This window comes from Thalassophryne amazonica, chromosome 10 (assembly GCF_902500255.1).
Source record: "Thalassophryne amazonica chromosome 10, fThaAma1.1, whole genome shotgun sequence".
Taxonomy (NCBI): domain Eukaryota; kingdom Metazoa; phylum Chordata; class Actinopteri; order Batrachoidiformes; family Batrachoididae; genus Thalassophryne; species Thalassophryne amazonica.
In genome coordinates, this window is record NC_047112.1 from 112,735,051 (window position 1) to 113,023,408 (window position 288,358).

At 43.1% G+C, this 288,358-nt stretch overlaps 3 protein-coding genes and 1 pseudogene across 3 annotated transcripts in view; 3 read left to right on the top strand and 1 right to left on the bottom strand.

Annotated features, from left to right (window-relative positions):
* Window positions 1-8,174: 8,174 nt before the first annotated feature.
* Window positions 8,175-183,107, top strand: btbd8 (BTB domain containing 8). The gene is made up of 18 exons (XM_034180720.1): window positions 8,175-8,309; window positions 12,263-12,439; window positions 21,018-21,142; window positions 21,404-21,521; window positions 31,453-31,542; window positions 49,664-49,744; window positions 49,818-49,914; window positions 58,090-58,178; window positions 63,221-63,323; window positions 92,615-92,797; window positions 92,898-93,065; window positions 113,249-113,378; window positions 116,732-116,793; window positions 148,152-148,641; window positions 164,162-164,249; window positions 176,825-176,946; window positions 177,029-178,894; window positions 182,381-183,107. Exons 1-18 carry the CDS (start codon window positions 8,203-8,205, stop codon window positions 182,872-182,874), a joined length of 4,590 nt encoding a protein of 1,529 aa, XP_034036611.1. The 5' UTR covers window positions 8,175-8,202; the 3' UTR covers window positions 182,875-183,107.
* An 8,825-nt stretch (window positions 183,108-191,932) lies between these two features.
* LOC117519370 (uncharacterized protein C1orf146 homolog) lies at window positions 191,933-234,869 on the top strand. Its single transcript, XM_034180721.1, has 5 exons — window positions 191,933-192,045; window positions 194,282-194,375; window positions 194,579-194,750; window positions 198,683-198,761; window positions 234,596-234,869. Exons 1-5 carry the CDS (start codon window positions 191,980-191,982, stop codon window positions 234,725-234,727), a joined length of 543 nt encoding a protein of 180 aa, XP_034036612.1. The 5' UTR covers window positions 191,933-191,979; the 3' UTR covers window positions 234,728-234,869.
* Window positions 234,870-266,760: 31,891 nt separating this feature from the next.
* Window positions 266,761-271,042, top strand: LOC117518183 (annotated as a pseudogene).
* A 16,131-nt stretch (window positions 271,043-287,173) lies between these two features.
* LOC117518184 (serine/threonine-protein kinase ULK3-like) overlaps window positions 287,174-288,358 on the bottom strand; it is a 56,317-nt gene continuing 55,132 nt past the window's right edge. Inside the window, exons 13-14 of the mRNA XM_034179241.1 lie at window positions 287,350-287,458; window positions 287,174-287,257 (exon numbers count right to left, since the gene is read on the bottom strand). Of these exons, the coding sequence (XP_034035132.1) occupies window positions 287,174-287,257; window positions 287,350-287,458 (193 nt within the window). The remainder of the gene's footprint in view (window positions 287,258-287,349; window positions 287,459-288,358) is intronic.

Genomic DNA, 288,358 nt, shown 5'->3' on the forward strand with positions numbered 1-288,358 from the left:
AAATGGGGAATCTTCTTCACAGACTAAAGTTAATTATGGAGTTCCACAAGGTTCTGTGCTAGGACCAATTTTATTCACTTTATATATGCTTCCCTTAGGCAGTATTATTAGACGGTATTGCTTAAATTTTCATTGTTACGCAGATGATACCCAGCTTTATCTATCCATGAAGCCAGAGGACACACACCAATTAGCTAAACTGCAGGATTGTCTTACAGACATAAAGACATGGATGACCTCTAATTTCCTGCTTTTAAACTCAGATAAAACTGAAGTTATTGTACTTGGCCCCACAAATCTTAGAAACATGGTGTCTAACCAGATCCTTACTCTGGATGGCATTACCCTGACCTCTAGTAATACTGTGAGAAATCTTGGAGTCATTTTTGATCAGGATATGTCATTCAAAGCGCATATTAAACAAATATGTAGGACTGCTTTTTTGCATTTACGCAATATCTCTAAAATCAGAAAGGTCTTGTCTCAGAGTGATGCTGAAAAACTAATTCATGCATTTATTTCCTCTAGGCTGGACTATTGTAATTCATTATTATCAGGTTGTCCTAAAAGTTCCCTAAAAAGCCTTCAGTTAATTCAAAATGCTGCAGCTAGAGTGCTGACGGGGACCAGAAGGAGAGAGCATATCTCACCCATATTGGCCTCTCTTCATTGGCTTCCTGTTAATTCTACAATAGAATTTAAAATTCTTCTTCTTACTTATAAGGTTTTGAATAATCAGGTCCCATCTTATCTTAGGGACCTCGTAGTACCATATCACCCCAATAGAGCGCTTCGCTCTCAGACTGCAGGCTTACTTGTAGTTCCTAGGGTTTGTAAGAGTAGAATGGGAGGCAGAGCCTTCAGCTTTCAGGCTCCTCTCCTGTGGAACCAGCTCCCAATTCAGATCAGGGAGACAGACACCCTCTCTACTTTTAAGATTAGGCTTAAAACTTTCCTTTTTGCTAAAGCTTATAGTTAGGGCTGGATCAGGTGACCCTGAACCATCCCTTAGTTATGCTGCTATAGACGTAGACTGCTGGGGGGTTCCCATGATGCACTGTTTCTTTCTCTTTTTGCTCTGTATGCACCACTCTGCATTTAATCATTAGTGATCGATCTCTGCTCCCCTCCACAGCATGTCTTTTTCCTGGTTCTCTCCCTCAGCCCCAACCAGTCCCAGTAGAAGACTGCCCCTCCCTGAGCCTGGTTCTGCTGGAGGTTTCTTCCTGTTAAAAGGGAGTTTTTCCTTCCCACTGTAGCCAAGTGCTTGCTCACAGGGGGTCGTTTTGACCGTTGGGGTTTTACATCATTATTGTATGGCCTTGCCTTACAATATAAAGCGCCTTGGGGCAACTGTTTGTTGTGATTTGGCGCTATATAAAAAAAAAAATTGATTGATTGATTGATTGATAGTTTGCTTTGCCTTTGAAGCTCGACTGCTGGCTGGTTGCACTGGCAATGTGATATGCCTCTATCATTCTTTCCTTCCACTTCTGAGCATATCCTTGTGGGGTCTCTGTATCTTCTTTTGACATGAGGCCAAAAAGAAGGTCCACTGGGAGGCGGGGATGTTTGCCATATAAGTAGTATATAGAGAAACCAGTGGCCTCATGCTTAGTACAGTTGTAAGCATGGATGATATGGGGTAGGTGTTCCTTCCAGTTTTGTTTCTCTTTCTCTCCCAGTGTACGAAGCATCTGTAACAAAGTACGGTTCAGTCTTTCAGCAGGGTTACACTGGGGGTGATAGGTGAAAGTCCTCAAGTGACCAACACCAGTGAGCTCTCTGAGGGACCTGAATAGTTAATTCTCGAACTCACGACCCTGGTCGTGGTGGAGCTTAGAAGGGTATCCAAATCTTGGTATGACATCATTGAAGAGACAATCTGCTGCCATCTTTGCGGTCTTATTCCTGGTGGCATTTGCTTGCGCAAACTTGGTGAAATGGTCAACCACCAGCAGGATGTATTCAAAGCCACCTTTGCAGGACTCTCGGTACAGGAAGCCGATGCAAACAAGTTTGAGTGGGGAGCTGGAGGTTATGCTACCCATCGGTGCTCTCTCATGTGTTGCTGGCTTTTTCTGTTTTAGGCATGGGCACTTCCTTGTGACATACTCCTCAGTCTCTCTTTTCATGAAAGGCTCGCTCTCGAGCTAGGCTCAGTACTTTCTCAACACTGATGTGACCCATGTTATTATGGAGATATATGAGAGCGATCTGTTTGAAAACAGCAGGCAACACCAGTTGTTTGCATTCTGTGGTCTTCCTTTAGAGAAGGCCATTCTCTATGTGCAGCCTCTCTCAACAGTCTTTATGTGTTGGTGTCACATTTGATTTTGTTGCCTCCTGTTAACATGAGGCCTTTCTCTTTCATTTCCAGGACTTTTCCAATGGCTGAATCTGCTTTTTGTTCTTGGACTAGTCTGTCATGGCTGATTGACTGCAGAGGCTCCTTGATGGGCAGGCTTGGTGAGGCGAGGTTGAGAGCTGCAATCTATACATCACCTTGTCTGGCTCTCCTGCTCCCTTCACTCTCATCTTGTTGTCCTGATTTTGGTAAAGGCCGGCACCTAGGCCTTTCTGGTATGCATCTGTGTGAAGTATGAAGGGCTGGGTAAAGTCAGGGTACGCTAACACTGGGAGCTGGGTCAGCATGTCAATCAAGCATTCAAGGATTTCTTGGTGTTCCTTGTTCCATTGTACTGGAGCCCGAGAAGATTGTTGATGGTACTTGCCTCTGCCCTTGGTTGGTTTTGGTGATGGGGTGTCAGGCTGTCCTTGGAGCAAATCGTACAGAGGTTTGGCAATGCATGAGAAATCCTGTACATATGCCCTGTAATAGCTCAGGGATCCCATCAGTTGTCTGACCTCCCCAACTGTTTGAGGTCTTTTCTGTTTGAGTGCCTGCACGGCTTCAATGTCCTTGGGATCCACTTTCACCCCATCTTCCGACACGAGACGGCCGACATATCGGACTTCTCTACAGAACAACTCACACTTCTCAGGCTTCAGCTTCACTCCATGACGTTGTAAGGCTTGGAGGACTTTCCGCAACACTTGGACATGTTCATCAAAGGACTTGGAGAAGCACAACACATCATCAAGGTATGGGATGCAACACTCATCGCGGAGTGAGTCGAGCATTTCCTCCATGCTCCGCTGGAAGGCAGTGGGTGCATTGGACAGTCCGAAAGGGATTCTCACCCATTCGTAGAGACCCCACGGCTTGGTGAAAGCAGTCAAGTACCTTGAGCCTTCTGCAATGAAACCTTGATGGTATGCTTTGCCCTGGTTCAGGATTGAGAACCAGCTGTAACCTCCAGGGGAATCTGTGAGATCCTGGATTCGGGGAAGCGGGTGTCTGTCTGGGACTGTCTTGCTCTTTAGAAGGCGATAATCAGTACACAAGCATAATGATCCATACTTCTTCCTTACAGAGATGAAAGGAGCTGCATAGGGTGACTGGGATTTGATAATCCATCCTTTGACTATCAGTTCTTGAATATACTCTTTCACTTCCCCTTAGAGAGGTTTTGGGATGGAGGCATAGGCTCTTTGAACTGGTGTGTCATCTTTGAGATGGATTTCCATTTGTAGTGAAGGAATACATCATATATCAGTACTCTCACGGGAGAACACTCCACTCTCTTCCATCAACACCTTTTCCACTGCCTTTTTCTGATCGGGGCTCAGGTGACTAAGGTCATTTGGGGGCAACCAAGGCTCACCAGGGTGGCTGGATCCAGTGGACAGAGCAACTTTACCTTCCTCCACTGTGGACACTGTTGCTTGAATGGGTTGGGTTGTGGATGGCTCTGGTGTGTCAGTTACAATGACTTTGGCGACATGTTGGATAGTACCATGGGTCGTCCTTTTTGGCAGGGTTATCTCCTATTTTGAAGGGTTAGAGATGAGGACTCTTACAAAAGGTCTCTGGGGGTTGTTAATGTCTAGGAGTCTAGCTCCTACACTCAAAAGTCTTAAAACCATGCTCTCTTCTTCTGGTTCATAAAGTACAAGGGGGTCGAATGTGTCAAAGTTTTGGGACACTCTGCACCATATTTGAACTGCTTTGCCAGCTGGAATCATTGCATTGTCTTTGCCAATTCTTAGCATGGCTGGACCACAGTCTGTCCTTTGTGATGCTTGAATAAAGTTAACTATAGCCACCACTTGGTCTACATCCATTCCAAGTGCTCTGCGCAGGAGACTGTGAAGCAAAGCATGAGCTTCCTTGTCTCTAGCATGCCTCTGAATAATGACTCCTAGCATGTTAGCTCCTACTAGTGGTTGGGGGAGTGACAGTTTGCTCACTAGGAATGGGGCTTGTACAGTGAGGTTGGGGTCTTCGTGACCAGCTAGGGTGACTGTGAGCTGCAAAGACCTCAAGTTCGTCATTTAGCAGTTCTTGGAGTGGTCTTACTTGGTAGTCTAACAAATTTCTTTTGACCCACTGTCTGCTAACTCACTTGTGAACCAGAATCCAACAACACAGTAATGGGGTAACCACCAATCATACATTTCAAGAGACTTCTTTCACTGACTAAGGCATAGGTGTCAAACTGATTCCAGAAAGGGCCAAGGGGGTGCAGGTTTTCTTTGTAACCACCAACTCCACCAGGTGATTTCACTGATGAACTCTTCCCATCTGCTCAAAGTGATGTTCATCAGTGAAATCACCTGCTGGAGTTGGTGGTTACAAAGAAAACCTACACACTCTTGGCCCTTTCTGGAATCACTTTGACAGCTATGGACTAAGGGTACTTTGCATTCTGTGGGAGTGGGGCAGGGGGATGCAGTGTTTTCTTTGGCTGTGTTTGGACTGCTTCCTTGTCTGCTTACTGCTGTGGCTAGTCAGAGCTTTTGCGGACACAGGCTTGATCAGGTGAGACTTTGATTTTATACCGGTCTCTGGCTGTTCCTTGACAGAGGCCGATTCCTGTTTCTCTGAATTTTGAACCACTGTAGGAACCCAATTGCTCTGTGTCCTGACTCACCACATACAAAACAGTGGCTACAATCTTGTAAGTTCTGTTCTGTGCACTTTAGACAAAGAAAGCTTTTCTTTTGGGTTACAGGGTGTTGGTTAGTGGAGGGCTGGGAACATTCAGGAGGAGGGTCATAGGGGTTTGCAGCATACCAGTCAGGGTCCCTGACTGGTATGCATAAGAGTGGTGACCATGTTGGTTAAAGTCTCCACTTGTGCTGCAAGTTGTTTGATTGTTTGTGCGGTATGCTCTTCTTTGGTCGTCTTTCTTTTGTTTCAATCACAGCACTCTGAGCTTGCGTTAGCTTTTGGCGAGTGGCTTGGCCTTGTTGTTGCTGGTGTTCATTCTCATTATCTTTGTGACCTCATTAAGAATCTCTTCATCAGTGACATTACTATTTGAAGCAAGGGGTCTTAATCTTTGTCGCAGATCTGCATGTTTAACTCCCAGCCCTTGATAGTCTGTGTGGAGGAAGACTTGCTGAATTGTTCTTGGATCATAGGAAATGTCTGTGTTGGGCTGTTTTGACTGAAAAATACGTTTTTTGTTTGAGTCCAGTCATGTGATACAAAAACTGTTGAGGCGACTCTTGCTCGGTTTGTCTCGCACACATCAGCTCCTGGAACATCTCAGTTGTTGCTTTTTCTCCAAGGTGGGATCTGAGGAAACCCTGAAGTTCAGGGAGAAGCAATCCATCTTTGAGCATGAGCAAGTCCCTGAAGGAGCTAGGCTTAACAATTATTGCACACCTAGTATGATTTCTGGTTCTGTGAATGCTTCTTTTTTTCCTTCATCGATCTGCTTCATGAGACAGTTGTAACTTATTTCGGAATTATTGTCTCGAATTTGTCCTCCAAACACTTTAAACTTTAAAGGAAATAGAGAAGGTGCAGAGAAGAGCAACTAAGAGGGTGCCAGGACTCAGAGATCTCTCTTGCGAGCAGAGGTTAAGAAAGCTCAAGCTTCCTACCGTTGTATACCGGAGACCAAGGGGAGACCTGATTAACACATACAAGTACCTCACAGGTGAATATGATGTGGAGTCATGTTTACCACCACTGGAGGAAGACAGAAGAACTAGAAGCCATGATAAGAAGCTGAGAAAGATGTACAGCTAACCAATTGGAGGATTATTTCAAGGATCACCCTATGATCTACAACTACAGGGCGCTCGACTGTCCAGTCAACCTACATATGTCAGTGGACCAGGTCTAAGAAGAGCGGCTTTCCAATAGGAATCCTGTGGATTCCTTCCAAGCCGAAGAGGATATGTTGCAACATATGTATGTTTGAGGGTGACTGGTCTCTCTGGACTGGCTTGTGCCCTTGGATGTGGTTGTGAGTGACTGTGATGGCTGGGGCTGACTGGTGATTGTGGTGCCACGGTGTCATAGAGTCTTATTCTCCCACCCAGTACCTCATATGCTCTCCTCAACTCCTCTACCAACTCCATTTCTGTGTTTACATTTGTTCCAGCTTGACTGTTTGGTGGATTTTCAGCAAGCGAGGGTGGACCTGGCAACACATTAGATGGTCTGCGTGTGTTTGACGTTGCAACTTCGTTTGCTAATCTCACAGAAACACTCGTTTGGATTACTTGGCTAATTAGGTCATCTAGCATTAGCAGTTGACTCATGCCTTCATCCTCAAGCTCCAACAGACTTTGGGATTGCAGGTAAGTGGTGACATAATCCATACAACTGTGCTGTGTATTTGTTTTCTGTTGCGAGGCTCTTTGCTAGCTTGGCGAGGTCTTTGGTGGTGAGTGTAAAAAAGCGTCTTCTAATGTTCTATATCAGTTCCTTCCATGTTATTGACATGTTGCTTGTGTGACTTGTCTGTTGTTTTTTTCCGTTATGTGATAGTTTTGTGGTCTGTGGCTTTACAGCAGTGCAGTTGCACATGGAGATTAAAGCTCTGTTTCACCTTGACCTCTCTTTCTGTCTTTCTGGACACCCACTGGCTGGTCTGGCTCATGCAGCAGTCTGATCACTGTCGTGGTTCAGGTATCACTGGATCTTCCCTCAACGGCTTGAAGAGGAGAGATCCCGGACAAGCCCTCACAGATTGTTATGGGTCCCAGGCGCGGTGGCCACAATAACAAAAAGAACGTGACCTGTAAAATGAATGGAGAGTTTCAGAGCAGGGAATACAGGTGCACTCATACTTTCTTCAAATCCCGTCTGAGGCGATAACGGATGGTCCGTCCCTTATATGTGACTGGGAAGTGCAACTACTACGCCAAAGGTTCCGCTTACTATTTCTTTTCTATTTCATTCATATTCACCAAGACTACATCTCATGAATGTAAATTAATACTGGTCTCAATTATCAGAACATATTTGCACAAGCTAAATGCTTATGAGACAGTTTTTAGTTGAGAATTCAATACAACAACATCAAATGTGGTTGCACATATTTGGGTGCACCACATTTACACTGAAACTCCCATCCTCTGAATGGTTTGTGCTGACACTCCCACTCTCCGCCTGTGGATTAGTCTCTCCGCCTGTGGATTAGTCTCTCCCTGTTTTTCAGAGTTGAAATGACGTAGCTGTTTCTAAGAAAAAAAATCCACAATCCCTCACCACTTTTTTCTAATGTCAAGGATGATAAATTAATGTTTGTTTGTTTTTTTTGTGGGGCCTTATCTCTCCGTTTCCTTATGAACATAGCATACGTCAGAGGCCATTAATGCTCCATCCCCAAGCAGTTGGTGGCGGTAATGCACAGAAGGAGACGCAGACGCAGCAGCAGAAGAAGAAGAAGAAGAAGAAGAAGAAGAAGAAGCAGAAGAAGAAGAAAAAGAAAAAGAAGAAGAAGAACTAGTGCGCACGCGCACGTCACGATCATGTTGTTAGGAGGTGATGTCAACACCAGCGGTTGGTAAATTAAATAGTGTGTGTGTCTGTTTCCTCAGAAGCCTTCTGTAGCTGAAGATGTTAGCCACTGGTAGGTAGTTGGTATTAGCTAGTTAGCCTCCTGATTGCTTAGAGACTAAAACAGTTTTGTTTGCAGCTGCGCACGTGTGTGTGTGTGTGTGTGTGTGTGTGTGTGTGTGTGTGTGTGTGTGTGTGTGTGTGTGTGTGTGTGTGTGTGTGTGTGTGTGTGTGTGTGTGTGTGTGTGTGTGTGTGTGTGTGTGGGTGGGGAGATGTGCTGGAGAATTTGATTGTCTAGGTTTTTGTGTGTGGGCTTTTAAAAAGGACGTCAACAATGATGACCACCCGCGACACTTCAAGACGATTCCAGATCAAAGAGCAGAAACACAAAGAGCAGCTGAAGAGGTGTTTGTCAGCTGCTTTATCTGCAGACCTTCACAGGTAATTCACATGTGCATTATTTTAATGTCGGCATGTCCACTTTCCTTTACGGCCCTGTCCCACTGGTGTTTAGGAGGATTTGCGTATGGATTGCGTACAAAATTGGCTCATATTCGCTTAACATCTGCAATATGCGTGAAACATGCTTGTATGAGTCGGTCAACACCTGCACACGTCCGCAATTGTCTGCAGAGGCACATTCTTCCGTTGCCAGGATTTTTGAGCTGCACAAAATTTGGCTGCGGATGACATCCGCCTTACATACTCCATACATACTCAATTCATACACAATACATACTCACTCTATGTGCTGTATATCTGCTATTAACCGCTGGTATCCACAACTGACGGGGATTGGCCACAAATAAAGTGTTTTCTTTGCAGCTGATTTGTGGACAATCTGTGAATGCATAACAAACACATCACGTAAACCCATAGTACTATATGTGGCAGAAAGTGACATACCTGCCAGTCAGTGCCGGTCCGGCTGTGTAAATCCACAAAGACGTAATTGCTGCAGTCACGTCTCCTCCAGAACTTTTATTTAACACCAACAAAAGGAAGAGTTGCTGTTTAGCCACAACTCACGCTGAAGTCTGTTTTCTGTGACACTCTCGAAAACAAACAAACAGAAAAAAAAACCACTGTCTCACATCCCAAGCGGCTTCCCCTCTCCAGCTCCCCAGACTCATGAATAGTTAACCCTCGCATGACAACAAGAACATTAACTCTGTGATCAACTTGTCAAGTCCAGCAAATGCTCCAGAGGCTGTATTGTTGGTGTGAATAGTGATGCCGACAGCCCGAGTGAGCTTATTTTATGGCCGCAATTCAGATGCCGTGCACGCGTAACATGTGCGTGATGCATTCATAATACACCCGTAATACTGCCATGATAATCTCCAATGTGTCTGATCCGTTTCCTCACTACATGCGTTATATAACCGTGTTTGTTCATCATATATTCACTATATATTATTAATATATCCCTAATTCATACTGGGACATTTGTCATTTTTGGCCATTTTTGTTGCGGACGACAATGAACGCCCGTACTTTGTATACTCAAGTCATGCGCAATTAATCCTCTCCCCAGTGGGACAGGGCCCTTAACACTAAAAGGAAGTTCTTTTGGCGTCTCCCTTTTTCACTCGAAGACCGTCGCCACAGCACATCCGAGATCGATCTGCATGTTGGTTTTGCACGTTTTATACCGGCTGCCCTTCCTGACAAGAGAATGGGCACAAGCGGTCTTGAACTGGGAACCATCTGCATTAGAAACAAGTGCAGCACAATCTTGTCAGCATACTGTACTTTTTTCCATTGTGTAACATTAAGAAATTTTCAATCAATTGTGAGATGGCATCAGTTACAAAATAGTGATTTTTTTTCCCAGGTTTTTACAAATCCGTCATTATATAAATGGTTTTACAACAAAGAGCACGAATATTTTTGAGATACCCATTTTGAAAATTCTTACCAAACATATGAAGCCAACTCTGGTTCAAAATTGATTTCAAGATTATATCAAGATTTACAAGAGATAAAAAAGAAAACACAAATTATATTAAGCAGAAATGGGACAGGGAATCCAAAAAGGTAATAGTAGATAATATTTGGCTAAAACATTGTGCTTTCCAATGGAAAATCACTAGTTCAAACGCATGGAGAAGTTTTGGTTGGAAGAGTCTTATTAGATATTTCATCACACCAGCACAGAGTTCTCACTATTCAGGTTCTTCCTTTTGCTAGATAAATTGTGGTGCACAAGGAGTAAAACAGTATCATCTGTTTTGGTCATGCCCTGCCTTGGAATCATTCTGGAATTTTGTGCAAACTGAAGTAAAAGTCATTTTAGGCAGAAATTCGTGGCAGCACAAAAATATAGAACCGAGAAATGGCTGAATTTATTATCTCCAAACCTTGATGACTGGCATGCTACTTACTGTCTATTTGATATTCATTATGGAACGTATCACTTTCCATAAAAGACTTCAAATGGACAAGTTTGACAGAATTTGGGGGAAAACATATATTCTACCTAGATGGCCAGAGTTTGTATGAGCCATATGATTTGATGTCACACTGAATGTAAAACAGTTAAAACACACCTCTTCTTCTGTTTTTCTCATTCATGTTATCTGTTCTGTTTTTATGTATATTGTAAAATCTTGAAAAAATAAAATAAAATTGGAAAAAAAAAAGACACAAGTGCAGCAACTGCTTGGCCACCACACAGACCTCCCTCTCTGTGCCAAGTTCTATCCATTGTTATATGACTGCGACACTATGCGCGCTCTGATTGGTTGATTTCTGGTCTGGTATTTTCCCATATCAGACTGGTTACCATGACAATCGGTCCGGAATGCGTATCACATTCGTCATAAGCCAGAAAGCTAAATACACAATTAGAAAAACCAAGTCAGACGTGAACATACTCCATAAATATCGTAACCACATCGGAAAAAACACATAGATTGAAAGTTTACCAGTTAACAACCGGACCATCTGCTAGCAAGTTTTGCATGGAGGTGAAGTGAACAGGTCTGATTACGAGCCCAAAGCCATCAGCAGCTTCCATATTGAGGTGATACCATAAGTTTGCATGTTTATATATTATAGCTATATAATAAACAAATTATTAACCTCGCTAACCCTCTGTCCATACTGTCAACACCTTGGTCTGATATTTTCCCATTCAGACCTCAAGCTCAGTTAATAATCCTTTAGTATCACTCACGCAAGTGCATGCAGAGAGGGAGAGACAAGCCACACATCAAGCCTCTGCCCAAAGCTTTGCAATGAAATAAGATTTTACTCTGTGTTACTTGTTTTTGTTTTGTTTTTTTAGAGGAAGGCCGGTCTGTGGTGGTTGACGTTGATATCGTGATGTGCCACCACAAATAACTCTAAATCATGCGGATTTAGAGTTTTACCCACTTTTTTTTTTTTTTTTTACATACAGCTGTAAGGGTATACTGGTTCTAGTTAAACGTCTAACACATTCTGAGTCATCTGAGGACAACTCATCCTCTTATGTGGTAAACCAGAAAATAAAACCTTAAAGTAATTAATTCTGAATGGCCACATACAGAGATCCGTCCAGTCACTGTAACTTGATGCAGATGAAAATGGGTGCAGTTACCCTCCTTCATAATATACAGCTCAAAGGACAATTTTGGATAAAAATCACACAAACCTTTTTTTAAACTATTATTCATTTTGACGGATTGCAGTCGCCCAAACATAATATATACCATATCGTGCAAGACTTCCTTAAATATTATAAATCTGAAGCAAGCCTAATGAATGAGTCCAAAATGGACCAGGGTAGAAGTGCACAGCTTAGTCCAGTTTTGACCTGTTGTGTGATGATGCTCATCTTAATCTCATGTTCGTATGTCTCCTCCCACCTCTGCGCTGTGGGCCAAAACAACAAAACAAAGAAAAAAACCTCAGTGGCACAAATTTACAGAGAATTTGACAGATTTGTGGAGTAGTTGGGGTAACGTGTGTTGTTTTAGTGAGTGTGTCGGTTGAGGTAGAATGGTGCATACAGTACTAGAGTGTTCACTTACTATGGAGAGGCTCCTTTATGTTGCCAGTGTAAAACACTGTTAAGCTTTTTTCCCCACTTTAAATCAAAGGAGATTTTGATTGTAGGTTGGGAATGTGGAGAAACAGGCAAATCCTCTAAATGTATTTACATGTTGTCTGCACTCATTATCTGTTACAGTAACTGTATTTTTATCATACCAATGAGGTGCATGTAATCACTCACTCACTCACTCACATTCAACCGCTTACTCCAATTAAGGGTCACGGGGGGCTGGAGCCAATCCTAGCAGTCATAGGGCATGAGGCGGGGTTCACCCTGGATAGGACACCAGTCTGTTGCCGGACATGTAATCAGTGAGGTCCAAATAAATCCATTTGTATAATGTATTTCCCAGGTTGCTGCAAGAGGAGCTGGAGGCAGATGTGTGTGTGTGTGCTGGTTCAGGGACACTTCGAGCCCACAGAGCTGTACTGTTGGCCAGAGCTCCTCATATCCTTCAGGGAACACGCAAAGACTCGATTAGCATCCAGCTGCCTGGGAAGGACCTCAACACACTGAAAGATTTCATCAGGTAAGTTCAAGGACTTCTCATGTCATTCCAACTTCTCTCCGGCAGAGGGCACACCTCTCACATAAATGTTAACATGTTTGTGTGGAGGTTTAAATGACTTACAGGTGTTCATTTCAGGGTTTGCATTTTAATTTTTGACCACCGAGTCCTGGGATACACTAGGTATTGAAAGTTTCATGTGTGGTGGCAAAGCGCCCTCACATGAGCGCTGAATTCAGTGCATAGAGTTTTTAATTTAAGAGCTACACAAGTGTGCAGTGTGCTAAGGAAGGTGGTGTGGCAAATGATACCATGAAAGTGGTGTGTCTAACAATATGTAGTTTTAAATTTGAAAAGGTGGGACTTCTGGCCTGACTCCTACATGGCAGCAGCATAAAAACAGAGCTCCCCAACACTAAGATTAAAAAGGCCCTATAAAACTACATTTGAGAAAGTGAGTAGATATGTAACAGTGTGGTAACGAGCGACGATTAAGACCGAAAGGAAAAAATCAGAAGTCGATGAAAAAGGCGGATTCGGACCTCGAGCACTGTAACGAGCCAGTGAGGCTAACAGGCGAATTTGCCGAACTTACGGAAGAGCTAACAGAGCTAACAGGGAGAGAGGGAAAACCAAGCTGGTAATGCAACCAAGCAAAGAGGGAGGAAAAACACAACAACCGGCTAAAAATATGGCAGACCTGGAAACAGTCCTACAAGTGATACGAGACTTCTGCCAGGAGAACTTTGAAAACTTAAAAGAAATCAAAGACTACATAAAAAAGACAAACACCAGAATAGATAATTCTGAAAAGTGGATCGTGGAGGTAGAGTAGCGTACTCAGAATCTGGACGAAGCCACTTTGTAGCTTGTGGAGCTACAGAAGCAGATTGAGACCAGAATGATGGAGTTGAAGAGCTGTTCTAGGAGAGAGAATGTGTGGATCCACGGGGTGAAGGAAGGAATGGAGGGAAACGCTCAATCAGTGATCAGTTTTGTTGAAAACCTTCTTAGGGAGAAGATGGACTTACCCCCATCATTTAAGCTGAAGATCGAAAGAGTGCAAGCTCCCAAGGACTCCCCTTCTAGATCCGTTGTGATAAAGTTACAAAGTTTCCAGAGTAAAGAAGAACTTGGCATGGCAGTAAACAGGCTTCACGTATGAAGTTGTTTCTGGACCACAACTATGTGCAGGAGATTTTGAGAAAACATAAAGAATACACGGAGGTAAAAAGGGTACTAAGAGATAAGAAGATAGGTTTCCAGACACAGTTTTTACCGAAACTCTGGGTCTTCTACAAGGTGGGACGTGCATCTACAACACATCGGAGGAGGCGACGAAGGACATGATGATCCGTGGGCTCCAGGTGAAGGTTGTGAAACCGGCAAAGGGCTGGACAGAGCGCATCAAGCGGCTAATGTGGACGACGTGTGAAAAGTGGACACAGGACAACGGAGACACGGCACGGGTACAAACAGAAGGTGAAAATTAGAGTGTAAGTCTATTAAGATAACTAAAGTGAGAAACACGTGCCTTTTGTCAAGACTGTAACATTTTATACAAATGTTTGGTTGAAATATTAATATCTTCACAAGTTAAGAGTGTTGGGACAGCACTTAAAGGTGTTGTGGACTTATGAACAATACTGATTCCAGTGGTGGGCACAGTTCCAGTAATCCGATAACCGATAATTATCGAAGATAAAGTTTTCATTATCGGATTATCCTTTTAGATATCTTTGAAAACCATTATCAGACAGTTATCTTCTGATAAATTTTTGTCCAATAATTTTTAGACCGTTAACGTAAACAAAGGTGAACAGATGTGTAGTTCTGCCCTCTGCAAACAAAGGAGATCTGTTTCTAGAAGAAACCGCTCTATCCTCTGCAGGCAAAGGAGAACTGGTCACCAAAAGAAAACCCCTAATTTCCTTTAACCCCATACTGACATGCGGCCAATATCACCCAAGTCATACAGAGGCATACATTTGTAACTTATGGTTCAAATTTTAACCAAACTTATTTCGGACAAGTTATTTAAATTAATGTCACATCTGAAGTTTTATAAAGTGAAAAAAAAATAAATAAATAAATAAATAAATAAATAAATAAATAAATAAATATATATATATATATATATATATATATATATATATATATATATATATATATATATATATATATATATATATATATATATATATATATATATATATATATATATATATATATATATAATATACGAGGTCTGTCCATAAAGTATCGTACCGTTTTTTTTTTTGTTTTTTTTTAACTATATGGATTTGATTCATATGTTTTCACGTCAGACAAGCTTGAACCCTCGTGCGCATGCGTGAGTTTTTCCACACCTGTCGGTGACGTCATTCGCCTGTGAGCACGCCTTGTGGAAGGAGTGGTCCCGCCCCGTTGTCGGATTTTCATTGTCTGGAAATGGGGGAATGATTTGGGGTTTTTTCCATCAGAATTTTTTCAGAAGGTGTTAGAGACTGGCACCTGGAAACTATTCGAAAAATTTATCTGGCTTTCGGTGAAAATTTTACGGGCTTCACAGAGAATAAGGTCAGTTAGAACAGCTTTAAAGACCCCTTTAAGGATGCTCAGCGCGCCGCGCTCCGAGCTGCAACGACACGGCACAAGCCACCGGACCATTTCTGAGCTGATGGCTCTGTGGATACGAGACCGTCGTGTGCTCTTTCTCTGGTTATCACAAGAGCTGGACATCAGCCATTTTCCGGCAGATTTCACTTTTAACAAGAGATTTTGTCATGGAAAGCCGCGCGGAGGCTTCGCGCGTCACGACCGATTCGCTTTGGAAGCGAGACAAAGGAACACCTCCGTTTCGGCGTGTCAGAGGACAAGTTGCAGCGGCTTGACGCTGCAATCCGCCCGCACGTCTTTCATTAAAAAAAATCTCCTTTAACAGTGGAATATCCGGATAAAATGCTGAAACCGACTTCTTCTGAAACTTCTCTGTTCTCTCATGACGTCCTGGATCAATAGAGCCTGAAATGTGGAGGTTTTCAGCTTAAAACAGGCTGACGACGTGCAGCGGTCCCAGGCGCCGTCGTCAGCCCGTTTCAAGCTGAAAACCTCCACATTTCAGGCTCTATTGATCCAGGACGTCGTGAGAGAACAGAGAAGTTTCAGAAGAAGTCGGTTTCAGCATTTTATCCGGATATTCCACTGTTAAAGATTTTTTTAATGAAAGACGTGCAGGCGGATTGCAGCGTCGGCTCGCAGCCGCTGCGACACTCCGCCACAGGAAAAACACCTCCGTTGGAAGCTTTAAGGACAAGTTGGAACATGTCCAGCTGTTAAACAATTTCTCATATACTCACTCCACTGAAAGCCATCAAAAGCCGCCTGGATTTTACAAATGGTTATCAACACGGAGGTGTTTTTCCTGTGCCGCCACACCGCGCCGGCTGCGTCCCGACGCGCGGACCCGTCCGCACGTCTTTCATTAAAAAAATCTCCTTTAACAGTGGAATATCCAGATAAAATGCTGAAATCGACTTCTTCTGAAACTTCTCTGTTCTCTCACGACGTCCTGGATCAATAGACTGCGCGACGTCTCGCACCGTGGAAAGTCCTTAAAGCGACAGTATCACCTCAAGATCTCTCATCAGCCGTTAAAATTTTCACCGAAAACCAGCTTAATTTTTCGAACCGTGTCCACTTCGATGTGTCTCACAGGTTTAGAAAAAATTTTGATCAAACAAAGCGCCAGTCTCTCAGCAACTTCTCAGGCAAAGGAATTCCGACGAGGGGCTGGACGACTCCTCCCACAAGGAGTGCTCACAGGCGAATGACGTCTCCGACAGGCGTGGAAAAACCCACGCATGCGCATGAGGGTTCAAGCATGTCTGACGTAAAAACATATGAATGAAATCCATATAGTTTTTACGTAAGGACCTATACTTTATGGACAGACCTCGTACAGAAAAAAAAATATATATATATATACAGATATGTTTTAGTTTTAAAGTAATGCACTATTTTTTAAGGTTTTAGTGTGGACATACTGTGTCCAGCAGTGCATTATGGGTGATAGGGTAATCTCAGTAAGTTCACGACAGGAGAAATGATTTGAGACACTCCGATCAGGGGGTCCACGGACAACAGCATTAAACTCTAGTGCCTAAACCTCTCGGAAATATATTCTCTGGGTTTATAGGCATTGTTATTGTGCTTGCGTTTATTAAATTCCATACATCTTAAACATAGCAAGTAGCAATACAGATTATCTGAAATTTTGTTTTGACAAGTTTTCAAGGTCTCTACTGCCATCTACTGGCCAGTAGTGTTCATGGCAGTATTCAAACTGAAGCTGGGCTGATATTTTCAATCAATCAATCAATCAATCAACTTTTTTCTTGTATAGCGCCAAATCACAACAAACAGCTGCCCCAAGGCGCTCCACACTGCAAGGCAAGGCCATACAACAATTATGAAACACAGTCTACGTCTAAAGCAACATAACCAAGGGATGGTCCAGGGTCACCCGATCCAGCCCTAACTATAAGCCTTAGCGAAAAGGAAAGTTTTAAGCCTAATCTTAAAAGTAGAGAGGGTATCTGTCTCCCTGATCTGAATTGGGAGCTGGTTCCACAGGAGAGGAGCCTGAAAGCTGAAGGCTCTGCCTCCCATTCTACTCTTACAAACCCTAGGAACTACAAGTAAGCCCGCAGTCTGAGAGCGAAGCGCTCTAATGGGGTAATATGGTACTACGAGGTCCCTAAGATAAGATGGGACCTGATTATTCAAAACCTTATAAGTAAGAAGAAGAATTTTAAATTCTATTCTAGCATTAACAGGAAGCCAATGAAGGGAGGCCAACACGGGTGAGATATGCTCTCTCCTGCTAGTCCCCGTCAGTACTCTAGCTGCAGCATTCTGAACCAACTGAAGGCTTTTTAGGGAACTTTTAGGACAACCTGATAATAATGAATTACAATAGTCCAGCCTAGAGGAAACAAATGCATGAATTAGTTTTTCAGCATCACTCTGAGACAAGACCTTTCTGATTTTAGAGATATTGCGTAAATGCAAAAAGGCAGTCCTACATATTTGTTTAATATGCGCTTTGAATGACATATCCTGATCAAAAATAACTCCAAGATTTCTCACAGTATTACCAGAGATCAGGGAAATGCCATCCAGAGTAACGATCTGGTTAGACACCATGCTTCTAAGATTTGTGGGGCCAAGTACAATAACTTCAGTTTTATCTGAGTTTAAAAGCAGGAAATTAGAGGTCATCCATGTCTTTATGTCTGTAAGACAATCCTGCAGTTTAGCTAATTGGTGCGTATCCTCTGGCTTCATGGATAGATAAAGCTGGGTATCATCTGCGTAACAATGAAAATTTAAGCAATACCGTCTAATAATACTGCCCAAGGGAAGCATGTATAAAGTGAATAAAATTGGTCCTAGCACAGAACCTTGTGGAACTCCATAATTAACTTTAGTCTGTGAAGAAGATTCCCCATTTACATGAACAAACTGTAATCTAGTAGACAAATATGATTCAAACCACCGCACCGCAATGCCTTTAATACCTATGACATGCTCTAATCTCTGTAATAAAATTTTATGGTCAACAGTATCAAAAGCAGCACTGAGGTCCAACAGAACAAGCACAGAGATAAGTCCACTGTCCGAAGCCATAAGAAGATCATTTGTAACCTTCACTAATGCTGTTTCTGTACTATGATGAATTCATACGATTGCTGATCAGGAGGTGGTCATTAGATGTTAATTGCAGCTCATTACTCCATGTATACTAAACGATGCAGGACGCGCAATTAACCTGAAACTCGGTGCAATCCAAAAAATTCTCACACGAATGAAAAATCAGCTGAAAAAGGGCCAAAACTCGCAGTGGCACCAGTAGATCATGGCAGTGTTCTATTTATTTTTACACAGGTTATATCAGACGGTTATCTAATTATAACTTTTTTTTTTTGAAAATGCCTTTTTTTACAAATAAAAAAATGGCATATTTTACAAAAGCACATTTATCTGTAAACACCAATGCACGACACACCTCACATTAACGTGTTGGTTTACATAGAATGAATCAACCAATCAGTGTTAGCCGAGGCGCATTTTACCCAGAATGCCATCTGTCTATGTTTGTTACAAAACTTCAGAATTAGTGCATTATTCAACATTAAAAGATTATGTTATATCTTAACTTTGCACAAATGACAGAATTGACATTAATGGAATTATTCTATCAGTATTCATTTTATTTACACCAAACCATAACTCAGCACTGCTTTATTTTCCAAGACCTCGGCCTGATGGCAACATTGTTATGGAGTAGAAAGTTGAGCTGTGTCGCCTCTCTCGGCTTGCATCTGTGCTGGAAGCCATGTAATAAACAGGAGCTTCCAGCAGGGGGCAGGACGCTCAAGTGCTGACTCATTGTTTGGGTCTGTTTGGGTCAGCTTGTTAGTAGTTGCACGTGTACCGGAGATAAGACTGGAATTTATCGGTATCAGTTATCTGTAACTTCAGATACATTTTTGGGTGGTTTAGCTTTATCAAAAATAACTTTTCAGTTATCTGATTATAGTTATCTGATTATCTGTTATTGAAGTTAATTTTTGGTTATCTGTGCCCACCACTGACTGATTCTATCAGCGAGGGCCCCCTGCCCTTCGGGAACAGAGGACATCCCTCAGAGCGGACTGAACATCAGAGTTCAGAGAAGATCAATTCTCAGTCCTCACTTAAGGAAGTTTCTTTAGTATCTTGTTATATTTATGTTGAGCCTTTGTTATACTTTGTTTAAAGCTAATTATTGATACTGTAGCAAAAGGGAGAAGAGGAGCGAGATAAGAGGACTAGAGAAAAATGACCACCCAAAAACTGCATTAAGGTAACCTCATATAATGTAAATGGTGTACTCAACCCAACCAAAAGGAGCAAGATAATAAGAAAGATGAAAAAAGGAGTCGGGGTGATAATGTTACAGGAGACCCAACTAACAGAAAAGCAACATCTAAAGCTTAAGAGGAATGGTTACAATCAGATATTCTCTGCGTCCTACAAATCAAGACACCGGAGAGGGGTAGCCATTTTAATTTCGGGGAGGATTCCATTTGAAAAAATTCAGTATGGCAGTAAGGGACCTATCGGTCCATGGCCCCCTTTATTTCACATTATATCTGGTGAAGGAGAGAAAAAAACATCAATCTGGAGATTAAATTCAGATATATTAGAAGGACACATGAAGGAAGAAATGGTGAGGGAACTTCAAACATATACAGTGGTATGTAAATGTTTGGGCACCTCTGATGATTTCCATGATTTTCCTTTATAAATCATTGCTAGTTTGGATCAGAAATTTCAGTTAAATGTGTCATAGCAGACAAACACAGTGATATTTGAGAAGTGAAATTAACACAATTATTAACTCGTTTGGCTGCTGTGCTCTGATCGCTTCCTCTGGCTTCTATGATGAAATAATACTGAATTTATGTGGAAAGGGAAGAGCTTGGTACATCTCAATTCCACGTTCAGTGAGAAATACAATCAGAATGCGCTTGGATCCATGTGTTGATATTTTTGTGCTGATACCAGTTTCTGGGTTGTATTGTACGCCATGTTTCAGTAGGAAGTCTTTGTACATGAGGGTCCTGGTGAATCTTAATTGTTCATAAGTGTGAGTGAGAGTGTGAATATGTTTGTCTGTCTATATGTTATCCTGTGATAGATTGGTGGCTTGATGGTGAAACTAGAGCTGCAGATTCTTAACAAGTCCCAGATTGTCTCCCCATGTTCAGTATTTGTCAGTAAACGTGGGTGTAAAGTTTCAGTGTCACACACTCAGTTTTTTTTAACTGCTCTGAGCTCACAGTGTTTATGGCCTCACACATACATACTCCCGCTAACATTTTTCCCATTTCATCTTTATTCCGCGTGACATGGTAACAAATAATCTATCCCTGCATGTCTCCACATCATCATTTTTTTACTTCATCTAGTGAGTTATTTTTTGAGTGCAGTGCATATTTATATGTATTTGTGCACATTTTTTTTCTATTGTTGTTATGAGTATATATGTTTATATGTGGGGAGTTCAGATGAAAAATCCAATGTTGGTGTAGGGACTCAGTCTCAGACAAGCTGCTGTGGTCCTGAATGACGCATGTGCAGTGCAGGGCAGACTGATTTTTAGGGGGGGCCGTTTGGTCTGTGACACCGGTCGAATCCCTTCTGTCCCTGCTGTTCATCATGCCTTCCATCTGTCACCTCCCCTCGATCAGCTGTTTTTGTAAAGTTTGTCTCGCTGTCACCTTTTTTGACAGTCGCTTTTCATTGTAGTTTTATCACCCTGTCTGTCTTTTTGGATTTTAGTCACTTTGGATTTTTCATGTCACTTTTACTGTGGACTCTTGTTGTATTTGTATTTTTCACTGCCACTTTTGGGAGTATTAAACACTTGATCTTCTGCACCTAATCTCCTGTGCCTGCTACCTGCATCCTGGGGTTCACTCTAGTCTCTTGGTCCCAACTGCAACAAAATACACTTTTTTTTGTTTAACCATCAGTGTTTATTTTGCAGGAATGTGTACACAGCAGAGCAAAGCATGCGCTGTGATGTCATAATCCCAGCTGATGACTGGTCACGACCAGATTATGACAGAAAATCGGTTACAGATGCAGTAGACCTTCACCCAGCTAACACAGGTAAACTCATACACTGTGTCCCTTTTTGAATGTGCATTCTGGTGATCTAACTGTACAGCTGCCCTTCTCCCACATGCCCTTACTTCATCATGTTATCTCACTCATTATTCATTTATTAGTAATCCCATTTTTTGTGTGTCCTTACTGCTCATTGCAGAATAACTACACTATGGGTACTTTATTTTTCACACGTATGTCCATCTGCACTTTTTTCCATGAGCGCACTTTCTTTCCTTCATATCTGTCTCAACATCTGTCTAGATGCTGCTGCTCTTGACCCGGCCTCAGGCCTCGGAGCTGACTTACTGTATCTGTACAAGAAAGGAGAGCAGTGTGATATCACCATTCAAGTGGCTGAGGAGTTCTTTTCTTGCCACAGGTACAGCTATTTCTGATGGCTTCTCAGTATTCTTAGTATTTTACATCTTAAAAACTCAAAAGCACAGTGTGGATTTTCAACGTATCATCATAGGTTGCATTCATTGTGTCTCAGGTTAATTACTTCTTAGCCACATTTACGCCAATCAAAAGGTTGTGTTACAGTGAAGCAAGAAAAATGAACCCAGACGCAGCAACGCACACAAATTAATATTAAGAGGTTCTCAACACAGGAGGGAAAAGTTTCTGGTTAAGGTGAAACTAAGCAACAAGAGCACAGACCAATGGCATTACAAACTTTGAAATTGACTATAAACAAGAACCACAATGATTATAAAAAATGTTGGAATTGGTCTAGACAAATGCAGATCAGTTTTTAAATGAGAGATGGCCACTATGTTATATTTAAGTAGTGTTCAGAATAATAGTAGTGCTATGTAACTAAAAAGATTAATCCGTGTTTTGAGTATGTTTCCTATTGTTACATGGGAAACAAGGTACCAGTAGATTCAGTAGAGTCTCACAAATCCAACAAGACCAAGCATTCATGATATGCACACTCTTAAGGCTATGAAATTGGGCTATTAGTAAAAATAAAAGTAGAAAAGGGGGTGTTCACAATAATAGTAGTGTGGCATTCAGTTAGTGAGTTTGTCAATTTTGTGGAACAAACAGGTGTGAATCAGGTGTCTCCTATTCAAGGATGAAGCCAGCACCTGTTGAACATGCTTTTCTCTTTGAAAGCCTGAGGACAATAGGACGTTCAAGACATTGTTCAGAAGAACAGCGTAGTTTGATTAAAAAGTTGATTGGAGAGGGGGAAAACTTATACGCAGGTGCAAAAAATTATAGGTTGTTCATCGACAATGATCTCCAATGCTTTAAAATGGACAAAAAAAACAGAGATGCATGGAAGAAAATGGAAGACAACCATCAAAATGGATAGAAGAATAACCAGAATGGCAAAGGCTCACCCATTGATCAGCTCCAGGATGATCAAAGACATTCTGGAGTTACCTGTAAGTGCTGTGACAGTTAGAAGACACCTGTGTGAAGCTAATTTATTTGCAAGAATCTCCCGCAAAGTCCCCCTGTTAAATAAAAGACGTGTAGAAGAGGTTACAATTTGCCAAAGAACACATCAACTGGCCTAAAGAGAAATGGAGGACTATTTTGTGGACTGATGAGAGTAAAATTGTTGTTTTTGGGTCCAAGGGCTGCAGACAGTTTGTGAGATGACCCCCAAACTCTGAATTCAAGCCACAGTTCACAGTGAAGACAGTGAAGCATGGTGGTGCAAGCATCATGATATGGGCATGTTTCTCCTACTATGGTGTTGGGCCTATATATCGCATGCCAGGTATCATGGATCACTTAGGATATGTCAAAATACTTGAAGAGGTCATGCCCTTGAAATGGGTGTTTCAACAAGACAGTGACCCCAAGCACACTAGTAAATGAGCAAAATCTTGGTTCCAAACCAATAAAATGAATGCCTTGAAGATGTGAAGAAATCATGAAAAACTGTGGTTATACAACTAAATACTAGTTTAGTGATTCACAGGACTGCGAAAAAAGCAGTTTGAACATAATAGTTTTGAGATTGTAGCATCAACAGCAGATGCTACTATTATTGTGAACACCCCCTTTTCTACTTTTTTTTACTAATAGCCCAATTTCATAGCCTTAAGAGTGTGCATATCATGAATGCTTGGTCTTGTTGGATTTGTGAGAATCTACTGTTTCCCATGTAACAATAGGAAATATATTCAAAACCTGGATTAATCTTTTTAGTCACGTAGCACTACTATTATTCTGAACACTACTGTATTTGATAGTGAACATAGTTTTGCCTACTGCTTTACTTCTTACAGAAGTATTTTTTCCTTTTCTTTTTGTTGTTGTTTATGCACCAGTGACACCAGATCAAATTCCTTGTATGTGAACACTTACTTGCCAATAAATTTGATGCTGATTATGATATGGATCTGTACTCTGTGGCTTTTATGCTCCTAGTTAGGAAGAAAATGGTAAGTAAACAAATGTCATTTCCAAATGCTTCAGATGGAGTGATGCAGGCTGCCGCTCCAGCTCTCCTTCAGTCTATGTGCACGCACACAGAGCTCACTGACTCCGCCTCCTGTAGACAGTAGGAACAGGGACAGAAGTGAGGTGTGAGCAAGGGCAGCAGTGAGATGAAGCAAACAAAACAGAGATGACGTTATTGTAATAAATCAAGTTTTCCACATTTTTAATCGATTTTTTTTTTTTGTTGTTGTTGTTAAGGATAAGAATTTTTTTTTAACACTCCTAGCAGAGTAAGTGCATGGCACTTGGGGCTTATTCTGCATTTTGGTAAGAGGGCGCATGCCGAGTAAGGGGCCTGCACAATCTCATTCAACTTGGGACTCCGACGAGGGTGGTCGCATCTCCTCCACTCTCCCTTATCTCTGTTCTGCTTTAACCTTCAAGTCCCTACTTCACCAGACTGTGAATTTCTCAAATTATATTGGATTCTGGATCTATTGGACTACTATTAGATTAACCATGGAATTGATCAGCTGGTCTCTGAACGCTATTGACACCATTTTTTTCTACAAGAAGGTCAGGACCGGGCGATCCTACCTGCCCAGATGGAACGTATCCTGCGGGCTATGTTCTCGACTCCTGGAGTTCCTGGCGTGTTGTATGCTTGGCACCTTTCTCTGTTGAGGACGTCGAGGATTTTTTCATTTTTGATTAAAATGAAAATGATTAACGAGGTTGGCAAGGCAGTGTATTCTCAGACTGCGAAGACTCTTGAACTCAGACGCAAATTGGATGACATCTTGGAGCAGATGCGTGCCTTGCAGTTGAAGTTGAAGATTTCAGAGGCCGGTGAATATTCTTAATTCGTAATTGGGAATATTCTTAATTCATAATTGGGATTTGGTTGTTCAAGTGGAACTGTTAAAAAGTGTTTTTCACTGCTCAAAACATTACAGGCTTATCAAGCCTGGCCAAATTGCCTGACTGTTTTCCTCCAGAGGAATTTCTTCAGCCTGGGGATCATTTGGCTGTTTCTTATCTCAACTCACAAAGACAATAAACTGCTTTTCACAGGACTGAAGCATGCTCCATCCCCCATCAACACTCCCCACTCCGGCGTCTGCTCAAGTCACTCCTTTCCCCTTCTGCGGGGGCGGTGCAGTTTTTGCTGCAGCCCCGTTACTCCCACCAAGCCGATGGTGGCGCATCTCAGGGTTGCTGCGTGGCCTACACCCACTTGCCTCAATTGGGATAACGGACTTCTTCAAACTTAATGCACATAAACAATGTCAAATGTGTATGTGCTGTCTTTAATTTTGATGTGTGCCATTATTATGGTAAACAAGTAATAATTGTGGACTAATTGCTGCCTGAGGTAACTGGAGTGTAAACATAATTTCTCCACTGTGAGATCAATAAAGTATATCTCATCTCATCTCATAAAATGTGACAGTGAAAAACACCTGAGAGTGACAGCAGAGGGTAAGTGTAAGTTTTATGAACATACATTCCTTTTCTCTCAAAAATTCTTGAAAGGGTAGTTGTAAAACAGCTAACTGATCATCTGCAGAGGAATGGTCTATTTGAAGAGTTTCAGTCAGGTTTTAGAATTCATCATAGTACAGAAACAGCATTAGTGAAGGTTACAAATGATCTTCTTATGGCCTCGGACAGTGGACTCATCTCTGTGCTTGTTCTGTTAGACCTCAGTGCTGCTTTTGATACTGTTGACCATAAAATTTTATTACAGAGATTAGAGCATGCCATAGGTATTAAAGGCACTGCGCTGCGGTGGTTTGAATCATATTTGTCTAATAGATTACAATTTGTTCATGTAAATGGGGAATCTTCTTCACAGACTAAAGTTAATTATGGAGTTCCACAAGGTTCTGTGCTAGGACCAATTTTATTCACTTTATATATGCTTCCCTTAGGCAGTATTATTAGACCGTATTGCTTAAATTTTCATTGTTACGCAGATGATACCCAGCTTTATCTATCCATGAAGCCAGAGGACACACACCAATTAGCTAAACTGCAGGATTGTCTTACAGACATAAAGACATGGATGACCTCTAATTTCCTGCTTTTAAACTCAGATAAAACTGAAGTTATTGTACTTGGCCCCACAAATCTTAGAAACATGGTGTCTAACCAGATCCTTACTCTGGATGGCATTACCCTGACCTCTAGTAATACTGTGAGAAATCTTGGAGTCATTTTTGATCAGGATATGTCATTCAAAGCGCATATTAAACAAATATGTAGGACTGCTTTTTTGCATTTACGCAATATCTCTAAAATCAGAAAGGTCTTGTCTCAGAGTGATGCTGAAAAACTAATTCATGCATTTATTTCCTCTAGGCTGGACTATTGTAATTCATTATTATCAGGTTGTCCTAAAAGTTCCCTAAAAAGCCTTCAGTTAATTCAAAATGCTGCAGCTAGAGTACTGACGGGGACTAGAAGGAGAGAGCATATCTCACCCATATTGGCCTCTCTTCATTGGCTTCCTGTTAATTCTAGAATAGAATTTAAAATTCTTCTTCTTACTTATAAGGTTTTGAATAATCAGGTCCCATCTTATCTTAGGGACCTCGTAGTACCATATCACCCCAATAGAGCGCTTCGCTCTCAGACTGCAGGCTTACTTGTAGTTCCTAGGGTTTGTAAGAGTAGAATGGGAGGCAGAGCCTTCAGCTTTCAGGCTCCTCTCCTGTGGAACCAGCTCCCAATTCAGATCAGGGAGACAGACACCCTCTCTACGTTTAAGATTAGGCTTAAAACTTTCCTTTTTGCTAAAGTTTATAGTTAGGGCTGGATCAGGTGACCCTGAACCATCCCTTAGTTATGCTGCTATAGACGTAGACTGCTGGGGGGTTCCCATGATGCACTGTTTCTTTCTCTTTTTGCTCTGTATGCACCACTCTGCATTTAATCATTAGTGATCGATCTCTGCTCCCCTCCACAGCATGTCTTTTTCCTGGTTCTCTCCCTCAGCCCCAACCAGTCCCAGCAGAAGACTGCCCCTCCCTGAGCCTGGTTCTGCTGGAGGTTTCTTCCTGTTAAAAGGGAGTTTTTCCTTCCCACTGTAGCCAAGTGCTTGCTCACAGGGGGTCGTTTTGACCGTTGGGGTTTTACATAATTATTGTATGGCCTTGCCTTACAATATAAAGCGCCTTGGGGCAACTGTTTGTTGTGATTTGGCGCTATATAAAAAAATTGATTGATTGATTGATTGATACTGCAGTTGCTAGCAAGAAGGCCATTAACATCCTAAGATTAGCAAAGAGAAATTTCAACAGCAATCGTGAAACAGCAATGCTGCTCCTGTATAGGAAACTGTTTGGACTTCACTTAGAATGCTGGACCCTCATCTGCGGAGCCATTGAAAGGATATAGAGGTGAGGAACAAAGCTCACTTAGAGATGCTCCACATGAGGAATAGCTATACAATGTCTATGTCTACTGAGCTTATACCACTGAAGAACAAGAGAGGATATGATTCAACTCTCCAAAATTGTGAACAATGTGAATCAATTTTGTGAAAATCAAAATTGTGAATCAATAGTCTGGGCAAAGATTAACTGTTCCAGCAGACTGCAATTGTGACACATGGGCACGGAGTCAACCTCTTCAAGCCACAGGCAGTAAAGCATATTTGATGTCGGATATCTCAGTAAGGTGGTAAATGACCAAGCAGATGGGAAAAAAATATGGAATCACTCAGTTCTGAGGAAACAATTATGGAATCATGAAAAACAAAAGAACACTCCAACACATCACTTGTATTTTGTTGCACCACCTCTGGCTTTTATAACAGCTTGCAGTCTCTGAGGCATGGACTTAATGAGTGACAAACAGTACTCTTCATCAATCTGGCTCCAGCTTTCTCTGATTGCTGTTGCCAGATCAGCTTTGCAGGTTGGAGCCTTGTCATGGACCATTTCTTCAACTTCCACCAAAGATTTTCAATTGGATTAAGATCTGGACTATTTGCAGGCCATGACATTGACCCTATGTGTCTTTTTGCAAAGAATGTTTTCACAGTTTTTGCTCTATGGCAAGATGCATTATCATTTTGAAAAATGATTTCATCATCCCCAAACATACTTTCAATTGATGGGATAAGAAAAGTGTCCAAAATATCAATGTAAACTTGTGCATTTATTGATGATGTAATGACAGCCATCTCCCCAGTGCCTTTACCTGACATGCAGCCCCATATCATCAATGACTGTGGAAATTTACATGTTCTCTTCAGGCAGTCATCTTTATAAATCTCATTGGAACGGCACCAAACAAAAGTTCCAGCATCATCACCTTGCCCAATGCAGATTTGAGATTCATCGCTGAATATGACTTTTATCCAGTCATCCACAGTCCACGATTGCTTTTCCTTAGCCCATTGTAACCTTGTTTTTTTCTGTTGAGCTGTTAATGATGGCTTTCGTTTAGCTTTTCTGTATGTAAATCCCATTTCCTTTAGGCAGTTTCTTACAGTTCGGTCACAGACGTTGACTCCAGTTTCCTCCCATTCGTTCCTCATTTGTTTTGTTGTGCATTTTCGATTTTTGAGACATATTGCTTTAAGTTTTTTGTCTTGACGCTTTGATGTCTTCCTTGGTCTACCAGTATGTTTGCCTTTAACAACCTTCCCATGTTGTTTGTATTTGGTCCAGAGTTTAGACACAGCTGACTGTGAACAACCAACATCTTTTGCAACATTGCGTGATGATTTACCCTCTTTTAAGAGTTTGATAATCCTCTCCTTTGTTTCAATTGACATCTCTCGTGTTGGAGCCATGATTCATGTCAGTCCACTTGGTGCAACAGCTCTCCAAGGTGTGATCACTCCTTTTATATGCAGACTAACGAGCAGATCTGATTTGATGCAGGTGTTAGTTTTGGGGATGAAAATTTACAGGGTGATTCCATAATTTATTCCTCAAAATTGAGTGATTCCATATTTTTTTCCCTCTGCTTGGTCTAAAAAAGTAACCGTTACTGACTGCCACAATTTTTTTTTTTCCTGATTTCTTATAGTGTTTCTTAAAGCCAGATAGTTGCCATTTGAAATGACTTTAGTTTTGTGTCATGTCTGTGATCTGCTTTTTTTTCTACAAAATTAAACAACTGAATGAACATCCTCCGAGGCCGGTGATTCCATCATTTTTGCCAGGGGTTGTATCTGCTATACCATAATGGTGCGTAGCCTTGTGTACGGAGTAAGTCTTAATCAGCACCACACTTGCCAACCAACACCTTGATGATACAGTGAGGCAAATAAGTATTTGATCCACTGTTGATTTTGGAAGTTTTCCTACCTAGAAAGAATGGAGAGGTCTGCAATTTTTATTGTAGGTGCACTTCAGCTGTCAGAGACAGAATCTAAAAAAAAAAAACCCTGAAAATCACACTGTATGATTTTTTTTTTATTTTTATTAATTAATTTGCATTTTATTGCATGAAATAAGTATTTGATACAATAGAAAAACAGGCCTTAATATTTGGTACAGAAACCCTTGTTTGCATTTACAGAGGTCAGGCTTTTCCTGCAGTTCTTGACCATTTGCACACACTGCAGCAGCTGTCTCCATCATAACATGATCAAATCAAATCAAATCAATTTTATTTATATAGCACCAAATCACAACAAACAGTTGCCCCAAGGCACTTTATATTGTAAGGCAAGGCCATACAATAATTACGGAAAAACCCCAACGGTCAAAACGACCCCCTGTGAGCAAGCACTTGGCGACAGTGGGAAGGAAAAACTCCCTTTTAACAGGAAGAAACCTCCAGCAGAACCAGGCTCAGGGAGGGGCAGTCTTCTGCTGGAACTGGTTGGGGCTGAGGGAGAGAACCAGGAAAAAGACATGCTGTGGAGGGGAGCAGAGATCAATCACTAATGATTAAATGCAGAGTGGTGCATACAGAGCAAAAAGAGAAAGAAACACTCAGTGCATCATGGGAACCCCCCAGCAGTCTAAGTCTATAGCAGCATAACTAAGGGATGGTTCAGGGTCACCTGATCCAGCCATAACTATAAGCTTTAGCAAAAAGGAAAGTTTTAAGCCTAATCTTAAAAGTAGAGAGGGTGTCTGTCTCCCTGATCTGAATTGGGAGCTTGTTCCACAGGAGAGGAGCCTGAAGGCTCTACCTCCCATTCTACTCTTACAAACCCTAGGAACTATAAGTAAGCCTGCAGTCTGAGAGCGAAGCACTCTATTGGGGTGATATGGTACTATGAGGTCCCTAAGATGAGATGGGACCTGATTATTCAAAACCTTATAAGTAAGAAGAAGAATTTTAAATTCTATTCTAGAATTAACAGGAAGCCAATGAAGAGAGGCCAATATGGGTGAGATATGCTCTCTCCTTCTAGTCCCTGTCAGTACTCTAGCTGCAGCATTTTGAATTAACTGAAGGCTTTTCAGGGCACTTTTAGGACAACCTGATAATAATGAATTACAATAGTCTAGCCTAGAGGAAATAAATGCATGAATTAGTTTTTCAGCGTCACTCTGAGACAAGACCTTTCTAATTTTAGAGATATTGCGCAAATGCAAAAAAGCAGTCCTACATATTTGTTTAATATGCGCATTGAATCACTTTTGATCAGTCCTGACTCCAAGATTTCTCACAGTATTACTAGAGGTCAGGGTAATGCCATCCAGAGTAAGGATCTGGTTAGACACCATGTTTGTAAGATTTGTGGGCCCAAGTACAATAACTTCAGTTTTATCTGAGTTTAAAAGCAGGAAATTAGAGGTCATCCATGTCTTTGTCTGTAAGACAATCCTGCAGTTTAGCTAATTGGTGTGTGTCCTCTGGCTTCATGGATAGATAAAGCTGGGTATCATCTGCGTAACAATGAAAATTTAAGCAATGCTGCCTAAGGGAAACATGTATAAAGTGAATAAAATTGGTCCTAGCACAGAACCTTGTGGAACTCCATAATTAACCTTAGTCTGTGAAGAAGATTCTCCATTTACATGAACAAATTGTGATCTGTTAGATAAATATGATTCAAACCACCGCAGCGCAGTGCCTTTAATACCTATGGCATGCCCTAATCTCTGTAATAAAATTTTATGGTCAACAGTATCAAAAGCAGCACTGAGGTCTAACAGAACAAGCACAGAGATGAGTCCACTGTCTGAGGCCATAAGAAGATCATTTGTAATTATCTTATCTGAGCTAAGCACTAAGTCAGACAAAAGGTCTGAAAATTCACAGAGAAACTCACAGTAACGACCAGGTGGACGATAGATAATAACAAATAAAACTGGTTTTTGGGACTTCCAGTTTGGATGGACAAGACTAAGAGTCAAGTTTTCAAATGAATTAAAGCTCTGTCTGGGTTTTTGATTAATTAATAAACTGGAGTGGAAGATTGCTGCTAATCCTCCGCCTCGGCCCGTGCTACGAGCGTTCTGGCAGTTAGTGTGACTCGGGGGTGTTGACTCATTTAAACTAACATATTCATCCTGCTGTAACCAGGTTTCTGTAAGCATCCTCACCACATCATGTTATTGATGTGGCGAGGATGCTGTAGGTGGAGATGTGCTGCGACAAGGAGTTTTGAGGTGGTGAGAAGGCGTGACAGCATGGTGCAAGGTGCATGGAGAAACCATAATAATGCTTACACAGGGGAAAACTAGAAATTAAATGGGCTAAAATACAACACTAATATACACCGGTTTGAAAAAAATCCAAAATAATACAATAAGAAACAAAAACCACACCAGACAATGACATTGTACTACTTGAAGCTAATGCGTTACAGCCGACTCTGAGGAACTGTAAGAAAATGGTGTGCAAAACGTAAGCTGTTGTGCTAGCTAGGTCTCTCATGTTGCGACATTTAAAAGTGACATTTCTGCTTTATGGATTTGTAGGGCCATCCTGTGTGCACGATGCGAGTACTTTCGAGCTATGTTGAGTGGGAGTTGGATGGAGAGCTCAAGACAGTGCATCCCCCTGCAAGGGTAAGACTGACTAAGATATCAATCAGTCTGTTCCAACCATGGTCCATTCCATTTTCAGTTTTCCCCCTGATGATAATAAACAGTAACATCCAAGATGTCCGCTATCTTGTTCCCATAGACTGTATACATCCCGGACGAAGCCTGTGTGACATCACCTATAGATGTTCTATAGAGAACTGGAACAGCCGATATGAAACCCATGTCTGGGCTTCATCCATAGCATTGCCATGTTGACAGCAGTGGCATAATGAACTTATTAATGCATAAAGTGGTGGAGCATGGGCACCTCAGTGTGTGGCAAAACAAGCCTGAATCACCTAAGCTAATGTGCTATCCTCAGTTTGGGTGTTTACTAAATCATATTTTTGGGGTCTATGTGGTGGTTCTCCTAACGATTTTCTTTAGTGTGGTTATTAAATGCTATAAGATGCTTATTTTCTCATTACATGTGCATTAATGGAATCTCATGGATCAAGTTACAGACAGCTGCTAAAAGCGCTAATGCTGTTGGCGTACAATGTTAAAAAAGAGAGGTGCAGCAGGCATGTCTTAAATGATCTGTTAAGACCTTTCACCACACAGCAAGCCATATTATACCAGGTGTTTGTAATAAATACTCCAAATGAACCACACAGCCCTCCACAACAGCCGAGTCCCAACGGACACCGAGTTATGATCGGATGCTACAAAAGGTGGAGACTTTGAGAGAGGGGTCAAGGAGGCATTCTTTATGAAACGTTTGAAACCCAGCCTTAACCGGGGAGGGGGTCTGAGACACGCCAATGGGGTACTCAGGTCAAAGCAGTTTCAGTCTTTTGTTCATGGTAATGAGTCATTCACGTCATCAGCAGAGTCGTCAAGGGAGCCACAGCTGCAATCACAGCGGTCTAAGGTTCTAAAAACATTCTGGATTCACACGCCATTCCAACTCATTATAGAAACTTTGCATAATAGAGAGAATACTGACCCACCTTTCGTCAAAAAAGTGACAGCTGCCAATCATAATCGACTACGTCACTAAGCCCCGCCCCCTCTATGATGTCACAGCCAATCAGAATCGATGACGTCTCTATGTCCCGCCCCTAAACCCCTCCCCTAGTCCCGCCTCCAAGCCCCGCCCCTTATGACATCACAGCCAATCATAATCGATGACGTCACTATGTCCCACCCCTAAGCCCCACCCCTAGTCCCGCCTCCGAGCCCCCGCGCCCTTATGACGTCACATCCAATCAGAGTCGATGACGTCAGTATGCCTTGCCCCCGGCTCCTCCCCTAGCCCCACCCCCCAAGCTCCTCCCCTAACCCCGCCCAAGCACCGCCTCCAAGCCATACCTCCCCTCCCACCCAGGGTCTAATATTTTAATGTCATTTTATTTCATGAATTAAAGAATGATTAAAAATACCTAGATCTTTTTAATGTATTAAAGAATTAACTAATTCTGAAATAATTAAACATAAATCAGTGTCTATTATTTAATGCCCCTTTAATATTTTTAATTCTTAAATTATTACGTTTCCTTTTCTGTTTTTTAATTCGTAAATTAAAGAAGGGAAACAAATAGCCGTCTCTCGGCTGTAAGTCTTTGCAGCAAGACGGTCAAATACCCACGCATAGAGCCGCTCGCGGAAACATGATGCCCAAGTAAGTTTCTTCACTCTGGCCGAGGGTGAGACTGCCACTCGAGGAACCCCACGGGTGGCGCTTACTTCCGCCGATTGGGGTGTCTTCTCCGCGGCGGCGGGCTCGATGATTCGCGACACGGTCAACCCTGAACCTCCAGGAGATCGGACGCCGGAAAAGAAGAAAACACGCTTCCAACTCACCTGGCTCAGCACCCAGGGGCCGCGCTATAGGGTGATATTTCAGCGTGGACCTCCTGACACTGTCTCTGAGGGTGAAATTAAGTTGGAGCGGGTTAGTGCCAGCGGCCACGTCAGAAGCGTCACAGCTGCGGCTGAGAGCTGGCATGAGATGTTCAACACCTGCAACGACAGGATTACGGGCCTCTTTACAAGGTGCCTGGCCTGGAGGGACGTTATCGAAGTCCGAAAAAACTTGGCCCCTCTTTTTACTTAAAAAAATAAATAAAAAAAAAAAAAAAAAAAAAAAAAAAAAAAAAAAAACTCTGACGTAGCTCCTCCCCGCATGCATGGGGGTTTCTATAAAAACCAGGGGACCACATCTCATTCAAGCATCGGACGACGAACCAGCATGAGCTCCTCAACCTCTCCCATTGCAGCGGCCGACGACATCGCTTGTGACTGCGCGCTCGACTGTGGAAGAGACCTGCCGTCCCTGAGCCAGGCTTCACGGACCCGCGGCGGGTACGAGAGCCCGTGGGGAGTTCAGCTCGAGCCGGTCTGGGGCGAGATCCATCCTTCTCACGCGCTTTCCAGCCCGGGAGGCGTGGGGTCTCTTCCCGCTGTCACGGAGGCTGCGAGTCCGCGGGAGGTACAAGACCTCGAGCCGGCTGAGAAATACGCCACATCTTTCGCATCTGACCGGCCTGACGGGTTCCTGTCAGAGGAATTCCTGAAAACGGTGAAAGTCGGCGTGGCACACTTACTTTTGGCTGTGATCAAAAGTTACAGACAAAAACTCTGTTACGGGTGTGAGATCGATCACCCCAGCCAGCGCCAGCACGAATGCCTGGACCCGTTAAATGAATATTTCTTTACCGGACATTTTGAGAGATTAATGGTGAGACTCTGGAGACCGACCTTCATCCCGGCTGTGGTAAAGCTCCTAGCAATTGCTTTTTTCTCTGTGTGTGTGACTTTAATGAATGTAATAAAGCACATATTCTAAACCTTATACGGCCTGTGTTCTTTCCTATAATATTGTTGAAAAAGGGTGAAATGTTTTACAAATCAAATTTATGTAGCGCCAAAACCACAACAAAACAGTTGCCCCAAGGCGCTTCATATTGCAAGACAGAGTCATACAAACGAGGTTTTGGTGGAAAAAAAGGTGCTCGTATGAATTAATGAGGGGTTTTAACACGGTCTTATTAAAAGCTCGAGGCTGCTCTGTGAGCGCTCTCCGCGGTGCTGAATCAGAGTTCAATTTAACGTTTCCAAGAGCGCCTATTTAAAACGTATACTTTTTTCCTTCACGCATGTTGTGTTTAATAAACATGAACAATTGCTTTTTTCTCTGTGTGTGTGACTTTAATGAATGTAATAAAGCACATATTCTAAACCTTATACGGCCTGTGTTCTTTCCTATAATATTGTTGAAAAAGGGTGAAATGTTTTACAAATCAAATTTATATAGCGCCAAAACCACAACAAAACAGTTGCCCCAAGGTGCTTCATATTGCAAGACAGAGTCATACAAACGAGGTTTTGGTGGAAAAAAAGGTGCTCGTATGAATTAATGAGGGGTTTTAACACGGTCTTATTAAAAGCTCGAGGCTGCTCTGTGAGCGCTCTCCGCGGTGCTGAATCAGAGTTCAATTTAATGTTTCCAAGAGCTCCTATTTAAAACAAAAGACTAATATTTATGGTCGCTAAAACATATAAAAATGCAAAAGGACTATCCGGTTCATCATTCTGAAGAGATCCGTCTTAAAAGATGGGTGATGAGGGTTTAATGAAGGATGTATATTATAGTCCGGTAAATCCGGGGAGTTTTGGAGGGCCGGAGCGTTTACGCAGGGCTATGACCGATCAACACGGCTCTAAAATTCGTATGAAGCATATCAGAGATTTCCTGTCGGGGGAAGATGCATACACATTACACAAACCTGCCAGGACGCATTTTCCAAGAAAGAGTATTTGTCACAAACCCGCTTAACCAATTTCAGGCGGATTTATGCGACATGCAGGGGTTATCAGATTTTAACGACGGGTACAAGTACCTGCTGACCGTTATCGATATCTTCTCAAAAAAAGCGTATGCCAGACCTCTGAAGTCAAAGCAAGGGCGCGAAGTCTCACAGGCCTTTGCCTCACTCTTAAAGCAGAGCGGGGTGCCTTTGAAGATGCAGACTGATGCCAGGAAAGAGTTTTTTAACAAACCGTTCAAGGATTTAATGAAAAAACACCGGATTCTACATTTTGCCACCGCAAGTGATCTGAAAGCCTCGGTTGTCGAGAGGTTTAATCGCACGCTAAAGACGAGAATGTGGAGATATTTTACTGCTAAAAACACGAGAAGATACATCGACGTCCTACCCTCTTTACTCACGGCTTATAACGAGAGTTATCATAAAAGCATTAAGATGAGGCCGAATGAGGTTAATGATCGAAATGTCGATCAAGTGTTTCAAAATTTGTACGGGGCATCCACCCTACGCAGGAGGCCTGTGAAGTGTAAATATAAGGTCGGAGATATAGTCAGGGTCTCCAAGCTCAGGGGAGTTTTTGATAAAAAATATGAACAAAGTTTTACGGATGAAATGTTCACGGTGTCAGAATGTATACAACGTACGCCGCCCGTTTATAAATTGAAAGATTATGACGGCGAGATCATTGAAGGTTCATTCTATGAACCGGAATTGCAGAAGGTTAAAATAGCAAAAGACAGACCGTATCAGGTTCAAGAAATTATTCGTGAACGTTTTACCAAGGGAAAGAAATTTGTATTTGTCAGATGGAAAAATTGGCCCGAGAAATTTAACTCCTGGGTTCCCGCGGACCAGCTGATGGCCGTATAAATATGAGAACTTCCATCTTCAACCGACATATGAGAAATGGATCGGGATCTGAAACACGGATTTTATATGACTCTGCCTTCAAACGCCAGCCTAAAAGTATTCCCGGACAATACAATTTCATGCTACCAGGTGGACTTGGCTCGACACCTGGATCTAGAGGGTGACTGGGATGTGGCGCTGACAGAAATTTCTTATCCGCACACCTGGTTAAATATCCCGGAAAAGCCTTCCTGTACGTTCCAGGTGATGAAAATTACAGGCAAGAACAAACTCGCCGTTCACTCGCGATATTTTGACACGGGATATTATGATAACTTTGAGGTTATTGCAGGGCTGATAAACCCTCGTTTGAAGACTATAGATCCGAATCTGACTTTAAAATATGATGATATCCAGAAAAAGTTTCTGTGGGAAGGAGACGGTACCAGCCAGGTATATTTTGAAGCCCCGACGGCGTACATGCTGGGGATGCACCCTAATCAATGGCTGAGATGCGGACCCGGGGTCACGAGCTGTCCCCGCTACCCCGATATAAAAGCAGGGATGTATCACCTGTTATACAGACGTTGTACAGCCTCAGGCGGTGGGTGACGCTTTTGCTCCTCTCCTCCGAGCGTTCGAAATTGGAGGTCGTTTCGGGGAAATAATTACAAAGAAATTCAACCCCGCTTATTACATCCCGGTCTCCAAAAGACGTATTGAGACAATACGCATTGAAATCAAAAGCGATCAAGATCGAACGGTGGATTTCAGATACGGTAAAGTGGTTGTGACATTACATTTTAAACCGGCGGGATAAAAAAAAATGGCTGGGGCAGCGCACAAAGCCGACATTTATAGATTTGTGCCTTACTATGAAAATCAAGTCGGGAACGGCCTTCACGGGTTCCACGGCGCTCCTGTTATGTACGGGCGCGGGCTCGGGAACATATTTTCGAAACTGTTCAAATTTGTGTCGCCGCTGATTAAACAAGGATACACGATCGCCAAACCTCACCTGAAAAACGCAGCCCGAAGCATCGCTTCCGACGTAGTGAGCCGCGTTGTTGAGAGGGCCGGACGGAGTCAGGAGCCCGAGCAGCAGCAGGGGTCCGGGATCATGGTGCTCTCAAGAAGGCCCCGGAAACGCCCCCCGGGGAAACGGGTCAAAACGGTTAAAAAGCGAAAGACCCCCGGAAAAAGCAGAACAGTTCGAAGGAAGCATAAGAAGAGGAGGTTGTCCGGGGATATTTTCTCTTAAACAATGTCTCTTTTGCGAAATAATTCCCCCGAATGCACCATGAGCGAATTGGATTATTCGCCGTCCCCGGGACCCAGCTGTCCATGGAGCAAAGCCAATACGTTGAAGTCAGCCCGTTATCAGCCCTGACGGACATGGGCCCTATCGAGTTTTTTATCCCCGGAGACGGTGAGAGGTATTTAGACCTCAATAATACGCTGCTTTATCTGCGAATGAAAATTACAAACGCCGACGGGACTGACCTGGCATGGGCGTCATAAATTATCCTCTCAATACGATTTTCTCACAAGTCGACGTGACTCTGGGTGACCGGCTGATTTCCCAGTCCAGCGCGACGCACCCGTACAGGGCAATGATTGAGACGCTGCTGAACTTTTCCCCCGCTTCATTGAAATCGCAGTTCACGGGCGGTTTGTTTTACAAGGACACCCTGGGTCAGCACAATTCGACCGCTGTGGAGGACGCGGGCCCGAATAAAGGCCTCATGAGCAGAGCGCGCTTTAGCGCCGAATCGCGTGAATTTCAAGTTCAGGGTCCGCTGCACGCGGACATATTTTTCTGCGAGAGGCTTCTTCTGAATAACATTGATCTAAGAGTTAAATTAATTCGAGCCAGCGATGCTTTCTGCCTGATGGGGCTGGCGGCCTCCACTTTCAAGCTGAAAATTCTGGGCGCGTCCCTATTCTTTAAGAAAGTCACCATATCCCCTGCAGTGAGATTGGGCCACTCCGCGGCTCTCATGAAAGGGAACGCCGTGTACCCGTTATCACGAATCAACGTTAAGACTTACGTGATCCCCAGCCATTCCAGGATATGCAACCAGGAGAACCTGTTTTTAGGAACCATGCCCAAATATGTGGTTCTGGGTATGGTATGGTCTGTCCCCGTTTGAATTTGCACACTATGACCTGGAGTACCTCGCACTCAGTCAAAACGGGAGACAGCTGCCGGCTAAAGCTTTCCAGCCTGAATTTAACAACAAACTCTCTGTCAGGGAGTTTTACAATCTCTACACCGCGACCGGACGACACCTCAAAGACCAGCCTCTCTGTATAGACCGGGAGGATTTTGCGCACGGCTACGCGCTGTACGTCTTCAATTTAAACCCGGAGGAGGACAGCGGCGCTCTGAGCCCCGTCTCCACAGGCACCCTGCGACTTGAAATGAGATTCAGAGTCGCGACTCCGCATACCACCACGCTGATAGTGTACGCGTGTTATGATTCTCTCCTGGAGATTAATTCCAAGCGACAGGTCCTTGTGGATTTTTACTGATGAACACCCTGGAATTGGACGCTGTTATGAGGGGCTTAATAGGAGACCTGTTTGCCGGTGTTTTTGCGTCTGACGAGTTATTCCGGATCAAGCCGGGCCCTCCCGTATATTTCATTGTAAACACCCACCCTAGACATTTACCGGGGGAACACTGGTTAGCGCTCACCGTTGAAAAAAATGGTCGAGCCACATTTTTTGACTCGTTCGGCCTCAGCCCTGACTTTGATTACTACCCTAAAAGCATCCTGCGATATCTGGAGAATCTCCCAGATGTTAAAAACATTCTGTATCACAACAAGCAGCTTCAGCACGAGTTATCCGACGTATGCGGACAACACTGCGTGTATTATCTGTATAACAGAGCCAGTGGGAAGTCGTACCGGGACGTGGTGTCTTTATACTCCGAAAATACTATCGCGAACGATGATTTGGTTTCTGATTTTGTGAAAAGATATCGTTATTGCCTTAAGAAAAGCTGCAATACCTCCTGTAACCAGCTAGCAGGGCCTCTGCATGAGTTTAAATATTGTCACGGCTTGTGTTAACCGGCGTTCCTATTTTTTTTATGTTTTTCCGTGTGAAAATGTAACCCCCGTCTTAGAACGCTCTCCCGATCATACCTTTAAAGTTTTATCGCGTTTGGATAATTTAAACCCCCGTTTTTAAACGTAGAAAGAAGCTTTGACCTTTGATTTTTTTATGTGTTTTTTTCGCCTGAAAACGGGATGGATGTGTGAGAGCGGCCTTCCGATCATACCTTTAAAGTTTTATCGCGTTTGCATAATGTAAACCCCCGTTTTTAAACGTAGAAAGAAGCTTTGACCTTTGATTTTTTTTTTATGTGTTTTTTTCGCCTGAAAACGGAGTGGATGTGTGAGAGCGGCCTTCCGATCACACCTTTAGTTTTATCGCGTTGTAAACCCCCGTTTTTAAACGTAGAAAGAAGCTTTGACCTTTGATTTTTTTTTTATGTGTTTTTTTCGCCTGAAAACGGAGTGGATGTGTGAGAGCGGCCTTCCGAACATACCTTTAAAGTTTTATCGCGTTTGCACGCTTTAAAACATTGTTATTAAGTACAGAAAGAAGTGTTAATCTTTGATCCTAAATTTTTTTTTATGTGTTTTTTTTCGCCTGAAAACGGGGTGGATGTGTGAGAGTGGCCTTCCGATCATACCTTTAAAGTTTTATCGCGTTTGCATGATGTAAACCCCCATTTTTAAACGTAGAAAGAAGTTTTGACCTTTGACCTTTGATTTTTTTTTATGTGTTTTTTTGTGAAAAATGTTCCGGATGTGTAGAAAATGCACCCCCGATCATACCTTTAATGTTTTTCATTTTTTTTGCATCGTTGTTATTAAGTAGAGAAGTGTTGAAAGTTGTTTTTTAAACCGTATACCGAATAAAAGTGATGAAGGCCGGAGATGAGTTTCAGTCGGTGTTTTATTAGTAACAATATACAAAAACGTGACTGACTGCGATGTATTTTAAAGAATCTTGATCATAATATCCAGTCAGTTTTTAATTCGATACCCTCCTTTTATGGTGAGAAACCTTCCCAGCGTTGGAAGTCTTTTTTTTTCTTAAGTTTCTTCCTGGCTGGCGAATCGGTTAAAAGAAGGGATTCATCCGGCGAGCTGCTCCGGCCTTTTTTAAGCTTCTGAAACTGCTCGCGGGCTTGCAGGTTTGATACGCACGCCACCGGAATGTTCCGCTCCTGTAAAATATTGAGGAACTTCACCCAGCCTGTAGGGGGGCTCGATTTCTTGAACGAGGATCCGAGATGTTTCATAAGATCTATGGTGTGAGACCCCCTCACGACTTTCCCCTTGTAAATAAATTCCCCCGACGGACTCCAGCGCGTATCACCCTTCGATAATTTCCTCATAATATATTCAGCGTTTCTACGCTCTCTGGAGGGGATATTCTTCAGGACCTCTGTGACAGTCTCATCCTCCTCCTCCTCCACCCCCTCCTCCTCAGGTTGCTTAGCGACGCGAGTCTCTTGCGGGGGTGAAACGCGTGATTCGAGTTCCCCCTGCTTGATCAGGGTTAAATAGCGCTGCAGCAGAGCCTCATACTTTTTAATTTTTTCATAAGGAGAGTGAGTACGTTCTTCCAGTATACCTCGCATTCGCGAGTCTAAATCATTTTCCGCCGTTTGTCTGATGTTATTTCCGCTCGGCGGAACGGAATGACCGAGTTGAAGCATCTGCTGTGGAGTGAGTAAAAACATCTTTTGCGCCGCTTTGAACGCCATTATCCTCTGGGTACTATTAGACTCGTTATAACGGGCAGGGCCGCGGCGAGCAGAGGCAGGAGAAAGCCGCCTGTCTGAATCAACGCTCCCCGCTTCTTTTTATAACTGGTTTTTCTGTCGGCCAGAAGACGTAAAACTCTTTTTCGTTTTTTCAAGGCCCGGAATTGAGAGTCGCTCAAGGCGATATTCCCCTTTAATATATTCAAAGCGATCTCGGATAAAGTTTACAGAAGCTCCGGCCTGCAGGTCTTCAGGCTGTAGTGACGCTCCCTCGCCCCTGCTCTGATTAGCACTTTAAGAGCGGGGGCGTTCCTTTTTAAAAGAGAGCTCATGTCCGTTTATCTTTCTGCAAATAAACTGTGGGCCACTCGTGCGGGAGTAATCCCGATCTCAGTCTGAACTGATCTGGACACTCCTGCGTGCAGTCCAGTAATAAATACCCGTAAGGTACGCTCGTAGCATCATCAAGTGCCTCCAAAAAAAATTTTCTGCCGGGAAACATTTGCTGAGCCAGAATGTTCATCTGTAACTTGTATCTGGGGTTTTTAAACAGCACCATATAATTACAATTCAAACTGATGGTTCGACTGTATTTCCCTTTATGAAACACGTTCTGTGTGATCATGATGACGCTCATATTCCGGTGATGTCTGTACTGGGTGAAAATTCTTACAACTTCAGGATGATCCGTTGCTTGAAAGATGAGATCGTCCAAAATAACCAGATGGCTCTGACCTTCAGGGAAAAGGCTGTCGTCCAGAAATGAGTCAGGGAGTCCTCTTACAAATTTAATATTTTTATTCTTCAGTTCAGAATACAGAGGTTGTTCAGACGTATACAGCCATACAATGTTGTCAGGCACATATCTCATAGCGTGGCTACAATTTTCCAGCAATGTTTTCACAAACACAGTCTTTCCCGAACCACTCGGTCCAACGATGAGACAGGAGAATGGGAGCTGAAGTCTGGGGTCAATCTCCACCATATTTCCAGAGTGAGACATGTTTCAAAATCCGAACGGTTCGGTTTCCCCGTCCTTTAAAAGACGCCGCTTGTCATACACCACCCTGAAGGATTTTTGAAATGACACGTATGTCAAACTGAAACTGCTTTTATGACGTTTAATTCCCTGCTGCGGCGTTATGATAGATGCAGCGAGGGCGGGATCTTTTATATAACCCTCGACCAGATCTTTGACGCTGTCAAAGTTTATTTTCTGACAGCTTTCGTGGGTTTGAGTGATCCCCTTCACACGCATGACCGTTTTACCTCGTGCGGTTTTATATGCGTAACTTTTAGGTCCCGCTGCTGCAAACTCTGTGATGACGTCGCCGTTCAACTTGTCGGTGAGCTGCCCCAGATAATTACCGGTAGGCAGCGGGGTTTCACCCCGCCTACAAACGTAAATCAGGCTATCGGTATCATAATACAGAATCCTGTCAGGATTTGCCACAGCCTCCATAAAACCGTACAAGGTCAAACGCGCGTACGCCGTTGTAAACGCCGCGATGAAAATATTGACGGTTTTACCCGGTCGGCTGACGTACCGCGGACCGTACCTCCATTGAACCATAGCCGCCTGACTGCTGAGGAATGTTAGATATGTGACCTCGTACTCTTCAGAAAACAGATACCTGAACAGATCGTCAGCGTTTTTAATGAGCGCGGTCTGCGTCAGATTTGCCCTCTGGGCGAATTTCCCCCAGAAGGAGTTGAGGCAGATCTTAGCCATCTGTTGTTTTGCCGGATTGTGACTGATTTTTTCTGGGTCTAAACAAATCTTCTGATTCAGCCAGTAGTCCGTGATATATTTTTCTCTGCTCTCGGGGTCTTTATCAAATTCGGGAGGGAAACCAGAGGCTTCCTGCTTGTGTTTTAAGAAGGTGTTTATGTACCCCTCAAAGATTTTATCACTTTTTTCCTCAAAATGCCAGACTTCAAAAATCTTAGCTACAGCATAGCCTGTATCCAGAGCTTTGTGGAATTCCGGGGTCGTCCAAGTCCCAGACAGAGCTCTCTGCTGCTGACTGTGTGAACGCTCCAGCTTGATTATTTTCATCAGCGCAGGTGCGACACAGAGTAAACACCAGTTTACCGTGAGGAGTTCTGTGTGGGAGGACGGGGAATTTTAGCCCCCGGGGCGGGTACACGATGGCTTAAATTCACTGGCTTCCTGTCCCGGTGAGATCAGATATTAAAGTTCTGCTACTTGTCTGTAAAATTGTTCACGGACTGGCACCTCCGTACCTAGCTGATCTAATTAAACCTTACGTACCGGCCCGGGCTTTGCGTTCTCAGGGTTGCAGGACTACTTTGTGTCCCTTGGGTGAATAAGAAGTCTGCAGGTCATAGAGCTTTCTCTTATCGTGCCCCTGCTCTGTGGAATGATCTCCCTGTGTCAGTTAAACAGTCAGATTCTATGGAGACTTTCAAGTCCAGACTTAAGACACACTTATTTTCCCTTTCGTATGGCTAGCATACTGGTATAGTTTTGTTTTACGCTTTTTACTATTTTAATTCATTTTATTAGGAAATGTGCCGCGGCCTCAACTTTACCTAAATTCTGGGTCTTTTACTGAAGCTTAGAGCTAGTGGCCGGCGATCACCTTAGTATTTCCTGTTTTTCTTGTTGTTTAATGCTGGCAAATTATACTGTATTTCTTGTCTTTCTGATGCCTGATTCTGTTTTTTTTCTCTCTGTTTAAGGTGCAGCTCCATCCAGAGATGGGAGTTGTATTTGTGCTGGTGATCCTCCTGTCCTGTGCACCAACAGCTTTTCCTGTATATTTATTTTGTGAACTGTTCTGTAATTTATGTCTGTAGCATGGCCCAAGCAGAGGGTCGCCCCTTTGAGTCTGGTCTGCTTGAAGTTTCTTCCTCAGAGGGAGTTTTTCCTTATCACTGTTACTCTGGGGGTTGGTAAGATTAGACCTTACTTGTGTGAAGCGCCTTGAGGCAACTCTGTTGTGATTTGGCGCTATATAAATGAAATTAAATTGAAATTGAATTGAAATTGAAATTGATGGGTTCATAACTATATTAAAGTCTCCTGCACAGATAAGAATTCCATATGTTTCTAAAGCAATCAGATCTAACACCTTCTTAAAAAAATGTTTTACTGCTCCCAGGGGGAGCATTGAAGTTGAATGAGGTTACCGCTTCTCCCTCTATTTCCCCTTTCACTAGGATGAATATGCCCTCCTTATCACTTATTTCGGTTATAAATTCAAACCAAGTTGCATTTGATATTAATATTGCCACTCCCTTCTTTTTCCCATTTCTATATGAAGATGAAAAAGTGTTTTTAAATCCCATCTTTTTAAGTTTTTCATGTTCATACCCCTTGAGATGGGTTTCCTGCCAGAATGCAATGTCTGTCTTCTCTCTTTTTATTTTGGCTATCATTTTGCTTCTTTTTATAGGGTTATTTAGCCTATTAACATTCAAGGAGAGTATGTTATAGTATTTATTTTGCATTTAGTTTTATAGGAGCTGTACTTGTGATAGACCTGACATTTAACCAAACTAAAAAAAAACCCAACATGAAACAAATAGATAACACAATATAATGAACTACAGTACAAGAACAGTACTTCCACAGCAAAGCTGACATGTTGCTTTGGATAATGAAGGGGTCAGCCACAAGGTGCGGAGCCCCTCAGGTGACAGAAGAAAAAGAAAAATTTGTGGCTCTCAGTCAACAGTCTGTAGGCACCAGCCTGGCCTTTTATTAGATAAAAATTAAAAGGCTAGTCAAAAGGGGAGAATTAATCTCTGTAATGTTACCTTATTCCAATGTGCTCCGAGTCCGTTACGACGGAGAAACCGAGTCTCCATGTTGGTGTAACTTAAAGAGTAGTAGTGAATGGGGCCATACTTTTCACGCTTTTCCTACCTCCGCTCCTGGCTTTGCTCTCTGGTACTTCTTCAGTTTGTCTCGAATCTGCTTCTGGAACTGTCGGCGTCTTCCATTGTGTCGAGACCCGGTTGTCTCCCACTCCTTCAATCTGGCCCGTTGCGTTTTCTATTTTGCGGTTCATGTCTGCTGTTAGCTTGTCAAATTTTTTATTCATGTCCTCCAGGAAAGAAGTATGGAATTCAGAGGGGTCTGTCTTTAATTCGGCCTGGAGTTTTGATATTCCCACTGCAAACACTTTATTCACTGGTTTTCGAATTAAGTCCAGAGTTTCCTTTTCTTTGCGGTCACCATTTTCCTGCTCTGGGTCCCCACCTGTCATGACTTCATTCTTGGTTTATCGTTCATTAATGTTTTGTCGTCCGTGTCCTCCTTTCTTGCCTTTGTCCCCACTCATAATTGGATTGATTTTTATTTTTTACAAAGCCTCTTGTAAGCTGAATAAGGGGAGAATTTAAGGCTTGTGCCCAGAGCCTCGTGTTCTGCCATTCACGTCACTGCGCCACCGGAAGTCCATGGTCAGTGAAATTTCAATTAAATCCCTTTCATCATTATGTAAAACTCTGAACATTTTATCTAGTATCGTACATACAATGTCTTACCCTGTTAAGTCCTCTGATGGTGAGTTGGAGGAATCTGAAGAGGTCTCAGGTGCCTGTCAGTATTCAGTGGAACTTGAAAAGACCAATACAAATGCTTGTGTTATGTGTCGGACGCAGCTCGGAGAACCGACCAGCGTTTGAAGGACCCAGTATGAAATAAGCAGAGCACGGTACAAAGGCTAACTGAATTTAATACATAACAGTGATAATATAACAAAAGGGTGCGGCCTGGCGTGGTGCGCTCCCAGCAGCGCTAACGGTCCGGAGCCAGAAGCTGTTTCGGACCCAAGGACCCCGCCGACACCCCCCAGGTGGCCGCAACAACCGAGTCTGTGAAAGAAGGAGCCATTATGTGAGTCCACACTCTACACACAGAACACTTAAAGGTGTACAAACAGCAAACACTTCCTGGCTTGATTACTGATCAGCTTCCCAACCTGCAGGCATGGAACATCCAGTTCACAAAACTCCACTGCAGTGGAAGCTGATACATGACTAACAAACAGCTCAATACAATAAGGTGTGAGGGACACCACATTTACTGACTGTATAACTGTTAGTCACAAAATCTAACGTACCTCAGGAAGTGTGCTGACGAGCGTGAGACCTCACCCCCTCCTCTTTCACAGACTGTGCATCAAACCTGGACGTTCTCAGCATCCGCTGTTGATGAGATGGCTCCCGAGACGACGATCTCACCCGTCTGGTCACAAGGTCGAGTCTCTGGCAAATACACACTGTGCACTCCAGTCTTAAATGCCAACATGTTCCAATCCATCCAGATGCACCACAGCTGTGAGTCCTGACGAGTCGCAGGTGATCAGGGTGAGGTCCTGACAGCCTCAGCAACACAGCCACTCAGTCCCAAACGCAAGCCACCTGGGAGGAAAACCAAAAAACAGAAACAAACCGGCAGCCAGGCCCCCCCAGCCATATAACAGCTTGGCCAGTCAAAATTTCATATAAAGCCTTTTCCTCACTGTGTAAACTGCTTGCCACATACAGGACTCTTGCTGGGAACTGCTTTTTCCTTTTGGATGGGTCAGGGATAGCCTTCTTTTGCACACACTGCCGAATTTGGAACCTATCTCAAAATGGAGGCCACCAAGCTTGGCCATCAGTTTACCACTCCTGGGCCAGTCGAGAGGTCATCAAAGGCCACTTTGAGGTACACGCTGCAAAGTATTCTGCAAAGTTACATATGTGACTGAAATACACAGAAGGTTTCACATAACTACAGTCATTAAATAGGTATCAGTCAGGGAACAATTTAAGTCATCTATATAACAGATATTGTTATGGTTTAGAACTCTGGAACTCTAGGAACTGGACCCCAGAATGCAGATGCCAAAACAAGGAGGAATACGATGCAAAACAAGGTGTTTACTTATAGATGTCAGGGAAACAACAAGGTGACATTAAACAATCCAACAAATCCAAAAACGCTTCTCAGACTAAAAGGGAGGTGATGTGAAAAACCAAGCAGATCAAAAACTCAGAGAAGTCTGCAAAAGACAGACTGAAAAATGTGATTACAAAAAAAATACTGTCAGAACGTGCCAGTGAGGGAAAATAATTATGATGATCAGACCTTCAGTGAAGCAGGAATCAGCGGAGTGACAAATTTAATTAAATTTATCAGCTTATAAAGCGCCAAATCACAACAAAAGCCATCTCAAGGTGCCTCACACAGAACAGTTCAACATAAAAATTTAAATAAATAAAATTTTAAAAAATTCAAATACATAATGAAAAACAGAAGTAAAGGAATAAAACAGATAAAAAAGTAAAAACTATTCATAAGAAAGAGAATAAAAATAGGTTTTAAGTCTTGACTTAAAAATGTCATGGACTTAGACTGCCTCACAGTTGCAGGAAGACTGTTCCACAGAGCGGGTGCATGATAAGAAAAGGCTCTTTGACCCACTGACTTCTTCACCCTGGGAACACAGAGAAGTCCCACATCCTGCGACAGCAAAGCCCGGGCCGGCACATAGGGTTCCACCAGATCGGCCAGATAAGACAGCACCAGGCCATTAACAACTTTATAAGTCAATAATCAAACCTTAAAATCTGCTCTCACAGAGACAGGGAGCCAGTGCCACAATGCCAAAATGGGTGTAACATGTTCAAACCTTCTGCTTTGTGCCAAAAGTGTGGCAGCAGCGTTCTGAACCAGACCCCTAATGCTGGACTGTGGTCACCCTGAAAACAGGACATTACAATAATCCAGTCTACAAGAAACAAAAGCATGAATCAAGGTCTCAGCATCAGCCATAAGCAGGATGGGGCGGATCCTCACTATATTTTTCAGATGGAAAACTGCAGTCAAAGTCAGTTTTTTTGTCAATTCTTCATATGTACTAAACATAAAAGGAATCGAAATTTCGTTTTTCACCTTTCCTCTGTGATGACAGGACAAGACATTTCGACAATAAGGACAAGTATTTAGTATTTACAGTGTAGTGTCTGAGGTAATAGTAAAAGTGGAAAGTGCAGTAGTGCAAACCATTCAGTATTTGTAACAGCAGCAGATTTTTGTTAAGACACTGTGCAAGTGGTGTGATGGTGATAAAGTGAATCAGTGCTTCTTGAAAGCCTGGGTGGAGCTGGGGGGAGGGAGTTCAATAATCTGACATCCTGGTGGATGAAGCTCTTTGTGAGTCTGGTGGTGCGGGACCGGAGGCTCCTGTACCTCTTCCCGGAGGGCAGAGTGCTAAACAGGTTGTGTGCAGGATGGCTTGCATCGCCCACAATTGTGGTTGCTTTGCGGGTGAGGTGGGTGGTGTATATGTCTTGCAGAGAGACACCAATGATCCTTCCAGCTTCATTCACTATGCGCTGCAGGGCCTTCCTGTTGTAGTTAGTGCAGCTTCCGCCCCACACAGTGATGCAGCTGGAAAGGATGGTCTCAATGGTGCCACGGTAGAAAGTGCTCATGATGGTTGGTGGAGCACTTGCCTGCTTGAGTTTGCGCAGGAAGTAGAGACGCCGCTGGGCCTTCTTTGCCAATGATGCAGTGTTGGTGGTCCAAGACAGGTCCTCACTGATGTGCACACCCAGGAATTTGGTGCTGCTCACTCTCTCCACAGCAGCACCCTCGATGGTCAGTGGCAGGTGTTGGGTGTGACCTTTCTGGAAGTCAACAACAATCTCCTTGGTCTTGCTGACATTCAGCAGCAGGTTGTTGTTTCTGCACCATGTGGTCAGAAGGTTGACCTCTTCCCTGTAGTGAGTCTCATCGCCCTTGGTGATGAGCCCCAGCAGAGTTGTCATCTGCAAACTTCACTATGTGGTTTGTGCTGTGGGTTGTTCTGCAGTCATGTGTCAGTAATGTGAAGAGCAGGTAGGTTGTGAGATGAATGGGAAAGAAGATTTCTGGAATGAGTTAGATGAGGTGGTGGAGACTGTGCCCAAGTATGAAAGAATGGCGATTGGAGTGGATTTCAATGGGCATGCTGGTGACAGGAGCAGAGGTGGGAAGAAAATAAAGGGTAGATATGGTATTAAGGAGGCTTGGTGTCTTGCCTCACGAGTCTCCTTGCGCATTCGCTCACGTTTTTGAGAACTGTCTACTTTAGGTAGATTCATCATACAATGGCTGTTTGTATTTAAGTCCAGGACATGTCCCATCCAGCTGGCTTTAAAAGTGATGATTTAGTTGTTACACTTGAATGTATGCACACTAAGCCATTCTTTTGACTTTTATTTTTTATTTCATTTATGTCATGTTGTAGAGATCAGTTTTCACTGTGAGTTTAAATGGTATTGTTGTAGAAATTTTTATATAAAGCCTGAATTATTTATTTATTTACTTATGTCTTTTCAGAATTTAAACCTGTAAAAGCTCAGGTGTGCAGAAACCTTTTGGCAGAACTGAAGAGTTGAACTGCATTTGATCTTGGAACAGACAAAAATTAATAAGGGGCACACCTGTTTTTGAAAGCAGTGTGCAGGGGGGTTTAAGATGTGCTTCAGATCTCTGTATCTTGATTGAATGATGAATTTATTTCTTGTATCAGTTGCATGTCTAAACAAGGCTTTAAAAGTCATTTGATGAATTGGGAGCCTAAAGATGGCTCTACCTGTCAGTGCATCCTGTGGGAATTTTTACGTTGTGGATCTGTCACATCTATTTACTATGTAATAATTTTAAAACTTCTGTTATCAGTTTGGGGCCAGAGGAGATGGAAATTGTGCTTCAGTTCATTTATGGGGCCATAGCGGATCTGCCTTCCGGAACCAATTTCAGGTATGGTTTATGAACAGGTTGTCCAGACAGAAGCCCAAAATAAAAGCTAACCTGTATTTGTCCTATATTACAGTCAGGTGGTGTTGGCAGCAGATATGTTGGGTTTGGAGGGTCTCAAAGATGTGGTGGAGATGGTTCTTACCCGAGACCACTGCTGTTTCTTCCCCAAGGTCAGATGTCTGTAGTGAATGTTGATCAATCCCTTAAGTGGCCACATTGTGCAGAAGTTGTTTTTATCTGTTACAGTAACATGGTTGGGTGTTCATGTTGAACTTCCTCAAAGTCCCACAGCTCTACAGTGGGTAATATCTTTAATAAAAACTTCAGTAGCTCTTTTTAGGAAAACTGATGAACTATATTAGCTTGCTGAAAAAGTGTGTAATCTTCAGCAGTCCATTAATATTTATGCAGACTGAACTTTAGATTGACTGTATCTTTGGTAGTTACAGTTTTGGATCATAATATCTGCTTTAGTTGGCTGCGTTGCTCGGATCTGTGTACAGACTGGTCTGATAAGGAGTGTCTGCATTTCTGGCTTTTATTCATTCTTTCTGTTATTTGGATCGACTTCTTCAGAAAGTCGCACCATTTATTGTGGTCCAGAGTATTTCTCTATCACATATTGATATTCGTGGCAGTGGCCTTCATATGGTGCTTGACCACAACTTTGTGTGGTAGTTCAGGGCTCGAAATAGTACGTGCATGTGATAGTTTGTGCACGTATTATTTGAGCGGTGCACGTAATTTTATACTGCACTAGCACTGGTGCAAGTAACTTTATCCAAGTTTTATCAACTATAAGCACCAGTAGAATCAAATCAAATTAATTTTATTTATATAGCACCAAATCACAACAAACAGTCACCACAAGGCGCTTTATATTGTAAGGCAAAAGCCATACAATAATTACAGAAAAACCCCAACGGTCAAAACGACCCCCTATGAGCAAGCACTTGGCGACAGTGGGAAGGAAAACGCCCTTTTAACAGGAAGAAACCTCCAGCAGAACCAGGCTCAGGGAGGGGCAGTCTTCTGCTGGGACTGGTTGGGGCTGAGGGGAGAGAACCAGGAAAAAGACATGCTGTGGAGGGGAGCAGAGATCAATCAATAAATAAGGAAAAACACAATTTCCAGTGTGTTGTCTTCGTCTTCCCTGCGTTTTGACACACAGAGCGAGTTGCTGTGACGATTCGTTTGCGCGCGCACGTGAAAAACAACTGTCTGGGTGCAGGCTGTGAGTTCCTTACTCTCCGCTCAAACTCTGTCATCACTGTGTTAAAAAAGGACATAAGTCCTGCTCACAGACTGATTGCCAGAGACAGGACATGTCCACATGAAGTATAAATCCAGACATCTCCACTTTTACTGACAGACAGTTCCTTCACGCGCGCATCTCGCGGTCACAGGAGGAAAGATAAACTATAACAGAACTCAGAGCACAGACCTGCAGCTCAGCACAAGAATGAATATAAACTAGAAGAGAAATCAGAGTGCACAGTCTGTCTGCAGCCAAACTGTGCACTCTGACTTCTCTGTGCAGAGAACCTGCAGGCTGCGTTCTCACCTCCTCTCTGCCCCCTGCTGTGCGCACCTGACGCAGAAATTCCTGCATCGTCATGATGCCACATGAAGAAGCAAATCTTTTTTTTATATTTATTTATTTATTTTTAATGAATTACATGTACAAAACATCATGGCATCATGGCATCAAGGTACTGGTAACTTAAAAGAAGAAAAAAGAGAGAGAGAGGAAAAAAGGGGGATACATCCTTCACACACACACACACACACACAAAGCTATGCATCCATATACAAACATTAGAGGTCAGCAAAAAGTTGTACATCTTCTATGGCTTCCATCAGAGATAGTGCATTTTTCATCATCATGTCATCTGTTTCAGGGATTTAACATAGTTATCTTGCATTTGTTTTTCAGAAACTGTGAAAATGGGCTTTACTTTCTTACATTTACATGTATGTATAAAATATTTCGCTATCAGGTATTGTTCAGCACAATTCTTGTTTCAATGTCTATTGAAGAGATACCAAAAACTGTATCATTTCAGAAGCAACTTGAAGTGGGCCCAGTGTGAAAGTGACTAAAGTGACATTTGGTTGTGCAAGTAACTTTTTTTTTTTTTTGGTGCAAGTAATTTTTTTGTTACTAGCAACAGTGCAAATAGGTCAAAAAAATGTATTTCAACCCCTGTAGATTGTGCCCACCTTCTTTTCTATTCACCTCTTATTATAGATTATGGTATTTCTCAACCAGTCATTGGACATTTTTCTGATGTGGCTAATCCATCGCAGTCTGTGTGTGTGGCTGTGACAAGTGATTCTGCACTCACTGCACCAATATACCTGGACACGTATGGAGTTAAATTTGTTTCATTAATACTTGCCAATGCACAGAGGGTGATTTCCAAATATCCCTTGACTTGTATACGTGCTTTGTGATCCACAAATGCAAATTTCTGATTTGTAACTTGTGTTTTGGTTGTTACAAATAAATGTGTATTTGTAAATATATTGTTTGTTTCATTTGTTTAAAAAAAGGCATTTGCAAAACTGAAGATTCTGTTTGTGAAGTTTGATTCAGCGTTTGTGGATCACCAATTACACACATTCATCACTTTGCTCATGCTTTGCTCACAAATATGTACGTCACTATTCATACTGTCATCCAGTAGATGGCAGTGTTGATGGCTATAGTGTGCGCTTTACTGCACTTAAGCTCTTGCAGTGAAACCATGGCTGAAGGAGAGCACCAGCAGCAGCTACCATCATCTGAAAGTCCAAATAATTTTCTTTGCCATACATTAAAATAAACATAGTATATCTAGCATGAAAATAGCTCATATATTTGTGAAACTCTCAGCAGTTTTGCGCTGAGAATGTATCAGTATTGCGTAACTGAGCAAAGTGGTGGATGCGTATGATCGGTGATCCACAAATGCTGAATCACACTTCACAAACAGAATTTTCAGTTTTGCAAATGCTTTTTTTTTCAAACAAATGAAAAAAAAACCAATATATTTACAAATACACATTTATTTGTAAAAACCAACACACAAGTTACAAATATTTGGAAATCACCCTCTGTGCATTTGCAGGTATGACAGTGTTGTGTGAATCACGAGCTGGATTTGTGCAGTTTTGCGGTGAGAATGTCTCAGTATTGAGTAACTGAGCAAAGTGATGAATGTGTGTACAGTGGTCCCTCGTTTATCGTGGAAGTTATGTTCTAAAAATAACCCGTGATAGGCGAACTCCGCAAAGTAGTCAGTGTTATTTTTTACAATTATTCTAGATGTTTTAAGGCTGTAAAACCCCTCACTACACACTTTATACACTTTTCTCAAACAGGCATTAACATTTTCTCTTTTCTCTCCTGTGTAAACACTCTCAAAGTTCAAACCTTAGTAGAAAAATAAATCCAGTATTATAGAATGAAACAAAAGATCAAAACCTGTTTTTAGGCCCAAACATTTGTTTGAGAAATAATAATAGAACGTTTTCCTATAAATAATTATGATGGCTTTTAGAACTAATGAATTTAATTTTAATGATCAACCTACAAGGTTGGACACATAATAAATTATTAATAGTGACTGACCAGTATTTCACAGTTCCTCTGATTGCGCCTCTTCGTCCTGGCGCCGCTCCGCTGTTGCGTCTTTTTCCACTGAGTGACACCTTGGTGCAGGTGTCTTGCTCAGAGGGGACCTGTTGTGTGGGCCGCTGAAGAGGAGGTACTGCTGGCCCACCACCACCAGAGGGCGCCCTGTCTGGAGTGCGGGCTCCAGGCACCAGAGGGCGCTGCCGCCTTACGAGAGCAGTCAGGGTGACAGCTGTCACCCATTACTGGACACAGCTGACTCCACTCAGCACGGAGGTATATCATCAGGACGGCGTCTCCACCTCAGTGCCGAGATATCGCCTTAAGATTGAGGTAACGTTCTCTGCACGCATATTCTGCATAACCAGATAAGACTTGTTAAACCTTTTCAGGACAGCTGACTACTGAAAGCTAATTACTTGGATAAGTACTCACCTTCCTGCTGTATAGTGACAAGAGGTGGAGGCGGCTTCTCCCCTCTCCGTTTACTGGGTGCTGTCGCATCCACACCTGTGTGTTTGTTGCTCTCTCCCGCCAGCAGTACCGGATCCGACGAGCGGAGGCAGTGGCCACCTGGGAATTCGGGACTTGGCGGTTCCAGTACTCCCAGGGTTCGGTGGCAGAGGAGATCTGGGTGGTTCCGGTTCGACTGGGACGGACGTCTCCTACCTTCGAGCCTGCCCACACGACACCAGCGGATTTCGACCTAAACCCCAAATTATTGATTGTTGTATTAGTTGTGCTCGTTTCACAACAGTAAAACTTGTTATTCACCTTTCTCCATTGTCCGTTCATTACGCCCCCTGTTGTGGGTCTGTGTACCTACACTTTCACAACAGGACCGAGCTTTTTCTGTTGTGGCTCCAAAGATGTAGAACGAGGTTCCGCTCCACATCAGGCAGGCCTCTTCATTTTCTGTTTTTAAAACTAATCTTAAAACCCACTTTTATGTACTGGCTTTTAACCCAGAATGAGATTCTCGATCTGTTTTGGCTGTTTTAACTGTTTTTACTTGGTTTAGTTTTTTTTTTTTTTGCGGGGGGGGGGGGGCTTGTTTTATTTGTACTTTGTGGTTTGTTACCTTTTATATGTCCCCTTGTGTACAGCACTTTGTTTCAGCTGCAGCTGTTTTTTAAAGTGCTTTATAAATAAAGTTGATTTGATTTTGATTTGATTTTTCCCAGTGAAGAACACAGTTATGGGTACACGCAGAACACAACGAGCGTGCTGTTTCTTCGCTCACTGCCTCCGGTGTTACCGTTGTGGGACGGATGCGGGACCCGTAAAGAATCCAAGTCATTAAAAAGATACAAACCTCACTCAGTGGCCACGGAGCTCTGCAGCTGCGGTTACCGAGACCATGCAGCGCTGCGGATTTTTCCGCAAGAATTCTATCGTTGCGGGCTGCTGGAGCGCTCTGCATCAAAACAGTGAGCATAGTCTCTGGACCTGTTGCCAGATTTTGGCCGCAACTCCACACAGCAGACAGTGGGGCGGTGTGAGTGGCCCGCTGCGGCGCTTACCGAGCCCGCAGACTCGGTAAGCACATCGGAGGCAGTGAGAGCAATCGCGAGGCCGGCATGAGGACTTTATGCGGACATTCCACTGTTTAAGGACATTTTTTAATGAAAGACGTGCGCGCAAATTCGCCGAGTCGTCACGGAAACGACTCGGCGAATCTGTGTGCGCCACGACAGGAAAAACACCTCCGTGTTGAAAACCATTTGTAAAATTCAGGCGGCTTTTGATGGCTTTCAACAAGTGAGTAACTGAGAAATTGTTTAACAGCTTGGGCATGTTCCAACTTGCCCGTTAAGGTTTCCAACGGAGGTGTTTTTCCTGTCGCGACCCCCCGCGGTCGGGTCCAGCCCGACATGCGACTCTGCCCGCACGTTCTTTCATTACAAAATGTCCGTTAACAATGGAATGTCCGAATAAACTCCTCATGCTGACTTCTTCTGAAAGTTTTCTGTTCTCTGATGACTTACTGGGTCAACAGAGCCTGAAATGTGGAAGTTTTCAACTTGAAATGGTGAGACGCTGCCGCCTCGAAGCGCAGATCGCCGTCAGGCGCCGTGGGCCGTCCTTAAAGCGACACTTACACACCAAAATCTCTCATCAGCCGTTAAAATTTTTACCGAAAACCAGCTGAATTTATCGAATGGTGTCCACTCAGTTGTGCCTTACAGTTTTGAAAAAATTTTGATCAAACAAAGCAGCAGTCTGAGCCATTCCTAAACAATGAAAAAAATCGACGAGAGGGTGGGCGACTCCTCACTCAAAGACTGCCCACAGGCGAATGACGTAACCGACAGGCGTGAAGAAACTCTCGCATGCCCACGAGGTTCAAGCATGTCTGATGTAATCACACGTGATTCAAAACCATATGGTTTTTGAAAAAAATAATAAGGTCGGATACTTTTCTAATAGACCTCGTATTTACAAATACACATTTATTTGTAAAAACCAACACACAAGTTACAAATTGAAAATTTGTGTTTGTGGATCACAAAATGTTTACAAATCGAGGAATATTTGGAAATCACCCTCTGCATTTGCAGGTATGACAGTGTTGCTTTGTGTGAATTGCAAGCTGTTTGTGGATTTGTGCAGTTTTGTGAGAGTAAAACTAGGGCACTCAGTAATATTGATTGAACAGTGTTTTAGTTGTTTAAAATATATTAATTATTTCATTATTATTGTGCAAAAAAAGTCTTCAAAAGGGGTTGAGGGAAAAACATGCCATAATGAGAGGAATCTTCAACACAGCATTTTTAAGCATCCTAGTTTTATTTTGGAGGCCAACGTTATTGTACGTCGCACACAGAAACAAAATTATTTCACAAAAACCAAAAACTACCATGTTGTATGAAGGTGTTATACTTGAACCTTTTCTACTGAAATATGTAGATGGTAACCAGCTTGTATTAGGAGCTGTTGGGAAATATTTCTTTTAATTGTAATTATTAGACAGTTATTATTTTCCATTAATTTGCAATATTTCCTTCTGTCAAATCATTAATAATACAATAACATGCTTTTGGAGGGCGGTATGCATTTTCAGAGGCCCGACGTCCATGCCCAGTCGCCCAAATTGACAGATATATATGTCATATTGGGTGACGGCATGGTGATTGCATTATTATCACTTGCTGAGATTGTCAGACAAATAATTGCGATTGACGAATATACTGTCTATTTTTTTTTTCTTTTTTCTCTTCTTTATATTCTACTATCGTAGTATAATTACACAACTCTGGAAGAACTTTTGGCTTCTGTGAGTGGAGAAACTGGGAATAGTGCAACATTTTTAATTTTATCTTCATTTTACATACAGTCCCAACTTTTTCTGATTTGTGGTTGTTTTTGTTGCATTTCTGAAATTGTTTCTCCTTATCAGTCAGGTTTTGTGCTTAAACACTACATTAAGCTCAAGATTGAACAAATAAATACCTTTGGAAAATAACAGCTGTTAAAGTTCAGAGTTCTCACCTGCTTTTTGTGATCTGTGCATCTGAACATCACCACACTGTATGTGTAATTTTTGCTCAGTTCATTCATATATTCTCATTTTTTAAATATGTTTTTAAAGATATTTGACCATTTATTTCATCTCATGATCTCATGAATTCAGTATACGATACGCACATGGTGTGAACAGGACGGTAACGGCAGAATCACACCGGGAGAGAAAGTTCAGAGAGAAGTAAAGGCAGCTCCACGTTTTGGTTTTGTTTTTTTTAACATCTTCACTCGGGTTAAAATCCTCTCTCTGCTCCGCGCTCGCTGCGTGCACTGATGGTTCTCAGCAGACTGTAACATGTCGTGCCTCCATTCAGGAATCTGCCTCCCCCACCCCTCCCTCGCAGCCTGTTGACTCCACGCGCGCACACACACATGCACTCACACACACACAGAGAGCTCCTCCGGTAAACTCCGCATTTTAGGCGGCTTTGAAGAAGACGGCCACTGTTTTAATCGTCCGTCTTATCCAAACGGCCGGACGGATCGCTCCTCACCCTCCATGTTATTGTCCTGCCTTAAGACGAGAGCGAAACGGAGTGAGCGAGGCTGCAGCACAATGACGTCAGATTCTGAGTCATTTTATGCTTTGTGGATAAAATAAATAATTCACAGTAATCGCAAATATGAAAAATAATCGCGATTGGCGAATATTGTAATAATTGTGACTGCCCTAGCTGAGATACACAACACGTGGAATCACATTAACAATATTTAATGTCATTTCAAAACGCACGACACCCAGCAAACACGTACATAAAAAGTTGGCTCACTTTAACTTTTGTCGTGTTGGCTGGCGCGCGCTGCTCTCCAAATTCACCAGTGCATCCTTTATCAAGCTGGCTGCTTTGGCTGCTATTCATTGTCATATTATCCATGATAAAATCATCCGGAATATCTATATTGAGACCAACACACACTTCTTGCCTTTTGATCTTTTCCTCTGCGGCTAGTTCTTGGGCTGCGCGCGCACTATGATGTCATTTGTTTACGCACAGCGGGTGGGTATGCCGATACTCGTTCGCTACTGTGGACGGGTATAGCCAGGTAGCCTCGACGTAAATCTACGCTACCTGCCTAGCAACGCCTCGGTAAAGTTATAATAATTTGCAATATTGTTTTACCAATATTTGAGTAATTGTCTTGCAGTTGAATATTTTAAAATGACAGGCATCACACGTGTTTTTTTTCTTTGTGTTTGCAGCCAAGTTATGGGGTTCAGCAAGCTATTCTGGAATGCTTGTCCTTCAGCCATGCTGTAGGTCTTCACCACCTCCACATGTTGTGTAAGAGGTGAGTGTCAGCGTGTAACATTGAACATTATGTACTAATGTAGACATTAGTACATAACTTTACTGTTTACATTTAACTAACTTTAAATGTAAATAGTAAAATCACTATTTACATTTAAATGCTTCAGGCATTTTTTCTTCAACTATTTTAAAGATGATAACATGCCACACAAATTATTTATGCCACTCCAAAACCAACACAAGACAGAAAGGCACATCACAGGCCAGGTCAGGTGGACAAAAGGAGTGTCACTCCTTCTGTTTGAAAGACAGTGGGACAGTCCTAATACCATCCCCTATAATCACCAGCTACAACTCATTAGCGCCTCCTCTCCCCCCCCCCCCCCCCCCCCCCCCCCCCCCCACACACACACACACAGACACAAAACTGCTCACAGCAATGATCCCCAGCTCCTCCCCCACCACGCCTCTCTCCATTCATGAGAGAGCTGTCAACATGCTCTTCAAGAGACAGGACCCACGCAAAGGAGCCGGACCTGACTCTGTATCCCCATCCGTACTGAAGAACTGTGCAGACCAACTGTTTCCAGTTAATGATATTCACAGACATCTTCAACACCTCACTGGAGACTTGCCAGGCGCCAGCATGCTTCAAGACCTCCACCATCATCTTCATCCCCCCCCCCCCCCAAAAAAAAACAACAAAAAAAAGAAGTACAGGACTTAATGACTGCAGACCCATCGCCCTGACCTCTGTGGTGATGAAAACCTTTGATGGCCTTGTCTTCACACACCTTAAGGCCATCTCTGACCCAGTCCTGGCTCCCCTGAAGTTCCCCTCTACTTTTCTCCATGTACACCAACAGCTGCACCTCCAGTCCCCAGTCTGTAAATCTCCTGAAGATTGTGGATGATACGACCATCATTGGATTCATCTCTGATGGAGACAAGTATCCCTACAGATGGGAGATTGATTACCTGGTGTCCTTGTGCAGACAGAACAACCTGGACCTTAACGTCCTCAAGAAAGTGGAAAAGGTTGTTGACTTCAGAAAGAACCCAGTCCTTGCCACCCCATCACCCTGTGTGATTCCCCAGCCACCATTGTGGAGTCTTTCTGCTACCTGGGGATCAGCATCAACCAGGACCTCAAGTGGGAAGCTGAATGTCAGCTCTCTCATTAAGAGAGCACAACAGAGGATGTACTTTCTACTGCTGCTGAGGAAGTTCAACCTGCCAAAAAAATGATGGTGGACTTCTACACTACCGTCACTGAGTCCATCCTCTCTTCTTCCATCACTGTCTGGTATGCTCCTGCCACTACTAAGGACAGGCTCTCAACATGGCAATGCCCTGGAAATGGTGTAATTTCGGCTTAGCCAGGTAGGGAGGCTCTAGTCCATGAATAATTTTGTAAGTAAGTAACAAAACCTTAAAGTCAGACATTGCTGGGACAGGAAGCCAGTGAAGACAGGCCAAAATCGGGGTGATATGGTGAAACATTTTGCTTCTACTCCAGCAGTAGCATTTTGATCCAGTTGGAGACCTCTAATGCTGGACTGCGGTAATCAAGAAAATAGGACATTGCAATATTTCAGGCTGGAAGAGACAGAGGCGTGGGTCAGAGTCCTTGGCATCGGCCATAGACAGGATGGGAGGAATCCTCGCTATATTATGAAGATGGAAGAAAGCAGTCACCAAAATTGGCACAAATACACCTTAGACATTACTCTTTTTGAAAGAAAAAAAAAACAATTGGCCATTTTAATTTTTACTAGGCAGACAGGTCAATTGAAGAATTGCACAGGGGTCAAAATTAAAAGATGCTCCACTCATATTGAAAACCATACTATATTATTTGTCTATCATAAAGATTCCAAAAAGTATAGTTTGGGCAATCTGTGACTGAATGTTATGGAGTTATGGGGTGAAAACAGCAACAATGATGACAAACGTCAATTTCAGTTTGTACAGGGGTCAAAAGTTAAATTGCTCTAATTTTGGTTAAAAGAAAAAGTGATGCAAATTATTGGTTGAGTAAATAGGGTTTTTAAAAAGGAACAGTTTACACCATGTGTCAGGCTTAGTTATCATGATATGGGTTAAGATATGTCACATGTCATAGAATACAATGGTCATTGACATTGCTTGACCTTTTCTTTGCAGACCAAACATTCAACACAGTCGAAACTATTCCATTTATTAATTCTGTTAGCTCAACCAATAATTTGCACCACATTTTACCAAAAATGGAGCAGCTTTAACTTTCAACCCCTGTACAAACTGAAATTGACCTTTGTCACAATTTGCTGCCCTGAAACAGCGTGACTGTTTCAGGGCAGCATTTTAGAAAGATTGTGAGCAAACCTATGGATACATTGGGTGAATCAGTCCCATACATCAGTCAGGCCTGTGAGTCTTTGAAAACAGACACATTTTTATTTTTGTAATTTTCTTCTGCACAATGAACTATGATAAACCTACAAGGTGAACATGGTAAACCTACATGGTGTGCTTGTTGGTTAGAGTTATAGCTTTAACTCAAGAGGTTAAAAAAAAAAAATCACATTAACCATTTAGTAATTACAGCCAATTTTATACACAGACTGTCCATTGTCAGAGCCCATAAGTTATTGGACAAACTAAATATAAGCATTATTTTTAATACAGCCAACACCTTTGTTAGCCCATTTTCTTTAAATATGTCAGGGGATGTATACATGAATATTTCCAAGTCACTGAGTATGTCATGGACTTAATTTATAATGCTTTGTGCAGAATCTGTGCAAGAAGGAAACTAGTGAGGGAAGCCATCAAGCCTCCAAGACAACTCTAAAGCTACTGCTGATGTGATTTATGTATCTTTTGTCTGTTGCATCACCAATTACAGCTTCATGGAGTAGCACAAATTTCCACTTCAGTTTGCCAGAAGGCACATGGGAGACTCTAACCTAGATTTGTGCATGTATTTGTACATCCTTCTCTGTTTCACTCCACCATATTTTCAGACATGCTATAACTGCAACAGATTATATTTTGGAATTACGTTGGTGTCAGTGGTTAGCCCGCTAACTTCCCTCCCCAGAAGGCCCCCTGTTCAAGGATTTCAATCTCTTTCTCCTTGTCCATCTGGAGCTGCATCAGGAAGGGCATCTGATGTATGTGGATCCATACCAGATCTGCTATAGTGACCCTGAGCAAAACAGGAGAAACCAAAAGAAATTTGTTAAATGTTTTACAACTGTAAAAGTCAAGTTAATTAGTCTTAAGATGAATTTACATCGACTTCACTGAAAGCAAACTCTGCTGCTCTCAGCAAAATGAGCCATGTTAAACAAGCCTGTGCGCTCCTCCTGATTTTAAGTGGGCTGTGTGTGTGTGTTGTGTGTGTGTGTTGGTGTGTGTGTGTGTGTGTGTGTGTGTGTGTGTGTGTGTGTGTGTGTGTGTGTGTGTGTGTGTGTGTGTGTGTGTGTGTGTGTGTGTGCTCGCTTTGGTGTCTGCGATGAGTCACATGAGCCTGATGATGAAATGTCAGGATGCTGCGTTTATAGCAGTTTATTACTGACCTACTCATCTGCACTGGTTGTGTTATTCCTTGAAACTTTACTGACTGTCTTATTGTTACATGGGAAACAAGGTACCAGTAGATTCAGTAGATTCTTACAAATCCAACAAGACCAAGCATTCATGATATGCAACACTCTTAAGACTATGAAATTGGGCTATTAGTAAAAAAAAAAGTAGAAAAGGGGGTGTTCACAATAATAGTAGTGTGGCATTCAGTCAATGAGTTTGTCAATTCTGTGGAACAAACAGGTGTGAATCAGGTGTCCCCTATGTAAGGATGCGGCCAGCACCTGTTGAACATGCTTTTCTCTTTGAAAGCCTGAGGAAAATGGGACATTCAAGACATTGTTCAGAAGAACAGCGTAGTTTGATTAAAAAGTTGATTGGAGAGGGGAAAACCTATATGCAGGTGCAAGAAATTATAGGCTGTTCATCTACAATGATCTCCAATGCTTTAAAATGGACAAAAAAAAAACAGACGTGTGGAAGAAAATGGAAAACAACCATCAAAATGGATAGTAGAGTAACCAAGACAGTCTGGAGTTACCTGTAAGTGGTGTGACAGTTAGAAAACACGTGTGTGAAGCTAATTTATTTGCAAGAATCCCCCGCAAAGTCCCTCTGTTAAATAAAAGACGTGCAGAAGAGGTTACAATTTGCCAAAGAACACATCAACTGGCCTAAAGAGAAATGGAGGAATATTTTGTGGACTGATGAGAGTAAAATTGTTCTTTTTGGGTTCAAGGACTGCAGACAGTTTGTGAGATGACCCCCAAACTCTGAATTCAAGCCACAGTTCACAGTGAAGACAGTGAAGCATGGTGGTGCAAGCATCATGATATGGGCATGTTTCTCCTACTATGGTGTTGGGCCTATATATCGCATACCAGGTATCATGGATCAGTTTGGATATGTCAAAATACTTGAAGAGGTCATATTGCCTTATGCTGAAGAGGACATGCCCTTGAAATGGGTGTTTCAACAAGGCAATGATCTTGCTTCCAAACCAACAAAATTAATGCCTCAAGATGTGAAGAAATCATGAAAAAACTGTGGTTATACAACTAAATACTAGTTTAGTGATTCACAGGATTGCTAAAAAAGCAGTTTGAACATAATGGTTTTGAGTTTGTAGCATCAACAGCAGATGCTACTATTATTGTGAACACCCCCTTTTCTACTTTTTTTTTTTTTTTTTTTTTTTTTTTACTAATAGCCCAATTTCATAGCCTTAAGAGTGTGCATATCATGGTAATGCTTGGTCTTGTTGGATTTGTGATAATCTACTGAATCTACTGGTACCTTGTTTCCCATGTAACAATAAGAAATATACTCAAAACCTGGATTAATCTTTTTAGTCACATAGCACTACTATTATTCTGAACACTACTGTATCTGAAAAGTGACATATATGGATGAATGTGAAAACGGTAATTATGAAAATGTATCCATTTGTAGATGTGTCCTTAGTCTAACAGAATAGTGGTAATAAACAAGCACTATGCATGTTTTCAGGTGGGTAGCTGAACATTTTGTGAAGACTTGGTCACAGAGAAGCTTTTCCCTCCTTTCCAGTGATCTCCACAGAGTGTGTCTGACTGCTGTGACCGAATCTATGGTGAGTTCCTCCCTGAGTCAGCGGCCAAGATGCTGCACAAATCTCATGAACCCATTCTCCAGTGTGCTTCCACAGGATGGCAAGCTGTGTGTAATCTACTTATGAATATGATGTGGATGTAGACTGATATGGAATTGTTCTGGACTTGTAAATGATAATTGACCCTAAAATCTCCCTTTCATTGCTGTGAAAGAGGAAGTGTGGATTCTATGCACACAGTTGTTTATTTATACAGTGGTAAATCACAACAGAGATGTGAGGTGTCACACACAAGCAAGGTTTAACACCCCCCCCCCTGCAACATTACATAAGGCCTGAAGGTGGATTATGTTGCTCTGATTTCTGTCTGTCTGTCCGTCTGTATGTCCATCTGTCCGAGAAAGGGTATAAGTGCTCTGAAACCAACTCCTCTCACACTTTTAGGAGGAATTTAAAAAAAAATTTGTCCTTGTCCTTGTTACAGGTTGGTAATATGCATTTTTTTATATCGTTCAAGTTGGGCTTATTTTACCAGAGTTATGAACCTTGACCTTGATTAACAAAACTACATATCAGTTTCCTGCTTGAGTGCTTGCATTCTGAAATTAACTTGTTGGGGCAGAATATTCCATGATACTTGTCCTCCGACCAACTTGATGATACATACCTGATAAAACTGAAGGTCTATAAGTCTCCGTCTGGGGCAGACACGCATCATGAAATATTCTGTTCTGTGCTAATGACGGCACAAATATCCATCACAGTGCTCAAAGAACAACTAATTGTTCACCGGTGGAGTGTTCCAAACAGTTGTTCTTTGAGCATTCATCAACTTTCCCAGTCTTTTGTTTCCCCGCCCCAACGTTTTTGAAATCTGTTGCAGGCACCCATTTCAAAATGAACAAATATTTGCACAAAAACAACAAAGTCTATCAGTTTGAACATTAAATATCTTGTCTTTGTGGTGTATTCAGTTGAATATAGGTTGAAGAGGATTTGCAGATCATTGTATTCTGTTTTAATTTACATTTCACATAACATCCCAACTTCATTTCTATTGGGGTTGTATGTTTACTTGATTAAAACTGCATCACTGTCTGTTCTTAAATAAGTGTCTTTCCTCCTTGTTAAAGATAAAGGTCTAGTTCATCCTTCTTGCTGGGGTATAGGGCAGAAGTTACAAATTCTTAAGTTTTGACAGCAAGTGCAGTCGCAGTGTGCTTTTGCCGTGAAGGGGGGAAAAAACATACAAGTCATCGATCTATAAGTGACTTATATTTTTGAAACATGGTGCCACTGGTTCATGCAAAAAAAGAGCAAAAATAAGTTACATTATTTATAATAATAACACTATTAGTAAGCAGAAGTTATTGGACTCATTAATGTTATCGTTGAAAGCACAAAGATTTCGGAAGTGAACTGCTTCTTCAGCCACCACTGAACAAACAAAAACCGAACAATGGTTGTTTAACTTACTAAATATAAATAAAGTTTTGAATTGATTATACATTTTTAAAACAAAGTAGTTGGCCTTACCTGAGACGAGCCAGCCACCTCAATGTAGTTCTGGCTGCCCCACAAACAAGTCAAGCGACGAGTAGTATGAAGGTTGTTCTTTATTCAAGAACATATGAACATTATTTCCTCTATACTCAAGAGTGTATGAATGTTATTCCCTCTATTCAAAAGTGTTTTAATGTTCCTTCTCTTTAGTCATAAATAAATCATGCTGTCAAACTGAAAGACCACATTCTTTCATTTTGAAAGCATGATTTATTCATTTTGATCATTCTCTAAGACCGAGCACATCCTCATTCAGATCGTCATCTTCTTGCTCTTGTTGTACGGTGGTTAACATTCAGCATTACCACCAGGAGTTGATGCTGCAGTTCCTCCGTGTACCCCTATACAATGAGGAAAATAAGTATTTGAACACCTTGCGATTTTGCAAGTTCACCCACTTAGAAATCATGGAGAGGTCTGAAATTTTCATCTTAGGTGCATGTCCACTGTGAGAGAGATAATAAAAAAAAACAAAATCTGGAAATCACAATGTATGATTTTTTTTAAATAATTTATTTGTATGTTACTGCTGCAAATAAGTATTTCAACATCTGTGAAAATCAGTTTTAATATTTGGTACAGTAGCCTTTGTTTGCAATTACAGAGGTCAGATGTTTACTGTAGTTTTTCACCAGGTTTTCACACACTGCAGCAGGGATTTTGGTACACTCCTCAATCAATCAATCAATTTTTTTTTATATAGCGCCAAATCACAACAAACAGTTGCCCCAAGGCGCTTTATATTGTAAGGCAAGGCCATACAATAATTATGTAAGACCCCAACGGTCAAAACGACCCCCTGTGAGCAAGCACTTGGCTACAGTGGGAAGGAAAAACTCCCTTTTAACAGGAAGAAACCTCCAGCAGAACCAGGCTCAGGGAGGGGCAGTCTTCTGCTGGGACTGGTTGGGGCTCCTCCATACAGATCTTCTCCAGATCTTTCAGGTTTGGAGTTTCAGCTCCCTCCAAAGATTTTCTATTGAGTTCAGGTCTGGAGACTGGCCAGGCCACTCCAGGACCTTGAAATGCTTCTTACGGAGCCCCTCCTTAGTTGCCCTGGCTGTGTGTTTGGGGTCATTGTCATGCTGGAAGACCCAGCCATGACCCAGCTTCAATGCTCTTACTGAGGGAAGGAGGTTGTTTGCCAAAATCTCGCAATACATGACCCCATCCATCCTCCCTTCAATACGGTGCAGAAGAGCACCCCCAGAGTATGATGTTTCCTCCCCCATGCTTCACGGTTGGGATGGTTTTCTTGGGGTTGTTCTCATCCTCTAAACATGGTTAGTGGAGTTGATTCCAAAAGCTCTATTCTGGTCTCATCTGACCACATGACCTTCTCCCATGCCTCCTCTGGATCGTCCAGATGGTCTCTGATAAACTTCAAATGGGCCTGGACATGTGCTGCCTTGAGCAGGGGGACCTTGCTGCCCTGCAGGATTTTAAACCATGACAGCATCATGTGTTACTAATGTAATCTTTGTAACTGTGGTCCCAGCTCTCTTCAGGTCATTGACCAGATCCTCCTGTGTAGTTCTGAGATTTCTCAGAATCATCCTTAACCCACAAAGTGAGATCTTGCATGGAATCCCAGACCGAGGGAGACTGACAGTCATCTTTTGTTTCTTCTACTTTCCAATAAATAATCATAACAGTTGTTGCCTTCTACCAAGCTGCTTGCCTGTTGTCCTGTAGTCCATCCCAGCCTTGTGCAGGTCTACAGTTTTGTCCCTGGTGTCCTTAAACAGCTCTTTGGTCTTGGCTATGGTGGACAGGTTGGAGTGTGATTGATTGAGTGTGTGAACAGGTGTTTTCTATACAGGTAACATGTTCAAACAGGTGCAATTAATACAGGTGAAGAGTGCAGAATAAGAGGGGTCCTTAAAGAAAAATTAACAGGTCTGTGTGAGCCAGAATTCTTGCTGGTTGGTAGGTGTTGAAATACTTATTTGCAGCAGTAACATACAAATAAATGATTAAAAAAATCATATATTGTGATTTCCAGATTTTTTTTTTTTTAGATTATGTCTCTCACAGTGGACATGCACCTAAGATGAAAATTTCAGACCCCTCCATGATTTCTAAGTGGGAAAACTTGCAAAATCACACGGTGTTCAAATACTTATTTTCCTCATTGTAGGAGCTGCAGTACGCTATTAACTTTGATTGGCAGCAGCCATATTGAATTTCATGCAAACAGGCCCTCTAGAGGGCAGTCTGAAATCGCTTGCGATGGTTTTTGAAAACCTTGTGTCCATACCTATCACCATGCAACACAGCAAGCCAAGCATGTTTTTTTGTTTTTCTTTTTTTGCTATGAAAAAAATGTATTCAACTATCGTGGGAGAATAGTGGCTCTGAAAGGCTCTTAGAGGCAGTATCTTCGGTTAACAAGGCTCATCTCTGAGCATGGCGCCAATTTCAAAATGTTCCAAATTTAGAAACAACAGTGTTGGGCAGTTTGTGTATGAGTTACTACGAGGATATAGAGGCATGTTTGTGGTGGGGACGAGGCTGTAAAAGCCCATTATCCGAGCACCTACCAGCTATGAGGACTAGGAGAGGCTATTTTTGGCTCATCCCTCTTGCGCACACAATTCCACCTGCTTTTTTCCTCATTCTCTCCTGCTCCAATTTGAGGCAGCTAATAAAAGGTAATTATTCATAATGTTTTAATTTTAATAGCTTGGTAAAACAGTTGGATGTTCATTCATTCTACATAATCAACTGTAAAAGTATGTTTATGATAGATTTAATATCTTGTTAATGGATCAGGAGCTCCGATGTGGATGCGCACTGACACAATGACTCGTGCACAAAAGGAGCATTTAGGCAGAACGGCAGTGCGTGCAAAAGAGCGATTTTTGCAGATATGAATGGACGAACACAAAGTTAAAAGTTGGATCACGGTGTCAAAAGAAATAAAGCCAGTGAGAGGAAGCCCAGAGGCGGCTGTCCAGGAACCTGTGGTTTGGTTCTAGCTGGTCTGGTGCTTTTAATGACTGTGGAACACGTGTGGACAGCAGCCTGTACTGGAGAATCTGTTTTTGGACTGTGTTTAAAAAATGTGACATCTTAAATGCTGCTGTGAATTGAAAACCCACTATTTAAAGGATCCAGGTGTGGCAGGGCTGGAGGTTTGGGCCAAATCCATGCCTAAATGTGCACCAACGTGTTATCATGGTGCTGCATCGATCATATGTGGCTTGACATGGATCATATGCGTCGACACGAGCCACTCGAAGCTGGACGGCGCTCAAATGACAGGTCGGTCGTGACTCACTTGAGGCACATGCGAGGTACAGAGAGGCACATAGAGGCACCTTAGTAGCAGATACGTGACTGCTTAAACCGTGGATAATTCTTCAATTATTGCTGTCACACCCATGCGTGGCTCATTATTCATGGCTTATTATTCGGTGGGACCGAGGCTTAAGTGTACGAGGTCTATTAGAAAAGTATCAGACCTTATTATTTTTTTCAAAAACCATATGGATTTGAATCACGTGTGATTGCCTCAGACAAGCTTGAATCCTCGTGCGCATGCGTGAGTTTTTCCACGCCTGTCGGTTGCGTCATTTGCCTGTGAGCAGGCTTTGAGTGAAGAGTGGTCCACCTCCTCGGCGGATTTTCATTGTCAGGAAATGGCGGAATGATTTGGGCTTTTTTTCCGTCAGAATTTTTTCAGAAACTGTTAGAGACTGGCACCTGGAAACCATTCGAAAAATTTATCTGGCTTTCGGTGAAAATTTTACGGGCTTCACAGAGAATAAGGACTGTTACTACAGCTTTAAGGACGGCTTTAAGGGCGTGCCGCGCTCCGTGCCGCCATCGAGAGCCACAAACCACCGGATCATTTCTAAACGGACGGCTCTGTGGAGCTGGACCGTCATGTGCACTTTTTCTGGTTATCACAAGAGCTGGACATCAACCATTTTCCGGCAGATTTCACTTTTAACAAGAGATTTTGTCATGGAAAGCCGAGCGGAGGCTTTGCGCGTCACGACCGATTTGCTGATGGAGGAAGACAAAGGAACACCTCCGTTTTGGTCTCACAGGACGGCTTTGAGATGGCGTTCAGACACGCTGTCGGTGGTTTTTCCATCGAGTGATTATCCGAGAAATTGTGGATGTGCCTGAACATGCCAGAACATGTCCCGTGAGGCTTCATCACGGCGTCGCTTTGCGTCATGCGGCACCGCCGCGACGCGCGGAATTCCTCCGCACGTCTGTCTCAATGTGCCGAATAAGTGCTGATGTCCACGTCTTTTCACAATTCCTGTGCTAGTCAGACGATGTCCCGGATAAAACACAGCGTCCAGTTTGGAAATGAACAGCACATTCCACTGTTACAGGAGTTTTTGTCATGGAAAGAGGAGTGGAGGCTTCATGCGTCCCGGCGGTGCCGCATGGCGCACAGCAACGCCTGTGATGAAGCCTCACGGGACATGTTCTGGCATGTCCAGGCACATCCACAATTTCTCGGATAATCACTTGATGGAAAAACCACCGACAGCTGGTTTCCAGGTGCCAGTCTCTAACAGTTTCTGAAAAAATTCTGATGGAAAAAAAGCCCAAATCATTCTGCCATTTCCTGACAATGAAAATCCGCCGAGGGGGTGGACCACTCCTCACTCAAAGCCTGCTCACAGGCGAATGATGCAACCGACAGGCGTGGAAAAACTCACGCATGCGCACGAGGGTTCAAGCTTGTCTGACGCAATCACACGTGATTCAAATCCATATGGTTTTTGAAAAAATAATAAGGTCGGATACTTTTCTAATAGACCTCGTATAGCACAAACATATCATGGTGCAGCTGTCATGAGTGGGTCCACTGGAGGTGTACAAGCACATTTTAGAAAGCTCCATCCTGAAGCTAAGTGCATTGTTATGGTCATGATCTTAACCTTTTGAATTGAAGGAAATTTGAAACTGCTGGCTAAGGCTAAGCGTAAATTTGGTAAGATTATAATTCGCGTCGGCAGTAATGACACCCGGTTACGCCAATCGGAGGTCACTAAAATTAACATTAAATCGGTGTGTAACTTTGCAAAAACAATGTCGGACTCTGTAGTTTTCTCTGGGCCCCTCCCCAATCAGACCGGGAGTGACATGTTTAGCCGCATGTTCTCCTTGAATTGCTGGCTGTCTGAGTGGTGTCCAAAAAATGAGGTGGGCTTCATAGATAATTGGCAAAGCTTCTGGGGAAAACCTGGTCTTGTTAGGAGAGACGGCATCCATCCCACTTTGGATGGAGCAGCTCTCATTTCTAGAAATCTGGCCAATTTTCTTAAATCCTCCAAACCGTGACTATCCAGGGTTGGGACCAGGAAGCAGAGTTGTAGTCTTACACACCTCTCTGCAGCTTCTCTCCCCCTGCCATCCCCTCATTACCCCATCCCCGTAGAGATGGTGCCTGCTCCCAGACCACCAATAACCAGTAAAAATCTATTTAAGCATAAAAATTCAAAAAGAAAAAATAATATAACACCTTCAACTGCACCACAGACTAAAACAGTTAAATGTAGCCTATTAAACATTAGGTCTCTCTCTTCTAAGTCCCTGTTGGTAAATGATATAATAATTGATCAACATATTGATTTATTCTGCCTTACAGAAACCTGGTTACAGCAGGATGAATATGTTAGTTTAAATGAGTCAACACCCCCGAGTCACACTAACTGTCAGAATGCTCGTAGCACGGGCCGGGGCGGAGGATTAGCAGCAATCTTCCATTCCAGCTTATTAATTAATCAAAAACCCAGACAGAGCTTTAATTCATTTGAAAGCTTGACTCTTAGTCTTGTCCATCCAAATTGGAAGTCCCAAAAACCAGTTTTATTTGTTATTATCTATCATCCACCTGGTCGTTACTGTGAGTTTCTCTGTGAATTTTCAGACCTTTTGTCTGACTTAGTGCTTAGCTCAGATAAGATAATTATAGTGGGCGATTTTAACATCCACACAGATGCTGAGAATGACAGCCTCAACACTGCATTTAATCTATTATTAGACTCTATTGGCTTTGCTCAAAAAGTAAATGAGTCCACCCACCACTTTAATCATATCTTAGATCTTGTTCTGACTTATGGTATGGAAATAGAAGACTTAACAGTATTCCCTGAAAACTCCCTTCTGTCTGATCATTTCTTAATAACATTTACATTTACTCTGATGGACTACCCAGCAGTGGGGAATAAGTTTCATTACACTAGAAGTCTTTCAGAAAGCGCTGTAACTAGGTTTAAGGATATGATTCCTTCTTTATGTTCTCTCTTTGGATGCTGTAGCTCCTCTAAAAAAGAGAGCTTTAAATCAGAAGTGCCTGACTCCGTGGTATAACTCACAAACTCGTAGCTTAAAGCAGATAACCCGTAAGTTGGAGAGGAAATGGCGTCTCACTAATTTAGAAGATCTTCACTTAGCCTGGAAAAAGAGTCTGTTGCTCTATAAAAAAGCCCTCCGTAAAGCTAGGACATCTTTCTACTCATCACTAATTGAAGAAAATAAGAACAACCCCAGGTTTCTTTTCAGCACTGTAGCCAGGCTGACAAAGAGTCAGAGCTCTATTGAGCTGAGTATTCCATTAACTTTAACTAGTAATGACTTCATGACTTTCTTTGCTAACAAAATTTAAACTATTAGAGAAAAAATTACTCATAACCATCCCAAAGACGTATCGTTATCTTTGGCTGCTTTCAGTGATGCCGGTATTTGGTACTCTTTCTCTCCGATTGTTCTGTCTGAGTTATTTTCATTAGTTACTTCATCCAAACCATCAACATGTTTATTAGACCCCATTCCTACCAGGCTGCTCAAGGAAGCCCTACCATTATTTAATGCTTCGATCTTAAATATGTTCAATCTATCTTTGTTAGTTGGCTATGTACCACAGGTTTTTAAGGTGGCAGTAATTAAACCATTACTTAAAAAGCCATCACTTGACCCAGCTATCTTAGCTAATTATAGGCCAATCTCCAACCTTCCTTTTCTCTCAAAAATTCTTGAAAGGGTAGTTGTAAAACAGCTAACTGATCATCTGCAGAGGAATGGTCTATTTGAAGAGTTTCAGTCAGGTTTTAGAATTCATCATAGTACAGAAACAGCATTAGTGAAGGTTACAAATGATCTTCTTATGGCCTCGGACAGTGGATTCATCTCTGTGCTTGTTCTGTTAGACCTCAGTGCCGCTTTTGATACTGTTGACCATAAAATTTTGTTACAGAGATTAGAGCATGCCATAGGTATTAAAGGCACTGCGCTGCGGTGGTTTGAATCATATTTGTCTAATAGATTACAATTTGTTCATGTAAATGGGGAATCTTCTTCACAGACTAAAGTTAATTATGGAGTTCCACAAGGTTCTGTGCTAGGACCAATTTTATTCACTTTATACATGCTTCCCTTAGGCAGTATTATTAGACGGTATTGCTTAAATTTTCATTGTTACGCAGATGATACCCAGCTTTATCTATCCATGAAGCCAGAGGACACACACCAATTAGCTAAACTGCAGGATTGTCTTACAGACATAAAGACATGGATGACCTCTAATTTCCTGCTTTTAAACTCAGATAAAACTGAAGTTATTGTACTTGGCCCCACAAATCTTAGAAACATGGTGTCTAACCAGATCCTTACTGTGGATGGCATTACCCTGACCTCTAGTAATACTGTGAGAAATCTTGGAGTCATTTTTGATCAGGATATGTCATTCAAAGCGCATATTAAACAAATATGTAGGACTGCTTTTTTGCATTTACGCAATATCTCTAAAATCAGAAAGGTCTTGTCTCAGAGTGATGCTGAAAAACTAATTCATGCATTTATTTCCTCTAGGCTGGACTATTGTAATTCATTATTATCAGGTTGTCCTAAAAGTTCCCTAAAAAGCCTTCAGTTAATTCAAAATGCTGCAGCTAGAGTACTGACGGGGACTAGAAGGAGAGAGCATATCTCACCCATATTGGCCTCTCTTCATTGGCTTCCTGTTAATTCTAGAATAGAATTTAAAATTCTTCTTCTTACTTATAAGGTTTTGAATAATCAGGTCCCATCTTATCTTAGGGACCTCGTAGTACCATATCACCCCAATAGAGCGCTTCGCTCTCAGACTGCAGGCTTACTTGTAGTTCCTAGGGTTTGTAAGAGTAGAATGGGAGGCAGAGCCTTCAGCTTTCAGGCTCCTCTCCTGTGGAACCAGCTCCCAATTCAGATCAGGGAGACAGACACCCTCTCTACTTTTAAGATTAGGCTTAAAACTTTCCTTTTTGCTAAAGCTTATAGTTAGGGCTGGATCAGGTGACCCTGAACCATCCCTTAGTTATGCTGCTATAGACGTAGACTGCTGGGGGGTTCCCATGATGTACTGTTTCTTTCTCTTTTTGCTCTGTATGCACCACTCTGCATTTAATCATTAGTGATCGATCTCTGCTCCCCTCCACAGCATGTCTTTTTCCTGGTTCTCTCCCTCAGCCCCAACCAGTCCCAGCAGAAGACTTCCCCTCCCTGAGCCTGGTTCTGCTGGAGGTTTCTTCCTGTTAAAGGGAGTTTTTCCTTCCCACTGTAGCCAAGTGCTTGCTCACAGGGGGTCGTTTTCACCGTTGGGGTTTTACATAATTATTGTATGGCCTTGCCTTACAATATAAAGCGCCTTGGGGCAACTGTTTGTTGTGATTTGGCGCTATATAAAAAAAATTGATTGATTGATTGATTGAACCTTTTGTTGTGCCACACTTCCAAGTCATCTCAGAGACTGTGGAGCTTTTCAGCTTGTTGGAGGGTGTGCACTTTTTCTTCAGCACTTCCCTAGTGAGTCAGTTCATGGAGGCTCAGACAAGGGTTGGATTCACAGCAGTTGAGCTTGTGCAAACTTCAAATAATCGCTGGGCATGTCAGTTGTGATCAAACAGTGCAGTTCTTGAGACATTTTCTGCCATTTTGGAATGCCTTTCTGCCGTTAGATCCCCGTAGCTGTTGTTCTCAGCAGTCTACTGATGTTTCAGTCACTTCTGTCTGGAACTGAAGGACTCCACAAGCTCTTTCAGAAAGAGCTTTCAGATCTGGCAGAAGCTTTGATCTGCAAATGTAACTTGCATTAATGTAACTTTGCATTTTTGCCTGTGTGTGTGTGTGTGTGTGTGTGTGTGTGTGTGTGTGTGTGTGTGTGTGTGTGTGTGTGTGTGTGTGTGTGTGTGTGTGTGTGTGTGTGTGTGTGTGTGTGTGTGTGTGTGTGTGTGTGTGGGCAACTTTGTCACAGGCGGCCTGCTGGCTTGAACGATGCTCCTCTAATTAATACAAAGTTGTAATAGTTTTTCTTATTTTCTGTTACCTAACGCGTCTTAGTTTTTAAGTGCAAGCGCTGTGAACTTTAGCTCACTATTTTACTCCTGTGTGAGTCTTGAGAGTGGTTAGCGGTTTCGTTCGTGGTTAGCTTGCGCTGGCTTGGCTACACACTTGGATTTTCTGGTGCACAAGTTACATTACATTACTCTCTACATTAATATAGCACAGCACTGACAGAAAGGGTGGCTCCTTTAGAGAGCCGTGTCCATAAGCTCGAGCAGCCTCTGTAGACAGCAAGCTTGCCTTCTTATTGGGCTCACTATGGCTTGCCGATGCCAGATGGCTTTCACCCTATTGGGGAAGGAACCGCCATCTATAAAATACTCCATTTTCCCAAAATGGAGGATTTTGTGCTGGGTGCAACTGCATGGTCACTCACTGAATTGAACAGCATTAAAAAGAGAGTTGCTTTTCCCTTGTGTGGATAGGATGGTTGGTGGGCTTGAGGAAAAATTTCGCTGTGTAGATGCAGTGCTACAAAAAGGCATCCAGGCATGCAGCCCTAAATCTGGGAACTTCTTGAGTCAATCACACCTGAATCAGAATAGCTTTTTTTCCGCCAAGTACCCCTAGAATACAAGGAATTTGACTTTGGTTTGAGCTACACTCTCTCTGTACGATATGTATAAATATACACTAAACACTGAATAACTCACAGAAATAAAAAGTGAAATGTGCAATAAGAGAAAAAAAATGTTTTTTGGCAGGTTAAATTGTTCATCATTGTGATGGCCTGTGGAAAGAAACTGTTCCTGTGTCTCGTTGTTCTGACATACAGAGCTCTGTAATGTCGACCAGAGAGGAGGAGTTTAAACAGTGTGTGTCCAGGGTGTGAGGGGTCTACGGAGATATTACCAGCTTGCTTCGTGGCCCAGGACCAGCATAAGTCCTGGATTGAGGGCAGGCTGGCTCTGATGAATTTTTATTTATTTATTTATTTTTCTGCAGACCTGACAGTTCGATGACGTCTGTGTCTGTTATGTTTGGAGGCAGAAGGAAACCAAACAGAGATGGAGATGCACAAGACAGACTGAATACCTTGGGGCAACTGTTTGTTGTGATTTGGCGCTATATAAAAAAAAATTGATTGATTGATTGAATGATGGATGTGTAAAAGATGATGAGTGGTTCCTGGGGCAGGTTGAACTTCCTGAGCTGTCTGAGAAAGTACATCCTCTGCTGTGCCTTTTTCCTGATGGAGTCTATATGGGAGGTCCACTTCAGATCTTGGGAGGTAGTGGATCCCAGGAATTGGAAATGTGTCCACAGTATGCACAGTGTTGTTGAGGATAGAAGGTTGGGGAGTGATGGTGGGTTCCTCCTGAAGTCTACTATATCTCTACAACTCCAGGTTGTTCTGACCACACCAGAAAACCAGCTGTTCCACCTCCTGTCTGTATGCGGCCTCATCACCACCCTGGATGAGTCCAATGATGGTTGTGTTGTCCGCAGACTTCAGGAGTTTAATAGAGGGGTTCTCTGAGGTGCAGTCGTTTGTATAGAGGGAGAAGAGCAGTGGGGAGAGCACACATCACGCCACACATGCCAGTACTGATTGTCTGTTTGCTGGATATGATGCTCCCCAGGCTCACCTGCTGTGTCCGGTCTGTCAGGAAGTTGGAGCTCCACTGACAGGTGGGAACTTGCACAGAGAGGTTGGAGAATTTTTTGTGGAGAATGTTGGGGATAATGGTTTTGAACGGGGAGCTGAAATCCATGAACAGGATCCTTGCGTACGCCTCTGCAGACTCCAGGTGCTGCAGGATGTAATGCAGACCCATGTTGACTGCATCCTCAAGTGACCTGTTTGCCCGGTAGGCAAACTGCAGGGGGGTCCAGCAGGGGTCCTGTGATGTCCTTCAGGTGGCTCATCACCAGCCGTTCAAAAGACTTCATGACTACAGATGTCAGGGCAACGGGCTTGTAGTCATTTAATCGTGTTATGGAGGGTTTCTTTTGGACTGGGATAATAATGGAGCGTTTGAAGCAGGATGGGACCATGCACAGCTCCAGAGATGAATTGTAGATCTTCACCTGAATGAACTGGCAAAACGCTACAGCATTGACCTGAAACCAGAGGAGGTTCTTGTGGCCAGAAATGTTCTTGCCCGGAAAACAGAGGCTGGATGTTCACCCGGAGATACATTGTCTGTCCACAACCTCCTTGATTCAGACATGTTTCTCTCTCTGAAGGCAACCATCCAAGTTGCCCTAACAGTGCTGGTAAGCAGCTGCTCATGTGACATGTCCTTTAGTGCACTGCGTCAGCTGCACTCCTGGCTGCATCAAATAATGATTCAGAAATGACTTCACAGTCTTGCAGTCATGTCAATTGAAAAAGATGTGCTTCAGCATCTGAGTCACAACAGAGTGACAGGCAGATTTGCCACCTTTAAAAACAGACGGCATTCTTTGATGCTTCCACCCACCAAATAACTGTCAATTGTGTAGCTATGTTATCTAAAAATGGTGCACTTTCTGACAACACAGTGCTTTTTGTTCACATACAGTTTTGCATAATACATGTGGGCTCTTAATGAACAAGAAGTAGTTGTAAAATACGGCACTGTAACTATATGAGGATTTTTTTTCTTTTTATGTTGTTATTGTTAATGCTGTAAATATACTTCCTGTATTAAAAATCTAATGGTGGCCTAAAACATTTACACAGTAAAGTATCTCTGTTAAATCTGTCCAAAAAAAGTTTTTCTTAGGTGTTTGTGACATGTTGTGCTTCCAGCTTACGTTCGCTCACATCCATCTCCTGGAGGTTAAGCCTCCCCTGTCCTTAAAAACCAAGTGACGCACGCCCCTGGTTTCCAGCATACGAACTGCAATGACATTGTAATTTAATTTAAATGCCCGAGCAAGATAATGATAGCTAGTCAGCAGTAGCTGGGTCTGCTGAATGACAACTTCCCGCCCGTTGTCTGGGATGGTGTAGCCTTGGGATAGAAATTTATTTTGGGTGTCACAAGATGAATCAGTCCATTTATTTATTTGATGCACTTGAACACATAGTCTCCCGTGCACAGACGTGGCGCGTCACTCTAAAACCCATATACTCTGTCGCAGATACCACCATCTTTCCTGAGCGTGCATTCTGGCAAACAGTGGCGTGAAAGATTTCTTAAAGTAGTCCAAAATAGTTTTTCAAGATGTTTATCTCCTTTGTCCAAGGCTTTGCTTCTCTTTCTTTCGTTCAGGTTGCATGTAGGGGATCACTGTGCCAGAAATAACTCAAGTTTGTGCATGTGTCTTTAGGGCCTCTTCACACATAGTGCGAATTAGGGTAGATTTGCACATAAATTGCGCATGAAGCAGGAGTCGTGTGCAGAACGTGTAAAATAGTACCTGCCTCCAACCCCTCACACACCTGTTGCTACCACTGTATTTGCACACACCAGCGGCTGAAAGACAGAGTGTGCGCTGTGTGAGCCTATCGATCCCTCTTGCGGCAGGTGTCAGCCAAATTCCAGGTGACACGCACGAATATCTAACACCACTCGCATGGCACTAAGAAAATGTGTGGCCATTCGCACTATTAACACAACAACAGTCAGCAGATAATCATTGTCGTGCTGGCAATGAAATTTGTCAAAGTGCCCCACAAGTGTGGCTTTGGTGTGTGCGCTGAACTGACAGGAGGTGTGGCTGCCGACAAAAGCGGCTGTGGAGATCTGTCATTCTGGACATTCCATCTGGACAACACGTACTGTGTTTGGACAGACATGGACTAACAATTGCCCACTATGACACGCATGTCTGCTTGCTGTCATCACATGGACATAAAAAAAAACATATATTGCTGTGGGGACGAGCTACAGTGAGCAAGCGCGCGCACGGTGTGTACATTGACAGGCAGCCCCCAGGTTGACACGGACCTTCAGATCATAACACGCAGCGGGCGATCTGACTGTCACATCAACCACATGAGCTCTGTTCCACATGATGTGGTGTTTGTGCTGCGGTATGCTATCCACAAGACACACGTGTTTGGCAAAACATGCGCGGGGCCAGCTGGACGCATCGGACCAGCAGATCTGGACATGAGAGCAAACTGCTTCTCATTCGTGTTATTTCATGACTGTATGTCTGTGACCATGGGTCATCCACAGAGGAACAGACGGCTCATATTTGTGTTGCCCGCTTGATAAATGCGGTGTTTTTATATGGTGTGTGGGTTTATTTCATTTTAAATATGTTCATCTTCTTCTTCATATCAGGCAGGTTCCCACAGCTTTCACAGGACAGTGATCATAACTCGGTGATAAAGTTTTTGACTGGCAATCAGAGCTTTTGGAAGGCGCGGATTTTAGGCCCATAGGTGGCATGTAATTTTTATTTTTTTTCTATTCAGCAGCTGCTGTGTTCCCGTGTGCACAAAACCATCGCAACATGTATATTTTTATTTCTTATTTATTTTTTCTTCGCAGCAGCTGCACAATATGTAATCACGTTGTGCAGCTACTGGCACTGTGTTCCCGCGTGCATAATCCATCACACCAGCATCATGTATGCCTGCCCGTCGGCGCAATGTTTTGTGGTTTGATCATATTAGCTGTTTCGCCGTGAGTTGCCCTGAGTTGTACTTTATTTGCACTATGTGTGAAGGGGTCCTTAAAAACATTACCACTGATCACCTGGATTAACTAATTTACATTGTCTTCCTGTGCTAGCTCCGTCTTAAAGTCTACATTTGTCAGCAGAGACTGCTTTCACAACTGAACATTACATCATTTTATTTAAGACTAATCTTTCATGGTGATATGAAGACAGAAACACTGCATTCAAAATTGCATCACATCTCTGTGATCAGTGGTTTTAAAACAGATGTACAGTGCAGCCAGAAAGTATTCAGTGATTCACTTTTTTCACATTTTGTTGTTACAGCCCTAATCCAAAATGGATGTTCTTCTTTTTTTTTTTTTTAATCTACACACAATACTCCATAATGACAATGTGAAAAAAGCTTTTTTTATTTTTGCAAATTTATTGAAAAATATAAAAACCACAAAATCACATATACATAAGTATTCACAGCCTTTGCCGTGATGCTCAAATTGTGCTCAGTTGCATCCTGTTTCCACTGATCATCCTTGAGATGTTTCTCCATCTTAATTGGCATCCACTTGGGATAAATTCAGTGATTGGATGTGATTTGAAAAGGCACACATCTGTCTACATATAAGGTCCCACAGTTGACAGTCAGAGTACAAACCAAGCATGAAGTCAGGAATCGTCTGTAGACCTCAGAGACAGGATTGTCTCGAGGCACAAATCTGGAGAAAGGTACAGAAATATTTCTGCTGTTGTGAAGGTCCCAGTGTGCACAGTGGCCTCTATCATCTGTAAATGCAAGATGTTGGGATCCACCAGGACTCTTCCTAGAGCTGGCAGCCCGTCTAAACTGAGTGATTGAGGGAGAAGGGCTATACGAGGTCTGTCCAAAAAGTATCGGACCCTTTTATTTTTTGCAAAAACCATATGGATTTGAATCACGTGTGATTGCATCAGCCAAGCTTGAACCTTCATGCGCATGCGTGAGTTTTTTCACGCCTGTCGGTTGCGTCATTCGCCTGTGAGCAGGCTTTGTGTGAGCAGTGGTCCACCCCTCTCGTCGGATTTTTATTGCGAATAAATGTCTGAATGATTTGGAGCTTTGCTGCATCAATTTTTTCCAGAAACTGTGAGAGACCTCCAGGTGGACACCATTCGGAAAATTCAGATGGCTTTCAGGGACCATTTTATGGAGATTACATAGATTAAGGAGTGCTCCAGACCGTTTAAACACCGCCCACAGCATCTGAGAGCGCGGCGCACTCCGACAGGCTGACACCCCGCTGAAACAACCAGATCATTTCCAACGTGAAGGCTTTGTTGATCCGGGACGTCATCTGACTTCCACAAAAAAGGCGTAAGGCGTGGACATCAACACTTTTTCGGCACATTCCACTGTTAGAGAATTTTTTTTCATGAAAAAAGAAGCGGACGGATGCGCCACCATGCCGCTCATTGCGCGGGACAAAACCACCTCCGTGTTGGTCTCACAGGACGGCTTTGAGATGGATTTCAGACGGCTGTCGTTGGCTTTTTAGTCGTGTGACTATCTGAGAAATTATGCATGAGCTGGACATGCCCCAACATGTCTTGTGAGGCTTCATCACGGCGTTGCTTTGTGCCATGCGGCTCCGCCGCAACGCGCGGAATTCCTCTGCTTCTTTTTCCATGAAAAAACTCCTGTAACAGTGGAATGTGCCGTTCATTTCTAAACTGGATGCTGTGTTTTATCCGGGACGTCCTCTGACTAGCACAGGAATTGCGGAAGACGTGGACATCAGCACTTTTTCGGCACATTGAGACAGACATGCGGAGGAATTCCGCGCATTGCGGCGGAGCCGCATGGCGCAAAGCAATGCCGTGATGAAGCCTCACAGGACATGTTGGAGCATGTCCAGCTCATGCACAATTTCTCAGATAGTCACACGACTAAAAAGCCACCGACAGCTCTCTGAAATCCATCTCAAAGCCGTCCTGTGAGACCAACATGGAGGTGGTTTTGTCCCGTGCAATGAGCGGCACGGTGGCGCATCCGTCCGCTTCTTTTTCCATGAAAAAAACTCCTGTAACAGTGGAATGTGCCGAAAAAGTGCTGATGTCCACGCCTTATGCCTTTTTTGTGGAAGTCAGACGACGTCCCAGATCAACAAAGCTTTCACATTGGAAATGATCTGGTTGTTTCAGCGGGGTGTCAGCCTGTCGGAGTGCGCCGCGCTCTCAGACGCTGTGGGCGGTCTTTGAACTGGCTGGAGCACTCCTTAATCTGTGTAATCCCCATAAAATGGTCCCTGAAAGCCATCTGAATTTTCTGAATGGTGTCCACCTGGAGGTCTCTCACAGTTTCTGGAAAAAATTGACGCAGCAAAGCTCCAAATTGTTCAAACATTTATTCGCAATAAAAATCCGACGAGAGGGGTGGACCACTGCTCACTCAAAGCCTGCTCACAGGCGAATGACGCAACCGACAGGCATGAAAAAACTCACGCATGGACACGAAGGTTCAAGCTTGGCTGATGCAATCACACGTGATTCAAATCCATATGGTTTTTGCAAAAAATAAAAAGGTCAGATACTTTATGGACAGACCTCGTAGTCATGGGGGTGACAAAGAACCCGATGGTCACGTTGTCAATGCTCCAGCATTCCTCTGTGGAGAGAGGAGAACCTTCCAGAAGGACAACCATCTCTGCAGCAATCCACCAATCAGGCCTGGATGATAGAGTGGCCAGATGGAAGCCACTCCTTAGTAAAAGGCACATGGCAGCCCACCTGGAGTTTGCCAAAAGACATCTGAAGGACTCTCAGACCATGAGAAACAAAATTCTCTGGGGTTATGAGACAAAGATTGGACTCTTTGATGTGGATGCCAGGCGTCATGTTTGGAGGAAACCAAGCACCATCCCTACAGTGAAGCACGGTGGTGGCAGCATCATGCTGTGGGGATGTTCTTCAGTGGCAGGAACTGGGCAGGATTGAGGGAAAGATGAATGCAGTAATGTTAAAGAGACCTCCTGGATGAAAACCTGCTCGAGAACGCTCTTCACCTCAGACTGGTGTGACTGTTCATCTTTCAGCAGAATAATGACCCTAAGCACACCACCAAAATATCAAAGGAGTGGCTACAGGACAACTCTGAATGTCCTTGAGTGGCCCAGCCAGAGCCCAGACCTCAATCCAGTTAAACATCTCTGGAGAGATCTGAAAATGTCTGTACACCGACGCTCCCCATCCAACCTGATAGAGCTTGAGAGGTGCTGTAAAGAAGAATGGGCAAAACTGCCCAAAGATAGGTGCACCAAGCTTGTGGCATCATATTCAAGAAGACTTGAGGCTATAATTGCTGTCAAAGTTACATCAACAGGGTGTTGAGCAAAGGGTGTGAATACTTATGTACACGTGATTTCTTAGTTTTTTCCATTTTCAATAAATTTGCAAAAATTTCAAAAAACTTTTTTCATGTTGTCATTATGTGTTGTGAGTAGAATTTTAGTTTAACTCACTCCATTTTGGAATAAGGCTCTAACATAAAATGTGGAAAAAGATTAGCACTGTGAATACTTTCCGGATGCACCGTATGTTGGGTCATCCCTGAATTCCCTTGTTCAAATGTTGGTTCCCCTTTTGTTTGTTGAAAATATCATGTCCTGTGGGTCTGTATACTGGTAAATGGACAGAATGAAATATCGTAATGAGATGTGGAAAAGAAACTGTGATGTGGTTGGATGAATTGAAATAATATGCCTTCATTTCAGGTGGCAAAGCTGTCTCTGTCAGGGCATAGCTTGGTTATAAAAACTGTTTTGAGGGTGTGTGGCAAGGCATTTACGCCACAGCCTGCCACTCACCTAAACTGGTGTGGAATAGATGACCAAACATGCTTAAGGGAATGCCTTGTCCACTATATTCTGTGTAAGTCCCATGAGGCATTTTCAAGATTTTAATATTCAGCACTAAAGTCAAATGCTTGCTCATCCAGAATTAACCAGATGAATGTTTGTACCTTAATTAGAAGCGATCCAGCCAAATATTGCATTTTGATGGAGTGTCACTGTCTTTATGTCTTCTCTTTAGTCTCTGTACTGAAAACGCTGCCCTGGAGAATGCCCCTGAGGCAGATGTTGAGGCAGCAGTCCAGAATGAGTTCCACCTGAGCCTGGACAGAATTAATTAATTAATTTTTATTCGGCATGCACACACACATACTTAACAAAAGAATCTCTCATAATACAATACAAAAGAAAAGAAAAAAATCATAAACGGTTTCCCGTTTTTGTGCGGCCGAAAGGGTGAAGGCTGAAGCAAAAGCTTATGAACGCCCCCCCCCCCCTTCACCAGTTGCTATATACGAGGTCTGTCAATAAAGTAACGGTCCTTTTTATTTTTTCAAAAACTATATGGATTTCATTCATATGTTTTTACATCAGACATGCTTGAACCCTTGTGCGCATGCGTGAGTTTTTCCACGCCTGTCGGTGACGTCATTCGCCTGTGAGCACTCCTTGTGGGAGCAGTCGTCCAGCCCCTCGTCGGAATTCCTTTGTCTGAGAAGTTGCTGAGAGACTGGCGCTTTGTTTGATCAAAATTTTTTCTAAACCTGTGAGACACATCGAAGTGGACACGATTCGAAAAATTAAGCTGGTTTTCGGTGAAAATTTTAACGGCTGATGAGAGATTTTGAGGTGATACTGTCGCTTTAAGGACTTCCCACGGAGCGAGACGGCGCTGTCGTCAGCCTGTTTCAAGCTGAAAACCTCCACAGTTCAGGCTCTATTGATCCAGGACGTCGTGAGAGAACAGAGAAGTTTCATAAGAAGTCGGTTTCAGCATTTTATCTGGATATTCCACTGTTAAAGGAGATTTTTTTTAATGAAAGTCGTGCGGGCGGATTGCAGCGTCGGCTCGCAGCCGCCGCGACGCTCCGCCACAGGAAAAACACGTCTGTTGGAAGCCTTAAGGACAAGTTGGAACATGTCCAGCTGTTAAACAATTTCTCATATACTCACTCCACTGAAAGCCATCAAAAGCTGCCTGGATTTTACAAATGGTTATCAACACGTAGGTGTTTTTCCTGTGCCGTCGCACCGCGCCGGCTGCGTCCCGACTTTCATTAAAAAAATCTCCTTTAACAGTGGAATATCCGGATAAAATGCTGAAACCGACTTCTTCTGAAACTTCTCTGTTCTCTCACGACGTCCTGGATCAATACAGCCTGAAATGTGGAGGTTTTCAGCTTGAAACAGGCTGACGACGGCGCCTGAGAGCGCTGCACGACGTCTCGCACCGTGAAAAGTCCTTAAAGCGACAGTATCACCTCAAAATCTCTCATCAGCCATTAAAATTTTCACCGAAAACCAGCTTAATTTTTTGAACCGTGTCCACTTCGATGTGTCTCACAGGTTTAGAAAAAATTTTGATCAAACAAAGCGCCAGTCTCTCAGCAACTTCTCAGACAAAGGAATTCCGACGAGGGGCTGGATGACTCCTCCCACAAGGAGTGCTCACAGGCGAATGACGTCACCGACAGGCGTGGAAAAACTCATGCATGCGCACGAGGATTCAAGCATGTCTGACGTAAAAACATATGAATGAAATCCATATACTTTTTGAAAAAAATAAAAAGGACTTATACTTTATTGACAGCCCTCGTACATATATATGTACACTCATAACAAATACCAAAAAAGACAAGAAAGACAAGCAGAGACAATATAGATTAATCAGTAAACTAAAATATCTGTTCACAGCAGAACAAACAGCAGTATAACGCACTGATAAAACAGAAGAACAGTAACAAAGTCAGTTAACCTAATTCATCGTACTATAATAAGTAATTCTATTGTTTTTATAAAGTCTTTTCAAGGCAGCCAAAGTACCAGATAATTTAATACTATCAGAACAGTTATTCCAGATTTTAACACCTTTTTACGGAGAAGCAGTGACTTTGTACAGTAGTCCGAATCTTTAAATGCTTCAAATGCTAATGTTCCTCTCAGATGATAACAGGACTCCCTCATTTTAAACATTTCCTGGACATGTTGAGGCAAGAGTTTATTGTTAACTTTGTACATGGTCTGTATCATAATATAATCAACCAAGTCCCAAAATTTCAAGTAAATTCTTTAAAAAAATCGTACAATATGATTTCCTGGATTTTTTTTTTTCTCATTTTGTCTCTCAAACAGTGGGTTTGTTGGCTCACGATATGGTTTTTTACTTATAACTCTTATAGCTTTCTTTTGTAACAGAAATATTGTGTTTGTGTTTGTTTTATGTTTCCCCAAAGCTCAGTGCAGTAGGTCATGTATGGGACAAGCAATGAATGATACAGCGTAACCAACGAATGCTGGGAGATGAGGTATTGTGCTTTATACAGAATTGTGGTACCTTTTGACATTTTGGATTTAACAAAATGTTTTCCAACTTAATTTATCATCAATAAAAACTCCAAGAAACTTGGTTTTGGGTTACTATTTCCGTTTCAGCATCATTCAATAATAAATTTCTACTTACGTTCCTGGGCTTATTTCCAAATATAATACATTTTGTTTTACCCAAATGAAGAGATAATTTATTTGCATCAAACCAGTCCCTGGTTTGATCCCTCTCCATCATGTCCAGGAGCTGTCCCAAAATGATCCCTACTACCAAACACAGTCGTATCATCAAACACAGTCGTATCATCAGCAAACGAAATACATCTCAGACTTGAAAACCAAACCTATATCATGAATATACAACAGAAACAGTAAAGGCCCAAGGACTGAACCCTGGGGCACCCTACATGTTATCCTCAAAAATTCAGAATTTGTCCCCCCAAAATGGACACACTGATACCTGCTGTGTAAATAGCTAGCTATCCAGTCAAGGGCCAATCCGCTAATACCGTACTTCTGTAATTTGTCCAATAGTAAAGTGTGATCTACAGTGGGGTAAAAAAAAGTATTTAGTCAGTCCCTGATTGTGCAAGTTCTCATACTTAGAAAGATGAGAGAGGTCTGTAATTTTCATCATAGGTACACTTCAGCTATGAGAGACAAAATGAGAAAAAAAAAAAATCCAGGAAATCATATTGTAGGATTTTTTTTTTTTTAAAGAATTTATTTGTAAATTATGGTGGAAAATAAGTATTTGGTCAATAACAAAAGTTCAACTCAATACTTTGTAACATAATCTTTGTTGGCAATGACAGTGGTCAAATGTCTTTACCAGGTTTGCACACACTGTAGCTGGTATTTTGGCCCATTCCTCCATGCAGATCTCCTCTAGAGTACTGATGTTTTGGGGCTGTCACTGGGCAACATGAACTTTCAAGTCCCTCCACAAATTTTCTATGGGGTTGAGGTCTGGAGACTGGCTAGGCCACTCCAGGACCTTGAAATGCTTTTTACGGAGCCACTCCTTCGTTGCCCAAGTGGTGTGTTTGGGATCATTGTCATGCTGGAAGACCCAGCCACGTTGCATCTTCAATGCTGTCACTGAGGGAAGGAGATTTTGGCTTAAAAGCTCATTATACATGGCCACGTTCATTCTTCCCTTAACACCTATCAGCCGTCCTGTCCTGTTCACAGTAGGTATGGTGTTCTTGGGATTCAACTCAGCATTCTACTTCCTCCAAACATGACTAGTTGAGTTTTTACCCCAATGTTCTATTTTGGTTTCATCTGACCACGATATTCTCCCAATCCTCTTCTGGATCATCCATATGCTCTCTGGCAAACTTCAGATGGGCCTGGATAAGTACTGGCTTAAGCAGGGGGACACCTGGCACTGCAGGATTTGAGTATCTCTCTGCATAGTGTGTAGCTTTTGTTACTTTGGTCCCAGCTCTCAGCAGGTCATTCCTCAGGTCCCTCCATGTAGTTCTGGGATTTTGGCTCACTGTTTTCATGATCATTTTGGCCCCACGGGATGATATCTTGCGTGGAGCCCCAGATCGAGGGAGATTATCAATGGTCTTGTATGTCTTCCATTTTCTTACAATTGCTCCCACAGTTGATTTATTCACACCAACCTGCTTGACTGTTGTAGATTCACTCTTCCCAGCTTGGTGCACATCTACAATTTTCTTCCTGGTGTCCTTCACCAGCTCTTTGGTCTTGGCCATGGTTGAGTTTGGAGTCTGACTGTTTGAGGCTGTGGACAGGTGTCTTTTATACAGATAAGTTAAACAGGTGCCATTAATACAGGTAACAGGTGCAGGACAGAAGAGCTTCTCAAAGAAGAAGTTACAGTTTGTGAGAGCCAGAAATCTTGCTTGTTTTTGGGTGACCAAATGCTTATTTTTCACCATAATTTACAAATAAATTCTTTAAAAATACTACAATGTGATTTCCTGGATTTTTTTTTCTCATTTTGTCTCATAGTTGCAGTGTACCTATGTTGAAAATTACAGACCTCTCTCATCTTTCTAAGCAGGAGAACTTGCACGATTAGGGACTGACTAAATACTTTTTTTACCCCACTGTAGACATAGCGATGAACAGTGTTAACTGACAATGTTTTTTTGAAGTGTTCCTGAGCCCACACAGTAAGATCCTTTGCACAATGATGTCGGTTTTTAATGCAGTGCCGCCTAAGGGATCGAAGGTCACGGATATTCAGTGTTGGTTTTCGGCCTTGCCGCTTACCAGTTGAAAGTTCTCCAGATTCTCTGAATCTTCTGATTATATTATGAACTGTAGATGATGGAATTCCTAAATTCCTGGCAATTGAACATTGAGAAACATTGTTCTTAAACTGTTGGACTATTTTTTCACGCAGTTGTTCACAAAGTGGTGTTCCTCACCCCATCATTGCTTGTGAACGGCTGAGCTTTTAGGGGATGCTCCAATCATGACACTCACCTGTTTCCAGTTAGGTGTTCTTTGAGTAATCATCAAATTTTCCAGTCTTTTGTTGCCCTGTTTTTTTGTTTGTTTTGCTTAAAGGCCCACTCACATGGCCCTTAATGAAGGGTGACGAAGCCCTGACGAAACAAGAAATCTGGACTTTCATTGACTGTCGTTGGCATTGTTTAACCTTCGCGCAGCTTCGTTCCTGCAGCTGCTGCTACGTCAGGTTTTTTAAATTGTTGAAAAATTTGAACAAAGGGCAACGAAAACCTCAATTCGTCTGTCTCGTTTTGCTGTCGTTCTTGACGTTTTTTGTAACGTTATTGTTTAATTTGACTTCGTTGGAGCAGCTGAATGTTTTCACACAGTGCAGAAGCCGGTTTCTGAGCACTGAGGCTGCTGCTGCTTCATGTACCGTTGGAAATTACATGACAAACTCAGCCTGCTTGCTTGGATTTTTTTTTTATCTGTGTGGGGGCAGCTTCAATGGGCTCAGGCACCTTACATAGGCCAGAATTAATCTTTTGTGTGGATATAATTAATTATTTTGCCAGAAGCAACTGTTGAATTTGAAACAACAAAAAAGTTGTGTAATTTCTGACGGTACTTGAATGCAGCATCAGCGGCGGCAGCAGCTGCTGCGTGCGCTTATTATTTTGTATTAAATATTACAATATGAGTGTAGGAATGACAATCCAGTCCTTCTGTACATGTGGCAACAGGCAGATGAATTAAAATGATGATATAAAGAGCTGTTCTGGAAGGAAGAATTCACGTTGTGGATCAGTGATCAGCTGGTGGAAATAACCGCACATGTAAGTCAATGCTGTGATGCAAGATACAAGATAATTTATTGATCATATGCGGGTTAACACAGAGTCGACAGTGCAATGAAATGCTTAGGGCGAGAAGGACTGTTCAGACTTGCAGGAAGTACTAATAGCATTCAATATAAATACCGAAAATATAAGCATATGTAAAAAAAATAAATAAAAAAAATAAAAAATAATAGTCAGCAGTAGTCAGGTTGTAGTATTCACAGGTTGTAGTATTGTTCATATTGCACATAGTATTATTGCACATGACATATTGCACAGTTGTGTAGCAAGTTATTGCACCGGTAATAATAAATAGTAAAAACTGAGATGAGTTATGAAGGGTAAGGTGGTGACATACAAGATACAGTCACATTGATAACAGCAATAGACATATAGTGTTAAAGAAGTGGCTTAATGCAGTGTTATTATCATAGTTCTGTGTTATTTAGAGTTCAGTAGTCTGACAGCCTGTGGATAGTAACTGTTCCTGAGTCTTTTGGTATGGGCTGGCAGACTCCTATACCTCCTGTCAGAGGGTAACAGTTCGAATAGTCCTTTTGCGGGGTGAGTGTGATCCTTAATGATGCTGCGTGCCTTACACTGGCACCGACTGTGGTAAATGTCCTGGATGGTGGGAAGATTGCTGCCAGTGAGGTCCTCAGCCGTGCACACCACCCTCTGCAGAGCTTTCTGACTCTGGCTGGTGCAGCTCCCGTACCACACTGTGATGCAGCCCGTCAGCACACTCTCGATGATGCACCTGTAGAAGTTTGTGAGGGTGGTGGTGTTCGTGCCAAACTTCGTCAGCCTTCTCAGGAAGTAGAGTCTCTGCCGGGCTTTCTTAACCACAGTGTCTGCATGTAAGGTCCAGGATAAGTCCTCGGTGATGTGGACGCCGAGGAACTTGAAGCTGCTGCCCTGTTCCACCTCGGTGTTGTTGATGTGGATGGGGGAGTGCTGACCTCCGCGCTGTCTTCTGAAGTCCACTATCATCTCCTTAGTTTTGCTGACGTTCAGAGAGAGGTTATTCTCCTGGCACCAGCTGGTCAGTGATTTCACCTCATCTCTGTCGGCAGTCTCGTCGTTGTCAGTGATGAGGCCCAAGATGGTGGTGTCGTCAGCAAACTTGAGGATCACGTTAGAGCAGTGCTTGGCTGTACAGTCATACGTGAAGAGGGAGTAGAGAAGTGGACTGAGAACACAGCCCTGAGGAGCACCCGTGCTGAGGACACGTGTGGAGGAGAGGTGTCTGCCAATTCTCACTGCCTGTGGTTTGTTAGTGAGGAAGTCCAAGATCCAGCAGCATATGGACTTCTCCAGGCCTAGGGCAGTGAGCTTGGTGACCAGTTTCGAGGGGATTACGGTGTTGAATGCTGAGCTGTAATCAATGAAGAGCATTCTCATATACGTATTCCCTTTCTCCAGATGGCTGAGGGAGGTATGAACTGCCAGAGCATTGGTGTCCTCTGTTGACCTGTTTGCTCTGTATGCGAACTGCAGGGTGTCTAGGGTGTTGGGGAGAGAGGCACAGATATGTTTCTTAATGATCCGCTCAAAGCACTTCATGATGACAGATGTGAGTACTATGGGCCGAAAGTCATTTAGGCAGGTTGCTGTGGGGGTCTTTGGGATAGGAACAATGGTGGAGGTCTTGAGGGTGGTGGGCACAATAGACAAGCTCAGTGACAGATTGAAGATGTTGGTAAACACCTCGGCGAGTTGGTCAGCGCAGACTCTCATCACCCGCCCTGGAATGCCGTCAGGCCCGGGAGCTTTACGAGGGTTTACTTTCTTGAACACCTGTCTCACTGTAGCTGTGTCTGTGTGGAGTGGATATATTCAGTCATCTTTACACTTATATTTAGATTTATTCTCCCTTTTGACATTTTTCTGTTATAAATCAATATATATGGCTTAGAACATAATACAGTCATACAGCAGTGACCACGGCACACTTTTTTTTTGTTTTTTTTAATTGGAGGAAGACGGAGCGCGCAGCGTGTTGACAGACAGTGTGGATTCTGATAATGATGGATTTATTATCAATGGTCTTGTACGTCTTCTGTTTTCTTACAATTGCTCCCACAGTTGATTTATTCACACCAACCTGCTTGACTATTGTAGATTCACTCTTCCCAGCCTGGTGCACATCTACAATTTTATTCCTGGTGTCCTTCGACAGCTCTTTGGTCTTGGCCATGGTTGAGTTTGGAATCTGACTGTTTGAGGCATACAGACATCACGTAATATTGTATGTTACTATTTGTGTCTTCCATAAAATAATACTGAATTAGAACTTGCCAGAAAAGGAATTTTCATACATATATAAAGGTTAGTAATTACATCTCAGAATTCACCAGAATGTACCATGTACATTCATGTAATTTTTGCAAAAGGTCACCATCAAGAGAGGGAGAGCCACCCAACCCGCCACCCGATCTGTCACATCTAAACACTGTCTGTTCTGTTTTGGGGAGGAAATTTTTTATTTTTTTTATTTTCATCCATGTAATTCCTTCACAGTTGTCTGGATAGACAGACAACTAGTTCTCCTTTAATTCTTATATTTAGATTAGATCACTCCCATCCCAAATGGTTTTGGAGTGTGTTACAAGCCTTAAGGCCCAGTCACACGGCACTTAACTTAAGGGTGACGATGCCTGAACGAAACAAGAAATCTGGGCTTTCGTTGACTGTCGTTGACATCGTTTAACCTTCGCGCAGCTTTGTTCCTGCAGCTGGCGCTACGTCAGGATTTTTAAAATGTTGAAAAATTTGAACGAAGGGCAATGAAAACCTCAATTCATCTGTCTCGTTTTGCTGTCGTTCTTGACGTTTTTTCATCGTTTTAGTTTTTGTAACATTATTGTTTAATTTGACTTCGTTGGAGCAGCTGAATGTTTTCACACAGTGCAGAAGCCGGTTTGTGAGCGCTGAGGTTACTGCTTCTTCATGTACCGTCGGAAATTACAGGACAAACTCAGCCTGCTTGCTTGGATTTTTTTTTTTATCTGTGTGGGGGGGCAGCTTCATTGGGCTCAGGCACCTTACATAGGCCAGAATTAATCTTTTGTGTGGATATAATTAATTATTTTGCCAGAAGCAACTGTTGAATTTGAAACAACAAAAAAGTTGTTTAATTTCCGACGGTACTTGAATGCAGCATCAGCGGCAGCAGGAGCTCCTGCATGCGCTTATTTTGTATTAAATACAACAATATGAGTGTAGGAATAATAATCCAGGCCTTCTGTACATGTGGCAACAGGCAGATGAATCAAAATGATTATATAAAGATCTGTTCTGGAAGACAGAATTCACGTTGTGGATCAGTGATTAGCTGATGGAATAACCGCACATGTGAGTCAATGCGCACGTTCACACGCACTAATTAATTTACTGCTCTGATATATTCAATCATCTTTACACTTATCTTTATATTTATTCTCCCTTTTGACAGTTTTCTGTTATAAATCAATATATGTGGCTTTGGCCCAGTCACACATACAACATAATACTGTGATACAGCAGTGACCACAGTGCACTTTTTTTTTTTTTTTAATTGGAGCAAGACGGAGCACGCAGCGTGTGGACAAACAGTGAGGATTCTGATAATGATGGAGATGATCCCTCTTTTGTTTTGGATGAGGAATCAGAGCAGGTGGTCCACTGATGTGCACACAGAACTCCACAGATTCTGTTTGCAGTTTCTCCAGGACTCAGGCGCTATGAGCTCCGTCACAACGCTGAGTCCTGGAACTCAGACATGCAGACACAGACTGCTCCAGCTGTGGCTTCAGTCGCGTTTTGTTGAGATCGTGAACTTCGGTTTTGTTAAGTTCCTCTTTCGTCCCTTTTGCGCTCTTGCTTCGCAGACTGTTCGGTGATGAAAGCTCTTTCGTCCACCTTTTCTCAACAAATTGTGACGTATTTTACTTTTTCCCTTTGTTCGGCCATTACATGCATGAATGGATGTATATTAAATGACAAGTTGACCAAGTAGAACATGAAATGTCTCAAGTTCTTACAGTCTGCAATGAAATGTGTTGCGCCCCCCCACCACCACCACCTTCAATTATCATCCCAACTTTTTTGTTTTTGGGTTGTGCTAGAATTGTGAAGTCAGATCTTCATACAGTTTATCTCTGTAAACTGTGAGCAATTATGACTGCATTTGTTGTGTGTTTTCACTCAGACGGTGGACAACGCTGTCACTGTGCTCTGTGACAGTGAACAGTTAATAATCAGCCTCCCAGAAGTGAAGTGGGCTCAACAGGTGAGACGTCTGGCCACAGAGCTGCAGGAGGAGAGTCTGCATGTAATTATACAGGACCTTCACAAAGTCATACGGACTCGAGCCTTCCAGGATTTCCGCAGGGTACGTGTCCGTGTAAACCCGTTAACGTACACTGTAACTGTTTGGACCTTTAGAATATGCATGTTACATGGAATTTTCAGTGTATGATGTGTGGTTACAGAGGGAGGAGTTTACTCAGGAGCCCACATTGTTGCAGAAGCTGTGTTCAGCTATAGCAGATGGAGTGACTGTGGACAACTGCTGTGATCTATTCACTGCTGTGCTGTGTCTGTCTGGAGAAGACATGGAAGAGGTCTCACCCCTGGAGTATGAAGCGCAGAAAGAGCAGGTGCAGTGAGGCTGGATTTCTTGCCCAACTCTTTTCTCACTGTCTGTTATCCTAAAGGCTGCATTCACGGTGCTTCGTTGGATGTGGTGGGATTCTCTCCAGTATAGTTGAGCATCGTGGACCCCTACGCTGTGACTTGGATCACCTACACAGTAAATTTTGCAGAGTAAAATGTACTCTGCTGGGATAACATTTGGTCCCAGTCCAAATAGAGTTAAATATACTCTGTCACAGTGCTAAATAAACTCTATCACAGTGTAAAATCAACTCTTATTGGAGTAGAAACACTTGATTTGACAAGACGGTAGGGCTGATTTCACTCCATAATAGTCTATTTTACTCTATTTAGACTGGGACCAAATGTTATCCCAGCAGAGTATATTTTACTCAGCAAAATTTACTGTGTATGCTGTGATTTGGGCCCCTATGCGTGGGGGGGGAGAAGATCTTTTTTTCTTCCTTTTTTAAAGGACATGATGGACATTACTTAACACCCCTTCTAGCAACACAAAGTATTCATGATTGTTAGGGCCCTGTCACACCTTGATGATTTAGCCAGCCTATGCAGACGTATAAAAAATGCACAGAATACACTGGATATGTCGAATAAGTTATGCAACTGTCACACCATGATGATTTAGCCAGCGTATGCTGACAGTGCCGTTTCCAAAAAGCAGTTTGGGTCAGTACTGCACGCCATGGTACAGCCCAGAACGGTTACGTCTAGCTTGGTTTGTGTTTCCACCATCGGCAGAACCCTTTTGTTTGGCAGGCGGAACAAATAAATATTGAAGATCAAAATGTCATCTAAATAACTGAACAGGAAGCAGTTAAGGAAATCTCATAAGATGTCAATAACCAATGCCTGGAAAGTGGCGGGAGCGTTGGTGAGACTGAAGGTCATGACTAGATATTCAAAATGCCCTAAATGTGTATTAACCACGGTCTTCCACTCAATTCCCTCTAGGAAGCGAACGAAATAAGCTTTGAAAATATAGATGCCCCATGTAGTGAATTGAAAGCAGAATCCAAAAGCAACAGGGGATATTTATTTCTTATCATGATGGCATTCAATCCATGGAAATTGATACACGGGTGTAAAGTCTCGTCCTTCCCAACAAAAAAAGAACCCTGTCCCTAAAGGGGAAGAAGACAGACGGATGAGACCTGAGGCTAGGAAGTTTTTGATGTACTCCTCCATCAATTTCCTCTGGACGTGACAGGTTGTAGAGCCTACTGGGAGGGCTCTGTCTAGAAATAAATCAATGGAGGGTCTCCTGGTGAGCTTTGTATTTTGGCCCAAACCGGGACCCCGGGGGCTGCAAAACAGGCACTCCCCAGGCTTCTAACCTATGCTTCCATTTCTTTGGGGTCAGTCAAGCTCTGCCGAGCTGCATCAGCTTCTTGGCACTGGATGCTGTAGGCACAAGTAGTGCACTCCCGGTGGAGTGTGAGGAAGAAGGGACGGGACCCAGTCACGGAGGGATCTATGGGGAAGACACGTGTTCTGCCCTTCAGCCTTTTTTCCGCCGCCTTTGTCTCAACCAGTTGTCAATTTTAATAGCAAGGGACATGAGTTGATCCAAAGTTTCACGTTCGTCCCAGATCAACAGTTCATCCTTGAGTGATTTGGAGACGCCGACAGACGCACTCCACAGTGCAGCAACATTCCAGCTGGACTCCACAGCGAGAACCCGGAACTCAAGCAAATATGTCACCACACTGCAGGTCTCCTACTGGATGAATAACATTTTTCCTGGAAATCGCTTGCCCCTTATTGGATGATCAAAGACCATCCAGAATTCCCGCTCAAACTCGAAATATGAGGAAGACAGGGGAGACTGTTTCCCCCACAGGGCATTAACCCAGGACAACACCTCACCCCAGAGCAGACTAATAAGGTAGGCTATTTTATGTTGGCCTGTTGTATACATGAAGGGTCTCTGAGAGAATACTAGGTAGAGATAAGCAATGTGATAACTGATCCGTGAATGTTGACAGCTGGATGCATAATGAAGATACCTGGCCAGCCAGCACCCATTGGTGTTCGGCTAAGGTTTCCAGTTGTTGATGTTGTCCTAACAAGGTTCCCTGCGAGCTGAGGGCAGTGCAAACCGGATCTGGTCCCACTGAGTTCATGCTGTGCCTAGAAACTCCTGTTGTGGATAAATCAGATACAAGGTTTAGGATTCAAAATGCAAAATCTTGATGGGAAAAGATAATTTATTGTATACAACCAGTGGAATTTGGTAATGTTACAAATGTGCATGGAGCCTCTGGAGCTGTGAGATGCTGGCTTGCACAGGATGATAGTAGAGTCAGTTCCCAGACCAGATGGTAGCTGCAGCAGTACCGGGCCACTGCTACAGAGCTGACGATTGGCAGGAATGCTGGAGACACAAGGAAACAATTTCAAAAACAGGTGGAAACACAGCATCAAAAAAGTGCATAAAGCACCAAGGAGTCATGGAAGACTGAGGACCCGGTACTATGTAGCCAACGCTGAGTTTCTGATGGGAGTGAAGAGGCAGGACCGGGGTTTAAAAACAGGTGACATAGACGGTGAACAGGTGAGTCAAATCAGCTCCATCATGCAGCCGCTTGGAACACAGGGAAGGGAGGGGGAGACGGCAGAAACCAAGGCAGTAAGACAGAGGATGACAGAGGACAGGAGGCCTTAAGAATGCCTTCCAGTTCTTCCAGCACCTTATGGACTCTGTGCTACATGACCTGCCTTTCCTGTTTGCATACCTGGATGACATCCTTGTGGCCAGTTCCTTCCAAATGGGACACTTGTCCCACCCGTGGATACTGTTTGAATGCCTCAGCCTGCATGGACTGATCGTCAACCCAGCTAAGTGCCAGTTTGGTGTCACCACCATTGAGTTCCTTGGACACAGCGTCACCAAGCATGGATGTATGCCTCTCTCATCTAAGGTGGATGTGGTCCTAACCTTTGCACGGACAGTCATGGTACGGCCCTGCAGACGTTTTTGGGCATGAAGAAGTTTTACCACCGCTTCATTCCCAAGGCTGCCGTGGTTATGCGCCCCCTATATGAGGCCCTGAAGGGGAAAGCGCCCAAGCACCTGGTGAATTTGTCCTTTGAGAGACACACAGCATTCACAGACGCCAAAGCTGCCTTAGCAGCTGCAGTGCTGTCTCACCCATTGTGGGACACCCCCATAGCCATCGCCATGGATGCATTGGACCACGCTGTGGGCGTAGTGCACGAGCAGTGGGTGAACAGCACCTGGCAGCCACTTGCTTTCTTTAGTTGGCAGTTACTCCCAGCAAGCGCAAGTATAGCACTTTTTACTGGGAGCTGCTTGCCCTTCACCTCGCCGTCCGACACTTACGCACACTGCTGGAGGGCCTGTCGACCACAAACAACTGAACCCCAGTCCGCCCGCCAACAGTGATAGCTTGCGTATATCTCAGATTTCACCACAGACATACAGCATGTTTTGGGCAAGATGAACTTTGTTGCAGACTGCCTCTCCCAAGCTTTTTTTTTCATGTTAGCTGATCAGACCACCAACCGAGAGGTGCAGTTACTCAGGTCTGTGGTCACTGGATTACAGTTGACAGACATCGCTTTTGGTGAGGGTGGGCACCATGCTGCTCTGCAACATCTCCACAGGAGAGCCACTGCCTGTAGGCCCCACCACATGGAAGCAGCGTGTTTTTGATGCAGTGCACGGTCTTTCCAACCCGGGGAGGAAACCATGGCAAACATTGGTGGCAGCTAAGTTTGTCTGGCATGGGTTCAAGAACGATTTTAGAGACTGGGCGGACTCTTGTGGCGAGTGTCAGTGCTCCAAGATCCACCGCCAATTTAAAGCTCCCCTGGCTCACTTCCCTGTACCTGTGCAGAGGTTCGATCACATTAATGTGGACCTCTAGGGCCCCCCCGGGTTTCACACACCTCTTTACAATGGTGGATAGGGCCACTTGGTAACTGACAGGAGCTCGCAGTTTATGTCGGAGCTGTGGAATGCAATTGCAGAGAGCCTGGGTGTTAGGCTCCACTGTACCACGGTGTATCTCCCCCAGGCTAATGGGCTGTGTGAGTGCTTTCATTGCTCTATGACAGCCTCTCTGTGGGCCATCTTAACAGATGGAGGTTGGGTGGACAGACTGTAAGTCCCGTAAGTCATGCTGGACCTACGAACTGCCTGCAGAGAGGACCTCCAGTCCTCATCGGTGGAGTTGGTTTATGACCAACCACTGTGGGTCCCAGGAGATTTCATTCCTGACACCACCACCCCCTGGTCGGCTCTCCACCAATGTAGTGAGCTTCAGTACAAGGTAAGGCTGTTCATGCTTGTGTCTACTTCACAGCATGGCCTTCCATCTTCCTATATTCCCTCATGCCCGCAATCAGAGGAATACATCTTTATTCACAATCAAATCAAATCAATTTTATTTATATAGCGCCAAATCACAACAAACAGTTGCCCCAAGGCGCTTTATATTGTAAGGCAAAAGCCATACAATAATTACAGAAAAACCCGAATTGTCAAAACGACCCCCTGTGAGCAAGCACTTGGCGACAGTGGGAAGGAAAAACTCCCTTTTAACAGGAAGAAACCTCCAACAGAACCAGGCTGAAGCAGGGGCAGTCTTCTGCTGGGACTGGTTGGGGCTGAGGGGAGAGAATCAGGAAAAAGACATGCAGTGGAAGAGAGCAGAGATCAATCACTAATGATTAAATGCAGAGTGGTGCATACAGAGCAAAAAGAGAAAGAAACACTCATTGCATCATGGGAACCCCCCAGCAGTCTAAGTCTATAGCAGCATAACTAAGGGATGGTTCAGGGTCACCTGATCCAACCCTAACTATAAGCTTTAGCAAAAAGGAAAGTTTTAAGCCTAATCTTAAAAGTAGAGAGGGAGTCTGTCTCCCTGATCCGAATTGGGAGCTGGTTCCACAGGAGAGGAGCCTGAAAGCTGAAGGCTCTGCCTCCCATTCTACTTTTACGAGGTCTGTGAGAAAAGTATCGTACCTTTTTATTTTTTTCAAAAACTATATGGATTTGATTCATATGTTTTTACGTCAGCCAAGCTTGAACCTTCGTGCGCATGCGTGAGTTTTTCCACGCCTGTCGGTTGCGTCATTCGCCTGTGGGCAGGCTTTGAGTGAGCACTGCTCCACCCCTCTCGTCGTTGTTTCATTGCGAGGAAATGGCGGAATGATTTGGGCTTTTTTTTTTTCATCAGAATTTTTTCAGAAACTGTTAGAGACAAGCAGCTGGAAACCATTCGAAAAATTTATCTGGCTTTCGGTGAAAATTTTACGGGCTTCACAGAGAATAAGGACTGTTACTACAGCTTTAAGGACGCCCCACAATGGCGCACAGCGCGGCGCGCTCCGAGCCACCATCGAGAGACAGAAAACACCACATCATTTCTAAACGGATCGCTGTGTGGAGCTGGGACAGTCGTTAGCAATTTCTCTGGTTATCACAAGAGCTGGACATCAGCCATTTTCCGGCAGATTTCACTTTTAAGAAGAGATTTTGTCATGGAAAGCCGTGCAGAGGCTTCGCGCGTCAGGACCGATTCGCTGATCGAGCGAGACAAAAGAACACCTGTTTCGGAGTGCCAGGGGACAAGTTGGGAAATGCCTATCTCGGCTTTCAATGCTTACCAGCCCAGTGAGTATAAGAGAAATTGTGGAGAGCTGGGCATGTCCCAAATTGTCCCCTGGTACTCCGAAACGGTGTTCCTTTGTCTCGCTCGATCAGCGAATCGGTCCTGACGCGCGAAGCCTCCGCTTTCCATAACAAAATCTCTTCTTAAAAGTGAAATCTGCCGGAAAATGGCTGATGTCCAGCTCTTGTGATAACCAGAGAAATTGCTCACGATGGTCCCAGCTCCACACAGCGATCCATTTAGAAATGATGTGGTGTTTTCTGCCTCTCGATGGCGGCTCGGAGCGCGTCGCGCCGTGCGCCATTGTGGGGCGTCCTTAAAGCTGTAGTAACACTCCTTATTCTCTGTGAAGCCCGTAAAATTTTCACCGAAAGCCAGATAAATTTTTCGAATGGTTTCCAGCTGCTTGTCTCTAACAGTTTCTGAAAAAATTTTGATGGGAAAAAAAGCCCAAATCATTCCGCCATTTCCTGACAATGAAAATCCGATGAGGGGGCTGGACCACTCCTCCCACAAGGCGTGCTCACAGGCGAATGACGCAACCGACAGGCGTGGAAAAACTCATGCATGCGCACGAAGGTCCAAGCTTGGCTGACATAAAAACATATGAATCAAATCCATGTAGTTTTTGAAAAAAATAAAAAGGAACGATACTTTTCTCACAGACCTCGTAAAAACCCTAGGAACTACAAGTAAGCCTGCAGTCTGAGAGCGAAGCGCTGTATTGGGGTGATATGGTACTATGAGGTCCCTAAGATAAGATGCGACCGTATTATTCAAAACCTTGTAAGAAGAAGAATTTTAAATTCTATTCTAGAATTAACAGGAAGCCAATGAAGAGAGGCCAATATGGGTGAAATATGCTCTCGCCTTCTAGTCCCTGTCAGTACTCTAGCTGCAGCATTTTGAATTAACTGAAGGCTTTTCAAGGAACTTTTAGGACAACCTGATAATAATGAATTACAGTAGTCCAACCTAGAGGAAATAAATGCATGAATTAGTTTTTCAGCATCACTCTGAGACAAGACCTTTCTAATTTTAGAGATATTGCGCAAATGCAAAAAAGCAGTCCTACATATTTGCTTAATGTGCACATTGAAGGACATATCCTGATCAAAAATGACTCCAAGATTTCTCACAGTATTACTAGAGGTCAGGGTAGTGCCATCCAGAGTAAGGATCTGGTTAGACACCATGTTTCTAAGATTTGTGGGGCCAAGTACAATAACTTCAGTTTTATCTGAATTTAAAAGCAGGAAATTAGAGGTCATCCATGTCTTTATGTCTGTAAGGCATTCCTGCAGTTTAACTAATTGGTGTGTGTCCTCTGGCTTCATGGATAGATAAAGCTGGGTATCATCTGCGTAACAATGAAAATTTAAGCAATGCTTTCTGATAATACTGCCTAAGGGAAGCATGTATAAAGTGAATAAAATTGGTCCTAGCACAGAACTTTGGGGAACTCCATAATTAACCTTAGTCTGTGAAGAAGACTCCCCATTTGCATGAACAAATTGTAATCTATTAGATAAATATGATTCAAACCACCGCAGCGCAGTGCCTTTAATACCTATGGCATGCTCTAATCTCTGTAATAAAATTTTATGGTCACCATGAAACTCACAGGGGACTGCTGCAGCCCCCTATGACGGCTTGCTCCGGGTATTGAAAATGGGGGGAATAAACCATTGTGGTAAACCAAGGTGGTAAAACTGAGCACATTTCAGTGGACTGCCTCAAGCCAGCCCACCTGGAGCTGGACAGACCAATGGAGCTTGCCCGTCCTCCACCGTGGGGGTTGGTCAGGACCCCCAGGGGTGAGGCCTACAGTTCCCTTACATCATGGTTGTTGTGAAAGTGTAGGTACACGGACCCACAACAGGGGGCGCAATGAACGGACAATGGAAAAAGGTAAGAACAAGTTTTACTGTTGTGAAATTAGCACAACTGATACAATAATTCACAATTTGGAGGTGTAAGCCGAAATCTGCTGGTGTCTTGTGGGCAGGCCCGAAGGTAGGAGACGTCCGTCCTAGTCGAACCGGAACCACCCAGATTTCCTCTGCCACCGAAACCCAGAAGTACTGGAACCGCCAAGTCCCGAATTCCCAGGTGGCCACTGCCTTCGCTCGTCGGATCCGGTACTGCTGGCGGGAAAGAACACAAACACACAGGTTGGGATGCGACCGCACCCAGTAGATGAGAGGGGCAAGCCGCCTCCACCTCTTGTCACAATAAGCAGGAAGGTGAGTACTTATCCGATCACTCGGCTTTCGGTAGTCAGCTGTCCTGAAAGGTTTAACAAGTATTATAGGATTATACTTAAATAAGCTGCAGAGAAGATTACCTTAGGCTCAAGGCGATATCTCGGCAATGAGGTGGAGACGCTGTCCTGCTGATATACCTCCGTACTGAGTGAAGTCAGCTGTGTCCATTAATGGGTGACAGCTGTCACCCTGGCTGCTCTCATCAGGTGGCGACGCCCTCTGGTGCCTGGAGCCCGCACTCCAGGCAGGGCGCCCTCTGGTGGTGGTGGGCCAGCAGTACCTCCTCTTCAGCGGCCCACACACAACAGGACCCCCCCCTCAACGGGCGCCTCCTGGCGCACGACCGGGCTTATCCGGATGGCGACGGTAAAAGTCGGCCAGGAGGGCCGGGTCCAGGATGAAGCTCCTCTTCACCCAGGAGCGTTCTTCGGGGCCGTACCCCTCCCAGTCCACCAGGTACTGAAGACCCCGGCCCATTCGACGGACATTGAGGAGCCGACGCACGGTCCAAGCCGGTTCCCCGTCGATGATCCGGGCAGGAGGTGGTGCCGGACCCGGGGTGCAGAGGGGTGAGGTGTGATGGGGCTTTATCCGGGAGACGTGGAACACTGGGTGAATCCGCAGCGAGGCCGGCAACTGAAGCCTCACTGCGGCGGGATTGATGATTTTGAGGATTTTGAAGGGGCCGATGTATCGGTCTTGGAGCTTGGGGGAGTCCACTTGAAGGGGAATGTCCTTGGTGGACAACCACACCTCCTGCCCAGGACGATACGTGGGAGCCGGGACCCGCCGCCGGTCTGCATGTGTCTTCGCCCTCGTCCGGGCCTTCAACAAAGCAGAGCGGGCGGCACGCCACACCCGACGGCACCTCCGTAGGTGGGCCTGGACCGAGGGCACACCGACCTCTCCCTCGACCACCGGAAACAAGGGGGGCTGGTACCCCAAGCACACCTCAAACGGGGAGAGGCCGGTGGCTGATGACACTTGGCTGTTGTGAGCGTACTCGATGCAGGCCAGGTGGGTACTCCAGGCCGTCGGGTGCGCGGCTGTCACACAGCGTAGTGTCTGCTCCAAGTCCTGGTTCGCCCGCTCTGCTTGCCCGTTGGTCTGGGGATGATACCCAGACGAGAGGCTGACCGTGGCCCCCAGTTCCCGGCAGAAGCTCCTCCAGACGTGTGAGGTGAACTGGGGACCGCGATCGGAGACGATGTCTGATGGTATACCATGCAGACGGACGACGTGGTGGACCAGGAGGTCCGCTGTCTCCTGGGCCGTTGGAAGCTCCGGGAGGGCCACGAAGTGGGCCGCCTTGGAGAAACGGTCCACTATCGTGAAGACGACGGTGTTTCCCTGGGACGGCGGGAGACCCGTGACGAAGTCCAGGCCGATGTGGGACCAGGGGCGATGAGGCACAGGCAGTGGCTGTAGCTGCCCTGAGGTCTTCTTGTGGTTAGCCTTGCCCCTGGCGCAGGTGGTACAGGCCTGGACATAGTCCCGGACGTCGGCCTCCAGGGATGCCCACCAGAAGCGTTGCCGGACGACTGTCACGGTCCTTCGCACCCCCGGGTGACAGGAGAGCTTAGAACCGTGACAGAAGTCCAGGACTGCAGCCCTAGCTTCTGGTGGGACGTATAGTCTGTCCTTTGGTCCGTTTCCGGGGTCCGGGACACGGGTCAGGGCCTCCCGGACGGTCTTCTCCACGTCCCAGGTGAGGGCGGCCACGATAGCGGACTCCGGGATGATGGGATCCGGGGGATCCGACGGTTCCGTTTTGACCTCATCTTCGTGCACCCGGGACAATGCATCCGATCTCTGGTTCTTGGTCCCGGGGCGGTAGGTAATCCAGAAGTCAAAACGGCCAAAGAACAGTGACCAGCGGGCTTGCCTGGGGTTCAGACGCTTAGCGGTCCTGATGTACTCCAGGTTCCGATGGTCAGTGAAAACCGTGAATGGCACGGCTGTTCCCTCCAACAGATGTCTCCACTCTTCGAGGGCCTCTTTCACAGCAAGGAGTTCCCGATTGCCGACGTCATAGTTCCGTTCAGCGGGGGTCAACCTGCGAGAGAAATAGGCACACGGGTGAAGGACCTTATCGGTCTTCCCGCTCTGGGAGAGCACCGCTCCTATCCCTGAGTCCGAGGCATCCACTTCAACCACTAACTGGCGGCTAGGATCGGGCTGCACCAGAACTGGTGCAGACGAGAAGCGCCGTTTCAACTCCTTGAACGCGGCCTCGCACCGGTCCGACCAGGTGAAGGGAACTTTTGGAGAGGTCAGGGCTGTCAGGGGGCTAACTACCTGACTGTAGCCCTTAATGAACCTCCTATAGAAATTAGCAAAGCCGAGGAACTGTTGCAGCTTCCTACGGCTTGTGGGTTGGGGCCAATCTCTCACCGCCGCAACCTTGGCCGGGTCCGGGGCGACGGAGTTAGAGGAGATGATAAACCCCAGGAAGGACAAAGAAGTGCGGTGGAACTCACACTTCTCGCCCTTCACAAACAGACGGTTCTCCAACAACCGCTGCAGGACCTGACGGACATGCCGGACATGAGTCTCAGGATCCGGGGAAAAGATGAGTATATCGTCTAGGTACACGAAGACGAACCGGTGCAGGAAGTCCCGCAAGACATCGTTTACCAACGCTTGGAAGGTCGCGAGAGCATTAGTGAGACCGAACGGCATGACCAGGTACTCAAAATGACCTAAGGGGGTGTTAAATGCCGTCTTCCATTCGTCTCCCTTCCGAATCCGAACCAAATGATACGCATTCCTAAGATCCAGCTTGGTGAAAATCTTGGCTCCATGCAAGGGGGTGAACACTGAATCCAACAAGGGCAACGGGTATCGGTTGCGAACCGTGATCTCGTTCAACCCCCTGTAATCAATGCATGGACGAAGTCCGCCATCTTTTTTACCCACAAAAAAGAAACCTGCGCCCATCGGTGAGGTGGAATTCCGGATCAACCCGGCGGCTAATGAGTCCCGGATGTAGGTCTCCATTGATTCGCGTTCCGGCCGTGAGAGGTTGTACAGCCTACTGGACGGGAACTCACTGCCTGGAACCAAATCAATGGCACAATCGTACGGGCGGTGGGGAGGAAGCGTGAGAGCCAGGTCCTTGCTGAACACGTCCGCGAGGTCATGGTACTCCGCTGGCACCGCCTTCAGATTGGGCGGGACTCGGACCTCCTCCTTAGCTTGGGAGCCGGGAGGAACCGAGGAACCGAGACACTCCCGATGGCAGGTTTCGCTCCACTGCACCACTACCCCGGACGGCCAATCAATCCGGGGATTGTGCTTAAGCATCCATGGAAACCCTAAAACCACACGGGAGGTGGCCTGAGTCACGAAGAACTCGATCACCTCCCGGTGGTTACCTGACACCACCAGGGTTACTGGAGGTGTCTTGTGTGTGATTGGTGGGAGTAGGGAGCCATCTAGTGCTCGAACCTGCACAGGCGAGGTAAGAGCCACCAGAGGGAGCCCTATCTCCCTGGCCCATCTGCTGTCAAGCAGATTCCCCTCAGAGCCCGTGTCCACCAGTGCTGGGGCCTTCAGGGTTGAATCCTCATACAGGATTGTGACTGGGAGTCGTGTAGCAATGTGGGTGTGTCCCACGTGAATGTTTTGGCCCACCCCTGGCCCAGTCTCTAAGGGCGGGCGTTTGGCGTTTGACCGCTCGGGGCAGTCTCTCACATGGTGCTCTATTGAACCACAAACAAGACACGCTCCGTGGGTCCATCTCCTCTGTGCATCTGGTGCCCTAAATGTTGCCCTACTCGTGTCCCTAGCTTCGTCAGTAGGGGGAGCTGTGACCCCACGGAGCGCAGGAACAGAGGAGCGTGGGGAGGGCGGAGCTCGATCGGACCCGGAAGGGAGAGGGACGACGCGTGCCTGGCCACGCCCTTCGCCTCGTTCCCGGCGGCGTTCTTCTAACCGGTTGTCGAGTCGTATGACTAGATCAGTGAGCCCATCCAAATCCTGTGGTTCGTCCTTAGCCACCAGGTGTTCTTTTAGGACCAGAGACAGTCCGTTTACAAAGGCAGCGCGGAGGGCAGTGCTATTCCAGCCGGATCTCGCTGCCGCGATGCGGAAGGCGACTGCATAGGCAGCTGCGCTCCGACGCCCCTGTCGTATGGACAGTAGTGCGGTTGAAGCGGACTCTCCTCTGTTGGGATGATCGAACACCGTTCTGAGCTCCCGTACAAACCCATCGTATGTATGAAGGAGCCGTGAGCTCTGCTCCCAGAGCGCTGTAGCCCAAGTGCGTGCCTCCCCGCGAAGCAGATTTATCACATAAGCTACTTTGCTAGCATCAGTCGCGTACATTACGGGACGCTGTGCGAAGACGAGCGAACACTGCATCAGAAAATCCGCGCACGTCTCCACACAGCCTCCGTACGGTTCTGGAGGGCTTATGTATGCTTCTGGGGACGGAGGGAGGGACCGTTGAACGACCAGTGGAACGTTACTTTCACGCGCAGGGTCCTCGGGAGGGAGAGCCGCAGCGGCGCCCGAAGGGCGTGCCTCCACTTGTGCGGCGAGAGCCTCCACCCTGCGGTTTAGGAGAACGTGTTGCTCGGTCATTAAATCGATCCGAGAGGTGAAAGCGGTGAGGATCCGCTGCAACTCACCGATTACCCCTCCCGAGGCCTCCACCGCGCCTTGGTCTTCCATTGGCCGTTCAACAGCCGGTTGACGCCCCTCGGGATCCATGACGCTGGCCGAGAGATCCTGTTGTGAAAGTGTAGGTACACGGACCCACAACAGGGGGCGCAATGAACGGACAATGGAAAAAGGTAAGAACAAGTTTTACTGTTGTGAAATTAGCACAACTGATACAATAATTCACAATTTGGAGGTGTAAGCCGAAATCTGCTGGTGTCTTGTGGGCAGGCCCGAAGGTAGGAGACGTCCGTCCTAGTCGAACCGGAACCACCCAGATTTCCTCTGCCACCGAAACCCAGAAGTACTGGAACCGCCAAGTCCCGAATTCCCAGGTGGCCACTGCCTTCGCTCGTCGGATCCGGTACTGCTGGCGGGAAAGAACACAAACACACAGGTTGGGATGCGACCGCACCCAGTAGATGAGAGGGGCAAGCCGCCTCCACCTCTTGTCACAATAAGCAGGAAGGTGAGTACTTATCCGATCACTCGGCTTTCGGTAGTCAGCTGTCCTGAAAGGTTTAACAAGTATTATAGGATTATACTTAAATAAGCTGCAGAGAAGATTACCTTAGGCTCAAGGCGATATCTCGGCAATGAGGTGGAGACGCTGTCCTGCTGATATACCTCCGTACTGAGTGAAGTCAGCTGTGTCCATTAATGGGTGACAGCTGTCACCCTGGCTGCTCTCATCAGGTGGCGACGCCCTCTGGTGCCTGGAGCCCGCACTCCAGGCAGGGCGCCCTCTGGTGGTGGTGGACCAGCAGTACCTCCTCTTCAGCGGCCCACACACAACAATGGTGCCTCCATTGCACCAGTGCAGAGGAGCCCTTGCAGCCAGATTATTCACCTGCTCCCTCAATAACATTTATTCTTTTCGGGTGGGGTGAGCATGTGGCGGACATTCAACACGTAATAGACATAATTCACCATACCGAGCATGTTTCCTGGGTGGTAAGTGGTAACATGCCAAATTGCACGAAGCACATGCCAAAGTGTTGCCACGGGTGGTTAGAGTGTGCCCTCTGTTCTGCAGGTGTTAGCACGCTGAGGTGTGTATATTGATGTTTCCTGTCTCTGCCCCTGTGTGGGCACTGCATTTCAGCCTAGAAACACAGGCTGTGGATGATGATTTTCGGACTGTGGTTAGGCAGGGAAAGTCACGTAGGGTTTGGTGCCCGGTTGGGGTACCCCGATCACACTCGCCACTGCGAACTGGGAATCAGTTTTCTCCTTTGGATATGCCTGATGTGAGTTCTTTGAGCCCATGGATGACTTCCATGCCTGTCTCCAGGCCGAAACACCGGGCTTTAATGATAGGGGATTCTGTCACTCACATAGTCAGGTTACAGACGCCAGCTGATGTTAAATGTATTCCTGGGGCCAGAGCTCCCGACATAGCCTCCCATCTCAGGGTGCTGATGCTGCAGACGGGTAGACAGACAAAGGAACATGACACGAGATACAGTCACGTAGTTATTCACATTGGCACCAATGATGTCAGGATGAAGCACTCTGAGGTCACAACGCAATGCTAAAATACCCTCGGCCGTGTGAGCATTGTCTTTTTTATAATTTGCAGTTGTTTATTTGGTATCCCATTGCAAAGTATATTTGGGCGGTCCAGGAAAAACAAACTTAAACTTTTTAAGGTGCTTCCTCATTTTTTATTTATTTATTTTTTATTCCTTTAGGGGTAAAAACAAATTGGGTGAAATTTCATGAGATTTAAAAAATATTAACCACTGCCACCTGGCCCCTGTTTTTTGTTTTGTTTTTTTGTGACATGTGAGTGAGATTTAGAGTTATTGTCTGGACACATTAGTCCATTAGTGGCAGATTTTGTTACATCTGCCTCAGGTCGCATTTCTGAGGCGTTCAACATCAACATGGATGTCCTCATCAAGGACCCCTCAGAGTGGGAGGATGACCCATCATTCTAGTCGTCACAGCAGGTCCTGGATAGCATTGCTGCTGTCAATGATTTTACTGAGTGAGGAGTTGCACTTATCCAGGATTACCATCAGATCCAAATGAAGGATGTACAGCAGCACCAATACCTGCTGCAAGTTGTTAAGTTGCATTGACGTCAGTTCCCAGAGGCGAAGAAAATCAGAACCAAACGCCACTCCCCATGACTGTTTGTTTTCACCAAATAGGTGGACAGTGACATGTAATACTTTTTTGTCTCTCCTGTATGGTCAGTTAAAGGAGAAAGGATTGTTTCAATTTGTATTTCATTTGTGAACAGTTACATTTCTGTTGCCTGTTTGCACTGACATACTCAACCTGTTGTGGGCTGGGGTGTTTGGCTGGCTTGGTTTTTGTTTTCTGTTTCTCCCACCAGGTGGTATGCATTCAGGACTGAGTGGCTGAGCATTAGGACCTCACCCTGAACACCTGAGGCTTGTTTTCACGTGCAGGTCATCAGGACTCACAGCTGTGGTGTATTTTGTCTTGATCAGAGATTGCTGCATTTAAACCTTGAATGCATAGTGTGTGATTGCCAGAGACTCGACCTTGTGAGCAGACGTGTGAGATCGACGTCAGGAGAACAATCTCACCATCACGGACGCAGAGACCGCTCCAGGTTTGATGCCACAGTCTGTGAAGGAGGATTGGGTGAGGTCTCACGCTCTTCAGCACACTTCCTGAGGTAATTTGGTGTCCCTCACACCTTGTGTTAGTGAGCTGTCACGTTATGCTAATTGTCTAATCAGCTTCTGCTGCAGTGGAGATTTGAACTGAGTTGTTTCGTGCCTGCAGGGTGAGAAGCTGATGTATAGATTTAAGCCAGGAAGTGTTTGCTGATTGCGTGCACCTTTGAGTTGTGTCTCTCTGTGTGGAGTTGGACTCACCTCCATGTTTTCTTTCTTCACAGACTTGGTTTGTCGCGGCCACCTGGGGGGTGTCGGCGGGGTCCCTGGGTCCGAACTGCTGTGGCTCCGGACCGTTTGCGCTGTTGAGAGCGCACCGTGTTTCCACCTCACCAGACCGCGGACTTTTTAGTTGTTTAGCACTTCACCCACTGTTATGTTTATTAAATTCTGTTACCTTTTGAACCGTGCTCTGCTTATTTTATGCTGGGTCCTTTCAAATGCTGGGTCGGTGCTTCGACCGCGTCCGAAACATAACAGTAGTCTCTGGCCATTTAACAATGGACCAGCGGAAGCAGAGACGGTATTTTTGCCAGGAAGGCTGCAGCAGATGTTGGAGTTGATCCGGGATCAGTTGCGGGTGCTCTCCGCCCGGGTTGTGCGCGTTGGTGCGCGCATGGCGGAGTTTACAGCTTGGGTCGTGTCGCACCCCGCTGTTAAGGCTGTAGCCCTGTCTCCTCCTGTGCAGCTGGCTCCGATGCCTGTTGTACCAGCCCCCGTGGTATTTAGTTTGCACTTTAAGCTGTTTGTTATAACCTGCTGTCGTTTACAGCAGTGTGTATTGGTTTTTACTCTGTTACCACAGGGATTTTCTTATTTGGCACTTTGGCTCCCTCTGTTGGTGACAGAGTCACATTACCGTCTAGGTTCAAAGGATGGAAAATACGTTTTTCCATTCTTTGCACTTGACAATGTAGGCCAATGTTAGTTTTTTTTATTGGTCTATTATGTGTTTCTTGTTTTAGTATGTGGTGTTTTTATCAGGGGTTAATTTGTTGTTTTTGTGGATTTTAGCACTGTCAGTGGTCTGGTGGAGTTGAAATACAGGCTGTCTGGAGCATGGCATGGACCCAGGTGACTTTATGTTTGTCGGTTGGTCTTTTTTTTTATTTCTTTTGGTTTCGCCTCCCAGGGTTTGATGGGACGGTCCTCTGGGGGGTGATGGGGGGGTAATTGGGTTGTTTTTTCTTTTTTTCTTTTTTTTTGTTGTTCACTCTCTTCTCCTCTGGCTCCAGCCGTGTGAGCCGTACGTTGTCGGCGTTGCTGGAGTGGTGCAGTTTGGTTATGCTGGGCATTTCCCAGGTAACCTCTGCACCCGGGGGGGGGGGATTTTTTTTAAAATTTTCTTCCCTGTCTTCTCCTCTGGCCCCAGCCGTGTGAGCCGTATGTTGTCGGCGTTGCTGGAGTGGTGCAGTTTGGTTGTCCTGGGCGTTTCCCAGATAACCTCTGCATCCGGGAGGCGGGGGGGGTTCGGGGTGTTGTTTTTTGTTGATTCCCTGTTCCACCTCCGGCTTCAGCGCGCCTTTGAGCCGTATGCCATCGGGGGTGGCATACCTGGGGGGTGTCGGCGGGGTTCCTGGGTCCGAACTGCTGTGGCTCCGGACCATTTGCGCTGTTGAGAGCGCGCCGTGTTTCCACCTCACCAGACCGCGGACTTTTTAGTTGTTTAGCACTTCACCCACTGTTATGTTTATTAAATTCTGTTACCTTTTGAACTGTGCTCTGCTTATTTTATGCTGGGTCCTTTCAAACGCTGGGTCGGTGCTCCGACCGCGTCCGAAACATAACACAACCATTGCAATTTCCACCTTGCGTCCAGCAGTGGTTAGAATAGTTGTATCAAAATAAAATTTTGCACAAAACATTTTCTCATCAAGATGAACAATTTTGTCAGGAAGCACCTTTAGAAAGTCACATTTTTATATTAAGACCACCCTAATTAATTATACATTTATTTTTATTTACATTAATTATTAAGATCCTGTTGTCTTACGTACAACTTGTACATGTTCAATAAAGCCTCTCTGTCAATCAGTCATAAACATTATCATATACCTATAAATGATACGCCTATATGATTGGATAAAATACTAAAGAATAAATAGCAATACACCCTTTTCGCGGACGGGTAATATTTTTCATACCACCCAAGTAATCAGCCAATCCGGACAGCGGAGTGGTGCCACGACAAAGAGGCGCGGTCAGAGGAAGTGTGAAATACTGGTGAGTCACTATTAATAATTTCTTACATGTCCAACCTCGTAGGTTGATCGTTAAAATTAAATTTAGTTCTAAAAGCCATCATAATTATTTATAGGAAAACGTTCTATTTTTTTTCTACTAAGTTTGAACTTTGAGTGTTTACACAGGAGAGAAAAGTGAGAAAATGTTCATGCCTGTTTGAGAAAAGTGTATAAAGTGTGTAGTGAGGGGTTTTACAGCCTTAAAACATCTATAATAATTGTGAAAAATAAGGCTGACTACTTCGCGGATTTTAGAACATAACTCCCGCAATAAACGAGGGACCACTGTATATGATAAAATCGCTATCAAGTTATTCACCAATGAATATGGCTTTTTACACCCTTCAGAAAACCATACAACATTTATCATTTATAGGTATATGATAAAATTATCAAGTTGTTTTACCAATCAGAAAACCATACACCCTTTGGCCTCAGGGCGTATGGTTTTCTTCAGGGTGTATAAAGCCATATTCATTAGTGAACAACTTGATAACTGATAATATCAATGTTTCTGAGCTTTTGACAGTGGATGTTAGCTTTGATTTAGCAGAAATTAGCATGCACGCTGATCTCTGTAAAATGCCTTATAACTCAGTCCAGAGGTTTATCAGGTTCCAAAAACAGCATTTTCAGTTTTAGAAGTGTTTATATCTCGCTAGCTTTTACATAATCTATGCCAAAGAGGTTATATTTATACACAAATGAAACAGATTTGCAGTTAGTTAACCCAGCCACTGACATTACAGTGCCACTCTTCTCTGATTGGCTGTCACCCACGCCCCTCAAAAACATAACTCAATGCTAAAATACCCTCAGCCATGTGAGCATTTTTCTCTCTATAATTTGCAGGTGTTTAATTGGTATCCCAGTTCAAAGTATGCATTTATTGTTATTTACAATAATTATTAAGCTCCTGTTGCGTTACGTACAATTTGTACATGTTCAATAAAGCCCCTCTATCAGTCAATCAATCAATCAATCATAAACAATATTTATGTTTATGAGCTTTTGCCAAGACCAGAAGTTAGTAGCTTTGAGTTAGTGGAAGTTTGAGTGCACGTTGACATCCGTAAGATGTCTTGTAAATCCTTCCAGAGGTGTTATCAGGTTACAAAAACAGCGTTTTCAGTTTTAGAAGTGTTTATTTCTTGCTACCTTTTACATAATATATAATATATTTTTACAGAATATATAAGAAACGTCATATAAACACATAAATGAAGCGGTTTTACGGAGACCTACCACTGACATCATGGTGCCACTCTACTCTGATGGAACAGAATGAAACAGAATGTGACTTTTTAACCTCTTAAAATAGGTCAAAGTTGGCCATCTTTGAACTTGTCCAAGGTCTGTGTCCCAAGAATTGTTCCTGTGAATTTGAAGACTGGCAGTAATAGGATTGGACATATGCTGAGCACAGACGGACGGACAGACACAAAGTCTTCACAGTACCCAATTGCCATATTTGATGGCCTCGGGTTAAACAAGGAACAGAATGTAACTTTTTAACCTCTTAAAATAAGCCAAGGTTAGCCATCTTTGAACTTGTCCGAGGTCTGTGTCCCATGAATGTTCCCTCTGGCAGTAATAGGATTGGACTTACGCTGTGCATGGACAGACTGAAGGACGCAAAGTCTTTGCAATACACAATGGCCATATTTGATGGCCTCGGGTAAAGATCAAGTGTGACTTGAGTAGGTAGATGTGGAAAACATGCAGGGCAGGTGCCCAGGGTTGGTGACCCCTGCCCTAACCTGTACATTTGGTTTTGACCTAAGGCCAAAATATGGCCATCGGGTATTGTGAAGACTTTTCATCCGTCCTTCTGTCCGTCCGTCTGTCTGTGCTTAGCATAAGTCCATTTCTATTACTGCCAGGGTCTTCAAATTCACAGGGAACATTCTAAGGACACACACCTTGGACAAGTTCAAAGATTGCTAATTTTGACCTATTTTAAGGGCTTAAAAGATCACATTCTGTTTCCTATTTTTATGCTCATACGGCCGAGGGTATTTTGGCATTGCGTTATATTTTATTCTGTCCCTGCTCTGCAAGGGATTCTGATGTTTGTTGGTTCTTGATTGAATGAGCACAACTGAATGAGTTCCAGAGCTTTTGGAAGAGCAGGGAGAGATGAAAAAACATACAGGTTAATACAGGTTATGGGTCCCTCTGGACTAAGATTGAGAACCTCTGATTTAGAGGATTGGCTGATAGACTAGGCAGTATTTTGCCCAGTATTTTGCCCATGGACAGGTTAAGCTTATGAGATCACTTCCAGGCAAAGTGACCTAGCTGCACAGGTTGTACTGTACGTGCCGTGTCACCAAGTGGATTAAGCCGAGGGAGGCTGTGACGTGTGCATGTGGTCTTCACTAATCTGGCTCTGGATCTGCTGCTAAAATGCTCTGTGGTAATGCAGTGGATGTGGTAGACAATATGGCTCTTCACAACTTTGCAGGCCTGTTCTTATAGTCAGACAGAGTATGGGCGTCAGGTGGTGACATCACTGACTTACTGAAGTGGATCCTGCATCACAGGCTGCGGGGGGTGGGGGGGGGGGTGCATTTGTTGCCATGGTGATAGGTTCCTCAAGCAGCTGCTGCTTGCTTGTGCTCTAGCACACCCTTTTTTTTTTTCCTTTTTTCATTCTTCTCCTCTCCCTCTCTCCTCTGTGTTTCTGCCAGCCTTTCAGGCAGGCCATTTGTACATTATGTGAGCGGTTGTGGACCTTCCTGCTCCAGACGTTTTATGCAGTCCGGCACACACCGGGATGGCGGAGACTGTCCTCCAGAGACAAAGATAGAATACTGGCAGGTAAGAAAATGTCTGTGTAGTCTGGCAGCTTTAGTGATGGTTTCTGTCGGTATCCACCACCACTCTGTTTTTCTCTTCAAACATAGGATGTACATGCTGCAGTGTGTGTGTGTGTGTGTTCTCTGTCTGCCCCAGCCTCATGGAACGGCTGTGTCGTGTTACAGACAGCTTGGGAACATATGTTGATGGCAGATTTAACACTCAAATACAGCCAACGTATTTACCGTTTGATGACTGCACCTCAGATTTGAGCGCACTTTATTCATCAGCAACCATTTTAAGGGGCTTAAGCAGGAAGGAAGCAGTGCGCTGTGATGAGGTGATGTGTGTTTTTCAATGGGTGGAAAAATAGGCCCTGTTGACTCTGAGTGAGTTTGTACTTGATTTTAGTCATGCACAAAAATGCACTCTTAAGCTTTCCATGCACTGAAATGCGCATTTTGAATAATTAATTTGGCTGCTGTCGGTGCAGCTATGTACGAATTAATGATACACTGTAATCACAATCCCGATCTCAGGCGCAAATATTACAGATGTACAGAGAATTCACAGCAAATATTGTGTTGTTTCACATAAATTATTCAAGACCATATTTGTCTTATATTTGGTGTAAATAGAACTTTGTCAGTGTCTGAAATTTATTGTGTATGGTAATTATTATTGTGACAGGTACAAATGTGTGTGTGTGTGTGTGTGTGTGTGTGTATATATAATAATCTCCACACTATTTTAACTGCTGAATATAGCAATATCCTGATATTTTGTTACATTTCTGTTCAATGTTTACTTTTTCCAAGTATACGAGGTCTATTAGATAATAAACCGACCCTTTTTTTTTAACTATATGGATTTGAATGACGTGCGATTACACCAATCATGCTTGAACCCTTGTGCGCATGCGTGAGTTTTTTCACGCGTGTCGGTGACGTCATTTCCCTGTGGGCAGGCCTTGAGTGAGATGTGGTCCCGCCCTCTCGGCTGAATTCCTTTGTTTCACATGCTGCTCGAGACGGCGCGTGTTGCTTTATCAAAAATTTTTCTGGACCTGTGAGGAATATCCGAGTGGACACTATTCGAGAAATTAAGCTGGTTTTCGGTGAAAAGTTTAACGGCTGATGAGAGATTATGGGGTGTTTCTGTCGGTGTAACGACTTCCCACGCAGCAGGATGTCGTGCAGCGCTTCCAGGCGCCGTCGTCAACCTGTTTCGACCTGAAAACATCCTAATTTAAGGCTTAATTCACCCAGGACGTCGTGAGAGAACAGAGAAGATTCAGAAGAGGCCGGCATGAGGACTTTATGCGGACATTCCACTGTTTAAGGACATTTTGTAATGAAAGATGTGCGCGCAAATTCTGTGTGCGCCGCGAAAGGAAAAACACCGCCGTGTTGAAAACCATTTGTAAAATTCAGGCGGCTTTTGATGGCTTTCAACAAGTGAGTAACTGATAAATTGTTTAACAGCTTGGGCATGTTCCAACTTGCCCGTTAAGGTTTCCAACAGAGGTGTTTTTCCTGTCGCGACCCCCCGCGGTCGGGTCTGGCCCGACATGCGACTCTGCCCGCACATTCTTTCATTACAAAATGTCCGTTAACAATGGAATGTCCGAATAAACTCCTCATGCCGACTTCTTCTGAAAGTTCTCTGTTCTCTGACGACTTACTGGGTCAACAGAGCCTGAAATGTGGAAGTTTTCAACTTGAAACGGCGAGACGCTGCCGCCTCGAAGCACAGATCGCCGTCAGGCGCCGTGGGCCGTCCTTAAAGCGACACTACCAGACCAAAATCTCTCATCAGCCGTTAAAATTTTTACCGAAAACCAGCTGAATTTATCGAATGGTGTCCACTCAGTTGTGCCTTACAGTTTTGAAAAAAATTTGATCAAACAAAGCAGCAGTCTCTGAGCCATTCCTAAACAATGAAAAAATCGACGAGAGGGTGGGCGACTCCTCACTCAAAGACTGCCCACAGGTGAATGACGTAACCGACAGGCGTGAAAAAACTCTTGCATGCCCACGAGGGTTCAAGCATGTCTGATGTAATCACACGTGATTCAAATCCATATGGTTTTTGAAAAAAATAATAAGGATGGATACTTTTCTAATAGACCTCGTAGTTGATCTTTGTTGTTGCAGTTTCTGTTGGTAGAATCTCTAATCCAGATGTTGTCAAAGTAGTACTCAGAGATAAGGCAAAAACACAGGAAATGTCACTGATCAATGTCATGCATTTGATTCAGATTCAAGCACAAGCATTATGTACAGTTCCATTCAGAAGAAAAAAAAAATGATTGTGACACAACAGTTACTGGTAGAGATTGTGATCATAATCTCTACTGGTAGAATCACAGTTTCTACCAGATTGCAGATTCTACCTTGACATGTGTGTGTGTGTGTGTGTGTGTGTGTGTGTGTGTGTGTGTGTGTGTGTGTGTGTGTGTGTGTGTGTGTGTATATACATATGTACACACACCTTGACAAGAAACACAAATTTATCCAAAAATTTCTAACTGAACCATTGTAAGGATCAATACAAATATATATATATATATATATATATATATATATATATATATATATATATATATATATATATATATATATATATATATACGAGGTCTGTCAATAAAGTATAGGTCCTTTTTATTTTTTCAAAAACTATATGGATTTCATTCATATGTTTTTACGTCAGACATGCTTGAACCCTCGTGCGCATGCGTGAGTTTTTCCACGCCTGTCGGTGGCGTCATTCGCCTGTGAGCACTCCTTCCTTTGTCTGAGAAGTTGCTGAGAGACTGGCGCTTTGTTTGATCAAAATTTTTTCTAAACCTGTGAGACACATCGAAGTGGACACGGTTCGAAAAATTAAGCTGGTTTTCAGTGAAAATTTTAACGGCTGTTGAGAGATTTTGAGGTGATACTGTCGCTTTAAGGACTTCCCACGGTGCGAGATGTCGCGCAGCGCTCTCAGGCGCCATCATCAGCCTGCTTCAAGCTAAAAACCTCCACATTTCAGGCTCTATTGATCCAGGACGTCATGAGAGAACAGAGACGTTTCAGAAGAAGTCGGTTTCAGCATTTTATCCGGATATTCCACTGTTAAAGGAGATTTTTTTAATGAAAGACGTGCGGACGGGTCCGCGCGTCGGGACGCAGCCGGCGCGGTGCGGCGGCACAGGAAAAACACCTCCGTGTTGATAACCATTTGTAAAATCCAGGCGGCTTTTGATGGCTTTCAGTGGAGTGAGTATATGAGAAATTGTTTAACAGCTGGACATGTTCCAACTTGTCCTTAAGGCTTCCAATGGAAGAAAGATGAATGATAGGGTTTTTTTTTTTTTTCCTCTTTTTCAGCATCCATTGACAAAGGAGACAACCGAAGACTTGGTAAAAAGCCTGTACTAAGCAGCTCACAGGTAAAATTATAACTGTAAAACCATTTGTTCTTCCATTTTATTTTGTACTATTTTGGTTGCTGTCTGACATGGTAACAGCACCTTCTCAGGCTCGATATTAAGGTCTGCGCATAAGTGTAGTTTGGTTCCAGACTACTTTTTTTAAATTTGTCTACAGGTTATGTACCTGTATAACCTTCGTATTTCTTCTGTTTTTCTTGTTGCTTAAGGCCCTGTCACACCTTGATGATTTAGCCTCCGTATGCCTGCCATATTAAAAACTCTGTCACACGCTCTCGTATGTGTAATAAACTAATGTAGCTGTCACACTTGACGATCATCCAGCGTCTGGCGACAGCCCCGTTTCAACCCAGTGGATCTGGTCGGTACTGCACGGTGTGGTGCGCGCCAGAAAAAGTAGAGTAATTTAACTTTTTTCTTTTTCTTTTTTTTTTTTATCTTGATGGACCATTTTCATTGTGTACAGAATGCTGATGAGTGGACTGGCTGTGGGAAACGCTGCCGTGAATGAATGGAGTACTGTCTCTTTAAATGTTGAAAGCACCGGCTGCTTCCTGACCAGCGGACCTGATCAGGTCATCAGACCTGAATAATGAAACGCTGTGATGATTTAAGCTTTTAAAGTGCCAGTTCACCACGATCAGGTGTGATCTGAAGGAAGTGCTGTGTGATATGTTGACGTGTTGATCACTGATAGCCACGATACTTTAAATGTTTAAACAGCACGTTAATCAGGTGTGATCACCCTGATCGATCAGTGCAGAGTTTACAGCGTCCATACACCCGCGCTCTGCTTGTACCCACAGTGATGCACATTATTGCTCACATTCCTCCAATTCATTCATCAAACTAAAACCATACTGAATTATAAAACAAAATTAAAGTGATGGAATTGCTGGCGGGGAAGATTTCTGCACCTGATTAGATGAGATTGGGTCACTGGAACAGGTATTTCAGGAATGAGGCACTCATCTGCTATTCCTGAGGGAGCTTTGGTAGTTAAATTTATGGTAGTTAAACCATAAATGATCTATCCATGCATGAGCCATTTCCATATGACATCTGAATGGCAGTGTGCCAGGTTGGTGTTCACACCACTGTAGTGCTGCATTCACATTTTGGCTAAGCAGCAAACATGAAAATGGATATTCCATTGTTTTCAGTGAGAGGTTGATGGACAAGTTGTGAGTGGGACAGCCACACACCATGACGGCACTTGCTGTCAAAAGTTAAAAGTTTTCAACTTTTGCTGCATACCACAGCAACAAGTTTCAAACCGTTGTTTTATCTTTAATGAAGAGGAACAACAGACAGCAAGAGATGGATTGTGTGGTTGTGGCGACTGCTGTACGAGGCGTTCGAGTCGGCTCTGAAATTTCATGAGTGGCATTCGACTCCTCCTTTGTGCGCCATTTGGCCTCGGTCGTGTTATGTGTGAAGGGCCCTATGTTTTAGCAGGAGCACAGACCAAAGCTGATCCCCTGTAGCCTGACCACTCCCACGTTTCGGCACGCATATGACCTGCAGATTAATTGCAAAGCTGACATGACAGTGGGAAATACATAGTTATTGCCATGGTGAATTGTTTTTAATGTAATAACTGCATAAATCTCAATACAATCTGAGTTAGAGTGAAATTAAAGTAGTAGTGAGGGGAGACAAATGAGCTGCACATTGACGTTGTTAATGAACCGAGATCATATTTAAATGTTTGACATTCAAACTGTCCAGAAACATGTTGAAAACTATTTTGTGTTCACTTCTGAAATTAAAGTCATAATATGAATACAGGTTTCCACAGGGGTGGGGGGAACTAGAAATGTTTATTGGGATGGAAAGGTGGATGGAGGCATTCAAATAACATGTAAAAGTAAAACAGAAAATTTAAAACCCTAGATTTTTGGTAATAACAACATTACAATATTATTGTAATTCAGAAACCACCTGCAAACACCAATTTAATTGAATTTCTTGATGCCAGTTGTCTTGAGTCAGGCTCTTTTGTGTGTGAAAGAATTGATTGTGAATCACACTGCAGCCAGTGTTTTAAACTGCTTACACTGTTGTTGCCGTTGTTTAATGCTCACATATAGCATTAGCGATACATCTTCTGAAAGATGGGTGCTGTCTGAAATACATCTTCTGAAAGTATTGGAACAACGGGGTCACGGGTCACTCACAATCAAGGCTATAGATACAAAATACAGATGTTATCATATCAGAAACACTAAATCATATGTCATGAAGATGTACTTTTGCTTTCAGCATCTGCATATGAAAAAAAACTTCATGTTGCTGAAAAATGGTTTGATTAATCCTAATATTTAACAAGTTATGACCAGAAACGTGGTGCATTTTTAAATGAAATTAGGCATTATTCTGTGTCACTTTAAAATTGATGCAGCATGTTTTATTGTATAACAATAAAGGTGTGGTAGTCTTTTATGTAAATGTTTTTCTATGATATAAACAAATATCTGTTTTCTATTTTCAGAAAATTTCATCAATTTTGGGTGATCCCAGAGACGGCTACATAGTTTTACAGAAATGAGTTACATCGTTGTAAAATTTCATTTTCAAGACAATATTGAATGGAAATGCTGAATGAAAACAATAAAAAGTCATCCTTTGGTCTTTAAATAATGTTATTTGAAGTCTCAAGGGTGTTTAAAAAAAATAAACAAAAAGATTTAATGCGGCCAGAGCAATGTTTTGTTTTTGGCAATGATCGCACTGCATGGTCTCAGATGTTCAGAAAATCCTGTAGAGTCCGTGACATACTTATATTTAAAAATAATAGCATGGTGAATGTAACTTAGGTAGTTTTATTGTCCTATGTTAGGATAATTAGAGGATATAAGTTGAATGGAATAAATAATTAGGTCCTGTACCTGTTATGATGAAGGCTATAGGTAGCACCGTGTCACGGACTCTACGTGTGTAGAGTCTGCGACATGTTTTAAAATAGTACATGGATGATTCTATGAGTATCCATGATGAAGTGCTCTATCTATATTGAAGAATACAGTTTAAGTCTTATAACCAAAACATATACCAAATTTTTAAAAAAGTAAATAGTAAAATAAATGACTCTTGTATTAAGAATATCCTTTCTATTGTAGAGTCCGTGACGGTCAAAATGTGACTTTGCCTCTTCGTCTTAATATTGTCACCAAAAAAAAATTGCCTAGAGATACATGAATAAAATTTTGGATTATACTGCACTAGACATTGGTCTTCATAATGGGTCTGAATTCAAAGAAAAATACTTACTTTGATTTTTGTCTTAAGGTGACACACCTTAAGACACCTTGATTGTGACTAACCTGTCAGTTAATTTGTTGTTGCTGTACACGGAAGATATTTGGATTTGAGATCAAAAGCCAAATTTGAAAACAGTCCTCTCTCCAAAGAATGGTATAAGAGTGCAGTGTTGGGCACGTTACTTTGAAAAAGTAATTAGTTATAGTTACTAGTTACTTCTCCCAAAAAGTAACTGAGTTACTAACTGAGTTACTCCACTATAAAAGTAACTAGTTACCACTAAAAGTAACTATTGCGTTACTCGCCTCTTAGCCCCCCCCCCTTCTCAGAGCATGTTTCATAAGCCAGATGCATAGAGAGCAGGACAGCAAAGACAAGTACCTGCACAGAGCTTTGCATTTATTGCAACTCAACGCAAACTATAGACAACGGATGGACATACAGTTCTCAAAATATGTTTTTAAAAAGAAAAGTACACAATTTAACAGAGGCTCATTTAAACTGAATTGAAAATGTATATGGATTTGTTAAATCCAACTTAAAGTCCATAACATGCATTCATTCATCTTGCATGTATGCAATAATTTATCCAACCAGCCAACCCAGTCGTCTCACCAACAGCAAAGACCTGCACAAAGGTTTTCATTTACTGCAACTCTAACTTACCAGAACTAGTACACAACTATAGCCAACAGATGGACATAAAGTGCTCCAATTGTGTTTCTTAAAGAAAGTAAATAGCTTAACAGGAGTGCTTTTTAAATTGAACTGAAAATGTTCATGCATTTGTTAAATCCAACTCTAAACATGCATGCATTCCTCTCTCCATCCATCCACCCAACCCAGTCATCTCAACATTTTAGCCCTTAAACCAGTGGTTGTATCGTAGGAGAAGCAGCTTCTCAAATTTGAGGTCAGAGAGTCTGTTCCTCTTTGGGGTGAAGACCAGCTTCCCCAGGCTAAACAGTCTCTCCACTGGAGCACTGGATGGAGTGGCAGCATTATACTTCAGGGAAATTCTCTTTAAGAGGAAATCCATGAAGTGAGTCCATCCCTTGGGCTCCTGATTTCAAATAATCTGCGACTTGACTTTCTGCAGTAGCAGAAGTGTCGTCCTCATCATCAAAGGAGAAGAACGCATCCTCAACAGTTGAGCTGGTACATGTGGGTGTGGTGGTGCTTGTACCTTTTTGCTGGTCTTCATTTCTTACACTTGCACGACATACCACCAGCAGCTCTGCTTTGGCCTTGTCCTTCCTTTCTTGTGTTCGCAGCCAACGTAACTTGAACCTGGGCAGAGTCACAGCAGCCAGGAGAGCACTGTCGCTCTCCAGCACCTCTGTAAATCTTGTTTTTATCGCCTGAAATGACATAAAGCAAAGAACATATGACTGACTGTCTATACAAACACACACACACACACACACACACACACACACACACACACATTATGAGTACAATATATACTCTATATTATTCATTTTCACAACGTATGGATGTATTAGACAGAAATGTAGTTCTTACCTCGACAATTGCCTCTGGAAGGTCCACAAGTATTTGGAGTCCACTCTTCAGCTCAAGGGTTTTCATCATCGAGGTCTCCAGGGTAGGTAGCAGCGTGCCGTGGTAGCAGTTGTCCTCTCCCTGGAGGATATCTAGGGCGACTGTCAGCGGCTTCATCGCAATGCAATATTCCTTCAGGAGCTGATGCTCTTTTTCTGTGATTGCTTTCAAGCCGAACTTGGATGAGATGGTGTTGAGATCGACTATGGGAATCTCACAGATCCTAGCTAAGGCTTCATAAAAAGAATTCCATCTGGTACTGCAAGGCACTATCAGCTTCTTTGCAACCACATCCTCTACAGTCTCTGCAGCCACTGTGGAACGGCTGGCCTTATTCCACAAGGCTGTGCATTTTGCAGTTGCACTCCTGTAAACTGCGTTCTCTGGTCTGGAGAGAATCCACTTCTCAATGTCAGAACAAGACACAAGGTTCAGTGTGTGTGTGATGCACACCTGTAGTGTGGTGGTAAATTAATCACATCGTCATCCTCATCAACACGGCTTTGCAAGACATCATTCATGTCAACAAAAGTCACCTCATCATCTTCCTCATCCCCAGAGTCATCCTCCTCGACTGACTGATACCTCTTAAAAGCCTTAATGAAATTTGAGCCATTGTCAGTGACAGTTGCCGTTATTTTGTGCGAAATGCCATATGACGAGTGGATGTTGTCAAGCTCTGTGGCGATGCTCTCGTGTGTATGACGGCCCTTAAACCATCGGCATGCCAGGGCAGCTTTTTTTCATTCCATGTTTGCTGGTGGATGTATCCAGTGTGCAGTTATGCCAAGGTAGCTTTTATTGTGTGCAGTCCATATGTCTGCAGTAGTTGCCAAATATTCCAGCTGTTCAAATTCTTTTTTGAGCTCAGCATTCACTTTAACATATTCGGCATCAATGTATTTCGAAAATGTCTTTCTACAAGGCGGGCCGACGCCTCCTTTTCTCTGTATTTTCCCTATCAGAGCCCTGAAGGAGTCTGACTCCACTGTTGACATCAGCAGCATGTTCTCCACAATATATCTCCCTATCAAGTCATAGAGCTCTGTCTGCGTTAGTTTTTGGGGAGCTGAAGCACAAAAATCAAGCTTTTGCTGCTTACACAGTGAGGGTCCTTCACCGTGCCCTTTGTTACCGGACCCCACATTAACACCAGCCCTGCTACCTGTGTCTTGGTCTTGGGCCACTAGTTTAGCGGAAGCGTGAGCTGTCAACAAGTGTTTCAGTAGGTTGGAGTTGCTTACACAAGACGTGGACAAAGTTTTTGCTCGGGGACATAATGTACACTCGACGTGTACATTTTTTACCTTTGGCCTCAACGTGGTTAAAGTAGTGTCTGTATTTCCATCTGGCAAACGCTGTCTTCACACTTGAATCCTCCTCACTCGCCATCTCTCGCTATGCGTTGTAAACACCCTCCACTATGCATGCGCTCTAAACACCCACCCACCTAGTTTCTCTGATTGGCTGAAGACGTAATCTTACTATACCTTAGCCAGTCATCATTGCTTAGGCGGTTATCTCACCCTCCCCTCCTTTGTCACTCACACACACTCACACTGACAAGACATGCACACTTGCGCCTGAGAGTCCTGTGTCTGTATGCGTGAAGTTAAAAAAAAAAAAAAAAGATTATTGAGCGGCTTCAGTAACGTGCAGTAACGGGGTGTCGGTAGTGGCGTTATAGTGACAGTTGGAGTAATTAGTTAGATTAATCGTTACTGAAAAAAGTAACGGCGTTAGTAACGCCGTTTATTTCAACGCCGTTATTCCCATCATTGTAAGAGTGCCCACGTAAGCTCTTTTGAAGCCAAAATATGAATACAGAGAAAGATAAAAAAATATATATATTGGCTGCTGTAGCTGATATGGCACTTCGTCTTTTTAGTGTAGTCCTTCTCTGTGCCACTCCGCCATTGCAGTGACAGTAAAAGAAACCTGTAACTCCTTCATGGATGTCTTGGTGGGATCATGGTGTCAAAAGAAATAAAGCCAGCAAGAGGAAGTGCAGAGGCAGCTGTCCAGGAACGTGTGGTTTGGTTCTAGCTGGTCTGATGCATTTAATTACTCTGGAACACAGGTGGACAGCAGCTTGGCGGGTGGCGCACACCAGCTGGACTGTACTGGAGCATCTTTTTTTTCTTTTTTTTTTTTTTTTACTGCGTTTAAAAAAATGTGACATCTTGAATGGATACTGTGAATTGAAAACCCACACTTTAAAGGGACCAAGTGTGGGAGGGGTGGAGATTTGGATCAAACCCATGCCTAAACATGCACCAACGTCACTTTACACGGTGCTAGATGGATCATATGTGGCTTGACGTGGATCACATGCGGCAACACGAGCTATTCGAGGCTGGACAGGGCTCATTAGAAGCTGATACCTGGCACGTGAGGTACAGAGAGGCACATAGAGGCTTCTTCATAGCAGATATGTGATGGATCCTTATTCGAATAATCACTGATAAATCCATACGTGGCTCATTATTCACGGCTTTACTGAAGAACGACGCAGAGAGTAACTCACCTGGATCTTCTCACACAATGTCTAATCTGGCACCTGATGTGATCTGTGAATGTTCCTGCATTCAAATCACCACTTTCATCCGTTTCTATTGTCTTTCTGCAGAATTTGACTCATTTTGTTTGGCCGCGGCATAATTTTTGTTTTTTCTTTAAGTTTGGTAGCACTGTATAAACATATGAGATCTCACGTACGCCTTTAAAACAGACTGATTTGTAGCTCATGCAAAACACTTTGGCATATATTTAAAAGTGCATAAATATGCAAAAATGTGCAAGTTAATTCTTACATACCTATATCTCAAAATAGCTGTCAATGAAAACAGGATTCAGCCTTTAGACTGATCATCCAATCATTGTCCAGCCTCCAGGCCCGCCCACAGCTGCATTCACCCCCAGAGATGCTGGGCCTCTGGTGGCGTGACAAAATCGTGGCATTTATCCAATGGCCGTTGCATTTCGATGGCAATGAAAAAAACTGTTCCAGGCAGTCCCATTGAAGTCAACAGATGCTCGACTTCTACAGGAAAATGCATTGACCACAGACCGTATGAGAAAAATGTTTCTGAGAAGTTAATAAAATAGAATCAGTTGATTTGTGATAAGTAGCTGATTCTGAACAAACTCGTCTTCAAGATGAATGTGTTCTAATGCATTAGTAGTCAGTGAAATGTTAACAAAGTGTACATATTTGGCCACTTAATTTTTTGACATTTTAGGAGAAGCTGAGCCTCCCTTGCAGTCTTAGAGAAACTGCCTCTGCTTGAACCATGAATATTACGATCTGGACACAGCCACATCTAACCACCCCTGCAGTAGTACTACCAATATTTGACACAAATGTGGAAGTGTGGTTAGTTCAGCAACATAGCTGGATGTTTTACAACCCCTGGCAATAATTATGGAATCACCAGCCTCTGAGGATGTTCATTCAGTTGTTTAATTTTGTAGAAAAAAAGCAGATCACAGACATGACACAAAACTAAAGTCATTTCAAATGGCAACTTTCTGGCTTTAAGAAACACTATACGAAATCAGGAAAAAAAGATTGTGGCAGTCAGTAACGGTTACTTTTTTAGACCAAGCAGAGGAAAAAAATATGGAATCACTCAATTCTGAGGAAAAAATTATGGAATCACCCTGTAAATTTTCATCCCCAAAACTAACACTTGCATCATATCAGATCTGCTCGTTAGTCTGCATCTAAAAAGGAGTGAACACACCTTGGAGAGCTGTTGCACCAAGTGGACTGACATGAATCATGGCTCCAACACGAGAGATATCAATTGAAACAAAGGAGAGGATTATCAAACTCTTAAAAGAGAGTAAATCATCATGCAATGTTGCAAAAGATGTTGTTTATTCACAGTCAGCTGTATCTAAACTCTGGACCAAATACAAACAACATGGGAAGGTTGTTAAAGGCAAACATACTGGTAGACCAAGGAAGACGTCAAAGCGTTAAGACAGAAAACTTAAAACAATATGTCTCAAAAATCGAACAATGCACAAATGAGGAACGAATGGAAGGAAACTGGAGTCAACGTCTGTGACCGAACTGTAAGAAACCGCCTAAAGGAAATGGGATTTACATACAGAAAAGCTAAACGAAAGCCATCATTAACACCTAAACAGAAAAAAAACAAGGTTACAATGGGCTAAGGAAAAGCATTCGTGGACTGTGGATGACTGGATGAAAGTCATATTCAGTGATGAATCTCGAATCTGCATTGGGCAAGGTGATGATGCTGGAACTTTTGTTTGGTGCCGTTCCAATGAGATTTATAATGATGACTGCCTGAAGAGAACATGTAAATTTCCACAGTCATTGATGATATGGGGCTGCATGTAAGGTAAAGGCACTGGGGAGATGGCTGTCATTACATCATCAATAAATGCACAAGTTTACGTTGATATTTTGGACAATTGAAAGGATGTTTGGGGATGTTTCAAGATGATAATGCATCTTGCCATAGAGCAAAAACTGCGAAAACATTCCTTGTAAAAAGACACATAGGGTCAATGTCATGGCATAGGGTCAATGTCAATGAGTAGATCTGATTTGATGCAGGTGTTAGTTTGGGGGATGAAAATTTACAGGGTGATTCCATAATTTTTTCCTCAGAATTGAGTGATTCCATATTTTTTTCCTCTGCTTGGTCTAAAAAAGTAACTGTTACTGACTGCCACAATCTTTTTTTCTTGATTTCTTATAGTGTTTCTTAAAGCCAGAAAGTTGTCATTTGAAATGACTTTAGTTTTGTGTCATGTCTGTGATCTGCTTTTTTTCTACAAAATTAAACAACTGAATGAACATCCTCCGAGGCCGGTGATTTCATAATTTTTGCCAGGGGTTGTAGTACCAAATATTGCATCAGGACAACAAGACATTCTTTACTGAATATCTTCTAATTTATCCACCAGAGCGATCAAGCCAGTATTCAGCCATATTGCATACTAGCGAGGATGCTCAGTACATGACTGTGCCGTCTTGTTTGAATGTGAAATAGTTCCGAATGCCTGCTCTTGGGTTTAGCCTCTCAAACCCAGATTTCTACCATTTACAGCTGTGGGTGTTAAGTTTGCATATACCTTGGCTCCAAACATTTAAACTCAGTTTGTGAGCCCCATTTGGTTTTATAAGCAACTGTGGGCAGCGTCTTAATGGGTTTTCTGTCCAATGTACAAATATTTTCACTAAAGTGAACCTGTATGAGAGGCTACACCCTGCCTGCCTAAAATGGACATATCCTAAATTTTTAGGAGTTTCTCGTACACCTGGTAGTTAGGAGATACTTTATCCTTTAATATTTCGCAGATATAGCACAAATCCAGAAATTCTGTAAATTTCTTTGTGAGATGTCTTAATCACAAATTGTGACAAATTTATGAGTGGGTGTGAGTCAGTTCTGCTACACTAGTTGGTAGGAAAGTATGGTAGTATTGTTCAGTTGTAGACTGTAACATATTTATATTAGTTTATATATATATATACACTCAACAAAAATATAAATGCAACACTTTTGGTTTTGCTCCCATTTTGTATGAGATGAACTCAAAGATCTAAAACTTTTTCCACATACACAATATCACCATTTCCCTCAATATTGTTCACAATATAGTTTTACATCCTCATTGAAGACAACTTTGGATGCTGTAGCTCCTCTGAAAAAGAGAGCTTTAAATCAGAAGTGTCTGACTCCGTGGTATAACTCACAAACTCGTAGCTTAAAGCAGATAACCCGTAAGTTGGAGAGGAAATGGCGTCTCACTAATTTAGAAGATCTTCACTTAGCCTGGAAAAAGAGTTTGTTGCTCTATAAAAAAGCCCTCCATAAAGCTAGGACATCTTTCTACTCATCACTAATTGAAGAAAATAAGAACAACCCCAGGTTTCTTTTCAGCACTGTAGCCAGGCTGACAAAGAGTCAGAGCTCTATTGAGCTGAGTATTCCATTAACTTTAACTAGTAATGACTTCATGACTTTCTTTGCTAACAAAATTTTGACTATTAGAGAAAAAATTACTCATAACCATCCCAAAGATGTATCGTTATCTTTGGCTGCTTTCAGTGATGCCGGTATTTGGTTAGACTCTTTCTCTCCGATTGTTCTGTCTGAGTTATTTTCATTAGTTACTTCATCCAAACCATCAACATGTTTATTAGACCCCATTCCTGCCAGGCTGCTCAAGGAAGTCCTACCATTATTTAATGCTTCAATCTTAAATATGATCAATCTATCTTTGTTAGTTGGTTATGTACCACAGGCCTTTAAGGTGGCAGTAATTAAACCATTACTTAAAAAGCCATCACTTGACCCAGCTATCTTAGCTAATTATAGGCCAATCTCCAACCTTCCTTTTCTCTCAAAGATTCTTGAGAGGGTAGTTGTAAAACAGCTAACTGATCACCTGCAGAGGAATGGTCTATTTGAAGAGTTTCAGTCAGGTTTTAGAATTCATCATAGTACAGAAACAGCATTAGTGAAGGTTACAAATGATCTTCTTATGGCTTCGGACAGTGGACTTATCTCTGTGCTTGTTCTGTTGGACCTCAGTGCTGCTTTTGATACTGTTGACCATAAAATTTTATTACAGAGATTAGAGCATGTCATAGGTATTAAAGGCACTGCGCTGCGGTGGTTTGAATCATATTTGTCTAATAGATTACAGTTTGTTCATGTAAATGGGGAATTTTCTTCACAGACTAAAGTTAATTATGGAGTTCCACAAGGTTCTGTGCTAGGACCAATTTTATTCACTTTATACATGCTTCCCTTAGGCAGTATTATTAGACGGTATTGCTTAAATTTTCATTGTTACGCAGATGATACCCAGCTTTATCTATCCATGAAGCCAGAGGATACACACCAATTAGCTAAACTGCAGGATTGTCTTATAGACATAAAGACATGGATGACCTCTAATTTCCTGCTTTTAAACTCAGATAAAACTGAAGTTATTGTACTTGGCCCCACAAATCTTAGAAGCATGGTGTCTAACCAGATCGTTACTCTGGATGGCATTTCCCTGATCTCTAGTAATACTGTGAGAAATCTTGGAGTCATTTTTGATCAGGATATGTCATTCAAAGCGCATATTAAACAAATATGTAGGACTGCCTTTTTGCATTTACGCAATATCTCTAAAATCAGAAAGGTCTTGTCTCAGAGTGATGCTGAAAAACTAATTCATGCATTTATTTCCTCTAGGCTGGACTATTGTAATTCATTATTATCAAGTTGTCCTAAAAGTTCCCTAAAAAGCCTTCAGTTGGTTCAGAATGCTGCAGCTAGAGTACTGACGGGGACTAGCAGGAGAGAGCATATCTCACCCGTGTTGGCCTCTCTTCATTGGCTTCCTGTTAATTCTAGAATAGAATTTAAAATTCTTCTTCTTACTTATAAGGTTTTGAATAATCAGGTCCCATCTTATCTTAGGGACCTCGTAGTATCATATTACCCCATTAGAGCGCTTCGCTCTCAGACTGCGGGCTTACTTGTAGTTCCTAGGGTTTGTAAGAGTAGAATGGGAGGCAGAGCCTTCAGCTTTCAGGCTCCTCTCCTGTGGAACCAGCTCCCAATTCAGATCAGGGAGACAGATACCCTCTCTACTTTTAAGATTAGGCTTAAAACTTTCCTTTTCGCTAAGGCTTATAGTTAGGGCTGGATCGGGTGACCCTGGACCATCCCTTGGTTATGTTGCTTTAGACGTAGACTGTGGGGGGTTCCCATGATGCACTGTTTCTTTCTCTTTTTGCTCCGTATGCATCACTCTGCATTTAATCATTAGTGATCGATCTCTGCCCCCCTTCTCGGCATGTCTTTTTCCTGGTTCTTTCCCTCAGCCCCAACCAGTCTCAGCAGAAGACTGCCCCTCCCTGAGCCTGGTTCTGCTGGAGGTTTCTTCCTGTTAAAAGGGAGTTTTTCCTTCCCACTGTGGCCAAGTGCTTGCTCATAGGGGGTCGTTTTGACCGTTGGGGTTTTTCATAATTATTGTATGGCCTTGCCTTACAATATGGAGCGCCTTGGGGCAACTGTTTGTTGTGATTTGGCGCTATATAAGAAAAAAGTTGATTGATTGATTGATTGATAGTGAGCACTTCTCCTTTGCTGAGATAATCCATCCCACCTCACAGGTGTGCCATATCAAGATGCTGATTAGACACCATGATTAGTGCACAGGTGTGCCTTAGACTGCCCACAATAAAAGGCCACTCTGAAAGGTACAGTTTTGTTTTATTGGAGGGGATACCAGTCAATATCTGGTGTGACCACTATTTGCCTCATGCAGTGCAACACATCTCCTTCGCATAGAGTTGATCAGGTTGTCAATTGTGGCCTGTGGAATGTTGGTCCACTCCTCTTCAATGGCTGTGTGAAGTTGCTGGATATTGGCAGGAACTGGTACACGCTGTCGTATACGCCGGTCCAGAGCATCCCAAACATGCTCAATGGGTGACATGTCCGGTGAGTAGGGTTGGGTACCGAAACGCGGTGCCAATAGAGCACCGGTTCCGACGTAAATGGTAGTAACAAGACCGAATAAGAATGAAAATTTCGGTGCCTCATTTTGGTGCCTGACTTTTTTTTTCATGAGCTGAAAGGGGCGACCGACCACAGTGTTCCGGCGTCAACCTGCGTGACGTCAGCGCCGCATTAGCTGATGAGAACTGATAGCAAAAGGATCAATAAAAATGCCGAAGGCGAAATGCTCCAAAGTTTGGCTTCATTTTACACCCAAGGACAACGACTCTGCGACGTGCCACAGATGTCAGAAAACAATTGCATGTAAGGGAGGTAACACATCAAATTTGATGAAAAATCTGGCCAGTCACGGAGTTTATTTGAAAGCTGTACAATGCACGGTGTTTGATAAACTGCGCGACGTTTCATGGCCCAGCACTTTGGCAGCAGGAGCTGCAGGGCAAATTGAAGAAAGTCCCACTCCCAGCCCTGCTAGTGTGGCGTTGCACATCACTGATGATGACGATGACAGCAGCCGTTCCTCTTCAGGTAAGTTTAGTTTAATGCCAACCGCAAATCTTGATTATTAAGTGTCTTAGGTTAGCATTAGCAAGTACTGTTGCATTTTAACAGCGTGCGTCTATTAGCCAGGCGTTAGACAGTGTCTAAGTGGAACGATACATAGCCAGGCGTTAGACAGTGTCTAACGCCTGGCTATGTATAGTTCCACTTAGTGTCTGCTGACGTTATGCTGAACCTCATAACAAGTACTGTATGTATGCAAAATGTACGAGATTGAATGCGCAATTTTGCACAAGATTGAATGCGCAATTTTGCAATTGCATAGGAACAACAAATAGGTAAGCTATAGCTAAAGACTGTAGGCCAGTTGTACGTGACCTGTCTCGATATACCTGTCTCGAGGCTACACTATTAAATATTTCTGCTCAATGTCTGCTTAAAGCAAAAGTCTGAATATATGTAAACAAAATGTTGAACTTTCAGTATATTTACATCAGTATCAATTTTCGTTTAATGAGTAACAGGTGTATATTATTAACTATTTTGATAGTAATGTTTTTATTTCTGGCTTTCAAGTAACCACAGTGACTCCTTTCACCCTGGCTAAGAAGAATGCACTACCCAAGGAGAAGGTGGAGGAAATCCACAGGGCAGTCACCAAATTTGTGGTGATGGGGCTTCATCCATTTTCCACGGTGGAATCACTATCTTTTAGGTGAAAATGTGGTAGATATTAAAATAGACTAATATATATATATATATATATATATATATATATATATATATATATATATATACACATACATATTGTTTTTTGTTTTGTTTTTTTTTGAAGGGAAATGAGCATTGCCCTGAACCCTAAATATCAACCACCATCCAGGGATGACCTATCCAACACCTTAATACCTGCATGGTATTCTGTTGTGAAACAGAATGTCATCCAACAGCTTGCACACGTCAGCAAAACTGCAATTACTTGCGATGGATGGACCAGCATGGCACAGGACCACTATCTGACAGTGACTGTTCACTACATTTACAAGGGCAGCATCCAGCAGAAAGTTCTGAGCACTGAAGCAGTTTATGAGGCTCAGACAGGGCTAGTGGTGGCAGAGGAAATCCACAAAATTGTTGAGGAGTTCAAGTTGACTGGAAAAGTCCTTGCTGCCACAGTTGACAATGCAAGCAACTTGGATGTTGCACTGAAAAATTTAAAATTTTTAAAAGTTGGATGCTTTGCCCACACACTCAACCTGGCAGCACAGAAGGTGTATGGCATCCAAGCTGTGACCAGGTGGTGTGCAAAGATCCGTGCAGTGGTGGTGTGGTTGAAGCACTCCACCATGAGCAAAACTGTTTTGAGAGAGAAGCAATGACTCCTCAGTAAATAGCATTAATATAATCATGATACATTTAAATATAAGAAGTTGTTTATTGTAATTCAGATGTCTGTGTTTTAGATTTGCCAGAGCATAATGTTATCCTTGATGTGAGGACTCGCTGGAATTCTCTGTACATCATGGTTGAGCGGTTTGTGGAGCAGTTCCCTGCAATCCAGGCAGCTTGCCTCGATCACAGGCTGAGGAAGCCAATGGAGAGGGACAGGTGAGGTGATAGACAGGAGGGTCCCTTGTAATAATGTCAATTTAACTTTTGTAATTATTTTCATTCATTTTTTTATTATTGTTTATATTCCATAGACTAGAGCGGCTCACTGACAGTGATTTTGAGAAGGCAGAGGAATTCATGAAGTGCATGAAAGTCCTGTACACCTCAACCCTCTGCGTGTCAAGTGACAAGTCCCCCACATGCAGCCAAATCATCCCAATCCTCACAAAGCTGGAGGCACGATATTTACCCACAGATGATGACAGTATGTTTGTGGCTGCTATAAAAGAGAAGGTCTGGGGAGATCTCGAAAAAAGATACCAGGTACTATCTATTTGCAGCCAATCTCTATGTTCACAAAGAGAGAAGCCAAACTACACAATTTTTACTACTGGACACTAAATCATGTTTTCATTACAGGATAAAGAAATTCAGAACTTCCTTCAGGAGGCCACATTGATGGACCCTCGCTTTAAAGGCAAGCTGGGAGTTGGTGTTACAGAAGCTTGGGATAGGCTTGAGAAAGCAACGATTGACAGTGTCACGGCAACTCAGGTATTTTACAGCATATTTGTCAGAGACAGTGGGCTAATTGCTCATCTTTTTCATATGCTCTATGTCTATGTTACAGTTTCTTTAACTAAGTATTTCTGTTTTGTGGGTAATCGGTTTGTGTCTGCAGCTTCCACTAGAGGACCATCATCAGAGTGAGGCAGAAGTAGGTGGTGATGGTGATGATGAGGTGGAGGTGGAGCAAGAGGACACACATGTAAGTGCAGTCATATACTATTTATCTTGTCTACAATGATGATGAATAGTTGTTTTTTGTGTTATACTAAACTTGTTTGTATTTTGCAGCAAAGAGGAGCTCACAGGATGTCAGCCTTGGAGCAGTTATTTGCGGAAGAAGACCGGGAACTTCTCCACAAAACTATGAGCACAAGCAGTGCCCTCTCTATCACGGAGCAGGTCAAGAAAGAGATTGAGCTCTACAAAGGCATGCCAGCAATCACATCTGGACAAGACCCTGTGGCTTGGTGGTGGGGTAAGAGGGATACCCTCCCTAATTTGTCTGCCTTGTCAGAGGTGTATTTGTGCGTGCAGGCCTCCTCAACCCCCTCTGAGAGGGTTTTCTCCTGTGCTGGACATGCAATTAGCCAGGTAAGATGCCGTATATTGCCAGAAAAGGCCAATATGCTGATATTCCTATTTATATGTGCAATAACTGTTTTATAATATTTTGTTCCATATTTGTGTTATATTTATATTAAAGTGATTGTTCGGGTTATTGTTCTATTTGATATTATGGACATTTTATTTTATATTTATTATTATCATATGTTTTATTTATATTGTTTAAAGATTTACAACAACTTAATATTATGTTTCAATTTTATTTAGGAATAAAAGGGTATTGTTTTTTTTGACAAAGTGTGTGCAGTTCATTTTTTTTTAAGTACCGGTTCGAGAACCGTTTAAGCACCGGTATCGTTTAAAAAATACCGAGTAGGCATCGGTATCGGATAAAACCCAACCGATACCCAACCCTACCGGTGAGTATGCCAGCCATGCAAGAACTGGGATATTTTCAGCTTCCAAGAATTGTGTACAGATCCTTGCAGCATGGGGCCATGCATTATCCTGCTGCAACATGAGGTGATGTTCTTGGATGTATGGCACAACAATGGGCCTCAGGATCTTGTCAAGGTATCTCTGTGCATTCAAAATGCCATCAATAAAATGCACCTGTGTTCTTCGTCCATAACAGACGCCTGCCCATACCATAACCCCACCGCCACCATGGGCCACTCGATCCACAACACTGACATCAGAAAACCGCTCACCCACACGACTGTCACGCTGTCTGCCATCTGCCCTGAACAGTGTGAACCGGGATTCATCCGTGAAGAGAACACCTCTCCAACGTGCCAAACGCCAGCGAATGTGAGCATTTGCCCACTCAAGTCGGTTACGACGACGAACTGGAGTCAGGTCGAGACCCCGATGAGGACGACGAGCATGCAGATGAGCTTCCCTGAGATGGTTTCTGACAGTTTGTGCAGAAATTCTTTGGTTATGCAAACCGATTGTTTCAGCAGCTGTCCGAGTGGCTGGTCTCAGACGATCTTGGAGGTGAACATGCTGGATGTGGAGGTCCTGGGCTGGTGTGGTTACACGTGGTCTGCGGTTGTGAGGCTGGTTGGATGTACTGCCAAATTCTCTGAAACGCCTTTGGAGATGGCTTATGGTAGAGAAATGAACATTCAATACACGAGAAACAGCTCTGGTTGACATTCCTGCTGTCAGCATGCCAATTGCACGCTCCCTCAAATCTTGCGACATCTGTGGCATTGTGCTGTGTGATAAAACTGCACCTTTCAGAGTGGCCTTTTATTGTGGGCAGTCTAAGGCACACCTGTGCACTAATCATGGTGTCTAATCAGCATCTTGATATGGCACACCTGTGAGGTGGGATGGATTATCTCAGCAAAGGAGAAGTGCTCACTATCACAGATTTAGACTGGTTTGTGAACAATATTTGAGGGAAATGGTGATATTGTGTATGTGGAAAAAGTTTTAGATCTTTGAGTTCATCTCATACAAAATGGGAGCAAAACCAAAAGTGTTGCATTTATATTTTTGTTGAGTGTATATACACACACACACACACACACACACACACACACACACACACACACACACACACACACACACACACACACACACACACACACACACACACACACAGTTATATGCAAAAGGTTGGACACCCCTGATAATTTTCATGATTTTCCTTTATAAATCATTGGATGTCTAGATCATAAATTTCAGTTAAATATATCATATAGCAGACAAACACACTGATATTTGAGAAGTGAAATGGAGTTTCTACTATTTACAGAAAGTGTGCAATAATTATTTAAACAAAATCGGGCAGGTGCATAAATTTGGGCACCCTTGTCATTTTATTGTTTTGAATACATTTTGCACTAATTACTGGAACACAAAATTGGTTTGGTAAGCTCATTGACCCTTGACCTTCTTACACAGATGAATCCAATCATGAGAAAAGGTATTTATTATTTATTTCTAATGTGTGACAACTTGGGAGCCTCTAAACAACTCTCAAATGACCTGAAAACAAAAATCGTTCAACATCATGGTTTAGGGGAAGGATACAAAAAGCTATGTCAAAGATTTCAGCTGTCAGTTTCCACTGTGAGGAACATAGTGAGGAAATGGAAGACCACAGGCACAGTGCTAGTTAAGGCCCGAAGTGGCAAGACAAGAAAAATTGCAAATCTTTTAGAACCTTTTAGATCTTTTAGAATCTTTTTAGATGATTTCATTAATACCTTGTATAGCTTAAATTTATATCTAAAAATTACTAGGCCTTCAAGAATAACTTCTCACTCAGCTACCCTTATTGATAATATACTTACAAATGATACCAATACCAAAACAATAAGTGGTTTATTGATCAATGATATCATTGACCTCTTACCAATTTTTATATTAACGGCGCTGAATTTGAATGCTAAATGGAAGGAGAAAGTACAATATTGAAAACATTTGCAATCTGAAGAAGCCATTACCACCCTAAACAATGATGTACGTCTGCAGGATTAGAATTCCATTTATACGGAGAACGATGCCAATTTAGCATATGTCAAATTCAAAAATATATTCCTTGATGTATATAACAGTTGTCCAGTTCTACATTGCAGTGTAAATAACAAGTATAAGGCCCATCCATGGATAACAAGGGGACTGCAAAAGGCGTGTAAGAAGATAAATATGTTATATAGAGAGTTTATTACAAGTAAATCAAGAGAGGTGGAGATTAAATATAAGTACTATAAAATAAATGAACAACCATTATGCGGAAATGTAAAAAAAAATCATACTTTGGAAAATTTCTAAATGATATTAAAAATAACATAAAGGAAACATGGAAAATACTGAATAGTATTTTAAGAATTAAACCCCGATCAACAAATTACCCACCTTACTTTACTTATAATAAGAAAGATGAATATGATATGAACCAAGTAGTGAACATTTTTAATATTTTTTTTACTAATGTTGGGCCAGATTTAGCAGCTGACATTCTACACACTAAATGGGTAAACCAGCAATTAATTGAGAGAATCCATATACAGTGTTTCTTGGCCTCATGAGAGGGAAATTATTTTGTCAGTCAGCACATGTAAAAGTAAAAAGTCAACACATCGTAATGATGTACATATGACCTTAGTAAAGCAGATAATTACAGAAATTGCTAAACCATTAGCATATACTGTATATAATAAATTGTTTCAAACAGGAATTGTTCCAAATGGTATGAAAGTGGCAAAGGTGGTACCTTTTATTTAAATCTGTGACAAACATCTTTTTACTAACTACAGGCCTGTGTCTTTATTATCAAATTTTCTAAGATACTGGAAAATCTTTACAATAACAGACTGGATAGATTTATTGAACTACACAGCCTGCTTGATGACAGTTCAATATGGGTTCAGAGTGAAAAGGTCCACTGCTTTGGCTTTGTGCAATGCAATCCAAGAGATCAATAAACATGTGGACCAAAGGGAATTAGTAATACAACCCCTGGCAATAATTATGGAATCACCAGCCTCGGAGGATGTTCATTCAGTTGTTTAATTTTGTAGAAAAAAAGCAGATCACAGACATGACACAAAACTAAAGTCATTTCAAATGGCAACTTTCTGGCTTTAAGAAACACTATAAGAAATCAGGAAAAAAAATTGTGGCAGTCAGTAACAGTTACTTTTTTAGACCAAGCAGAGGGAAAAAAATATGGACTCACTCAATTCTGAGGAAACAATTATGGAATCACCCTGTAAATTTTCATCCCCAAAACTAACACCTGCATCAAATCAGATCTGCTCGTTAGTCTGCATCTAAAAAGGAGTGATCACACCTTGGAGAGCTGTTGCACCAAGTGGACTGACATGAATCATGGCTCCAATTGAAACAAAGCAGAGGATTATCAAACTCTTAAAAGAGGGTAAATCATCACGCAGTGTTGCAACAGATGTTGGTTGTTCACAGTCAGCTGTGTCTAAACTCTGGACCAAATACAAACAACATGGCTAAGGAAAGAACAATGGGCTAAGGAAAAGCAATCGTGGACTGTGGATGACTGGATGAAAGTCATATTCAGTGATGAATCTCGAATCTGCATTGGGCAAGGTGATCATGCTGGAACTTTTGTTTGGTGCCGTTCCAATGAGATTTATAAAGATGACTCCCCAATCAGACCGGGAGTGACATGTTTAGCCGCATGTTCTCCTTGAATTGCTGGCTGTCTGAGTGGTGTCCAAAAAATGAGGTGGGCTTCATTGATAATTGGCAAAGCTTCTGGGGAAAACCTGGTCTTGTTAGGAGAGACGGCATCCATCCCACTTTAGATGGAGCAGCTCTCATTTCTAGAAATCTGGCCAATTTTCTTGGATCCTCCAAACTGTGACTGTCCAGCGTTGGGACCAGGAGGCAGAGCTGTGGTCTTATACACCTCTCTGCAGCTTCTCTCCCCCTGACATCCCCTCGTTGCCCCATCCCCGTAGAGACGGTGCCTGCTCCCAGACCACCAATAACCAGCAAAAATCTATTTAAGCATAAAAATTCAAAAAGAAAAAATAATATAGTACCTTCAATTGCACCACAGACTAAAACAGTTAAATGTGGTCTATTAAACATTAGGTCTCTCTCTTCTAAGTCCCTGTTGGTAAATGATATAATAATTGATCAACGTATTGATTTATTCTGCCTAACAGAAACCTGGTTACAGCAGGATGAATATGTTAGTTTAAATGAGTCAACACCCCCGAGTCACACTAACTGTCAGAATGCTCGTAGCACGGGCCGTGGCGGAGGATTATCAGCAATCTTCCATTCCAGCTTATTAATTAATCAAAAACCTAGACAGAGCTTTAATTCATTTGAAAGCTTGTCTCTTAGTCTTGTCCATCCAAATTGGAAGTCCCAAAAACCAGTTTTATTTGTTATTATCTATCGTCCACCTGGTCGTTACTGTGAGTTTCTCTGTGAATTTTCTGACCTTTTGTCTGACTTAGTGCTTAGCTCAGATAAGATAATTATAGTGGGCGATTTTAATATCCACACAGATGCTGAGAATGACAGCCTCAACACTGCATTTAATCTATTATTAGACTCTATCGGCTTTGCTCAAAAAGTAAATGAGTCCACCCACCACTTTAATCATATCTTAGATCTTGTTCTGACTTATGGTATGGAAATAGAAGACTTAACAGTATTCCCTGAAAACTTCCTTCTGTCTGATCATTTTTTAATAACATTTACATTTACCCTGATGGACTACCCTGCAGTGGGGAATAAGTTTCATTACACTAGAAGTCTTTCAGAAAGCGCTGTAACTAGGTTTAAGGATATGATTCCTTCGTTATGTTCTCTAATGTCATATACCAACACAGAGCAGAGTAGCTACCTAAACTCTGTAAGGGAGTTAGAGTATCTCGTCAATACTTTTACATCCTCTTTGAAGACAACTTTGGATGCTGTAGCTCCTCTGAAAAAGAGAGCTTTAAATCAGAAGTGCCTGACTCCGTGGTATAACTCACAAACTCGTAGCTTAAAGCAGATAACCCGTAAGTTGGAGAGGAAATGGCGTCTCACTAATTTAGAAGATCTTCACTTAGCCTGGAAAAAGAGTTTGTTGCTCTATAAAAAAGCCCTCCGTAAAGCTAGGACATCTTTCTACTCATCACTAATTGAAGAAAATAAGAATAACCTCAGGTTTCTTTTCAGCACTGTAGCTAGGCTGACAAAGAGTCAGAGCTCTATTGAGCTGAGTATTCCATTAACTTTAACTAGTAATGACTTCATGACTTTCTTTGCTAACAAAATTTTGACTATTAGAGAAAAAATTACTCATAACCATCCCAAAGATGTATCGTTATCTTTGGCTGCTTTCAGTGATGCCGGTATTTGGTTAGACTCTTTCTCTCCGGTTGTTCTGTCTGAGTTATTTTCATTGGTTGCTTCGTCCAAACCATCGGCATGTTTATTGGACCCCATTCCTGCCAGGCTGCTCAAGGAAGTCCTACCATTATTTAATGCTTCAATCTTAAATATGATCAATCTATCTTTGTTAGTTGGTTATGTACCACAGGCCTTTAAGGTGGCAGTAATTAAACCATTACTTAAAAAGCCATCACTTGACCCAGCTATCTTAGCTAATTATAGGCCAATTTCCAACCTTCCTTTTCTCTCAAAGATTCTTGAGAGGGTAGTTGTAAAACAGCTAACTGATCACCTGCAGAGGAATGGTCTATTTGAAGAGTTTCAGTCAGGTTTTAGAATTCATCATAGTACAGAAACAGCATTAGTGAAGGTTACAAATGATCTTCTTATGGCTTCGGACAGTGGACTTATCTCTGTGCTTGTTCTGTTGGACCTCAGTGCTGCTTTTGATACTGTTGACCATAAAATTTTATTACAGAGATTAGAGCATGTCATAGGTATTAAAGGCACTGCGCTGCGGTGGTTTGAATCATATTTGTCTAATAGATTACAGTTTGTTCATGTAAATGGGGAATCTTCTTCACAGACTAAAGTTAATTATGGAGTTCCACAAGGTTCTGTGCTAGGACCAATTTTATTCACTTTATACATGCTTCCCTTAGGCAGTATTATTAGACGGTATTGCTTAAATTTTCATTGTTACGCAGATGATACCCAGCTTTATCTATCCATGAAGCCAGAGGACACACACCAATTAGCTAAACTGCAGGATTGTCTTACAGACATAAAGACATGGATGACCTCTAATTTCCTGCTTTTAAACTCAGATAAAACTGAAGTTATTGTACTTGGCCCCACAAATCTTAGAAGCATGGTGTCTAACCAGATCGTTACTCTGGATGGCATTTCCCTGATCTCTAGTAATACTGTGAGAAATCTTGGAGTCATTTTTGATCAGGATATGTCATTCAAAGCGCATATTAAACAAATATGTAGGACTGCCTTTTTGCATTTACGCAATATCTCTAAAATCAGAAAGGTCTTGTCTCAGAGTGATGCTGAAAAACTAATTCATGCATTTATTTCCTCTAGGCTGGACTATTGTAATTAATTATTATCAGGTTGTCCTAAAAGTTCCCTAAAAAGCCTTCAGTTGGTTCAGAATGCTGCAGCTAGAGTACTGACGGGGACTAGAAGGAGAGAGCATATCTCACCCATATTGGCCTCTCTTCATTGGCTTCCTGTTAATTCTAGAATAGAATTTAAAATTCTTCTTCTTACTTATAAGGTTTTGAATAATCAGGTCCCATCTTATCTTAGGGACCTCGTAGTACCATATTACCCCATTAGAGCGCTTCGCTCTCAGACTGCGGGCTTACTTGTAGTTCCTAGGGTTTGTAAGAGTAGAATGGGAGGCAGAGCCTTCAGCTTTCAGGCTCCTCTCCTGTGGAACCAGCTCCCAATTCAGATCAGGGAGACAGATACCCTCTCTACTTTTAAGATTAGGCTTAAAACTTTCCTTTTCGCTAAGGCTTATAGTTAGGGCTGGATCGGGTGACCCTGGACCATCCCTTGGTTATGCTGCTTTAGACGTAGATTGTGGGGGGTTTCCCATGATGCACTGTTTCTTTCTCTTTTTGCTCCGTATGCATCACTCTGCATTTAATCATTAGTGATCGATCTCTGCCCCCCTTCACGGCATGTCTTTTTCCTGTTTTTTTCCCTCAGCCCCAACCAGTCTCAGCAGAAGACTGCCCCTCCCTGAGCCTGGTTCTGCTGGTTTCTTCCTGTTAAAAGGGAGTTTTTCCTTCCCACTGTTGCCAAGTGCTTGCTCATAGGGGGTCGTTTTGACCGTTGGGGTTTTTCATAATTATTGTATGGCCTTGCCTTACAATATGGAGCGCCTTGGGGCAACTGTTTGTTGTGATTTGGCGCTATATAAGAAAAAAGTTGATTGATTGATTGAAGAGAACATGTAAATTTCCACAGTCATTGATGATATGGGGCTGCATGTCAGGTGAAGGCACTGGGGAGATGGCTGTCATTACATCATCAATAAATGCACAAGTTTATGTTGATATTTTGGACACTTTTCTTATCCCATCAGTTGAAAGGATGTTTGGGGATGATGAAATCATTTTTCAAGATGATAATGCATCTTGCCATAGAGCAAAAACTGTGAAAACATTCCTTGCAAAAAGACACATAGGGTCAATGTCATGGCCTGCAAATAGTCCGGATCTTAATCCAATTGAAAATCTTTGGTGGAAGTTGAAGAAAATGGTCCATGACAAGGCTCCAACCTGCAAAGCTGATCTGGCAACAGCAATCAGAGAAAGTTGGAGCCAGATTGATGAAGAGTACTGTTTGTCACTCATTAAGTCCATGCCTCAGAGACTGCAAGCTGTTATAAAAGCCAGAGGTGGTGCAACAAAATACTAGTGATGTGTTGGAGCGTTCTTTTGTTTTTCATGATTCCATAATTTATTCCTTAGAACTGAGTGATTCCATATTTTTCCCCTCTGCTTGGTCTAAAAAAGTAACCGTTACTAACTGCCACAATTTTTTTTTCCTGATTTCTTATAGTGTTTCTTAAAGCCAGAAAGTTGCCATTTGAAATGACTTTAGTTTTGTGTCATGTCTGTGATCTGCTTTTTTTCTACAAAATTAAACAACTGAATGAACATCATCCGAGGCCGGTGATTCGATAATTTTTGCCAGGGGTTGTAGCAATAGTAATATTTATTGACTTAAGAAAAGCTTTCGACACAATCAATCATAACATATTATTTCAAAAGTTGGAACTTTGTGGGATTAGAGTGGCTCTGAATTGGATTAAGTTATTTGCAAAACTGGCAGCAGTTTGTTAAAATCGGGGAGTGCTGTTCTGCATATGTGAACATCGTTTGCGAGGTTCCTTAGGGCTCTGTGCTGGGACCAAAAGTCCACGTTTTACCAAGTTTGGACATGTCTGTCTCGGCTTTCAATGCTTACCAGTCCAGTAAGTATCAGTGAAATTGTGGAGAGGTGTTCCGGAGGTGTTCCTTTGTGTCGCTTCCAAAGCGAATCGGTCTTTACGCGCGAAGCCTCCGCGCGGCTTTCCATGACAAAATGTCTTGTTAAAAGTGAAATCTGCCGGATAATGGCTGATGTCCAGCTCTTGTGATAACCAGAGAAAGAGCACACGACGGTCTCGTATCCACAGAGCCATCCGTTTAGAAATGGTCCGGTGGCTTGTGCTGCGTCGTCGCAGCTCGGAGCACGGCGCGCCGAACGTCCTTAAAGGGGTCCTTAAAGCTGTAGTAACAGACCTTATTCTCTGTGAAGCCCGTAAAATTTTCACCGAAAGCCAGATAAATTTTTCGAATAGTTTCCAGGTGCCAGTTTCTAACAGCTTCTGAAAAAATTCTGATGGAAAAAAGTCATTTCCAGACAATGAAAAGTCGATGAGGGGGCGGGACCACTCCTTCCCAAGACGTGCTCACAGGCGAATGACGTCACCAACAGGCGTGGAAAAACTCACGCATGCGCACAAGGGTTCAAGCATGTCTGACGTAAAAACATATGAATGAAATCCATATAGTTTTTGAAAAAAATAAAAAGTACCGTTACTTTATTGACAGACCTCGTAAATATACTTGGGGTAAATATATATTGTGTCAAGGAGAATAAGTTGTTAGGTGTGATTATTGATGGTAGAATTAACTACAAACAGCATATTCAACATATCCAAAGGAAAATTTCTAAAAGTATTAAATAAGGCAAAGTGCATTCTACAGTGGGGTAAAAAAGTATTTAGTCAGTCCCTGATTGTGCAACTTCTCCTACTTAGAAAGATGAGAGAGGTCTGTAATTTTTCATCATAGGTATACTTTAGCTATGAGAGACAGCTATGAGAAAAAAATTCCAGGAAATCACATTGTAGGATTTTTAAAGAATTTATTTGTAAATTATGGTGGGAAATAAGTATTTGGTCACTCTCATACAAGATTTCTGGATTTCTACTTTTTACCCCACTGTAGATGGTAAATCAGTGCACACTGTGTATTGTGCAATGATTGCACCTTACTGGCGTACTGTGCTGATGTTTGGGGAAATAACTATAAAACTACATTACAATCATTATTTATCCTTCAAAAAAAGCATTAAGAATAATTCACAATTCAGGGTTTCAGGATCATGCCAATCCGATGTTTATTAAATCAAAGATATTAAAACTTGATGATTTCATTTAAGACTGTTCAGTTGATGCACAAAGCAACAAATAAACAATTTTCGGAATTCAAGAATATTTTATGCAGAGAGAAAAAATGTATAATTTAAGGGGTTTGTATTTTAAAATTGCTGGTGCTAGGACAACTAGGAGGAAGTATTAGATGAATGTGATTGAATTGTGTTATATGTAGATGCTGTTATACTGGAACCTTGGTTTTTTTTTTGTTTTTTTTTCGTTTTTTTTGTTTGTTTTTGGGTGCTGTCTGGAGAAATACTTGACTTCTTTTATCTGTAGCTATGTGCTGTTGTTCAGATTGTTTGGATATAAACGTCTATGATCAGGCATATACGAGGTCTGTTAGAAAAGTATCCGACCTTTTTATTTTTTTCAAAAACTATATGGATTTGAATCACGTGTGATTGCATCAGCCAAGCTTGAACCTTCGTGCGCATGCGTGAGTTTTTCACACGTCATTCGGCTGTGAGCAGGCTTTGAGTGAGCACTGGTCCACCCCTCTCGTTGTTTTTTTATTGCGAATAAATGTCTGAACGATTTGGAACTTTGCTGCATCAATTTTTTCCAGAAACTGTGAGAGACCTCCAGGTGGACACCGTTCGGAAAATTAATATGGCTTTCAGGGATGATTTTGTGGGGATTACACAGATTAAGGAGTGTTACTGCCGCTTTAAGGCCGGCCCACAGCGTCTGAGAGCAGGTGGATTTCAGACGGCTGTTGGTTGCTTTTCAGTCATGTGATTATCCGAGAAATTGAGCATGAGCTGGACATGCCCCAACATGTCCTGTGAGGCTTCATCACGGCGTTGCTTTGCGCCATGCGGCTCCACCGCGATGTGCGGAACTCCTCCGCACGTCTGTCTTAATGTGCCAAAAAAGTGCTGATGTCCACGTCTTTTCACAATTCCTGTGCTGGTCAGACGACATACCGGATCAAGACAGCGTCCAGTTTAGAAATGAACGGCACATTCCACTGTTACAGGAGTTTTTGTCATGGAAAGAGGAGTGGAGTTCTGCGCGTCGTGGTGGAACCGCATGGTGCAAAGCAACGCCGTGATGAAGCCTCACAGGACATGTTGGGGCATGTCCAGCTCATGCTCAATTTCTCGGATAATCACACGACTGAAAAGCAACCGACAGCCGTCTGAAATCCACCTGAAAGCCATCCTGTGAGACCAACACAGAAGTGGTTTTGTGCCGCGTAATGAACGGCTCCGTCGCGCGTCCCTCCGCTTTTCTTTCCATGAAAAAAACTCCTGTAACAGTGAAATGTGCCGAAAAAGTGCTGATGTTCACGTCTCCTGCCTTTTTGTGAACGTCAGACGATGTCCCGGATCAACAAAGCCTTCACGTTGGAAATGATCTGGTTGTTTTAGCGGGGTGTGAGCCTGTCGATCAGCGTGCTCTCAGATGCTGTGGGCCGGCCTTAAAATGGCAGTAACACTCCTTAATCTGTGTATTCCCCACAAAATCGTCCCTGAAAGCCATATTAATTTTCAGAACGGTGTCCACCTGGAGGTCTCACAGTTTCTGGAAAAAAATTGATGCAGCAAAGCTCCAAATCGTTCAGACATTTATTCGCAATAAAAAAACGACGAGAGGGTTGGACCAGTGCTCTCACAAAGCCTGCTCACAGGCGAATGACGCAACCGACAGGCGTGAAAAAACTCACGCATGCGCACGAAGGTTCAAGCTTGGCTGATGCAATCACACGTGATTCAAATCCATATGGTTTTTGAAAAAAATAAAAAGGTCGGATACTTTTCTAACAGACCTCGTATGCCTGGTTTGATTTGACTTCACACGGGCGTAGGCATTGATAAGCGTTGCTTTTGCCTACGCCTTTAGGCACCATGTATTTTGTTTATTTTCTTTTATTTCTTTTCACCTTTGACTTTTCTGTTATGAGTTTGGTTGTTTGTATATGAGTGAATTTGTCTTATGCATGGGTGTCTAATAAATTTAAATTCAAATTTAATTCAAATTCAGATAAGCTGAAGTGAAGGATGGTGAGAACAGTCATAGTCAACCCACAGACCTGCTCCAAAGATCTTCAACATGATCTTGCTGCAGATAGTGTCTCTGTGCATTGTTCAACTATACAGCACACTTTGCACAAGGAGATGCTGTAATGCAGAGGAAGCCTTTTCTGCGTACATGCCACAAACAGTCACTTGAGGTATGCTAAAGCACATTTGGACAAGCCAGCTTCATTTTGGAATAAGGCGCTGCAGACTTAAAAAAACTAAAATTGAGTTATTTGGACATAGCAAGGGGCGGTATGCATGGCGGAAAAAGAACACAGCATTCCAAGAAAACCACTTGCTACCTACAGTAAAATTTGGAGATGGTTCCATCATGGTGTGTGGCTGTGTGGCCAGTGCAGGTACTGGGATTCTTGTTAAAGTTGAGGGTCACATGGATTCCAGTCAATATCGGCAGATTCTTGAGAACAGTGTTCATGAATCAGTGACAAAGTTGAAGTTGCGCCGAGGCTGGATCTTTCAACAAGACAGTCACCCTAAATACTGCTCAAAATCTACTAAAACATTCATGCAGAGGAACAAGTAAAATGTCCTGGAATGGCCATCTCATTCCCCAGACCTGAATATTATTGAAAATATGTGGTGTGATTTTAAGTGGGCTGTCCATGCTTGGAAACCAACAAACCAATACCAAACCAACAAAGAATTATTGCACACTTTCTGCAAATCCTATAAACTTCATTTCACTTCTCAAATATCACTGTTTGTCTGCTATATGATATATTTAACTGAAGTTGCTGATCCAAACAACCAGTGATTTATAAAGGAAAATCATGGAAGTCATCGGGGTGCCCAAACCTTTACATACCAATGTATATACGAGGTCTGTTAGAAAAGTATCCGACCTTTTTATTTTTTTCAAAAACCATATGGATTTGAATCGTGTGATTGCATCAGACAAGCTTGAACCTTCGTGCGCATGCGTGAGTTTTTTCACGCCTGTCGTTGCGTCATTCACCTGTGAGCAGGCTTTTTGTGAGCACTGGTCCACCCTCTCGTCGTTTTTTATTGCGAATAAATGTCTGAACGATTTGGAGCTTTGCTGCATCAATTTCTTTCCAGAAACTGTGCGAGACCTCCAGGTGGACACCGTTCGGAAAATTAATATGGCTTTCAGGGACGATTTTATGGGGATTATACAGATTAAGGAGTGTTACTGCCGCTTTAAGGACAGCCCACAATCGACAGCGCCGATCGACATGCTCAGACCCCGCTGAAACAACCAGATCATTTCCAACGTGAAGGCTTTGTTGATCCGGGACCTTGTCTGACTTTCACAAAAAGGAAGAAGTCGTGGACATCAGCACTTTTTTGGCACATTCCACTGTTACAGGAGTTTTTTCATGGAAAGAAAAGCGGGGGGACTTGCCACGGAGCCGTTCATTACGCGGCACAAAACCACCTCGGTGTTGGTCTCACAGGACGGCTTAAAGGTGGATTTCAGACGGCTGCCGGTTGCTTTTCAGTTGTGTGATTATCCGATTATTATTGTGCATGAGCTGGACCTGCCCCAACATGTCCTGGAAGGCTTCATCACGGCGTTGCTTTGCACCATGCAGCTCCACCGCGACGCGCGGTGCAGCCGCTCCTCTTTCCATGACAAAAACTCCTGTAACAGTGGAATGTGCCATTCATTTCTAAACTGGACGCTGTCTTGATCCGGTATGTCGTCTGACTAGCACAGGAATTGTGAAAAGATGTGGACATCAGCATTTTGTCGGCACGTTGAGACAGACGTGTGGTGGAATTCCGCGCGTCGCGGTGGAGCTGCATGGCGCAAAGCCACGCCGTGATGAAGCCTTCCAGGACATGTTGGGGCAGGTCCAGCTCATGCACAATCACAATCGGATAATCACACGACTGAAAAGCAACCGGAATCCATCTGAAATCCACCTTTAAGCCGTCCTGTGAGACCAACACGGAGGTGGTTTTGTCCCGCGTAATGAATGGCTCCGTGGCACGTCCCACCACTTTTCTTTCCATGAAAAAAAACTCCTGTAACAGTGGAATGTGCCGAAAAAGTGCTGATGTCCACGACGTCTGCCTTTTTGTGAAAGTCAGATGAGTTCCCGGATCAACAAAGCCTTCACGTTGGAAATGATCTGGTTGTTTCAGCGGGGTCTGAGCATGTTGATCGGCGCTGGGAGCGCTCTCAGCAGTTGTGGACCGTCCTTAAAGCGGCAGTAACACTCCTTAATCTGTATAATCCCCATAAAATCGTCCCTGAAAGCCATATTAATTTTCCGAACGGTGTCCACCTGGAGGTCTCTCACAGTTTCTGGAAAAAAAATTGATGCAGCAAAGCTCCAAATCGTTCAGACATTTATTCGCAATAAAAAAAACGACGAGAGGTGTGGACCAGTGCTCACACAAAGCCTGCTCACAGGCGAATGACGCAACCGACAGGCGTGAAAAAACTCACGCATGCGCACAAAGGTTCAAGCTTGTCTGATGCAATCACACGTGATTCAAATCCATATGGTTTTTGAAAAAAATAAAAAGGTCGGATACTTTTCTAACAGACCTCGTATATAATTACATACAACTGTATATATAATTAATCTTGTTCTTTGCAGTAAATGACTAATGATTATTTTTGTGCTGCAGCCAAGGGATGTAAAATGCCCTTCATCCACACCTGAGAGCCGTCCAGTGCACAAGGTCCCAACTGGGTCTGAGAATACAAATTTCGCTTCTCCTGCTGGTGCATCAGCCATGAAGTCTGATGGACATGGTACAGATAACAAGTCAGGAGACACTCACACATCAAAAGGAAATAAAGTAAAGAAGCCATTAGACAAGAGTGTTGAACCTAAAGCAAAGGCAACACTATCTGGCAGTCCAGTCGTCAATGGCACTGGAGCTGCAGGAGTGAGGCAGTGTACAGCCAGTGCCAATGGTCCCAAAAGTCTTAAAGAACATAAGAAGACAAACCCAGGGACTCGGCCTAAGACCTCTCCTCCAAGCTGCACATCTTCAAGCCCGACAGCAGGAATGAAGGCTCAGAACAGTTCAACAGTAAAAGCAGGCGCACAAGCTTCAACCACATCAGACGGCACATCGCCAGAGACCAGCGCCGACAGCCATACAAACTCAGGTTCATGCTCTTTATGACCTCATTTAATCTTTTTGACTGGTACCAGGTCATTGTAGGCCTGTGTTGTACCAGGTCATTGTTTGGCACACTGTGGGTTGCAGATTAATTGGTATAATTAATTTCGCAATTACATCCTAAGTACAGTTTTCAAGAATTCTTTCCATTTTTATAATGTATATTTGTCAGTTTGTGCTGTAGCTCAGCCCTTATAGTTTCTAGTTTCATACTCCCCAGAAGATTGGGCTTCATGCAAGTAGATTTTTGAATTCTTACCTTTCTCGTTTTATGGCAAATAGTCCAGCAGCTACTTGTAAAATTGTATTTAAAAAAAAACTTCAATTAGGGGTAAAAGTATTAAATTTCCAGAAGTGGTAGAGAAATATATGGTGCATCATTTCAGATAGGGACCCAAGTCTTATTTTCAAAATGGCCATCATAAAAAAACATGGCTGCCAAAACTTTTTTATATTATTAATCAAATCAAATCAATTTTATTTATATAGCGCCAAATCACAACAAACAGTTGCCCCAAGGCGCTTTATATTGTAAGGCAAGGCCATACAATAATTACGGAAAAACCCCAACGGTCAAAACGACCCCCTGTGAGCAAGCACTTAGTGGGATGGAAAAACTCCCTTTTAACAGGAAGAAACCTCCAGCAGAACCAGGCTCAGGGAGGGGCAGTCTTCTGTAGTTCCTAGGGTTTGTAACAGTAGAATGGGAGGCAGAGCCTTCAGCTTTCAGGCTCATCTCCTGTGGAACCAGCTCCCAGTTCAGATCAGGGAGACAGACACCCTCTCTACTTTTAAGATTAGACTTAAAACTTTCCTTTTTGCTAAAGCTTATGATTAGGGCTGGATCAGGTGACCCTGAACCATCCCTTAGTTATGCTGCTATAGACTTAGACTGCTGGGGGGTTCCCATGATGCACTGAGTGTTTCTTTCTCTTTTTGCTCTGAATGCACCACTCTGCATTTAATCATTAGTGATTGATCTCTGCTCCCCTCCACAGCATGTCTTTTTCCTGGTTCTCTCCCTCAGCCCCAACCAGTCCCAGCAGAAGACTGCCCCTCCCTGAGCCTGGTTCTGCTGGAGGTTTCTTCCTGTTAAAGGGGAGTTTTTCCTTCCCACTGTCGCCAAGTGCTTGCTCACAGGGGGTCGTTTTGACAGTTGGGGTTTTTCCGTAATTGTTGTATGGCTTTGTCTTACAGTATGAAGCGCCTTGGGGCAACTTTTGTTGTGATTTGGCGCTATATAAATGAAATTGATTTGATTTGATTTTGACTGGACAAACTAAATGCACAGAATATTGTAAATACAAATCATCACTATTACTGCCAGTTGCTTTTAGACAAATCACAGGATGGATACAATTGTATCTCAAAATATATTTTTTCTGATAAGTATGGCCTACAGCTTAAAAATAATACAAAATGTGCTCCTCAGAATATTCGAATATTTCATAAGATCAGTTTAAAAAAGGGACTTATAATACAGAAATGTCCAACTTTTGAAGTACATTCATTTCTACACATGGTACTCGGTTGGGGCTCTTTTGGAATCAATTACTGCATTGATGTGGATACGATCAGTCTGTGGCACTGCTGAGGTGTTCTGGACGCACAGGTTGCTGTGATAGCGGCGTTCAGCTTGTCTGTCTTGTTGGATCTAGTGTATTTTCCTCTTGACAATGCCCCACAGAGAATCCATTAGTTACTTTCTATGGAGTCAATCCAGTCCCGTCATACCAGGGTCAGCAAACCAGTTACTACTTGTTTTGACACTGTGGGCAGGTGCCAAGTCCTGCTGGAAAAGAAACAGCATCTCCATAAAACTTGTCAGCAGTTACAAGCATCCAGAGTCTCCTGGCAGACATTTGTATTGACTTTGGACTTGATAAAACACAGTGGACCAACATCAGCAGATGACCTGGCACCCCAAATCATCACTGACTGTGGAAACGTCACACAGGACTAAAAGCAGCGTCTCCACTCTTTCTCCAGACTCAAGGACCTTGACTTCCAAATGAAACACAAAACCTGCTTTCATCTGAAAAGGACTTTGGACCACTGAGGTCCCTTAACCCATCTAATACACTTCAGGAGTATCTTGAGACTACAAATGTGACTCCTCTTGTCCATTTCCTGGACACTTGTGTCTGTCCAGGAAATCTCTTGAAACAGTGACTCCAGCCTGCTGCTCCAGACATGCTGTGGAGGGGAGCAGAGATCAATCACTAATGATTAAATGCAGAGTGGTGCATACAGAGCAAAAAGAGAAAGAAACACTCAGTGCATCATGGGAACCCCCCAGCAGTCTAAGTCTATAGCAGCATAACTAAGGGATGGTTCAGGGTCACCTGATCCAGCCCTAACTATAAGCTTTAGCAAAAAGGAAAGTTTTAAGCCTAATCTTAAAAGTAGAGAGGGTGTCTGTCTCCCTGATCTGAATTGGGAGCTGGTTCCACAGGAGAGGAGCCTGAAAGCTGAAGGCTCTGCCTCCCATTCTACTCTTACAAACCCTAGGAACTACAAGTAAGCCTGCAGTCTGAGAGCGAAGCGCTCTATTGGGGTGATATGGTACTATGAGGTCCCTAAGATAAGATGGGACCTGATTATTCAAAACCTTATAAGTAAGAAGAAGAATTTTAAATTCTATTCTAGAATTAACAGGAAGCCAATGAAGAGAGGCCAGTATGGGTGAGATATGCTCTCTCCTTCTAGTCCCTGTCAGTACTCTAGCTGCAGCATTTTGAATTAACTGAAGGCTTTTCAGGGAACTTTTAGGACAACCTGATAATAATGAATTACAATAGTCCAGCCTAGAGGAAATAAATGCATGAATTAGTTTTTCAGCATTACTCTGAGACAAGACCTTTCTAATTTTAGAGATATTGCACAAATGCAAAAAAAAGCAGTCCTACATATTTGTTTAATATGCGCATTGAATGACATATCCTGATCAAAAATGACTCCAAGATTTCTCACAGTATTACTAGAGGTCAGGGTAATGCCATCCAGAGTAAAATGTACCTTTTACAGAGTAAAATGTAAAATGTACCTTTTAAAAATTAATGTACCTTATGAATGCAAAGTTAATATATTTTAGGCAGTATTTAACATTTCAGATTACCATATTATTTTTTCAAATAATTGCATGGAATTTAATGTTAATGTGATTTATCATTATTTTCATTTTTAAAAATCCAATATGGCCACCGCGAGCCCCTAATATTTGTAAAATAGCCATATAATAGCCACTCTGCACTGGCCAGAAGTCTGGACTGTCTGGCCTGTCTTGAAGATCATAGTAGAAGTCATGACACTGTCCCACAGGCTGATGTAGTCATTTTGGACGGCACAGCTGTGGTTCACATGCTCGCTCTCACATCTGCATGTTGTACTTTCTCTGACTACTCAGAGTTTGTTCTTGCCCTGTGTTCAGTCACACCTGAAGCACTCCCAGAGAGTTGACATTGTGTGGGATGAGTATATCCAAAATTCTCTAAAATTAGGCACCAGGATGTCCCATGGTCATGGTGTGCGTATGAGTTGAAAGACACTCCCACATTCCACGTGACTGGCAATCTTTCTTGAGAGATGATGATAACAAATCAGAACTCTTCAGCTACCTTGCTGACCAGATAATGACAACTCACTCATCACTCATCTTCATCTTTATCTGGGATCCGGTCACGGGGGCAACAGCTCCATCAGGGGACCCCAGACTTCCCTTTCCCGGGCCAGATAGACCACCTCTGACTGGGGGAGCCCAAGGCCAGTGTAGAGCTATAATCTCTCTACCTAGTCCTTGGTCTTCCCCGGGGTCTCTTCCCAGATGAACGTGCCTGGAACACCTCCCTAGGGAGGCGCCCAGGGGGCATCCTTACCATATGCCCAAACCACCTCAGCTGGCTACTTTCAATGCGAAGGAGCAGCGGCTCTACTCTGAGCTCCCCACAGATGACCGAACTTCTCACCTTATCTCTAAGGGAGACACCACCACCAAAGGAAGCCCATTCTGGCACCTTGTACCCTTTGTCTAGTTCTTTTGGTCATGACCCAACCCTAATGACCATGGGTAAGAATGGGAACAAAGATTGACCAGTAGATCGAGAGCTTCGCCTTTTCGCTCAGCTCCCTTTTCGTCACAACAGTACAGTAGAACAAATGCAGTACTGCCCCTGCTGCACAGTTTCTCCAGCCAATCTCATGCTCCATTGTCCCCTCAGTCGTGAACAAGACCCCAAGGTACTTGAACTCCTTCAGTTGGAGCAAGACCTCATTCCCTACCCGGAGTAGGGAATCCATTGGTTTCCTGCTGAGAACCAGAACTCAGATTTAGAGGTGCTGATCCTCATCCCAGCTGCTTCACATTCGGCTGCGAACCGATCCAGTGAGTGTTGGAGGTCACAGGTCATTGTTGGTAATGACCATTGCTTCACCAAAGCAAGTCATCACTACCAAGGGCAAGTCAGTTGCCTGCCTCCATGCCTATGACACACACATGTTGTCTGCTTGTAAGCTTGACTAGGCAGACAGTAGGATTTTCATGCATGTTGATGATGCAGTTCATGAGCAGATGTCACCTGTGTTAGTCTGCACCCCACACACAGATGTAGTTGTCCTTGCGGTCTCTGTTGTGCCACAGCTAAAAGTTACCCTGTGGGTCTGGTTTGGCACTGGTGAGAACCAGTGCGCTTCCTTCCTGTGCATGGAATTGTTGGTAATCTTGGCCCAGATAAATCCAGGTGTCTTGTGGTCATGCATGCCTTCAGTGGGTGCGATACCGTTTCTTTTTTCAGGGGAATCAGCAAGAAAACAGCATGGCAGGTCTGGAATGTCTATCGCAGAGTGACTGATGCCTTCAATGAGATTCTTGAAAGAAGCATGACATTTCTGATGAATGCCTGGCTATCCTGGAAAGGTACACACTGTGCTCCTGTATCATCGTGCTAGTGATCTTGAGACAGTCAATGCTGCAAGAAAGTTCTTGGTTGGCCCAGAAGGGAAGACAAATAAAGAACATACCACCAATGTAAGCAGCCCTTCATCAGCACATCTTCCGTGCTGTGTACCAGGGAACCTTCATCTGGGGCCAGACTCTCACAGCAAACATCACTGCACCAGATCCTGCTAAATGGGTCTGGACCAACCCAGAATGCTGGAGACCATTGTGGACAACTCTGCCTGAGGCTCATGATGCCTGCAGAGAACTCATCTCCTGTGACTGTCAGAAAGACTGCAGAGCCAGATGCAAATGCAAGAAGCCCATGCTCAAGTGCAATATGCACTATGCAAAGATGGCGCTGCGCTGCTGGTGACATGGAGGAGGCCTTCTGCTGCATTTTGCTTATGTCTAGTGGTGTTGGTTGCGGGTATCCAACCTAATGTGGGGTGGAAATGGACTCTTTATGCAGTATACTTACTGTATGGAACTGGGGCTGTAAAGTGTGAGTGGCGTGTGTGGAAAAGTATGAGAGCAAAACGGATCCTACCGATACCACTGGTGCTGATGGCGCTGATATGGCTGATCCTGTCAGACTGGGTAACATGCGCCGCTGGGAAACTCAGAAGTGGTGGACAGCTGATTTACAGCGCAACAGAACTTCTGGGATTAAGGCATGTTGAAGCTCCACCTTTGCTCAGCTTGCTAGCTCACGTTCCCTGGGAGTTGCTTCGAGGCTTGGATCCGGTCCATGGCAGGAGAGGGAAAGCCAGGAAGACAGGGTGAAGAGGCGGCGTGAGGCAGCGTGTTTTGAATGCCAGCAAACTCTCTTTGCCGCCTGCGATTCTCTCCAACACCCGTGCTTTCAAAAACAAGCTGGATGAGCTGCGCCTACAGGTAGCAGCTTGTTACAAGTTCCGAGTGTCTGGATTGATGGCCTTCACTGAAACATGGTTTGGAAAGGATGTGCCGGACAATTTTATATACAGATCGAAAGTCATTGTCATTGATTTTCACACATAAGACTGGACAAACTCTGGTAAAACCAAGGGGGGGGCAGCATCTGCATGTATGTCAGGGATAGTTGGTGCTGTAAGATTGTAGTAAGGGAGAAAATATGCAACCCGGACCTGGAACTGCTGTGCGTAATGTTGCAGCCACATTATCTCCCACGTGAGTTTACTAACATCTTTGTGTGTCTTGTTTATATTCCACCTAGCACAAATGCTGGCAGGGCAGCCAATCGGATTGCAGACCGCGCACTTCCTGCTTCATCTAAAACCTGATGCTCCTATGCTGGAACTCGGAGATTTTAACCATTGCAGTCTATCTGCAACACTACCGGGCTTCTTTCAGTATGTTAAGTACAGTACTAGGCATAAGAACGTTCTTGATAAGTGCTGTGGCAATATTAAAAATGCCTATATTGCCAAAGCTCGGATCATAATGTGATCCATCTACTCCCTACATATCGGTCTGTGTTTAAGAGAAGCAAGCCTGAAATAAAAACTGTGAAGAAGTGGACTTAGGATAAACAGGAGGAGCTTATGGGATGCTTTCTCTGGACAGACTGGGACACCTTTTTTGAGGGTGCAGATGTGAACAAGACTACAGAGGCCATTACAGACTACATCTCTTTCTGTATTGACTCCATTATTCCTCAAGTAACTGTCAGTAGGTATCTAAACAACAAACCATACTTTGACAGGGGAATGAAGGAATGCCTGGGGAGAAAGAGGGCGGCTTTTAAAGCAGGAGACTCAAGTGTAAGAGCGGCCCAGAAAGATCTGAATCACCAACTAAAGGCTGCCAGGAGTCTGTACAGGGAGCTGGCTGAGCAGCACTTGGCTGCATCTAATACAAAGAAGTTGTGGGATTCAGTTAGGCCCATGACAAATATGGACACAAAAAGAAAACCACTAGTGGCCCAAAATGAATTGGCAAGGGCCAAAGAACTAAATAATCTTTATATGCGTTTTAATACGGACAATGTTAACGAATGTACAACCCCAATTCCAGTGAAGTTGGGACGTTGTGTAAAATGTAAATAAAAACAGAATACAATGATTTGAGTATAGATATGCATATACAAGTATAGAAGTTTAACACTAAGTAAGGAGAAAAGGATTTATACTGATCGGCTAGACAGACAGAGGTGGAAAAGGTGTGTGGCTGGTTAGGGTGATGACAGGTTTAAATGAAAATGTGCTGACAAACAAGAGGAGAATTTTAAAAAATGGCAAGAAGAAATAATTTATGGAGCTGATGAATGGAAAAAATGAGAGAAAAAGAAAGCTCAGTGATGTGGGGAGTGTGAGTCAGTAAGTACATCAGAATCATAAAGATGAAGTGAGGACAGCTATGACAAGGATGAAGAGTGGAAAGCAGTTGGTCCAGATGATATACCAGTGGACGCATGGAAAGGTTTATGAGAGGTGGCAAGCAAGTTTTAACCAGAATTTTTAATACAGTCCAAACATGTTAGAAATAAGTAGAAACTTCTTTAAATCTTAATTCAAATCATTAACTCATATAGTTCATTTTAGCACAAAGAGAAGCAGGGCAACAGCTCACTTGATGCCTCTTCCACTACATGTCTCAGTCAAATTCAGATTTAATGTTAACCCCTCTAATCCTGACTGTCTGTAGCTTTTGTGATTCAGGTGGGACTTCAGCCAACAACCCACAAATACAGAGCCTTATGCATTAGGCCACTACAGTAATCTGTTGGTTAGTCCACCAGCTTTGGGACAGTTTCTGAATATGAGTACACAGTCAAATTAGAGAATTTGGCTGCCAGTGCAGTCAATGAATTTTACACGATGAGCATCTTTCTACAAGTCAGGCTGTCGATACATTGTTAAATAATTTGATGTACCCAGGGACTGCGGATGGAAATGAGCTATTTAGCTGTAATCTGGTGCAACTCACCTTTTCTCTTTGAGCTTAATGATGCTGTACTTTGTCCCTTAAATAATCTAATAAACTAAACTCAATACAGCACACAGCTTCAGGCAGTCTACTTTAGACTGCTAACTTGAAGTTAGGCTTCTGTATAACCTTTTAAGCAGGCATTTTACGGGTATGTCACTTATGTAATTAAAAAAGAACAAAAGACAAAGTTTCTTATCAAGATATGTGACATTTATTTAAATTAATTCAAGGGATCTCTGTTGGAAAAAAACTATGGTAGATAATCCATTTGTCCTATAAAAAATTTTTGAACCTAAATTATTATTTATTTATACAGCATTTTCTCATGCACAGAGCAAGGAATTTTCAACACAATATTTCTGATCAGCCTAGGTTTTTTGGGGGGGAGGGCGGGGGGGGGGGGGGGCTGCATTTACTTTGCACACAAAAAACAAAAACTACCAGGGTCAAAATTATTAGCCTCCCGGTGCTGATAGTCAGTTGTATGTCCTTTTTGCTGGATAACATCATGCAGTTGTGTGTTGTAACTGGTTGATCCATTATCCGTGCTGACCACCTCATTGTTTTTCCAAGTCTCAGACATGTCTCCTGGAAAATCCCAGCCCATTCTTCTTTTGCTAATCTCTCAAGATCTTCTGCATTTGATGGTCATCTGGCATGGACTTTGGTCTTCAGTTCACCGTATAGATTTTCAAGAGGACTCAGTTCAGGGCTTTGTACAAGCCAGTCAGTAATGTTCATGTCTTCTGGAGACGGTTCTTCACCAGGAGAGATGTATGTTTTTGGTTGTTGTCATGGTCGAATACAAAGCAGCGACCTAGACCCGGTTTTGCTGATGACTGCTTGAGGTTTTCTTTCAAAGTTTTCACACATCCTTCTTTCTTCATGGTTCTTTTCAGCTTGAGGATATTCCCAGTTCTAGAAGATCTGAAGCATCCCCACATCATAATACTCTCACAGCCATGTTTCAATGCGGGGATGTGTTTTTTGGGTTATATGCATCTCCCTTCTTTCTCCAAACATGTGACCAAAGAGCTCTTTTTTCATCTCAGCTGACCAAAGCACATGCTTCCGGTATGCATAATCTTGCTCCAGGTTGTCCTTAGCATACTTTAGTTTTTCTTGAAGGTGTCTCTTCTGCAGAAGTGGAGTTTTTCTTGGTCTACAACCTCTCAGTCCATTCCTGTCCAGGGCTGTCGTGATAGTCTTTTAGACTACAATTCCTGACTTGGCTAAGTCATTCATTAGTGTCTTGGCAGTTGTTCTGGGATCTTTAGACACATCTCTCACCAGTTTTCTTTACAGAGTTATTGAAATCTTTTGCTCCCTGTTACTGCCAGGCTTGTTCTGCACTGTGACTATCTTTGAATTTCTTGACTATACAGTAGTGTTCAGAATAATAGTAGTGTTATGTGACTAAAAAGATTAATCCAGGTTTTGAGTATATTTCTTATTGTTACATGGGAAACAAGGTACCAGTAGATTCTCACAAATACAACAAGACCAAGCATTCATGATACGCACACTCTTAAGGCTATGAAATTGGGCTATTACTAAAAAAAAAAAGTAGTAAAGGGAGTGTTCACAATAATAGTAGCATCTGCTGTTGATGCTACAAACTCAAAACTGTTATGTTCAAACTGCTTTTTTAGCAATCCTGTGAATCACAAAACTAGTATTTAGTTGTATAACCACAGTTATTCATGATTTCTTCACATCTGCGAGGCATTAATTTTGTTGGTTTGGAACCAAGATTTTGCTCATTTACTAGTGTGCTTGGGGTCATTGTCTTGTTGAAACACCCATTTCAAGGGCATGTCCTCTTCAGTATAAGGCAACATGACCCCTTCAAGTATTTTGACATATCCAAACTGATCCATGATACCTGGTATGCGATATATAGGCCCAGCACCATAGTAGGAGAAACATGCCCATATCATGATGCTTGCACCACCATGCTTCACTGTCTTCACTGTGAACTGTGGCTTGAATTCAAAGTTTGGGGGTCGTCTCACAAACTGTCTGCGGCCCTTGGACCCAAAAAGAACAATTTTACTCTCATCAGTCCACAAAATATTCCTCCATTTCTCTTTAGGCCAGTTGATGTGTTCTTTAGCAAATTGTAACCTCTTCTGTACATGTCTTTTATTTAACAGAAGGACTTTGCAGGGGATTCTTGCAAATAAATTAGCTTAACACAGGCATCTTCTAACTGTCACAGCACTTACAGGTAACTCCGGACTGTCTTTGATCATCCTGGAGCTGATCAATGGGTGAGCCTTTACCATCCATCCATCCATCCATCCATTTTCTTCCGCTTTATCTGGAGTCGGGTCGCGGGGGCAGCAGCTCAAGCAAAGCCGCCCAGACCTCCCGATCCACACACACCTCCCCCAGCTCCTCTGGGGGAACCCCAAGGCGTTCCCAAGCCAGCCGAGAGATGTAGTCCCTCCAGCGTGTCCTGGGTCTTCCCCGGGGCCTCCTCCCAGTGGGACGTGCCCGGAACACCTCTCCAGCGAGGCGTCCAGGGGGCATCCGGAAAAGATGCCCGAGCCACCTCAACTGACTCCTTTCGACGTGGAGGAGCAGCGGCTCGACTCCGAGCTGCTCCCGAGTGACCGAGCTCCTCACCCTATCTCTAAGGGAGCACCCAGCCACCCTGCGGAGGAAACTCATCTTGGTCGCTTGTAGTCGCGATCTCGTTCTTTCGGTCATGAGCCAAATCTCATGACCATAGGTGAGGATCGGAACGTAGATCGATTGGTAAATCGACAGCTTTCCCCTCCTACTCAGCTCTCTCTTCACCACGACGGTCCGATACAGCGACCGCATCACTGCAGATGGTGCACCGATCCGTCTATCGATCTCACGCTCTAGCCGTCCCTCACTCGTGAACAAGACCCCGAGATACTTAAACTCCTCCACTTGAGGCAAGGACACTCCACCGACCTGAAGAGGGCAAAGCACCTTTTTCCGGTCAAGAACCATGGCCTCGGATTTGGAGGTGCTGATTTTCATCCCGGACGCTTCACACTCGACTGCAAACCGCCCCAGTGCACACTGAAGGTCCTGATTTGACGAAGCCAACAGAACCACATCGTCCGCAAACAGCAGAGACGAGATTCTGTGGTTCCCAAACCAAACCCCCTCTACACCCTGGCTGCGGGATTGAGGAGATCTTCGAAGTACTCCTTCCACCGCCCGTCAACATCCACAGTCAGGGTCAACAGCTCCCCACCCGCACCGTAAACAGTGCTGGTGGAGAGCTGCTTCCGCCTCCTGAGGCGTCGGACGGTTTGCCAGAATCTCTTCGGGGCCGACCGATAGTCCTCCTCCATAGCCTCCCCGAACTCCTCCCAGACCCGAGTTTTTGCCTCTGCGACCGCACGGGCTGCGGCACTCTTGGCCTCTGGGTACCAGAGCCCAAGCTGTGCGTGGAGGTGAGCCCGACTATCTCTAGTCGGTATCTCTCAACCTCCCGCACAAGCTCAGGCTCCTTCCCCCCTAGCGAGGTGACATTCCACGTCCCAACAGCCAGGTGCTGTGAGCTTGGACCGGGCCTACAGGGAGCACAAAGCACCCGACAACATAGCTCCTAGGATCATCCGGGTACGCAAACTCCCCCACCACGATAAGGTGGCAGCTAGAAGGGGTGAGCCTTTACCATTCTGGTTATTCTTCTATCCATTTTGATGGATAGAAGAAGCAGAGTTGTAGTCTTACACACCTCTCTGCAGCTTCTCTCCCCCTGCCATCCCCTCATTACCCCATCCCCGTAGAGACGGTGCCTCCTCCCAGACCACCAATAACCAGTAAAAATCTATTTAAGCATAAAAATTCAAAAAGAAAAAATAATATAGCACCTTCAGCTGCACCACAGACTAAAACAGTTAAATGTGGTCTATTAAACATTAGGTCTCTCTCTTCTAAGTCCCTGTTAGTAAATGATATAATAATTGATCAACATATTGATTTATTCTGCCTTACAGAAACCTGGTTACAGCAGGATGAATATGTTAGTTTAAATGAGTCAACACCCCCGAGTCACACTAACTGCCAGAATGCTCGTAGCACGGGCCGAGGCGGAGGATTAGCAGCAATCTTCCATTCCAGCTTATTAATTAATCAAAAACCCAGACAGAGCTTTAATTCATTTGAAAGCTTGACTCTTAGCCTTGTCCATCCAAATTGTAAGTCCCAAAAACCAGTTTTATTTGTTATTATCTATCGTCCACCTGGTCGTTACTGTGAGTTTCTCTGTGAATTTTCAGACCTTTTGTCTGACTTAGTGCTTAGCTCATATAAGATAATTATAGTGGGCGATTTTAACATCCACACAGATGCTGAGAATGACAGTCTCAACACTGCATTTAATCTATTATTAGACTCAATTGGCTTTGCTCAAAATGTAAATGAGTCCACCCACCACTTTAATCATATCTTAGATCTTGTTCTGACTAATGGTATGGAAATTGAAGACTTAACAGTATTCCCTGAAAACTCCCTTTTGTCTGATCATTTCTTAATAACATTTACATTTACTCTGATGGACTACCCAGCAGTGGGGAATAACTTTCATTACACTAGAAGTCTTTCAGAAAGCACTGTAACTATGTTTAAGGATATGATTCCTTCTTTATGTTCTCTAATGCCATATATGAACACAGTGCAGAGTAGCTACCTAAACTCTGTAAGTGAGATAGAGTATCTCGTCAATAGTTTTACATCCTCATTGAAGACAACTTTGGATGCTGTAGCTCCTCTGAAAAAGAGAGCTTTAAATCAGAAGTGCCTGACTCCATGGTATAACTCACAAACTCGCAGCTTAAAGCAGATAACCCGTAAGTTGGAGAGGAAATGGCGTCTCACTAATTTAGAAGATCTTCACTTAGCCTGGAAAAAGAGTCTGTTGCTCTATAAAAAAGCCCTCCGTAAAGCTAGGACATCTTACTACTCATCACCAATTGAAGAAAATAAGAACAACCCCAGGTTTCTTTTCAGCACTGTAGCCAGGCTGACAAAGAGTCAGAGCTCTATTGAGCCGAGTATTCCTTTAACTTTAACTAGTAATGACTTCATGACTTTCTTTGCTAATAAAATTGTAACTATTAGAGAAAAATTACTCATAACCATCCCAAAGACGTATCGTTATCTTTGGCTGCTTTCAGTGATGCCGGTATTTGGTTAGACTCTTTCTCTCCGATTGTTCTGTCTGAGTTATCTTCATTAGTTACTTCATCCAAATCATCAACATGTTTATTAGACCCCATTCCTACCAGGCTGCTCAAGGAAGCCCTACCATTAATGAATGCTTCGATCTTAAATATGATCAATATAAAACTTTCCTTTTTGCTAAAGCTTATAGTTAGGGCTGGATCAGGTGACCCTGAACCATCCCTTAGTTATGCTGCTATAGACTTAGACTGCTGGGGGGTTCCCATGATGCACTGAGTGTTTCTTTCTCTTTTTGCTCTGTATGCACCACTCTGCATTTAATCATTAGTGATTGATCTCTGCTCCCCTCCACAGCATGTCTTTTTCCTGGTTCTCTCCCTCAGCCCCAACCAGTCCGAGCAGAAGACTGCCCCTCCCTGAGCCTGGTTCTGCTGGAGGTTTCTTCCTGTTAAAAGGGAGTTTTTCCTTCCCACTGTTGCAAAGTGCTTGCTCACAGGGGGTCGTTTTGACTGTTGGGGTTTTTCCGTAATTATTGTATGGCCTTGCCTTACAATATAAAGCGCCTTGGGGCAACTGTTTGTTGTGATTTGGCGCTATATAAATAAAATTGATTTGATTTGATTTGATGGTTGTTTTCCTTTTTCTTCCACGTGTCTGTTTTTTTTGTCCATTTTAAAGCATTGGAGATCATTGTAGATGAACAGCCTATAATTTTTTGCACCTGCGTATAAGTTTTCCCCTCTCCAATCAACTTTTTAATCAAACTACGCTGTTCTTCTGAACAATGTCTTGAACATCCCATTTTCCTCAGGCTTTCAAAGAGAAAAGCATGTTCAACAGGTGCTGGCTTCATCCTTAAATAGGGGACACCTGATTCACACCTGTTTGTTCCACAAAATTGACGAACTCACTGACTGAATGCCACACTACTATTAATGTGAACACCCCCTTTTCTACTTTTTTTTTTTACTAATAGTCCAATTTCATAGCCTTAAGAGTGTGCATATTGTGAATGCTTGGTCTTGTTGGATTTGTGAGAATCTACTGAATCTACTGGTACCTTGTTTCCCATGTAAAAATAAGAAATATACTCAAAACCTGGATTAATCTTTTTAGTCACATAGCACTACTATTATTTTGAACATTACTGTACTTCTAACTTCAGTTCTTGACACTTGGAAATATTGTTACAACTTCTGCTGCACAACAGTGGTTTGTGCTATGGTTCAACTAAAAGATACACACATATATACACACACACACACACGTGTGTGTGTGTGTGTGTGTGTGTGTAGTCAAATCACCCTGGGCTGGAATCACAGATATGAAGCAGTTCTCAATATTTTAATTATACAACTAAATATTAGTTCAGTGATTCACAGGAAAGATAAATTTTAAAACATTTTATGTTTAGAACATAGTGTTTTCTCAAATGAATTGACAAATTTGGATTCTGGTTACAAACCTATTATTTTACTCAAATGACTGTTGCTTGGCTCCAAGTGAAGCTATTTTGATTCCGTAACTTGTGTCATGACCAGAGAAATACTGTGAATGTCACTGATTGCTGTAGTTCTTTGAAAGGTTCGAGAGGATAAATATCAGCTTTATTATATAATGAGCAAATTTCACATGAAACGAGGTAACATGCAAAAAATTGCATTTTTTTCACCATATATTCACCATTTTTGAGGTTTTTTATGCATTTCCAAACTGTAAAAAGCAGGGCACAGATAAAGGTATGCCCAAGGGTCCTTAGCAATAGCTTCTAATGTCCCTCATGGCATTATTTTATGAGATATAGGTTGGTGACATCACATTATTAAAATGGTAACACCTGATTGTGCACTTACCGTAGAGTAACTCAGTTTATAAAGAAAAATGCAGACACTGCTTTTTTTTTTTTTTGAACAGCCGAATATTCCTTTTCTTCACTTTCTGTAAAGTAATACAGAGTCTTCCTGAGGGGGTCTTCCCAAGGGATTAATAAAGTTCTGTCTAATTTCATTTAATCTAATAACAAATTTCATGAAATTTTTCTTCATGTTTTGATTTGGAACAGAATGTGCAGTGTTCCCACTGCATTTGCATGTTTGAAAGTAAAAGCTATTAGAATTTTGAGTTTTACTCACTTTTTTAAACTCACTGCTATTATTTTGAACAAAACGGTATAAAACTTGCTGAAGTGTATGACACGCACAATAGCTCTGGACCACTCGTAAATTTTGTTCATGCCGACAAACATCCTCTTAAAATTAGAACATTAGTGAATGCAGGAAGATCTCTTAAATCAGTCTTACAAGCCACTTACAAATTATCTGTTCATACAAGTGGTTCTTGTATGAGGCTGGTTTATTTAGTAGTACATCTCTGGAACATCTATATGAGTTACATATGTTATTGATCTGAAATATGTCAGATAAACATCACCAGTTTACAACTGTTATGTCCTTCTCTGTTTTAGGTGCTAAACCAAAACACCAGTCTAAGGTAGTCAGCAAAGCTGCACTGGATAAACCTTCTCAAAAATCAGATACAGCAAAGACCAGCAGGTGAGCTCTTCCCGCACAGTCTTAGAGAACCACTTTGTTTGCTTTTTACCTGAGGCCAAAATACGGCCATCAGGAGTTGCGAAGACTTTACGTCTGTCCGTCTGTCTGTGCTTAGTATAAGTCTATTCATATTACTGCCAGGGCCTTCAAATACACAGGGAGCTTTCTTGGCACACAGACGGAAAAGTTCAAAGATGGCTAACCTTGACCTGTTTTAAGTGGTGAAAAAGTCACATTTTTCTACACACGCTTTCATTAATTACATCTATTTGCTCTGTTGTTGCAACATTACATTTACAGGGTGTAATCTCAGGATAATGAACTTGCAGGACATTGAAGGTAGCTGACTTTAGCCTACTTTCAGGATCAAAAGGTCACATTTTATGTTGGGGTTTGTCCACCAGGGCAGTATACTGCAGTATTACTGCATGAGTTGGCCAAGTGAAACTATATGTTGCATTTCTTATTTTTATACTCATACGGCCGAGAAAAACTAGAAGGGTGGAAATGAGAGTGGGGACTTTGAATGTTGGTAGTATGACTGGTAAAGGGAGAGAGCTGGCTGATATGATAGAGAGGAGAAAGGTAGACATATTGTGTGTGCAAGAGACCAAGTGGAAGGGAAGTAAGAGCAGGAGCATTGGCGGTGGGTACAAGTTGTTGTACCATGGTGAGGACAGGAAGAGAAATGGTGTTGGGGTCATTTTAAAGGAAGAGTATGTTAAAAGTGGTTTGGAGGTTAAGCGAGTGTCTGACAGGGTGATGAGTGTGAAGTTGGAAATTGAAGGGGTGATGATGAATATCATCAGTGCATCAGCTCTCATTTCTAGAAATCTGGCCAATTTTCTTAAATCCTCCAAACCGTGACTATCCAGGGTTGGGACCAGGAAGCAGAGTTGTAGTCTTACACACCTCTCTGCAGCTTCTCTCCCCCTGCCATCCCCTCATTACCCCATCCCCGTAGAGACGGTGCCTGCTCCCAGACTACCAATAACCAGCAAAAATCTATTTAAGCATAAAAATTCAAAAAGAAAAAATAATATAGCACCTTCAACTGCACCACAGACTAAAACAGTTAAATGTGGTCTGTTAAACATTAGGTCTCTCTCTTCTAAGTCCCTGTTAGTAAATGATATAATAATTGATCAACATATTGATTTATTCTGCCTTACAGAAACCTGGTTACAGCAGGATGAATATGTTAGTTTAAATGAGTCAACACCCCCGAGTCACACTAACTGTCAGAATGCTCGTAGCACGGGCCGGGGCGGAGGATTAGCAGCAATCTTCCATTCCAGCTTATTAATTAATCAAAAACCCAGACAGAGCTTTAATTCATTCGAAAGCTTGTCTCTTAGTCTTGTCCATCCAAATTGGAAGTCCCAAAAACCAGTTTTATTTGTTATTATCTATCGTCCACCTGGTCGTTACTGTGAGTTTCTCTGTGAATTTTCAGACCTTTTGTCTGACTTAGTGCTTAGCTCAGATAAGATAATTATAGTGGGCGATTTTAACATCCACACAGATGCTGAGAATGACAGCCTCAACACTGCATTTAATCTATTATTAGACTCTATTGGCTTTGCTCAAAAGTAAATGAGTCCACCCACCACTTTAATCATATCTTAGATCTTGTTCTGACTTATGGTATGGAAATAGAAGACTTAACAGTATTCCCTGAAAACTCCCTTCTGTCTGATCATTTCTTAATAACATTTACATTTACTCTGATGGACTACCCAGCAGTGGGGAATAAGTTTCATTACACTAGAAGTCTTTCCGAAAGCGCTGTAACTAGGTTTAAGGATATGATTCCTTCTTTATGTTCTCTAATGCCATATACCAACACAGTGCAGAGTAGCTACCTAAACTCTGTAAGGGAGTTAGAGTATCTCGTCAATAGTTTTACATCCTCATTGAAGACAACTTTGGATGCTGTAGCTCCTCTGAAAAAGAGAGCTTTAAATCAGAAGTGTCTGACTCCGTGGTATAACTCACAAACTCGTAGCTTAAAGCAGATAACCCGTAAGTTGGAGAGGAAATGGCGTCTCACTAATTTAGAAGATCTTCACTTAGCCTGGAAAAAGAGTCTGTTGCTCTATAAAAAAGCCCTCCGTAAAGCTAGGACATCTTTCTACTCATCACTAATTGAAGAAAATAAGGACAACCCCAGGTTTCTTTTCAGCACTGTAGCCAGGCTGACAAAGAGTCAGAGCTCTATTGAGCTGAGTATTCCATTAACTTTAACTAGTAATGACTTCATGACTTTCTTTGCTAACAAAATTTTAACTATTAGAGAAAAAATTACTCATAACCATCCCAAAGACGTATCGTTATCTTTGGCTGCTTTCAGTGATGCCGGTATTTGGTTAGACTCTTTCTCTCCGATTGTTCTGTCTGAGTTATTTTCATTAGTTACTTCATCCAAACCATCAACATGTTTATTAGACCCCATTCCTACCAGGCTGCTCAAGGAAGCCCTACCATTATTTAATGCTTCGATCTTAAATATGATCAATCTATCTTTGTTAGTTGGCTATGTACCACAGGCTTTTAAGGTGGCAGTAATTAAACCATTACTTAAAAAGCCATCACTTGACCCAGCTATCTTAGCTAATTATAGGCCAATCTCCAACCTTCCTTTTCTCTCAAAAATTCTTGAAAGGGTAGTTGTAAAACAGCTAACTGATCATCTGCAGAGGAATGGTCTATTTGAAGAGTTTCAGTCAGGTTTTAGAATTCATCATAGTACAGAAACAGCATTAGTGAAGGTTACAAATGATCTTCTTATGGCCTCGGACAGTGGACTCATCTCTGTGCTTGTTCTGTTAGACCTCAGTGCTGCTTTTGATACTGTTGACGATAAAATTTTATTACAGAGATTAGAGCATGCCATAGGTATTAAAGGCACTGTGCTGCGGTGGTTTGAATCATATTTGTCTAATAGATTACAATTTGTTCATGTAAATGGGGAATCTTCTTCACAGACTAAAGTTAATTATGGAGTTCCACAAGGTTCTGTGCTAGGACCAATTTTATTCACTTTATACATGCTTCCCTTAGGCAGTATTATTAGACGGTATTGCTTAAATTTTCATTGTTACGCAGATGATACCCAGCTTTATCTATCCATGAAGCCAGAGGACACACACCAATTAGCTAAACTGCAGGATTGTCTTACAGACATAAAGACATGGATGACCTCTAATTTCCTGCTTTTAAACTCAGATAAAACTGAAGTTATTGTACTTGGCCCCACAAATCTTAGAAACATGGTGTCTAACCAGATCCTTACTCTGGATGGCATTACCCTGACCTCTAGTAATACTGTGAGAAATCTTGGAGTCATTTTTGATCAGGATATGTCATTCAAAGCGCATATTAAACAAATATGTAGGACTGCTTTTTTGCATTTACGCAATATCTCTAAAATCAATCAATCAATCAATCAATTTTTTTTATATAGCGCCAAATCACAACAAACAGTTGCCCCAAGGCGCTTCATATTGTAAGGCAAGGCCATACAACAATTATGTAAAACCCCAACGGAAAATCAGAAAGGTCTTGTCTCAGAGTGATGCTGAAAAACTAATTCATGCATTTATTTCCTCTAGGCTGGACTATTGTAATTCATTATTATCAGGTTGTCCTAAAAGTTCCCTAAAAAGCCATCAGTTAATTCAAAATGCTGCAGCTAGAGTACTGACGGGGACTAGAAGGAGAGAGCATATCTCACCCATATTGGCCTCTCTTCATTGGCTTCCTGTTAATTCTAGAATAGAATTTAAAATTCTTCTTCTTACTTATAAGGTTTTGAATAATCAGGTCCCATCTTATCTTAGGGACCTCGTAGTACCATATCACCCCAATAGAGCGCTTCGCTCTCAGACTGCAGGCTTACTTGTAGTTCCTAGGGTTTGTAAGAGTAGAATGGGAGGCAGAGCCTTCAGCTTTCAGGCTCCTCTCCTGTGGAACCAGCTCCCAATTCAGATCAGGGAGACAGACACCCTCTCTACTTTTAAGATTAGGCTTAAAACTTTCCTTTTTGCTAAAGCTTATAGTTAGGGCTGGATCAGGTGACCCTGAACCATCCCTTAGTTATGCTGCTATAGACGTAGACTGCTGGGGGGTTCCCATGATGCACTGTTTCTTTCTCTTTTTGCTCTGTATGCACCACTCTGCATTTAATCATTAGTGATCGATCTCTGCTCCCCTCCACAGCATGTCTTTTTCCTGGTTCTCTCCCTCAGCCCCAACCAGTCCCAGCAGAAGACTGCCCCTCCCTGAGCCTGGTTCTGCTGGAGGTTTCTTCCTGTTAAAAGGGAGTTTTTCCTTCCCACTGTAGCCAAGTGCTTGCTCACAGGGGGTCGTTTTGACCGTTGGGGTTTTACATAATTATTGTATGGCCTTGCCTTACAATATAAAGCGCCTTGGGGCAACTGTTTGTTGTGATTTGGCGCTATATAAAAAAATTGATTGATTGATTGATTGATATGCCCCACAGGTAGGTTGTGAGATGAAGGCGAAAGAAGATTTCTGGAGTGTGTTAGATGAGGTGGTGGAGAGTGTGCCCAAGCATGAAAGAGTGGTGATAGGAGCAGATTTCAATGGGCATGTTGGTGAAGGGAACAGAGGTGATGAGGAAGTAATGGGTAGATATGGTATCAAGGATAGGAATGGGGAAGGACAGATGGTAGTTGATTTTGCAAAAAGGATGGAAATGGCTGTGGTGAATACCTACTTTAAGAAAAGGGAGGAGCACAGGATAACATATAAGAGTGGAGGAAGGTGCACACAGGTGGACTACATTCTTTATAGGAGATGCAAGCTAAAAGAAATCACAGACTGTAAGGTGGTAGCAGGAGAGAGTGTCACTAGACAGCATAGGATGGTTGTTTGTAGGATGACTTTAGAGGTAAAGAAGAAGAAGAGAGTGACAACAAAGGATCAGATGGTGGAAGCTGAAGGAGGAAGACTGTTGTGTGAAATTTAGCGAGCAGGTGAGAGAAGCACTGGTTAGAGGGGAAGCAATTTTGGACAACTGGAAAAGTACTGCAGATGTGGTGAGGGAGACAGCTAGGGCAGTACTGGGTATGACATCTGGACAGTGGAAGGAAGACAAGGAGACTTGGTGGTGAAATGAAGAGGTCCAGGAAAGCATAAGGAGAAAGAGGTTGGCGAAAACGTTTTGGGATAGTCGGAGAGATGAAGAAAGTAGACAGGAGTACAAGGAGATGCGGCGTAAGGCGAAAAGAGAAGTGGCATAAACAAAGGAAAAGGCATATTGCGAGCTGTACAAGAAGTTGAAGTAAGGAAGGAGAAAAGGACTTGTACCGATTGGCCAGACAAAGGGACAGAGCTGGAAAGGATGTGCAGCAGGTTAGGGTGGTAAAAGATGCACATGGTAATGTGCTGGCAAGTGAGGAGTGTGTGTTGAGAAGGTGGAGGGAATATTTTGAAGAGCTGATAAATAATAAAGAAAATGAGCGAGAGAAAAGGCTGGATGATGTGGTGAGAGTAAATCAGGAAGTACAAGAGATTAGCAAGGAAGAAGTGAGGGCTGCTATGAAGAGGATGAAGAGTGGAAAGGCAGTTGGTCCAGATGACATTCCAGTGGAGGCATGGAAATGTCTAGGAGAGATGGCAGTAGAGTTTCGAACCAGATTGTTTAATAAAATCTTGGAAAGTGAGAGGATTCCTGAGGAGTGGAGATGAAGTGTGCTGGTTCCTATTTTCAAGAACAAGGGTGATGTGCAGAGCTGCAGTAACTACAGAGGCATAAAGCTGATCAGCCACAGCATGAAGTTATGGGAAAGAGTAGTAGAAGCTAGGCTTAGAAAACAGGTGAGATCTGTGAGCAGCAATATGGTTTCATGCCGAGAAAGAGCACTACAGATGCAATGTTTGCTCTGAGAATACTGTTGGAAAAGTACAGAGAAGGACAGAAAGAGTTACATTGTGTGTTTGTGGACTTAGAAAAAGCTTATGATAGGGTGCCAAGAGAAGAGTTGTGGTATTGTATGAGGAAGTCTGGAGTGGCAGAGATGTATGTTAGGGTAGTGCAGGACATGTACAAGAATAGTGTGACAGCAGTGAGATGCGCAATCGGAATGACAGACTCATTCAAGGTGGAGGTGGGATTACACCAAGGATCAGCTCTGAGTCCTTTCTTGTTTGCAGTGTTGATGGACAGGTTGATGGATGAGATCCGACAGGAGTCCCCATGGACTATGATGTTTGCAGATGACATTGTGATCTGTAGTGAGAGTAGAGAGCAAGTTGAGTCTAGTCTGGAGAAGTGGAGATATGCTTTGGAGAGAAGGGGAATGAAAGTCAGTAGAAGCAAGACTGAGTACATGTGTGTGAATGAGAGGGAGCCCAGTGGAATAGTGCAGTTACAAGAAGTAGAAGTGGTGAAAGTAGATGAGTTTAGATGAGTTGAGTCAACTGTCCAAAGTAATGGAGAGTGTGGTAGAGAGGTGAAGAAGAGAGTGCGGGCAGGGTGGAGTGGGTGGAGAAAGGTGGCAGGAGTGATTTGTGACCAAAGAATATCAGCAAGAGTGAAGGGGAAAGTTTACAAAACAGTAGTGAGACCAGCTATGTTGTATGGTTTAGAGACGGTGGCACTAACAAAAAGACAGGAGGCACAGCTGGAGGTGGCAGAGCTGAAGATGTTGAGATTCTCTTTGGGAGTGACAAGAATGGACAAGATTAGGAAGGAACATATCAGAGGGACAGTTCAGGTGGGACGGTTTGGAGACAAAGTCAGAGAGGCGAGATTGAGATGGTTTGGACATGTGCAGAGGAGGGACCCAGGTTATACAGGGAGAAGGATTCTGAGGATGGATCCACCAGGCAGGAGGAAAAGAGGGAGACCAAAGAGGAGGTTCATGGATGTGCTGAGAGAGGACATGCAGGTGGTTGGTGTGACAGAGGAAGATACAGAAGACAGGGTGAGATGGAAACGATTGAGCTGCTGTGGCGACCCCTAACGGGAACAGCCGAAAGACAAAGAAGATACTCATACGGCCGAGGTTACTTTAGCACTGCGTTCTATATTTTAAAGATGTCAGTCTAGGTTTGGAGGGGGTTGTTGTTGTTGTTATTATTGTTATTATTGTTTTCAAAGATAATGACATTGCCCCAAAATAATTCCAGCATTTGGTTGACATTTTTATCCATATCACCTCATCTTTCTCCACAGTAGGCAGACTATGCCCCCCTTGATTCTTCTCTCTGAAGCTATAGTCTAGGTAGAACTATCAGTCACCAGTGGCTTGCAATTCTCAAAACAGTATGGTGTGTGTGTGTATAGTTCACATACTGCTTGTACAGTTATCAGGCAAGTTGTATTCCTGACGATTAGACAGATGAGATGCATCAGACAGATGCAACATCATTATCAGTACTATGAGTTCCAGCCAAGTGGAAAACTTCAATGGCATATTTTGACACCTTCCCAGAAATCAAATAAATTGCAGTTGCTTGACTGGTCACTTGAGGCTGACTCCAAAACAGAGCACTTTCCCAGAGGTCTCTGTGTTAAAATGTCCAACTTCAGAGCAGAAATAATCATGTTTACAGCCGAGTACAAAAAACTGTCTTGGACTCTGTAGATAATTTCCACCTCCAGACAACTGTACAGGTGGTAAATATTTTTTTTAACTTCTTAGTTTTTTTTACATTTTAAGGCATAAAATTCTGTATAATTGTGGGAATGGTTGCTTTGAGTGACAGCGGCTAAGCAGAACTCTTCTCATAGCGTCCAACGGTAACTGATCATCCGCTGGCAGTGCCATTTACTGTCATGTTGTTGCTGGGTCTGTTTGTTTGAAGTATTATGTTACAAATGCCTGGAATAATATGGCTTGTTGTGTGGTAAAACGTCCTAACAGACCATTCAAGACCCCTCTGCTGCATAATTCACATGGAATGAAACTCTCGTCTTATTTAATGTTGCATGCTAACGATGTTAGCACTTTTCGCAGCTGTTGGTAGCCTGAGCTGTTAGATCCACTTAATGCACAACTTTTAATACCCACATCAAATTTAATCATTGACCCACCACACAATCCCCAAAAATATGATTTAATAAACACCCAAACCAACCCTAGCCGGTTAGCTGGTGGTTCGGACTTGAAGGCACAGGCATGTTCAGGCTTCTTTCTTCACATACTGAGCCACCCATGCTCCACCCCTTTATGCATTAATGACTGTCATGAATCAGTGTGGGTGCCATTCTCAACATGGCAATGCCCAGACACTGGTGTCATTTAGGCTGTTCCAGGTGGAAGATGTCACGCATGCGTTGTCCAGTATAGGAGTATATACAACCCCAATTCCAATGAAATTGGGATGTTGTGTAAAATGTAAATAATAACAGAATACAATGATTTGCAAATCCTCTTCAACCTATATTCTATTGATTACACCACAAAGACAATATATTTAATGTTCAAACTGATAAACTTTATTGTTTTTGTGCAAATATTTGCTCATTTTGAAATGGATGCCTGCAACACGTTTCAAAAAAGCTGGGACAGTGGTATGTTTACCACTGTGTTACATCACCTTTCCTTCTAACAACACTCAATAAGCGTTTGGGAACTGAGGACACTAATTGTTGAAGCTTTGTAGGTGGAATTCTTTCCAATTCTTGCTCAGTTGTTCAACAGTCCGGGGTCTGCGTTGTCGTATTTTGCGCTTTAAACTGCGCCACACATTTTCAAGGGGCGACAGGTCTGGACTGCAGGCAGGCCAGTCTAGTACCCACACTGTTTTACTACGAAGCCACACTGTTGTAACACGTGCAGAATGTGGCTTGACATTGTCTTGCTGAAATAAGCAGGGACGTCCCTGAAAAAGACGTTGCTTGGATGGCTGCATGTGTTGCTCCAAAACCTGGATGTACAAGGGTAGGCTGAAAAGTTCTAAGGCTGACTATGATGCAGTTGTCGAATTGAACAAATTCAGGGTTGTTTTTCTACATTGTCTTCCTGTAACTTCACACATTTCTTCCAGCGGTGCTTGAGTGCTTCGATTCCCTTGGCATAGAAGCTTTCATCTTGAGAGTCAAAATGGTCCTCAATGGCAGCCATCACCTCATCATTGCTCTGATAGTGCTTCCCAGCCAAGTTTTTATTCAGGTTTGGGAACAGATGAAAGTCAGAGGGTGCCAAGTCAGGGGAGTATGGTGGGTGATCTACCAGTTCGAATCCACACTCATGGATAGTGGCCATGGCCACTGTTGACTTGTGAGCTGGGGCATTGTCTTGATTTCGTCAGCTTTCCTGGTCGCTTCTTTTTGATAGCCTTGCGTAACTGTCTCAGTAGGTTAGAATAGTACTGTCCATTTATGGTTTGTCCCTTTTCAAGATAGTCCACGAACACAATGCCCTTGGCATCCCAGAAAACTGAAACCATGACCTTCCCCGCAGACAAAACAACCTTGGCCTTCTTTGGAGGTGGTAACCTTGGGTGTTTCCACTGCATTGATTGTTTTTTTGTCTCTGGTTCAAAGTGGTGAACCCAACACTCATCCTAGGTAAGAAAACATTCCATGTAATTGGCTGGATCCTCTTCAAATTGCGCCAAGTTTGCCTTCGACATGACTAGCTTGGTGCGTTTCTCATCAGGTGTCAGAAGACGTGGCACCCACCGAGCTGACACCTTTGACATTCCAAGTTCTTCATGCAGAATGTGTTCAGTTCTCTCACGGGATATTCCCACAGCATCTGCTAGCTGATTAATCGTCGATCGTCTGTCGTCCATCACCATTTCATGAACAAGTTCAATGTTTTTCTGGGTTGTGGCTGTTGCAGGCCGCCCAGACCTTGGGTTGTCTTCAAGGCTTTCTCTGCCCCTCTTAAATTCAGCTGCCCACTTCTGCACTGTAGATATGGAGGGAGCTTCATCCCCTTATGTAGCAACCATATCTGCATGAATGTCCTTGGGCTTTAACCCCTTCTTATGCAGGTACTTAATCACACCACGATGCCAGATTTTGTCCATTTTTGCCATTTCTCTCTACCACGAACTTTCAAACTTGGCTATGAACCACCAACTACCTCACAACCTAGAAGAAAATAACACAGTTAGTCATCAGAAGAGTTGAACTTAATGCATGCCAAATTTTATTGAAATGGCATTTCTCCTTCTTGGTGAGCCTTAGAACTTTTCAGCCTACCCTCGTACCTTTCAGCATTGATGGTGCCATCACAGATGTGTAAGTTGCCTATGTCATGGGCAATATCACACCCCCATACCATCACAGATGCTGGCTTTTGAACTTTGTGCTGGTAACAATCTGGATAGTCTTTTTCCTCTTTTGTCCAGAGGACACGATATCCAGAAACAATTTGAAATGTGGACTCATCACAGCACACTTTTCCACTTTGCGTTCCAAATGAGCTCGGGCCCAGAGAAGGTGGCAGTGTTTGTGGATGTTGTTGATGTATGGCTTTCACTTTGCATGGTCAAGTTTTAACTTGCACTTGTAGATGTAGTGACGAACTGTGTTAACTGACAATGGTTTTCTGAAGTGTTCCTGAGCCCATGTGGTAAGATCCTTTACACAATGATGTCGGTTTTTTAATGCAGTGCCACCTGAGGGCTCGAAGGTCACGGGCATTCAATGTTGGTTTTTGGCCTTGCCACTTACGTGTAGTAAGTTCTTCAGATTCTCTGAATCTTCTGATTATATTATGGACTGTAGATGATGGAATCCCTAAATTCCTTGCAATTGAACATTGAGAGACATTGTTCTTAAACTGTTGGACTATTTTTTCACGCAGTTGTTTACAAAGTGGTGATCCTCACCCCATCTTTGCTTGTGAATGGCTGAGACTTTTAGGGATGCTCCTTTTATACCCAGTCATGACACTCACAATTAGTATCTTCAGTTCCCACATGGCTCATTATTCGTCCTTCATTATTTGGTGGGACCAGGGCTTTAATCTTAAAAAAACCCATGGGCCGTAAAGCTTTAATCAATGGAGCTATTGTACTACAGAGCAATGCATTATTGGGCAGTTTTCATGCCTGTTAGCTGTTCTGTTTATGTTGGAACACAGAGGGGAAAAACAATCATAACACCCATATGACTTTTCTTTTAATTTACTGTTCATACATTCTGCAGCTGTGCTGGTGGTCTATTTTATGACTGTGTTCAGTCAAAGTCAAAATTAATATTCCTTTTTTTTTGTTTGTTTGTTGTTGTTTTTTTTTGCAAAACTAAAGAATTGTGTGTGGTGATTTTTTTTTTTCAATGTGATGAGTGACATTTTCTCAGTGAAACGAAGCAGACAAACTTGTTAGATGAGCCATGATTTTTTTTTTTTTTTTTTAAGTTTAGGGTGTTCCCTCTCTCTCTCTGTTTTCCCGAGTAATTATTTTTTTCACACGGTTATGAGTTTTGGAGCTTTGCCGGGGTCGCTGACCGAACGGTCTCCCCGAAAAATCTGTCCGCCCTACCTTCACTGCACATGCGTCATTAGCTGTGATTCATCGATTATCACCTCATTTCTGCTTAAAACTACACTGCAGTCATCATCTATCACAGTCCGTCTCAGACGAGTTGCTGAACTCCGAAATGAAGCATGCGCAGTGGAGGCAGGGCAGACCAATTTTTACGGGCGGACCATTCAGTCAGCGACACCGGACCATAAGCGCAGGCGGTCATTGAAATCGTCAGTCTGCGGACAGGTTGCATGAAGGTGACACAGTCTGTGAAAACCAGGTGCGGAGTGCAGCGTTTCCACAAAAGCTGTACTGATAAATCAACTGTACAGCATGTTGATAAAAACTCTTATCGAATCAGAATAACGGCATTTTTTTGAATAGTTAAACATGATTCACTTAAAGTGCGCATCCTTTGCTTCATCTGTAGAGGTGGAGAGTAGCCAGTGGACCAAACCAGGTTTTTGTTTTTTAAAATATACAAACACAGTAAGTCTGTTTCAGATGATCAGCACTGACCCGCTTTCTCTTAAAAGGCTTTATTTTACTCTGTGTGCTGCTTTGTAAACTTGCTGCTACATTGATTAGCTCTTACATGATGTGCATGCTCTATTGTCTTCTTCCCCATTTTTTGTGGGAGTGTTACAGCGCCACATACAGGCCTGGCGTATGTACTACAGTGTTAAACGAAGCCTTCGAATTGAATTATTCCAGTTACTCGATTGTTTCAGCCCTCCACTGTATACAACTTTTCTTGCATTCACAGATGCACTTTTTACTTTGAAAAAAAAAAACTTTCTAGGGTTATATCTTGTTCAGATATAACTGAGAACACTGATTTTTCTAAGTAAGAATTGTGTGTCAAGAATTCACCATTTTCAAAAAATATTTTCTGGAGGGCATGCCCCCAGACTCCACTAGAGGATTTTGTGCCTTCGGCACTCATGTTGTACCGCACAATCCGCCCAATACCAAAAAAGTTTCAGTCAAAAAAAATTTCTCACCAGCACCAATGATTCTGTGATCTTTTGCAAATAAATATGCTGAAAATGCTTTAAAAATTGTCATTAACATGTTGTGATAAAATATCTGCTGTGTGTCTCTGACGCTGATCACAGTCCATCCAATAAGTCAAGTGTGAGGGACGTTAAAGGCAAGACCACTTCAGCAGATAAAGTATCAGCTGGAGTAACAGCACTGAGAGCTGACGCAAAGGGGAAAATCACTCCAGACAGCCATGGTGAGATGTTCAAAGTGTGCCTGGTTCACCGTTATACTGTGGCAGAGTATGAATATTGTCTTCTCTGTTTTCTATGGTTCAGTCTCCAAGCATGGGTCTGCTGTGAAAAAACCTGCTCCATCCAAGGAAGAAGACGGTAGACACAGGTTGAAATCCTCAGCACCTGACAAAACAGCTGCTGAAGCCCCGAAGAAGATTATCACAAAATCCATTTCAACACTCGGAGCGTCGGCTAAATCCACTTCTAAACCAGCATCGAAACCCATCTCCTCCAAGCCACCATCAGTAGTAGCTGCCAAATCAGGGCCAAAGACCAAAAGTAATACTGAGGTATCTGCAGAGAAATTTTCGAAAAAGTCTCAAGCAACTTTGAAAACCTCAGCTGCTGTCATCACCAGGAAGCCAACAGTTAAAGAAACGGAGAACTGTAAAAATGAAGCAACTCCAGGTAATGTTGAGGCTGCAGAAAATAAAGAGGTAGTCTCCTCTGACCAGGATGCCACATATTACACACAACCACTAAGCCAGTGTGGAGGAGGATCACTTCCTCTAGAATCACAGCCTAAGCAGAGTCTCCACGGTGCTACAATACAACAAAGAGAAAATAATTCCACACCAGCGCTGAATTACATCACCTGTGTGAAATCTGTAAATGCAGACGCTCCCCAGCAGATTGAAAGAAGCGAAGGAAGACAGCCACCAAATGGTGTCATCACAACTAACGCCATCAGTGGACAAGCTGACGAGGTCGTGTCTCCAAGAGAAAGTCTCACAGGCATACCCTGCAGAGTGGGGACCACTGAGACTCATCTAGGAGGCTGCTGGAGCGGGATCCACCATCAGATCAGTCCAGAGTCAGAGACCGGCAGCACACACACCACTTCCTCTGATGACATCAAGCCACGCTCAGAGGACTATGATGCCGGAGGCTCTCAGGACGATGACTGTTCCAATGACCGAGGTGTGTCAAAGTGTGGCACCATGCGCTGTCACGACTTTCTGGGCCGCAGCAGCAGTGACACAAGCACTCCAGAAGAGTTAAAGATGTGTGAAGGTGGTGCCGGCTTGAAAGTGGAGGTACGACTGCGTGGGCGAGAAGCAGAAACCACCAGCGAGGAGGAGGGAGCGAAACGACGCTCTCGTTCGTGGTTACACAGAGATGACATTTCTGTAGAGGAGCATTCCAAAGCGGAGGTCACTGTGGCTGTAAAGAACATACCTGACCAGCAGCTCTTCTCCTCTGAGGACTCTGAGGAAGAGGAGGATGAAGAAGACGAGACTGAAAATGAAAGGTCAGAGGTTGAAGTTCTACCAGGTCAGAGCCAAGTACCGTCCACTGAGCCCCCACCCCATTTTCAGGGTATTGTCAACCTAGCATTTGACGATGACGGTGTGGAGCAGGACAATGAGCAGCCCGACTTCCAGTCATCCTCTAACTTTCGCCGGTCAGTGTTGCTGTCTGTTGACGAATGTGAGGAGTTGGGCTCGGAAGAGGCCGGGATTCAAACTCCACCGCAACCAACTGATGATGCTGCTCTCTGTGATGTTTTTGAGTCGGACTCTGCACCTTGTCGGTCCAGTTGTGCCCCTGCTGTCGACCAACAGAATCATCTTTTAGAAAATGCAGAAGTGAATCACACAAGCCCCAGCAATGAAAATGAACAAAAATCATCTGTGTGCCTCACAGAGAGCCTGGACACCAGCCACCATGTCCAGGTGGAAGAAATGAAGTGCAGTAACCGTCCTCTGGATGATGACAGTCAGGACCTTCTTCCCCAGGAGCGTCCAAGCCACCTGGACCTGCGGCACGCTGAACAATACAGCAATGGAGTACTGTGCCAAAATCACATCAGTCTCTCAGACAGCAAGAAAGCTGACTTACATCTTGACTTAAATGAGTCTCAGCTGGCAGGTGACGCTCCTGTACATGCTACACAATCTCCAGCAGGTAAAGTATGATCTAAGAACTAGGGATGTCCTGAGCCGATCCAGCCCATATTGGTGTCATAAATCTGGATCCGCTTCTGCTTTTCTCTACTAGAGGTGTCAGAGTTCTTGTGTTCTGTTAAAACTCCGTTACTATAAACAGATTTGCAGTAATGATCAGCGACTCATTGCAGTCACTCCAGTTAACGGAATGACTGCAAAGCATGCAGGAATGTGACAGGAGCGCACGTGCTGCTGGTGCAGAGGTTAGCACTGTGGTCTGAAAGAAAGTCCAAAGATCGAGGCTGGTTGGGTGTTATCCTTGTGGAGTTTGCATGTTTCCCCTGTATGTGTGCTGGAGCTTTGGTTTCCTTCCACAGGATTTACAGATTAGCAGGATTGGGAATAATGAGTGTAATTAAAATGACACCACGGCGCTCGTGTTAAAACATGCACCTGCATTGTCATAACTTGTAATTGGTGTTTTTGCAAGTAGACCTATAAATCAGTATGGTGAATTTCATACAAATCAGACTTCAGTCAAACTCAAATTCCAAATCTTCCTCCTCAAGTTGAGAATTTTTTTTCTTAAGTGTCTTTCAAAATAATTGTACATTTGTTTTTGTGAATTTTTTTGGAGTAATCACATGTTTAATCATTCCACCACACTTAGGCCAAATAGAAAAAAAAATGGGCTGCATTTATATAGCGCTTTTCCATCTGCATCAGATGCTCAAAGCACTTTACAATAATGCCTCACATTCACCCCAATGTCAGGGTGCTGCCATACAAGATGCTCACTACACACCAGGAGCAACTAGGGGGTTAAGAACCTTGCCAATAGGGTTCTTAGTGATTTTCCGGTCAGGCTGGGATTTGAACCGGGGATCCCAACACTTAACCACTAGACCATCACCCCCCCGGGATCAAAACTCCTGGAGTTATTTTGTTCACGCACAGATAGACACACAGTACTGTATACAATTACCCTACATGCACTATTGCTCGCAGGTGCAACAAATATACAGTAGTGTTCAGAATAATAGTAGTGCTATGTGACTAAAAAGATTAATCCAGGTTTTGAGTATATTTCTTATTGTTACATGGGAAACAAGGTACCAGTAGATTCAGTAGATTCTCACAAATCCAACAAGACCAAGCATTCATGATATGCAACACTCTTAAGGCTATGAAATTGGGCTATTAGCAAAAAAAAAAAAAAAAAAGTAGAAAAGGGGGTGTTCACAATAATAGTAGTGTGGCATTCAGTCAGTGAGTTTGTCAATTTTGTGGAACAAACAGGTGTGAATCAGGTGTCCCATATTTAAAGATGAAGCCAGCACCTGTTGAACATGTTTTTCTCTTTGAAAGCCTGAGGAAAATGTGACGTTCAAGACATTGTTCAGAAGAACAGTGTAGTTTGATTAAAAAGTTGATTGGAGAGGGGAAACTTATACGCAGGTGCAAAAAATTATAGGCTGTTCATCCACAATGATCTCCAATGCTTTAAAATGGACAAAAAAAAAAAACAGACTCGTGGAAGAAAACGGAAAACAACCATCAAAATGGATAGAAGAATAACCAGAATGGCAAAGGCTCACCCATTGATCAGCTCCAGGATGATCAAAGACATTCTGGAGTTACCTGTAAGTGCTGTGACAGTTAGAAGACGCCTGTGTGAAGCTAATTTATTTGCAAGAATCCCCCGCAAAGTCCCTCTGTTAAATAAAAGACGTGCAGAAGAGGTTACAATTTGCCAAAGAACACATCAACTGGCCTAAAGAGAAATGGAGGAATATTTTGTGGACTGATGAGAGTGAAATTGTTCTTTTTGGGTCCAAGGGCCGCAGACAGTTTGTGAGACGACCCCCAAACTCTGAATTCAAGCCACAGTTCACAGTGAAGACAGTGAAGCATGGTGGTGCAAGCATCATAATATGGGCATGTTTCTCCTACTATGGTGCTGGGCCTATATATCGCATACCAGGTATCATGGATCAGTTTGGATATGTCAAAATACTTGAAGAGGTCATGTTGCCTTATGCTGAAGAGGACACACCCTTGAAATGGGTGTTTCAACAAGACAATGACCCCAAGTACACTAGTAAACGAGCAAAATCTTGGTTCCAAACCAACAAAATTAATGCCTCGCAGATGTGAAGAAATCATGAAAAACTGTGGTTATACAACTAAATACTAGTTTAGTGATTCACAGGATTGCTAAAAAAAAGCACTTTGAACATAATAGTTTTGAGTTTGTAGCGTCAACAGCAGATGCTACTATTATTGTGAACACGCCCTTTTCTACTTTTTTTTACTAATAGCCCAATTTCATAGCCTTAAGAGTGTGCATATCATGAATGCTTGGTCTTGTTGGATTTGTGAGAATCTACTGAATCTACTGGTACCTTGTTTCCCATGTAACAATAAGAAATATACTCAAAACCTGGATTAATCTTTTTAGTCACATAGCACTACTGTTATTCTGAACACTACTGTAGATATATGCAGTACTGTGTGTTTTGTTTTTTATGGAAGTGGTTGGTGTAAGTTGGCCTTGTGGCCTGTGACCTTCACTAGGAACGTCCAAAATTTTTGTTTACAGAAGTTCTACCATTATCTCATTACACTTTAAAATGATTTGTTGTTAAAATGTTACACTCAGCACTTTTTTAAATGATTAGTTAAAAAATTTACATTAGACATCAAATTCATCACAAAATGTTTGCTCAGCATCAACTGAAGTGTTAATATTATGTTTTTCTAATTGTATTTCCTTGTTTTGGCTTTTGTTCTGGTTATTTTTGCACTATAAACTCATGCATGCTGCTGTTTGACATCATCACTCCCTCATTCCAGTCATTATTTTTGTGAATTTTTTTCGCCCCTTCCTTTACATTCTGTTGTAGCCACGCTGTTGGCGTTTTGAAACAGGTTTTGTGTTCGTCTCCTCTCTAAAGTGTGTAATGTTTCTGGAGCTGCTGTCCTGGTTCTGGTTCTGCCATGTCTCTCTTTTTTCACTGTAAGATTGAAAAACTCTCCCTTTGCTGCACGGTTAGTCAACATTTAAATTATTTTCTGTATTCAGGGATGACGTTACTTCATAATTACCATTTTTAAATGGTTACGAATAGCAGTTCTGATTTTTTGTAAGTGCTTTACTTGTTTGTTTGTTTTTTGTTTTTTGTTTTTTTTGTTTTTTTGGGGAAGTCTGCTCCCCCAAAAACATCACATGAATCTCAGGTGTTTTTTTTAATTGATAGTTTTTCATTGTTTTCAGAAATGATGAAAACGTTCACAGATATGGATAAAGATATGCATTTAGAACAGTATTTCTGTGTCAAACACCTTTAAGGCAGCTGTCTAAAATGGGAAGTCTTCTGGTGACTTGTCTTCAAGGACGCAGCTGCATTAAGGGTCACATTCTCTGTTGTCTCTGCTGTAGTTGTGATGTGAAATCAGAGTGTTTGGAGGCGTGACCAATTTAGTCATTGTCTAATGTTTTTAGGGAACAGTGGTTGTGACATATTGGATCAAACCTGCAAGCATGACCGCCCAACGTCCAAAGCCCTCTCACCCATTTACGAGCTGGACATGGGAGATGTGTTTGAGCACGGCGTGAACAAGGACAGTCACAGGAGTAATGAGGAGGAGAAACAGAGAGGGGACTGTGACAGAAGCACTGAGTTCGCAGAGCAGGACTGGAGCCTGCTCAGGGAGCTTCTCTCAGACCACGCGTCTAATCTGGGCATCATAAACCCGGTGCCTGAGGAGCTCAACCTTGCTCAGTACCTTATCAAGCAGACGCTGTCCCTGTCACATGATTCCCTGGACTTCCAGGCCTACCTCCCCCAGGAGAAAGACACCTTCAAACGCTGGGCAGAACTTATCTCGCCCATGGAGGACTCGTCCACCAGCATCACTGTGACCAGCTTCTCCCCAGAAGATGCTGCATCTCCACAGGGGGAGTGGACCATTGTGGAACTGGAAACTCATCACTGACTGTACAGGCAAGAATCTGCTGGACAATTTGTAAAACGTATCTTCAGAATGGACTTGGTCTTAATTTATTAGAGTGTCCACTCCCCGTCACTTTGCCCACTGTGTTTCCTGATAGAAGTGGACTGTTATGCATGCTGAGATTTTGTTTCATTGTTCACTTGGTGTTACTTTAAAGCTCTGGAAAAGTAAGAACATACCTTTCTTCTTCTTTTTTTTTTTGTCATGACTGTCTCCAAAAAATATGGTTAGCAAATCAAATGGCCTGCTTTTTTTGTGTGTAATCTCAGTCTGTGTTTTTTTTGGGGAAAAAAAAAAAAAAAAAAATCCATGGCTTGTGTGTGTGTGTGTGCGTGCGTGTGTGTGTGTGTGTGTGTGCGTGTGTGTGTGTGTGTGTGAGAGAGAGTGTGAGAAACTAGATCAGGAATAGACATGCAGGGCAAAGGGGTGCAGGTTCTTGATGATCCAGACTTTGAATTAAGAGAAGGAACTCGGCAGTAAAACCACCTGCAAAGGAAAATCTGCAGTGTGTTGACCCTTCTTGGCACACTGCTACACAATCCTGCCGCAGAAGAAGTGAAGTCCTCTTTAGGCTCTGGCGTCTGTCGGTGCCTGTACTTATCTCCAGCATGAAGTCGATGAGAATCTATGACTTCCTCAGGGCAGAAAAACCTGTCCAACACAGGTTACTTCCCCAGACAAGACTGCGTTCTCCACCACATGATGCACTTGAGACAACCTGTAACAGCAGATCATTTCTCTGTGATTCTGGGAGCGAGGAGAGATCAATCAATCAATCAATTTTTTTTTTATATATAGCGCCAAATCACAACAAACAGTTGCCCCAAGGCGCCTTATATTGTAAGGCAAGGCCATACAATAATTATGTAAAACCCCAACGGTCAAAACGACCCCCTGTGAGCAAGCACTTGGCTACAGTGGGAAGGAAAAACTCCCTTTTAACAGGAAGAAACCTCCAGCAGAACCAGGCTCAGGGAGGGGCAGTCTTCTGCTGGGACTGGTTGGGGCTGAGGGAGAGAACCAGGAAAAAGACATGCTGTGGAGGGGAGCAGAGATCAATCACTAATGATTAAATGCAGAGTGGTGCATACAGAGCAAAAAGAGAAAGAAACAGTGCATCATGGGAACCCCCCAGGCAGTCTACATCTATAGCAGCATAACTAAGGGATGGTTCAGGGTCACCTGATCCAGCCCTAACTATAAGCTTTAGCAAAAGGGAAGTTTTAAGCCTAATCTTAAAAGTAGAGAGGGTGTCTGTCTCCCTGATCTGAATTGGGAGCTGGTTCCACAGGAGAGGAGCCTGAAAGCTGAAGGCTCTGCCTCACATTCTACTCTTACAAACCCTAAGAACTACAAGTAAGCCTGCAGTCTGAGAGCGAAGCGCTCTATTGGGGTGATATGGTACTACGAGGTCCCTAAGATAAGATGGGACCTGATTATTCAAAACCTTATAAGTAAGAAGAAGAATTTTAAATTCTATTCTAGAATTAACAGGAAGCCAATGAAGAGAGGCCAATATGGGTGAGATATGCTCTCTCCTTCTAGTCCCCGTCAGTACTCTAGCTGCAGCATTTTGAATTAACTGAAGGCTTTTTAGGGAACTTTTAGGACAACCTGATAATAATGAATTACAATAGTCCAGCCTAGAGGAAATAAATGCATGAATTAGTTTTTCAGCATCACTCTGAGACAAGACCTTTCTGATTTTAGAGATATTGCGTAAATGCAAAAAAGCAGTCCTACATATTTGTTTAATATGCGCTTTGAATGACATATCCTGATCAAAAATGACTCCAAGATTTCTCACAGTATTACTAGAGGTCAGGGTAATGCCATCCAGAGTAAGGATTTGGTTAGACACCATGTTTCTAAGATTTGTGGGGCCAAGTACAATAACTTCAGTTTTATCTGAGTTTAAAAGCAGGAAATTAGAGGTCATCCATGTCTTTATGTCTGTAAGACAATCCTGCAGTTTAGCTAATTGGTGTGTGTCCTCTGGCTTCATGGATAGATAAAGCTGGGTATCATCTGCGTAACAATGAAATTTTAAGCAATACCGTCTAATAATACTGCCTAAGGGAAGCATGTATAAAGTGAATAAAATTGGTCCTAGCACAGAACCTTGTGGAACTCCATAATTAACTTTAGTCTGTGAAGAAGATTCCCCATTTACATGAACAAATTGTAATCTATTAGACAAATATGATTCAAACCACCGCAGCACAGTGCCTTTAATACCTATGGCATGCTCTAATCTCTGGAATAAAATTTTATGGTCAACAGTATCAAAAGCAGCACTGAGGTCTAACAGAACAAGCACAGAGATGAGTCCACTGTCTGAGGCCATAAGAAGATCATTTGTAACCTTCACTAATGCTGTTTCTGTACTATGATGAATTCTAAAACCTGACTGAAACTCTTCAAATAGACCATTCCTCTGCAGATGATCAGTTAGCTGTTTTACAACTACCCTTTCAAGAATTTTTGAGAGAAAAGGAAGGTTGGAGATTGGCCTATAATTAGCTAAGATAGCTGGGTCAAGTGATGGCTTTTTAAGTAATGGTTTAATTACTGCCACCTTAAAAGCCTGTGGTACATAGCCAACTAACAAAGATAGATTGATCATATTTAAGATCGAAGCATTAAATAATGGTAGGGCTTCCTTGAGCAGCCTGGTAGGAATGGGGTCTAATAAACATGTTGATGGTTTGGATGAAGTAACTAATGAAAATAACTCAGACAGAACAATCGGAGAGAAAGAGTCTAACCAAATACCAGCATCACTGGAAGCAGCCAAAGATAACGATACGTCTTTGGGATGGTTATGAGTCATTTTTTCTCTAATAGTTAAAATTTTGTTAGCAAAGAAAGTCATGAAGTCATTACTAGTTAAAGTTAATGGAATACTCAGCTCAAGCTGATGGTTTCATCAGCCAAGTTCTGAGAGCAGATGTGGTGTTGGCTATGAAATGATTATTTTATATAGCGTGACGTGTGGTGGGACAAAGCAGGTACGCTTCAGGATCAAATTTGTGCAATTGTCAAGGTGCCTCACAGGCACGTTCCCTATTAGTGGGTGAACAATCCAATGCTTGAATTCTGCTTCCTGATGATAGGATGAATTGACATCAAAGGATCAAAAAGTGACGTCGCTGTGAACGCTTGGCTGCCACAAGCCAGTTAACCCTGTGGTAACGTTTCTGACACCTGCTGAAAAGCCAAAAAGTCAGACGGCTCGTGAGGCGCCACTTTCACAGTTTTTATTCATACTGAAAATATCACGACCAAGTGAGCTTTTGCTCTTCTGCTCCATGGGAGATTTCTGTCCTCCCTGAGATGTTCACATTTTGCAATTTACGCTTTACCTGACCTGCGTTCATGTTTTCTGGGATATTTTATTCACAGTTTGCAGCAAAATTAATAACTTCACAGATATTCACAGTTCGTGTAAATTTTCATTAATGGTTTGTGGATAATTAACAATTTTGTAGAAGATTCACATTCTGGGGGTCAACAGGGACAGGTGATGTCCAAGAGCAGGGTTGGTTGTGTAACATTGTGCCATGAAGGGTCAAGACTGCAGCTTTTCCTTCCAGGGGTCTCACACTGATTCCAGAAAGTGCCAAGAGGGTGCAGGTTTTCTTTGCAACCACCCACTCCACCAGGTGATTTCACTGATTAATATCACTTTGAGCAGATGGAATCAGTTAGTGAAATCACCTGGTGGAGTGGACAGTAGACAGTTTTGACCTAATCAGAACCACATAAGCGGATGAAACAACACTTAGAATCCAACCTCAGTGCACCAGGACCTACAAAAAACATGGCCGGTAGAGAGTGAGAGCTATAGTCATGTTGGGGTCAAAATTGAAAAAAATATTCCATTCATATTGAACGTACATTACATTATTTGTCTGATCATAAAGATTCCAAAAAGATAGTTTGGACTATCTGTGACTAAATGTTGTGGCGTTGAAGGGGTAAAAACGCCACAAATGGTGACCAAGGTCCATTTCAGTTTGTACAGTGGTCTGAAGTTAAAGTTGTTCCCGTGTTGATTTAAAAAAAAAAAAAAACTGATGAAAGTTGAGTTAACAGGATTAATAAATGTAATAGCTTTGATCATGTTGAATGCCCGGTCTGCAAAGTAAAGGTCAAACAGGGTTGACATCCACTGGATTCTACAAAATGACATTTTCCTGTAACATGATAATGAAGCATAACAGATGACACAAACTGTTCCTTTTTAAAACCCTATTAACCAATACTTTGCATCACTTTTTACCAAAATTGGAGTTATTTTAAGTTAATGTTTGACCCCTGCACTAATCGAATAAAATGCTTTTAAAGTGTCAAGCTCTAATTAAAGCACATGCACAATAGCCTTTAGTTAACAATTTGATTAGGGATGCATATTCCTCAACCGATCAGCAGGTGGCAGCACAGCACATGGGGTGTACTTTGAGGCAGCCTCTGGAACAGTTTTGAGTTTTGTCTAAGTACAGTGCATCCGGAAACTATTCAAAAGTGCTGCTCTTTTTCCACATTTTTTTTTATGTTACAACATTATTCCAAAATTAATAAAATGATTTTACCCCTCAAAATTCTACTCACAATACCCCATAATGACTATGTGACTTTTTTTTAGGTTTTTGCAAATGTATTAAAAAAAAAAATCACATGCACATATGTGTTTGCAGCCTTTGCCATGAAGCTCAAAAATGAGCTCAGGTGCCTGCTGATTCCACTCATCATCCTTGAGATGTTTCTGTGGCTCAAATGGAGTCCACCTGGAGTAAATTCAGTTGATTGGACATGCTTTGTTAAGGCACATGCCTGGTCCCACAGTTGACAGTGCATGTCAGAGTACAAACCAAGCATGGAATCAAAGGAATTGTCTGTAGACCTCCGAGACAGGATTGTCTCGAGGCACAAATCTGGGTAAAGGTGCAAAAACATTTCTGCTGCTTTGACGGTCTCACTAAGCACAGTGGATTCCATCATCTGTAAATGGAAGAAGTCTGGATCCACCAAGACTCTTCCTAGAGCTGGCGCCCATCTAAACTGAGCCATCGGGGTGAAGGACCTTAGTTAGGGAGGTGACTAAGAACCCAATGGTCACTCTGTCAGAGCGCCAGCATTCCTCTGTGAAGAGAGGAGAACCTTCAAGAAGGACAACCATCTCTGCAGCAATCAAGCAATCAGTATGATAGAGTGTCCAGATGTAAGCCACTCCTTAGTAAAAGGCATATGGCAGGCTGCCTGGAATTGGCCAAAAGGCACCTGAAGGACCCTTAGACCATGAGAAACAAAATTCTCCAATCTGATGAGACAAAGATTGAAGTCTGGCATGAATGCCAGATACCACCCCTACAGTGAAGCATGGTGGTGGCAGCATCATGGTTTGGGATGTTTTTCAATGGCAGGAACTGGGAGACTAGTCAGGATTGAGGGAAAAATGAATATACCAATGTAAAAAGACATCCTGGATGAAAACCTGCTCCAAAGCGCTCTTGACCGCTGGCTGGGGTGATGGTTCATCTTTCAGCAGGACAATGACCTTAAACACACAGCCAAGATATCAAAGGAGTGGCTTCAGGACAACTCTGTGAATGTTCTTGAGTGGCCCAGCCAGAGCTCCGACCTGAATCTAATTGAACATCTCTGGAAAGATCTGAAAATGGCTGTGCACCGACACTTCTCATTCAACCTGATGGAGCTTGAGAGGTGTTTCAAAGAGGAATTCTGTGTTTCAGCATTTCCCATAATGCCCCTGGTGGTAAGCCTGTGCTTCCCAGAATGCACCACGGTGCCAGCAGAGTTCTGCTGTCTCAGCGCATGTAAACAATGGCAAAGCGAGGATGTGGATGGCATTAATTTAGCGAGATCACGGGCGATTATGATGATTATACGCTCTCCCAAGTTGAGAGGGTTATCTACAACCCCTGGCAAAAATTATGGAATCACCGGCCTCGGAGGATGTTCATTCAGTTTTTTAATTTTGTAGAAAAAAAAGCAGATCACAGACATGACACAAAACTCAAGTCATTTCAAATTGCAACTTTCTGGCTTTAAGAAACACTATAAGAAATCAAGAGAAAAAGATTGTGGCAGTCAGTAACGGTTACTTTTTTAGACCAAGCAGAGGAATAAAATATGGAATCACTCAATTCTGAGGAATAAATTATGGAGTCACCCTGTAAATTTTCATCCCCAAAACTAACACCTGCATCAAATCACATCTGCTCGTTGACATTAACCCTATGTCATGACATTCACCCTATGTGACTTTTTGCAAGGAATGTTTTCACAGTTTTTGCTCTATGGCAAGATGCATTATCTTCTTGAAAAATGATTTCATCATCCTTAAACATCAGAAAAGTGTCCAAAATATCAACGTAAACTTGTGCATTTATTGATGATGTAATGACAGCCATCTCCCCAGTGCCTTTACATGACATGCAGCCCCATATCATCAATGACTGTGGAAATTTACATGTTGTCTTCAGGCAGTCATCTTTATAAATCTCATTGGAACGGCACCAAACAAAAGTTCCAGCATCATCACCTTGCCCAATGCAGATTCGAGATTCATCACTGAATATGACTTTCATCCAGTCATCCACAGTCCACGATTGCTTTTCCTTAGCCCATTGTAACCTTGTTTTTTTTCTGTTTAGTTGTTAATGATGGCTTTCGTTTAGCTTTTCTGTATGTAAATCCCATTTCCTTTAGGCGGTTTCTTACAGTTCGGTCACAGACGTTGACTCCAGTTTCCTCCCATTCGTTCCTCATTTGTTTTGTTGTGCATTTTTTGATTTTTGAGACATATTGCTTTAAGTTTTCTGTCTTGACTGTTATGTGTCGATGCAAGTTGAGGAGCGGACCTGCGTCAGACGGAACCCAGTGCTACAAATAACCAGAAAAGCGGTTCCAAAAACAATATATTTATTTCACCCTCTTTGGTGCATAATAATGTGTACAAACTAAAACGGCGTCTTTCTGGTGGACTGACTGTTGGCACGCTCGCCAGCGCCCGTAAGGATCAAAGCCCAGTGCTCCTGGACCCACTACCACCGTCAAACACCCCCCAGGTGGACACGACAAACTGACTCTCTGTGAAGCAAAGAAGAGGTGAGGTAAGTCAGCAGTTACAACAATATCTTTCAAAAGACACACGCTATCAGCAACACATTCAGGTCTGTATCTTTTTTAACTTTATGCAAATGAGCAGCTTCTCACAACAGGTGGAGGATCACTTATCCGCACGCCACAGCAGTGAGAAGCAAGCTGCACAATTCTCATCTCAATTCAAGTATACTGTGTAACAAAACACCAAGTTACTATCAACAATTAGTCAAACACTTAATCACCTTTGATGTGTGCTGACAGCATGTGTCCTCACCCTTCCTTGCTTCACGGGCTCGATGTGTCAAACCCAGGCGCGGTCCTCAGCGTCTCACAAATGAACATCACAAGGTCGAGTTCCCGGCAGCCCTGCCTGAATCACACATGCCTTAAATGCAGAACGCCATCCAATTATCTGCTTCAGCTGAAAGTCTTTAAGGCTGCATGTGAGCACCAGTCACAGGTGCTACACATGATGTTGATGAGGGTGAGGACTCTTCAGCCAGCACCTTCTCCACAGACAAATCAGTTTCCATGCCACCTGAAGAGCAAAGAAAAGAAAAGAACACCAAAATATCCAGCCACACCCCCCAACACACAACATTGACGCTTTAATGTCTTCCTTGGTCTACCAGTATGTTTGCCTTTAACAACCTTCCCATGTTGTTTGTATTTGGTCCAGAGTTTAGACACAGCTGACTGTGAACAACCAACATCGTTTGCAACATTGCGTGATGATTTACCCTCTTTTAAGAGTTTGATAATCCTCTCCTTTGTTTCAACTGACATCTCTCGTGTTGGAGCCATGATTCATGTCAGTCCACTTGGTGCAACAGCTCTCCAAGGTGTGATCACTCCTTTTTAGATGCAGACTAACAAGCAGATGTGATTTGATGCAGGTGTTAGTTTTGGGGATGAAAATTTACAGGGTGATTCCATAATTTATTCCTCAGAATTGAGTGAGTCCATATTTTTTCCTCTGCTTGGTCTATAAAAGTAACCGTTACTGACTGCCACAATCTTTTTTTCTTGATTTCTTATAGTGTTTCTTAAAGCCAGAAAGTTGCCATTTGAAATGACTTTAGTTTTGTGTCATGTCTGTGATCTGCTTTTTTTCTACAAAATTAAACAACTGAATGAACATCCTCCGAGGCCGGTGATTCCATAATTTTTGCCAGGGGTTGTAGAGGAGGTATAGCAGCTGTGATGGACTTCTGCTGTGCCCCGATGTCTTCTTGTCCATACTTTACGAGATGTGTTTACACTGAGTGTTGAGCTCCTGACACCGGAACTCTGCTGAAACCGACCTCTTGCGTGAGTCACGATCTGCCAGACAGTGCAAGATTCACAACTGCGAAACACCAAATGGCCAGAACTGCCCAAAGATAAGTGCACCAAGCTCCTGGCATCATATTCAAGAAGAATTGTGGCTGTAATTTCTGCCAAAGACGCATCAACAAAATATTGAGCAATGTGAACACTTATGTACATGTGACTTCTTAGTTTTTTATTTTTCATAAATTTGCAAACATTTAACAAAAAAAAAAACTATGTTGTCATTATGGGGTGTTGTGAGTTGAAGTTTTAGGGGGAAAACTGGTTTATTCCATTTTGAAATAAGGCTGTAACATAGGCGAAGTGCTGTGAAAGCTTTCTGGATGCATCGTACCAAAGAAAGGTTTTATTTATTTTTATTGCTGCATCTTGGCCAGGGCTCCCTTGAAAAAGAGGTTTTTAATCTCCATGGGGCTTCCCTGGTAAAATAAAGGTTAAATGAAAAAAATCTCCATTCATGGTTTCACTTTACAAACTTGTCTCCTTTAATTATCCTGATGTGTCAAAGTTCACCAGATGTTAATGAGTTTGTCCTTTTCATATGGTAAGGACACCCCCCCCCCCCCCCCCCAAAAAAAAACCTGGGTCCTGTGAAGTTTCTAAATTTCTTCCAGCTCATAGACTATGTCGGCGACAGTGGACACGACTATTCACTGGAAAACCACCATTATCATCAGTAGTTCACTGCAGGTGAGAAACTGCCAAATCATTTTCTAATGACTCAGTTATTTCAGATCATCTTAGCTCGTTAGCAAGTCGAAGCTAACACTGTAACCACCTTGTTAATTTTATACCCTGCGCAGCCCTGGACTGGCCATAGAAGAAAATTAAATGTTTATATAAAGCCAGGCCACATTTTATTACGTCGTTTGAATGAATTAATAACGTTTCGGAGGTCAGACCGCCGTCCTTTGAATTTTCATGCGTGTGTCATCTTGCAATTACGGTAGATTGCTGTAAGGAACTCGACAATAGAAATGAAAACTCAGTTTGTTGGATACATTTTAATTTCAGTATTTTAGCCAAAGCATTGAGAATATTGTTTTGTAATTTGTATTTATTCATTTTGAAATGTTGGTGGCTCTTCCATGTTTACAGTGGAATTTATTTTACATTCTAATTTTATGAGAGTCCCTGAGTTTACCAGGAACTCCCATAAATTAAAAAATAATAACTTTTATTAGATACCCCTAATCAAATAAAAATAACTTTTTTTGTTGTTTTTTGCATGGGTGCGCTTAGGCTGTGCGGATTTTTGCTTTAATATTTGCTACAAAGAGGAACATTTTTTTTCAAGGCCAGGAAAAGAAAGTTCCAGGTCATTCCAGGGTCTTAAACTACCATGTTAGGCTTTTGATTGGGGTTTGGAGAACTAAAAACCTTGAAAAAGAACCGTGTTGCACAGCTTCCTGTGTGTGCTGGCACTTTGTAACTCCAGTGGAGTTAATTTTTCGATCTGGTGCAGCTTTACTTTGTGAAATACAGACACCACTCAGTTCCAAAGAATTGTGAAACAAAAGCGCATAACAAGTGGATGGAAATGCGCACAAATCCACTCTTCCTTTTGCCGCGAAACTTCGCTTGAGTTGTGATACTCTGGATGAAAACAGGTGAGAAAGAGTACCAGTTCCTGCTGTAATAACGTTATACGTAAGTACCGGTTGTTACCATTACATAATTACAAATGGTACAACAACCAAAATTATTGTTCAGTCTTATTTATGAAAAGTAATCCCACGCAATCTGGTTTATATACTGTTGGCGCCGGTTATTGCAACCGTAAGCAGCACAAAATACCGACAAATTTGCTCACAATCTGGTGCGAATCTATTGTGAAGAGACCCATCCAATATGGCAGCGACGCTGGATTACGTTGCAGCAAGTTATGAGGCGTCTACGTATATAATGTCTATGTCTGGGACAAGCGGGCGGGGAGGGAGAATGAACGAATGAATGGCACGAGCAGACGCGCAAGAAAATTCAACCGCACTTCAGTGCAGAACAGAACCAGACCAGATGAATACACTGATATTTGAGAAGTGAAAATGACGTTTCTAGTGGGTTTTCTGGTCCACCCAGATCTGCCCCTGATGAGGGGACAAACTGAACAAAACCTGAAACGATGAAACAAATTTATTAAATATATGTGAACAAATTAATCAAATTGTGAGACAACTTTAATCAAAACATGGGGGCAAATTTATCAAAACACTGACAAGTTAATTGTAAGTTGTGGCCAAATTCATCAAAACAAAAATAAATTCATCAAAAACAGGAAACAAATTATTCAAAAGATGAGAATGAATTAATCAAAAAGTGGGAACGTTTGTGGACCAATGTGTGGAACAGTTGATCAGAACAAATTCATAAAAAAATGGCAATGGGTTCATCAAAACATACATGAATTAATTAAAGCATGGGGACAAATAAAATTAATCAAAATGTTGCTTGGTTTGTGCTCTGACTTGCACTGTCATCTGTGGAACCTTATATGTAGACAGGTGTGTGACTTTCCAAATCATGTCCAATCAACTGACTTTACCCCAGATGGATTCCAATTAAGTTGCAGAAACATCTCAAGTATTATCAATGGAAACAGGATGCACCTGTGAAAGGGTGTGAATACGTATGTCAGTGTTTTCTTAGTTGTTTATTTTTAATAAATTTTCCAGATATAAAAACAAAAACATTTTTCATATTGCCATTATGGGGTATTGTGTGTAGAATTTTGAGGAATTAAAAATAATTTAATTCATTTTGGAATAAGGCTGTGCATAAAGTCTGAAAAAAGTGAAGCACTGTGAATACTTTCAGGATGCACCATTTTATATATATATATATATATATATATATATATATATATATATATATATGTGTGTGTATATATATATATATATATATATGTGTATTCATTCTTCTTTGACAGAATCATGAGACAAAAAGGATGCTGAGTGTGCTGCAGCACAGGATCAGACTTTCAGATACTGTTGGGTCTGGAACCTTTATTTTTCCTGTGTCAGGTAAACCTTCTGTGAATTAAATAGTATTTAATACTGGGCCCCCAAAAGCTGCCTGGGTAATTACTTCCCACTGTTGTAAACCACAGTTAATCTGCAGCCTAAACTGCATTACGCTATATGAACTTTGTTTTTATAGTGACAATAAAGATATTGATTGATTGAGTGAATACGCTGAACAAACACACCATTTCTGACATCCACAGGTACTGCATTTTTGTTGGTTGACCCTCAAGATCTCTCTGATCCTTGTGATGATTCAGAATTCTTTGAAAAGATAAGGATGTTTGTGCAAGTTCACCGTAACAGCTTTCTACTTCTGCATGTCCCATTTCTTGAGGAAAAGGAACTGAAAACGTTGTCTGTGATTCAGAACAGGTACAGTAAATGATCATGTTATGAATAAATTACTTCAAAATGTCTGTGCAATAGTTTTGCTGCAGAGACCAGGGGGGGGGTTGGGGGGGGGTTGGGGGGGAGTAAATAACATATATCAAGGATGTTTTTGTCAGTACTTAATACTTATAATCATATTTATTTATGTAACACTCTTCACCCAGACAATTTCAAAGTGCTGAAAGTAAACATCAAAACAACATTATCAATTCATGTATCAATTGTAAAACCTAAACACCAAATGCATGCATCCATCCATTCATTTTCTTCCACTTATCCTAGGTCGGGTCGCGGGGGCAGCAGCTCAAGCAAAGCCGCCCAGACCTCCCGATCCACACACACCTCCCCCAGCTCCTCCGGGGGAACCCCAAGGCGTTCCCAAGCCAGCTGAGAGACGAAGTCCCTCCAGCATGATCTGGGTCTTCCCCGGGGCCTCCTCCTGATGGGACGTGCCCAGAACACCTCTCCAGCGAGGCATCCAGGGGGCATCCGGAAAAGATGCCCGAGCCACCTCAGCTGGCTCCTTTCGACGTGGAGGAGCAGTGGCTCGACTCTGAGCTCCTCCCGAGTGACAGAGCTCCTCACCCTATCGCCAAGGGAGCGCCCAGCCACCCTGCGGAGGAAACTCATCTCAGCCGTTTGTATTCGCGATCTTGTTCTTTCAGTCATGAGCCAAATCTCATGACCATGGGTGAGGGTCGGAACGTAGATCGATCGGTAAATTGAGAGCTTTGCCCCCCTGCTCAGCTCTCTCTTCACCACGACGGTCCGATACAGTGACCACATCACTGCAGACGCTGCACCAATCCGTCTATCGATCTCACGCTCCATCCGTCCCTCACTCGTGAACAAGACCCCGAGATCCTTAATGCCTATTGTCGCATATATGCTACAATATTTGACTCAAATCTGCAACATACCAAATTGGCCAGTATGCCTGTTGTTGCAAATTTGCAACATACCATTATTATTATTATAACATTATAACATAAATTATTACCAAAATACCAAAATTACTATTTCTTTTTTGTGCGAAAGTGTAATTAATAATCTCAACATTATTTACCATCTACTTAAAGGCAAAAACACACACAAAACTTTTTTTTATATACAGCTATATAAATTCAGGCATTAAGGGGTTAAACTCCTCCACCTGAGGTAAGGACACCCCACCGACCAGAAGAGGGCAAGGCACCTTTTTCCGGTCAAGAACCATGGCCTCGGATTTGGAGGTGCTGATCTTCATCCCAGACGCTTCACACTCGACTGCAAACCACCCCAGTGCACGCTGAAGGTCCTAGTTTGATGAAGCCTACAGGACCACATCATCCGCAAACAGCAGAGATGAGATTCTGTGGTTCCCAAACCAGACCCCTCTTCACCCTGGCTGCGCCTAGAAATTCTGTCCATAAAGGTAATGAACAGAACCAATGACAAAGGGCAGCCCTGGTGGAGGCCAACGTGCACTGGAAACAGGTTTGACTTACTACCGGCAATGCGAACCAAGCTTCTGCTGCGGTCGTACAGGGACCGGATAGCCCTTAGCAAAGGACCCCGGACCCCGTACTCCCGGAGCACCCCCCACAGGGCGCCTCGAGGGACACGGTCAAATGCCTTCTCCACATCCACAAAGCACATGTGGACTGGTTATGCGAATTCCCATGAATCCTCGAGCACCCAATGGAGGGTGTAGAGCTGGTCCAGTGTGCCACGACCAGGACGAAAACCACACTGCTCCTCCTGAATCCGAAGTTCGACTATCGGTCAAATTCTCCTCTCCAGCACCCTGGAATAGACCTTACCGGGGAGGCTAAGTTGTGTGATCCCCCTGTAGTTGGAACACACCCTCAGATGATACGACTACAAAGTCGATCATCGACCTCCGGCTCAGAGTGTCCTGGTGCCACGTGCACTTATGGACACCCTGTGCTCGAACATGGTGTTCATGATAGACAAAATGTGGCTAGCACAGAAGTCCAACAACATAAGTCCAACAAATGCATGCACTTCATGGAATATATCCATTTTGTAGACCCCATGTACCCTGCCTCTCGTCCAGTGACTGCTGGGACAGGCTCTCGCCAGCCCTCTATGTCCCTTAAATCAGGGGTGGGCAATAATTTTTTGCAAAGGGCCAAATGAGAAACAGAAAATATTGTGGAGGGTCGGGCCAAAAGGCTAAGCTCAAGTCTGCACAATAATAAATTTATTCCTATATAAAAAGCAGTAAATAGCGTTGTTTTGACAAACTGTTAGATGTTCTGATTAGGCAATAAAAAAGAGGTTACCTTACAAAGATGTCATTTATTCAGTCAAATTTTCCAAGACAGTAGTGAACCAAATGTCAATCATTTCTGACTCATTACATTTGTGATCATTTTCAGTCACACCAAAACACATATTGAGTTTAATATACTGTTGAAACTAAAGCTTACTGTTGGAACAAGGAGGTTCTTAACTTTCTGAAGACATCACATCAATTGTCACTGTAAACCAAGTATTAAAGACAAGTCACAATATCATCACTGAACTGTGCAGAAAAAAGTGTCCCAGTTCACGAGTTCTTATGTCTTTGCATGACTACATTTGTATTTTCCACCACTTTTTACATTTTAGTGTTTTTCAGTTCTTTTTTCTTACTCAGTGAGATAAATCTGGTCTCTGTTGATCTTTAACAAGTGTATCAGATGTGAAGCACAGGTGAAAGATGATCATCAGTGAGAGAGGACTTGTACCTGGATTTATTAAACTTCATCAAATCCACCTCTCTCTTTTTGGCATGAGTGGATATTTTTGAGGAGCGATGCACATTGATTGGATTAATCATTTCAGAGAAAAAAAAACAGGCTTCAAAATAAAAGCAATGCGGTTTTAGTTCAGTCATAAAGGCCCCCGGTCACACGATGACAGGAGGACAGCTGAACGAAGGAGGAAAAGTTGGGAAAAGGTGTATGAATGATCTGCACCTTTCCCATCACCAAAAAACCCTGTGCACCAAGAGCGCATGAGCGTGAAAACAAAACATTCACGATCACGGGACTGAAAATGAGGATAGAACCAAACGGTCTCTGGCAATGTACCCATGGGTCCGTCCACCATTTCCGTCGCTGTCTCCACTGATAGTACCCCATGGATCACACGAACGCTGTGTGGCGGACGTGATGGCGCTGCACCAGGCTGTGTGACGTGGGGTGATCACTCCGTGCCAGGCTCTGCCATTACGCGATGGTGCCATGCCAGGCTGTGTGGTTGTGTGGCATGCATTACGCAATGGCGCAGTACCAGGTTGAGTGGCGTGGGGCGATCGCTTCATACCAGGCTCTGCTATACTCTGGAGGATACGCACACACAGCCACAAAGGGCTTGGGAGTTGGATGAAGGTCACCCGCAACACTAACTTGATAGAATAGTAAATATTTTATTCTTTAATTTTCAGGTATTTGCAGGCTGGTCTGAGTCAGCCAAAGGGCCAAATACAGCCCGCGGGCCATAAAATGCCCAGGTGTGCCTTAAATGGAATAAATGAATATAGAAAATAAATGACTGAATCCAGCAGTGTCCTAAAATCCTGAAAATGTGACAAGCCTGTAATCATCCTTCCAGAAAATTCTATGGATAAGGGAGGAAAAAATGCACGCCATTGTTGTGACCAAGTTGCTGCTACTTTAAGCAATTCACGTCAGTCGTAGTTTGGTTGACGCTGTTGGCTTCTGCTTATTTCGGTGGTATCAATGAGCCCAATCATTTCAACATTTAAAAAAAAACTATAGCACTCTTTAATGTGCAGTTGCTAGACTGAACTTGCCTGAAGTAAAAAAATTAAATAAATAAAAAATAAACACACCCATCAGACAAGTGCTACTCTTTGTCCCCTACATAATTTTAAAGACATTCTCTTGTTGGGATTTTTTCAGATTCTTCAGCACCAATCTCAGAATTCTCCCTGTCAGAAACAACAAGGAGATTGTCAAAGGAATGTTGACAATTGCCAAGGTAAAATGAAAACTTATATATTTGTATATGCTATGCATCTGGAAAGTATTCACAGCGCTTCACTTTTTCCACATTTTGTTATGTTACAGCCTTATTCCAAAATGGAGTAAATTAATTTTCCCCCTCAGTAATTCTACTCACAACAGCCGACAATGACAACATGAAAAAAGTGTTGTGAAAGTGTCGTGACACGGACCCACAACAGGGGGCGTTAATGAACGGACAATGGATAAGCCAAAAAGTAACAATTTAATGTTGTGAATCCCCACAACGACGTACAGACAATAACAATATGGTGGACTGTCAATCATACACCAGGTGACGTGTGGGCAGGCCCGACGATAGAAGACGCCTGGCGAGAGAAAAGCCGGATCCACACAGCTTCCACCGCCAACGGAGCTGAAGAACACCGGAGCCGCCAAGCCCTGCGCCCCAGGTGGCCGCTGTCTTCGGCAGTCAGACCCGGTACTGCTGGTAGAGAACAGAGACAGTCCAGATGAGTGTGAGGTCGCACACTCAGTAATCCCACAGTCTGTATTCAGTAAAGGAGGGAGAACCTCCACCTCCAATCACACACTCGTGCAGCTCCTGTCTAACCACTTATCTGATTGGAGTGTGAAGCGAAGCCGTCGCTGATCACACCAAACGCCAATCCCACAGATAAGGCAAACACCACAGGATAACGGCTGCAAAAGAAGTTCAGATTATCACTCAACGTTTTGAGTCAGCAGAGAAAATTACCTGATTGGTAGTTGATTTCTTGGCGGGGAGGTGGAGTTGCAGTCTGGCCTTTATGGTGGTGGTGATGAGTAGTGGATGAGTGACAGCTGGTACGGATGATGAGTGACAGCTGTCACTCCTGGTCGCTCCGACGCCCTCTCGTGCTTGAAGCCCGCACTTCAAGCAGGGCGCCATCTTGTGGTGGTGGGCCAGCAGTACCTCCTCTTCAGCGGCCCACACAACAGGACCCCCCCCTCAACGGGCGCCTCCTGGCGCCCGACCAGGCTTGTCCGGGTGCCGCCGGTAGAAGTCGGCCAGGAGGGCCGGGTCCAGGATGAAGCTCCTCTTCACCCAGGAGCGTTCTTCGGGTCCATACCCCTCCCAGTCCACCAAATACTGGAACCCCCGGCCCTTCCGACGGACATCCAGGAGCCGGCGCACGGTCCAAGCCAGCTCCCCGTCGATGATCCGGGCAGGAGGCGGCGCCGGTCCGAGGGTACAGAGGGGTGAAACGTGGTGAGGTTTGATGCGTGACACATGGAAAACCGGGTGGATCCGCAGTGAAGCTGGCAGCTTCAGCTTCACTGCAGCTGGACTGAGGATCTTGAGTATGGGGAAAGGTCCAATGTATCTGTCCTTCAACTTTTGGGATTCCACTTGCAGGGGAATGTCCTTTGTGGAAAGCCAAACCTCCTGCCCAGGCTGATACACAGGGGCCGGGGCACGCCGGCGGTCTGCATGGTTCTTGGCCCTCGTCCGGGCTTTGAGCAGGGCAGAGCGGGCGGTACGCCACACCCGACGGCACCTTCTCAGATGGGCCTGGACCGAGGGCACCCCGACCTCTCCCTCCACTAGCGGGAACAATGGGGGCTGGTACCCCAAACACACTTCAAACGGGGAGAGGCCGGTGGCAGACGAGACTTGGCTGTTATGAGCGTACTCGATCCAGGCCAGATGGTCACTCCAGGCCGTCGGGTGCGCGGAGGTCACGCAGCGGAGGGCCTGCTCCAGTTCCTGGTTGGTCCGCTCTGCCTGCCGTTCGTCTGGGGGTGGTACCCAGACGAGAGACTGACGGTGGCCCCCAGTTCCCTACAGAAACTCCGCCAGACCTGGGAGGAGAACTGAGGACCACGATCCGAGACTATGTCTGATGGAATCCCATGCAGACGCACGACGTGGTGGACCAGGAGGTCTGCAGTCTCTTGGGCCGTCGGGAGCTTCGGGAGGGCCATGAAGTGGACCGCCTTGGAGAACCGGTCCACTATCGTTAAGATGGTGGTGTTTCCCTGGGACGGCGGGAGGCCCGTGACAAAGTCCAGGCCGTTATGAGACCAGGGGCGACGAGGCACAGGCAGAGGCTGGAGGAGGCCTTGGGCCTTGTGGTGGTTGGCTTTGCCCCTGGCACAGGTGGTGCAGGCCTGGACATACTCCCGGACGTCGGCTTCCATAGACGCCCACCAGAAGCGCTGCCGGACCACTGCCACGGTCCTTCGCACCCCTGGGTGACAGGAGAGCTTGGAACTGTGACAGAAGTCAAGGACCGCAGCCCTGGCCTCTGGTGGGACGTACAGTTTGTTCTTCGGACCGGTGCCCGGGTCCGGGCTCCGTGTCAGTGCCTCCCGGGCGGTCTTCTCCACGTCCCAGGTAATGGCGGCCACGACAGTGGACTCGGGGATGATGGTTTCAGGGGGTCTGACAGCTCGGTCTTGACCTCCTCTTCGTGCACCCGGGACAGGGCGTCAGATCGTTGGTTCTTTGTCCCGGGGCGGTAGGTGATCCGGAAGTCAAAACGCCCGAAGAACAGCGACCAGCGGGCTTGCCTGGGGTTCAGACGCTTCGCGGTCCGGATGTACTCCAGGTTCCAATGGTCCGTGAAAACCGTAAATGGTACCGATGCTCCCTCCAACAGGTGTCTCCACTCCTCAAGAGCCTCCTTCACCGCAAGAAGTTCCCAATTGCCGACGTCATAGTTCCGTTCAGCTGGGGTCAACCTGCGCGAAAAGTAGGCACATGGATGGAGAACCTTGTCGGACTCCCCGCTCTGGGACAGCACGGCTCCTATCCCTGAGTCAGAGGCATCTACTTCAACAACAAACTGGCGCTTGGGATCGGGCTGCACCAGAACCGGTGCAGTCGAAAACCGTCGTTTCAACTCCCTAAACGCGGCTTCGCACCGATCCGACCAGGTGAAGGGGACTTTTGTGGAGGTCAGGGCTGTCAGGGGGCTAACTACCTGACTGTAGCCCTTGATGAACCTCCGGTAGAAATTTGCAAAACCGAGGAACTGTTGCAGTTTCCTACGGTTCGTTGGTTGGGGCCAATCTCTCACCGCCGCAACCTTGGCCGGATCAGGGGCGACGGAGTTGGAGGAGATGATGAACCCCAAGAAGGACAAAGAAGTGCGGTGGAACTCACACTTCTCGCCCTTCACAAACAGGCGGTTCTCCAACAACCGCTGTAGGACCTGACGTACATGCTTGACATGGGTCTCAGGATCCGGAGAAAAGGTGAGTATATCGTCTATATATACGAAGACAAACCGATGCAGGAAGTCCCACAAGACGTCATTAACCAATGCTTGGAACGTCGCGGGCGCATTGGTGAGGCCGAACGGCATGACCAGGTACTCAAAGTGACCTAACGGGGTGTTAAATGCCGTCTTCCACTCATCTCCCTCCCGGATCCGAACCAGGTGATACGCATTCCTAAGATCCAATTTTGTGAAAATTTGGGCTCCATGCAGGGACGTGAACACTGAATCCAACAGAGGTAACGGGTATCGGTTGCGAACCGTGATCTCGTTCAGCCCTCTGTAATCAATGCATGGACGGAGTCCGCCGTCCTTCTTGCCCACAAAAAAGAAACCAGCACCCATCGGGGAGGTGGAGTTCCGGATCAACCCGGCAGCTAACGAGTCCCGGATGTAGGTCTCCATTAATTCGCGTTCCGGACGTGAGAGGTTGTACAGCCTGCTGGACGGGTACTCAGCGCCCGGTATCAAATCAATGGCACAATCGTACGGACAGTGCGGGGGCAGCGTGAGTGCCAGATCCTTGCTGAAGACGTCAGCAAGGTCATGGTACTCGGCCGGCACCGCCGTCAGATTGGGGGGGACTGAAACCTCCTCCTTAGCAGTCACACCGGGTGGAACCGAGGATCCTAAACACTCCCGGTGGCAGGTTTCGCTCCACTGAACCACAACCCCAGACAGCCAATCAATCCGGGGATTGTGTTTTAACACCCATGGAAAACCCAAAATCACTCGGGAGGTAGAAGGTGTTACATAAAACACAATCTCCTCCCTGTGATTCCCAGACACCAACAATGTCACTGGCTGTGTCTGGTGTGTGATTAGTGGAAGAAGGGTGCCATCTAGCGCCCGCACCGACAATGGTGACGGTAAGGCCACTAGAGGGAGCCCAACCTCCTTTGCCCATCTGCTATCCAGCAGATTCCCCTCCGACCCCGTGTCCACCAGTGCTGGGGCGTGAAGGGTTAGATCCCCACTCAGGATCGTGACTGGGATTCGTGCAGATCGTCGGGGTTTCCCCACGTGGGTGTTGTGACCCACCCTTAGCCCAGTCTCTAAGGACGAGTGCTGTTGTTTTGACCGTTTGGGGCATTCTCTCTGTATGTGCTCGGTAGAGCTGCAGAGAAAACACTCTCCACGGATCAGCCTCCTTTGTCTCTGATCTGATCGTTTTTTGGCCCTGCTCGTTTCCATAGCAACGTCAGCAGGGGGAGCTGTTGTCACGTGGAGAGCCCTGGCAGTGGAGCGTGGGGAAGTCGGCTTCCTTTCGGACCCGGGAGGAAGAGGGACGGCTTGTGCCTGGCCACACCCTCTGTCTCATTCCCGTCGGTGTTCCGTTAATCGGTTGTCTAACCGTATAACCAGGTCGATAAGCCCATCTAAATCCCGCGGCTCGTCCTTCGCCACCAGGTGCTCCTTAAGGACCAGAGACAGTCCATTTACAAAGGCGGCGCGGAGCGCAACAGCATTCCAGCCGGCTCGCGCTGCCGCAATGCGGAAGTCGACTGCATACTTCGCTGCGCTCCGACGCCCCTGCTGTATCGACAGCAGCACACTTGAAGCGGTCTCGCCTCTATGAGGGTGGTCGAACACCTGTCGGAACTCCCTCACAAACTCAGTATAAACCGTTAGGAGCTGTGAATTCTGCTCCCAAAGCGCCGTAGCCCAGGCGCGTGCCTCTCCTCGAAGCAAATTGATCACATAAGCCACCCGGCTGGCGTCTGCTGCATACATGACGGGACGCTGTGAAAAGACGAGCGAGCACTGCATCAAGAAGTCCGCGCACGTCTCCACCCACCTCCGTACGGCTCCGGAGGACTTATGTATGCTTCAGGGGAAGGTGGGGGGGTTCGTTGAACGACCAGCGGAATGTCTGTTTCTGGCACACGGTCAGCAGGAGGAGGTGCTGCAGCAGCGCCCTGAGCACGCGCTTCCACCTGGGTGGTGAGAGCCTCCATCCTACGATTGAGAACACTGCTCTGCTCGGTAATTAAATCCAACCGAGCGGTAAAGGCGGTTAAGATGTGCTGCAGCTCACCCAACACGCCTCCTGCTGGCGCCTGTGCACCTCGCTCTTCCATTGGCTGTTCAAGCGATGGTTGACGCCCCTCGGGATCCATGATGCTGGCCGAGAAATCCTGTTGTGAAAGTGTCGTGACACGGACCCACAACAGGGGGCGTTAATGAACGGACAATGGATAAGCCAAAAAGTAACAATTTAATGTTGTGAATCCCACAACGATGTACAGACAATAACAATACAGTGACTGTCAATCATACACCAGGTGACGTGTGGGCAGGCTCGACGATAGAAGACGCCTGGCGAGAGAAAAGCCAGATCCACACAGCTTCCACCGCCAACGGAGCTGAAGAACACCGGAGCCGCCAAGCCCTGCGCCCCAGGTGGCCGCTGTCTTCAGCAGTCAGACCCGGTACTGCTGGCAGAGAACAGAGACAGTCCAGATGAGTGTGAGGTCGCACACTCAGTAATCCCACAGTCTGTATTCAGTAAAGGAGGGAGAACCTCCACCTCCAATCACACACTCGTGCAGCTCCTGTCTAACCACTTATCTGATTGGAGTGTGAAGCGAAGCCGTCGCTGATCACACCAAACGCCAATCCCACAGATAAGGCAAACACCACAGGATAACGGCTGCAAAAGAAGTTCAGATTATCACTCAACGTTTTGAGTGAGCAGAGAAAATTACCTGATTGGTAGTTGATTTCTCGGCGGGGAGGTGGAGTTGCAGTCCGGCCTTTATGGTGGTGGTGATGAGTAGTGGATGAGTGACAGCTGGTACGGATGATGAGTGACAGCTGTCACTCCTGGTCGCTCCGACGCCCTCTCGTGCTTGAAGCCCGCACTTCAAGCAGGGCGCCATCTTGTGGTGGTGGGCCAGCAGTACCTCCTCTTCAGCGGCCCACACAACAAAAAGTTTTTTTATTGTTTGCAGACTTATTAAAAACAACCAAAAAACTAAGAAATCACGTGTACATAAGTATTCACACCCTTTCCTTAATACTTTGTTGATGTACATTTTCTGGAATCTGATGCCACAAGCTTGGTGCACCTTTCTTTGGGCAGTTTGGAGTTTGGTCCATTACTCTGCGGCACCTCTCAAGCTCCATCAGGTTGGATGGAGAGCGTGGGGTACAGCCATTTTCAGATCTCTCCACAGATGTTCAGTCAGATTCAGGTCTGGGCTCTGACTGGGCCACTCAGGGACATTCACAGAGTTGTCCTGAAGCCACTCCTTTGATATCTTGGCTGTGTGCTGAGGGTTATTATCCTGCTAAAAGGCAAATCGTCGCCCTAATCTGAGGTCAAGAGTACTCTGGAGCAGGTTTTCATCCAGAATGTTTCTGTACATTTCTGCATTCATCTTTCCCTCAATCCTAACTAGTCTCCCAGTTCCTGCCGCTGAAAAATATCCCCACAGCATAATGTTGCCACAACCATACTTCAGTGTAGGGATGGTGTCTAGTTTCCTCCAAACATGACACGTGGCATTCACACCATGAAGTTCAGCCTTTGTCTCTTCAGACCAGAGAATTTTGTTTCTCATGGTCTGAGAGTCCTTCAGGTGCCTGCTGCAAGTTGTTGAGAGGCATCGGTGTCAGTTCCCGGAGGCGAATAAAATCGGAACCAAACGTCACTCCACATGACTGTTTTTTTTTTTCACAGAAGGTGGACGGTGACATGTAATAATTTATCTCTCCTGTATGGTCATTTAAAGGAGAAAGGATTATTGTTGCACTTTGTATTTCATTTGTGAATACAGTAGATACATTACTGCTGGTCTGTAATGTATCTACTTGACTCTTGCTTGCCTCTACTGGTGGTTGGCTCTCACTGCGGTATTGTATCACTTCCTGTTCCGGAGCACAGCGGTGTTTTTCTGTATCTGTTAGCTGTTTAATCTGCGCAGTTAGATTGATCTAGTTATCTAGATTATGATTTGTTTCCCAGTGTAATCTTTATGTGCCTTAACTAAAGCACTCCTTCTGCTGAATCACCTCTAAATTATTTACACATTATTCACTTTGCGTGTTTTTAGGAATCCGCTAGCTTAGCGTAGCTACTAGCTCTTAGCCGATTTAGCATGGCGGCTTCTCCTGTCTCTCCCGCACTTTTCTGCTCTGGGTGTGAAATGTTTAGTTATTCCTCGGCCTCCTTTAGCAGTAACGGTACTTGTAATAAGTGTAGCTTATTCGTAGCTTTGGAGGCCAGGCTGGGCGAATTGGAGACTCGGCTCCGCACCGTGGAAAATTCTACAGCTAGCCAGGCCCCTGTAGTCGGTGCGGACCAAGGTAGCTTAGCCGCCGTTAGTTACCCCCTGGCAGATCCCGAGCAGCCGGGAAAGCAGGCTGACTGGGTGACTGTGAGGAGGAAGCGTAGCCCTAAACAGAAGCCCCGTGTACACCGCCAACCCGTTCACATCTCTAACCGTTTTTCCCCACTCGACGACACACCCGCCGAGGATCAAACTCTGGTTATTGGCGACTCTGTTTTGCGAAATGTGAAGTTAGCGACACCAGCAACCATAGTCAGTTGTCTTCCGGGGGCCAGAGCAGGCGACATTGAAGGAAATTTGAAACTGCTGGCTAAGGCTAAGCGTAAATTTGGTAAGATTGTAATTCACGTCGGCAGTAATGACACCCGGTTACGCCAATCGGAGGTCACTAAAATTAACATTAAATCGGTGTGTAACTTTGCAAAAACAATGTCGGACTCTGTAGTTTTCTCTGGGCCCCTCCCCAATCAGACCGGGAGTGACATGTTTAGCCGCATGTTCTCCTTGAATTGCTGGCTGTCTGAGTGGTGTCCAAAAAATGAGGTGGGCTTCATAGATAATTGGCAAAGCTTCTGGGGAAAACCTGGTCTTGTTAGGAGAGACGGCATCCATCCCACTTTGGATGGAGCAGCTCTCATTTCTAGAAATCTGGCCAATTTTCTTAAATCCTCCAAACCGTGACTATCCAGGGTTGGGACCAGGAAGCAGAGTTGTAGTCTTACACACCTCTCTGCAGCTTCTCTCCCCCTGCCATCCCCTCATTACCCCATCCCCGTAGAGATGGTGCCTGCTCCCAGACTACCAATAACCAGCAAAAATCTATTTAAGCATAAAAATTCAAAAAGAAAAATAATATAGCACCTTCAACTGCACCACAGACTAAAACAGTTAAATGTGGTCTATTAAACATTAGGTCTCTCTCTTCTAAGTCCCTGTTGGTAAATGATATAATAATTGATCAACATATTGATTTATTCTGCCTTACAGAAACCTGGTTACAGCAGGATGAATATGTTAGTTTAAATGAGTCAACACCCCCGAGTCACACTAACTGTCAGAATGCTCGTAGCACGGGCCGGGGCGGAGGATTAGCAGCAATCTTCCACTCCAGCTTATTAATTAATCAAAAACCCAGACAGAGCTTTAATTCATTTGAAAGCTTGACTCTTAGTCTTGTCCATCCAAATTGGAAGTCCCAAAAAACAGTTTTATTTGTTATTATCTATCGTCCACCTGGTCGTTACTGTGAGTTTCTCTGTGAATTTTCAGACCTTTTGTCTGACTTAGTGCTTAGCTCAGATAAGATAATTATAGTGGGCGATTTTAACATCCACACAGATGCTGAGAATGACAGCCCAACACTGCATTTAATCTATTATTAGACTCTATTGGCTTTGCTCAAAAAGTAAATGAGTCCACCCACCACTTTAATCATATCTTAGATCTTGTTCTGACTTATGGTATGGAAATAGAAGACTTAACAGTATTCCCTGAAAACTCCCTTCTGTCTGATCATTTCTTAATAACATTTACATTTACTCTGATGGACTACCCAGCAGTGGGGAATAAGTTTCATTACACTAGAAGTCTTTCAGAAAGCGCTGTAACTAGGTTTAAGGATATGATTCCTTCTTTATGTTCTCTAATGCCATATACCAACACAGTGCAGAGTAGCTACCTAAACTCTGTAAGTGAGATAGAGTATCTCGTCAATAGTTTTACATCCTCATTGAAGACAACTTTGGATGCTGTAGCTCCTCTAAAAAAGAGAGCTTTAAATCAGAAGTGCCTGACTCCGTGGTATAACTCACAAACTCGTAGCTTAAAGCAGATAACCCGTAAGTTGGAGAGGAAATGGCGTCTCACTAATTTAGAAGATCTTCACTTAGCCTGGAAAAAGAGTCTGTTGCTCTATAAAAAAAAGCCCTCCGTAAAGCTAGGACATCTTTCTACTCATCACTAATTGAAGAAAATAAGAACAACCCCAGGTTTCTTTTCAGCACTGTAGCCAGGCTGACAAAGAGTCAGAGCTCTATTCAGCTGAGTATTCCATTAACTTTAACTAGTAATGACTTCATGACTTTCTTTGCTAACAAAATTTTAACTATTAGAGAAAAATTTACTCATAACCATCCCAAAGTCGTATCGTTATCTTTGGCTGCTTTCAGTGATGCCGGTATTTGGTTAGACTCTTTCTCTCCGATTGTTCTGTCTGAGTTATTTTCATTAGTTACTTCATCCAAACCATCAACATGTTTATTAGACCCCATTCCTACCAGGCTGCTCAAGGAAGCCCTACCATTATTTAATGCTTCGATCTTAAATATGATCAATCTATCTTTGTTAGTTGGCTATGTACCACAGGCTTTTAAGGTGGCAGTAATTAAACCATTACTTAAAAAGCCATCACTTGACCCAGCTATCTTAGCTAATTATAGGCCAATCTCCAACCTTCCTTTTCTCTCAAAAATTCTTGAAAGGGTAGTTGTAAAACAGCTAACTGATCATCTGCAGAGGAATGGTCTATTTGAAGAGTTTCAGTCAGGTTTTAGAATTCATCATAGTACAGAAACAGCATTAGTGAAGGTTACAAATGATCTTCTTATGGCCTCGGACAGTGGACTCATCTCTGTGCTTGTTCTGTTAGACCTCAGTGCTGCTTTTGATACTGTTGACGATAAAATTTTATTACAGAGATTAGAGCATGCCATAGGTATTAAAGGCACTGCGCTGCGGTGGTTTGAATCATATTTGTCTAATAGATTACAATTTGTTCATGTAAATGGGGAATCTTCTTCACAGACTAAAGTTAATTATGGAGTTCCACAAGGTTCTGTGCTAGGACCAATTTTATTCACTTTATACATGCTTCCCTTAGGCAGTATTATTAGACGGTATTGCTTAAATTTTCATTGTTACGCAGATGATACCCAGCTTTATCTATCCATGAAGCCAGAGGACACACACCAATTAGCTAAACTGCAGGATTGTCTTACAGACATAAAGACATGGATGACCTCTAATTTCCTGCTTTTAAACTCAGATAAAACTGAAGTTATTGTACTTGGCCCCACAAATCTTAGAAACATGGTGTCTAACCAGATCCTTACTCTGGATGGCATTACCCTGACCTCTAGTAATACTGTGAGAAATCTTGGAGTCATTTTTGATCAGGATATGTCATTCAAAGCGCATATTAAACAAATATGTAGGACTGCTTTTTTTGCATTTACGCAATATCTCTAAAATCAGAAAGGTCTTGTCTCAGAGTGATGCTGAAAAACTAATTCATGCATTTATTTCCTCTAGGCTGGACTATTGTAATTCATTATTATCAGGTTGTCCTAAAAGTTCCCTAAAAAGCCTTCAGTTAATTCAAAATGCTGCAGCTAGAGTACTGACGGGGACTAGAAGGAGAGAGCATATCTCACCCATATTGGCCTCTCTTCATTGGCTTCCTGTTAATTCTAGAATAGAATTTAAAATTCTTCTTCTTACTTATAAGGTTTTGAATAATCAGGTCCCATCTTATCTTAGGAACCTCGTAGTACCATATCACCCCAATAGAGCGCTTCGCTCTCAGACTGCAGGCTTACTTGTAGTTCCTAGGGTTTGTAAGAGTAGAATGGGAGGCAGAGCCTTCAGCTTTCAGGCTCCTCTCCTGTGGAACCAGCTCCCAATTCAGATCAGGGAGACAGACACCCTCTCTACTTTTAAGATTAGGCTTAAAACTTTCCTTTTTGCTAAAGCTTATAGTTAGGGCTGGATCAGGTGACCCTGAACCATCCCTTAGTTATGCTGCTATAGACGTAGACTGCTGGGGGGTTCCCATGATGCACTGTTTCTTTCTCTTTTTGCTCTGTATGCACCACTCTGCATTTAATCATTAGTGATCAATCTCTGCTCCCCTCCACAGCATGTCTTTTTCCTGGTTCTCTCCCTCAGCCCCAACCAGTCCCAGCAGAAGACTGCCCCTCCCTGAGCCTGGTTCTGCTGGAGGTTTCTTCCTGTTAAAAGGGAGTTTTTCCTTCCCACTGTAGCCAAGTGCTTGCTCACAGGGGGTCGTTTTGACCGTTGGGGTTTTACATAATTATTGTATGGCCTTGCCTTACAATATAAAGCGCCTTGGGGCAACTGTTTGTTGTGATTTGGCGCTATATAAAAAAATTGATTGAATTGAATTGTGCTAACATGCTCAACCATTGCAATTTCCACCCTGCCTGGGGCAGTGGTTAGAATAGTCATATCGAAATAAAATTTTGCACAAAACAATTTCTCATCAAGATGAACAATTCTGTCAGGAAGCACCTTAAGAAAGTTACATTTTTATTTTTGGCATACTGTAGAGCAGGGCTTTTAAAAGTGTGGGAGAGTGAGAAATGAATGAGAGAGAGAAATGAATAGCTGCAAACGGAACTGAGAACGATTCTTGTTTCTTCCCTGCAAGACAAGAGTCTCAGTTAGTGACTTTAATCTGCACAAAAGTGACTCATGATTGACATTTTTAAATGGCTTTGAGAGGGGTTAAGAAGCGGACTTGCCACTTCTGAAAAGCCGCGAAGCAATGAACCAACGAAGCAGTGGGTCGGAGCATTGCTTCGTTGCTTCAAAAACAGCCGCAGCAGACGCGGTTGATCACAGACCCACTGCAGGGTCTGTGATCAACATAAAGAAATGATCATTTTCCCGATAAAACACTCTCAAAAACATCGGCCGCTCTGAAGGACTGATAAGGGAATTGTTGAGCAAAAAGGCTATTGATGACGGTGGATCGAATAATTTCTTAATGATCCTTGAAAAAAAAAACAGTTCTCGATACCCATCCCTTGTGTTCCCCCTGAAGGGGGCTTGTCCTTGTCATGATCTGGCCCTTTAGGGCCTGTTGGTATAGTTCTGGACCCTGTTCCTCTTCCACGCTGAGCCTTCTGTGTGTTTTTTTTCATGTTACATCAAGTTTCCATGGTCATACTTTGGTTCTAATTGGTTTTGTTTCATTTACTCTCTGTGTATAATTTTCTTGCCACATTTATAGTTTTACTTTCCTGTTTATTGTTTTGCTTTCACTCTTAGTCACTTTAGTTGCTTTAGTCTTAGTTTTGTTCTGTTTATCACATTTACTGTATGTTTTATATTTACTGTATGTTGACTGTATGTTTTATGTTGATTTTAACATTTGCCATAAGGACTACTGACTCACTGCTGGTGTATAATCGCCTGGAGCTGTTAAAAATCAAAGATACAGTGCAATCGTGTGCCTTTTCGGATGCGAAGTGGTCAGATTCTATCTGGCGGATCTGCCTAAGTGCCTTCTTTGTGTGAAGGCAGCTTCGCCCAGAAGGCGCAAACGCCACGGGGTGCAATCTGGCCGGCTGGTAAAGCTGAGAGCCTTGCTGGCACTTTCTCCTGATGTGGTGTGGTCCTCTTCTCTTCCATGGGATTACAGAGATTGTCTTCACCGGTATGTCTCCCGACGCGCACTTGCTCCAGTCGGTGCTTGGCTGGTGCCCATTATTGGACTCCGGGAGGATGTCTGCGCGCTGCGCCCTCGCCGCGTTTCTTTCCGGGGTTTTGGTGGCATGTCCCTGGCTAACCTCAGGCCGCTGAGCCGGACAGCTCAGGTGGCTAACCTGGCAACGGCTTCTACGAGGTGTGCACTCGTCAATGCACGATCTGTGGTGAACAAGACTCTTATTTTGCAAGAGTTTTTTACTTCGCGCAGTTTGGATTTATTGTTTTTAACAGAGACTTGGATCAACATCGGTGAGTCATCTGCCTTCTCAGAGTTACTACCTCCTGACTGTGGTTTTATAAGCACACCAAGAGCTACTGGTCGTGGTGGAGGTATAGCGACTGTTTTAAAGAATTGTATTTATCACAAAGTGATGTTGGAGTGGTCCTTCTCCTCTTTTGAACTGAGCTGCTTTGAGCTGCGACAGACTGTCCCAGTGCTGTGTGCTGTCATATACAGACCACCCAAAAACAACAAAGACTTAATAGAAGAGTTTTCTCACTTTGTTGCTTTGATGGTGACATGTTATGACAAGATTTTAATCGTCAGGGATTTTAATGTACATCTGTTGTCCGTCAAAACCTCTGGCCAGAGAGTTTTTGGACTTGATCGCAGCTTTCAGTTTGATGCAGCATGTCACTGGCAGCACACAAGTACACGGACACACGCTGGATATTATTTTATCTCTTGGTCTTCCTGTCCAAAATGTTGTTATTGGTGACGCTGTGTTCTCTGACCACAGTCCCATCATGTTTGATTTTAGTCTGGACATCGACATGATGATGCCTGTCGTGCGTCATGGGCGTGTTATTAAGCCTGACACCGCTGCTGCTTTTATTCCTCTTTTTAGTGCATTTGAGCAGAATTTGTTAGATTCTGCTGCTTTGGCACAGAACAGATGATGAACTCTTATTTCCACTTGCTCTGAGGTTCTGGATGTTGTTGCTCCTTGTAAAGTCATGCGTTCTAAGCTTAAGCAAGAACCGTGGCTTAATGACATCACGCACGCAGCTCGGCGTGACTGTCGGAGGGCAGAGCGCAGGTGGAAACAAGACCGTTTGGAGGTTTCAAAACAGATTCTTAAAGAGAGCTGGAATAATTATCAGAGGGTGGTTAAAGCTGAAAAAAATAAGTATTTTTCAGAATTGATTTTAAACAATCTTGGCAAGCCTCGTATTCTTTTTAAAACAATTGATTCTGTTTTTAATCCCAGTCCGTCCACTTTACTGTAAATCACAAGTGAAACTTGTGAAAAATTTCTCCACTTTTTTATTGATAAGGTTGATGCCATTAGGGCCAATATATCACTGTCCCCGGTGTGTCATTGTGTAGCAAATCAGTGCTCGTGTGTTTTTAGTAACTTTCAGCCTGTGTCAATGACTGTGCTGACAGGAATACTTAGGCATCTAAAACCCTCTTCCTGTCCCACTGACCCGGTCCCCCCTTGCTTTTTTAAAGACGTTTGGGACACCATTGGCTCTTTTGTCAGAGAAATTATTAATAGTAGTCTATCTTGTGGAATTGTGCCTTCCTTTTGTAAAAAAGCTATTGTGGAGCCACTGATCAAAAAACCAGGTTTGGATCCCACGGCTTTTTCAAATTATCGACCTATCTCTAAGTTACCGCTTGTGTCGAAAATTTTAGAGAAATGCGTCTTTGCACAGTTTCAGCCTTTTTTTTTTTAGATACAAACGGCACATTGGATCTATTTCAATCAGGGTACAAGGCATTTCACAGCACTGAGTCTGCACTTTTAAAGGTTTTTAATGATCTCCTTTTAACAACTGATTCTGGCAGTTCAGCCATTTTAGTGCTTTTAGACCTCACTGCAGCTTTTGACACAGTTGACCAAGCAATTCTTTTAGATCACCTGAGAGACTGTGTGGGTGTCAGGGGGACTGTTCTGGAGTGGTTTAGGTCGTACCTGTCGGAGAGGTCTTTCTCCGTCAGGCTGGGGGACTCCACCTCGTCTTCAGCCCCTCTTCATTGTGGAGTCCCCCAGGGTTCTATCCTGGGACCCATCCTTTTTGCTCTTTATCTCCTCCCACTCAGAGAGATTTTTAAAAAACATGACGTGGCCTACCATTTTTATGCTGATGATTGTCAAATTTACATGCCTGTCGCTAAAAACAGCCTTTGCCCCCTGACACCCCTACTCGACTGTCTGTGTGACGTCAGGGCTTGGTTGTCACAGAATTTTTTGAAACTTAATGAGGGCAAGACAGAGGTTATGTTGTTTGGAAGTACCCTCGTTGACTTGGGACCTCTTAAGGATTTTGTACGTCCCAAGGTCACCAGCCTTGGCGTCACGATAGACAGCGATTTTAAATCTGATAAACAAATCAATGGTGTTTTGAAATCGTGCTTTTATCATCTTCTTTTATCAAAGGTAAAACCGTTTTTATCTTTCAACCTTTTTGATCAAGTTGTGCACTCTTTTATTTCAAGTCGTCTGGACTACTGTAACGCACTTTATTTCGGCATTAGCCAACGGGCTCTTTCCCGTTTGCAGTTAGTTCAGAACGCTGCAGCGCGACTTTTAACAGGAGCCTGGAAGCGTGATCACATAACCCCAATTCTTGCATCTTTGCACTGGCTTCCTGTTAATTTTAGAATTAATTTTAAGATTTTATTGTTTGTTTTTAAAGCTTTGAATGGAATGGCCCCTCAATATATCACTGACCTCCTACAAATTTACTCTCCGTCACTTGCTCTGAGGTCTGAGGGCCATTTCCAGCTCGTGGTACCCAAGATGAGACTTAAAACCAGGGGGGACAGGGCTTTCTCTGTGGCTGGCCCCAGACTTTGGGACGCGCTGCCCCTCAATGTCCGAACAGCCCCCACAGTGGAGTAAGTAAGTGGAGTAAGTGGAGTAAGTCTCGTCTGAAGACCCACTTTTATTCTCTGGTTTTTAACACTGAGTTGTGTGCTCCTCTGTTTTATTGGTTTTGTTTTTATTTTGGTAGATTTTATTGGTTTTATCTTTTGTATGCTGTATGTATTTATTTATTTATCTTGCACATTTTAGTTAATTTTATTGTTAATTTTCTTATTTTAAATTTTTGACTACTGGGTTTTTATCTATCGTGATTCTATTGTATGTGCAGCACTTTGGAACATTTTTGTTGTTAAATGTGCTATATAAATAAAGTGGATTGGATTGGATTGGATTATTGTTTTATGTTTTAGTCACAGGTTTTGGTTGTTATTTATCTTCTAGTGTTTCTTATCAGATCAAGTTCCGTTTTGTTATTTATTGTACTGTTCTATAACCTCTGGTTTTGTTTGCTTATCATCATTTATTTTCTAGTTAGTCATTTGCCTATTTATTGTATCATTAGTGTATCACTTATCTGTTTGTTTTTCATATGTTGTATTATCTGTTAATTCCATTTTTGCGACCAGTGAGTTCTAGTTTAGTCTTTGCTTTTTATCGTTCTTATTGTGTTTGCACTCAACCTTTCACTGTAATCATTCGTTGTTTTTCCCTTATACTTTAGCCACATGTTGAGTTCTGTTGACTAAGGTCAATTATGGAGTTCCTCAAGGTTCTGTGCTAGGACCAATTTTATTCACTTTATACATGCTTCCCTTATGCAGTATTATTAGAAAGCTTTGCTTAAATTTTCATTGTTACGCAGATGATACCCAGCTTTATCTATCCATGAAGCCAGAGGACACACACCAATTAGTTAAACTGCAGGAATGTCTTACAGACCTCTAATTTCCTGCTTTTAAATTCAGATAAAACTGAAGTTATTGTACTTGGCCCCACAAATCTTAGAAACATGGTGTCTAATCACATCCTTACTCTGGATGGCATTACCCTGACCTCTAGTAATACTGTGAGAAATCTTGGAGTAATTTTTGATCAGGATATGTCCTTCAATGCGCATATTAAGCAAATATGTAGGACTGCGTTTTTACATTTACGCAATATCTCTAAAATTAGAAAGGTCTTGTCTCAGAGTGATGCTGAAAAACTAATTCATGCATTTATTTCCTCTAGGCTGGACTATTTTAATTCATTGTTATTTGGTTGTCCTAAAAGTTCCCTGAAAAGCCTTCAGTTAATTCAAAATGCTGCAGCTAGAGTACTGACAGGGACTAGAAGGAGAGAGCATATCTCACCCATATTGGCCTCTCTTCATTGGCTTCCTATTAATTCTAGAATATGTCGTGGTCCTTCTTTTGGTCGTCTCAGGATGTCTTCTTTTAGATAACACAAACTAATTGCAAGTGATTTGCTAGAAAAGGACACAACACTTTGGAATAATTCAGCCTTAAGCAAGATAAAATGCACAGAGTTTTTAAGTTTATTTAAGCCTTCGACACAGAGCTTATACAAACTGAGTCCTCTAGAGAGACTGAATATGTGACGACCGCGCTCATCTATTTATTGGAGACCCACGGGCATCACTCCTCCTTCGACTTTTTTTTATTTATTTTATTCCCAAGACATGGTTTTCTATTGGAAGCGTCCTCTAGTGAACCCTAAGCAGGTGTTAGGCCATTATTTCAATGTGACAAACGCTCCCATTAAAACTTGAAGGATTTACAACTGATTTTTTTAAAAGTCCTTCGGCCACAGGTGCAGCTGGCCTGAGGCCCCCTGCACGTGGCCTGCGGGCTCATTACTGCTGGGATATCAGCCAACTTGGAAAGTACCTGACAGATCAAATGATTGATAGAGCCCTTTTTTTTGGGTTGAACACCTGCTAGTTCAGCCAGAGGACATATAGTTCAGATCAGGACACTTGATAGTTCATCATAGTTCAAATAAGGACCTAAAAATTCTTCTACAAATAGAATTTAAAATTCTTCTTCTTACTTATAAGGTTTTGAATAATCAGTTCCCATCTTATCTTAGGGACTTCTTAGTACCATATCACCCCAATAGAGCGCTTCGCTGTCAGACTGCAGGCTTACTTGTAGTTCCTAGGGTTTTTAAGAGTAGAATGGGAGGCAGAGCCTTCAGCTTTCAGGCTCCTCTCCTCTGGAACCAGCTCCCAATTCGGATCAGGGAGACAGACACCCTCTCTACTTTTAAGATTAGACTTAAAACTTTCCTTTTGCTAAAGCTTATAGTTAGGGCTGGATCAGGTGACCCTGAACCATCCCTTAGTTATGCTGCTATGGACTTAGACTGCTGGGGGGTTCCCATGATGCACTGAGTGTTTCTTTCTCTTTTTGCTCTGTATGCACCACTCTGCATTTAATCATTAGTGATTGATCTCTGCTGTCTTCCACAGCATGTCTTTTTCCTGATTCTCTGCCCTCAGCCCCAACCAGTCCCAGCAGAAGACTGCCCCTCCCTGAGCCTGGTTCTGCTGGAGGTTTCTTCCTGTTAAAAGGGAGTTTTTCATTCCCACTGTCGCCAAGTGCTTGCTCACAGGGGGTCGTTTTGACCGTTGGGGTTTTTCTGTAATTATTGTATGGCTTTCGCCTTGCAATATAAAGCGCCTTGGGGCAACTGTTGTTGTGATTTGGCGCTATATAAATAAAATTGATTTGATTTGATTTTCTGTGGTTTTCAGTTCTTTTTGTCTTTGTTTGGTTGTGGGTGGGGTCACTTGCACTCAGTTGTTTATCTGTCACACCCACCTGTCTTCCCTGTCTTGTCTCCTTTTATTTTCTGTGGTTTTCAGTTCTTTTTGCCTTTGTTTGGTTGTGGGTGGGGTCACTTGCACTCAGTTGTTTCGTCTGTCACACCCACCTGTCTTCCCTATCTTGTCTGGCCACGCCCCTTCTCAAATCTTCCTCACACCTGCTTCACATCACGCCTGATTACTCTCCTGGTATTTAAGCCCTCACTTTCTCTCTATTCCCTGCCAGTTTGTTGAACTTGTTTCACATCCTCGCATCCTTGTTTTCTGTCCAGTTTGGCTCATGTTTTTTGACCTTGCTTGTTTTCTTGAGCTCTGCCACGCCGTGTACCTGACCCATGCTTGTTTGTTCAACTACGAGCCTGCCTCTCGACTATCTGTACCGCTCCCCCGCTGACTGCTCTCTGTGTACCGTACCATTGCATGTGATTTTTGATAAAGCCTTTTACCTCCTTACCTCTGCCTGCGAGTCTGCATAGTGTGTCCTACTACGACCTGCATGCCACACCCAGCCCTGTCAGTACAAACTGGCCAGTACCAGGACACCGCGGGCTCAGACCACAACCTGACTGCCATCCAGGAGATTTTTTCTGACCTCTCCTTTTTTTCATTTGTTTCCATGACTCCATCACCCCTAAGGACAAGTTCAACTATCTCAATCAAGCTTGGGAGCTGACTGAGTCTCACCCATGGCTATTGAACGTTTCCCTGATCTGTTAGACCTGGACAATTTATTTGCTGCAAAGAAACTCCCCGCGTGGGTTAAGCAGCCGGAGCTCCTCCAGTAATTCAGCTCTGTATCTGCTGACAGCGATTCTGAGTGGTCTGATATGGACGAGGATGAATCATCTGAGGCAGATGGGTCAGCTCTCCAAGCCACAGCCACGGTAGTTTTTAGAATTCAAGATTTCGTGGATGCCTGCAAGAATTCAAGATTTATTTTTTGAATATCAACACAGCACCAGTCAGCGGGATAAAAAGCACATTTTTTCTGCTTTAGATCAGATCCTATTGGCAGAGCCAGAAATCATGTCTGCATACTCAGAACTGACACATATAAAAACACTGTTCAAGCAAGGTTGAGTTCCTGCATTTATTGAAGACCCATGGACTTTCTTTTTGAATCTGACATCTACAACCTCTACTCAGATGAAGCACTCACCATTATGCTGTCCGACGCTGCAGTATCTCCTGCTTGTTTTTTCCCTCCAGCCTCTCAGCAGCCTTCTGCTTTGACTCCAGCCTCGTCGTCTCCACCAGTTCTGGCTCCATGGAGTTCCACAATATGGAAACCGGCAGAACAACCCCAAACAAGAGGAATGACTCCACAGCCGAATTCCACACTGAAGTTGGCTTCCCCTCTCTCTCCTCCAGTCCACACTCCCTGCAAGCTGCGGGCAATTCAGCTGCAGCACCCGGCTCCGATAAGCTCTGCGCAGCCAAAGTCTGAATCTCCAACTTTGCCTGAACTCTTGACGGGCAAAATCTCAGCTCCCCTTCTGGCTCCTGAACTGACCGTCAAGCCATCAGGAAATTCCATGTCACTGCCACAAATTGCAGCACGCGAGCTCAGCGAGTTGGTGACAAGGCCAGGAACCAACGCTCTCACCGCTCGTTCAGGCCACCAGTTCAATTCCAATGAAGTTGGGACGTTTTGTAAAATGTAAATAAAAACAGAATAAATCATTTGCAAATCCTTTTCAACCTATGAGGTCTGTTAGAAAAGTATCCGACCTTTTTATTTTTTTCAAAAACCATATGAATTTGAATCACGTGTGATTGCATTAGCCAAGCTTGAACCTTCGTGCGCATGCGTGAGTTTTTTCACGCCTGTCGGTTGCGTCATTCGCCTGTGAGCAGGCTTTGTGTGAGCAGTGGTCCACCCCTCTCGTCGGATTTTTATTGCGAATAAATGTCTGAACGATTTGGAGCTTTGCTGCATCAATTTTTTCCAGAAACTGTGAGAGACCTCCAGGCGGACACCTTTCGGAAAATTCAGATGGCTTTCAGCGACGATTTTATGGGGATTACACAGATTAAGGAGTGCTCCAGCCGGTTTAAAGACCGCCCACAGCTGCTGAGAGCACACCGCGCTCTGAGCGCTGATTGACAGGCTGAATCAACCAGATCATTTCCAACGTGAAGGCTTTGTTGATCCGGGACGTCGTCTGACTTACACAAAAATGGCAGGAGACGTGGACATCGGTACTTTTTCGGCACATTCCACTGTTACAGGAGTTTTTTTCATGGAAATAGAAGCGGAGGGACGCGCCACGGAGCCACGGCACTAAACCACCTCCGTGTTGGTCTCACAGGATGGCTTTGAGATGGCTTTCAGACGGCTTTCGGTGGTTTTTCAGTCGTGTGACTATCCGAGAAATTGTGGATGAGCCTGGACATGCCAGAACATGTCCTGTGAGGCTTCCTCACGGCATTGCTTTGCGCCATGCGGCACCGCTGCGACGCACGGAATTCCTCCGCACGTCTGTCTCAATGTGCCGAAAAAGTGCTGATGTCCACGTCTTACGCAATTCCTGTGCTAGTCAGACGACGTCCCGGATAAAACACAGCGTCCAGTTTGGAAATGAACAGCACATTCCACTGTTACAGGAGTTTTTATCATGGAAAGAGGAGCGGAGAAATTCTGCGCGTCGCGGCGGTGCCGCATGGCGCAAAGCAACGCCGTGATGAAGCCTCACAGGACATGTTCTGGCATGTCCAGGCTCATCCACAATTTCTCGGATAGTCACACAACTGAAAAACCACAGAAAGCCGTCTGAAAGCCATCTCAAAGCCGTCCTGTGAGACCAACACGGAGGTGGTTTTGTGCCGGGCCATGAGCGGCACGGTGGCGCAATCCCTCCGCTTCTCTTTCCATGAAAAAAACTCCTGTAACAGTGGAATGTGCCAAAAAAGTACTTATGTCCACGTCTCCTGCCATTTTTGTGTAAGTCAGACGACGTCCCGGATCAACAAAGCCTTCACGTTGGAAATGATCTGGTTGATTCAGCCTGTCGATTGGCGCTCGGCGCGCGCTCAGCAGCTGTGGGTGGTCTTTAAACCGGCTGGAGCACTCCTTAATCTGTGTAATCCTCATAAAATCGTCCCTGAAAGCCATCTGAATTTTCCGAATGGTGTCCACCTGGAGGTCTCTCACAGTTTCTGGAAAAAATTTGATGCAGCAAAACTCCAAATCGTTCAGACATTTTATTCGTAATAAAAATCCGACGAGAGGGGTGGACCACTGCTCACACAAAGCCTGCTCACAGGCGAATGACGCAACCGACAGGCGTGAAAAAACTCACGCATGCGCATGAAGGTTCAATCTTGGCTGATGCAATCACACGTGATTCAAATCCATATAGTTTTTGAAAAAAATAAAAAGGTCGGATACTTTTCTAACAGACCTCGTATATTCAATTGAATACACCACAAAGACAAGATATTTAATGTTCAAACTGATAGACTTTTTTGTTTTTGTGCAAATATTTGCTCATTTTGAAATGGATGCCTGCAACACATTTCAAAAAAGTTGGCATGGGGGAAACAAAAGACTGGGGAAGCTGATGAATGCTCAAAGAACACCTAATTGGAAACAGGTGAGTGTCATGATTGGGTATAAAAGAAGCATCCCAAAAAGGCTCAGCCATTCACAAGCAAAGATGGGGCAAGGATCACCACTTTGTGAATAACTGCGTGAAAAATAGTCCAACAGTTTAAGAACAATGTTTCTCAATGTTCAATGGCAAGGAATTTAGGGATTCCATCATCTACAGGCCATAATATAATCAGAAGATTCAGAGAATCAGGAGAACTCTCTGCACGTAAGCAGCAAGGCCGAAAACCAACATTGAATGCCCATGACCTTCAATCCCTCAGGCAGCACTGCATTAAAAACCGACATCATTGTGTAAAGGATCTTAAGGTGCATTTACACATAACCAAGACGCGTTACAAATGTCATTTTTCTGTCATTCATGACACATTCCTGACATTCTTAATGTGACTTAACGCATCTGAATAGGTTTCTTAATAGTGCGTGTTGGTGCGTGATATTCTTGATATTCGTGGAGCATGTTTTTGCCTGTCAAAAAATCTTCCACGAATGTCACACCACCCTCATTTCCTCTCACGTCGTGGAGGTCGCAACTGAGCGTATTGATCCATCTTGATGAGTAGTGATCCTTAATAGAACGTGACAACGTTTGTAGTCGTTTCTGTGATGGAAACTGTCAAGTTTTGACACGACTTGTAACACGGCGTCACATTTCACTGTGTGCCACAACAAATCAGTTTTCTGTCACGTGCGCACAATTAAACTCGGCTCCAAATGTCGTTCCACAGTTCCTGCTGAAGCTCCTCAGGATGCTCCTGCAGGTGTTCCACCTGCTGTTGTAACCGATGAGCGGGAGAACAAGTCTGAGCCAGAGGAACCAGAGGAGCGAGAGGAGACTCATGTGCAACCAGACATCTCTGCACCTCCTCCAGTCCGGCGGAGGAAGAAGCGCGCGCACAATTAAACTCTGCTGCATCGCATTCAGTTTGACTGCTGACACCAAGTCGGCTAAAAGTCTAATTTCAGTGCTCTTCAGCGCGTTCCTGCAGGTGTTCCACCTGCTGCATGTGCCTGATGTTTGGGAAAATGGGCGAGACGAGAGCTGCATGAAGCCACACATCTGGCTCTGTCCTCCTCCTCCTCTCTGCGCCACTCCATGGCACAGAGCCCAACTACACATGCAGTCACAAAGTTCTTCTGAAAACTGGAGCGATCTGAATTCGGTTGGATGAATATGGGTGTGTGTGTGGAGACAATTCACCTCGTTCACAACGTGACAGAACTTAACGATGCACTGTTATGCGCAATAGCACGCAACAACACGGAACACTATTCTTGACCCTGTGTAATGGTTCCTGATAATTCTCCAGCAACACGTGCCATTAATCGTAATGCGTGGTAACAGGTTGTAGCAGTTCCTGAGGACACCTGACGCCTCTGCCCCGAATCATCACATTTGTGATCAGTGGCCAAGAATGTGTACTTCGTGGCATTCGTGACTTGTCGTCATTATGTGTAAACGCAGCATTACCGCGTGGGCTCAGGAACACTTCATAAAACCATTGTCATTTAACACAGTTTGTCTCTACAAGTTCAACAGTCCAAGTCCGAGTTTTAACTTGCGCTTGTAGATACAAGTGCAAGTTAAAACTCTACCATGCAAAGCGAAAGTGATACATCAACAACATCTAGAAATGCCACCGCCTTCTCTGGGCCCGAGCTCATTTGAAATGGACAGATGCAAAGTGGAAAACTGTGCTGTGGTCTGATGAGTTCACATTTCAAATTGTTTTTGGAAATCATGGACATTGTGTCCTCTGAACAAAAGAGGAAAAAGACTATCCAGACTGTTACCAGCGCAAAGTTCAAAAGCCAGCATCTGTGATTGTATGGGGGTGTGTTAGTGTCCATGGCATGGGCAACTTGCACATCTGTGATGGCACCATCAATGCTGAAAGTTACATCCAGGTTTTAGAGCAACACATGCTGCCATCCAAGCAACGTCTTTTTCAGGGACGTCCCTGTTTATTTCAGCAAGACAATGCCAAGCCACATTCTGCACGTGTTACAACAGCGCGGCTTCGTAGTAAAAGAGTGCAGGTACTAGACTGGCCTGCCTGCAGTCCAGACCTGTTGCCAATTGAAAATGTGTGGCGCATTATTAAGCACAAAATACGACAACGGAGACCTCGGCCTGTTGAACAACTGAAGTCTTACATCAAGCAAGAATGGGAAAAAATTCCACCTACAAAGCTTCAGCAATTAGTGTCCTCAATTCCCAAACACTTATTGAGTGTTGTTAGAAGGAAAGGTGATGTAACACAGTGGTAAACTGTTCCCCTGATTATCTTTTGAGTTTCAGACAGCCACATGCCTTCCCACCGAGTGGTCCATTTTGGTTCAACAGTTCCCTGCCCCTTTTCCCAGCTGTTGGTGTTCCTCCAGCTGTTTGTACTCAACCTTTCACTGTAATCATTCGTTGTTTTTCCCTCGTACTTTAGCCACGTGGTGAGTTCTGGCTTAGTTAAGTTTATACCTTTTATTTTCTGTGGTTTTCAGTTCTTTTTGTCTTTGTTTGGTTGTGGGTGGGGTCACTTGCACTCAGTTGTTTCGTCTGTCACACCCACCTGTCTTCCCTGTCTTGTCTGGCCACGCCCCTTCTAGAATCTTCCTCACACCTGCTTCACATCACGCCTGATTACTCTCCTGGTATTTAAGCCCTCACTTTCTCTCTGTCCCCCGCCAGTTTGTTGAACTTGTTTCACGTCCTCGCATCCTTGTTTTTTGTCCAGATTGGCTGGTGTTTTTTGACCTTGCTTGTTTTCTCGATCTCCGCCACGCCGTGTACCTGACCCATGCTTGTTTGTTGAACTACGAGCCTGCCTCTCGACTGTCTGTACCGCTGCCCCGCTGATTGCTCTCTGTGTACCGTACCATTGCTTGTGATTTTTGATAAAGCCTTTTACCTCCTTACCTCTGCCTGCGATTTGGCATAGTGTGTTCTACTGCGACCTGCGTCATGGCACACCCAGCCCTGTCAGTCCTCACAGAAGGGTAGATCTCTATCATTGCCTGTTGTAACCGCATGTCTACTTTCACCTAGTTTTGCCACAAAGACATGGGTGCACATAACTGGTACTCATCATGCTCATGTGTGCTAAAAATCAATGATGTACAGCAGACAGCACACAGAGGGAAACACTTTTCCTCCATTCTGTCATTGCTTTCCTCCTATGAAGTGCTTCCCTTGAGTTTTCTGCTGCGCATCATTTATTTTTAGCAAGTACAAGCACCATGAGCACCAGTTATGTGCGTGCCTGCACATAGATATACACATGCAAGTCTGTCGGCCCTCTGATAAACTGGCATCCTGTCCAGGGTGTACCCTGCCTCACGCCTTATCACTGCTGAGGTAGCCTCAACCCCCCCCCTCGCCCCGCTGTGACCCTTAACTGGAGTAAGCGGGTGTAGAAAATGGATGGATGTATATCTGTGGATTGCCAGAGCAATGAGTGGAGCAGGGCAGCTCATTCAAGGAGCTATACGCCTCTCTCCTCTGCTCTTCCCAGACAGCCACTGCAAACTTTTTTCACCCTGCTCATTCACCGCTCACTCCAAAACAGAAAAACAGTCTGAATTGTCGCTTAGCGAGGGGGAAAACTCTGACTATTCGTGTGTATGCACCAAACAGCAGTTCGGAGTATTCCTCCTTCTTGGAGTCCCTGACTTGAGTTCTGCATGGGTCTCCAGTGCAGGACTGCTCTGCTGGGAGACTTCAACGCACACACGGGCAATGACAGAGACACTTGTAGAGGTGTGATTGGGAGGAACGGCCTCCCTGATCTAAACCTGGGTGGTTATTTGTTGTTGGACTTCTGTGCTAGTCATGGTCTGTCCATAACAAACGCCATGTTCGAACATAACGATGCTTATGAGTGTACATGGTACCACCCTAGGCTGAACGTTGATGATCGAGTTTGTTATCATATCATCTGATCTGAGCCCATCTGTTCTGAACACTCGGATGAAGAGAGGGGCAGTGCTGTCAACTGATCACCATCTGGTGAGGAGTTGGATCAGTGGGTGGGGTAGGACTTTGGACAGATCTAGTAAGCCCAAACTGATAGTGCAGGTGAACCGGGAACATCTGGCGCAGCCCTCTGTCGGACAGATTTTCAACTCACAGTTCTGGCAGAGCGTTTCTGGCATTCCTGTGGAGGTTGGGGCATTGAACCAGAATGGGAAATATTCAGAGTGTTAGGCGGGGGTCAAACTGGGTGGACACAAGTGCAAACTCACACGACTGATGGTGTAAGAAAAAAGGTTTAATGAGTTCATCGAGCAGGGGGTCGGTACACGGGAGATCCAGCAGTGAGGCAAAGGTAGCAGACAGGCGTGAGGCTGAGGCATGGTTCAAAATACAGGCACAGGTTGAACGAAGACTGGAAAGTGAAATACATTCAACAATCTGGCAGTGAACTGTGGGACTGTGAGTCTTAAATATGAGGTGGGATAATCAGGGCAGGAATGTGAATCAGGTGAGGTGAATGTTCTGGAAAAGGGGTGTGAGTGAAAAACACAATGGCAGGTACAAGAGGGTGCAGTGAGACAAAACGCAAAGCAGACTAGAGCAAGATAAACAAGTGACAGAAAAACCAACGGTGAAAAACATGGCATGCTCAAAACAAACAATGCTTAATATGAACAAATCAAATCAATTTTATTTATATAGCGCCAAATCACAGCAAACAGTTGCCCCAAGGCGCTTTATATTGTAAGGCAAGGCCATACAATAATTACGTAAAAACCCCAACGGTCAAAATGACCCCCTGTGAGCAAGCACTTGGCAACAGTGGGAAGGAAAAACTCCCTTTTAACAGGAAGAAACCTCCAGCAGAACCAGGCTCAGGGAGGGGCAGTCTTCTGCTGGGACTGGTTTGGGCTGAGGGAGAGAACCAGGAAAAAGACATGCTGTGGAGGGGAGCAGAGATCAATCACTAATGATTAAATGCAGAGTGGTGAATACAGAGCAAAAAGAGAAAGAAACACTCAGTGCATCATGGGAACCCCCCAGCAGTCTAAGTCTATAGCAGCATAACTAAGGGATGGTTCAGGGTCACCTGATCCAGCCCTAACTATAAGCTTTAGCAAAAAGGAAAGTTTTAAGCCTAATCTTAAAAGTAGAGAGGGTGTCTGTCTCCCTGATCTGAATTAGGAGCTGGTTCCACAGGAGAGGAGCCTGAAAGCTGAAGGCTTTGCCTCCCATTCTACTCTTACAAACCCTAGGAACTACAAGTAAGCCTGCAGTCTGAGAGCGAAGCGCTCTATTGGGGTGATATGGTACTATGAGGTCCCTAAGATAAGATGGGACCTGATTATTCAAAACCTTATAAGTAAGAAGAAGAATTTTAAATTCTATTCTAGAATTAACAGGAAGCCAATGAAGAGAGGCCAATATGGGTGAGATATGCTCTCTCCTTCTAGTCCCTGTTAGTACTCTAGCTGCAGCATTTTGAATTAACTGAAGGCTTTTCAGGGAACTTTTAGGACAACCTGATAATAATGAATTACAATAGTCCAGCCTAGAGGAAATAAATGCATGAATTAGTTTTTCAGCATCACTCTGAGACAAGACCTTTCTAATTTTACAGATATTGCGTAAATGCAAAAAAGCAGTCCTACATATTTGTTTAATATGCGCATTGAATGACATATGTCTTTATGTCTGTAAAACAATCCTGCAGAGCAAAAAGGTGCAAAACTAAATAACGTGGCAAGCCTAAAAAGAGGATAACAAGAAATTTAATGACCAACCAAACCAAAACTAGAATGGAACTGATACTGGCTATAAGTATAAATGCAATAACCGATAATAAATGGCAACATAAGCTATTGACTAAACAGAAAATAAATGATGAACAGAAAAACAAAAACCAGAGATCACTGAGTACAGATTATGCTATGAAGGGCAAAAATAAATAAATAAATAAACACAGTATGCAATCCATAACTAAATGAAACAAATCCAGAAACTACAACATCACCAACAGGGGACTGCAAGAAAATGAATGATGAACAAAGAATAAAAACAATGAAAAAAGGAGCATAGACGGAATAAAAACACAAATGTATAGAGCAAGAATGCCAATAAAAAGCAAATGCTATGACAAGAGCCCACTATGGATCATGACACAAAGCTTCCATTGCTGAAGCTGCAGCAGGGAGCTATGGCCTGAAGGTCTTAGGTGCCTCAAGGAGCAGCAACGGTCAAACACCATGGTGGACACCGGTGGTCAGGAAACCCGTCCGAATGAAGAAGGAGACCTTCCGAGATCTTGTTTCTGCTGCACAATAAAATCACCAGTGTTAAATTAACACTGACAGTGTACATATAGTCCCACTCAGACCAATGGAGGACCATATGTACAATGGCCATGTTAAATTAACACAGTCAGTGATAGTTTTACACTAATGATTTTACTGTGTCACCTATGGTCGTGAGAGTTGGGTCATGACCGAAAGAACTAGATTGTGGGTACAAGCAGCTGAAATGGGTTTTCACATTGAGAGGAGGCAACTGATGTGGCTCAGGCATCTGGTAAGGATGCCCCCTGGGCGTGCCTGGAACACCTCCCTAGGGAGGTTCCAGGCACGTCCAGTTTGGAGGAGACCCCGGGGAAGACCCAGGACTAGGTGGAGGGATTATATCCCCACACTGGCCTGGGGAATGCCTCGGTATCCCCAGTCAGAGGCGGTTAATGTGGCACGGAAAGGAAGTTTGGGGTCCCCTGTTGGAGTCGTTGCCCCCACGACTTGATCTCAGATAAGTAGCTGAAGGTGTAGGTATGTATTTTTGTGCCAAACATTTACACACAGGGTATCAAATATTGGTAATGGGAGGCTGGCTTGAGGTACCAACCAGGGTATGATCACACATCAGAATGTTAGCATTAAAATCACCAAATATTATAATTTACTCTTCTACCAAGTTGGTACCACCATTACAAACCTTTTCCAAATGGTGATTTAAAAAAAAAAATCTATTTGCTTAAGAGGTCCTGTTGCCATACACCAGTGACGATAGGGTGAGCTTTATCCAGTAAAATCTGCACCCAAACTTCTGCAGTAGCACTATCACTCAGTCAGAATGTGAGTTAAAACCAGTGTCATTATAGATATACATACGAGGTCTGTCCTTTTTATTTTTTTCAAAAACTATATGGATTTGAATCATGTGCGCTTGCATCAGCCAAGCTTGAACCTTCGTGCGCATGCGTGAGTTTTTTCATGCCTGTCAGTTGCATAATTCGCCTGTGAGCACGCCTTGTGGGAGGAGTGGTCCAGCCCCCTCTGTGGATTTTCATTGTTTAGAAATGGCTGAGCAACTGCCGCTTTGCTCCATGAAAATTTTTTCAGAAATTGTTTGAGACAGCCAGGTGGAAACCATTCGCAAGATTCAGATGGCTTTCGGTGAAGATTATATCAATCAATCAATCAATCAATTTTTTTATATAGCGCCAAATCACAACAAACAGTTGCCCCAAGGCGCTTTATATTGTAAGGCAAGGCCATACAATAATTATGTAAAACCCCAACGGTCAAAACGACCCCCTGTGAGCAAGCACTTGGCTACAGTGGGAAGGAAAAACTCCCTTTTAACAGGAAGAAACCTCCAGCAGAACCAGGCTCAGGGAGGGGCAGTCTTCTGCTGGGACTGGTTGGGGCTGAGGGAGAGAACCAAGAAAAAGACATGCTGTGGAGGGGAGCAGAGATCGATCACTAATGATTAAATGCAGAGTGGTGCATACAGAGCAAAAAGAGAAAGAAACAGTGCATCATGGGAACCCCCCAGCAGTCTACGTCTATAGCAGCATAACTAAGGGATGGTTCAGGGTCACCTGATCCAGCCCTAACTATAAGCTTTAGCAAAAAGGAAAGTTTTAAGCCTAATCTTAAAAGTAGAGAGGGTGTCTGTCTCCCTGATCTGAATTGGGAGCTGGTTCCACAGGAGAGGAGCCTGAAAGCTGAAGGCTCTGCCTCCCATTCTACTCTTACAAACCCCAGGAACCACAAGTAAGCCTGCAGTCTGAGAGCGAAGCGCTCTATTGGGGTGATATGGTACTACAAGGTCCCTAAGATAAGATGGGACCTGATTATTCAAAACCTTATAAGTAAGAAGAAGAATTTTAAATTCTATTCTAGAATTAACAGGAAGCCAATGAAGAGAGGCCAATATGGGTGAGATATGCTCTCTCCTTCTAGTCCCCGTCAGTACTCTAGCTGCAGCATTTTGAATTAACTGAAGGCTTTTTAGGGAACTTTTAGGACAACCTGATAATAATGAATTACAATAGTCCAGCCTAGAGGAAATAAATGCATGAATTAGTTTTTCAGCATCACTCTGAGACAAGACCTTTCTGATTTTAGAGATATTGCGTAAATGCAAAAAAGCAGTCCTACATATTTGTTTAATATGCGCTTTGAATGACATATCCTGATCAAAAATGACTCCAAGATTTCTCACAGTATTACTAGAGGTCAGGGTAATGCCATCCAGAGTAAGGATCTGGTTAGACACCATGTTTCTAAGATTTGTGGGGCCAAGTACAATAACTTCAGTTTTATCTGAGTTTAAAAGCAGGAAATTAGAGGTCATCCATGTCTTTATGTCTGTAAGACAATCCTGCAGTTTAGCTAATTGGTGTGTGTCCTCTGGCTTCATGGATAGATAAAGCTGGGTATCATCTGCGTAACAATGAAAATTTAAGCAATACCGTCTAATAATACTGCCTAAGGGAAGCATGTATAAAGTAAATAAAATTGGTCCTAGCACAGAACCTTGTGGAACTCCATAATTAACTTTAGTCTGTGAAGAAGATTCCCCATTTACATGAACAAATTGTAATCTATTAGACAAATATGATTCAAACCACCGCAGCGCAGTGCCTTTAATACCTATGGCATGCTCTAATCTCTGTAATAAAATTTTATGGTCAACAGTATCAAAAGCAGCACTGAGGTCTAACAGAACAAGCACAGAGATGAGTCCACTGTCCGAGGCCATAAGAAGATCATTTGTAACCTTCACTAATGCTGTTTCTGTACTATGATGAATTCTAAAACCTGACTGAAACTCTTCAAATAGACCATTCCTCTGCAGATGATCAGTTAGCTGTTTTACAACTACCCTTTCAAGAATTTTTGAGAGAAAAGGAAGGTTGGAGATTGGCCTATAATTAGCTAAGATAGCTGGGTCAAGTGATGGCTTTTTAAGTAATGGTTTAATTACTGCCACCTTAAAAGCCTGTGGTACATAGCCAACTAACAAAGATAGATTGATCATATTTAAGATCGAAGCATTAAATAATGGTAGGGCTTCCTTGAGCAGCCTGGTAGGAATGGGGTCTAATAAACATGTTGATGGTTTGGATGAAGTAACTAATGAGAATAACTCAGACAGAACAATCGGAGAGAAAGAGTCTAACCAAATACCGGCATCACTGAAAGCAGCCAAAGATAACGATACGTCTTTGGGATGGTTATGAGTAATTTTTTCTCTAATAGTTAAAATTTTGTTAGCAAAGAAAGTCATGAAGTCATTACTAGTTAAAGTTAATGGAATACTCAGCTCAATAGAGCTCTGACTCTTTGTCAGCCTGGCTACAGTGCTGAAAAGAAACCTGGGGTTGTTCTTATTTTCTTCAATTAGTGATGAGTAGAAAGATGTCCTAGCTTTATGGAGGGCTTTTTTATAGAGCAACAGACTCTTTTTCCAGGCTAAGTGAAGATCTTCTAAATTAGTGAGACGCCATTTCCTCTCCAACTTACGGGTTATCTGCTTTAAGCTACGAGTTTGTGAGTTATACCACGGAGTCAGACACTTCTGATTTAAAGCTCTCTTTTTCAGAGGAGCTACAGCATCCAAAGTTGTCTTCAATGAGGATGTAAAACTATTGACGAGATACTCTATCTCCCTTACAGAGTTTAGGTAGCTACTCTGCACTGTGTTGGTATATGGCATTAGAGAACATAAAGAAGGAATCATATCCTTAAACCTAGTTACAGCGCTTTCTGAAAGACTTCTAGTGTAATGAAACTTATTCCCCACTGCTGGGTAGTCCATCAGAGTAAATGTAAATGTTATTAAGAAATGATCAGACAGAAGGGAGTTTTCAGGGAATACTGTTAAGTCTTCTATTTCCATACCATAAGTCAGAACAAGATCTAAGATATGATTAAAGTGGTGGGTGGACTCATTTACTTTTTGAGCAAAGCCAATAGAGTCTAATAATAGATTAAATGCAGTGTTGAGGCTGTCATTCTCAGCATCTGTGTGGATGTTAAAATCGCCCACTATAATTATCTTATCTGAGCTAAGCACTAAGTCAGACAAAAGGTCTGAAAATTCACAGAGAAACTCACAGTAACGATCAGGTGGACGATAGATAATAACAAATAAAACTGGTTTTTGGGACTTCCAATTTGGATGGACAAGACTAAGAGACAAGCTTTCAAATGAATTAAAGCTCTGTCTGGGTTTTGGATTAATTAATAAGCTGGAATGGAAGATTGCTGCTAATCCTCCACCCCGGCCCGTGCTACGAGCATTCTGACAGTTAGTGTGACTCGGGGGTGTTGACTCATTTAAACTAACATATTCATCCTGCTGTAACCAGGTTTCTGTTAGGCAGAATAAATCAATATGTTGATCAATTATTATATCATTTACCAACAGGGACTTAGAAGAGAGAGACCTAATGTTTAATAGACCACATTTAACTGTTTTAGTCTGTGGTGCAGTTGAAGGTGCTATATTATTTTTTCTTTTTGAATTTTTATGCTTAAATAGATTTTTGCTGGTTATTGGTAGTCTGGGAGCAGGCACCGTCTCTACGGGGATGGGGTAATGAGGGGATGGCAGGGGGAGAGAAGCTGCAGAGAGGTGTGTAAGACTACAACTCTGCTTCCTGGTCCCAACCCTGGATAGTCACGGTTTGGAGGATTTAAGAAAATTGGCCAGATTTCTAGAAATGAGAGCTGCTCCATCCAAAGTGGGATGGATGCCGTCTCTCCTAACAAGACCAGGTTTTCCCCAGAAGCTTTGCCAATTATCTATGAAGCCCACCTCATTTTTTGGACACCACTCAGACAGCCATCAATTCAAGGAGAACATGCGGCTAAACATGTCACTCCCGGTCTGATTGGGGAGGGGCCCAGAGAAAACTACAGAGTCCGACATTGTTTTTGCAAAGTTACACACCGATTTAATGTTAATTTTAGTGACCTCCGATTGGCGTAACCGGGTGTCATTACTGCCGACGTGAATTACAATCTTACCAAATTTACGCTTAGCCTTAGCCAGCAGTTTCAAATTTCCTTCAATGTCGCCTGCTCTAGCCCCCGGAAGACAATTGACTATGGTTGCTGGTGTCGCTAACTTCACATTTCTCAAAACAGAGTCGCCAATAACCAGAGTTTGATCCTCGGCGGGTGTGTCGTCGAGTGGGGAAAAACGGTTAGAGATGTGAACGGGTTGGCGGTGTACACGGGGCTTCTGTTTAGGGCTACGCTTCCTCCTCACAGTCACCCAGTCGGCCTGCTTTCCCGGCTGCTCGGGATTTGCCAGGGGGTAACTAACGGCGGCTAAGCTACCTTGGTCCGCACCGACTACAGGGGCCTTGCTAGCTGTAGAATTTTCCACGGTGCGGAGCCGAGTCTCCAATTCGCCCAGCCTGGCCTCCAAAGCTACGAATAAGCTACACTTATTACAAGTACCATTACTGCTAAAGGAGGCCGAGGAATAACTAAACATTTCACACCCAGAGCAGAAAAGTGCGGGAGAGACAGGAGAAGCCGCCATGCTAAATCGGCTAAGAGCTAGTAGCTACGCTAAGCTAGCGGATTCCTAAAAACACGCAAAGTGAATAATGTGTAAATAATTTAGAGGTGATTCAGCAGAAGGAGTGCTTTAGTTAAGGCACGTAAAGATTACACTGGGAAACAAATCGTAATCTAGATAACTAGATCAATCTAACTGCGCAGATTAAACAGCTAACAGATACAGAAAAACACCGCTGTGCTCCGGAACAGGAAGTGATACAATACCGCAGTGAGAGCCAACCACCAGTAGAGGCAAGCAAGAGGTCGACATCACACGGATTAAGGACCATTACAACCGGATTCAAAACGGCCCACAGCGGCAGAGGGCGCTCCGCGCACCGAGCAGCGATTGACAGGCTGAAACGACCAGATCATTTCCAAACTGAACGCTTTGTTGATCCGGGACGTCGTCTGACTACCAGAGAAATGGCAAGACAGCTGGACATACCACTTTTTCGGCACATGAAATGATGTGCGGAGGAATTCGCGCGTCGGGACAGAGCCGCTCATGGCGCGGCACAAAAGCAACGCCGGGATGAAGCCTCACAGGACATGTTGTGGCATGTCCAGGTCATCCACAATTTCTCGGATAGTCACACGACTGAAAAGCCACCGAAAGCCGTCTGAATCTTCCGAATGGTGCAACAGCTGGGCATGTTAGGACATGTCCTATGAGACCAACACAGAGGTGCTTTTGTCCCGCACCATGAGCGTCTCCGCCCCGACGCGCAAATTCCTCCGCACGTCTTTTCATGACAAAAACTCCTGTAACACTGGAATGTGCCAAAAAAGTGCTATGTCCAGCTGTCTTGCCATTTCTCTGGTAGTCAGACGACATCCCGGATCAACAAAGCGTTCAGTTTGGAAATGATCTGTTCGTTTCAGCCTGTTGATCGCCGCTCAGTGCGCGGCGTGCCCTCTGCCGCTGTGGGCCGTTTTTAATCCGGTTGTAATGGTCCTTAATCCGTGTGATGTCGATATAATCTTCACCGAAGGCCACCTGAATCTTGCGAATGGTTTCCACCTGGCTGTCTCAAACAATTTCTGAAAAACTTTTCATGGAGCAAAGCGGCAGTCGCTCAGCCATTTCTAAACAATGAAAATCCTCCGAGGGGGCTGGACCACTCCTCCCACAAGGCGTGCTCACAGGCGAATGACGCAACCGACAGGCGTGAAAAAACTCACGCATGCGCACGAACGTTCAAGCTTGGCTGATGCAATCACACGTGATTCAAATCCATATAGTTTTTGAAAAAAATAAAAAGGTCCGTTACTTTTCACACAGACCTTGTATGCAGACACTTCATGTTGTCCAGCTGCAGCCACTGATGCTTGTAGGTCCTCCACAGTTGTCATGGGTATCTTGTAGGTACCTCAATAGTGTGCATGTTCAATTTTTGAGAACACCCTGCTCATTTGCCATACTCTCCCATACGCAGCATTTTCTAGACAATAACTCTCCTCGAAGTGATATGTGGAAGGCTTGGAATCAACTGGGAATAATGTACACCTGGTCATGGATCTGCACAACAGCTAACTGTCCAATTACTGTTGTTCCCCTAAAAATATGGACTACACACACAAACCAACATGTTTAAATTTTGTGCTCATAATCATTAATATGCTGTGATAGACAACTACAAAAAACTCTCAAATATCCAAATTCATCTCAGTGTTGTTTTGCAGTACTAATCCGTATATGTTGTACCATAAGAACTGAGCTAAGTTTTGTCTGCAGGCCACTAGCAAGCCCCACGTGGACAGCATCCAGGAGCGGATGACTCTGGCTCGGGAACACGTCATTGCCAACAGTCCTGTTTGGGAGATGCTCAGAGGCATACTGCAAAGCTCAGCAGACATTCCACCATAAAGTGACAAGAACCAGTAAAAGCAACAGCTGCAACTCTGTGTCAGGTTCAAAATATATCAGCACTGCACAACACCTGATTTAACTGTTAACAGGTTTAATGTTAATGAGTTCTAGGTGGAATAAAGTGAAGTTGTGTCTTGGATATCGAGGTGTAGTAAGTGTTGTAAAGTCACAGTTTATCCACAAGAGCTTCTCTTCAGTTTTTGTTCTTCCGCTTTTCTTCTGCGAGCTCTTCGATATGCACAATAAGACTCTCCATCAGGTCAAAAGTCGCCAAAGCACTCTGCAGCACCTGAGAGGTGTGAGAATGATCAGCTGATCAGACTGACTGAGCTCAAACCCGGAACGCACTGACAGGAAATGGCAGCTTCGTACCTGTTCCTGGACCTCTGGAGACATGTTTGACACCTCTTCATTTTTTATGCTGATGCTTTTGGCTAATGTGTTGGATCTGCTAGCAGCTCTGCCTTCTAAATAAAAGGTGATATTGTTAACATTTGGGCAGACTTGCCTGTCTGTGATGTTGCTGGTAGCAGCTGCTCACCTCTGGCTTTGAGCTTCTGATCATCTCTCAGCACCTTCAGAACAGATGTATAATATGATGTGGACATGCTGATACACACTCGCAGTGTTTTTAGGTATTCATCCTTCATCCTGCACAGCTCGTCCCACACGTCTCTGGAAGACAGAGGAAGAGATGGTGAGCGCTGAGCATTAACCGCCCTTATAAAAGAAGAAGTATCTGCAACGTTTACTTTTTAAAATAAACTTCAGTGAACCTCAAGTTATTTCCTAAGTACACGTGTAAGTGTACTAATTCAGTACTTGAGACTAAATTGGCTCACATTTTAGTTTATAAACGTATACTTTTAAGTGTACTAAGCAGTAAAGTTTGAGTACACAACTCATTTTATACTGCATTAACTACAGTGGTTTGCAAAAGTATTCAGCCCCTTGGTATTTCACACATTTTTATTTGTTTATGGGGTTTCAAATACAAAAAGTAAACCAGGCTTCTCAATATAAAAATTTCAAAATTATCTTCCTTAAACTCAAACTGAAAATAAATCTCTACAACTTGATATAAATTAAAAATTAAAAATATAAAAGCCAAGATGATGGGTTGCATAAGTAATGGGCCCCTTTGGTATAATACCTGTAAATAATCAGTTTTATTGCCAGTTTTCTTCAGACAAGTCAGGGGATGGATATATGAACATTTCCAAGTTACTGACTATATCCATCCATTTTCTTCCGCTTTATCCGGAGTTGGGTCGCGGGGCAGCAGCTCAAGCAAATATATATATATCTATATATATGAATATATCTTGAACTTTATTTACATCAGATATGAAGAAATACGAGGTCTGTCCAAAAAGTATCGGACCTTTTTATTTTTTGCAAAAACCATATGGATTTGAATCACGTGTGACTGCATCTGCCAAGCTTGAACCTTTGTGCGCATGTGTGAGTTTTTTCACGCCTGTCGGTTGCGTCATTCGCCTGTGAGCAGGCTTTGTGTGAGCAGTGGTCCACACCTCTCGTCGGATTTTTATTGCGAATAAATGTCTGAATGATTTGGAGCTTTGCTGCATCAAATTTTTCCAGAAACTGTGAGAGACCTCCAGCTGGACACCATTTGGAAAATTTAGATGGCTTTCAGCGACGATTTTATGGGGATTACACAGATTAAGGAGTGCTCCAGCCGGTTTAAACCGCCCACAGCGTCTGAGAGCGTGGCATGCTCCAAGCGCCGATCAACAGGCTCAAACGCCACTGAAACAACCAGATCATTTCCAACGTGATGGCTTTGTTGATCCGGGACGTCGTCTGACTTTCACAAAAAAGGCAGCAGGCGTGGACATCAGCACTTTTTCGGCACATTCCACTGTTACAGGAGTTTTTTTCATGGAAAGAGAAGCGGAGGATTGCGCCACCGTGCCGCTCATGGCGCGGGACAAAACCACCTCCATGTTGGTCTCACAGGACGGCTTTCAGGTGGCTTTCAGACGCTTCTGGTTGCTTTTCAATCGTGTGAGTATCCAAGAAATTGTGCATGAGCTGGACATGCCCCAACATGTCCTGTGAGGCTTCATCACGGCGTTGCTTTGCGCCATGAGGCTCTGCCGCGACGCGCGGAATTCCTCCGCTCCTCTTTCCATGACAAAAACTCCTGTAACACTGGAATGTGCTGTTCATTTCTAAACTGGATGCTGTCTTGATCCGGTATGTCGTCTGACTAGCACAGGAATTGCGGAAGACGTGGACATCAGCACTTTTTTGGCACATTGAGACAGACGTGCGGAGGAATTCCGCCGCGACGCGCATGAATTAGTTTTTCAGCATCACTCTGAGACAAGACCTTTCTGATTTTAGAGATATTGCGTAAATGCAAAAAAGCAGTCCTACATATTTGTTTAATATGAGCTTTGAATGACATATCCTGATCAAAAATGACTCCAAGATTTCTCACAGTATTACTAGAGGTCAGGGTAATGCCATCCAGAGTAAGGATCTGGTTAGACACCATGTTTCTAAGATTTGTGGGGCCAAGTACAATAACTTCAGTTTTATCTGAGTTTAAAAGCAGGAAATTAGAGGTCATCCATGTCTTTATGTCTGTAAGACAATCCTGCAGTTTAGCTAATTGGTGTGTGTCCTCTGGCTTCATGGATAGATAAAGCTGGGTATCATCTGCGTAACAATGAAAATTTAAGCAATACCGTCTAATAATACTGCCTAAGGGAAGCATGTACAAAGTGAATAAAATTGGTCCTAGCACAGAACCTTGTGGAACTCCATAATTAACTTTAGTCTGTGAAGAAGATTCCCCATTTACATGAACAAATTGTAATCTATTAGACAAATATGATTCAAACCACCGCAGCGCAGTGCCTTTAATACCTATGGCATGCTCTAATCTCTGTAATAAAATTTTATGGTCAACAGTATCAAAAGCAGCACTGAGGTCTAACAGAACAAGCACAGAGATGAGTCCACTGTCCGAGGCCATAAGAAGATCATTTGTAACCTTCACTAATGCTGTTTCTGTACTATGATGAATTCTAAAACCTGACTGAAACTCTTCAAATAGACCATTCCTCTGCAGATGATCAGTTAGGTGTTTTACAACTACCCTTTCAAGAATTTTTGAGAGAAAAGGAAGGTTGGAGATTGGCCTATAATTAGCTAAGATAGCTGGGTCAAGTGATGGCTTTTTAAGTAATGGTTTAATTACTGCCACCTTAAAAGCCTGTGGTACATAGCCAACTAATAAAGATAGATTGATCATATTTAAGATCGAAGCATTAAATAATGGTAGGGCTTCCTTGAGCAGCCTGGTAGGAATGGGGTCTAATAGACATGTTGATGGTTTGGATGAAGTAACCAATGAAAATAACTCAGACAGAACAATCGGAGAGAAAGAGTCTAACCAAATACCGGCATCACTGAAAGCAGCCAAAGATAACGATACGTCTTTGGGATGGTTATGAGTAATTTTTTCTCATTAAAATTTTGTTAGCAAAGAAAGTCATGAAGTCATTACTAGTTAAAGTTAATGGAATACTCAGCTCAATAGAGCTCTGACTCTTTGTCAGCCTGGCTACAGTGCTGAAAAGAAACCTGGGGTTGTTCTTATTTTCTTCAATTAGTGATGAGTAGTAAGATGTCCTAGCTTTACGGAGGGCTTTTTTATAGAGCAACAGACTCTTTTTCCAGGCTAAGTGAAGATCTTCTAAATTAGTGAGACCCCATTTCCTCTCCAACTTATGGGTTATCTGCTTTAAGCTGCGAGTTTGTGAGTTATACCACGGAGTCAGGCACTTCTGATTTAAAGCTCTCTTTTTCAGAGGAGCTACAGCATCCAAAGTTGTCTTCAATGAGGATGTAAAACTATTGACGAGATACTCTATCTCACTTACAGAGTTTAGGTAGCTACTCTGCACTGTGTTGGTATATGGCATTAGAGAACATAAAGAAGGAATCATATCCTTAAACCTAGTTACAGCGTTTTCTGAAAGACTTCTAGTGTAATGAAATTTATTCCCCACTGCTGGGTAGTCCATCAGAGTAAATGTAAATGTTATTAAGAAATGATCAGACAGAAGGGCGTTTTCAGGGAATACTGTTAAGTCTTCAATTTCCATACCATAAGTCAGAACAAGATCTAAGATATGATTAAAGTGGTGGGTGGACTCATTTACATTTTGAGCAAAGCCAATTGAGTCTAACAATAGATTAAATGCAGTGTTGAGGCTGTCATTCTCAGCATCTGTGTGGATGTTAAAATCGCCCACTATAATTATCTTATCTGAGCTAAGCACTAAGTCAGACAAAAGGTCTGAAAATTCACAGAGAAACTCACAGTAACGACCAGGTGGACGATAGATAATAACAAATAAAACTGTTTTTTGGGACTTCCAATTTGGATGGACAAGACTAAGAGTCAAGCTTTCAAATGAATTAAAGCTCTGTCTGGGTTTTTGATTAATTAATAAGCTGGAATGGAAGATTGCTGCTAATCCTCCCCCTCGGCCCGTGCTACGAGCATTCTGACAGTTAGTGTGACTCGGGGGTGTTGACTCATTTAAACTAACATATTCATCCTGCTGTAACCAGGTTTCTGTAAGACAGAATAAATCAACATGTTGATCAATTATTATATCATTTACTAACAGGGACTTAGAAGAGAGAGACCTAATGTTTAATAGACCACATTTAACTGTTTTAGTCTGTGGTGCAGTTGAAGGTGCTATATTATTTTTTCTTTTTGAATTTTTATGCTTAAATATATTTTTGCTGGTTATTGGTGGTCTGGGAGCAGGCACCGTCTCTATGGGGATGGGGACAGTGACTCGCCGAACTACGTGTGCGTATATACGAAAATAATGCACGCCAGTTAGACATGGACTTCTCACTGACCGTGGTGTGTGTATATATATATATATATATATATATATATATATATATATATATATATATATATATATATATATATATATATATTAGGGGTGGGCAAACATAAAAAATCTTAATCGCATTAACTCAATGACTTTCTGTGATTAATCATGATTAATCGCATGGTATATGTGAAACCCAAAAATGAATTCAAAAGCTGCTTAAAAGCACAGTTTTATTTGAAAATGTAAATGAACATTGCATAAATTTGAAAATGTACATTTCAACTGAAACACACTAATGAAATCAAATATAAAACCACTGGCAGGTCATTTTTTAATCCTGTTTCATATCAAAATAACAATATTCATGTCCATGACTAAATGTACTAAAACAAATACATCACAATTGTACACATACCACAATTTGATATGTGTACAATTGTGATGTATTTGTTTTAGTATATTTAGATTTTGTTGTGATTTGGCACTTTATAAGACGATTAAATTGAATTGAAATTGAACATTTTATTGAGTCTTAAAGTAAATAAATATGAATTTGCTCACTGGATTCTTAAACTTTGCACATAATGAACTCTACATGGTGAATCCTTGATCTCTGGACATAAATAGGAATAAACAAAATCTGTAGTTTTTGTCAAAAGCATGTTTTATCGCGTTTCTGTCATTCACTTGTCAAAACACAGCTGATCTGCGCCAACTGTTTGGTCCGTTGCTATGGTGACAACCAGAGCAGAGTGATCATTACAGTGATTTAACTCGCCGAACTACGTGTGCGTATATACGAAAATAATGCACGCCAGTTAGACATGGAATTCTCACTGACCGTTGGTATATATATATATATATATATATATATATATATATATACATATATATATATATATATATATACACACACACTAGAGCCTGACCGATTTTTATGGATTTTTTGAGGCTGATGAAAAAAATGCAGATAATCGATAAATCGGCTGATTTGCCGATAGCCAATAAATCAGCCGATATTATAATTTTTTTTTATGAATAAAATGTTCTTTTTTGGACCCTTAACAAAAAAGGTATGAGCTAAAAGCTGAAGCTTTGTCCTCATATTGATTAACTTTATAACAGAGAAGAATTTTCAAGTTCAAAAAATGCAATGTGCTGGTAGAATATTTTAACAATAAAACATGGACCCTGATATAACATGTGAGGAAACTATCATATAACAGTAAAATAAGATTCTTTTCAGAAGACCCTGTAGTATGTTTGTGCAATTTTCAAGAACAGTAACAAAGAACTGTCTAGTACCAAAAAAAAAAAAAAATCTGTGCAAAGTTGTTTTAATCTCTAAGGAAAAGATAAATAACATTACAAAAAAAAAAGAAAAAAAAAAAACTTCAACTCTACAAAAGTTATTAAACAAATCTTGAAACATTCACCCTTCATTCTTGGTCCCTTTGGGTGGAAATCAAACAGACGATAGCACTGGCAGGATATTTTTCATTATGTAAACATGTTATTTGTTGTTAACAAAAACGGAAGGGGGGCAGCTTTTGAAAATTTAAAGCTAAAAATTAGCCATTCTAGGGGTACCCAAAGGGGAAAAGCCAGGTACGACAGCCCAAGTCCCTTCATCATGTCCAGAACGCTGAGGAAGTTTGTTGAGTGAGCAATCTCATTCTGGGTTAGCCAGTACATGGCCCTCAGTGAGGCAGTCAGAGTCCGTGGACATTTTTATGTCGAGACTTAAAACATATTTATTCACTTTCTTATGAGTAATTTTTATTTTATGTTTTATTCTTTTACTTCTGTTTTTAATTAGGTATTTGAAATTTTCTTTATTTAATTTTTTTTTATGTTGAACTGTTCTTTGTGAGGCACCTTGAGATGGCTTTTGTTTTAATTTGGTGCTTTAAAAGCTGATTACATTGAAATTGAACAACATTTTATTGAGTCTTAAAGTAAATAAATATGAAATTGGTTACTGGATCCTTAAACTCTGGACATAATAAACTCTACGTGGTGGATCCTTGATCTCTGGACATAAACTGAAATAAAATCTGTTAGTTTTTGTCAAAAGCATTTCTTTCAGACATTATTAGTGGCATGTTGGGAAAGTGTAGGAACACGGACCCACAACAGGGGGCGCAAATGAACGGACAATGGAGGAAGCCAAATAACAACACTTTACTGTTGTGAATAAGCACAACAAACACAACAGATTACAACAATAGACAAAGAAGTCAATTCACAAAATGTGTCACGTGGGCAGGCTCGAAGATAAGAGACGTCTGTCCAAAGCAGAACCGGAACCACACGATTTCCTCCGCCACCGAACCCCGGGAATACTGGAGCCGCCAAGTCCCGAACTCCCAGGTGGCCACTGCCTCCGCGTGTCGGATCTGGTACTGCTGGCGAGGAACAAAAACAGTTAAATGTGGGTGCGTTTGCACCCAGCAACCCGTATGGCGGGAAAACCACCTCCACCTCTCGTCGGAAGAATGTCTGCTATTTAACGCACAAAAGTAACAAAGTGTTAATGTCAAAAAGACAACACAGTCGGCTGAGTACTGTACCTCCTAGGTAGAGCGATATCTCGGCAAAGAGGTGGAGATGTCGTCTTGCTGATATACCACTGATGATCAGATGATTGGTGACAGCTGACATAGGTGATAAGTGACAGCTGTCACCCCGGCTGCTCCTGTGAGGCGGCAGCGCCCTCTGGTGCCTGGAGCCCGCACTCCAGGCAGGGTGCCCTCTGGTGGTGGTGGGCCAGCAGTACCTCCTCTTCAGCGGCCCACACAACAGGACCCCCCCCCTCAACGGGCGCCTCCTGGCACCCGACCAGGCTTGTCCGGGTGGCGGCGGTAGAAATCGGCCAGGAGGGCCGGGTCCAGGATGAAGCTCCTCTTCACCCAGGAGCATTCTTCAGGTCCGTACCCCTCCCAGTCCACCAAATACTGGAAGCCCCGGCCCATCCTACGGACATCTAAGAGCCGGCGCACAGTCCAAGCCGGCTCGCCATCGATGATCCGGGCAGGAGGCGGTGCCGGACCCGGAGTACAGAGGGGTGAGGTATGATGCGGCTTTATCCGGGACACATGGAAAACAGGATGGATCCGCAGTGAGGCCGGAAGCCGAAGCCTCACTGCGGCTGGACTGATGACCTTGAGGATCGTGAAGGGACCGATGTAACGATCCTGCAGTTTAGGGGAGTCCACTTGGAGGGGAATGTCCTTTGTCGACAACCACACCTCCTGCCCTGGCCGATACGCAGGGGCCGGGGTCCGCCGACGGTCTGCATGGGACTTTGCCCTCATCCGGGCCTTTAGCAAAGCAGAACGGACGGCGCGCCACACCCGACGGCACTTCCGCAGGTGGGCCTGGACCGAGGGCACACCGACCTCTCCCTCAACCACCGGAAACAACGGGGGCTGGTACCCCAGACATACCTCAAAAGGGGAGAGGCCGGTGGCTGAAGACACCTGGCTGTTATGGGCATACTCGATCCAGGCCAAATGGGTACTCCAGGCCGCCGGGTGCGCGGCTGTCACGCAGCGCAGGGCCTGTTCCACCTCCTGATTGGGCCGTTCTGCTTGCCCACCAGAAGCGCTGCCGGACAACCGCCACGGTCCTACGCACCCCTGGATGACAGGAGAACTTGGAGCCGTGACAGAAGTCCAGGACTGCAGCCCTGGCCTCTGGTGGGACGTAAAGCTTGTTCTTCGGCCCAGTTCCGGGATCCGGGCTCCGTGCCAGGGCCTCCCGGACGGTTTTCTCTACGTCCCAGGTGAGGGTGGCCACGATAGCGGACTCCGGGAAGATAGGTTCCGGTGGATCCGACAACTCCGTTTTGACTTCGTCTTCATGCACCCGGGACAAGGCATCCGATCTCTGGTTTTTGGTCCCGGGGCGGTAGGTGATCCGGAAGTCAAAACGGCCGAAGAACAGTGACCAGCGGGCTTGCCTGGGGTTCAGCCGCTTGGCGGTCCTGATATACTCCAGGTTCTGGTGGTCAGTGAAAACCGTGAATGGCACGGACGTTCCCTCCAACAGATGTCTCCACTCTTCAAGAGCCTCTTTCACCACAAGGAGTTCTCGATTGCCGACGTCATAGTTCCGTTCAGCCGGGGTCAACCTGCGTGAAAAGTAGGCACACGAGTGAAGTACCTTATCGGTCTCTCCGCTCTGGGACAGCACGGCTCCTATCCCTGAGTCAGAGGCGTCCACTTCAACCATGAACTGGCGGCTAGGGTCGGGCTGCACCAAAACTGGCGCAGTAGAGAACCGTCGTTTCAACTCCTTGAACGCGGCTTTGCACCGATCCGACCAGGTGAAGGGGACTTTTGGAGAGGTCAGGGCTGTCAGGCGGCTAACTACCTGACTGTAGCCCTTAATGAACCTCCTATAGAAATTAGCGAAGCCGAGGAACTGTTGCAGCTTCCTACGGCTTGTTGGTTGGGGCCAATCTCTCACCGCCGCAACCTTGGCCGGATCAGGGGCGACGGAGTTAGAGGAGATGATAAACCCCAGGAAGGACAAAGACGTGCGGTGAAACTCGCACTTCTCGCCCTTCACAAACAGTCTGTTCTCTAACAACCGCTGCAGGACCTGACGTACATGCTGGACATGGGTCTCAGGATCCGGAGAAAAGATGAGAATATCGTCCAGATATACGAAGACGAATCGGTGCAGGAAGTCCCGCAAGACGTCGTTAACCAAGGCTTGGAACGTCGCGGGGGCGTTGGTGAGGCCGAACGGCATGACCAGGTACTCAAAGTGACCTAATGGGGTGTTAAATGCCGTCTTCCATTCGTCTCCCTTCCGGATCCGAACCAGGTGATACGCATTTCTAAGATCCAGCTTAGTAAAGATTTTGGCTCCATGCAGGGGGGTGAACACGGAATCTAACAATGGCAGCGGGTATCGGTTGCGAACCGTAATCTCATTAAGCCCCCTGTAATCAATACATGGACGAAGTCCGCCATCTTTCTTGCCCACAAAAAAGAAACCTGCCCCCATCGGGGAGGTGGAGTTCCGGATCAGCCCGGCAGCTAATGAGTCCCGGATGTAGGTCTCCATTGATTCGCGCTCAGGTCGTGAGAGGTTGTACAGCCTGCTGGACGGGAACTCAGCGCCTGGAACCAAATCAATGGCACAGTCGTACGGACGGTGCGGGGGAAGGGTGAGTGCCAGATCCTTACTGAAGACGTCAGCAAGATCGTGGTACTCAACCAGCACTGCCGTCAGATTGGGAGGGACTTTGACCTCCTCCTTAGCCTGTGAACCGGGAGGAACCGAGGATCCTAAACACCCCCGATGGCAGGTTTCACTCCACTGAACCACCACCCCAGATGGCCAATCAATCCGGGGATTGTGCTTCAACATCCATGGGATGCCCAAAATCACGCGGGAGGTAGAAGGAGTTACAAAAAACTCAATCTCCTCCCGGTGGTTTCCAGACACCACCAGAGTTACTGGTTGTGTCTTGTGTGTGAGTAAAGGGAGGAGGGTGCCATCTAGTGCCCGCACCTGCAACGGCGAAGGAAGCGCCACCAGAGGGAGCCCTACCTCCCTTGCCCATCTGCTGTCTAGCAGATTCCCTTCTGACCCCGTGTCCACCAGTGCTCGGGCTTGAAGGGTTAAATCCCCGCTCAGGATTGTGACTGGGAGTCGTGTGGCAATTTGTGTGTGTCTCACTTGAATGTTTTGACCCCCCCTTAGCCCAGTCTCTAAGGGCGAGTGTTGTCGTTTTGGCCGTTTGGGGCAGTTTCTCTGTGTGTGCTCAGTTGAGCTGCAGAGAAAACACTCTCCACGGATCAGCCTCCCCATTTTGGCCCTGTGCGTTTCCCTAACAACGTCAGCAGGGGGAGCTGTTGCCCCACAAAGCGCTGTGGAGCGTGGGGAGGGCAGCCCCTTTTCGAACCCGGAAGGGAGAGGGGCGGCGCTTATCCGGTCACGTCCTTCGCCTCGCTCCCGACGGCGTTCCTCCAACCGATTGTCTAACCGTATAACGAGATCGATAAGCCCATCTAAATCCCGCGGTTCCTCCTTAGCTACCAGCTGCTCCTTCAGAACCAACGACAGTTCGTTTATGAAGGCGGCGCGGAGCGCAACGTTATTCCAGCCGGACCTCGTTGACTGCATAAGCGGCTGCGCTCTCGCGTCCCTGTCTCATTGACAGCAGCACGGTTGAAGCGGTCTCTCCTCTGTTAGGGTGATCAAACACTGTTCTGAACTCCCCCACAAACCCAGTGTATGCTGATAGCAACTGTGAGTTCTGTTCCCAGAGCGCCGTAGCCCAGGCGCGTGCTTTACCCCGAAGCAGAGCAATCACATAAGCTATTTTACTAGCATCTGACGCGTACATGACAGGACGTTGTGCGAAGACGAGCGAACACTGCATAAGAAAATCCGCGCACGTCTCCACACAACCTCCGTACGACTCAGGAGGGCTTATGTATGCTTCAGGGGATGGTGGGAGGGGTTGTTGAACCACCACTGGAACGTTTATATCCAGCACAGGGTCGGCAGGAGGATGAGCTGCAGCAGCGCCCTGAGCGCTCGCCGCCATCTGTGCGGAGAGAGCCTCCACCCTGCGGTTCAGGAGGATGTTTTGCTCAGTCATTTGATCCAACCGAGCCGTAAAGGCGGTGAGAATGTGCTGCAGCTCACCAATCACGTCTCCTGCAGACGCCTGTGCTCCCTGCTCTCCCATTGGTCGTTCAACAGCCGGGTGACGCCCCTCGGAGTCCATGACGCTGGCCGAGATATCCTGTTGGGAAAGTGTAGGAACACGGACCCACAACAGGGGGCGCAAATGAACGGACAATGGAGGAAGTCAAATAACAACACTTTACTGTTGTGAATAAGCACAACAAACACAACAGATTACAACAATAGACAAAGAAGTCAATTCACAAAATGTGTCACGTGGGCAGGCTCGAAGATAAGAGACGTCTGTCCAAAGCAGAACCGGAACCACACGATTTCCTCCGCCACCGAACCCCGGGAATACTGGAGCCGCCAAGTCCCGAACTCCCAGGTGGCCACTGCCTCCGCATGTCGGATCTGGTACTGCTGGCGAGGAACAAAAACAGTTAAATGTGGGTGCGTTTGCACCCAGCAACCCGTATGGCGGGAAAACCACCTCCACCTCTCGTCGGAAGAATGTCTGCTATTTAACGCACAAAAGTAACAAAGTGTTAATGTCAAAAGACAACACAGTCGGCTGAGTACTGTACCTCCTAGGTAGAGCGATATCTCGGCAAAGAGGTGGAGATGTCGTCTTGCTGATATACCACTGATGATCAGATGATTGGTGACAGCTGACATAGGTGATAAGTGACAGCTGTCACCCCGGCTGCTCCTGTGAGGCGGCAGCGCCCTCTGGTGCCTGGAGCCCGCACTCCAGGCAGGGTGCCCTCTGGTGGTGGTGGGCCAGCAGTACCTCCTCTTCAGCGGCCCACACAACATGGCATGAATGTATTCCATACCTATGAGCTGAGTTCTACAGCTCATAGACGTCTCATTTTTTTGGAAAAAACGTTTTAGTCGATTGTAGTTTATTGTCTGTATTCCAACGTTTGTAAGGTGTCATTTCGGTTTGAAGTTATTAATTCCGAGCGGACTCTCAGCAAAGAGCCGCGCATCGTTTGAATCTGTGAAGTGTGTGCGCCTGTGAGTGGTTTGTGACGGTGGAGGGGCTCAGCAGCACCCGCTGCTCGGTAGGGACAAAAACTGCGATAGAACTCAGAAAGAGTGATAGAAGTCAGTCTCCAAACACAAGCAGCTACAAAAAACAAAACAAAACAAACAAAAAAACACACCAGAAATAGAAGCTTGATTTGTCGCTAGTCGTTTTTAACAAAGAAAATGCCGCTAAGAGGATTAGGAAAGTCTCCGGTTCAACTCAGAAAAGAATGAAAATGCGCCTACGGACGTTTACACCAAAAGATCGCTTATTCGCTCATTTCACTGTCAATCAAAAAGGGATTCAGCCTAAGACAGATCATCCAATCATCATGCAGAAGCTGGGCGTCCGGGCCAGCCGAGGCCAGCCCACTGCCCTATAGACCCCCAGACACGCTGAGCGTCCGATGGGTGGGACAAAGCCCAGCATTTATCCAATGACTCGTCTCGTTTCGCTGCAGTCTTTGTTTCGCTATTAAAGCACTGTGAAGCTGCGAGAATGAGTGAGAGGAAAGCAATTGTTGGAATCCGCAGCATGCATGATGCCCAGTGCATTTTCAGGGATGGCAAGATCGCATTTCAACATGTGACTGGCCAGACAGAACCTGATATAATCATCTGTTATGATGCTGCTCAAATGCAACTTCAAGGTACGCTTATAACTGTTCTAGACAGTACAAACTGTTCATGTATATATGTCTGTACACAGTATACGAATTATATGACAGGTTTGCTCTGTGTATGTTAGATGTGTCAAGTCTTGTTCCATTTCTATTTCAGATGATATAGCCTCTGCACATGTGCCAGTTGATGTTGTAGCAGGGGACTGGGTTGCTGTCATTTATGATGATCACTGGTGGCCAGAAACTGTCGATTCAGTTTCAACCGATGATAAAATTTCAGTTTTGTTTATGAAACCTGTTGCCAAGAACAAATTCATCTGGCATCAAGATTCAAATGGCGAATGCATTGACACAGATGTGGTGACAACAATGGAGGTTCTGTCAATGCTTGAAGAGATCCCAGTACCAGTATCTAACTGCCACTTCTCCTTCTTGGCATATTATGTGAGTAGGTTAGATGAGCTCATGAAGGCTGTTTAAAGTAACTTCCAAGCAAAACAGTGGAACACATTACTGTATACTTTTTAGTTCTGTTAACTGTGGTTGTTTCTATATATTCTATGTTTAATAATATCTGGTGCCATTTATACCAGATTTTTTTACTTGTTATTGTTTAAATTTCATTCTCAGTCACACACATGACAGACACATAATCCTCTCAGACACTGTTAGTTTTAGTTTTTCACAGAAATTTGTATATATGTTCTTAAGAGTGTTAATTGCTGTAATATTTCATGTGCTCTTCTTTATGCTATCTTTTCCAAGTTCACAGACTTTTGAACTTGTTTTAAGAACATAATTAAAATTAATTTTTGTGAGTCACACACGTGACATGTCACATTCGCCTTGGTATCTGAACAAAGGGTAATGAAACAGTTGTGCTAATTATGTGTGCTAATAGAGTTGACCCAAGACTCAATAAATGTCAAATAATTTTCAAGGCCTTGTCAGAGTTTTTCAGAGTTAGACCTGAAAAGTTTACACACACATAATAATGATCACGCAGGAGAAACTGAATTTCTTTATCCTGTACAGGAGAGGACAAACGAGAAGCTCCTTCAAAAAGAACTGTCGTCCGTCGCCCATTTGCCTCTCCTTTTTATTGAATATCGTTACATACAGCATATAGGAATGACCATATCACAAAACAATGGAAAGACACAAAGTCTGGTCTTACAATGATATCAATCAATTTTTTTTTTATATATAGCGCCAAATCACAACAAACAGTTGCCCCAAGGCGCCTTATATTGTAAGGCAAGGCCATACAATAATTATGTAAAACCCCAACGGTCAAAACGACCCCCTGTGAGCAAGCACTTGGCTACAGTGGGAAGGAAAAACTCCCTTTTAACAGGAAGAAACCTCCAGCAGAATCAGGCTCAGGGAGGGGCAGTCTTCTGCTGGGACTGGTTGGGGCTGAGGGAGAGAACCAGGAAAAAGACATGCTGTGGAGGGGAGCAGAGATCAATCACTAATGATTAAATGCAGAGTGGTGCATACAGAGCAAAAAGAGAAAGAAACAGTGCATCATGGGAACCCCCCAGCAGTCTAAGTCTATAGCAGCATAACTAAGGGATGGTTCAGGGTCACCTGATCCAGCCCTAACTATAAGCTTTAGCAAAAAGGAAAGTTTTAAGCCTAATCTTAAAAGTAGAGAGGGTGTCTGTCTCCCTGATCTGAATTGGGAGCTGGTTCCACAGGAGAGGAGCCTGAAAGCTGAAGGCTCTGCCTCCCATTCTACTCTTACAAACCCTAGGAACTACAAGTAAGCCTGCAGTCTGAGAGCGAAGCGCTCTATTGGGGTGATATGGTACTACGAGGTCCCTAAGATAAGATGGGACCTGATTATTCAAAACCTTATAAGTATGATATGATAAACTTATATGATATGAGCCCTGTCTCCTAAGCTTTCCATAACAATGTCAGGTTACAACGCTCTTCTTCAAGGCTGAACCATTAATCAAAAGTACACATCTGCGATTAGCCAATCATGACCCCAGCCAACCAGTCTGACATTCTAGATGACAATATAGAGAAAAACCCTGTCATTCTTCCCCCCTGTTTATCCAATTTAATATCTACACATCTAACATTATCATTGTAGAAATATCAAAAACTTACAGTGTACCTAACCACCCGTTTTCCCTGCCGGGACGGGTTGACATAATTCAGTCTCCGATAGCAATAACGCAACATAGTAATGGTCCAGCAATAAGCCATCAACTGTGGTGGAAATCATCCATTGAGCCATTGATCAAGCAAGAGGAATCATACAACAAATCATAACACATAGTAAGTCAATTCAGTGGTTTCCATCAGATACATACCCGTAGAACACCATTTCTTTGTATAAATATTTAAACTGATTGATATTTGGACATCATTGGAGTTTCTCAGGTCGCTTATTTCAATTGTTTGGCCACAAACAGAGACATAGAAGCATTTCCTGGTCGTCCTTGCACCCACAACTTTAAAATGATACAAATCCCTTAAATTATATATTCCTTCTCTTTGCATAAAATATCCTTGAATTCTGAAAGGTACTTGCTTATGTTTTACTTTATACATCAATCGAACAGTCTTAAATTAAATCATGTCGTGGAATTTTAAAATCTTTGATTTAATAAGCAGTGGATTGGTATGATCCCGATAACCTGCATTATGAATTATTCTTAATCCTCTTTCTTTTTCCTCTCTCTCTAAGGTTGAATAATGGTTGTGCTGCAGTGTTGTAGTTATTGCCCTATACTTCAGCACTATAAGTCAAGTAAGGCGCAATCAGTGTGCAACACAGAGTATGTAGTGCTTTCTCTTGACTATGTTGGATATGTGCTGTCTAGTTGATCCTGACATCGATGACCACCCCTAATGACTTGTTCTCTCTGACAGGTTCTACATTTACTCCCTGTATGTTTAACTGTATTTGTTCATCCTTTTTATAGTTTCCAAATAACATTATTTTAGTTTTTAGACCAACTTAGTCACAGTTTGTTCATATCGAACTGAACCAACTCTTCAACTTTATCATCTTTGATCCCAGATCATCTAATAATTGTTACAAGTTATCTCCTGAACAAAATGAGTTTGTATCATCTGCAAATTCGCTCTAAACAGATCTGAGACTTTACATAAATCACTGATATACAATATGCATAACTTATAACTTTGGTTCATACACAGAATCCTGAGGAACTCCACAAACTCTATGTGTTTATTAATCACTTCTATTGCATCTTAACCTATATTGACTATCATTAAGCAGGTTGCGTTGTCCAATAATCTGTTATTGCAAAATTTTTCTGCTGTTTTTGAGAAGACACATGTATATAGTTAGTAAAGATGCTTGTCACCAAATTTGAATAAATGTATCCCTTCCTTCTGGTCTCAGTTGTAATGTGGTTCATATATTTTTTCATACCACCACAAAGTAAACGCCACAATCACAGCAATAATTGTCAAAATCATCATCAGGGTGCATAATTTGCAGCCTGCTCTGGCAGCAAAGCTCTCCATGGCTAAAACGGTATTTTGAACAACCTGTTGCTATGTCTCTCTCACTCCCCCTGTCATGAGGTTTTCTCTTTTTTTTTCCTAGGGATAGAGAGAGACAACGGTTCTGGTCCTGAAGATGACTTCTTTCTTTGGTGACAGTTCAAAAGGTTCAATCTGTCTGGGCTTAGGGGCTGAAGGTGACAGTTCACAGTCTCAGTTCTGTTCAGCAACGGGCTGAGGGAATCTGGAACTCTTTTTATGTTAGTTCCCTTCAGCTGTAGTGCATAAATCTGTGCTATCATCAGTATGTGTGAAGCATGTTGCAAGTGGAATTAAAATAATGTGTCATGTACTCTGTCCTGTGCCCTGTTTTTGACGTTGGGTTGGAAACCTAATCACCCTCGAAGTAGTCTCCTTGGGACTCCACACACTTCTCCCAGCGGTGTCGCCACTGTTGGAAGCATTCCAAAAAAGCATTACCTTCATCCCCAAAAGCCGTCTTTATTTTTCGAATGGTTTCCACTTGGCTGTCACCAAGTTTCTGGCAAATTTTGATGTAATAGCGCTAAGGCTGCTAACAGGTGAATGATGCAACCAACAGGCGGGACAAAACTCACGCATGCGCACTAAGGTTCAAGGTTGGCTGATGCAATCACACGTGATTCAAATCCATAAAGTTTTTGAAAAAAATAAAAAGGTCGGTTTGTTTTCTCACAGACCTCGTATTTCACCCATATTGGCCTCTCTTCATTGGCTTCCTGTTAATTCTAGAATAGAATTTAAAATTCTTCTTCTTACTTATAAGGTTTTGAATAATCAGGTCCCATCTTATCTTAGGGACCTCATAGTACCATATCACCCCAATAGAGCGCTTCGCTCTCAGACTGCAGGCTTACTTGTAGTTCCTAGGGTTTGTAAGAGTAGAATGGGAGGCAGAGCCTTCAGCTTTCAGGCTCCTCTCCTGTGGAACCAGCTCTCAATTCAGATCAGGGAGACAGACACCCTCTCTACTTATAAGATTAGGCTTAAAACTTTCCTTTTTGAAAAAGCTTATAGTCTGTGAAGAAGACTCCCCATTTACATAAACAAATTGTAATCTATTAGATTAATATGATTCAAACCACCGCAGCACAGTGCCTTTAATACCTATGGCATGCTCTAATCTCTGTAATAAAATTTTATTGTCAACAGTATCAAAAGCAGCACTGAGGTCTAACAGAACAAGCCTCATTTGTAACCTTCACTAATGCTGTTTCTGTACTATGATGAATTCTAAAACTTGACTGAAACTCTTCAAATATATATATACATACATACATACATACATATATATATTATATATATATATATATATATATATATATATATATATATATACACACATACACACACACACACACACAAAATATTATTTACAGATGTACAAATATCCAGATGAGGGGGGTCAGGGGGGTTATGCAAAAGGGTGATTCTCCCATCACGTGTGTGACATTCAACCATTTTGTTCTAGTTCAGCGCCTTAAGCTTTAGCAATATGTGAGGCTGTCTGAGTTTTTCAGAGTTAGACCTGAAAAGTTTACACACACACAAGAATGATCACACAGGAGAAACTGAATTTCTTTATCCTGTACAGGAGAGGACAAACAAGAAGCTCCTTCAGAAAGAACTGTCGTCCGTCCTATATATATATATATATATATATATATATATATATATATATATATATATATATATATATATAAAATTTAACTAAACTACTCTAAGATTAAGAACATCTTTTCCAAGAACGTCCTGGCCAAGATAAACAGCAGCAAATACAAAGCACAGTTACACACTTACACAGACACAAACAAAAGGCAAATAAAAAGATGATAAAAATTTAAATTACAAGCATACTATAAAAGCAAGTGCATAGTGGACTCAAGTGCTCTCAATTTGGATTTAAAAGCGCTTAGTGAAATTAATACTGGATCTTCTGGTGGCCAGAGCAGGCCACCCCTGAAAGTATAACTGACAGTGGGGTGTCAACACTTTGTAGGAATAATTTTACAATTTTGCAGAAACTCATCAAGTTTTTTTTCTCTTTTGAAGGCTCTTCTTCAGAATTTTAAAATTATTCATGTAACATTTGATATAAATATTTGAAACCAAGGAGTGTTTTTGTGTTCACCCTGTAGTTTTCGTACTAAGGGAATTTCATTCTTTTCCGCTGTGAGGTTAAAACGACATGCAAGAGGCTTCACTACAAATTGGTACTATGATGGAAATTTTGAAATGTTATTAAATCTCTATCAGTGAGTAAAAAGCTCTCAGGTTCTACCTACTTATGCTTTAAAGGATACTGTTCCTGTCTATGATAGGATGTAGGTGCTGAATCGTTTTAACGAACATTTTATATCGTCTGGCTCTTTGTTTGACTCTGTGGGATCTGTTGCTGTGAAATCTTGCAAGGTCTCCTAATGTCCACTGGTCAACCTTTCAAATTTGTACCTTTCTCGGTTCAGGAAGTTCATAAAGTCCTTAAAGCTCTACATCATAGATCCTTACTTTTTGAAGCTGGCAACTGATTTTGTATTGCATGGCTACAATTCATCTCCATTACCCATGCGTACAACAGGTAACTCAGCTCGTAATATACACAGTGAGGAAAATAAGTATTTGAACACCCTGCAATTTTGCAAGTTCTCCCACTTAGAAATCATGGAGGTGGCTGAAATTTTCATCTTAGGTGCATGTCCACTGTGAGACATAAAAAAAAAAAAAAAAAAATCCAGAAATCACAATGTATGATTTTTTTTTAATAACTTATTTGTATGTTACTGCTGCAAATAAGTATTTGAACACCTGCCAATCAGCAGAAATTCTGGCCCTCAAAGACCTGTTAGTCCACCTCTAAAAAGTCCACCTCTACTCCACTTATTATTCCAAATTAGAAGCACCTATTTGAGGTGGTTAGCTGCATAAAGACACCTGTCCACCCCACACAATCAGTAAGACTCCAACTACTAACATGGCTAAGACCAAAGAGCTGTCCAAAGACACCAGAGACAAAATTGTAGACCTCCACAAGACTGGAAAGGGCTACGGGGCAATTGTCAAGCAGCTTGGTGAAAAAAGATCAACTGTTGGAGCAATTATTAGAAAATGGAAGAATCTAAACATGACTGTCAATCTCCCTCGGACTGGGGCTCCATGCAAGATCCCACCTCGTGGTGTATCAGTGATCCTAAGAAAGGTGAGGAATCAGCCCCGAACTGCACTGGAGGAGCTGGTCAATGACCTGTAGAGAGCTGGCACCACTGTTTCCAAGGTTACTGTGGGTAATACAGTAAGACGTCATGGGTTAAAATCATGCATGGCACGGAAGGTTCTCCTGCTTAAATCAGCGCACGTCCAGGCCCGTCTTAAGTTTGCCCATGACCATTTGGATGATCCAGAGGAGTCATGGGAGAAAATTATGTGGTCAGATGAGACCAAAATAAAACTTTTGGTCTTAATTCCATTCGCCGTGTTTGGAGGAAGAAGAATGCTGAGTACCGTCCCAAAAACACCGTCCCTACTGTGAATAATGGGGGTGGAAGCATCATGCTTTGGGGGTGTTTTTCTGTACATGGGACAGGACGACTGCACTGTATTAAGGAGAGGATGACCGGGGCCATGTATTGGGAGATTTTGACAAACAACCTCCTTCTCCCAGTTAGAGCACTGAAGATGGGTCGTGGATGGGTCTTCCAACATGACAATGACCTGAAGCACACAGCCAGGATAACCAAGGAGTGGCTCCGTAAGAAGCATATCAAGGTTCTGGAGTGGCCTACCCAGTCTCCAGACCTAAACCCAATAGAAAATCTTTGGAGGGAGCTCAAACTCCGTGTTTCTCAGTGACAGCCCAGTAACCTGGCTGATCTAGAGAAGATCTGTATGGAGGAGTGGACCAAAATCCCTGCTGCAGTGTGTGCAAATCTGGTGAAAAACAATCAATCAATCAATTTTATTTATATAGCGCCAAATCACAACAAACAGTTGCCCCAAGGCGCTTTATATTGTAAGGCAAGGCCATACAATAATTATGTGAAAAAGCCCAACGGTCAAAACGACCCCCTGTGAGCAAGCACTTGGCGACAGTGGGAAGGAAAAACTCCCTTTTAACAGGAAGAAACCTCCAGCAGAACCAGGCTCAGGGAGGGGCAGTCTTCTGCTGGGACTGGTTGAGGCTGAGGGAGAGAACCAGGAAAAAGACAAGCTGTGGAGGGGAGCAGAGATCAATCACTAATGATTAAATGCAGAGTGCTGCATACAGAGCAAAAAGAGAAAGAAACACTCAGTGCATCATGGGAACCCCCCAGCAGTCTACGTCTATAGCAGCATAACTAAGGGATGGTTCAGGGTCACCTGATCCAGCCCTAACTATAAGCTTTAGCAAAAAGGAAAGTTTTAAGCCTAATGTTAAAAGTAGAGAGGGTGTCTGTCTCCCTGATCTGAATTGGGAGCTGGTTCCAGGATTACAGGAACTACAGGAAACATTTGACCTCTGTAATTGCAAACAAAGGCTACTGTACCAAATATTAACATTGATTTTCACAGGTGGTGAAATACGAGGTCTGTGATAAAACTAACGTACCTTTTTATTTTTTTCAAAAACTGGATGTCCGGATAAACTGCTGATCCCGACCTCTTCTGAAAGTTCTCTGTTCTCTCACGACATCCTGGGTCAACAGAGGCTTAAATTTGGAAGCTTTCAGCTCGAAACAGGCAGACAGCGGTGGCTCAGGGTGGGTCGCGACATCCCGCTACATGGGCAGTCCTTAAAGCGACAGCAACAGTCCATAATCTCTCATCAGCCGTTAAAATTTTCACAGAAAACCAGCTGAATTTCTCAAATGGTGTCCACTTCGATGTGCCTCACAGTTTTTGAAAAAATTTTGATCAAGCAAAGCGTCAGTCTCTCAGGAAGTTGTCTGACAAAGAGATTCCGACGGGAGGGGTGGACCAGTGCTCACTCAGCCCACAGGCGAATGACGTAACCGACAGGCGTGAAAAAACTCTCCCATGCCCACGAGGGTTCAAGCTTGTCTGATGTAATCGCACGTGATTCAAATCCATATAGTTTTTGAAAGAAATAAAAAGGTCTGATACTTTTCTAACAGACCTCGTACATATATGCAGCAGTAACATACAAATTATTAAAAAATCATACATTGTGATTTCTGGATTTTTTATTTATTTATTTTTTTTTTAGATTATGTCTCTCACAGTGGACATGCACCTAAGATGAAAATTTCAGACCCCTCCATGATTTCTAAGTGGGAGAACTTGCAAAATCGCAGGGTGTTCAAATACTTATTTTCCTCTCTCTCTCTCTCTCTCTCTCTATCTATATATTTATATTATTACTTACAATGAGTCTAATTTGCATTAACTATTAAATGAATATGTTAAAATGTAGGTACTGACCAAAAGATGAACAAGACAGACTACCACGAGGAACGACCACCATGAAGACAGACTGACTGGCAAGGCCATTCACTATTTTCATGCCAAATTTGGAGACAAACTTTGAAAAATTGCAACCAGGAAAGTTGGTTTATTTTAGTGTTTGACATTCCTTTGACCTTGAGCTTTATCCTTTTGTGTGCTGAAAGGTATCTTGGTAGGACTGCTATATGTGACATTGCAAGAGTCTGCATTGATGACTTTAATGGTTTTTCCACACCCTTAATTTTTTTTTTTTTAACTTTTCAGGTTTTATTGTGATGATGCCATAACTTTCAAAGATTGATATTTTCTGGATCCTCTCATCAAGCCCTTTTGATTTTGTGTATTACATGACATGTTTTAATGTAATCTGAAATTTGACCTTGTTTATGTCACCTTTGACCTTAAGTAAACCCTGATGGTCCAGGTTGATCACTCATCCCAAGTAATGGCTTATGGACAAGGCCATTCACTGTTTTCATGCCAAATTTGGAGGCACACTTTGAAAAATTTTGACCAGGAAAGTTGTTTGGTTGAATTTAGAGTTTGACATTCCTGTGACCATGACCTTTGACCTTGAGTTTAGTCCTGTTATGTGCTGAAAGGTATCTTGCTCGGACTGCTGTATGTGAAGTTGTAAGAGTCTGCGATGTAAACTGTGCTGCACAGTGAGTTAAAGGTGAAAAATGCAGTGATTACAAACATACTGAGTAACATATCTTACTTCGTTTTGACAAGAGAATCTTGGCTGTTGATAATCACTGGATGTTGATAATTACTGTTGATAAGATAGTCACTGGATGTTGTATAAAGTTGTTCAAAGATACATAATATGTTAAAATAGGATTTGTTAGCTAATGCAAGGTGTAAATTCTTTAATAAAATTTAGATTTATTTTCTGTCTGTCAATATGTCAGTCGCTGTGAACAACATCCAACAGGATCGATCCAGTAGTACTGGTTAGTTGAGTGGCACGACGTACAGTCCAAGAATTTTGTATCTTCATTGCAGGTAGGTGAGAGCACACACAGGTTTCTGCAGTCTTGTTTACTGACATGGTTCAAATCAATTTTATTTATATAGCGCCAAATCACAACAAACAGTTGCCCCAAGGCGCTTTATATTTTAAGGCAAAAACCATACAATAATTACGAAAAAACCCCAACGGTCAAAATGACCCCCTGTGAGCAAGCACTTGGCGATAGTGGGAAGGAAAAACTCCCTTTTAACAGGAAGAAACCTCCAGCAGAACCAGGCTCAGGGAGGGGCAGTCTTCTGCTGGGACTGGTTGGGGCTGAGGGAGAGAACCAGGAAAAAGACATGCTGTGGAGGGGAGCAGAGATCAATCACTAATGATTAAATGCAGAGTGGTGCATACAGAGCAAAAAGAGAAAGAAACACTCAGTGCATCATGGGAACCCCCCAGCAGTCTAAGTCTATAGCAGCATAACTAAGGGATGGTTCAGGGTCACCCGATCCAGCCCTAACTATAAGCTTTAGCAAAAAGGAAAGTTTTAAGCCTAATCTTAAAAGTAGAGAGGATGTCTGTCTCCCTGATCCGAACTGGGAACTGGTTCCACAGGAGAGGAGCCTGAAAGCTGAAGGCTCTGCCTCCCATTCTACTCTTACAAACCCTAGGAACTACAAGTAAGCCTGCAGTCTGAGAGCGAAGCGCTCTATTGGGGTGATATGGTACTATGAGGTCCCTAAGATAAGATGGGACCTGATTATTCAAAACCTTATAAGTAAGAAGAAGAATTTTAAATTCTGTTCTAGAATTAACAGGAAGCCAACGAAGAGAGGCCAATATTGGTGAAATACGAGGTCTGTGAGAAAACAAACCGACCTTTTTATTTTTTTCAAAAACTTTATGGATTTGAATCACATGTGATTGCATCAGCCAACCTTGAACCTTAGTGCGCATGCGTGAGTTTTGTCCCGCCTGTTGGTTGCATCATTCGCCTGTGAGCAGCCTTTGTGTGAGGAGTGGTGCTGTGCGCTCGGCGGATTTTTCTTGCAAGGAAAATGGCGGAAAGATTGGAGCAATGCTATTGCATCAAAATTTGCCAGAAACTTGGCGATAGCCAAGTGGAAACCATTCGAAATATAAAGACGGCTTTCGGGGATGAAGCTATGGGCGCCACACAAATTAAGGAGTGGTACAACCAGTTTAAAGACGGACGCGTAACGTGGAGAGCGAGCCACGCTCCGGCCGACCATCGACGTGCCGAAATGACGAGATAATTTCCAAAGTGAACGCTGTGGTGATGCGGGACCGTCGAGTGACCATCCAAGAAATTGCGGAGGCAGTGGACATTAGTACTTTTTCGGCACATTCCATTGTTAAAGAAGATTTGGGTATGAAGCGAGTGGTGGCCAAGTTCGTGCCGAGGTTGTTGATGGCGGACCAAAAGCACCTCCGTGTTGAAGTCTCACAGGACATGCTGGACTCCATTCACACTGATCCCAGCTTTATGGACACTACTGTCACCGGCGATGAGTCCTGGGTGTACGGGTACGACCCAGAAACCAAATTCCAGTCGCCACAGTGGAAGCATTCCACGTCGCCACGACCGAAGAAGGCGCTCCAAGTGCGCAGCAATGTTAAGGTAATGCTGACTGTTTTATTTTACTCCTGCGGTGTGGTACACCATGAGTACGCACCACAGGGTCAAACAATAATGAAGGAGTATTACAGGGATGTCCTCCGTCACCTCTGTGATGCTGTACGGCGCAAGAGACCGGAGTTGTGGGCCACAGGAAATTGGTGCCTCCACCACGACAATGCTCCAGCACATTCCTCGAACTTAATTCAGAGTTTTTTGTCTCAAAACCAAACTCCTGTGGTTCCACAGGCTCCATACTCTCCTGACATGGCCCCTTGCGACTTCTGGCTGTTCCCAAAAATTAAAATACCATTAAAAGGAATGGGTTTTGAGACGATGGAGGACATCATGGCTGCAACGACGGCGGAGCTGCGCTCCATCCCAAAAGAGGCTTTTTTGGAATGCTTCCAACAGCGGTGACACCGCTGGGAGAAGTGTGTGGAGTCCCAAGGAGACTACTTCGAGGGTGATTAGGTTTCCAACCCAACATCAAAAACAGGGCACAGGACAGAGTATATGACACATTATTTTAATTCCACTTGCAACATGCTTCACACATACTGATGATAGAACTGATGATGAACTGTCACCTTCAGCCCCTAAGCCCAGACAAATTGAACCTTTTGAACTGTCACCAAATAAAGAAGACATCTTCAGGACCAGAACCGTTGTCTCTCCCTCTGTCCCTAGGAAAAAAAGAGAAAACCTCATGACAGGGGGAGTGAGAGAGACATAGCAACAGGTTGTTCAAAATACCGTTTTAGCCATGGAGAGCTTTGCTGCCAGAGCAGACTGCAAATTACGCACCCTGATGATGATTTTGACAATTATTGCTGTGATTGTGGCGTTTACTGTGTGGTGGTATGAAAAAATATATGAACCACATTACAATTGAGACCAGAAGGAAGGGATACATTTATTCAAATTTGGTGACAAGCATCTTTACTAACTATATACATGTGTCTTCTCAAAAACAGCAGAAAAATTTTGCAATAACAGATTATTGGACAACGCAACCTGCTTAATGATAGTCAATATAGGTTAAGATGCAATAGAAGTGATTAATAAACACAGAGTTTGTGGAGTTCCTCAGGATTCTGTGTAGGCACCAAAGTTATAAGTTATGCATATTGTATATCAATGATTTATGTAAAGTCTCAGATCTGTTTAGAGCGAATTTGCAGATGATACAAACTCATTTTGTTCAGGAGATAATTTGTAACAATTATTAGATGATCTGGGATCAAAGATGATAAAGTTGAAGAGTTGGTTCAGTTCGATATGAACAAACTGTGACTAAGTTGGTCTAAAAACTAAAATAATGTTATTTGGAAACTATAAAAAGGATGAACAAATACAGTTAAACATACAGGGAGTAAATGTAGAACCTGTCAGAGAGAACAAGTCATTAGGGGTGGTCATCGATGTCAGGATCAATTAGACAGCACATATCCAACATAGTCAAGAGAAAGCACTACATACTCTGTGTTGCACACTGATTGCGCCTTACTTGACTTATAGTGCTGAAGTATAGGGCAATAACTACAACACTGCAGCACAACCATTATTCAACCTTAGAGAGAGAGGAAAAAGAAAGAGGATTAAGAATAATTCATAATGCAGGTTATCGGGATCATACCAATCCACTGCTTATTAAATCAAAGATTTTAAAATTCCACGACATGATTTAATTTAAGACTGTTCGATTGATGTATAAAGTAAAACATAAGCAAGTACCTTTCAGAATTCAAGGATATTTTATGCAAAGAGAAGGAATATATAATTTAAGGGATTTGTATCATTTTAAATTTGTGGGTGCAAGGACGACCAGGAAATGCTTCTATGTCTCTGTTTGTGGCCAAACAATTGAAATAAGCGACCTGAGAAACTCCAATGATGTCCAAATATCAATCAGTTTAAATATTTATACAAAGAAATGGTGTTCTACGGGTATGTATCTGATGGAAACCACTGAATTGACTTACTATGTGTTATGATTTGTTGTATGATTCCTCTTGCTTGATCAATGGCTCAACGGATGATTTCCACCACAGTTGATGGCTTATTCCTGGACCATTACTATGTTGCGTTATTGCTATCGGAGACTGAATTATGTCAACCCGTCCCGGCAGGGAAAACGGGTGGTTAGGTACACTGTTTGTAAGTTTTTGATATTTCTACAATGATGTTAGACGTGTAGATATTAAATTGGATAAACAGGGGGGAAGAATGACAGGGTTTTTTCTCTAAATTGTCAATATATGTATTATCAAATATTGTCTTTGATGTACTCTCTGTAATCATGTCTTTGATTTCTGTTCTCTCTTTTTCATATATACGTATATGCATGTGTGAAAGTTCATGTACCATTATTCCTTCAAGTAATTACTTAGTGTCAAAAGCAATCATATACGCTGAATGGTTCAAGTGCATTAAGACTGTCAGTGAGCAGATGATCTTTGACCATTCAATGTGCAGATTGTCTATCTAGAATGTTAGACTGGTTGGCTGGGGTCATGATTGGCTAATCGCAGATGTTTACTTTTGATTAATGGTTCAGCCTTGAAGAAGAGCGTTGTAACCTGACATTGTTATGGAAAGCTTAGGAGACAGGGCTCATATCATTGTAAGACCAGACTTTGTGTCTTTCCATTGTTTTGTGATATGGTCATTCCTATATGCTGTATGTAACGATATTCAATAAAAAGGAGAGGCAAATGGGCGACGGACGACAGTTCTTTTTGAAGGAGCTTCTCGTTTGTCCTCTCCTGTACAGGATAAAGAAATTCAGTTTCTCCTGCGTGATCATTATTATGTGTGTGTAAACTTTTCAGGTCTAACTCTGAAAAACTCTGACAAGGCCTTGAAAATTGACATTTATTGAGTCTTGGGTCAACTCTATTAGCACACATAATTAGCACAACTGTTTCATTACCCTTTGTTCAGATACCAAGGCGAATGTGACATGTCACGTGTGTGACTCACAAAAATTAATTTTAATTATGTTCTTAAAACAAGTTCAAAAGTCTGTGAACTTGGAAAAGATAGCATAAAGAAGAGCACATGAAATATTACAGCAATTAACACTCTTAAGAACATATATACAAATTTCTGTGAAAAACTAAAACTAACAGTGTCTGAGAGGATTATGTGTCTGTCATGTGTGTGACTGAGAATGAAATTTAAACAATAACAAGTAAAAAAAATCTGGTATAAATAGCACCAGATATTATTAAACATAGAATATATAGAAACAACCACAGTTAACAGAACTAAAAAGTATACAGTAATGTGTTCCACTGTTTTGCTTGGAAGTTACTTTAAACAGCCTTCATGAGCTCATCTAACCTACTCACATAATATGCCAAGAAGGAGAAGTGGCGGTTAGATACTGGTACTGGGATCTCTTCAAGCATTGACAGAACCTCCATTGTTGTCACCACATCTGTGTCAATGCATTCGCCATTTGAATCTTGATGCCAGATGAATTTGTTCTTGGCAACAGGTTTCATAAACAAAACTGAAATTTTATCATCGGTTGAAACTGAATCGACAGTTTCTGGCCACCAGTGATCATCATAAATGACAGCAACCCAGTCCCCTGCTACAACATCAACTGGCACATGTGCAGAGGCTATATCATCTGAAATAGAAATGGAACAAGACTTGACACATCTAACATACACAGAGCAAACCTGTCATATAATTCGTATACTGTGTACAGACATATATACATGAACAGTTTGTACTGTCTAGAACAGTTATAAGCGTACCTTGAAGTTGCATTTGAGCAGCATCATAACGGATGATTATATCAGGTTCTGTCTGGCCAGTCACATGTTGAAACGCGATCTTGCCATCCCTGAAAATGCACTGGGCATCATGCATGCTGCGGATTCCAACAATTGCTAGTGTGTCCTCCCATGAGTCTGCTAATGCCACAGCCTCATCAATCTCCTGCTGATCAATATGCAGCACTGTTGTTGATGACATCAGATCACTTGCTAACTTTGCAAAATCCTTTGAACTTTGTACGGCATGACTCCCATCTTTGCTCATTGACTTCTGGCGAACTAGAGATTTTGCTCGACCACCAATTCCGTCCACGACACCTTTACCATGTGAAGTGTCAAAGTACTTCCATGAGAAATCCTTCTGAAACTTCTGAGACGTCATACAGAATTTTCATGCAGAATTTAATTAATACGTTTCTTCTTTCCATATTTTAGTCCCAAAACAACACAGCAAAATCACACACGTGCAGCAGCAGCCATATTGTAATAGCGAACAAACTGTTTAAGATCCAGAGAATACAGCACTTTTAAAAATATTGTAGGCTCAGGCAAAAATTATGAATATTTATATAATTTTAGTGTGTTTTTAGCATATAATTTGCAGTGGTCACACACGTGATGGTCACACACGTGACAATTTGGCTGATTTAATGCATCCTTCCACACAGTTTTCATGTTATACTTAAGACTGCTCTGTTGATTTATAATTTGAAGTATACCGTTAATGAGAAACCTTACAAATGTTTGATTAAAAAATAAATTAACATCTACTGTCACGTGTGTGACATATTAGGCTTATAATGTTTAGTTTGACCTCTTAATATAAAGGAAAATGAAAAAATACAAGAAATAAAAGGCTTAAATATATATATTGATTCTAACATATATGCTAAATTCAATTATGTATAACAAAACTTTTATTTTTTGCAGAAATGACCCTTAAAATTGAAAGCAATTTCTGTTAACAACAAACATACTCAAACAACATGCCCTCTTTAATAGCCGTTTCCCCCCTGAAAAGCAACATTTCATGAAATGTGGTGGCCATACTAATAAACTATAATATATAAAGCTTTAAATAAAATCAACAAATATACAAGTAGTTTTGAAATTTGGCCATGCAGGCTCTATTTTGAGAGAATCGCCCAAAATGTAATAGGGGGATTAAATATGCAAGAAAAACTGAAAAATGAATTCCCTATTTCAAATTCAATAAACGAATGGCCTGGGGGGAAGAAGCTTTTCCTCATCCTCTTGGTATTGGTTCTCAAGCAACAGAACCAACGACCAGATGGCAACCGAGAGAGGAGGAAATGTCCAGGCTTATGGGGCAGGCTGAGGATCTTCTCTGCCCTTGACCTGCATCTTTTAGAGTAAATGTCATGCAGGTCAGGCAGTGCAGTTCTGATAGTCATCTCCGTAGAGCAGACTACTCTCTTAAGGGCAGAGAAGTCCTGTTTGGTGCAACTGCCCATCCAAGTGATGATACTCCCACACAGAATGCTCTCGATCGTACAGGTATAAAAATTTCTGAGCACTCTGGGGGGGAGTCGAAAGTCTCTAAGGTGTCTGAGGAAGAACAGATGCTGCCTGGCCTTCTTCACTGTCCGGTTAATGTGGAGTGACCAAGACGAGTCCTGTGAGATGGTCACGTCGAGATATTTAAAACTCTCCACCCTCTCTACCTCGGACCCCCCTATATATAGAGTGGATGGATGTCACTCTGCTGCTTTCTTCTGAAGTCCACAATCAGTTCTTTAGTTTTGCTGATGTTCAGCAGGAGGTTATTTTCCCGGCACCAGGTGGGAGACCTCCTTCCTATAGGCCTCCTCCTTATTGTGGGAGATTAGTCCAATGATGGCTGTATCGTCAGTACTGAAGGAGGAGCTCAGACCGAGATTACACAGCTTAATGACCAGTCTGGAGGGGACAATGGTATTAAATGCTGAGCTGTAATCCACAAAGAGCACTCTGGCGTACTTCCCCATTCTCAAGTCCACATGGGCGAGGATTTTGTGCAGCAGGAAAGTTATGGCATCGTCAATTGATCTGTCTCTGTGGAAGGCAAACTGCAGAGGATCCAGATCAAGTGGCAGGGAGGAGGTGATAAAAGTCTTGACCAGCTTTTCAAAAATTTCATCACCACAGATGTGAGGGCGATAGGCCGGAAGTCATTTGGATTAGTGGGCTGTGCCGTTTTGGGGACGGGGACCACCACTGCCTTTGTAAAGCAGCTGGGAATCACGCACTGAGAGAGGGAGAGGTTAAATATAGTTGTAAACACCGGTGCCAGCTAGTCAGCACAGGCTTTCAGGACACGACCACTGATGCCATCAGGTCCCGCTGCCTTTCTGGTGTTCACTCCTTTAAACATCTTCCACACTTCCAGCTCCGTCAAAGTGAGCGTCTTCTCTCCCTCGGCCGGGAGCGCCACCTCCTGTCCGCAGTCTGACTTGAAGCGAGCAAAAAAGTGGTTGTGCTCCTCAGCAAGTGAAGCGTTGGCGCACATGGCGGGCGGGCGTGGCGCTTTATAGTCAGTGATGGTGCGTAGTCCTTGCCACAGTGCTCTGGGATTGTTAGTATCCATTTGCCGCTCCAGCCTCGCACCATAACGGCATTTGGCTTCCTTGACAGTCTTCCTGGCAGCATAAGTAGCTGCCTTATATGCCATCATGTCCCCGATGACGAGCCCTGAGTTGTAGGCAGCAGTGCGGGCTTTCAGAGCGTCACGGACAGTTTTATCCACCCACGGCTTCTGATTCGAGAAGATTCTAATGGTGGATCTCGGTATGATGTCCACTACCAATTATATATATTTATATAACTTAGTTAATAAAATTTAAATTTAAAAAAGTAATCTAGTAATCAGACCTAACAGAAACTAGCACAGCACTGTTTCGTGTTTCTTTACATTTTAAGAAATATATTCACATGTACTACATCACAAACATTTCAACATCTGCTGTCCAGGTGACCTTGTAAACCCAGACGCACGTCAGGACTTCCAGAGATGGAGCTGAACACCAAAACGGAGGGTTGGGGAAATACCTTTAGAGCCTACTGGTAAGGACCAGGAGCACCAATTTTGTTACTGGTCCTCCTGGTCCAAGGTAGTAACCCCAGGCATTTGAAAGCTCAGAGCCTCCAACGGTGAGCCTCAGCATAGCATTAATCCTCACATCACGTGCATGTATTCAATCAATTTGTAAATCTATGACATAATAGAATGTTTTCATTTTGTGTTGAATGTATGTAATGTAATACACATTTGCTTCCATGATCCTATGCTTTCATGTGAAGGTGCTGTGCGCCTGAAACTTCGCTCTGTAGTTCTGGCCTTGTGCTCTTCTTATGCAGCCCATATAGCTGTGTAAGCTCTATAATAGCTCTGATTTTTTAGGCAACAATTATATCGATTGCTTCTCAGACTAGTATGATCAAGATTTTATGGTTGTTGAGGTAAACATAATATCGGCCGATATAAGCCCTTTTCAAAGTACTCACCATCGGCCGAAAAACGCCGATGATTTTTCATAAACAGAACAGTTACTGAAATAATGCTTCTGTCGGCAATGTAAAATGTCCTTGCACCATTTGTCCACTAGATGGAGCTCTGACTCCATTCAACTGAGAGCTGCTTAAACCCCTGCTTAAATGTGTTCGTCACCGCCCCTGTAGTTCGCCGTCTCAGAGGCGATTGCTCTAAGACTGCAAGGGAAGCTCAGCTTCCCCTAAAATGTCAAAAAATAACTGATCAAATATATACTGTTGTGTGTACATGTCATTGACTAAATATGCGCAACAACGCGCTCAGCTTTTGTTCAGAATCAGCTTCTTATCACTGGTAACGACGCGGCTTTCCTCTCACTCATTCTCGCAGCTTCACAGTGCTTTAATAGCGAAACAAAGACTGCAGCGAAACGAGACGAGTCATTGGATAAATGCTAGGCTTTGTCCCGCCCATCGGACGCTCAGCGTGTCTGGGGGTCTATGGGGCAGTGGGCTGAATCCCTTTTTGATTGACAGCGAAATGAGCGAATCAGCGATCTTTTGGTGTAAACATCCGTGGGAGCATTTTCATTGTTTTCTGAGTTGAAACGGAGACTTTCCTAATCCTCTTAGCGGCATTTTCTTTGTTAAAAACGACTAGCGACAAATCGAGCTTCTGTTTCTGGTGTTTTTTTTTTTTTTGGTAGCTGCTTGTGTTTGGAGACTGACGTCTATCGCAGTTTTTGTCCCTACCGAGCAGCGGGTGCTGCTGAGCCCCTCCACCGTCACAAACTACTCACAGGCGCACACACTTCACACTAGCCTCGCGCCAGCTAGCGAGCTATCGTAACAGGCGTTACGGCCCGTTACGATATAATTTTGGACCGTTACGCTTATTTTGGACCGTGTAATCAACCGTTTCTGCAGCGCGACTCCAGTTTGAAGCGTGAATCACTGAAGCAATGCTTCGATTCAATGGCTCGTGGCTCTTTGATTCGCTGCTCTTCAGAAGCGGAAAGTCCACTTCTTAACCCCTCTCAAAGCCATTAAAATATCATGAGTCATTTTTGTGTGTATTAAAGTCATTTACTGGGACTGTTGTCTTGTTGCAGTCAACAAATGAGAATCATCCTCCGTTCCTTTGTCACAGATTCAAACGATGCGCGGCTCTTTGCTGAGAGTCCGCTCGGAATTAATAACTTCAAACCGAAATGACACCTTACAAACGTTGGAATACAGACAACTACAATCGACTAAAACGTTTTTTCCAAAAAAAATGAGACGTCTATGAGCTGTAGAACTCAGCTCATAGGTATGGAATACATTCATGCCACTAATAATGTCTGAAAGAAATGCTTTTGACAAAAACTAACAGATTTTATTTCTGTTTATGTCCAGAGATCAAGGATCCACCACGTAGAGTTTATTATGTCCAGAGTTTAAGGATCCAGTAACCAATTTCATATTTATTTACTTTAAGACTCAATAAAATGTTGTTCAATTTCAATGTAATCAGTTTATAAAGCACCAAATTAAAACAAAAGCCATCTCAAGGTGCCTCACACAGAACAGTTCAACATAAAAAAATTAAATAAAGAAAAATTCAAATACCTAATTAAAAACAGAAGTAAAAGAATAAAACATAAAATAAAAATTACACATAAAGTGAATAAATATGTTTTAAGTCTTGACTTAAAAATAGGCCCATGTACTAGCTAACCCAGAATGAGATTGCCCACTCAACAAACGTCCCCAGCGTTCTGGACATGATGAAGGGACTTGGGCTGTCGTACCTGGCTTTTCCCCTTTGGTAAAATTCGTCTCTGTTATAAAGTTAATCAATATGAGGACAAAGCTTCAGCTTTTAGCTCATACCTTTTTTGATAAGGGTCCAAAAAGAACATTTTATTCGGAACATCGGCTGATTTATCGGCTATCGGCAAATCAGCCGATTTATCGATTATCAGCATTTTTTCATCCAAATATTATCGGCATCAGCCTCAAAAAAATCCATATCGGTCAGGCTCTAGTGTATATATATATATATATATATATATATATATATATATATATATATATATATATATATATATATATATTTATTTATTTATACCACGGTCAGTGAGAAGTCCATGTCTAACTGGCGTGCATTATTTTCGTATATACGCACACGTAGTTCGGCGAGTTAAATCACTGTAATGATCACTCCGCTCTGGTTGTCACCATAGCAACGGACCAAACAGTTGGCGCAGATCAGCTGTGTTTTGACAAGTGAATGACAGAAACGTGATAAAACATGGATTTCCAAGTGAATTTTAATATTGTTGGCCAAAATAAAACGTTTGAGGAATGGAAAGAGGAGGAGAGCAAATGAGAAGAACAGCAAAAGCAACGGCGTAAAGATTTAACATCGGACGAACTGGACAAGATTGAAGACGGGAACAAAGAAGTGAACGGTTCTATCCTTGCGGGCTCCGCATGAAAACATCGAGCGTAGTTTCTGGACCTGTTTGACAGAGTTTGTCACAGCGCGGCACAGCAGAGAGAGAGAGGAGGGGCGGGGTGAGCAGCCCGCTGCGGCGCGAGCCCACAGACTTGGTAAGTGCTCAAAGACAAAACATAAAATAGTCCCAAATACTCGCACATTTTTATCAAGTTCTGTTAACTTAAATAAATATTTGTGTGTTAGCTCACTGTGTGGGACCGTGGTATAAGCGGATTAAACAACTCAAAGCCGTGCATTACACGGTTTTAATGCACGACGCGGAGTCTGAAACACCACAACGCGAAGCAAAAATTATGGAATCACTGGCCTCGGAGGATGTTCATTCACAAGAAATCAAGAAAAAAAAGGTTGTGGAGTGGAAGATTACTGCTAATCCTCCCCCTCGGCCCGTGCTACGAGCATTCTGACAGTTAGTGTGACTCGGGGGTGTTGACTCATTTAAACTAACATATTCATCCTGCTGTAACCAGGTTTCTGTAAGGCAGAATAAATCAATATGCTGATCAATTATTATATCATTTACTAACAGGGACTTAGAAGAGAGAGACCTAATGTTTAATAGACCACATTTAATATTTTTTCTTTTTGAATTTTTATGCTTAAATAGATTTTTGCTGGTTATTGGTGGTCTGGGAGCAGGCACCGTCTCTACGGGGATGGGGTAATGAGGGGGTAAACAAGTAATAATTGTGGATTAATTGCTGTATCTTATGTCTGAGGTAATTGGAGTGTAAACATAAGTTCCCTTTTTGGGATCAATAAAGTTGTCTGAAGCCGAGCTGCGGGTAAAATTCCTGCAGGCCTGGGGCACCTGGCTGCGTGCTGTCCTCTCTGCCATCCCTAAAGACGACTCGTACTTTCACATCACCAAAACTGTTGAGGCCTGCCGTGTCCACCTCTTTGACATCATCGCACAGTACCGTGCCATCTTCTCTGATGAGGACTCCTTAGTGCCCCCTGTTGGTGTTCAGGCCTCAGTGAATGAGGTGGCGATCTTTCACGGCTGGGTGGTGTAGAAGGTGGCAGAGTTACTGGAGACCCTGGAGAGGGACCTGCAGTGAGTTGCAATGAGTGCATGTACTTCGGCCTGTCCTTCAGCAGAGTGGAAGTGGACTTCCGTGGACAGCTGGCACCAATGTTCCAGAAGGTGGCGGCAGATATTTTTTACAAAGCTGTCCAGGAAGCGGTTGACAAGTTCCAGGAGGACATGAGCACATACACGCTTATTGCGCTGCCCTTGATGCTCGGAGGGACAATCCCCGCTGTGCCGTCCTGCACTCAGCCCAGCACCCTGTAGCTGCCCATATCTCTGCTGGACTTCCAGCCGCTCGCCTGCTTCCTCAACAACATCCTGACCGCCTTCAACGACCTCCGGCTATGCTGTCCCGTTGGACTGGTTCAGGACGTGACCAAATGTCTCAAGACGCCCTGATGAATGTAAGTAGAGCTTCTTGTGGCCACATGTGAGCTGACAGTGCAGGTGTGGCTCACGTTGCTCAGTGTCCCCTCTGACAGTTGACCAGACAGATCGTGGTGTTCCACCGGGCCGAGGAGTCGGCGTCCAGCCTCCGGGAGAAGGAGCTGTTTGTTCAGTTCTGCTGTGCGTACACTGACGATCTGCTGCCGTTCCTAAACCGCTGTCTACAGATTCTGTTTCCTCCGGCTCAGCTGGCGCTCATTCTGGGTAAGAACCTTCAGCAAAACAGCCCGGGACTTCATTTTGTGTCACTGTGAAGTCAAAGGTGCAGGACAGAGGAGGCCTCGAGCCGCCTGTAAACTCTGCTGTTTGATGCTGCTGCACTCCACGTGCGTGTTTGCATGTTTCCGTTACTTTAAAAAAACCACAGCTTGACCCGGCAATTTTATCTAATTTTAGACCTGTGTCTAATTTGTCTTTTATCTCAAAGGTTCTTGAGAAAGTTGTTTTTACACAGTTGCAAAGGTTTGTAAATTGTAATTCTGTTTTGGAAAAGTTTCAATCAGGGTTCAGATCAAGACACAGCACAGAGTCTGCACTATTGAAAGTGCACAATGATGTCGCCCTGTCTGTTGATGGTAAATGTCCTGTTGCTTTGGTGCTGCTTGATCTAACAGCAGCGTTTGATACTGTTGGTCATGCTGTTCTTTTATCCCGACTTAAAAATGTTGGTATTTGTGGTACAGTATTGAAATGGTTTGAATCATATTTATCAAACAGGAAATTTTCTGTTATGATCGGTGACCTGTCCTCCTCTGTTGCTCCTCTGTCATGTGGAGTGCGCCAGGGCTACGTATCATGGACTGCATAGCCGATATAAAACGGTGGCTAAACCAGAATTTTCTCCATTTAAACAAGGAAAAAACTGACTGTATTTTGTTTGGCAACACTTCATTTGAAGACTTTGGGTTACTGGCTTCTAATTTTAAATCTACAGTAAAAAAAACCTTGGTGTTATTTTGGACAGTTCCTTAAGATTTGAAAACCAGATTGCCAGTGTGGTTAGAGTGAGCTTTTATCAATTAAGTCTTTTAACAAAGGTAAAATCTTTTTTAAACTGTTCAGACCTAGAAAAAACAATTCACGCTTTTATCAGTTCAAGGATCGACTACTGTAACGCACTTTATGTTGGAGTCCCTCGGTCCTGTCTGAATCACCTCCAGCTGGTACAAAATGCTGCTGCCCGTTTTTTAACAAACACGCCAGTGGTGTCAAAGGGGCAGGGGTGGTGGCCAAGTGGTTAATGCGCTTGGTTTCAGTTCAGAAGGTTCTGGGTTCAAATCCCACCCCTGCCACATTTAATGTGGCAGTTGCGTAATGTGTAATGTGGAGTTGCGTCAGGAAGGGCATCCGGCGTAAAACCTGTGCCAAATCAACATGCAGATCCACCTTGGATTTGCTGTGGCGACCCCGAGTGCAAACAAGGGAGCAGCCGAAGGGACTTACTTTTTTACCAGTGGTGTCAAAAGTACACACATTTGTTACTTAAGTAGAAGTATAGATACTGCAGTTTAAAAACACTCTGGTAAAAGTTGAAGTATCAACTTGACCTCTTTACTCAAGTAAAAGTGAAAAAGTATGTGCTCCAAAACCTACTTAAAGTATAAAAGTATAAAGTAACCTTTTTAAAAAAAAGGTAGATGCCACTATATGAATTGAAAGCTTAATTTAAAAACTGATTCGTTCTACATGTGGCCCAAGACCCAAAACCCAAAATTATCCCACAGCACCACCTGCATGAAAATGTTTCAATTCTAGAAGTTCTGAAATGAAATCTGGGACTATTCCAGACAAACTGCAGTGAGTGCAGCATCCATTTAGTGAAGGAAAAAAAAACACAACTGTCTTTATTCAAATTCATTCCAGTAGTATTCTGCTCTTACTAGGATGCAGCAGTTTTCTAGTTTGGCAGATACAGATGGTTGCCCAGTTCCAGATCACCTTTTTTAAAGTCCCGCTATACGGAGCCATAATGCAACTGAATGTCCTTTATTGTGTATTGTTGTATTGGGTATTTGGATGTTATTTAGCTGAAAAAGTCTGGGTGGAGTAGCGCTTCTACTTAAAGTGTGAAGCCACATTATGTGTGGCGCAAACATTTGCCAGAAACGGATCACTTTGCCAGTTCCGGATCACGACACTCTGCGTCACTTTGGGGTCATTCCTGGCATCTGGCTGGAGCCCTTCTTATGCAGAATGATACACACTGTGCCCGAGAATGTGTTTTGAACACAAAATGATAGAAATTATACTTATTAAATGAGAATTTACTTCGTTTCGAAAAGCCCCGTTATACGTTTTTACGAGCAAAAAATGAAGTGTGGAGGTGAGATTTCTCCCGAATTAAAAAGTAAAAGCCCCCACATTCATGCCCATTTGTGATTTTGAGATGAGCCCCAAAGTCCACATGGATCACAACTACAGACACGAAGCTGCTGCTTCAGTGATCAGCAACTGGCAAATTTTTGCGTCAGAGATAAATGCACGCAGCAATTTAACAGCAAGACATAACACACTGACATTTTCTACCCAAGTCAGTAAGTATTTTCCCACTCTAGAACCAAAAAACACCAAACGGCTAACTCACCTTTGCAACGTTTTAGAGATCGTTACTTTAAAACTTGCAGGAATGAGTGAGTCGGAAAAAACGCGCACACCACAGACACCGGATGTTTTGATTCCTCTGCTGGTCACAAGGATGGCTGGATCCGGTTGAGCTTGTGGTCGTTTGTAGACAAAACATCGATCTTTCCATTGGTACCAAGTATTAGCTTATTCGTGCTGATTACGAGAAACGGTGGCACAAAAACTACAGCAGTGATCTGGAACTGGCAATGATCCGAAACTGGGCAAGTGACTGTAGTTCTGGAGAAAATCACTGAAGAAATTAACAAATTGAAAATATGGTTTGACCGAAACAAACTGTCATTAAATAAGACAGGGATGAAGTGGAGGTGTAAGAGTCACTAGGTGTTCACAGGAAACATTTATTTATGTATGTATGTATGTTCATTGTTGCTTTTATATTTTCTGTTGTGTTTCTATTCAAGTTCTTTTTACCTCTTTCTCTAAAATTGTATATAATAATAATTAGATTATTAATATATAAACAAAAATAAATTTAAGAAATATTACAATTTGAAAACAAATGCACCCAAACGTGATGACAGCTGCAATTTCTTAATGCTAAGTTTTAACATTGAAAATGCCATAGACATGCTAAGGCGTTAGCGTCACCCCTGTTTATATGTTATAAAATACATATATCAACTGTTTCAGAAGACCATAACAGGTCGGTTTAACATAGAAAAGGTAAATAATACTCACAGAAGTATGCTCTTTGGGATTTTAGCGGGGGAAAATTAAGCGAAAGAAAGAAAGAATAAACGAAGCAATAGGTCGAAGCATTGCTTCAATCTGCGAACCACTGCTTCGATTGGTTCACGGTTCAAAGCAAAGCCGTGCTGCAGAAAAGTTGATTACAGGCGCACATGACGTGAAATATATATATAAACATTAAACTGAAGCCAAGAGTAACGAGGCTGTTTGTTTTAAAAATGTAAGGAATAGAAAGTACAGATACTTGTGTGAAAATGTAATGAGTAGAAGTAAGAAGTAGGCAGAAAAATAAGTAATGGAGTAAAGTATAGATACCTAAAAACTGTACTTAAGTACAGTAACGAAGTATTTGTACTTCGTTACTTGACACGTTACTTGAAATGCTAAAAAACACTATGCATGCACTTGATCCGTTACAGTTTGCTTACAGGCCTAACAGAGGAGTGGAGGACGGCACACTCACTCTGCTTAATTTGCTTCTTAGGCATCAGGAGGGAAGTGGGTGTCACGCCCGGCTTTTATTTATTGACTTCTCCTCAGCTTTTAATACAATTCAACCTTGTATTTTAACCCATAGGTTTTTAGAAACAGAACACAGAAAGTCAGAGTGAATGGGATTTTATCAAACACAGTGTGTTCTTCTACTGGCTCACCACAAGGGTGTGTGCTCTCACCTTTGTTATTTATTCTTTACACCAGTATGTGTCAGAGCACTTTTAAAAACAGGTTCATTTTAAAATACGTGGATGACATCGTGATTGTTGTTGTGTGGGCCGCTGAAGAGGAGGTACTGCTGGCCCACCACCACCAGTCGGCGCCCTGCTTGGAGTGCGGGCTTCAAGCATGAGAGGGTGCCGAGACAGAGAGTGACAGCTGTCACTCATTTACACCAGCTGTCACCAATCACCTGCAGCTCTACAAAAGCCGGATCATTACTCCACCTCCTCGCCGAGAAATCACCTACCGTTGAAGGTAAACCTCTCTGCAGTTTTGGTGCCGATCGCACAGTGAGTTTTGATTGCCTTGCAGGCGTTCCTGGACCTTTCCTCAGCTGGAGGCTGGGATTGCAGATCCAACAGGAGACGACGTACTTCTCTCCTCACGGATAAGTAGTATCAGGACCTGCACGTAGTTGTTTGGAGGTGGAGGTTTTCCCTCCTTGAAGACTTGTAGAAAAAGGATTACTGGGTGTGTGGATACACACTCATCATAACTGTTTTTGTCATCTTCTGCCAGCAGTACCAGGGTCTGCAACAGAAGACGGTGACCACCTGGGGACTCAGGACTTGGCGGCTCCGGTGTTCTTCAGGCCGTTGGTGGTGGAAGCTGTGTGGGTCCCAGCTCTCCGATCGCCAGAGGTCTCCTATCTTCGAGCCTGCCCGCACGTCACCTTGTGTACAATTGGCATTATCTGTGTCTGTATTCAGTTGTGCGTTTCACAACATTAAATTGTTACTCTTTGTCTTATCCATTGTCTGTTCATTTGCGCCCCCTGTTGCGGGTCCGTGTTACGACCCTCTCCCAACAATTGTCAGTCTGCTGCGGGACAATGAGAGCAGCCGCGGTCCTGTAGTTGACCATTTTGTTAAATGGTGTGAGGACTCATATCTTCAGATCAATACATCAAAAACTAAAGATATGGTCATTGATTTCAGGAAGCATGGTAGCACACCTGACAACACAATAATTAATGGTCAACCAGTTGAAATTGTGCAAACTTATAAATACCTTGGGACTATCATTGATAATTCGCTGAAGTTTGAGGCAAACTGTGAGGCGGTGTGCAGTAAGGGACACCAGCGCTTGTTCTGCCTCAGGAAACTGTCGTACTTCCACATCGGCTGAACCATGTTAACACTATTTTATCGTGCTTTTATTGAATCTGTTTTATCTTTCTCTTTGGTGGCCTGGTTTGGCAGTCTGACATTGAAGAACAGGACAAGACTGGGTCAGATTATTAAATGGTCCAGTCGGCTGATTGGTGAGTCCCAGCTGAGTTTAGAGTCCCTGTACACCAAATAATTACAGCGGATAACCAGCTGCATCACAATTGATGACTCCCACCCTCTGGCTAATGAATTTCAGCTCCTACCTTCTGGCCATAGGTTTAAAGTCCCAAGGTGTAGGACAAAACGCTACAGGAGTAGTTTTGTCCCAGCAGCAATTGTGCAATTGAACAAATCTTAGTAGGTTTTGCACATATTTAATATTTATTTGCCCTTTGCACATCAGTTTTATGCTGACCATCTTTCAGTGGTTTTTCCTGAGGCTTCTTTTTTAGTGGTTTGGTAAGTTTGTGAGTCCCCGGTGGTGTCTGTGTTACATTTGTTTTGCACATGTTCTTTGTTAGTGTTTTTAGTGTTTTCATTGTTATTGTTGTGTTTGACTAACATGGACGCCCTTTTCTGTTTGCTGCAAGTCAAATCTACCTACAGATACGAATAAAGTAACCTGAACCTGAACCTGACACCTCTGAAACACACGTAGACGTCAGCACATCACCCCAGTCCTTTCTTCATTGCATTGGCTTCCAGTTTCTTTTAGAGTTGATTTTAAAATTTTACTTTTTGTTTTTAAAGCCCTCAATGGCCTTGCCCCTCTGTACTTGTTCGAGCTCCTGAAGGTTCGGAGCTTTGAGGTCCTCAGATCAGCTCCTGCTGGACGTCCCTCGAGTGAAATATAAACACTGGGGTGATCGGGCATTTTCAGTCGCGGGGCCCAGACTCTGGAACAAACTGCCCCCGACATGCACACCGTCACTGACTTTGGCCTCTTTAAATCCAGGCTTAAAACTCATCTTTTCAGACTGGCTTTCAACACGCAGTAGCACAGTGACACTTTACCTGAATGTATTTTCCTCTTTTAGTTGTGTGCACTTATGTATTGTTTTAATTGTCTTATACATTTTAAATTGTTTTTGTTTTATTGTGAAGCACTTTGGTCACCTTCAGTGTTGTAAAGTTCTCTATAAATAAAAAATGAGCTGGGCTTCATAGATAATTGGCAAAGCTTCTGGGGAAAACCTGGTCTTGTTAGGAGAGACGGCATCCATCCCACTTTGGATGGAGCAGCTCTCATTTCTAGAAATCTGGCCAATTTTCTTAAATCCTCCAAACCGTGACTATCCAGGGTTGGGACCAGGAAGCAGAGTTATAGTCTTACACACCTCTCTGCAGCTTCTCTCCCCCTGCCATCCCCTCATTACCCCATCCCCGTAGAGACGGTGCCTGCTCCCAGACCACCAATAACCAGTAAAAATCTATTTAAGCATAAAAATTCAAAAAGAAAAAATAATATAGCACCTTCAACTGCACCACAGACTAAAACAGTTAAATGTGGTCTATTAAACATTAGGTCTCTCTCTTCTAAGTCCCTGTTGGTAAATGATATAATAATTGATCAACATATTGATTTATTCTGCCTTACAGAAACCTGGTTACAGCAGGATGAATATGTTAGTTTAAATGAGTCAACACCCCCGAGTCACACTAACTGTCAGAATGCTCGTAGCACGGGCCGAGGCGGAGGATTAGCAGCAATCTTCCATTCCAGCTTATTAATTAATCAAAAACCCAGACAGAGCTTTAATTCATTTGAAAGCTTGACTCTTAGTCTTGTCCATCCAAACTGGAAGTCCCAAAAACCAGTTTTATTTGTTATTATCTATCGTCCACCTGGTCGTTACTGTGAGTTTCTCTGTGAATTTTCAGACCTTTTGTCTGACTTAGTGCTTAGCTCAGATAAGATAATTATAGTGGGCGATTTTAACATCCACATAGATGCTGAGAATGACAGCCTCAACACTGCATTTAATCTATTATTAGACTCTATTGGCTTTGCTCAAAATGTAAATGAGTCCACCCACCACTTTAATCATATCTTAGATCTTGTTCTGACTTATGGTATGGAAATAGAAGACTTAACAGTATTCCCTGAAAACGCCCTTCTGTCTGATCATTTCTTAATAACATTTACATTTACTCTGATGGACTACCCAGCAGTGGGGAATAAGTTTCATTACACTAGAAGTCTTTCAGAAAGCGCTGTAACTAGGTTTAAGGATATGATTCCTTCTTTATGTTCTCTAATGCCATATACCAACACAGTGCAGAGTAGCTACCTAAACTCTGTAAGTGAGATAGAGTATCTCGTCAATAGTTTTACATCCTCATTGAAGACAACTTTGGATGCTGTAGCTCCTCTGAAAAAGAGAGCTTTAAATCAGAAGTGCCTGACTCCGTGGTATAACTCACAAACTCGTAGCTTAAAGCAGATAACCCGTAAGTTGGAGAGGAAATGGCGTCTCAGTAATTTAGAAGATCTTCATTTAGCCTGGAAAAAGAGTCTGTTGCTCTATAAAAAAGCCCTCCGTAAAGCTAGGGCATCTTTCTATTCATCACTAATAAACGAACAACCCCAGGTTTCTTTTCAGCACTGTAGCCAGGCTGACAAAGAGTCAGAGCTCTATTGAGCCGAGTATCCCATTAACTTTAACTAGTAATGACTTCATGACTTTCTTTGCTAACAAAATTTTAACTATTAGAGAAAAAATTACTCATAACCATCCCAAAGACGTATCGTTATCTTTGGCTGCTTTCAGTGATGCCGGTATTTGGTTAGACTCTTTCTCTCAGATTGTTCTGTCTGAGTTATTTTCATTAGTTACTTCATCCAAACCATCAACATGTTTATTAGACCCCATTCCTACCAGGCTGCTCAAGGAAGCCCTACCATTATTTAATGCTTTGATCTTAAATATGATCAATCTATCTTTGTTAGTTGGCTATGTACCACAGGCTTTTAAGGTGGCAGTAATTAAACCATTACTTAAAAAGCCATCACTTGACCCAGCTATCTTAGCTAATTATAGGCCAATCTCCAACCTTCCATTTCTCTCAAAAATTCTTGAAAGGGTAGTTGTAAAACAGCTAACTGATCATCTGCAGAGGAATGGTCTATTTGAAGAGTTTCAGTCAGGTTTTAGAATTCATCATAGTACAGAAACAGCATTAGTGAAGGTTACAAATGATCTTCTTATGGCCTCGGACAGTGGACTCATCTCTGTGCTTGTTCTGTTAGACCTCAGTGCTGCTTTTGATACTGTTGACCATAAAATTTTATTACAGAGATTAGAGCATGCCATAGGTATTAAAGGCACTGCGCTGCGGTGGTTTGAATCATATTTGTCTAATAGATTACAATTTGTTCATGTAAATGGGGAATCTTCTTCACAGACTAAGGTTAATTATGGAGTTCCACAAGGTTCTGTGCTAGGACCAATTTTATTCACTTTATACATGCTTCCCTTAGGCAGTATTATTAGACGGTATTGCTTAAATTTTCATTGTTACGCAGATGATACCCAGCTTTATCTATCCATGAAGCCAGAGGACACACACCAATTAGCTAAACTGCAGGATTGTCTTACAGACATAAAGACATGGATGACCTCTAATTTCCTGCTTTTAAACTCAGATAAAACTGAAGTTATTGTACTTGGCCCCACAAATCTTAGAAACATGGTGTCTAACCACATCCTTACTCTGGATGGCATTACCCTGACCTCTAGTAATACTGTGAGAAATCTTGGAGTCATTTTTGATCAGGATATGTCATTCAAAGCGCATATTAAACAAATATGTAGGACTGCTTTTTTTGCATTTACGCAATATCTCTAAAATTAGAAAGGTCTTGTCTCAGAGTGATGCTGAAAAAGTAATTCATGCATTTATTTCCTCTAGGCTGGACTATTGTAATAGGGAGTTTTTCCTTCCCACTGTAGCCAAGTGCTTGCTCACAGGGGGTCGTTTTGACCGTTGGGGTTTTACATAATTATTGTATGGCCTTGCCTTACAATATAAAGCGCCTTGGGGCAACTGTTTGTTGTGATTTGGCGCTATATAAAAAAAATTGATTGATTGATTGATAAACGTTGATTGATTGATTTCACAGATAGAGCCGCGCAGTGTGAGCAGTGCATGCTGTTCCGTAGCCATGTCTGGGTGAATGCAGCTTGCATGTAAATTTCAGACTTACTTGAAGTTGCGACGCTGTTGAGCAAATGCGGTGTAGATGTCTGTGTGTGTTACGTTTTGACATGTGCAGGTGCAGATAACGGTGTCACCAGTGATGGGCACAGCTAACCACAAAGTTAATCTGCTAACTGAAAAGTTATGTTTTATAGAGCTAAACCGATAAACCTCGAAAAACTTAGCAGAAGTTACAGATAAAAGCTAAACCAATAACACAACAACGAGCCGGCAATTCTGTGTCAGATTAGCTTTCTCTCAGCAAAAGAGACCTGGTGACGGAGGAGGAGGAATAAAGAGAATTTCTCTTTATACCATAATGACTCGCTGGCATATCACGCAAGTCATCAACAGGCATACAGTTTTAACTTATGGTTTAATTTTAACCAAACTAATTCCAGACAAGTGATTTAAATTAATGTCATGTCTGAGCTTTATAAAGTGAAAATAGCAGCTATATGTTTTAGTTTTAAAGTAATGCACTAATTTTGAAGGTTTTAGTGTTTGGACCACACATGCCACAGTGCACTATAGGTAACATTTCACGACAGGAGAAATGCATTGAGACCACTGATCTCTGTATAACACTGGATCGCTCATTGGCCAATATCTTTGAAACAAACTGGACGCCATATTACCACTCTCATGTCCCGCTCCTGAACGCTTTTTTCTGTTGAGCTTTAATGAGGCGCGCACAACTTTATTCTCTTTGATTTCATAAAAAATATATATATCTTCATGTGCAGCTATAAACTGCACAAATCGCCAGTTCAAAGACTGTGGACGAACATTTCACCTGTGAGGATGACTGAAATGGGAAGTACACGCACACACACACCCACACACACACACACACACACACACACACACACTCTCATCTTCAACCGCTTAGTTCAATTAAGGGTTGCGGGGGGCTGGAGCCTATCCCAGCAGTCATAGAGTGCGAGGTGGGGTTCACCATGGACAGGATGCCGCAAACAAACACACAAACACCTTCACACCCACTCGTGGAGCCACATGTTGAGTTTTGTGTTGGACAAACTATTTTAAGACATTTATTAGGTCTACTTTTGCATAGTTTTGGAGCTTTAGGTGTTGTTGCTACGACCTTTCTTGTATTAGTCTGAAGCTCACAGAGCTGTGTGTAATAAATGTTGTCATTGCAGAGAAAACTAACTCTCCTGGAACTAGTTAAGTGGTGTTTTTTTCTTTTAGTGCAACTATTTAAAAAAAATCCACTATTCCTGTGTTATCCATCAAGACTTTTGTTCATAATATGGCGCCAATACACACACACACACACACATATATATATATATATATATATATATATATATATATATATATATATAAAGAAAAATTCTTAAATTCTGTTCATTCTTCTTAAAGAAAAATTAACAGGTCTGTGTGAGACAGAATTCTTGCTGATTGGTAGGTGATCAAATACTTATTTGCAGCAGTAACATACAAATAAATTATTAAAAAAAAAAATACATTGTGATTTCCGGATTTTTTTTTTTTAGATTATGTCTCTCACAGTGGACATGCACCTAAGATGAAAATTTCAGACCCCTCCATGATTTCTAAGTGGGAGAACTTGCAAAACCACAGGGTGTTCAAATACTGATTTTCCTCACTGTATATATAAAATCTTGCAGATGATTCCACAAAACTTGTATAAACGTTGATTAAAGAATGATCATTTTTAGAACTGAGTATTTGTCCCAGTGAGATATGAGTGAGTGAGAACAGAAGGGGAGAAAGTGTCAAAGTAATAAAAGAAAGAAATAAAAAAAATCAAATAGTTAATCATGGCAGGCATAGATTAGGAGGGATCAATCTTACATTATCTGAAGAACAAAAATAAGTACATGAGAGAATCAGCTCAGTTATTACTTGAAATTGTTGACGTCCTAATAATGCTGGTTCACACAGCAGGATTTTAAAATTATTTGTAGGTTTCCAAAACCTGAGAGATCACACACATGGAGATAAAAAAACATAGATCAGACAGGTTTGTTCGTACAGTGTGTGGTGTTCAGCCACACGGTAAAAACACCACACACCAACAGATTTCACACACCAACATTCCCAGGTCAGACAGGAAATCTCAAAAAATATCTCAAGAACTTCAGAGTAAAGCAGAGTTGTAGTCTTACACACCTCTCTGCAGCTTCTCTCCCCCTGCCATCCCCTCATTACCCCATCCCCGTAGAGACGGTGCCTGCTCCCAGACTACCAATAACCAGCAAAAATCTATTTAAGCATTAAAAATTCAAAAAGAAAAAATAATATAGCACCTTCAACTGCACCACAGACTAAAACAGTTAAATGTGGTCTGTTAAACATTAGGTCTCTCTCTTCTAAGTCCCTGTTAGTAAATGATATAATAATTGATCAACATATTGATTTATTCTGCCTTAGAGAAACCTGGTTACAGCAGGATGAATATGTTAGTTTAAATGAGTCAACACCCCCGAGTCACACTAACTGTCAGAATGCTCGTAGCACGGGCCGGGGCGGAGGATTAGCAGCAATCTTCCATTCCAGCTTATTAATTAATCAAAAACCCAGACAGAGCTTTAATTCATTTGAAAGCTTGTCTCTTAGTCTTGTCCATCCAAATTGGAAGTCCCAAAAACCAGTTTTATTTGTTATTATCTATCGTCCACCTGGTCGTTACTGTGAGTTTCTCTGTGAATTTTCAGACCTTTTGTCTGACTTAGTGTTTAGCTCAGATAAGATAATTATAGTGGGCGATTTTAACATCCACACAGATGCTGAGAATGACAGCCTCAACACTGCATTTAATCTATTATTAGACTCTATTGGCTTTGCTCAAAAAGTAAATGAGTCCATCCACCACTTTAATCATATCTTAGATCTTGTTCTGACTTATGGTATGGAAATAGAAGACTTAACAGTATTCCCTGAAAACTCCCTTCTGTCTGATCATTTCTTAATAACATTTACATTTACTCTGATGGACTACCCAGCAGTGGGGAATAAGTTTCATTACACTAGAAGTCTTTCAGAAAGCGCTGTAACTAGGTTTAAGGATATGATTCCTTCTTTATGTTCTCTAATGCCATATACCAACACAGTGCAGAGTAGCTACCTAAACTCTGTAAGGGAGATAGAGTATCTTGTCAATAGTTTTACATCCTCATTGAAGACAACTTTGGATGCTGTAGCTCCTCTGAAAAAGAGAGCTTTAAATCAGAAGTGTCTGACTCCGTGGTATAACTCACAAACTCGTAGCTTAAAGCAGATAACCCGTAAGTTGGAGAGGAAATGGCGTCTCACTAATTTAGAAGATCTTCACTTAGCCTGGAAAAGAGTCTGTTGCTCTATAAAAAAGCCCTCCATAAAGCTAGGACATCTTTCTACTCATCACTAATTGAAGAAAATAAGAACAACCCCAGGTTTCTTTTCAGCACTGTAGCCAGGCTGACAAAGAGTCAGAGCTCTATTGAGCTGAGTATTCCATTAACTTTAACTAGTAATGACTTCATGACTTTCTTTGCTAACAAAATTTTAACTATTAGAGAAAAAATTACTCATAACCATCCCAAAGACGTATCGTTATCTTTGGCTGCTTTCAGTGATGCCGGTATTTGGTTAGACTCTTTCTCTCCGATTGTTCTGTCTGAGTTATTTTCATTAGTTACTTCATCCAAACCATCAACATGTTTATTAGACCCCATTCCTACCAGGCTGCTCAAGGAAGCCCTACCATTATTTAATGCTTCGATCTTAAATATGATCAATCTATCTTTGTTAGTTGGCTATGTACCACAGGCTTTTAAGGTGGCAGTAATTAAACCATTACTTAAAAAGCCATCACTTGACCCAGCTATCTTAGCTAATTATAGGCCAATCTCCAACCTTCCTTTTCTCTCAAAAATTCTTGAAAGGGTAGTTGTAAAACAGCTAACTGATCATCTGCAGAGGAATGGTCTATTTGAAGAGTTTCAGTCAGGTTTTAGAATTCATCATAGTACAGAAACAGCATTAGTGAAGGTTACAAATGATCTTCTTATGGCCTCAGACAGTGGACTCATCTCTGTGCTTGTTCTGTTAGACCTCAGTGCTGCTTTTGATACTGTTGACCATAAAATTTTATTACAGAGATTAGAGCATGCCATAGGTATTAAAGGCACTGCGCTGCGGTGGTTTGAATCATATTTGACTAATAGATTACAATTTGTTCATGTAAATGGGGAATCTTCTTCACAGACTAAAGTTAATTATGGAGTTCCACAAGGTTCTGTGCTAGGACCAATTTTATTCACTTTATACATGCTTCCCTTAGGCAGTATTATTAGACGGTATTGCTTAAATTTTCATTGTTACGCAGATGATACCCAGCTTTATCTATCCATGAAGCCAGAGGACACACACCAATTAGCTAAACTGCAGGATTGTCTTACAGACATAAAGACATGGATGACCTCTAATTTCCTGCTTTTAAACTCAGATAAAACTGAAGTTATTGCACTTGGCCCCACAAATCTTAGAAACATGGTGTCTAACCAGATCCTTACTCTGGATGGCATTACCCTGACCTCTAGTAATACTGTGAGAAATCTTGGAGTCATTTTTGATCAGGATATGTCATTCAAAGCGCATATTAAACAAATATGTAGGACTGCTTTTTTGCATTTATGCAATATCTCTAAAATCAGAAAGGTCTTGTCTCAGAGTGATGCTGAAAAACTAATTCATGCATTTATTTCCTCTAGGCTGGACTATTGTAATTCATTATTATCAGGTTGTCCTAAAAGTTCCCTAAAAAGCCTTCAGTTAATTCAAAATGCTGCAGCTAGAGTACTGACGGGGACTAGAAGGAGAGAGCATATCTCACCCATATTGGCCTCTCTTCATTGGCTTCCTGTTAATTCTAGAATAGAATTTAAAATTCTTCTTCTTACTTATAAGGTTTTGAATAATCAGGTCCCATCTTATCTTAGGGACCTCGTAGTACCATATCACCCCAATAGAGCGCTTCGCTCTCAGACTGCAGGCTTACTTGTAGTTCCTAGGGTTTGTAAGAGTAGAATGGGAGGCAGAGCCTTCAGCTTTCAGGCTCCTCTCCTGTGGAACCAGCTCCCAATTCAGATCAGGGAGACAGACACCCTCTCTACTTTTAAGATTAGGCTTAAAACTTTCCTTTTTGCTAAAGCTTATAGTTAGGGCTGGATCAGGTGACCCTGAACCATCCCTTAGTTATGCTGCTATAGACGTAGACTGCTGGGGGTTCCCATGATGCACTGTTTCTTTCTCTTTTTGCTCTGTATGCACCACTCTGCATTTAATCATTAGTGATCGATCTCTGCTCCCCTCCACAGCATGTCTTTTTCCTGGTTCTCTCCCTCAGCCCCAACCAGTCCCAGCAGAAGACTGCCCCTCCCTGAGCCTGGTTCTGCTGAAGGTTTCTTCCTGTTAAAAGGGAGTTTTTCCTTCCCACTGTAGCCAAGTGCTTGCTCACAGGGGGTCGTTTTGACCGTTGGGGTTTTACATAATTATTGTATGGCCTTGCCTTACAATATAAAGCGCCTTGGGGCAACTGTTTGTTGTGATTTGGCGCTATATAAAAAAATTGATTGATTGATTGATTGATTGATTTTGGTGTTCTTTTCTTTTCTTTGCTCTCCAGGTGGTATCAATCAATCAATCAATCAACTTTTTTCTTATATAGCGCCAAATCACAACAAACAGTTGCCCCAAGGCGCTCCACATTGCAAGGCAAGGCCATACAATAATTATGAAAAACCCCAACGGTCAAAACGACCCCCTATGAGCAAGCACTTGGCCACAGTGGGAAGGAAAAACTCCCTTTTAACAGGAAGAAACCTCCAGCAGAACCAGGCTCAGGGAGGGGCAGTCTTCTGCTGAGACTGGTTGGGGCTGAGGGAAAGAACCAGGAAAAAGAGATCGATCTCAAACATGCAAACTGATTTATTGTCTGTGGAGAAGGTGCTGGCAGAAGAGTCCTTCACCCTCATCAACGTAATGTGCAGCACCTGTGGATGGTGCTCACGTGCAACCTTAAAGACTTTCAGCTGAAGCAGATAATGAGATGGCGTTCTGCATTTAAGCCATGTGTGATTCAAGCAGAATTGCCGGGAACTCGACCTTGTGATGTTCGTTTGTGAGACGCTGAGGACCGCGCCTGGGTTTGACACATCGTGCCTGTGAGGGAGGACGGGTGAGGGACACGTGCTGTCAGCACACATCAGAGGTGATTTGATTGTCTGAATAATTGTTAACAGTAACTTTGTATTTTGTTATGCAGTGTATGTGGGCATTGATGGGAGTTGTGCAGCTTGCTTCTCGTGGCCGTGGCGTGCGGACTGGTGGTCCTCCACCTGTTGTGGGAAGCTGCTCATTTATATAGAGCTTGAGTTCAGACCTGAGTGTGTTGCTGGTGGTGTGTGCCTTTGAAGGATGTTGGTTGTAGCTGCTGACTTACCTCACCTTTTCTGTCCTTCGCAGAGTCGATTTGTCGTGTCCACCTGGGGGGTGTTTGGCGGTGAACGTGGGTCCAGAAGCGCCGGGCTTCAATCCTTTTGGGCGCTCGAGAGCGTGCCGTCCTTCACTCCGCCAGACTGACGCAGTTTACGTTTGTACACTTTGTATTGCACAGAAGGGGGAAAAATAAAATTGTTTTGTTTTTGGAACCGCTTTCTGGTTGTTTTGGCGCTGGGTTCCGTCAGACGCAGGTCCGCTCCTCAACCCGCGTCGACACATAACAGAGAGATCCCGTTTCAACGGGAATCCCGTCAGTTCCCGCAGACTGAACCAGAGCTCAAGATTGAACTGATGGACCCAAAGTCCGAAAGGAAAGAATTAGAACCCAAGAGTGTGGAGTTTGTCACAGAAACTGGTACCACTGTGGCGTTAAACAGTTGATTAAATGAACTTTTCCAAAGGTGTCGTTTGTGTATTTAAGATCACTAATCTGAATCTTTTTGTATTTTTGAACTGTTGCTTTGGAAGAATAATTTCTGATCCTGGTTATTGGGCAGCATGGTCTCGTTTGAGGGCGGGCGCTAAAGGGTTAAAATATGACACAACAATCCTACGCCCGGGGACAGCTGTCTGTTTTGGGGTAAATTGCACACAAAATGAAAATGCAAAGAAAAGGTGAGGATGTGGTGGAAAGTGGACATGTGTTGCAGTTTGTTTCTGACCCGGCGCACAAACGTGTCGATGCGGTTTTGCAGGCGAGAGAACGCAGCTCCTCTCAGGTTACCGACACGACGTCTCATGTTCGCCTCGTCCTCACTTCTCCACTGGGAACTGGAAGGAAAAAAAAAAACCAACTGGACCTTTTGCAGCAGAAAACAAAGCAGTCCACCATTTTTCTGTGTGAAGTGACGCTGTGTTTGTGTTGCACAACCGGATGATGTCCGGTGAAGCGTTCAAATCCCACGACATCACAGAGGCACTCTAACCAGACTGCGCTGCCCTTTAAGCGAGCATAAAATTAAATGACTTGTTTTAGCTTTAATGGATGTGATTATGTGTCTGAATCAGAGTCCAGACGGGGACCAGGTGGATATTAGCGGTTTGATGATCTGAAACTGTAAGATGAGCTCCGTCGACACACACCTGACGCTAACATCAGGTTCTATATCTGGGTTTTTCTAACACACATGAACAGTAACACAGCCGGTAAACACAAGGGAACATGTAATTTACATATTGAACAGAAATTAAAGCTTTAATATCAGGAGGTGATGTTGTCTGTGCTTAATATATATATTTCACTTGATTTGTGTGGTGTCGGGTCAATTCAGACGGGGTGTAACCCTCACAGGAACTCGTAGTGGGGTACTTAAACCACACTAACAACACAACAGTCATAATTACATTTTGACAGGGAACAAAATAAACTGAAGGAGAAGTGCAGAAAAATGTTTCAGGGTATTTATTTGAGTTTGGGTCATTTCGAGTGGAGTCCTCACACACTTCTTCAATTTATCTAGTTTATATAGCGCCAAATCACAACAAGTAAGATCAGACCTGACCAACCCCCAGAACAAACCCACAGGTGACAGTGGGAAGGAAAAACTCCCTCTGATGCTCTTGAGGAAGAAACCTCAAGCAGACCAGACTCAAAGGGGCGACCCTCTGCTTAGGCCATTCTAACAGGTACAAGGTTTTTGCAAAGTTTTCCAAAACAGAACACAACATAAT

Excerpts from the sequence above, each read along its gene's own strand:
- LOC117519370 (XM_034180721.1), top strand. The coding sequence starts at position 191,980 with ATGTCGGCGACAGTGGACACGACTATTCACTGGAAAACCACCATTATC. Across the intron at positions 192,046-194,281 it reads TCATCAGTAGTTCACTGCAG|AATCATGAGACAAAAAGGAT; the intron begins GTGAGAAACTGC and ends CTTCTTTGACAG. Across the intron at positions 194,376-194,578 it reads CTTTATTTTTCCTGTGTCAG|GTACTGCATTTTTGTTGGTT; the intron begins GTAAACCTTCTG and ends TGACATCCACAG.
- btbd8 (XM_034180720.1), top strand. The coding sequence starts at position 8,203 with ATGATGACCACCCGCGACACTTCAAGACGATTCCAGATCAAAGAGCAG. Across the intron at positions 21,522-31,452 it reads GAGTTCTTTTCTTGCCACAG|GGCCATCCTGTGTGCACGAT; the intron begins GTACAGCTATTT and ends ATGGATTTGTAG. Across the intron at positions 176,947-177,028 it reads AATCACTCCAGACAGCCATG|TCTCCAAGCATGGGTCTGCT; the intron begins GTGAGATGTTCA and ends TCTATGGTTCAG.